Source organism: Canis lupus, chromosome 32 (assembly GCF_003254725.2).
Source record: "Canis lupus dingo isolate Sandy chromosome 32, ASM325472v2, whole genome shotgun sequence".
NCBI lineage: Eukaryota > Metazoa > Chordata > Mammalia > Carnivora > Canidae > Canis > Canis lupus.
The window spans coordinates 31,631,786-31,920,143 of NC_064274.1; the positions used below are offsets into that span (position 1 = coordinate 31,631,786).

Consider the following 288,358-nt stretch of genomic DNA (forward strand, 5'->3'; position numbering starts at 1 on the left):
CATTTCCCTCTCTCTGCCCCTTCCTTTGCTTGTGCTGTCTCTCTAAAATAAAAATGTAAATTTAAAAAAAAAAGAACAGCTAAATGTACTGATGACAAAAGGAGGCATCATTTTAAATCAAATGCACTCTAAATAAAGTTCTAGATTACTTACTAATAATTAGAGCTGGGGTCTGAGTTTGTACTGAGACAATGAACTATATTGCAGCAAAAGTGAAAGTGAGTTACCACCTCCATAAAATCAGGGCTTCCAAGGACTTGGGACCACCATTCACAGTGAGAAATTCATTTGAAATGAGGACCCAGAGAACACATTGACAGAGACAGAACCAAATATCTACAATTGAAGCTAAAGTGAAACAATACTTATCTTTATTTAGAACAATGCACTCTGTTTTTTATTGTACCATTTTTTAAAGCTGACCACATTGCCATATTGATCTCATGATCCACTAATGTGTCATGACTCACAGTTTGAAAATTGTTGCCATAAAGCATATGTTGTAAGGCTCCTACTAAATTGCACAGCAATATAAAGTTCAAAACAAGTAATTTCCCTTAAATCAATATAAAATTAATAAATTAGCCTTATCAAATACTTTTCAAGTGTGTGGCCTTTGCATTCCTAGAGGAAAGAAACATATTTTTATCTCATCGGTCTCAGCTTCCATCTGCTCTGATTGGCTCTATCTCAACAATCAAATTCTTGATTTTTCTCTAGATAAGTTTCTTCTAAACTATAGAAGAACAGCAGAGGAAAGATAAATAAACTCTGAGGATACTGCTTTTAACATTGATGATGATTCAAATATTGGCTTAAAATTCTGAATTATATGTATAAACTTCTGAACACATGTTCTTAAAAAATCACTAAAGAAATGATGGTTATCTTAGATTGTCTATTTTAAGTTTATATAATAAGTTATCTACAGTGTTTTCTGATTTATTTCAAATAAATAAAGGGTAGGCGAAATTTTAGGCTGGCATGTATCATGGATGTATGTGTGTGTGTGTGTATGGGTATGTGTGTGTACAAGGACACTCATACTCTTACTAAGGCAAGGAGACAAGGTTTTCAAGTCTAAAGATGAGTAGTACTTCAAGTTCTGCTTCCAGGGATCCCTGGGTGGCGCAGCGGTTTAGCGCCTGCCTTTGGCCCAGGGCACGATCCTGGAAACCCGGGATTGAATCCCACGTTGGGCTCCCGGTGCATGGGGCCTGCTTCTCCCTCTGCCTGTGTCTCTGCCTCTCTCTCTGTGTGTGACTATCATAAATAAGAAAAAAAAAAAAGTTCTACTTCCAATTTCTTCACCATTGTGTAATTTTTAGAATTTCTTCTAAAAGTTCCTCTTCTGCAAAATGAAGTAATAATCACACCTGCCTCACAAGCCATTGTCAGGGACAAATTAAATAATGTAAGCAAAATTCAAAGTGCAATCTAATACTGTATATTAACTATACTGGAATTATTTTTTTTAATTACCTTCTCTTGTCTTCTTTAAATTAATAACCACACAGAAATTCCAATCTGTGGGCTATGTTCCATTTGCTATATCAGACATCAGCAAGCTATGGTTCACAGACCAAATCCAACCTACCACTTATTCATTTATGGCTTGTGAACCAGGAATGGTTTTTATATTTCTAAATGATTGATGGGAGTTAAAAGAAGAAAAATATTTTGTGACAATTAAAATTAAATGAAATTCAAATTTCAGTGTCCATAAATAGTTTAATTTGAACACAGTATAGGTCATTCATTAATGTATTGTCCATAGGCTAATTTCATGCTACAAAAGCAGAGTTTCATAGTTGTAACAGATATCATATGGCCTGCAAAGCCTCAAATAAATATTTATTATTTGATTCTTTATGGTTCACCAAATCTGGACTACACAGTGAAAAGAAACACAGGGCAAAATGTGAATGATAGTTATTAGCTCTGTAATTAATTCAATATAGTTATTTTAAAATATGGCAAAGATCATTCTTAACCATAGTATTTTATATGAGTATGTATCTTTCAACATGAATTACATAACCTATTTCTGAAGAGTGACATGGTATTTTGCTTCAAAAACTAGTAAAAAATATAGAGAGAGTTTTTATTAACCCAATAGTTTATAGCACACACCCAGGCATTGATATTAAATTGTATTACCATAATTAAATAGATGCCCGTTTATAATAAAACCCCAAACATTGTCTTCCACAAGCCTTACATCTATCATCATAAAAGAAAATTCAGCATTCCCTCAAATCAAACTAACTCTGATTAAGGAACATTTTACTAAATTTCCAGAACTATAAAAAGTACTGATTTCAACAGAAGGTAAGCACTAGCATTTGAAAAGGTAAGAGGATTTTATTTATACATTCAACAGTGCCAGTGAAATGGAAATGAATAAACTTCATGGAAATGACTTTTTTATTATTTGCTGACAAGTACCTAAGCAAAAAAGTACCTACCTTGGCCAGCTAGGCCAAGGAATTCTAATGGGCCTATGAGTCAAAAAATAATGTTGAACAGAAACAGAATTTACTTCTTCTAAATCTCAACACTTTATAATTTTTATCAAAGAATGAATCATCACTAAATCTTGATTTAATTTTCAAAACTTACAAGAGGAAATGGTCAGGTAAAAGTATAAAGTATTACATAAATTATAACAAGCAATATTTGATCTTCATAGTATAGAACAGTATTTTCTGGAATGGAGGGTAACCCCACCTCTCCCACCCCTGCAATACAATACATTAAAGTGTGAAAAGAAAATATGATAAAAACCCTATTTCTATTTTTGGCTAATTTTTATAATACATATTAATACAATATTACTTATATATAGTTTATAAATGAATAGATATACCTATAATGAGACTGTATCATGAGAATGTTCTTCTTACAGGTAACCAAAATTAACTGAGAACTATTGAACTAAATTACTCTCCCAATATCTCTGATGAACATAGATACAAAAATCTTCAAAAAAATATTAGCAAACAAAATACATTTTAAAAATTATACATGATCAAGTGGAATCCGTTGCAAGGATGCAAGCCTGCCTCAACATATGCAAATCAGTCAGTATGATATGCCACGTTAACAAAGGGAAGGATAATTATTTGACATTTTCAATAGATGCATAAAAAGCATTTGACAAAATTCAACATCCATTTATAATAATAATAATAATTGTTTTAAAAACTCTCCACAGAATGGGAAGGGAAAGAATGTACCTCAACATATGAAAAGCCATATATGAAAAGCCCACAGCTAATACCATATTCAATGGTAAAAAGCTGAAAGCTTTTCTTCAAAGATCAGGAATAAGACAAGGACACTCTTACCACTTTTATTGAACATAATGAAAAGTTGGAGGATACAAAATCAATACACAAAAACCTGCTGTATTTTAATACACTAATAACAAACTATCAGAGAAATTAAGAAAAAAATCCCATTTATAATTGCTTTTAAAAAAAAAAAAACTAAGAATGAACTTAACCAAGGAGGTAAAAGACATGTATATAGAAACTGTAAGAGACTAAGGACAAAATGGAATGGAATAGAATAAAAAGTCTCGAAGTAAACCCACAGAAATTTACAGTCAATTAATTTACAATAAAAGAGTCAAGAATATACAACAGGGAAAGAACTGTCTCTTCAATAAAGTGATGGAAAAACTGGACAGCCATATGCAAAAGAGTGAAACTAGACCACTATCTGACAGTATTCACAAAATTTAAAGGATTAAAGAACAGGGATTAAAGGCTTTAACACAAAACCTGAAACCATACAACTCCTAAAAGAAAACATTGGAGGTAAGCAACTTAACGTATGTCTTGGTGGTGACTTTTTAAATCTGATACCAAAAGTAAAGGCAACTAAAGCACAAATAAAAAAGAGGAACTACATTAAACTAAAAAGCTGCACGGAAAAGGAAGCTATTAATAAAAAAAAAATGTTGCATATGAAAAGATCTTCAACATCTTTAATTATCAGGAAAATGTAAGTTAAAACCATAATGAGATGGTTACACCTGTTAGAATGGTTATTTTCAAAAAGACGAAAAATAACAAGTGTTAGCAAGTATGTAAAGAAAAGGGAACATTTGTGCATGGGTAATGGAGATGTAAACTGGTACAGCCACTGTAAAAAACAGTAAAGACACTTCTCAAAAAATTCAAGTAGAACTTACCACATGATCCATCAATTCCACTTCTGGGTATTTATAAGAAGGAAATGAAAATGCTAACTCAAAAAGTTGTATGTAACCCCATGTTTATGCAGCATTATATACAAGAGCCAAAATATGGAAACAGCCTAAATGCCTATCAATGAATGGATAAAGAAACTGCGCTACACTCTCTCTCTCTCTCTCTCTCTCTCTCTCTCTCTCACACACACACACACACACACACACAGAGGAATATTATTCAGCAACAGAAAAAAATGAAATCTTGCCATTTGCAACAACATGAATGGACCTGGATGGCATTATGCTAAGTGAAATAAATCAGACAGAGAAAGACAAATACTGTATTATCTCTCTGATAAGCAGAATCTGAGACAGAGAGGGAAAAAAAACAAGAATATAGATACAGAGAACAGATTGGTGGCTGCCACAAGTGGGAGTTGGGAGTGGGGGAAATAGGTGAAGGAGGTCAAAAGGTGTAAAAAAAAAATTAAAGATAAAAAAATAAAATTAATTACTCTGGTTGGGTACTGAAATGTAATTATAATAATTTAAAGATTTTGATTAACAAGCTATGCTAAAATATCTTACAGAAAATGTTGGTTCCTCCCACATTCAACTGTGGTCTCTGAAATATGTTGCCTACTAAAAAGAAGCCAGGCTCCTTAAGAAATGGCTGAGTCTAGTCTTGGACTACAAAGTATACAGGATGAGCTTTGTAAACGAGTGAGAAAGCTGTCAGAACCACTAAGTTTGTGTCCAAAAGACTTGATGCTAAAAGATGCTTCCAGTGACCAAAATTAAGACAATACGAACATCCACAAGGATAATAACTGCAATAGAGTGCCTACTTAAATTCACAAACATTGATCGGTTTTTGAGGATACTAGGGAACTAACTCATTTTGAAAACTGCTAAATAAATAAAAATTAAATATTTATCCTTTCATTTAAGAAAATACTCAAGGCAGATATAGGAGAAATAAATTGTGCACTTGAAGTTAAAAACAGCATTTTTTTCTAACCAATGGAGTAACTTCTAATCATGTTCTCAGTATAAAAATAATCAATTGAAAGCAATATAACATTATTTTTTCCAAGGAGTTTAGATTTTGACGCCCTGACTGGTTGATTTTGTAAAGATGAATGATTCTGCTACCTAATTTACAACCTCTTGGAATCTATAGTTCAAATCAATCCTTTAGAGATGGTTAAAGTAAAGAAGTTTTAATAAAATTCTTTCTTTTCAATGGTTAATCCTTAAGACCTGAAAAATCCTTTTGAGCTGATAATGTTTCTTTCTTTCTCTCTCTCTCTCTCTTTTTTTTTTCCCTGCCAATAGAAATGAAGCCAAATAAAATACTGTATTCCACAGTTCCTTTCAAGGATATAAATGAGGCTGAAAGTGTCCTGGCTTTGCCTTCTAAGCTGGCTAAAATCCCTATAGCCATTTGCTTATCTCAGAGGGACTGGATAGCTCTTCTAAATTATATTTTATATGGTATGCCCCATGTTTTAAGAACCCTTTGGGCAACCGTAAAAAGTCTCATTCTTTAAAGTGGTACATTGAAGATACTTGATCATTTCCCCTTTTCTGTGCTTTTCCACACACTCAACATGTATTTCTCCTGCCACTGTTTGTTTGTCCTTTGAGGTGAGGTCAAGACGTCTTAGCCACAGTACAATAGAATCAGGGAAATGAGCTATAAAAGATAACATCATATTGATTAAAAAAAAATTCACTCTTCCCTGTTTTTCCGTACTTATCACTCTATATACACCACTTAAGAGAGAAATTATCTCAATTATTTAAAACCAGATGTCCTAATTTCATATTTCAATTCTTCTATTTAGCAGTTACAAATTAAAATCTCTGGAGCTCAGTTTTCTTGTCTGCTCACAAGGAGGCATCATCATCGGCATCATCACCTTTACCAAACTGCAAAATTGAAAATGAGAAAGTAAATATAAATTTGCTTGTACAATAAATACGTAGTATGAGCTGTCAACAGAATCATCATAAAAGCTCATTTGATGAATAAAAAAGGACTGTCTTTCACATATTCCACAATATTTATGTGCCATATACTTATGCACCATATGTATTTTACCACAGTGGATTGTCACCAGAACAATGATGTATGAGTTGGAATCCTCAATTTATTAATCAGGAAACTGAGGCAGAGAAGCTAAGTAACTTGAAAGACATAATAAGGAATAAATAGCCCAGGGTTAAATGTGAATCTCAATCTACCTCACGCCACAATCAAACTCTTAACTATTCTGCATTTCCATACCACCAGAGGAGGGGAAATGAGAGAGAGAGACAGACAGACAGACAGAGACAGACAGACAGAGAGAGCAAAAAGTAAATTAAAAACGGCGATGACATTTTTTAAAACTGTAAGTAACGGACATGCTGAGACAAGGGGTACATCAGTACCTGAAAAAAATACATAAATCAGGCTGCTTTCATAGAGTATTGCTTAATTTTTCTAAGCAAATACTTTTTGTATAAATGTAATAAACTGAACTATATCTATCATATGTGATTCCTTAATAATATCTTTTACTCGATTAAAGTAAAGATACTATTTTCTTGCCTGCTCTGCAGGGATTATTTCAAGTGCCTTAAAATCCCCATATCCCTGAAAGCCTTTTTGATAGAGACACAGTTAATCCTCTTACAGTCAACCTAACCTGAACTTAGAAAAAACGATTTTTAGAGTTTCTCCAAAAATACCACAGGAAGCTTATAATCCCCCATCATCATCATCAAAGCACAGAGCTTTTGGCAGCAGGTGCATGCAGTGGAAGGGGCAGGCTTGCTCTTCCAGCTCTCTGCTTCCCCTTCGGCTCTGCTCTTCGATTGCCATTTCTCCTGTCTTCTTCACTTGGACCCTGGCCCCCAAAACAACCCTTGAGCTTTGTGAAGGTCCTTTCATATTTGGACTTTTAGCTCAACTTCTCTATTTCAGCTCCTTGCAAAACAGAAACTGTGAATGGGGCAGAGTCATCTAAATATCACTTCACTGCTAAACACATCCATTTCAAGTGTACTCTGACAAAGCAGAGAATTGAGACATCATCCTGTGAGTTAATAATCCTAAGGCCTGTTTGACATACCTGAAACATAAGTTAATGTTTCTTGTGCTAGTTCCTTTTTTTGCTTGTCCAGGACATCAGAGCACTGCCCTGTAAGAGGGAACGAGAGGAAAACATTGCTTTCTTTGGAGTGGTAGTTTGATGCCAGGGATATGAACCTAAAGTACTTTATCCAAATCCTCAAAACAGGCCAGCTTGTGCTCGGTGTTGTTATGAAACCCTCCCAGCCTACATTTCTCTGGCATGATAGGCTCATCCCCAGGTGGCTGTTGGGGAGCATTCACCTGAAACTGACTGAGCCCATAGTGTAAATGGATTCGCTTCATCTGAGGATTAGTAAAAACAAGTCCATTTTTCCAGATCCAGCTGAAATCCCATCTATGAAGCCTTCTTTAATCACTAAAATCCACAGCAATCCCAGGGAACTTATTGTCTGTATAATTCATAAAGAACCCAGAAATGTTTTTAGAATTGGTATTTAACACTTTCTCGGTTATAGAGTAGGTTCGTCTTGTTCGGGTTTAGTAAAGAACTGAATAAAGTAAAACACTTTAATATCTATTAGTGGTATCATGAGTCAGTAAAAATCAATGTCTATTAAAATGTGCCTGGTCATCAAGACAAGGTAGTCTTTATCTTAAAAACACAGAAAAGAAGGAGATGCAGTTTAGAATTATTTCTATTTTAAAATTAGAGTTCTTGGCAAATCATAGGTAATTGACACTCTCTGAGGATGACAGAGATGCTGTAGCAAATAATAATAGCAGGGAACATACAGCAGGTGTTTTGCCCTTGCCAGGCACTGGGCTAAGTGTTTCACTCAGCCCTTCCCAAAACACAACAATAACTACCCTAGTCTAATTTACATATTATGGATGGGAACCTGAGGCACTAGTAAATTTCTAAAAATTTCAAGTAAGTGGTGGAGTCAGAATTTGGAACCCAGGTAGTTGGACTATAGACCAACTACCTTGAATAACTCCAACTAAAATGAATAACTTTGGCTTCATAGCAATCATATCATGTATCTGCTTCACTTGGACAATAGAAATATGGAATTTCATAAGAAATGCAGCAATCTATCCTACTGGCAGATTAGTATATTCCAAAGCAACCCTACATTGAAAACAATGCCTTATAAAGACACATAAAAATATGAAGATAAAATGTGTATTTGAGGGTTTCAGATTAGTAGTAACATGTCATTTTTCCCCAAAGAAATATAATAATGAAGACACAAAAACAGTTTCTAGTGAATTATATTATTACAACTCAAAATTAATGACTGTATTAATGGAAGTTGAGAAAACAAGCCTGAACACCATTGATTACATTCTCTGAGACCTATAAGTCCCAAGGACTGAAAGGGTGAATAGAAGGAGCAGTTATGGGAACCTGGAGACAGAGATGGGTCTGGCAAAGTCTACTGGAAAAAGGCAAGCAGTCAGTCCACAATGACCCAATGGGGAGGAAGTAAAGAGAATAAATAACCTCACTCACTCTCCTCTTGCTATCTGGTCTAATCCAACCAAAAGTCAGAGGCAAGGGAACCCATTAATACTATCCATTCTGGGTCAGCCAAGTAGGTGAAGAACGGTGAAAGTGCACCTGCAAAGTCAGCAGAAGAAAGGTAGCCAGCAGAAGCATCATCATCTATGCTCATCTTCCCTTTTTCTAGAGCCTCCTTCTTCTGAGAGTTAAAAATATGTAGTTATGTTTGTGCCATTCTAGAATATTCTCCTCCATATTAAAAATCTAAAGCAAAGCCATTAAACCACATAAGAAAAGCCTTTTGCCTTCAGAAACAATTTTATCTTTCTTCTTTTACCATTATTTTTTCATACTTTTATTGAGTGATTTCTGTCTGTCAGGTATGGTGCTAAGCATCACAGATGACAAGATTAAGTAGTAATACATGGTCTTTGGAGAAAATAGCTAAATAGTGAAATTACTCTGGTGACTTGATAAATGACCTCAGTAGTGTTGGAGGCCCAGTGCCAGACTTAATGCATGACTGAAAAATACTTTTCTCCTTATCTTTGTTAGTTTTGAATCTTATAAACAATGAACACAACCCTTAGTGGTGTTTGTGGTAAGCAATAATGTGTACTTGTATGTAGCCATATTATTAAAACTTGGTGTTTGGGATTCTGAAGCCCTAGCCTGTGATATTCTCACTGCTTTACACTTTTCTTTATCAAGATGATCTTGCAGCAAGGTTTCACTGTCCTTCCCTCCAATTTGTATTTCTAGAGCTCCCAATAGGGTTTCCTGATCTTTGTAAAATTTTTGATTGAATGCAGGATAGGAAATGTAGAATGGTTATATAATAGGACCTTGGTTGTTTTAATAAAAAAATGATGATTCGTCTTGGGATTTGAGCTTCTGAGATGTACTGGCTTAATGCATCTCTGTTTTTCTGGATCAGAAATAAATGTACAAACTTACAAAAGAATGGGTTTAATGAAGCGCAGTAAACAAATCCTCACCCACCTGCCTCAGGGGAGAAGGAATACAGAGAGGCTGGGTCTCTTTAGGTTGTCTGAGATCATTTTAGGCATTATTAAGGGTTTTTAGAAAAGAATCTCCTATTCATGGGGCCAGTGATATTTTATAATTCAGCGGTGCCCTATATGTAATGAAGCTAAATCAAGCCAAGGTCAGAGTCGCTGGGTAAAATGACTGGAAGGCACTCAGAAGAAATACAGAAAGGATTTTTCTCTCCCCCCCGATTGAAATAGAAAGAGCAGTTATCTTGAATCAGACAAATCTGTGTTCTAATCCAAGCTCTTCTACTTGGGTAGAAGAGAGCAAATTTGTTAACTTCTTTCAGATTCAGATCCCTTCTTTGTGAAGGAGAGATAGGTTCTAATGAGACTTAAGTGAAATTAGGTTTGTGAAGAATGCATTGTGCTTTATGCAAGGCAGCTTCTCTATATTGCTATGTTTGCTGTTTATACTATCGTGTCCTAAAGAAAAAAAGAGGCTGCATTTGCCATAAAGGCATCTACAATAAGATCAGTGCAACACAGCCCACTGTGCTGAGAGGGAGCGAAGCAAACGGTACATGTAATTTTCGTACAATTCATAAGAAGTCAGGTCATGACTTATTTTCATTCCTCTCGGGTATAAAATGTAAATGCTCATCAGAATAGAGCCTGAGAAATAATAAATGATCAGTGGCCTACTGAGCTCTGAGGGGTAACCTAGAATCTCATTGCAGCAGCTTCGCATTTACAGTTGGAGAAGCGAGGCAAAGGGAGTCAGACCCTCCTCCCCACTATTACAGTGTTCCAGCCCTATCTCATCCTACAAACATACATGATCACACACTCACTTCACATGGGGCCAGAGTGCTCTCTCCGGAGTAGGCTCCAGACTTTTCAGTTTTATTCCTAGTCAGTAAACAACATATGGGAGGGCACTACTAATACATTTGTTTATTTTTATGGTATACTCATTGAAAATGGAGCCTTCATATATTGTCGGTGAGAATGCAAAATGATTTCACTACTATGGAAAAGAATTGGACCATTCCACAAAAAGTTCAACATAGAGTTACCATGTTATCCCACAATTCTACTCCTAGATATATGCCACCAAAGAATTAAAAACAGAGCAGTGCTATTCATGATAGCCAAATGGTGGAATCTGCCCAAATATCTGTCATGGATGAATGGATAAATAAATTGTAATAATACATGCAGTGGTATATTATTCATCTATAAAAAGGAAGAGGATACTGACACATGCTGCAAACCTCTAAAACATTATATGAAATAAAGGAGCCAGACACAAAGTTCACATATTACATGACTTTATTTATTTGTTTGTTTATATTCATGAGAGATACAGGGAGAGAGAGAGGCAGAGACATAGGCAGAGGGAGAAGCAGGCTCCCTGTGGGGAACCCGATGTGGGGTCCCAGGACTTCGGGATCACCACCTGAGTCAAAGGCAGATGCTCAACCACCGGGCCACCCAGGCGTCCCTGTGATTTCATTTATATGTAATATCCAGAATAAATAAATTTATAGAGACAGAATGCAGGTTGTCAAGGGCTAGAGTGAGGAAGGAATGATGAGAAACTATTTAATGGGTAAGGAGCTTTACTTTGCAGTGACAGAAATGCTTTGGACTAGATAGAGGTGGTGTTTGCACAATATTGAAAATGTATTTAATGTCACTGTACTCATTTAAACTAAACAAACACAATATGCATGTTTAAATATAAACAAAACAGCAATTAAAATAATAATCTGTAACTGAAAGAAACAGTATTTTATATAATTATCAACATTACTCAAGGTTTTTGCTTTCACTAAAATCTTAATTAAAGACAATATTTTTAAGTAGAAACATCATTCAATGTTTCTTTACAATTAACAGATATTTTATTTTAATGCAAGTCATTGCTAAAAGGGATACCTCACATGGGACGCGTGGGTGGCCTTGGGCTCAGGTCGTGATCCTGGGGTCCTGGGATTCAGTTCCACATCAGGCTCCCCATAGAGAGCCTGTTTCTCCCTCTGTCTATGTCTCTAGCGCTCTCTGTGTGTCCCTCGTGAATAAATAAATAAAATCTTAAAAAAAAAAGGGGGATACCTCACAGAGGTAAATAGACCTAAATGGAGGGCCATGCACCAACATACATTGTCTGCCTTTACCAAATTGTGAAGCTATTTCTATAATCCCTTAATATAATGTCTGGCACAACAAAATATGTAATATTATACATCATATAATAGACAATAATCTATTATTACTGTATCATTAGATCTTGTATAGCATTGTTCTATAATATACATAATGTTATATATAATTATATATCAGTTAAAATAATATTTAAATGTTGCCAGGAAATTTATGTTGCTCCAGTTATTCTTATAACTATATGAAAAAGGTTGCTTTTTAAATATTTTCTAATGCATCATTCAAAACCTATTGAAACTCTTCATTTGGGAGACTTTTAAGAAGTTTGAAATTTCTACTTCCAAACTTAAGAAATTAAAACATGTATAATTCTGAAGGTTTTTATAGGTGATAAGCACATTTTTGACAATAAAATTACAAAGGGCTTAAAATTTTCCAAAATCAAATTTTCAAAACATTTTCTCCAAAATCACAAGTTTATTTTAAACATACTTAATCTCTTAAGCACTGTTTAAACCGTTCATTTCATCTTGTACATTATTTTGATACATGATATCATCATCTACTTGGTATCACAAAAAATATCAGGAACACTGGAACACTTTTACTTCAATTTTAAAACGGAATGTGTGTAACTCATCTTTGACAATTCATGAGATAAGCAATGAATTTCCGTGTGGTAAAAAGATTTTCGTGGTCATTCCACAATATTAAAGATACTGGCATTTAAAAGTCTTGCTTTTGTCATAACAAAATCTGTGGCACCTTGTAACACTACAGTACCTCACAACAAGCCAAAAGTGAACAAACACGCCAGCATGTTACTGACAAAACACCCGCCCTTCCTTAACACTTCTGGAAGCATATCTGGAGATCAAATGCAGGGGAGCAGGAATGTCAGAAAACATACTATTATCAATTTTCATTCTTTTCCCATTTAGAGAAAATCACATAAGTGGAATTTATAATCTTGCCTGTCCCTACACCAGTGGATCATAGTTCACACTCGCAGGGGAGGCACACCCACTTCAGAGACCACCATTCCACTGGGCTACTCAAGTGAGGAAGAATATGAGCAATTACCTATCACACAGTTGTAAGAGGAAACTGGCTCAACCAAGCAACTGATTTTGATATAAATAATTATATTCTCAATAAAATGTGTACCCTATAGCTGTTGACCAGAAGAAAAAATACTTGACAAAAATATTGTTTCAATTAAGTGGTTTTGGAAATCGTTTTTATGTTAAACAATTTTCCTTTCATTTGTAATAGAAATGTTTCTTATTTTAAAGAATACAGTGATGACAGGTATCATGAAATAAGATTTTCTTTTGCAGGCAAATAGCTTACAAAACCAAATAATAAAAGACAAAACCATTCAGTTTTCCAAGAATCTTTACAGAATATTTTTTTCTAAAAGTGCATTATTATCTGATATTTTGTGATTTCTGAAATTGTATTCAAAGAGAGTAAGATGTTAATAATGAAATAAAACTCATGTGCGGTTACAGATATTGTGTTCTATGAAAAAAAAAATCTAACATTTTAAAAAACTCAACCAAAAAAAAAACCCCTCAACCTGCAATAGTCTTTTCCCTGCACTGGCTCATGTATGTGTAAGTTGCCCACCAATCATCTAAGAACTCTTCGGTGGGACAACCAGTGAGGAGAGAACCCAGACCTCTGTGGGACTTTACGTCACTAAGAATGTCATAGATCTTGCCAATTAGATGCCCAACATCTGGTCAAGAATTTATTACAAGGCGCTGCCCCTTCATAATTCTATCTTTTCCCCTTAATTAACTTACATATTCTGTTATGTGGAATGAGGGTGAGGTCTGAAATTGTATATTTTATTCCTCAAATAAGTACTAACTTCTAAAATATTCCTGCCATCGAATTTTTTAAACATTTAAAACATTTTCTCCAGAGTCTCCACTTGACTCTATACCTAGCCTCAAATAAGAATCCTGTCTTATCTTTAAAATCTAGTCTTTCTCCCTTGTTCATTTTTACCTGCAATATCTCCAGTAGATAAAATATTGCCAATAATGTATGCCCATATATGATGATATATTCAAATTCTATAGATTTCAGTGTTGCTAGTTTGTGATATTTCCCAAAAGGAAATAATAATTAAATCTCATCAAATTGACAATGACCACAGGAAATCTTTTGTCACCAGAAGTATGAAGTTAGTCCTAAGTAGATACAAATATTAACTAAATTATTTAATGATATGTCTTTGCTTACTTTTTCCCCAAGTTTCTCCCTGACTGATGACCCTACATATTAATCTCACTACCCCCCTGCTGTCACTTAAAATAAAGTGCTTTCTCTGGTTAGTAACGTTTTAGTCCTTCACCTAAGAACTAATGGAGTAGTAAATTTATAAATATCTCCTGTATGAGAAAATGAATGGTTTTAATGCACTGTATGTAGCTTAGTTGATTTAGACACAATCATATCTGACAGTGTTAGTGACATAATAACTGTGAAATCACACAATCCCATGCCCCAAAAGCAAATGGCTCTTCATGTCCTCTGATCCTGATGGTTTCTTAGTCACATATCTTATCATGGAATGTGTGAAGACATAGAAGCAAAAAATAGCATGATCACGTGGAAGCCTAGAATTTCAAGATTCCCCCCTCACCACCTCCCTATATTTGAAAAAGTCGTTCTTCATTTCACTTATCTCTACTTTAGTATTCTCCATAGCACTTATCACCACCTGGCATGATTGTTATTTATTATTTATATTCATTAATATTTATTTATTCATATAAACTTCAAGAGGGTGGAGACTATTGTTTGCTATTCTACCTCCAATGCCTAAAATAATTCCTGCATATAGACAATACTCAATTAATAATCATTGTATGAATTTATTAACATTTTAATACTGGAAATTAATTATTTTTCTTCCCTCTATTTAAAGTCTAGGGAAGTTTTTGATATTAATGACTTTTTTCTTCCTCTAGCAGTATTTCTATTTCCCTTTCATTTTATTGAAAGTCAACTCACGCAAAATATTTGATGAATTGCTACATTTGTACTTCTTTCACATAAGTTGGTTCTATATTATTTGTAACCATAATATAATTTAGAATGCTTTTAGAGAGGAGACTAATAACTACCTCAAGTTTCCTCCTTACAATTTCATACATATGGCACTTATCAATAACACCTTTACTGAGACATATAAAGTACTACACTTTAGTGTCCAGCTCAATCTCATAAAAATGATTTTCATTCATCCTGTCTCTTAGATTCCTAGAGATTTAGCTTACTAGAGATAGTGCTAGCAAATTATACTTTTACTCTTTAAAGCTTGTTTCTGATACAAAAATAAACAAATAAATAAAGATTTCATTTTTTAATATGCTTTATCTTTTCCAGATGGTTTGTATAAGTGATAGACCTGGTATTTGAAGAGTCTTAGTATGTATAGAATCATAGACCCTGACTTTTCTACATGATAGCCTCTCCTTCAAGGTAAGAGAATAAACTGGTAAGCAGTTTTGGCTTTGAAATCATATTATCAAATTTTGAATTTTGACTTCTCTTCAATCACTGGCAACCTTAGGGAAGTTATTTATTTCTCCAATAGTCAGTTTCCTCGTTTATAAAATTGCAAAATGGTTGTACCAATCACATGAAAATAGTCAAAAGTATATGAAATAATCCCTGTGAAGTACTAAACAAGTATTGACTTGGCCAAAATAATTGCTCAAAACATGTTAGATGTTGTTTGCATCATCTCTCCAAATGTATAGGAGTTTTTTTTTAACCCCTAATGTATTTTTTGAATGTGGTTCTCAATATATTTTCATCTCTATTTACTACTGAAGTTCTTTGTGTTTTTCTGTTTTTCCCGTATAATCCTCACATAAGAAATGTTCATCTTTATCTTCTCTGAAGTGCCTAGAATTGTGTCTTAAACATGGCAAGAGTTTAATATATTTTAATTGAGTTAAACTAAAACAATACATGCTAAATCATATCTACATTAGAGTCTCTCAAAATGGTAAGTAATTTCACTTGTCTCTTACAAATAAATAAAATTACATTTAAAGCTTTTTAAATGTAGTTTTCATAAACATGACTGATAAGAGAATTCAACAATTATGGATTGCTCTTATATTTATCACTTCAAAAGTAGATCTAATGGGTTTATAGTTTTCAAATGTGTTGCATTTGAGCTCCATGGAAGAGTGACCTATAATCAGAGATTCTGTGCTCACTCATGGAAATGCAAATTTAATATACAGTATTTCAGAACACAAAAATTTCCCAATGGATTGGAACAGTAGAACTGATACCTTATTGAATCTTACAACTTCTTACTATTTTCTATTGTTCAAGTTCTAATTTCTGCATTGGTCTAACAGATAATAACCATTTGTATTTCACAGGAAAAACTGGGGCTCAAAGACAATAAAGAATATATTTAGGATTACTCAAAAAAGCAGCAGAAAGGGGTGCCTGGCTGGTTCAGTCAGTTGAGCATCTAACTCTTGGTTTCAGCTCAGGTCACTATCTCGAGATTGTGAGATCAAGCAACTCCATGCTCAGGGAGGAGTCTGCGTCAGATTCTCTCTCCTCCTCCATCCTCTGCCCTCTCCACTCTCTCTCTCAAATAAATAAATAAATAAATAAATAAATAAATAAATAAATAAATTTTTTTAAAGGCAGGGAAAATATTGGGTTTTAGTCCACCACTTTGGAGTATCTCCTGAAAATTTTAATAACTGACCTAACAGCAAATAATGTAACTAATTGGATCTTTAAATATGTATTTATTATAATATGTGATTATTATAATCCTTTTGATACAGATTTTTTCCTAAAATTTCCTACCCAGTAGAGAAAAGGACATCACAGCTAGTACAAAAATTTTAAGTATCATCATGACTTATAATAATAATGATGTCACTGGCATAGCTGACTGGATAGAAGACACTTTTATAATATTTAAAATATAAATATTTTCCTAGTTGCAATTGCAAACTCAACACATAAGCATGATATATTTATGACTGATTGAAAATACCAACCTCTGCCTGTCACCTGAAAGTCTTATTCTGCTAATAGCAGAGCATCTGATAAACCCCTGCCTGATATTGCCTTGTTTTGATTTGTTGATAATTTCATTTTGGCAAAGCTAAGGAGACAAGAGGGGAGGTATGGTATATTGAACTTAATTTACTAAATCCTACTACCAAAGGTGATATTTACACTATTTCATAAGCAGCATGAACAGGCACCAACCAATCAGGTCCTAGTGATCCTCCATGCTCCTGCAGTTTCTCTGTGAGCTGGATTGTGGGTGCTCTGGATCTGAAGAGAGGTTTAAGCATCCAGTAAACTGGAGGGACACTTGGGTGTCTCAGGGAAGTGGCATTTATCAACATTATACCCATATTATTATATCTGTGCTGCCTATCAGCTGCATTGATAATTCTCTCCCTCTTATCCCTTGAAGCTCTTGAATCCATCCACTACTCTACAAACTATGAGCATATCTTTGCTTCTGAGCCTCATTGTTACCTAATCTAAACCAGAAGTGTCACCATTTCTATCCCCTCAAAAAGCATACCAACTCTTTCCTGGGTTCTAGAATCCCTATTTTCTAATCTATCTTGGCTTCTGCTGGCAGATTAAACTTTTGACTGTGATACTCTCCAGATCAAAATCTTCAATGTTTCTCCATTAGCAACACAAAATCCCAAAAATTCTTAGCCTAAGCACTAAGACACAACTTCCACCCAATTCTAACATAGCTTTGCAAACTGTTTTCTTCTTTTATTTTTTAATATTTATACTACGTCTTTTTTTTTATTGGAGTTCAATTTGCCAACATATAGCAAAACACCCAGTGCTCATCCCATCAAGTGCCCCCCTCAGTGCCCGTCACCCAGTCACCCCCACCCCCTGCCCACCTCCCTTTCTACCACCCCTTGTTCATTTCCCAGAGTTAGGAGTCTCTCATGTTCTGTCTCCCTTTGTGGTATTTCCCACTCATGTTTTCTCCTTTCGCCTTTATTCCCTTTCACTATTTTTATATCCCCCAAATGAATGAGACCATATAATGTTTGTCTTTCTCCAAATGACTTACTTCACTCAGCATAATACCCTTCAGTTCCACCCACGTTGAAGCAAATGGTGGGTATTTGTCGTTTCTAATGGCTGAGGAATATTCCATTGTATACATTTACCCCAAAGATACAGATGCAGTGAAATGCCAGGACACCTGCACCCCGATGTTTCTAGCAGCAATGTCCACAATAGCCAAACTGTGGAAGGAGCCTCAGTGTCCATCGAAAGATGAATGGATAAAGAAGATATGGTATATGCAAACTGTTTTCTTCTTTTCAGTCACTCTACAATCCAGTCAAAATGACAACTTGTTTTTCTCTAGAGGACACATCCTCGTGCTCCTATTATTTTCTTTTGCTGCTACTTTGAGCTGGAATGCAGTTTCTTTCTTCTTTGTTCATCCTCTTCAAAGCTCACCTCAAACTGGATCTTCATCACAGTTTTCAATGATCTCTATTTTCATTATAAGTCTTACAATACTTTATATATGATGCTGATGAAAGGAACCATCATGTTTCACAATTTATCAGATTTATTTTTGCATATATCTAATCTCCCTTTGTTAACTATAAGGTTTTGAGGGGGGTTTTAAAAATATGACACATAGTTGATTCACTTTTGTATCTTCTTAGCTCTTAGCACATACCATACCCACAGCAGCCACCCATAGATACTTGGTGTTTGAAGAAATAAGTATAAAAAAGAACAAGAAAATAAAGTAGAATTGGAAAGAATGTTTGCAAAGAGGCATTCTCATATCAGAACTCAACTAACTTAAAAAATAAATAGCTATAGTAAATAATGTGCTCTGGTCCCTAACATGACATATTCTTACATTAACTGAAAGGCAGATAAAACTAGAAATTCTAGAACAGCAAATAGCCTGGATGTAAGTCCATAAAAATTATATATGGTATAAAAGTAAACTTAACACTAGAGACAGCTAAAAAAAAACTGATCTACATTCACAGGAGTTATTGTGAACAGAAGTTAGAAGGGGATCGCCCTGACTGGAAACTCTTGAATATCAAAGCAGAACAGCTGGAACACAAACAGAACCAAGTCTTCTGAAAAATGTCAAGGACAATAAATAACTGGAATGGAGAGTAGGGAGTTCTATGTTTGTTTGTCATTAGGTTTTTTTTGGTTTTTTTTTTTTTTTTTTGGTTAATTGATTAGGTGTAATTTGCTATATTTCAACTAACAAAAGAAAAAATATATAGGGAGGAAGATAGGCCTACTGCGTAGGGAAGGTAGTGAGATAGATGATAGATAGATAGATGATAGATAGTAGATAGATAGATATCAAGTTGCCAAGATACATAAAAAAATGTTTACATTAAAATAGAATAAATACCCAATGAAATCATGAGGAAACATCAGATAAACCTACACTGAAAGGTGTTCTACAAGATATTGACCAGTACTGCTCAGGTATGTTAGGATCATGAAAAATAAGGAAAGAATGAGAAACTATCTCAGAGACAGGGGAAATTATACAGAAAGCTAAGACATTTGGCCTCCTCCATGCCATGATTAGGTGAAAGCGAATAAACAAAAACACAACAACCTCTAGTGGACTTTTCTTATTAACCATCTCTCTGGGGTGCTTTTTTAAAAGATTTTATTTATTTATTCAGAGAGACACAGAGAGGGACAGAGAGAGGCAGAGACACAGGCAGAGGGAGAAGCAGGCTCCATGCAGGAAGCCCAACGTGAGACTCAATTCCAGGTCTCCAGGATCATGCCCTGGGCTGAAGGTGGCGGCGCTAAACCGCTGAGCCACCTGGGCTGCCCTGGGGTGCTATCCTTCAAGTGAATTTAATGTCTCTGGAAATGAGAGTGATCACATCTTCAGAGGTTCATGGGCATCTCTGTGTTCTAGGTCTTAGCTCCTTTTGCCTTTACCACTATGAGTTTCCATCACCACATTCAAATACTAATGAAATTAAAATTTTCCTGTATTTGACCATTTATTCACTTATTTAACAAGTTTTTTTAAGTGTTTACTATGTGCCAATATATCAGCACTTTTCTAAAAGCTAAAGATTCCTTATGTTCATGCCGTTTATACGCAGTGCTTATTGAATACCTCCTTTGTGCCAAGGAGTATAATATACTTTATTAGATTATGTAGCCATACAATTAAAGCTTAAGACTATTAATTAATGCATTGATATGAACTTGGAGGGAAGATTTTACATAAGATCCCAAAAGATCGAAACATTTGGACCAATACTAATGAGATTGATTTTAAAGTCCTAGACATGGATTTTTTTTTTTAAATTAACAACTCAAATGAAGAGTTATTTAAACAGCAGCAGACCTTAATATATGGGGTTTTTTTAAGCCTTATGGCTTCCTTGACAATTCTCTACTTGATTATATATGAGTCAACTAAGAAATGAATACCCAAAAAAGGTAATGTACATTTCAGAGTTCATTAGATACAGTTTTTACTGCAAGAGTAACAAACTACTTTATTCTCTATATACTACATATTGACTCAGAATATTGTATTTTAAATGGGTTATTAACAAAAACAATGCATGATCTTAAAGAAATAATTTGTCCAAATACCATTTCATTTGAGAAATGGTTGAAGAAAATAGGAATTTTCCACAAGTAGAAGACATGCCTAAGAGAAATTGGGATAGGTTTTGAAGAATTGCCCTATCAAAGAAGAACTATACCTTTTTTTGGACAGTGCCATGACACCAATCTAGAACAATCAAGCCAAAGTCATAACCACTGAAGTCAAATCAAAACTACTTAGAACTAGGTAATAATAAAGCTATTTAGAAAATCAAAGAGCTTCCTCAAGTGAAGATCACAGTGTAATGATGAAAAATGTCAAGGATGTCATGATGAAAATGTAGTGGGTCAGATCATGAGATCTTTCAATTTCTCCCAACTTCAGAAATCTCCAGTTCTGAGAAGATATAGATGTGGTTATTTACGATGCAAATATAAGCATATGAGTTTGCCTTATGTGGATGTTAATGTGCTGTGAGTTTTCATCTCTTGCTTCTTCTCATATTTGCCCCAAATCAATTCCCAAATATCAATTTGATTAGACTACCTCATTGTTGCCCTTGGCAATAATTTGAGGCAAAATCACTTTACTATAATCCTACACCCACTCCAAGGACCAACAGCATATGACATCCAACTATATTTAAGAAAACAAATGCTATTAAATCTTGGTTTGTTTCAGTGATTTGGGGACCCCTGGCCTACCTCCTGTAAGTCTTGATGTGGGAATTTGACAGTAATGATTTGTAAATCTTCTGAAGAAAGGTGAAAATCAGAGAAGCAAGAATTCCTAAAGTTCTGATGGTTCACAGATTAGTAGCCTGCCATTAAGAAAGTGTGAGGCATTGGGTGAGTGAGCTGGAGCCATAAACATTATCAGGTAAAAGTGAGGTTTCCTGGGGCTGCAGAAAGAAATGAGCTTGTTACTACTTCTGGTATTAATCATAATAAGTGTTTTATCTAAGCCTGTCATGTTTAGTTTCTCCATGCAATTTACCTCTCAGGCACACTGTTCACAGTATCAGTTGCTCTTATCTTTTAACTTATAGTCTTCAAGTACCTAAATGTATTTCCCCCAAAGTTCCCACAGTTAAAATGACAAAAGTCAACAAAAGTGCTATTTTAGGACAATGTTGCTCTGGCATTATAAAAGACAGTTGCTTATGCCTGGCTACTCCTATCATCTGTTGAAAACTATAACAGGCAGCACTGATTCTTTGCCTAATTGTAGTTTTACTGTGGGATTTGCAAGAGTTTAAACAGGGATCCCAAGTGCTTTAAAAATTTTATTTATTTTTTAAAAATTTTACCAAAGAAATAAAATTGAGATGGGCTTATCCAATATCATCCTCATTTTTTATGAACCAACACTGGTTACCTGATACACCAAGTCCACAAGCAGCTTTCAAGGGATCATATTATGAAGCTCAACTAAGGATCATAGAACACTGCGGGGAGCAATCCAACCAACCAAATAATCAGACCAACAAAGAATTCAAACCACCAGCAATGCAAAGACAGACTTTTTGCTAAAAATGTTGAGGGGAAAACCTAGTAGAACTTATAAACCCAGTCCACAGTTCGCACTAAAGAAAGATGTCAACCTCAGAGAAAGATATGACTTGAAGATTAGACAGCTAATAATATTCCACTCTGCGCGACCCTATTTCATTGTAGTCCTCTTATGATCTGCTAATAATCCTTTATAATTAAGCTTCCAGCATAATATTAAAATGTAATCCACATGAACACCAATCGCAATGTATTTCAAAGGCTGAAGTGGTTACGGCTTCCAGCCATGCATGACAATTACTATGCAGCTTTAATTTCATAATTTTTAAATGGTTTGCCCCAAGATTTAAAAAAAATTATGATTCATTTCTATCCATAAGTGCAGTGAAATAGCTCTCATTTAAACTCAAGCTGTTAAAAGGATGTCCAAGGCACAGGCCTTATGAATTTGCATTCTTCCCTTTAGAACTAAAACCCCTGTTACAACCCCACAGAAGCAAGGTCATCCTCTGAGGAGTATCTTATGAAATGTTTACAGTAAATGAAGCTGGTAGTACCAGAAACTGCAAATGGATGTCATGGTGCAACACACACATTCCACATTATATGTAATAAGATTTGGTTAAACACTACTGCCCACATTCAACTGCATCTCATAATATTTTCTGTTTCTTCTATTTTAGTGCATTCTCTTCTTCTCATCTTAAAAAAATCAGTTTTTGTCCAATAACTACATAATAATTTGAACCAAGTAATAATTATTAGAAGTAACACATCCAAAAGATATTTAGTTTAACTGAAGCAGTTTTATATTCCAGTACGGGTGTTTCATAGACATAATCTACTTAGTAAATCTACTTCAGAACACAATTATTCTTAGGATGTTGTAAATATTGATCCTAGGGTTAATAAATTTTCTTCCAAAGAATGATTAAAAATTCTTTTGAATCTAAAAGTTTCAAAAAATCTTTTCTGATTCCAACTCTCATTTAAAAATGAGGGGGTTACTTCACTCAGCTATGTTCTCATTCATTTGGGGAATATAAATAATAGTGAAAGGGAATATAAGGGAAGGGAGAAGAAATGTGTGGGAAATATCAGAAAGGGAGACAGAACATAAAGACTCCTAACTCTGGGAAACGAACTAGGGGTTGTGGAAGGGGAGGAGGGCGGGGGGTGGGGGTGAATGGGTGACAGGCACTGAGGGGGGCACTTGATGGGATGAGCACTGGGTGTTATTCTGTATGTTGGTAAATTGAACACCAATAAAAAAATAAATGTATTAAAAAAATAAAATAAAATAAAAATGAGGGGGTTAGAATGATGTTAACAACTTTCAAACTTAAAATGTTGGTTTTGACTGTAATAAAGAAATAAATGTGAAAATTACTGCATGATATTTTAAAAGATTTGGCTGAATTTTTAATTTATAGTTAACAAAATGGTATTAGTGTAGGTTTGTTCTGAGTTGAGTGTTACTGCAGATTAGGAAAATAATATGCTGTCAGATAGGAAAATAATGACTTGCGATCATTATGAGCATATCTAGACTCCTAAGTAATTTGAAAAAAAAATCCTTCTTCTCAAATAGCTATTTGGTGAGATTACTATTAGACATTTGGCTAAGTTTATTTTTATTCATGTTTTTGCATTTTGATTCACTTATGTAATATTATATCATAAACCTTATCCATAATGTTCATAATGGATACCTTCATCCATAATGATGGTTTTAATAACATTAAAAATTCCATCAATTTTAAAATGATTACTGAGCACCTATCAACATTTCAAAAAATTCATTGAAATAACAATGAAAATATATCAATCCCGAGAAGTATAAGACATGAACTTGAAGCCCCATAGTATTAATACAAGACAATGCAAAGAGAAGGTACCTGTGCATCCTACCTCCTTAGTAGTGGGTGAAGTAAATGAAAATGCTATGTAAAAAGTCATTTGACTGAATTTAAACATTTCTCCTGAGGGTAAATATCTTCCTTAATTTGTTTATGTGGTTTTAAACAAAAGCAAGTTCTAATGGAATGATTTACAAGTGTCATTTAAGCCATTTCAAACTACTTTATGTCAACGTTAATGATAATAATGTCCTTTCAAAAATTTCTTGGAAACATTTCATTAGAGCATTCCTATTTTTAGAGAAGTTTTATATAACCCTAAGCATTGCGAAAAATATAAGCCGAGATTTCAAAAGACATATTTTATTTAACGCTAGCTATGTGACAGACGCTGTGGCATATGATGATGGAAGTAAAACAGATGAATAAAACATAGGGTCTGACTTCAGAAAGCTTTTAATCTAGTAGTAAGGTGTGGGGAGGGGAGTAGGAGGAGGAACAGAAGGCACACCAGACAGAGTGAATGAAAATACACAAGCCCTGGGACTCTGCTACAAAAGCCATTGAGAGGACAGGCAGGAAATACAAAATTCAGAGCTAGTTAAGTATAAGACCTGAGGGAGTGGTAAGAACTCTAAATAACTAGAGTGCATGCCCCATGCAGAGGCACATGAAGTAAATTATTTCTAAAACATTATGACGATAAATCAAAATAGTCTTTGGGCCAAATTCCATGTGCAATTTACAATCTTTGTTTTAAAACTGTAAGACAAACCAAAATGCAGTGTGACACATATTATAGTACATGTACCAGTGAATGAGAGCCTAAAGAGCATTGTGAGTAAATTCAGGTTAGGGATTGGAGATGTCCTTGGAAAGAAGATAAGATTTAACCAAATCTTGACAAATAAGAGAAATTCAACATATGGTGGATGGTGCATGCAGGATGATGCAGTCGATAAGGGCTCGGGATTTGGAGCTACATGGCCCGTGTTCAAATGCTCACTCTGCCACTCACCTGTTCTGTGACCCTGGCAAATTATGTAACCGCCATCGGTCTCATTTTCCTCATATATAACATGGGTACCTAGCTCAGTGCATTGTGTTAAAGATTAAATCAAACACATGTAAATTATTGGTTTACCTATTACATTTGCACATACATATTAGCCATTTTAATTAATCATTTCTCGAATTTAGCAAATCTTCCTGGGAAAATTGATCCCTGATTTCACCATTTCTCATCATTTTGTTGTGGTGGAGCTGTCATAAGCAAGCTCAGTTACTAGAACTAGAGCCAGAATAACCAATGAAAAGGCATGGTTTGCAATAAATCTGTATTTAAGCAAAAAAAAAAAAAAAGAAAGAAAGAAAGAAAAGGTAAAGGAGACGAAATTGAGCATTGTGAACAACCAAATAGTAAACGTCAAAAAGTTTTGCCTCATATTTTATTAGTCTTGAGAATGGCTCACTATTTTAGAAATTGCAAGCTGAGGCAAGACAAACTTTATCTTGTTCAATGCTGGCATCATTGGTTTAAAATGCACTCAATCAGAATTAAATGGTGCTGACTGGCACAAAACAATTATGCCAAGTACTTACTTACTTCCTGTCATTTGGCTTTTTTTTTAAATAGTTTTTTATTTATTTGTTCATGAGAGGCACAGATAGAGAGAGGCAGAAACACAGCCAGGGGGAGAAGCAGGCTCCATGCTGGAACCTGACGCGGGACTTGATCCCAGGTCTCCAGGATCACACCCCAAGCCCAAGGCAGCGCTAAACTGCTGAGCCACCCGGGCTGCCCTGTCATTTGGCTTTAATGTTGATTTAACTGTTGTCAGTATATTCCACCTTGCAAACTCAAAAACAAAGGGCACAAAGACATTTTCATGGAAAGATCATTTCAGCTTTTCCTCTCTGAAGATTTATATTGAAAAGGCAAAATACTGGGAAAGCAAATGGAAAATCATTAAAGACAAAAATAAAGCATGTTTCTCTCCATGTTTATTTCATGCCTAACTTCCCACAACATCCTCTAGAAGGTTTCATACACTCCTCAGTTAAACATTTTATTTATTTATTTGAAAGAGAGAGAGAGAGAGCTCAAGCAGGGAGTGGGGCAGAGAGATAAGCAAACTCCCCATTGCCCAGGGACCCTGATGACTGCCAGGCTGCATCCCAGGATCCTGAGATCATGATCTTGCCTAAGGCAGACACCTAACTGACTGAGCCACCCAGGCGAGGCCTTTCTCAAGGCCTTTCTTAATCTGATCTCTCAGTAATTTCCAATAGCACACTTTGCTCCCAGCAGGCAAGTGCAATTTGTTCTGCCTTGCAAATGTCTTCAGTAACTCCAGGCCACTTCACAATCACCCTCCTGCCACTTACCCTATTTAAACAGATCCTTTCTTTCTCTTAAGGGCCAATTCTGGTCCTGATGTGATTTCAACTGCTGTAATCCAAAATGGACTCTGTAGGGGTGGGGTGGGTAGAGTTTACTTTAAAAAAAGAAAAAAATTCAAAACTTAAGAATGGACTCTCTTTCTGTCAAATTCCCATCTAATTATAGCCTATCTCTTTATAACCTATTTGTTTATATCAATCCCATTTATATCAACTATAGTCATTCAAATCTATGATGATTGCAGTTACTTCTAAAATTTGCCTGTCCTATGCTTACTCTTTCTCCCCAAAATAAAAGCTTCATAGTTAGTTATTACTTTGCACTTATTTCTAGGTGGTTTCCTATTTGATTTGACACAACTTTTTTATGTAAAATGTGAAATGTTAGCACTTAGATTATCTTTTTATTTTTTCCCTATATGGCCAGCTAACACTATTTATCAAATAGGCCTTCCCTTCACAATTCAACTCTACTGTCTTCTTGAACCCAAGCAATCTATGTCAACGAATCCTAGTGCATCGATTTGCATATTCTCAATACCACTACAGAAATGTTTAAATAATTGATCTGCATTTTGTCATTGCAATTTTTTCTGAATATACATTCATATGATTTTTGTAAATTTTATAACTCTTGTTTCATAAAACAAATCGTAGGTTTTCATAAAAATTACTTTTAATATACTTATTGATTTGATCAGGAGCATATTTACTACTCTATTTGGTGTGTAACATAACATTCAAAAACATGTTAATCTTTTCATTTATATTCAACATTATTTTCTAAACTCCCTTACATTGTCTTTACAGTCTGAACAAACTGAATCACTGCATTCTCCAAACACACATGATACATGTCTAATTTTCTAAAACTATCCACTTTCTTCTAACCATTGTAAGTGTCTTCAATATATCTCTTATGCTTACGATGCACTTTCCAAAGAATCCATCTCAAATGCCACCCTCTCCATGGATCTTCTTACACAGTGAGAAATAATCTTTTGTTTTTTTCAAAAATCCTTTGGCGGGGGGGGGGGTCAATTTTGTTGATAACTTTTGTCACATCAAAAATTTTGATCTGCTGTAACCCAAACGTCAGCTTTCCCCTTTTTCCTTTGGTTTCCAATATGTATGTAACCATTTCTGTTTTCACTTGGTACCAGCTTTTATGCAAGACTCTATACTTTTTAGCATTTCCCAAAAAGGCCATTTGACAAATTAATTGATGAGAAAGGAAGATGTTTTTACAGGAAATTTTACAACTTGTAAGAAAGGTGCTATACATTACAAATCCTCAACCAACCATGTAAAGTCATTTAAAATCCCTACTAACTATATTCTGTCTTCCCCAAATCCCTGTCTCCACTGTTAGCCTCAGGCATTCTTATCTTCTCACACTTAGCCAACCAGAGTGGTCACTCTCAAATTCCCATAGAGTATCAAAAAAAGACAAAGAGAAAAAATAAAATTTGTAGTACCACCTAAATTTAATGCAATAGGATATTAAGTAAAGTTTTTTTGATTGTCCTAGAATGGGACAAAAAGATGAAAATAAAATTAAGCACCCTGTTCTAAAGAGCGGAAGTCCAAACAAAATTTGTCAAAAATGCAACCAGGAGTGCCGGGGTAGCTCAGTTGATTAAGTGTTAGACTCTTGATTTCAACTCAAGCCATGATTTCAGGGTTGTGAGATTGAGTCCCACCACAGTTTATGTGCTGGATGTGGACCCTGCTTGAGATTCTCTCTCTCCTTCTCCCTCTGGCTGCCCCCTCTAAAAAAAAGTGCAACCAATTTCTTTAACTAAAATATATCTTTTAAAATCCTAACTTAAAATTAATTTTACCTTAACATGAAGCAAACCTTAACATGAAGCAAACTTACTGTTCTGAGATAAAGTAAGAAAAGTGTTGCAAATAAAATGAGAAATGTCATAAATAATTATTGTGGGAAACTTTATTATTTCTTTTTCCTCTTTTAAGATTTTTTAAAGATTTTTATTTATTTATATATTTGACAAAGAGAGAGAGAGAGCACAAGCAGAAAGAGCATCAGGCAGAGAGAAGCAGGCCACCCACTGAGCACGGATGCAGGGCTAGATCTCAGGACCCTGACATCATGACCGGAGCCAAAAGCAGACCCTTAACTGATTGAGCCATGCAGGCACCCCAGATTTATTTATTTTACAGAGTGTGAGCATGTGCAAGCAGGGGTAGGGGCAGAGGGAGAGAGGGAGAGAGAGAGAATCTCAAGCAGATTCCTCACTAAGCACAGAGCCCAACTCTGAGATCATGACCTGAGCCAAAATCAAAAGTTGGATGCTCAACAAACAGGGCCACACAGGGGGCCTCTATTATATCTTTTTAAATATGTGACAAAGTGAATACATAAATAATATATAAGGACAAAGAAAATGAAGATACTATTATAAGGTTATATTATAACTGTGTACCCTATAGAGCCTAAAATTAATTTCTCTTCAAGTATTCATTGTATATTTTCAAAATATTAAAATACACATGCACATACATATATATACATACATATATGTATACACAAATCTATATACTAATACATAAGAAAATCTCAGTAAATCACCAATTTCAAAATTTGTATAAGCTCTATTCATATCTGTATCTGACAATACAACAAAAATGGAAAATGAATAACAAATTCTAAGTGAAAAAGTACCCTCTTAGAGTTTCAAAAAGCTTATCTAAATCGTTATTCCACTAAATAATAAATTTTAAAAGCCATGGTAAACAACTCAGGAAATGATAAAATTGAGAACACTGCATTTCAACTCTTGTAAGACATAACCAAAGCTTAATGAAGACAAATGTATATAGCTTTAAGGGTAATCATTTTGAAATTAAAATAAATGAAGAAAGAACTTTAACTTAAAACATAATTATTATATAAGCATTAACAGTATCAAAAGAAGCTTCTGTTTTTGTTTTGGTTTGGGTTTTAAGGAAAGAGGGGCAAAGAAAGAGGACAAGAGAGAATCTTTAAGCAAGCTCCCCACTTTAGGGCTCAATCTCACAACCCTGAGATTATGACCTGAACCGAAACTAAGAGATGAACAAAGAAGCTTCTGTTCTAAGCAAGCACCCTGCTACTACAGTCTATTAAACACTTTAGAACAGCTTTTATATTTAACTCTGACTTTCTGAGGTAGATGCCATTGTTTGGGTTTTGCATGTGGGATCCTGAGGCTCAGGGAGTTTAAGTAACTTGTGCAAAATCACACAGCTAACAAATGCCAAATTCAGATTCAGAGTAGACTGTGTGGAATCCTAATCAAGAGGAATTAAATATTGAAAACAACAGATTAGTGAATTTTAAACCAAAAAGGTATTAACAATAGACTTACTAAGACATATATCAACATTAAAAGAAATGGACTTTTGGTAAATAAAATAAGGAAAAAGACTATATAAAAACAACTACATACCAGAATAAGAAAGATGCATAACAACAAAGAAATGGGATTTAAAAGATTCTTAGGCAATATTCTGTATATTCCAATACTGAAAAATTTGGAAATTTTATATAACTTTAAAATATATGTACACTTCAAAAATATACTCATAAAATAAAGAACCTGAAGAGAGAACTAAAATGGAAGAAATTGAAAGTATATTGGAGATTATGTCCTCAAACAGTTTCATACCAAAATAACTTTATCGATGTCACTTTAATCTCTTAAGAAAGAGATAATGCCAATGTTATGTAATATTTTCTAACACAGGAAAAAAAAAAGTTTCAAATGCGCTTTTTGATGTTACTCTAATCCTCACACCAAAACCTGACCAAGGGAGCTATCTGCAAATCACTAAAACTCTGACTTACTTAAAGAGATATATACAGAAATATCAAGCAAATAAAAGAAATCCTAGATAAATGGCATAGAGAGTGTAAGTAAAAAGGATTTTTCAAAGATCTAACAAACAATATTAATAAGAAAATAATTTAAGGAAGAATATTATGTCTTCCTTAAAAGGGTTATTTTAAGATAAAAGCAGTATAATCCTTCCTAAATAAAGCATATCATAAACTTTCAATAGTTAATAACAATTTCAAAATATAGAATGCAAATATTGTAAGTCTCTGGAAATTTTTATATATATAATTGCAGTGGAAGAATTTAATTTACTACTCAGTCTTTGCCAGATTAAGTAAATGAAAAGGGAACAAAATATAGACTAGTTAAATAATGTAAGATTAATATATTTGTATTCAATCTACAACAGAGATCATAGTTTCTTTTCTAAGTATTCATAAAATGTTTATTTAAAAACAATTATGTATTAGATCACAAAGAAAACCACAGGAGAATCCACAGAAGCAAAATTTTGACAGGCCATAGTCTCTGATCATAATGCAATAAAACTGTGAATCAAAAACATCTAACAGGGATCCCTGGGTGGCGCAGCAGTTTGGCGCCTGCCTTTGGCCCAGGGCGCGATCCTGGAGACCCGGGATCGAATCCCACATCGGGCTCCTGGTGCATGGAGCCTGCTTCTCCCTCTGCCTATGTCTCTGCCTCTCTCTCTCTCTCTCTCTGTGACTATCATAAAAAAAAAAAAAAAAAAAAAAAATCTAACAATTGAAACATAAATAAACACTTGACTACATAGTGAAACTATATTTACTATCAATATACATCATATATTTATTTTATATATAAATGAAATGGAAAATATTTACTATATAAAAAATTATTACAGATAAATAAGAAAAATTCACAACTGAATGTAAAAGTATACAATAGTAAATAGTCAAAAAAGGAATGAAATGACCAATAAACCTGAAAAGTTGTTCACTCCGTTAGTCAAACAAGTACAAATTAAAATAATAAGATATATCTTTTTTGTCTATCAGATAAAAAAATAGTTTAAAAATGAAAGCAATTAGTGTAATGTATGATGGATGCTAATAATTATATGCAAAGGATGTCCAAGCGTAATCAATACATTCTTTTAGAAGATCATATGTCCAATATATATTGAAATTTTAAAAATAAATACAATCTATTCATTTCATCTCTAAGAATTTATCCTAAGGAAATAATAAGTGTGAAACAATGTAAACATACTACACATCTGAATGATAAAAATAGTGAAAACTTGAAAATAATCTTATCTCTCCAAAGAGTGATAGCTAAATATTTATTGGAACATTATATAAAAGAATAACTCTTAGGTAATAAAAGTAATAATGTTAGGATAAATTTTGAAAGCATGTTACATATAAGCACCAGCACAATATTATCTCTTTTTAAAAAGTCAAACTAGAGGTGCCTGGGTGGCTCAGTTGGTTAAACATCTGCCTTCAGCTCAGGTCATATTCCAGGAGTCCTAAGATAGAGCCCCACATGGGATTCCCTGCTCAGCAGGGAGTCTGCCCCTCCTTCCCTCTCCATTCCTCCCCCCCCCACCTTCTGCCCCTCCCCTTCTTTTATGTTCTTTCTCTTGTGCTCTCTCTCATATAAATAAGTAAAGTATTTTTCTTTAAAAAATAAAAATAAAAGTCACACTGAATATGTATCAAACTTTTGGGGGTTGGTGAAGGATATAGAAATCTGTTCTTTAAAGGTTCCCTCCCTTGGGACACCTGGGTGGCTCAGCCGTTAAGCATCTGCCTTTGGCCCAGGGCGTGATTGTGGAGTCCCAGGATCAAGTCCCACATGGGGCTCCCTCCATGGAGCCTGCTTCTCCCTCTGCCTATGTCTCTGCCACTTTCTCTCTCTCTCCATGTCTCTCATGAATAAATAAATAAAGTCTTTAAAAATATATAAATAAATAAATAAATAAATAAATAAATAAATAAATAAATGTTCCCTCCCATTAGTTCCATTTGCTCTACTTAATTGAGGTTTTTCTTTCTCCTGTTTTTAATTTGTGATTATTTTTTATACTTTTGAAAATAAACTTAGAATTCATTCAGTAAAAAGATTTATGTGTGGTCACTGAAAAATGTGTGTTCCAAGCATTACACAAATTTTCATTCTAAAAGCCCCAAACCACAAAAACATTAAGTTTTTTGAAATATTTCATCCTAAATTAAAATCAGCCACATGTTATTCAGACCATTCTAGGGTCATCCTATTATCCCTTGGTCAAAATTCTGGCCAAATTAGTTGTTGCAAATGAATATAGTTCCTCTTTTCTGAAAACAAAACAAAACAAAACAAAAACAGAAAACTACTGACTTAAAAATTCAAAGTTCGAATTTTGTTTTCATCCACAGATTTGAATATTTTTTTTTCTTTAGGTAAACTGTACTATCTAATTTACTTTCTGGGCTGTGACCATTTCAAATTTTACCAGACAGACTGAGTTAAAGACTTGTTAAGTGTGATAAGTCTTCTTGTCTTACTGCCATTTAGACCCAGATTTCAAAGGTCAATGAATTAGGCCAGTATTGTTTAGTTTATGTACCAACTACAAACATACCATAATGGGCATAGCTGATAAGAAACATGATCAATAACCAGATAGCACCTTACAACTGGTACTTTAGAAAGGAAAGATGATCAAAAATGACATAGCATTTTTAGCATTTGTTTACAATGTATTGATCAATCGTATAGCAGTCAGTCAATGTATTCTAAACAGCATGACTGCTCAAGCCTTATAACATATATACCAGACAGAAACCCATGAAGCTGCTGTGTTTCTCGGTGTGTCTACTGATTTTTTTGTATTTCTATTTAATATATATATATAAAATATTATAAAAATATATAATAAATATGTTATATATATAGCTTTAATGACATATCCTGGCACCTTTCTTACTATTCTGAAAATAGTGTGTTCTCCTCTGAGTAAATAAGTCAAATGCAAACAAAAAGTAGGTCAACTTAAGCCCCCCAAAATCTCAGGTCAAAGTAGTATATGAGGGTTTTTAGATCAATTTACTCAGTATCCCAAAGGATCAGAGCTCTTTTCTAAAGCTCTAAAGCTCTGGAAAAAAATCTGATATAGAGATTCTAAATATTCCATCCAGTATGAAACTTAAACTACTCAACATTTTCATTAATGAATTACCAACCTATGATTCCTAACTATAGAATTCTTATAGTGGAGGTTTATTTTTTATTTATTTGACAGAGAGAGAGAGCAAGTAGGGGAGAGGGAGAAGCAGACTCCCCACTAAGCAGGGAGCACAATGTGGGGCTTGATCACAGTACCCCTGGATCGTGATCTGAGCTGAAGTCAGATGCTTAACCTACTGAGCCACCCAGACACCTCCTACACTGGAAGTTTAAATGAATTTTGAGTGCATTTGTACTCAGGAATCATTGCTAATCTGCATCGAGTTCATTTTCTATGCTAGGCTCCATAGTAAGCACTACACATATTTTATTTCAAATAATCTGATCAGAAAAATTACAGAATAGATACTCCCCATTTAGAGAAGAGAATGAAGCATGGGAGTAGAAGTACCCTCCTGCTGACCTAGCTAGTGGGTGGTGGAGCTGAATCTCAAACCGTAGCCAGTCCAGCTCTGCAGTTCATGATCTTAACCTCTGTGCGTCGGTCTACCTACTCAGGGATTCTTCTTGCATTTTGTACACAAAATGCATATGTCTTTAAAATTCCTAATGAGGGCAGCATAGGTGGCTCAGCGGTTTAGCGCCGCCTTCAGCCCAGGGCCTGATCCTGGAGACCTGGGATCAAGTCCTACATCGGGCTCCCTGCATGGAGCCTGCTTCTCCCTCTGCGTCTGTCTCTGCTTCTCTCTCTCTCTCTCTCTCTCTCACATGAATAAATAAACAAAATCTTTAAAAATAAATAAATAAATAAATAAATAAATAAATAAATAAATAATATAAATAAATAAATAAAATTCCTAATGACCTATATTGTTAAATGTTGTAAATGTGTCACAAAGATTGCATTATTGAGTAACATTATTTTCCAAAAGCTCTGTGATTATTTCAGTGGTATGTCTACATGTAAACTGACTGGCACAGATTTTTCTTTTTTTTTTTTCCTTTTATTCTCCACATCCCTTCTCTTCTCAACTCAAAAAGTTCACTCCATCCTCTCTTATACCTCTTTTTCTTCCCCTCAAACCTGCATCCCAGATCAACTGGCTTTCCTTTAATCCCACCCTGTTCATCCAACTCCCTTTACCCAAGTCCTTATTTCTGGCCTTTGGCTCCTAGTGAATGACTCAGTTATCATCCATTGATAATCCTCACATTATTACCCTAATGTGTCTTATCACAGAATTTAGAGTCAGTGCTGTAATATAGTCGTTTAAACACATTTTTTAATAGTAATCAATATAATCTTACAGAAGGCTTTGAAGATTTTTACTCCAGTGACCAATTTTTTTCAATTTCATCTTGTGTTTCTGATTTCAAGCTTCATTTCCAAATTTCACTTGAATAACTGCCTAATATAAAAAAATAAATAAATAAAATAATTGGTCTGCTTTAAAACAAGCTTTGTCTTATAGGATTTGTTTAACAATTAATCTCTGTTCTCACCTTAACTAAGAAAGTCAGCTACTTTTTGATAAATTACTGTGTGACATCCTAGTAAACTTTACCACCAATAAAACAAATAGGAATTTAAAGGTGTAAAATAAAAGTAAGAATATGCACTATAGAAAAAAGAGAGGCTAAAAACCAAAATGTTTGAAAAAATTAAAATTCCATTTTTAAATAAATACAAGGATTTATTACTTATTGAACGGAAAAAAATAAAAAAGATTTGCTTTTAAAAGACGATTGCTCAAAAAAATAAAAAAATAAAAAAATAAAAGACGATTGCTCATTCAAAAAACAAAATGCTTGTTTTCTTTTCTACTACACAATTTTAACATGTAATTGTTTATAGAAAAATGCTTCCATCATCACAAGGATTAAATAGGAATACAATTTTTAATTTCAAAACTGTTGAGGTCAGAAACCAACCAAGAGTCATGTGTGTTTATGTGATTATGTGTACAAGTGCACTCAATTCATTGAACCATATCTGGGTGTTTGTTTTGCATAAGGAACCTTCCTCATCCGTCATCTGCTCAGTGGGAGGGAATTAGTGGGAAGAGGTCAAACCCTGTCCTTCTTGCTCTTAAAGAAAAGACTGCAATTAACGAAAACTAAAGATTCTCATTAGAATCACAGTGATTCCCACCCACCCCTTTGTGGTAGAGTTCTGCTTCTCTCCCCAGGATCTGGTCTATGCTTTCCTCCTCCCTGTTAACCTGGATATTTTACACTCCCAACACTGAAAGAGCTGAGCGAAGTTTTATTACATTTCTCAGAAGGCTAAACTTAGTGAAACTTGAAAGTGTGCCTTGGAATGCCATGTTCATGGAAGTTTGTTTTTTGGTTTTTGTTTTTTGGGGTTTTTGTTTTTGTTTTTGTTTTTTTTTTCTGTTTTCTGCTGTGGATTGTTGTTGATACTGCAGGAGCAGATAGACTCGTGTGCCTTGAATTCAAACAAGGAGAAGGTGGTGTGTTGTTCTTTTTGAATAAAGAGTGAGTATTTTTAAAAGGCTTTTTACTTCAATGTGCTCCATTTTTATTCTTGATCAATTCTATGTGAGTCATTTAAATGCCATGCAACATTAATTTATATTTACTCATTTGAAAATTTTGTCTGATTATTTGCTCATATTGAAATCATTTGAGACCGATCTGTAAACAATATTCAAATTCACTGTCATGCGATAAGAATTAACGTGTGTGCATATACATGTATTGGGGGAGTCAGAGGATAAAGAGAAAGTAAATTAGGGCAAACATTTTAGAAATTAGCAAAACATGAGTCTTTATGATTACTGAATTAGGTGGGGTTTTTTCCTTTTCTTTTTTACCCCTCAATCAGTTTGGATCTTATCCTGACAATTAGGAAGTATTTATAAGCAAGGATGTGGTCTCGGGAAGTGATGTATATATTTTCACAGACTACTCTAGAAGATTAAGACCTTTCAGTATATCTGATATATCTGCTTCAGGGCCCACATTTTGGAGGCACTGCCATGTGATTTCATGTAGGGATGTTCATAACCTGAGTTCTTAAAGCTGTATATGAAACAGATTTTAAAGGATCCAGGACTGATTAAAACGGTTAGCCTGTTCGCATCCTCCCTATTTACTGTGGATTACAGGAAGGGAAGTTGAGGTTAAATCAGCAGGTCTTCCTGCTTCCCCAGAGGTTAACCTGGCAGCCGGTTTGGCACCCACAGGAAGGCTGACAGGTAGCAGGATTTGTCTAAGCAGGCTGCCTGAGAGCCAACAAGGAAAACTGAATGCTCTGGATTAGTTCTGGATTATGTTGTCAGAGTGAAGGCTGATGGACAAACTGCAGAGGAATAAAATGCAATCTGTTTGGGGAAAGAGGCAGCGTGCATAGCTTTCATTTTTCAAGAAATGACAAGAAAAATCATTAATAATTTGTAAATCCATGTCCATTAACTTTTCTCTTTGTTATCCCAAGACAGCCTTTTTAACATGAGTTTGCCACTGTCCTATATCTCTTCTGTCTAGTGACAGATGGCAAGATAGATATGAGATTGGATTCATAAAATAATACCCCCACCTCCAAGAAAGACAGAGCCTTCCTTCTCCTAACACTACTTTGTCTCCTCCCCATATCCTCCTCCTACCAGGCCCCAAGGATGAAAGGAAACCTTGACATTGATAGCCACACGACATGTGTTTGCTTTCTTCCTTCCGTAATAAATTTTTAAGACAATGGTATTACTTAACGAAATTTAAAGCCAAAAGGAAGTAAATAATCATGATAGTATTATTACATTTATTATGATGATAAATGCAGTATAAGTTTTTTTTTCACAAAAGGACTTGAACATCAGTTCTAGAACCATCTGAGAGAGTTAATAGGTGTAAATACTTATACACATCTAATAAAAACAAATTTAAGTCTCGATAAAAGAGGTTTACATTTTTCCAAGATAGGAGTTACCACAATTCTGAAGGAATACTTGTAAAATAGTTGTAGTGATACAAGTTTCACTTATGAACAAACCTAACATTCTAAAGTAACTTAGGGTTGGCTTTTTTCTTACAAGTTTCATTATCTACTTCAACACTTCTTACAGCAAAAATTACCTTATCAGAAAAAAAGCTTTCTGCTTAGACTCAGTTGAAACTAAGAAATATTTTTAACTGTTTCCAAAATATCAAAAAACAGGAAGTTCAGCTATTTGGGCTTTTATCTGAATTATCATTATGACTTCATTATCATTTCAAAAATAGAGTTTTATGGTCCACATGAGCTAACAGTCTGAGACCTAACAGTAACACTGCAGGACTCTCATTGATCTTCTCCTCTATGATTTCAAGAACAAATTCTCTCTTTCCCTAAGTAGAAGAGCTTGTTTTCTTCTCTACAGGAAACAGTATAAATTAAATCCCAACTCCTCAGGATAAGCTCAGCTGTGTACTTTTGCATATATTATTATAGAAAGAGGGAATCCACAGTCCCAAATTAACATTGTGAGCTTGATGAGAATTCCTTCTTGAGTTCTGACATCTCACAGTATCTGGCCAATAATAAGTAGTTAATAAATATTTTTTAATTATTTCTTTAAATTCAATTTAGTTAACACATACTGTATTATTAGTTACCAGGGTAGAATATAGTGATTCATCAGTTGCATATAACACCCAGTGCTCATTATATCACCTGCCCTCCTTAATGCCCATCATCCAATTATGCCATTCCCCCATCCACCTCCCTCCAGCAACCCCCAGTTTGATTTCTATAATCAGGAGTCTGTCTCTATTTTCATCGTATTTTATTTTTTCCTTCCCTTCCTCTATGTTCATCTGTTGTTTCTTAAATTCCAAGTAGTCAATAAATATTTGATGAATAGGCAAATAAGTCAAAAGCATTTAATGCAAAAATTATTGAATTCACTTTGATCCACAAGAAGTGAAAAGTATCTGTTAGAAATTTTATTTTGCATGGTATTGCTCTAGTGGCTGTTAATGCATTGAGCATAAAGCATAATAACTAAAAAACATAGATTCAAACAACTTCACATTATAAAAACTAAAAAAAGCTCTTTGCTGACCTGAAACTATATGATTTTTTTAAATTAGAATCAATTAAGTCAGTCTTTGTGTATAAACACTTGCAAAGTTGTGTTTGAAACTTATCAGTCAGTTCAACCATAGACCTTCATTATGAAATGTATTGTTCAAAAAAGGAATCGCTGAGAAAATTATTCTCACTTTAAAAATGAACATCAAACTACTTGCACATCTAGATACACAGCTTTTTATTACCAATCAATAACCTCCAAAACCATTTTAATTGCTTGATTTTTAATAAAAAATAATCTTTATTCATTATTCTGTTGTAATATGAACAGCTGCATAAATAAATATCAGGGTTTCATTTTTCCCCATAACTTTCCTCAAGATAAGTTTGGTTTTACTGTAAAGTACCGCTTCCTGATTATTTTCATATTGTAGTATCCAGAAGAAGTGATAGTATTTCTTTGGGCACTGGTTTAACAGAGAAAGGTGCCTTTGGCTGAAAGTCCACTCTGCTTCCTCAGGGCTGACGACATCAATCTTTCTTCACACCTTTAAACATGGGATGATAGGCCTCTGTGCTACAGTACCCTGGGTAGAAAGCTCCACAGTACTGGATTTTTTTTTGTTAATCTCAAAACAAGTATGTCATGAATTTAGCTGTGAAAGTAGAGACTCTAGCTCGACCTGTTTCTGAAGAAATATAAGCAATAAACAATAATAGAAGTTAAAATATATTTCTTTATTTTAAATAGCAAAATAGTAAGAAAAATAACTCCATGAATAATATAACTGCTTGGAAAACATTTTGAAATATAAAAGAAGCTGATGAAAAACATCATCCTCAAAGGATGTTTATAGAATAAGAGAACTTTATTTAGCTGCCATTCATATTATGTACATAGACGAGTCAGTATAAAAACAAACAAATGGGCTATGATTTGGAGTTATATAAAAACTCCAAATATTTACAATTTTAAACCCGTTAAAAGATTGGCAGTAGAAGGAAAAATTTTACGGGCATTATGTGGGTGGCAATTATTAAGTCATTCCTGTGAAACCACCTTCAGCATAGATTATGGCCCCACTCTCTAGGCTTTTCTATTTTGTCAAAGGGGAGAAGACCACCAAATATTTCAAGCCAATGAATAGTTGTGATGATAATTTACATGGTATAGCCTTGCATGAATTATAAGTGTACAATGAAAAAAGATAGGAAGGGGATGGGAGGAAGAATTGAAGCCCTATACAAAGTCTCTGAACTTCCTAAGGCAGATCACTATTTCCCAGTGGAGTAAAGATACTGCATTACTTCATTAGTCTCCTTTTTAAAAATGACAATCATTTCCCTAAAATCCTATAAAATTCATGTTACAGTATTTTTCCTGGACTGAGCAGTTTTACACTTCTTGTAGATGATCTCACTGTTTTGTATCTTTGCAAACCTTGTTGTTTTGTATCCTTGAAAACCTAAATAAGAATATTGAAGCAATATTTAAGTTGTGAATTTTCTAGCATAAAATAAAATCTCACTGAAAGTCAAGATAATTTAGTAATTATATAATATATGTCTTTTTATGTCTAGTGTCCACCCCAGTAATATAACAATGAAAAACAATTATTCAAAAAAAAAACAATTATTCATTTTGGAAAATTTAAGTATACAGATGTTACCTTAATAAAAAAAAAGTTTCAGTGTGTGGTTAAAAATAAAATCACATTGCATAGAACTGAAAAATTAAAGGAAAAGTGAAAACCATCCTTTTATAGAGTTTAGACAAGAAAAGGAGAAGAAAAAATGAATAATAACTGTAAGGACTCAGGGTTAAAATATTTTATTAGAATGGGAGAGATTTGACCATTCCTATAGGCTTATGAAGAGGATCCTTCAGAGAGGGTGAATTTGAATGTGGGTTGGACCCTCAAAAATGGAGTAAAGTCCAACAAAATGGGGATATAATGGAATCAAAGGAATATATCTTTGAGTTTAGGAAAAAGACTTTACATTTGGTCTAGATAGAAGTAGCTTATAGGTAGAAGACCAAGTTACAATGAAAGTTTGCAACACAGTTGTAAGAAGCACAATTTTCTCAATAAATCAAGAGGTCATTCACTGACAGGAGGACGAGGTCAAACGCATCATATGAGAAATATAGCAAATGTTTAAATCATCAAAGTGAGTGGATAAAATGCTAAAATGGGGCATGTTACAACGACTGGTCAAATTGGGGACCAATGTTTTATCTTGGTTGATATTCAAGTTCACAAGATTAGTCTTTAGTAGATTCAGCTGCCTGGCCATGGGAACAGAGAAAGTGGATTGTGTCAATAAACCAGGATTAGAAGTTTGTAGTTACAAGGTGAATTTAAGGATGTTGATGTAAGAGTAATCTGGGAAGCCAGTCAGAATCCAGCCTGGAGGAAAGAAAAGGAGAAGAAGAGGAACCTAGGGACTGGATAGAAACCAGACAGATCAAGAAAATGTCACCATTAGTGCAAATAGTAAATACTTTTAAAATTTAGGTAGTATGTGAGATGGCCATTAGACCCCAAGGCTAAGGAAGGCTAATGACAAAATACTGAGGAATGCTGGCATTAAAAGAAGAAGTAAGCATGCTTTTTGTTCTAATTGGCGGTATTAGAGAAAAAACTTACAAAATAGTTAAAAAAAATGAAGTCTGATGAATCTATCCAAAATGTTTGCAATAGAGATCTTAAAACAAATAGATAGAAGGATCTGAGTGACCTCAAAATCATTTTCTGTCCAATTCTATAAGTAAAACTGTTCAATCCCCGAATAAACTTTTAAGGGAACATGACTGCACGAAAAAGTTGCCATCAAAACATATGTTTTGATTTATTCTTTGATCAGAAGTATTTTCAAAGCTTCAATGGGAACTTCACCCAAAATACAAAAAATAAAATCTCAATACCCAACATCTAAATCTACCCTTACATTCACCTTTGGAAAAAGCTTCATGATTCTTTCAAGGCAGAAAACTGAAAACTCCAGAAAGCAGGCGTCCCTGGGCATGCTCAAGTGTAGCTGACAGCTCTGTTCATTACTAATAATAAGTGAGCAGGAAGTCAACAGATTTTCCATAAGACTTTTCTTTTAACTTCTCAAACTCTGTATGCCGGCACCCTCTAAAAATACTATCTTGTATAGTTATGTAACAATTCCAAAGGAAGAAAAATGTTAAGATCTCTTTTTTTTTTTTAATTTTTATTTATTTATCATAGTCACAGAGAGAGAGAGGGGCAGAGACACAGGCAGAGGGAGAAGCAGGCTCCATGCACTGGGAGCCCGATGTGGGATTTGATCCTAGGTCTCCAGGATCGCGCCCTGGGCCAAAGGCAGGCGCCAAACCGCTGCACCACCCAGGGATCCCTAAGATCTCTTAACAATAATAACACAACCATGAAATTCTGACCATCTCTAATGTGCAAAAACTAAACCTTCAAATCATAGATTCAGTTCAATTTGAGAAATATTTACTGAGAAAACACTCTGCTATAGACACTGAAGAAAGTGTTGAAAAGTGTACGAAGTTAAAAAAAAAAAAGGAATATATAGTCTAACCGCAATAAACTCAGGTGCTAATGGACAACAAAAGGCAATCATAAATATCTCAGGGATTGAATCATAAAACAAGGGGATCTACTTAGAAAGAAAAACATACACATACACTGTGAGGAAATATTATTTTCCCTCTTGTCAATATTGCTAAGAGAGGCTTGGCAAAGCAACACAGAAAGAGGTGCAGGAAGTTGAAGTAATGCAATGCTTATACATGAATTGATAGGTGAATTTTACCACCCCTGAAAAGGCACATAATCAAAGCCATGTTTCCAAAGAATCAAGGAAAGAACTATGTGTCAGGTTGAGAGAAAGAGAGAGAGAGAGAGAGAAACCTTAGTAATGTAGTCTCCATTGGACTTTAGGATAAGCACCATCATCATCAGAAACTATTGCAGCAATACATAGTATAGAGACATGTTAAACAATCTTGATTTTTTCCCCACCTCTCTTTCTCATCACTATCTCATCTTAACAACTCAAGTATGCGCGCACACACCCATGTGCACATGCACACAAACACTCCATCACCTTATCCTGTCTTATCTTTCTTCATAGCACTTGTTAGTATCTGAAACTATTCCTTAGGTTAGGGATCTTATCAGTCCCATTTACTGCTGGACCCTCAGAACCCAAAACATGAGCGACACATTGAATTGAATGGATGAATGAATAAAAACACATAGGCCAGTTCTCCACAGACACCATACACAAATATTTTGAACTTTAATTGCTGCACTGCTGTACTTGATTTTTTGTTGTTCATAACTCTGTTTTCCTTTTGTTCCTACTTCTTCCTGTAAGCTGATTTTAGAACTTACATTTCTAAAAGATAGAGCAGAAGGAAAGGATTGGCAAATGATAATTCAGACCTGGAAATGTAAGTTGACAGTCATATGTAGACACATGACAAGTAGCTCCTTGTACAATTTTTATCATACTTTAAGAATATATATTTAGAGTATTTTATTATGATGTTTTATATATATAAAACATATATAAAAACATTAACTTTGCCATTTTATCCATTTTTAAGTGTACAATTCAGTAGTACTGAGTCCATTCACACTGTGAAACTATCACCATTATCCACCTCCAGAAATTTTTCATCATCCCAAATTGAAAGTCTGCACCCATTAAATAACTCCCCATCACTCTCTTCTCGTAGACCTTAGTAATCACTCTTTCTGTCACCGTGAATTTGACTGTTCTAGGCATCTTCATATAAATGGAATTATACAATATGTGTCCTTTATGTAGTTTATTTCATTTACAATAATGTTTTCAAGGTTCATTCATGAGTTGCATGGATCAGAATTTCATTTCTTTTTAAGGCTGAGTAATATTCCATTGTTTATACATACTTACTGTATTTTGTCTATGCACTGATGGGCATTTGGCTTGATTCCAACCTTTGACTATTGTGAATAATGCTGCTGTGAACATCAATACGCAAGTATATATTTGAGTTCCTGCTTTCATTTCTTTTTGGCTATAACTTAGAAGTAGACTAAGATTATAAACTGGAAAAAGTCTTGTATTTTACTCAAATGAACTGATGAAACACTGAAGGTGTTTGAGCAGAGAGAAATAATCTGGCTTACATTTACCATTATTATCCTCACTACAGTTTGCAGACTTTATGAATGAAATGAAAAAAATATTTAATGGTGAAATAACTTGTAAATTTTAAAGGAACATATCGTCTAGTGGGACATCATAAAGCATCAGGGAAGTCTAGAAATGCAGAAATAATGCAGAGATGGATGAGATCTTTGTAGATGGTGGTAAATTGAAGAGAATACCCTGCAACCCAGACTGAAGGCTCCTGGAGGTCTGGTAATGAGCAGCTGTTTGAACTATACTTTGACTTAGAGGGAGGAAAAAAATTAAAAAGAAGTGAAACTGACAAATTCTGCTGAAAAAGATCTAAGACCTGACCTACCAGTGTAAGCCACTCAAAGCTGACATAGAAATGTCATCACTATTATTTGAAAATAATTCAAATTAAAGGTTAAATTCAATTAGAGATTAGAAAAGGCCCCCCTAATCCCGCTCCTCAGAAATAACCAAGGTTAATTATGATCCTATTGACCTAAAATTGATAGTTGAAGTCAAGAGAATAAATAAGCTCACCAAAAGAGAAATGAAAATAAACTTAAAACAGAATAAGCAGAGAAATATTAAAAAAAAAGAGGATCCAGAAAAAGAAAGTAGAAAGAATCATCCAAATATGAGAATTGGGATAATGACATACCAGAAAACTGAAGAAAAAGAGTTTTGAGGAGATGCAAGTCTAGAATCTCAAATTCACAAGCAAGCCTAGGAATTATGGACAGAAAAAGTCAATTTGCATTAGCCCAGTTCTTTGTCTTTATGGTATATAAGCAGTACAAATGTCATGGGACACTTATTCAATAACCTCTGCTAAATTAAATAATATTAATAGTATATAGAAACAAGTTCTGTCAGAAAAATAGACATTTTCTGTTCTTTTCTTTGGCACACACTAATTCCATGCTTTTGTACAAGTACAAATTACAGCTTTGTGTTTGTCTGCTCTTTTTTCTACCATATGCACTAATCATTTTGTGGAAACAATTACACACAACTGACAAAGAGATTACAATCTCTTTCACCCATTAATTTTTTTTGACCTGCTGAAAATCAAGAATAGCTAAAAGTCTTTTATCTCTAAAAACATCTGAAGTATAAGCTGCCATAAATGCCACATTCAATGGGTTGAACTTTGACAAAATAGCAATTGCTTCTGTTATTTTTTCTTTTCATTTTGAGCTCCTATATAGGAAATACAATAAGGATATGTTCAACGTGCTACATACTTACAGAGATAAAATGGCAGAGACTCCAAAAAGGTTTTTGAGTCATTCCTGAATAAAAACACTACTGAACAAGGGAAGGAAATGAGTAATGTAATGATGCAGAAAGAATAGCAGGCAAGAAATTGTTGAAAGAGTGTTCTCTGCAGTCTTCCATTCACAGGAAATCAGAACCCCTGGTAATTAATATTTTTGAAGTATTTTTAGGTATATTTAGACACATATGTTGAACCAATATAAGCCATTAAAGATGGACTGATATAGATAGACTTAATTGATGATAGGAATTTTCTACTTTTAGGAAAAAGCAGTAACAAATGAGTACTCATTTGGCTCATATATCTTCTTGCTTCTCATATCCCAAATTAACATACAGCTTTCCATAGAAAACTTACCGAATGCATTAGCATATTTATTTCTTCTGAAAATTTACTTCTTCTAGGAAATATTGACAATGGATTTTTTAGCCTGGTCTTAACATGAGCCAAAATTCTCTTCTGGAAGTCACTTCTGTGTATGGAGAAGCCAGAAGGTGTTACAGAACTTGGGAAAAATAATAGTGTATGTGTGATCCTCATGAAGATTTTTGATTGCTGAAACCCGGAAGGAACCTCTAATGGTAGAAAGATTAGAAACTGGTTCACATTTTATTTCATAAAGACTTGACTTAAATAAAACCTTACAAAGTCCCTGGTGAACATCATGATTATAATGCCTCCCCATAAGGCTGGCCTAGCCTGAGATGGTTGTTCATATAGTTACATGCATGGAGTTTTTACCAATTTGTAAGTGGAAAAATGGACCTATCTTTAATCCATGCAAATATTTTGTGTACTTATACAGATAAGGAAAATCAGAATCAGAGATAGTTAGAAACTCTGTTAGGGGAAAATATGATCCATTCAAGAATATAAGTCTCATTAGCCAGTTTTTATTTGATTCTACTTGCTGATTACAGGTTACACTAACACTGCTTTTCTTTCTCTTACAATTGTTTTTTTAAAAAAACATTTTTAATCATCTATATATTTTATCTGTTGTGCAACTTCACCCCTCACTGCCAAGAGTAACTGAGCATTAACTATAGATTGGAATTTTATGTATCATGCAGTAAGCCCAGTGAGAAAAAGGAATCTGGCACTATTATCTTTAGCCACACTGAACCATCAGTAAGAAGTCTTTATTAATTATCAGAAAACTATAACCAAAATCACAAAAAAAAAAAAAGAATCAAACAACAGAGAAATTTTTTTCTGCCTTCAAGTCTTTACATTTAAAAGCAAAATGTCTGACATTTATAAGGAATTATATAATGTTTATAAGTGCCATCTTCGTGCTTAAAATAAAAATGTTTTGAATAATTCCAGGCAACTTGTTTTACTAGTAAATTAAAACATTTATTTGACAAGCAGAAGCTGGACACTTCTAGAATGTCTCTTAAATATGTTTTCCCTTCGCACAGTTCTGAGCCAGGGAAACAGCTCAGCTGGCTGAGAAAACAGCATCATGGGGCCTTTTGTGCACCAGCCATTGTAGGTCATCTAAACACTGCTCAAGTAGCAACTCAGAAATGCCCCAATTGAAGAGGCCTTGGGAGGTTAATTCTGTCATTACTGCGTTGACATGAGGCATGTTGCAGCCTTCAGCGCAAAATGTTACTCGTAATCTTTTAATCCCAAATTAGGTCAATATTTTATCAAGTTAATCTAGCATGAAGATTAATTGCATTAGTTACACACACATATACGCACGCAGGTTATTTGTTTTAGAGATACTTTTAATCAAAGAGCAAACCTTTGGTTACAATAGGCGATTTTTAAAAATCATCCTTTCTCCAACAGTATTTATCTTTATAAAAGAGACATTTATTCCTTTCATTGATCTTTAGTCAAGACTGATGTAAGAGAAAAGATAATGGTCTTATAATTACTAAAACAATGACCACTTAGAAAAGCTTTATGAAGAAATAATGACTTCTGATTGAAATGTTTTTAATAAAGTATCTCATTAGCCTTTTATTTCAATTTAATTTTAGTTGCTTTCTTAAAATGCGTGATTAATCCTGCAAGGAAAGTCAATAATTTTCTGTGTATTTGCATCTTTGCATCTCTAGGCATGTTAAAAAATATTGTAACAAAGACTATGAACTAGAGTGGTTTTCCATAAAATTATTATCATACATTGGGTTTTTTTAGTTATGAAAATTGGGATAAAGCATATGTTTTCTTTTAATCTAAGAAGTAAGTTTAGCAGGTAGGTGGAAAGGTAGAAACATATTGATTTAAGTGCTATAAATCTGCTAAAAGAAGTCAGTAGAGTGGACAAATGCCTTTCTCCCTGAGTTTCTTAGATAAGAACTATCTTGTAGTTTGAAATTCCCAGGCTTCATTCTGGATAGTATTACAGGTCCCCTGGATGGCAGGGGAAGAGTTCACACCCTGTTTCATCAAATATCCAATATCATTATCCAAGGGTCATTCCAATTATAGAAATTTTATCGCCAATGTTTCAGAATATTGCATCTCAAAAATTTTGGCTCTCATCTTCGAATATTGATTTCTTAGCATTCTTTGTTAGTGAAGCATGATAGGTAAAAAGATCCAGGAATATTTTCACATGACTAAACTTTTGAATTAATTAAAAGATTAATGTCAGATCTTTCATGTGAAGAATAGGTCAACAGCAATCTCAGTGTCAGACACTTTCTAAGAAGAGATTGAATTGGAAAGTAAATTCACAATCGTAAATGTCAACCTTACAGTTATGAAGTTCAGACAAGCTATGCTGAATAAACATGCCAAATAATTCTCTGTTTTTTCTGCTTACTACAATATAATATTCTTTTCATAATAAATATTAAGTAAAATCTACCTTCAACTTGCTCAAAATCAATCAAGTGCATGATAAAATAAAAATAAATACTTTCAGGAAAGGATACTATTAAAAAAAAATCCCAAATGAAACCATAAAAAAAAAATTAAGGTCCAACATTCAATCTTTATTTTTTTTTTGTCTAAAGAAAAATTAAGCCCTTTTTTTCCTTCCCTCCAATCTCACCCAACAGAAACATTCAATATTAGAAATTTAGTGTATAGCCTTTTCACTTCTTTTTATGTCAATGTAAAAATAATTTCTAAGTATATATACATTCATTTATAGTCTTTTTTAAAGATTTTTTAAATTTTTATTTATTCATGAGAGACACAGAGAGAGGCAGAGACATAGGCAGAGGGAGAAGCAGGCTCCATGTGTGGAGACTGATGCAGACTCCATCCCAGGACCCCGGGATCATGACCTGAGTCAAAGGCAGACACTTAAACACTGAGCTACCCAGGCATCCCCATTTATAGTCTTCTAGTTTCTAATTTAAAAAATGTACAAATGTAGGGATGCCTGGGTGGTTCAGTCGGTTAAGCGTCTGCCTTCAGTTCAGGTCAGAATATCAGGGTCTTTGATTCAAGCCCCACATCCCACTTCCTGCTCAGCAGGGAGTCTTCTTCTTCCTCTCCCCCTGTCCCTCCGCTCCCCCTCTTGTATTCGCTCTGTTTGTCTCTTTTTCAAATAAATAAAGTCTTTTTAAAAATGTATAAATGTAAATACAGATGGTCAATTTTGAAAATATATAATTATACACATTATTTTTATCATAATTTATACACTTCTCAATTTAAAAACTTTCATGCACTACTATTGTCATCAAGACATTTAGATCAAACACATTTTGAACAACTAAATTAGAAAGTGTCCAGCCCTGAGAAAATGCTACTTAATCTCTATTAAATTAATCACTATTTTCCACTGAGAATTTATGTTATGTGTACCTGTCACAGATCAGGTTTGCGTGGTATTCAACATAAAATATAAGATAGAGTTTTTAGTAATATAATTTACCAGATGGAAAAAAAACAAAAGAGAAACAACATCATTAATGTGCTATCTAGTGGTTGAGAACATAGATTCAGGAGTTGGGCAGACATGGTTAGGAACAAGAACTCCACCGTCTAACAACAGGTTAACTTCTGGAAAATCTATTATCCTGTCTATGCCTGAGTTTCCTTATCTATAAAGCAAAAATAATAACAGGACTTGTTCAATGAATAAATGAGATAAGGAAAAGAAAACAATGTAATGCCTAATACTTGATAAGTGTTTGATACATTTTAGCTAATATTATTGTGCCCATTATTTAGATGATCAGGATCAGGGTGAGGGTTTCCAAGGTGTGAACTGCAGCGTATAAACTGCAGACATCTGGGAAAGTTTCATCTGATGAGCAATGAGGTCAATCCAACTGGGCACAAGTGAGTAATATTTCAGAGGATTCACTTCTCATTGCCAATAGGTTTTCCATCACTGTAGAGAGATGGGGCTTAAAATGTGTGGGTCACTCAGATGAGTAGGGGCTGCAGGGGATGGAGGCAGAGACAGGTCAGATTTTGTATAGACTCATTTATAAGACTCGATTTTTGATAACAAGTGTGTGGGATTTTAGAATTGGAGGGAACTGTATGACTCCACTGGTCTTATTTTGCCTTGAAGGAAATAGGAACCAGGAGAAAGACACATCCAAAGGCATCCAGCCAGTAGCAGTCAAGCCAGGACCAGAGTGTAGGCCTCCTGTCTCCCGGCTTATCTGCCTCTACTCTGTTCTGCCTGTCATATCAAGGGACTAATGTGATGACAGCAACGTTTTAGGAAGATTGATTTAGCAGTTGAGTGTAGGCTGAATTAAAGGAGGAAAGCCTGGGGAGGGAGGGGTGAGGAAAAACGCTGTAGTGGTACCAATCATGAGGTGATCAGCCTCAGTGAGGGACACGAGAATAAGATGGAAAAGGAAAGAATGAATTCAAAACGATGCCAAAATAATGAGATGGAAAATCGGCCACTCTTCAAAATGGTTCAACCTTATATAACTAAACATCACCTTCTATAACGTCTTAACACAAAGTAAGCAATAGCATCCAGAAGTTAAACAAAGCTTTCTATGACACTACTGCTTTTCCATACGTATACATACCCCCAAAACTCATAGCGACCCCTCACATCACACATGTAGACTTGTTCATCCTCACTCCATCCAGCATCTCTATCTCTACCTGGCATCTGAATCAATGTGATGCTGAAAAGTGTGTGATAACTGGAGAACTTCTATTTCTACAGAATTTTATTTCAATTTCTCCCCTTCTGAATAGGCATGTCAGTTATATGTCGCATTGGTAAGTAGGAAGATGTCCTAGAGCAAATTATTATTATTATTATTGCCCACAGAAAGAGAAGTGAATTTTAACAGCTGAGTCAAAATCATGGAATGAGGTTGCAAAGCCCAGCTCTTGATGCCAGATTAATAAATGTATTAAAAGGAATTTGCAGGAAGTTGACATGATTCATAATCAAGACAGTTTAAGAATCAAATTCTGTGGTAGGCAAAATATTAAGAAAAACGCTCCCCTAAGATCCTGCTCTCCCTGGTATATATACACCTTCTTCTAATTATTGAAACACTAATCTAGGCACCACCATGAGGAGATTTTACAAATATAATTAAGGTCCCACATCAACTGATCTTAAAATGGGGAAATTATGTAGATGGGCCTATCCTAATCACATGAGCCTTTTAAAAGCAGAAAGTTTTCTTCAGCTGTTTGTAAAAGAGAATATTGGAGATTCACAACATAAGAAGGATCCAATGTACCATTGCTGGCTGAAGATGAAGAGAGAATCTGGTAGGGAATGAGGGCAGCCTCTTGTTGCTGAGAGGGGACCTTAGTGGACAGGCAACAGGGAAATGGGGACCTCAGACCTACAAATGTGAGAAACCGAATTCTTCCAACATCCTGTGAGCCCAGATGAGAACCATAGCCCCGGCCAACATTTGATTTCGGCCTGGTGAGACCCTGAGCAAAGAATGCAACTAGCCGATGCCCAGATATCCAACGTACATAACTGTGAGCCAGTAACTAGGTGTGGTTTTGTGTTTCCTAAGTTATTGATAATGCATTACACAGCAATAGAATTCTAATACGGGTTCCAATCATTTACTTCTAAGCTTTCCAGGGCACTGGCATCACATTAAATAGGTAAATAGCACCAAGAATACCTACTTCCTATTTTGAATGACAAAATTTAAAAAACTACACTTGATAAATTCATTTCACCCAGAAGCATGCAACCCTATTCTTAGTGTTTTGTAGAATTAAACTCATCAAGAGACTAGGGAAAACTGGCAGAATCAAATTTTAGAATCTCAATGATAAATGAGGCAAAGACCTTTGTTAAAGAGAATCTATTGTTAAACAGAATATTAGAGACAGAAGGCAGAAAAATAAAATGAAGAACATACTGAAAGAAATTCGTAGTTCCTATGTATGAGGAATATCATCTGTTCAGGAATGCACGTATATAGGTACATAAAGGTATGTACCTTAATTATTTGACCTACTTGCACTTAAAGGGACCCCTCCAAATATAGCTACTCTGGTGTTGAGAGGCTACTGACTATCTGACACTTGGAGAGACTTGCTACTTTGTCTGAATACTGCATATGCTGTTCACATGTGGCCAGTGATTTTGCTTCTAAAATAAGCCCTGACAATTTCCCCATCTCCTACTATCTAACATTTCCTGGGCTGCCTCGGAAGATGCCGAGCAACTGACGGTCAGTGGTGCTCAGGTAGGAAAACAGCCTCCAGTGATATTGTTGAGGGGGATGATACCTCGTGGCGAGCTATCACAGAATGTTCATTGATAAATTAGCATAAGGAAAGGGTCTCTCATAAAGATAAACTAGTTCAAATTAAAAATGTATTCCAGGTATTAATCTTATCTAGAAGAACTTAATATCATGTCTGTTAAATTTGAAATAAAAAGAAGGCGTTTCCCACCTCTCCAAGTCACTTGAAGTCATTAGTTAAAAAAAAGAAATTATAACCTGACTTCCTCTCTTAAGAGACTTCAATGGCTATCTTTATTATTCATTAACTAACATTAAAACTGATTATACTATAAACATTCAACTTGATTATACTATACATTACTTCTCATATGTAGTTATTATAAAAGTCAAATTGTTTCACCTGTATTGGTCCCCCCAAATTTAGTTGGACTCTATGTGCTTTTCTGGGAAATGGAAAAACAATTTTCCACTTGTTCTCCACAATTATTGTCAGTAAAATCTATGCCAAGAACAGAAACTATCTCCATGTATCAGTTCTATGAAGGACCAGATATAGAAAGAAACATACCATAATTTAATTTTCTCAACTTACTAAGAGCACAATAAGGTGAACTAAAATAGAATTGACGACTTTTTATAAATTTTATAAAACTTTAGAAATTGCATATACTTACAAATACTGGAATTTTGTTATTTTTGTTTTGTTTTGTTTACTTAAGACTGATAGATACCTATCAGACTTGGCTATTGCCAAAAATATCTTGCAGATTAAAGCTTAAGTTTTTCTCATGACTAATATAGTCTGTAGAAATTTGACATGCTTTTCTGGTGATCCTGTTAGAGAAACAAAATATTATAATGATAGAGTGTTCTTACTACAACTTTTGGCTTATAATAGCAAAAAATATGTTGCTTAAATTATTTTGGGATGAAAATTTGGGTTTTTTTTGTGACCTAAATAATTTTTGTTTCATTTTGTCCCTTTACCTTCTGTTTATTACATTTGCTTTGACTTTTTTTTTTTTTCAATAAAACTGAAATACTGCAAAATTGCTGAATGAGTTCTAGCAATCTTGGGGTGGAGTCTTTTGGGTTTTCTATGTAGAGTATCATGTCATCGGCGAAGAGGGAGAGTTTGACTTCTTCTTTGCCAATTCAAATGCCTTTAATGTCTTTTTGTTGTCTGACTGCTGAGGTTAGGACTTCCAGTACTATGTTGAATAGCAGTGGTGAGAGTGGACATCCCTGTCTTGTTCCTGATCTTAGGGGAAAGGCTCCCAGTGCTTCCCCATTGAGAATGATATTTGCTGTGGGCTTTTCGTAGATGGCTTTTAAGATGCTGAGGAATGTTCCCTCTTTCCCTACACTCTGAAGAGTTTTGATCAGGAATGGATGCTGTATTTTGTCAAATGCTTTCTCTGCATCTAATGAGAGGATCATATGGTTCTTGGTTTTTCTCTTGCTGATATGGATGAATCACATTGATTATTTTACGAGTGTTGAACCAGCCTTGTGTCCCGGGGATAAATCCTACTTGGTCATGGTGAATAATTTTCTTAATGTACTGTTGGATCCTATTGGCTAGTATCTTGTTGATGATTTTTGCATCCATGTTCATCAGGGATATTGGTCTGTAATTCTCCTTTTTGGTGGGGTCTTTGTCTGGTTTTGGAATTAAGGTGATGCTGGCCTCATAGAACGAATTTGGAAGTACTCTATCTCTTTCTATCTTTCCAAACAGCTTTAGTAGAATATGGTTTCTTCTTTAAACGTTTGATAGAATTCCCCTGGGAAGCCATCTGGCCCTGGACCTTTGTGTCTTGGGAGGTTTTTGATGACTGCTTCAATTTGCTCCCTGGTTATTGGCCTGTTCAGGTTTTCTATTTCTTCCTGTTCCAGTTTTGGTAGTTTGTGGCTTTCCAGGAATGCGTCCATTTCTTCTAAATTGCCTAATTTATTGGCGTAGCTGTTCATAATATGTTTTTAAAATCATTTGTATTTCCTTGGTGTTGGTAGTGATCTCTCCTTTCTCATTCATGATTTTATTAATTTGGGTCTTCTCTCTCTTCTTTTTAATAAGGCTGGCTAATGGTTTATCTATCTGTGTGGAGGTTCCTCAAAGAGTTAAAAATAGACCTGCCCTATGACCCAGCAATTGCACTGTTGGGGATTTACCCCAAAGATACAGATGCAATGAAACGCCGGGACACCTGCACCCCGATGTTTCTAGCAGCAATGTCCACAATAGCCAAACTGTGGAAGGAGCCTCGGTGTCCATCGAAAGATGAATGGATAAAGAAGATGTGGTCTATGTATACAATGGAATATTACTCAGCCATTAGAAATGACAAATACCCACCATTTGCTTCAATGTGGATGGAACTGGAGGGTATTATGCTGGGTGAAATGAGTCAATCAGAGAAGGACAAACATTATATGTTCTCATTCATTTGGGGAATATAAATAATAGTGAAAGGGAATAGAAGGGAAGGGAGAAGAAATGGGTAGAAAATATCAGAAAGGGAGACAGAACATGGAAGACTCCTAACTCTGGGAAACGAACTAGGGGTGGTGGAAGGGGAGGAGGGCGGGGGGTGGGGGTGAATGGGTGACGGGCACTGATGGGGGCACTTGACGGGATGAGCACTAGGTGTTATTCTGTATGTTGGCAAATTGAACACCAATAAAAAATAAATTTATTATTTTAAAAAAAGCTGAAAAAAAAACCTGAAATAACTATTTTATTTTAAATATTTTATTTATTGATGAGAGACACAGAGAGAGAGGCAGAGACATAGGCAGAGGGAAAAGCAGGCTCCCCTTGGGAGCCTGATGTAGGACGCAAGCCCAGGACCCCGGGATCACGCCATGAGCCAAAGGCAGATGCTCAACCACTGAGCCACCTAGGTGCCCCTGAAATAACAATTTTAAAAACTGCTTCAACACTGTATTTGAAAGACAAAGACAAGAATAGATAGAATTATGATAGAACTAGTGGTAGCACACCACTAACAATTTTCATGCATCAAACATCTAAAGCACTATTGTCCACATTGATTGTTTAGTTGTCTCTGTGTTTCTGGGATAATGCATCTTATCTGAGATGTGTATAGAATCACTTCTCTAGGCAGTGCATATATCAAACAAGTGAGTCATTCCTGTTCAGGGCCACAATCTACCTGTCAATTTAAATTTACCCATTTCCCCTTAGCAAGTTTTCTGAAGTGCTTAATTTTTTTTAGCAAGTAAATGAGGGTTTTTTGCAAGTGTTTATGAGCATTAAATTACAGAGTAATCAACTAGGAGAGGCCAGAGCCCCCTAGCATCCATAATTTGATTTAACCATATAGTGTTTAGCTTAGTTTAATTAGTGTATAAACACCCAAGTGAGAGACTAAAGGCCATAATCCTATTTCTTTTTTATTTTTACTGTGGTATACTTATGTGTTTAGTAAAAAATCAATTTTGAATGAATACACAATTCCAATCTATTTTTCCTCTAACATTTTATTTTGAAACATTTCAGGCCTACAGAAAAGTTGCAAGAGTAGTAAATAAGCACACATACACCTTTACCTGGATTTATCAGTTATTAACATTTTGTCACATTTGCATGCCCACTTCCATGGTGCACACATTTGTGTAACTATACACACATTGACATAAATTATACACACGCACATACACACAGACTCTGCAACTATGCATGAGTGTTTATATGTATATGTATAATATTTATACATAATATATGTATATGGTATATATACATATATCCACCCATATATGCATACACTTATGTGAGTATGTGTATATATACACACACACACACATACATGCATGTGTGTGTGTGTGTGTAGCTGAATCATCTCAGTGAATTAAATATACATTCATAATCTTATTCCTAAGGCTAGGTCTTATCAAGTAGCATGAGAAAAATAACATTTTTTACTTCTACCTTACTACTTAAAAAATTTGTCTTTCTCATGAGAATTTAACAAAATTAATTCAACATATTTATAAATGAAAGGAAATTTTAGGTCATCTTTTCCCCAATTACCACCAAGTTAAATCACATTTTATTATTTCACTTAAACTAACATCAATGATTGGCCTCCTGGCTTCCACTCTTGTTTCTCTTCCACCCACACCCCTGTCTAGAGTCTATTCTCTACTCAGGAGCCAAGGATCCTGTAAAACTGGAATCAGATCATGCTATGATCTCCTTAGAGCCCTCTGTGGTTTCCCATCTTTACTCAGAGTTATGCCTGATCTGAAATAGCCTACAGGAACCTGTATCCACTCCCAACACCCCTTTAACCTTATCTCCTGATGTTCCTGAAGGACCAGGAAAGCCCCAGCCTCAGGGGCTCAGCTCCTTCTATTGCCTCTGTCTGGAACATTCTTTCCTCAAAGTCCTCTAGTCCTTTTACTTCTTTTTTTTTTTTTTTTTTTTGAAGATTTTATTTATTTATTCATAAGAGACACAAAGAGAGAGGCAGAGACATAGGCAGAGGGAGAAGCAGGATCCATGCAAGGAGCCCAATGTGGGACCCGATCCTGGGACTCCAGGATCATACTCTGAGCCAAAGGCAGACGCTCAATGGCTGAGCCACTCAGGCGTCCCTAGTCTTGTTACTTTTTAGATCGTGACTTAAATATTACCTTCACATGGAGTCTCTTCCTAGCCAACCTTTTTAAAACTGTAAAACAAAAACCAAAACACACACTCCCTATCCCCTTCCTTGCTGAAGTTTTAGCTTAAGTACTTACTGACATCTAATATACCCTATCTTTTATTTATTTATGCAATTTATTTATGCATAAATTTATTTATTTATGTTGGCTTCAAAAGGACAGGTATGTTTGGGGATCTTTTGCTGCCACAATGGTGTGTGGCATAAGGAGGCACAGTCATCTCCCTAGATTCTTGCTGTTTTTGTTAATGAATGATATAAACACATACGGGGCAAACAATAAAATAATGTAATTCAATAGCATTTTGCATATATCACTTAGTTTCTTTAAGCAGCTATTAACAATATTAATACTGTAATTTATAAGCATGTTGTGCATTTTCAGCTTCTACATATGTTAGCTTATTGACTGTATTAGTTATCTATTGCTACATAATAAGTTACCTTAAAACTTGGTAGCTAAAAACAAATGTTTATCATCTCAGTCTCTGTAATGAGGAGTGTGAGTGCCGCTTAGCTTGTGCTCTAATTCTGCATCTCTCCTGAGGTCACAGTCAAGCAAGTTATCACCTCAATCTCTCTCCAATTATATCAGATTTGTCAGGGGTGGGCATCTACTTTTGGGTTCATTCACAGTGTTGTTCACCACATGTGCCAATCTATCAGCTGCCTGAATGTGTCCTTATGACATGATAGCCAGTACTCTAAGAAAGACAGCCAGAAAGGGAGTCTGAGACAGAAGCCGCCACCTATTTTGACGTAATTTCAAAAGGAACACCTCAGTCCAGCCCACTTGCAAGGTAAGGGGATTACCTACAGTGTAAACACCAGAGATCCCTGGGGCCATTTTAGAGGCTGCCTAAATTTTTGATCATTGTATAGATACAGAAGTTGAAATCTAGAGATGTCCACTTTTCCCAATTTACACAGTTAAAGTAAGATAGAGTAATTCTGATTCTCTACTAAATAGCCTTTGAGGATCACTGATAAATTAAACATAATAATCATTTTTCAAAAAGTCAAGAAATACATTTCTGCCTTGCTATGTTACAACAGCTTAAATTGCTTTGCATGTGTCACCATATTTAATCTATAAAACAACCCTATAAGGTAGGTATGCTTATTACATACATTTTACAGATGTGATAAACAAGGAATAGAGAATTAAAATAATCTTCTCAGGGTCATATGGCCAAAAAGTATCAAGGTTGGTACTCAACCCCAGCATTCTGCATTGAGAGGATGGCTTCACACCTGGTACTTTATATCACATGCCTCTTAGACATAAAAACTAAAGTATTTGTCTTCATCAAAATTCATTTTTTAACTCTTGTCTTTTTGAACTTAAAACAAGAGAGGCATAAAAAAAAGAGAGAGGCACAGTGTTATTTAAATTTGTCTGATGAGGAAACTTTTATATGTATATATATAAAACTGACAAAAATACGTCAAATACCTATACATTGCATGTTCTGACCCACAGTGAGAAGACTATCAGACAAGCATGTGTCCATGGTTGGATCTGGTCTAGATAGAATGTCTCATTGCTATCTAGAACAATCACCTGATGTTCTCAGGTGAATATTGTTTCCCTCTTTCAAAGGAATAAGAAAACTACACACAGGAAATGCCATGCAATGCATGGGAACCACTTCTCCTCCTCTCTTTTTTTCTTTATAGGTTATAAAAGTTCCCCTTCCAAATGGCAATAAGTCACTTTAGAGAATGCATTTTCTAAAGGATGATTGCTTTCTTGAGTAGTGACGCACTTAAGGCAGGCATGCAGTAATCCTTAGAAATGTCCTGCCTGGCGTGTCTTATTGCTTAATTAGAGCTGGCACCGGGCCATTTCCTCTTCGTCTTGAACCAATGCAAGAGCCTTGGAAGGAGGCACGGGTGTTAGAAGTGTTATTTCGGGGGGGGCGGGAGGATATAAAGTAATGGCACTGTGCCAGTCTGTAAAAAAACAAAGCAAAATACTCCTACCACAGTTAAATGTCAAAATGCCGGGTTTCACTGTAGTCAGAGATTAAATCCATCATAGTGCCCATGGTCAGGGTTTAAATATGATCTCTGTTGTTCTAAAAGACTTTACAATCCTTACTTACAATGAAAATATGACAATAAACATAACTTCCCCCAAAAGTGTCTATTGAACAAAGGGAAGAAGCCATTATTATAATTATGTAAATATATTATCTTACCTCCTTGAATAGCTGATGATCTTTTTTGGGTTTTTTTGGTGGTACTACATTTTATCAAAGAACAAATGGCTGGTCCGTACTAACTGAATGATAAAATTCTGTGGCATCAGTTGATGCCCCCACCAGCTTCCACATCTACTCAAAAGGCTTCCAAAAAAGTTTTACAAGCATCAGCAATACTTGACAACATACAGCTCATGAAGCTGGCCTTGCTGAAAGTCTAAAACACAGTATGTGAAATACAATTAAATGTACATGCTCAACAGCATTATTACATAGGTAGTTTTTATGTATCCAGGTAGCCTGTTAATTCAGTCCTTCCTAGCCAATTTGGCACAACAAACAAAAATATCTTCACTTCCACTGCACTGACCAAAAAACCAGTATCTTACAAAAGGAAAATTCATCCTCAGATAATATGCTCATGCCCCATTGGTAAGGTTGCTGAATGTTTTCAAACTAAAATAGAAAAAAATTGTTATGATTATGCATATGTTTTAGTCTTTTAAATAGGAAGAGTTATTAGTGTGCAAAACCTTTTAAAAAGGAAGACATGGTGAGTAAAGGGAAAAAACAGGTATATGAGAGGAGTCCATTTAGGTATTAACCGAAGAAATCTAAGAGAGACTTGGCATACAGGCTGCAGGTGAGTCTTCTATGGCATCATGTCTTGGAATTTAACTTGGAGTTAATTCAGTGTTCACAATGCTGATATTCAGAAATACTACAAACCTCCAGAGTCATTTCTGTTTTTTTTTTTTTTTTTTTTTTAAACAGTGTATAGTTCTCCACCATACTGATCTGGGAAAACAATTGACATCAGTCTTGACAGTATTAAAGTGGCAGGTTACAAAAAGTCTCCTGGTGGAGGAAGTAGAGAGCAGATGATGCCATGGGCTGAGTTACCTCATTACTAATATATGCCCAACAAGGATTGCAGCTAGATTTATGTGCTGAGAAATCAAGTAATCATTGATGTTCCAGGCAAGCGTCTCCAAAGCTTGGATTTTACTGGATCATATCAAATGAGGGAGAAGAAACAGATGTATCTTCCCAACTGGGGGGGAAAAAACCCAGGGTTATAGCTCAGAAAGAAACTATGTGTGATGCATATGCGCCTGATTACACTATGCTGTCCTTCCTTTATATATATATATATCTAGAATATGCCATTTATTTCAATGTTTATGTATTTCTTGATATTCTATCAGCTTGGGAAAAATGACTCTTCCTATAAATGTCATCATGGAATAGAATTATAACTTGTTTGTTTAGATAACTTTTGTTTATCTCTTTGAGTTATTTCGATAATGACAGAGACTCATTCCAGTCTTTTACCTCTATCCAAACATGTAGCCAGGAAAGATTCCTAGGAAAGTATCTTTTTCTTGTTTAATTAGCACAAAATTCTATTTTCTCCTTTGTTTTTGTTTTGTTTTTTCGATTTTATTTATTTATTCATGAGAGACACAGAGAGAGAGGCAGAGATATAGGCAGAGGGAGAAGCAGGCTCCATGCAGGGAACCTGATATGGGACTCGATCTTGGGACTCCAGGATCATGCCCTGAGCCAAAGGCAGACGCTCAGCCACCAAGCCACCCAAGTTCCCCTATTTTTGCCTTTCGGCACCTTTTTTTTACAATCTCCTAATTTTGTAGTCATTTCATATTTTGAGGGTATTTAAAAGCCTTGGGACATAGTATTTTTTCACTGTATAAGGCATGTATGTGTTTCATGTGAGGATCACTATTTGCTCCTTATTTTAAGTATAAGTTCAGGGTTTATCACTCACTCGCTAAGTAAAAAATTTTACCTTTAAAAACAGAGCCAGAGACACTCAATATAAAATTGGAATACTATACCCTGGTCCTGGACACAGAGGCTGTTTCTTCAGGTTTCAAACCAGAGGAGTACTATGTGAATGTTCTTTCCCCCCACTCAGCAACCTTTGCATGGAACTTTTCTCTATATATTCATTTTACAGTCTACAGGTTTGGAGGAAACTGTATGTAGTTTTAGGAATTCTGAGTAAAATTTGTCTTAACTTTTTTTTAAAGATTTTATTTATTTATTCATGAGAGACACGGAGAGAGGCAGAGACATGGGCAGAGGGAGCAGTCTTCTCACAGGGAGCCTGATGCAGGACTCGATCCCAGGACCCTGAGATCACACCCTGAGCTGAAAGCAGATGCTCAACCACTGAGCCACCCAGGTGGCCCCAGAGTAAAATTATAAAATCCCTTTCTATAATACTATAAATCTAATCTGCACTTACTCCTACTAAACCCATTGCCTAAGGATACATAGAGAATGTCCTTTCACCTTTCTTTACTTCCTTCTCTTTCTTTTCTTCTAATTATCATTAAGTTCTTGTCCTTATAAGTATCTCTAGAGCTTACATGACTTTCTAGGACCTTCTGGCTTATGCCCTTGTACCTAGGAACTTACTGATGAGATAAACAGGAGACTGGACATTATTTGTACTCTTTCTTGATTGATGGAGGTTATTGGGCTGCTAACATGCTCTTTACTTATTTAACATCCAAAAAGTCAACCACTATTAAATGACATATTTCAGTAGATGTCAATGAAGTAAGCTGAATTCATACAGCCATAAATTTAAATTGGCAACTCCAGCAGTGGTGTCTTCCACCTTGATTTCTTAAATGGTTTCTAAACAACTCTTTTGCTCAGGCCATATATATCTCAGTGCATGTTCTGTGTTACATTACTACTTTGAGATGAAAATGAGTATGGGATTTTTCTTTAGAGTAGCCATAAATTAATGGTTTTTTTTTTTTTAAGTTTACAAAAAAAAAAAAGTCTCAATGTCCTGATTTGTTGTTCACACTCAGTTAAAAAAATGGTTGCCTATAGGCTTTGTTTTGGTACCAGTACCATATCCTCGCTGTGTTTCTCCAGCCCCATAATAATAGTTTATGAGATACTTTATCCAAAAGGACATAAATGAAGTGCATCTAACTCTTTCTGTCTTCCTTCTTTTACATGTGCTACTGGGTTTCTGGATTCCAATTGGAACCACAGAAACAAATGTGTTGAAATATATTCAGTTTTTTCAAAAGGAAAGAAAGAACACCATTTCTATCAGTCTTTATTTTTCCTCTATTGACGTGAATTTAGAAAATCTTGCTATTTGCAAAATTGTGACTTTAAACATTCAAGAAACTTAAATGAGTGCTTTCTAATTATACCTAGAGGTCTCAGTTAACGTATAACATTTTGTATACTTCACACTTTGTGACATAATAAGAATTAGCATTAGCATTCATTACGTAGGTTTTGTCAGTCTGAGACATCGACCCTTAGTAAAAACACAGCAAGAATGGCTAGATTACTAAGAATCTCTAGATGGGTATAGTAGGCCATTAAAAGGCCCAGGTTCAGAGCTCTTCTAAGTAGAAAACCGTATGCAGAGGCACAGTTCAGATGTCCAAGGAGACAGCCATAAATGGTGGCATATTTCAGCTACTTTTAAATCCTATGCTCTATCCTCACATTTCCTTCAATAATCTGCATGGAAGATTGCAACCCTCAAAAAGTTTGAAGATTTTATTTCTATTTCTGTGTATCCAGTGGATATATGTTTTGATAGATTACTTTACCTAGAAAACAGATTTTTTACATTCACGAGCTCTTGAGTTTCATCCAAATTGGTAAAAATCTTAATATATTCTAAGATGGAAGAATTACAGTATCCCATGTGAACGTACTAGGAATGGGAAAAAGGAAAGCCTTCAGATTTAGTATTTACTCATCTCATTAGGAATGCTTTCCCCAGGGATTCCTGGGTGGCTCAGTGGTTTAGCACCTGCCTTCAGTCCAGGGTGTGATCCTGGAGTCCTGGGATCAAGTCCCACGTCAAGCTCCCTGCATGGAGCCTGCTTCTCTCTCTCTCTCTCTCTCTCTCTCTCTCCATCTCTCATGAATAAATAAATAAAATCTTAAAAAAAAATAAAAAGGAATGCTTTCCCCTGAATTTGTATGAATTGATTTTCGTGAAATACGAATTTTTTGTTGAGAAGACACAAATAAGATTTGCAAAATAATAACCCCAGCTTTCACTAATAAGGCAGGCAGTCATGCATTTAGTCACCTAGTCTGTTAGTCATCATTTTTATTCCCCAGGTGTCACACCTTTATTAAAAAAAAAAAAAAAAAAAAGAAAGATGGTCCAAAAGAGAAAGGGGAGATAGTCTGCAAGGCAAATGCTGCCATCTAGAGAGAGAGAGGAAAGAACATTGACAGTGGTAATTTTCCAAATATAATTCAAGCAAAATCAAAAAGCCTCAGATTGAGAACGTGGACATTTTCCAAGAAGAGATCATCCCTTAGAAGAAATCAGCATTTTATAAAAAGGAGCCATTGAGAATCCATTTAACTTGAGATGAGAGGCTATTCTGCTAATAATTGTGTATAACAGAATCTATCAAGAGTTGTTTTTGTCTTTAATTATAAGCATCAACCTTTAAAGATGATTTTCCTAAGCTATTTAAAATAACTGCATGCGAGCTAATTGTTTAGAGCTAATTGTTGTTTAGAGCTGATTGTCTACAAAGTAAATGAGAATATAGCTTTATCTCTATTTTATCTTGTTTAAACAAATGAAAAAAATCACAAGAAGATTGAATTGTCTGCAGTCTACTGGTCAGTTCACCTTGTTTTCATGATGCGTACAAAGACACTGTTTACTCTGTGAGTAGCTTTAAAGAAACACAAATTGTAAAACTGAAACAGATAAACACAAAGGGATAGCTAAAAAATACCTGAAAAACCAAAGGAAAAGGCAGAGGTTTGCTTGTCTTTATGTGTTATAGGTAGAGACATTTAAACAATCCACATTCTAAGAAAGAATAGTGCATACTGAGATGGTAATTCTCAAATCAATTCACTTAGACACACTAAAGTTTTTCTAGTAACTCTTATTTGAGTGTACATTATCTAGATTACAAGAAAACAATCAAATTCTCATTTAAGAAATTCCCTAGATCCTATTAAAAACTAAGCAGTATGAACTAAGATAGGTGCTATAGTTCTTCAATTGCTCAGTATTAGGCTCTATGAGAAGTTTTAACATTTAATATTGGACTGTAAATTTCAAATTTTTCTGAGCTATATATTTACCTAATACATATTTTGATAAGTTATTTATCCAATGATATCTATGATACTTATATATTTAAGTACTTACATATACATACATAAGTTATATACAATTTATACATATAATAAGTATATTGTACATATGCTAGATATATTTAAAGTTATAAAAATGAACAAACTGAGATCTGCCATTTAAATTTGTTTAAATAGAGGGTACATGCTTCTGCTTATCAAATAATAACAATACTTACAATCAATTGAGCAATGTTATAAGCATTGAATGAATGAATATTCATTCAGCAAATACATATTAAGTACCTATGCTATCCCAGGCACTGTTATAAGTGCTAGAGTTACTATGGAAAACAAATAAATGTGCACAGCTCCGTGAAAGCCTCATAATATTCCATAAGCAGGAACGGTTTCCTATTTTACAGAATCTTGGACAAGATCTTACTGTTTGCAAGTGAAGGAGTGGGTTTGAATTCAGAATTCAGTCTCTGCTTACTTGTGGATCATATTTCTTTATGGCACATTGTGTTACCTCCCATATTGTTGCCCCTTCTTGTTCTGATAGAAGTTTTAAGAAGAAAAGTTTTGATTTTCAATAATTTAAGAAGCTATGATGGGTGAATATCAATGTGGCTCTTGCAACATTTGTCATAATTTAGTCAAAACACTTAAATCTTTCACAAGCAACATTTCTAGTCATCAGGGAAATGCAAATAAGAACTACAATGAGAAATTACTTCACACCCACTTGGATAGTTAGTATAAAATGAAACAAAACAATAACAAGAAACAAGTGTTAAGGAGAATGTGGAAAAATTGGAACTCTCGTAGAGAGTTAGAAATGTAGAAATGTAGAAATGGTAGAAATGGTAGAAATGTAAAATGGTTCAGCTTGTACGGAAAACATTCTTAGGGATTTCTCAAAAAGTTATGCATAGAAATACTTTATGATCCAGCAATTCAACTCCTAGGTATATACCCAAAAGGAATGAAAGCAAGGATTCAAATAGATACTTTTACAGCAAGGTTCGTAGCAGCATTATTCACAATAGCCAAATGTGGAAACAACCCAAGTATCCATCAAAAGATGAATACATAAAGAAAATTCTATTGTATGTATATAATAGAATATTACTCACCTGGCATGTACATACAACAGAATATTATTCCTCCTTAAAAAGAAATGAAATTTTAATATATGCTACAACATGGATGAATCTTGAAAACATTATGCTAAGTGAAATAAGCCAGGCACAAAGGAAAAAAAATATTATATGATTCCACTTATATGAGATACTTAAATTAATAAATACAGAGACAAAAAGTAGAGTATAGGTTACTGGGATCTAAGGAAAAGGAAGAGTTGGGGAAGTTTATTGTTTATACAGCTTCTGTTTGGACTGATGAAAAAGTTCTGGAAGTAGTGGTGATGTTTACATAACAATGTAAAAGCATTCACTGGCACTTATGGGTACACCTAAAAACAGCAAGAAATGAGGGACGCCTGGATGGCTCAGTAGGTTAAGCACCTGCCTCTGGCTCAGGTCATGAACCCAGGGTCCTGGGATGGAACCCCATGTTGGGCTCCCTGCTGGGTGATAGTGCAGGAGCCTGCTTCTCCCTCTCCCTCTGCTGCTTCCCCTGCTTGTGCTCTCTCTTTCAAGTAAATAAATAAAATCTTTTAAAAATAGCTAGAGATGATCAATTTTATGTTACATATATTTATCACAATTAAAAAAAGAAATCCTTCACAGGTAGTTATGGAATTCTAGGCATCCCAAAACAATGGGAACCAGAAAGGGCAGGCAAACAATGAAAATACAGCATAGTTTCTCAACACTATTTTTTAAATAAAGAAGCAAATAAATGTTTGTCTATTTCAAAATTTAAATAAGGTATTCCCCTAAATACATAGTTTAAAATAAACTTCTTCTTACTATAATTAATCATTCATAGATGTTGGAAAAAATATATCCACACTGGCAGCAAAGACAAGATCAAACAGAATGCATTTGGTGTGATGATTTATATTAGGATATTATTCTTTCGAGTTATTTATTTGAAGAATGTAACAATAGTTAACTTTCTTAAAAGATCACCATGTGGGAAATGGGGTTTCACTAAAAAGGAAGTAGTCAGGGCTTTTTTTATCTTCTTTATTTTCTCAATCTCACATTGAGATACAGATTCTCTCTTACTCATGTGTGTGTTTGTGCATGCATATTCAAAAGCAACAGAACAAATTAATAAGAATTTTTGTATTTTCAATCTCATCTGAGGGAATTAACACTGAGATCCATGTGTACCAAGCAATTTCTTACAAAAATAATTTTATATCAGAGGAAGTTTAATAATTTGAGATGAAATGCATTGGTATTCCCTATAAAAATAATTATGAAAAGGCAAAATATTATGAAGGGTCCATGTCTGAGACTTCAAAAATTGTATATGGTGCTCAATAAAAAGCTGTTAAATCAACATCCTTATATCTGGCACTTAATTGGCCAACACACATGCCTACTGTTAACATCTTCCTGGTTATATATGAACCCAAGGAAGATTGATACTGATTAATTGCTAATATCCTTCTATACAATTCACCACTACATTTATATTTTCTTTTTAAACATTTTTTTCATTTAACTATTTCTACACATATTAATGCAGGTCCAGAATCTGGAAGCCTAAAATAAATTATGACAAAGTGACATAAACTTAAATTTCAGCTTAACTGGGAAGGATCTCAATTGTTACACATTTTTAAAGTTCACCAGGATCATTATCACATGTTATTATTTTTAATATAAGTCTAAAGGGCTAAAGAAAATTATGGAAGCAGGTAGATTTTTTTTGAAACTGTACATAAATATGAAGCATCCACTGCTTATGGGAGCATCAATCCTTACCCTTAGTTTATGCTCAGAATACCTCTAACACAGAGGGGTGAAATGATTAAAAATACAGGTACTAAAGTAGCTTTCCTAGATGCAAATCCTGACTCTGCTCTTTATCGATTTATTAATTGGACAAGCTACTTTCTTTTTCTTGCCTCCCTTTCCTCATCTGTAAAATGGGAATAATAATATACTGACTTCATAATATTATTGTGAAAAGTCAATAAGGGACTCAAAACAGCATTTGGCACAGAAGAAGCAGTTACTATACATTACATATTATTATTAGACCTCTGTTCAAAATTAAGGAAATCAAGGCTTAAAACTAGGTACTTTACTCACCAAAATTATGGTATGACGTGAGATCAGATCCTACTTCCCTATTAAATCATGATATTTTGGAGGAAAAAAAAGGAAACCAGCTGTAGAACATTTCATCATTAGAAAGTTATGATTATTAAAATCACATCAATGGCATTTGGCAGGAAACTTAAAAACTATGACACTCATTGCTTCTATTTAAAATTATAATATCAAAATTTTGTGGAGGAGAAAGATTAATAAAATTTCAAAGTTAAGCATCCTTCTTCATGCAGACAGCTGAACCACACCAGAACAATTTTTGGCAATTGTTCATATATTATAAAAGTGCTTTTTTTGCAGCATTCCTTGTAATAATTCAGATGTCTTAACCAAAAGTCAGTTTTGAATGGTAACAATCAACAGATGAAGTTCTAATTTGGTCTGTAAAATATTTGTAGGGAAGTATGAGAGTAAAATTGTAGGAGCAGTCACCTCAGTCATAAGGCATTCAGGGTTTGATGGCAGTAAATGTTCAATGCCCCTCCCGTGTGTTTTATGAAGTTTAGCATAAATCAAATACATTTTAAGCCTTAAATAGTTATTCTATCTAAAAAATATGTTTCACTTAAATATTACTGATTAAAATGAAAAGTGCTAGGAAACTTTTAGGGTGATAGTTTAAATAAAGGTAAGAAGGACCTACTACCACAGACCAGGGTGGCCAATCTTTTCCAAAACAAAGCAAAGATTTCCTTGCTCAGGGCACTTTCATGAAGTTATTTTCTTATGTGATTGGCCAATGTCTTGTGTTGCTTGTTTTCGTGCTATGTGAGTTTAATGTTTGTTTCCTATCTGTCATGATTTTGCCCTCCTCCCAAATGATAAACTCTGCATTCTACAAATAGTATCAGCTACAAAAAATTAACCAAGCTGACTTTTATTAGCTTGTTTTCTTCAACTACAAACATGATGAGATGAGATGTACCCCTGACCCCCATGACCATGAAGCCAGGTCATTTGACTGGAGTAACTGCCATCTATGGAAAGATCTGTTATCAAAGCATTGTTTAAAAGCTAAGTGTGGAAATGTCACTCACTATGGTAGAATGGGGAGTTGTTCTGTTGTTTAACATCTAGGCTAATATTTAGTATTTAACTTTTTGTAGAGCTTTATTAAGGTGAATTTTATAATCATCTAAAATTTAAAACTATTTTATGTTTTAATAAGGTTTATTTCCTTTTTTTCTTGTACTTTACATGTTTATCAAAGCTCTTTTTTAAAGAAAAAGTAATGAACTTCTCTGCATTCAAATAAAAAAAAATTTTGACATCTGGGCTGGAGGTTTGAGAGGAGGGAAGGAAGAAAGCAGATACACTATCCCAACTCCAAAAAAATGTCTAAGCTGAGATAGAAAGTAGCAGCAGGAAATCAGTACCAGGTTTTGATAAAAAATGCTAATATAATGAAGCAAATGTTGGGCCAGATGCTACATATGAATAAGCCTCTCTCCTAAGAAGTGCTGGACACAGTTATCCAAGTGGCCCAATCAGAAAGTTGCCCTTCGTAAAGTTCCGCAGTGAAACTCGTAGTAACTGACTTAGTCTGTGGACCTGGCTTAAGAAAATTTTAGATTTGAGAAAACTACCATATTACTATTTCATATCTGTCACAAGTGATGAAATTTCTTCTAATCAATACTTTTCACTTGGAAAGCCAAGTTTGTCATTCTCCTATTATTACCATTTGCTCATATACAAAAAACTCGTGTTATTCTCAAGTCCACAACAAGATTTTATTTTGATCTGCTTTTGACTCAAAAACTTAGTTGTAACATTTGGAAATATGAATAGCATATCTTCCCAGGCATGCAGACACAGACTAAATCAATTCTGGGATCCAGTCATTCAGACTGAAGGAAAAAGTCAAAACCCACCTTACATACCTATTAATCAACTTCTTTTCTGTAGCCATAACTGGCTCCTGAGAATATCTGACAAAAGTACTATAACTTTGGAGGATACCAAAGCTGACCAATATTATGGGAACCCCATCATTGGAATTGAGCATGATAATGTTGATTAAAATGCTTCATAGAAAGTTTGCCAGCCCAACTAGAAAGTAACCCAGCAATTTCAACTACATTGTTAAATCATTAGCAAATTCCTTTAGTGAACTTTGTGACATGAACCATAAGAGCAGCCTCTGAAGAATTCCCAGGCATGCAAAACACGTGTATCCTTGTATGCCTTCAACCAAGCTTATTAAGATCTATAATCGTATGTTTTCAAATATACTATATAAACCCCTAGAGGGCCAAGGCTAACGCCAGATGTGGTATTTTATCTATATTCTATCTTTGTCTGCCCCTTTGCTAACATTTCACTGAGTGCAGTACACAGTTCAGCACTCAGTGTCAAATACTAGTTGACTAACAGAGCGCACACATCCCTCTACCCATCATATACAGCATCACAAAATGTGGACACTTCAAATATTAAAAATGTAGATCAACATTCAACAAAAGAGAACAAGGAAGGAGAAAGTAAAATAAATCTTAGGTTCTTTCACTTAATTTTTCTGGTTTTGAATGTGCAAAATCAACTATTTCAAGAAGAATCTACTAGAACACAAACTTTTCTAACCATGGAAAAGGAGGGAAACTTTCAGTTCATAGACATGACCGCCAAAGACAACCAATCTCCTTTTTTTCCACCACTTCATCAAACACAACACTTCGAATTACTTAGGAAAGCATTGTGGTAGTTTGTAGCTCTAAAATGTTGCCAGTTAGAAAACATGTTTCATCATCTGACAGGCCTTGACTCTCCCAGCCCTCTTTCATCATTAAAAAAAATACTTCTATAGTTGGATGCATTTTTCCAGAGTGCAATGAATAGGTTAGATCAGCAGCTGACTCGATCCACGACACACAGACTGACTGATGGAAACTTCTAACAGCCTTAAGACTTTAAGCCTTGGTACAAGGGTTTACATCAGACCCTTCACAGAAGAGGAAAGCCATTTAATCCTTGAAACCTGCTAAACTTCCTACAAGACAAACCAGAGATTTTTGTGTATTTCATTAATTCCCAAAAAGCAGCAAAATAACACTCTTATATCTCTGTGTGTTCATATTTCTTTTTTTTCCTGCGTATTTGTGCATTAGAAAAGACAAGTGCTTAAGACTGAGCTCCAGGTGGCAACCCCAATTTCACTCTGTACCATGCATCTTGCTTCCTATTAAGTGCTACTGGTTGCTTGGGTCCCTAAAAATAATTGCTACCACTTCATTCTGAAATGACACGCAGGTTTTAAAAAAATGAAGAAAAAAGAGAAAGAGAATGCCAAGGGACACTGTGCTTTTCCTGCTCAAAGCAAATTCAAAGGTTTCATGATTTAAATGGAAAATGACTAGAAGGCACATTTGCCCACGTGCTTTTTATTAAATTATTGAAAGCTTTTTTATTTCTCTGCATTTTTAAATTCTCAACTCTAATGTATATTTTCTATGTATTTGTATTGAATGAGAAAAAACTCCCAAAAGATTGCATACCAAGGAGCAGAGCCTCCTGTTCCTTGAAATTGATGTATGTTTATGAGGAAATCCAGCATGTGATTTTCAAAACCTGCAGGTTCATTGTAAGTTAAACCATGTGGCTTCCACTCAAATCATTCCTTCCTTTCAAAATCACTCATAAGAATTCCCAATTGCCCTCTCCCCTTGAATCTTTCTGCACTAATCTACTCCCACCAAGCCCCGCTCTGTGCCAGTGGAGCCACTAGGGGTGGTGGTCCAGCAGCCATCTGGGGGACTCCTTTCATCACTGAAGCACCACTGTAATGTCCTCTCAAACTCTGAGCTGTATTTGTCTTTTACTCTCTATTTCAGATAAGTTTTTGAATAAAAAAGGAAACTTTCCGTCAGTAAGACATACAGAGAATGTTTTCAGTGTGCATCAAAATGATCTGAAGTGCTTGATAAAAATACAGGTTCTCCGCTTCCTTCTAGAAATTTTGAATCAGAACATTGATGGGTATATAGGAATTTGCCTTTTAAAAATGTAGAACTTGGGAGTCCCCGGTGGCTCAGCAGTTTAGCGCTGACTTCAGCCCAGGGCCTGATCCTGGAGACGCAGGATCGAGTCCCAGGTCGGGCTCCCTGCATGAGGCCTGTGTCTCTGCCTCTCTCTGTGTGTCACTCATTAATAAATAAAGAAAATCTTTAAAAATATATATATAGAACTTCTTCTGGGGCACTAATAATATGTTTACTCATGACAAAAGTGAGAAAAATACACTTGAAAAAACAAGATTCTTTTCATAACAAAACAAATATTTTGAAAATGTGTATTGCTGAATGGAAAAATCAGAAACAAGAATAATCAACCTCAAGCAGAAGTTAAAATCTTACCCACTGTACTGTGTGAGGTTAGTAAATCAAAAAGGGGGCGGGGGGGAGGGGAGAAAATTAAGTAAAAAATGCCGCTTCTTTTGTTTCATCACCTGATTTTTACATTTCGCCACAGAAACTTGTATAAAGTCTGCAAGTCATAGATCATCGTTGAAGATGACCTACGACCTTAATTCTCAGACAAAAGAAGTAAAATGCAATGTAGGTGAAGAATTTGCTGAACATTTTAAAATCCTTTGTTGGTTCATTTTCGCATCGCCTCCGCCTCGCTCCCCCGGACCTGGACGGCCCCCTCCTCTGAGCCGAGAGCATCTAGAAGCCCACTGAGGATTAGCCAGGTCACCCCGCGAGCAGACGGTTTCACTTTGATTAGGAAAGAGAGGCCGGCAGCCGGCGGGCAGGGGAGCGCGAGGCCGGGGCGCCTGGATCCGGGGCAGGAGCGCGGTCCCCGGGGCTCCCGCTGTGCGGCCTGGGGGCGGCTCACCCACGCCGAGGCCCCGCTGCTGCCCCCCTCGCTGCTGCCCCCGATGCTGCCCCTGCGCTGCTGCTGCACCCCCCCCGCTAGCCCCCCCGCTGCTGCCCGCCTCGCTGCTGCCCCCGATGCTGCCCCTGCGCTGCTGCTGCACCCCCCCCCGCTAGCCCCCCCGCTGCTGCCCCCCTCGCTGCTGCCCCCATGCTGCCCCTGCGCTGCTGCTGCACCCCCCCCGCTAGCCCCCCCCGCTGCTGCCCCCCTCGCTGCTGCCCCCGATGCTGCCCCTGCGCTGCTGCTGCACCCCCCCCGCTAGCCCCCCCGCTGCTGCCCGCCTCGCTGCTGCCCCCGATGCTGCCCCTGCGCTGCTGCTGCACCCCCCTCCGCTAGCCCCCCCGCTGCTGCCCCCCTCGCTGCTGCCCCCGATGCTGCCCTGCGCTGCTGCTGCACCCCCCCGCTAGCCCCACCGCTGCTGCCCGCCTCGCTGCTGCCCCCGATGCTGCCCCTGCGCTGCTGCTGCACCCCCCCCGCTAGCCCCCCCCGCTGCTGCCCCCCTCGCTGCTGCCCCCGATGCTGCCCCTGCGCTGCTGCTGCACCCCCCTCCGCTAGCCCCCCCGCTGCTGCCCCCCTCGCTGCTGCCCCCGATGCTGCCCTGCGCTGCTGCTGCACCCCCCCGCTAGCCCCCCCCGCTGCTGCCCGCCTCGCTGCTGCCCCCGATGCTGCCCCTGCGCTGCTGCTGCACCCCCCTCCGCTAGCCCCCCCGCTGCTGCCCCCCTCGCTGCTGCCCCCGATGCTGCCCTGCGCTGCTGCTGCACCCCCCCGCTAGCCCCACCGCTGCTGCCCGCCTCGCTGCTGCCCCCGATGCTGCCCCTGCGCTGCTGCTGCACCCCCCCCGCTAGCCCCCCCCGCTGCTGCCCCCCTCGCTGCTGCCCCCGATGCTGCCCCTGCGCTGCTGCTGCACCCCCCTCCGCTAGCCCCCCCGCTGCTGCCCCCCTCGCTGCTGCCCCCGATGCTGCCCTGCGCTGCTGCTGCAGCCCCCCGCTAGCCCCACCGCTGCTGCCCGCCTCGCTGCTGCCCCCGATGCTGCCCCTGCGCTGCTGCTGCACCCCCCCCCCGCTAGCCCCCCCGCTGCTGCCCCCCTCGCTGCTGCCCCCGATGCTGCCCCTGCGCTGCTGCTGCACCCCCCCCCCGCTAGCCCCCCCGCTGCTGCCCGCCTCGCTGCTGCCCCCGATGCTGCCCTGCGCTGCTGCTGCACCCCCCCGCTAGCCCCCCCCGCTGCTGCCCCCCTCTCTGCTGCCCCCGATGCTGCCCCCGCGCTACAGCAGCACCCCCAGTTACCCCCCTCTGCTGCCCCCACTGCCGCTGCCCCCGCACTGCTGCTGCACCCCCCGCTATACCCCACGCTGCTGCCCACCCCCCGCTGCTGTCCCCGCTGCTGTTGCTGCTGCTGCCGCCCCCACTACTGCCCCCACACTGCTGCCCCCCCATGCCCCCCCCCCCCGCTGCCCCCACTGCTGCTGCTGCTGCCGCCCCGCGGCCCAGCCGTCTTGAGCCAGCGCCCTGCAAGCACAAACACTGGTGACTTCCGTGGCCTAATTAGCACTTTCTAAGGGAGCTTGCTACCGAGTCCTAAGGCAGTCGCTCCAAAATAATGTTGGAGAAGGGCACACGCCCATTAGAGTCAGAGCAGAAATCAGGGTGACTTCTCATTGGTAGAACCAGCCAGGATGTGTTATTTCTTATACCCTAGAATTATTAATTTGTTCATCCAGAGACTGCAGTGTTTTCCTTAGTATAAAAAAAGAAGTGTTCTTTCTCTTAGCCAAAGACAGTATTTTCCATCTGCACCCATCCCTTCAGTGATTTTTTTTTTTTTTAAGATTTCATTTATTTATCCATGAGAGACATAGAGAGAGGCAGAGACACAGGTAGAGGGAGAAGCAGGCTCCATGCAAGGAGCCCCATGTGGGACTCGATCCCGGGTCTCCAGGATCACGTCCTGGGCCAAAGTAGTGCTAAACCACTGAGCCACCCGGGCTGCCCCCTTCAGTGATTTAAACTGTCCCAATGTCGCATGACCGCATCCAAATGGTCTTTCCACGTCCTTGGAATTCTTGACGGTGCAAGAGATGTGTTTACTCAGGAAACTGGAGAACAAGGGATTTCCCTTCAAGGGCACTGAGATGTGGTGTTTGAGAGGACATGCTGTACCTCTGAGAAATGATCATGTTTATTTCTATTTCTGTAGGTGATACGAAACTCAGAAAAAAAAAGAGGTGTAGGGAAAATGTGTAAACAAATTCAAGTTGGGTAGGAAAGGCAAAGACTGAAAAGGTGTAATGAGCAAAGCAGATGGCTGTGGGCTAATGTAAGAAGGCTCTAGAACCTAGATTCTCCCCTACTCCACAGTGTGGGTCAGGGGTCGGCTTCATCAATGTTGCTTGTGAGCTTGCAAGAGCTGCAGGATCTCAGACCTACTGCATCAGACTCTGTATTTTAACTAGATCTCCAGATGGTTCGTCTGCATATTAAGGTTTGAGGTGCACTGTTCTAGAAAACCACAAGAGAGCATGACAAGTAGAGATATAAGCCTTGAGCTTCAGAAACACATTCCAGATTTCACTTGTTGACAAAAGAAGGTAAAAGAAGAGGAGTTACTTTAGAAAGAGCAACATACTATCGTGTATCAGAATTTGGAAATATACACACATGTATCTTCATCTTATATCTCTACTTATAGGGATATGGATATATAACATAGACACAGTGAGAATCCTAATGAGTAGTCACTTGACAGCCATGTAGGATAGATGATTTAAGAAATATTTAAATGTATTATACTTTAGCCTATATTTACTTACATACTAATTCCTACCAAGATTCTTTGCTTCTGAGTTCCATGAAGCTAAATGGTCTCAGAGTGTCGTCCTCAGGTAACAGTTTATCAAATAGGAATCAGCGGACCCTAACTCCACGGATGATAAGGTCACAAAACACATGTCAACTCAGTCACCACCTTTGCAAAGGAACTAATGCAGAACTATGATGGCACCATGAAAAGTAAGAGGGAAAGTAGAAAGATGAAAGGGTTGGAGAGAAATTTGTGTGAGAGAGAGGGAGAGAAGACCAAGAAACATCCAGATGTGCCCTGCTATCCGAATTCAAGAACCTGATTAATTCTGTCAGCAGGGACTGTGTGTACTGTCAGAGAACATCGGGTAAGAGAGAGTAGTAGAAGCAACATAACCAGTACCATTTACTTAGAAGCTCACTGATAGAGAATTGATAGAATGTCAAGAAAAGATTTACCCCAGTCAGACTTCTATTAATGAATCTTCATGATTTACTATTATAGCAGTGACCATGGTCCACGACTCAAGAGTATGAAGGTGTGAGCTTCTTATCTGTAGTTTCTTTTCCTCTGTGCCATAAATGCTTTTCCCACGAATAAATCCTCTCTTCTTTAGAGGGTGAACATAGCAGAGCCTTCTGCAGTTGTGGATAGAATTGGCATTGAAAGCCATCTATGGAGGACTGTCATCTACGGTAATTACACCTCTCCTCAGACACCGAATGGAACAGTCTTCCTTCCTCAACCAACCTGCCACACTAATTCCTTCAGCCTGACTTACTCACATGCGAGGCTGGTACTGCCTACTGTAGACAATAACAGAAGTAAATATCTGTCAGGGAACAGCCATCTCCCTAGATCTGCTCTCACAGTTCCATCAGCTTCCTTTTAACAGTCAATACTGTAGAGCTTCTTGAAGACCCATTTCTTTGGTGATGGTGGACTACAAGAAGCAGTTTAGGAAGCCACTTAAGCTGGGTTATCTGGGCAAGCTACCTAACACCTCTTTGAGCCCCTGTCCCCTCATGTGTAATACAGGGAAAATATCAATTCCTACTTCATAGTGTTATTGTGAGGATTAAATGATAATGTGTACATGTGTGTATATACACAGCACTTGGCACATAGTAAATGCTATATAAATAGTCATTATTCTCAAATGCCAGCTCTCCAAATATTACTAACACAACATATTGTTTAATATATCACTTACCTCAGTAAGGGAAAAAGGAAAACTTTGGCAGAAATCTTGACAGTGTTGTGAAGAAGGGAAGGAGGCAAGGTCAAAATTTGTTGGGAATTGAAAGCTTGGTATATGGTGAATCTTTTAGTTAGGGGGCTTGCTTATAGCCTCTATAAGGTGAAGGTTAGGATACAACTGCCTGTCCCTAACCATGTTATGATGCTTTCTACTGATGATTTGGTAGGCCTTTAGGGAAGTTCCTATAATGAACAGTAAAGCCATCTCCCTGGGCAACAGTCTCATGAAATAGTGGCCACATTAATATAGAGAGTAAATTGGTTGGCTTTTGCTGTTGTTACTACTTGGGACTTGTTTTTGTGTTGGGGAGGAGGTAAGGTAGGAGGGCATAATAGGGGCGGTAAGTAGTTTCACTCCTCAGTGTATGTGGGTAGACAGTTCATGTGGTTGTTATTATTATTTCTTCTTCTTGGTTTTATTATTGTTATGTTTCTCCAAATAAGTGCAAGTTAGCTAAATACCATATTAACTAGAGTAGTAAGATAATCTGTTTTTCCCATAATCACACAGGAACCATCAGGACTTTGAGAAATCAGGTAAAACAGAGAGAAGCTCCTGGGAAGTCAGATTTGAGTAAAGCAAAAAAGAGGAGGACTCTACAGGGACTTGGGAAGGAGTGGAATAAACAGAATGACCAGTGAGATGATATCAGAAACACTTTGCCTGTAGCACTTTTTTTTTTTTTTTCTGATGTCAGTCTGCTTCCTTCCAACATTTAATCATTTACATTGGGCTTGATTCTTAGAGGGCAACGAGAATCAAGCACTGTATTTGTTTTTCTTTTTAAAGCCATTAAAGTATCTGAAAGATCTTTTGAGGAAGGCATTGCACACAATATTATTAGAAATAAGAATGCTATTTATAGATAGATGCATGTAGCTATATTAAAGGGAGGCAACGTGACTAAGAGTAAATGGCTAGGGCTTTGAACTGGGTGGATGTGCCTTCAAATCCTGTTTCTGCCACATACTAGCTGAACCTGGACATGTTATTTAACCTCTCTGAACTTCACTTTTCTTATTTATAAACTAAGACCACAATATCTACTTGCAGAAAATGCAATAAACAAATAATTTTTAACACATAATTCTCAATAAATTATATTTACGTTAGACAGTGCAGATAGGCTTTGTATTTTATAGGTTATATCTATAGAACTGGATATGAATAGATCACCATGCAGTAGTGAATTATATACTATATAAGTACAAATTAGTTATTGAAATATATGTCATTTCTGCTTTAGATAAAACAAATCTTATTAGATACATACACCCAAAAATCAGAATTTAGTTTTAATTGACAATCATAACTGATTAAGTATGGTTCCTAAAATTTCACCTCACAAGTAATCCTATTCTTATTTACACTCAAGGCCCTCAGTGTTTATGTGAGTTATTGTCATTAATTTCCACAGACAGTAATATTTGCTTTCGAGCTTTTTCCCATTTTCATAACACTATAAATTCTAAACTATCAAAAAAAAAATCTAAAGTTCTCCCAAAACATTTTTTTTTCCATCACGATTGAAACTACAGCATTTTTTAAAAGAAAACTTATTTGGGCTTATAATCTATTTATTATAGCAAGCGAATACCAAATCCACATGCTTGATGAAAATAATTGATTGAAAAATAAAAAAATAAAAAAATAATTGATTGATAAAATAGGTTTCAAAGGATGTAATATAAAATAATTAAAAGGTAAACTGTAATTCTTCCCCAAAGACGTTTATAACAAAAAAAAGATGAAATTGGCATTGTAACAAATAACATTTTTTAATATGTATAATACATTTCATTTTAATACTGTGCTGCAACTGAATAGCAATCATGTCTGTTCTCTTCCTTTTCCTTTTCCTGGTGCCAAAAGAGCCCATACATCCAGGTAGCCTTCAGATATAGTGTCAGAGAGCCCCCATTTCTATCACTCCCTGATGATGAATGAGGTTCTTCTTCTAAACAAATAAGCACTCCAGAGGGTTACCCTTGACAGGGTTGTTAATCCAGAGAGCTTGCCTTATCACTGCAGAACTCAAGGGCTGAAGTTTTACAGGATCCCTGCACTGCCTGGCTCTCAGGCAGTTGTCAGGAAGCTGCGTGGCACATGGCCACCCTTTTTAAAGAACAGCCAGGCTCTGTCCTTTTCTTCAATGTTCTATTTCCAGATCTGGTCTTCAGCTAACCTGGGATGTTTTCTCCTAGCAAATTGAAATCATTTATATTATACATACAGCAATCGGTTAATATGCTACATTAACGTAGCTTTCATTTTTATCTCCAGAAAAGCAATTTGCCAACATAAATCCTCTTGCGTGCAAAGCAAATAAAAGACAGGCAGGTGAAATGATTGGTCCTGGTCTCAGGAAAGCAGAAGTAGAAACACTACCTTGGATGCCAGTGTATGAAACACAGAAACGATCTTCATCTCTTATCAGCAATGTATAAATTTCTTACCAAAACTCTCTGGCCCTTGACTTTGCTTCCATTGACATCTAGACTAAAGGTCAGTGTTTCTTTTACATTCCAGAAGTTATTAGGAATCAACTTCAATTTATACTCCTGTTAAGAATTGATGAGTTGGCTTTAACTCAATGAGGTTCAACAAATCTCTTAGTAGCATCCCTAAAAATATGTGTCCAGATAATGATTAGGCAGTCAGGAAAAGGACTTCTCTAGCTAACAGACACTCCCTTGATATTTTTAAAAAGATCAACATATAGTTTTATTTCTATGAAAGTAAAAAGTTAAAAATCAGTTTTGCCTCTGTAAATGATTAGCAGGCACTTCAGACCTCCTTCTAACCTCCTCCTTTCTTCCAATCCCACAATGTAGCACTGCAGGAGATATGTAGAAATAAAGAATGCATATTTTTTATCCCAGTCACAAGCCTTATGTCTTAAAAGGTTTAAGAAAGGCATGTGACATGGCCTGTTTGAAAAGCAGAGCATAATGTGTTTTCAGTTTATAAATTATAAAATATTCAAAAGCACAGACTAACACCAAGGAATTGGTTACTGCTAGATATCTGGAACTGTTTTTTTCTTTCTTTCTCTTATCTCCTTGCTTTTTCTTTTTTCTCCATTAAGAACAAAAGGCAAATAAAATGCAAATGAAATGCCTTAGGCCTAAGAAGATAAGAAGGGAAACATCTGTGCTAAAAAGAGAAAGAATATGGGGGGTCTCTTTGAATGCTTATCAAACAAATTATTTAATCATGGGATTTTTTTTTGATTGACCAGTTCCTAAGATATTATTTTCTAATTTGCATGTTGCTTGAATATTAAATTTTACAACCCCATAGGTAAGCAAAATAAGCATACTATTTTGTATTTTGTTTTCAACTTCCTCTACAAAAAGCCTAAAAATTATAGTTTATAAATATCACTATTGAGCACAGAAAGTTTGCTATTTTATTTCAACTCAGAATTGCTGCCTAGCAGATATTACACAAAATAGGACTCAACTCTCAACATCCTATTAGATTATGTCATTGCATTTGTTAAGAAGGAAGGGCTGGAATATGCTCTATCCCAGTGATAATACTGAGCTTTCTAAATACTCAGAATCTGTGTGGGTAGCAATTTAAGCCTTAAATTGGGATCTACAGGCCTTTCTGAAGATTCAATATAAATGAAAGATTAAGTGGGCCATATTAAAATGGCTCAAGAAGATTCCACACTGCGATAGCCCAGTGTTTTCACGTTTCATGTAAATCTATATACATATGTATCAGACCTAATTAAAGAGGCCAAAATCTCAGGAAGGATAAATTCTTGTGTAATGCTCACAGATAGGGTTTTTAGATTCACATAAAACCCTTTCATTCAAATTCCATGACTGGTTTTTAAATTCTCTGTATTTATTATGAACTAGTAAAAGGAAAACATTTCAAGTTTCAACATAACTAAACCTTAGTAAAATATTACAAGCAGAAAGTTAAGTGTAAGCCTCAACCTCTCCCAACTCCTACCCCCTCGATACTTTATTTTGTGGCTATGTCATATTCTTCTTAGGCCATCTTCAATCTTATGGCAAGAAAAAATGTTTCCCTTAAGTTGTAAGACTATAGAAATATGTAGTTATGATAGTTGCATTTATCAAAAAAGTCTGTTAAATATCGTTTTGACCTAACTTGAGACTCAATTCAAAACATCACCATGATTTATTTATCATTGTAGTACTTTATATATATTTCATGGAGATTTCAACAAATAGATGAAAATACATTATTTCTAATCTCAAGTATGTAGAAACTATATTATAATACGGTAACTATTAAAAGGAGAAAGTACTTAATTTCTAGGTAGACTTTAATCAATGCCCCCTGTATCAAGATGGATAGTATTACTGAAAGATAAATGTGAGTGTAACTAAACTAAATATACAATGGAGACTCTTAAAAGAGATTAGGTAAGTGAGAAACAATTCAAAAAAAAAAAAAAAAGTAAAAACTGAATTAGAAGATTTACTTTTCCAGCTTCAAATGCCACGACTTCAGAAGATTATGACAAGAAGTTGACTATTGGTTAAAAAAAAGAAAGTAAAACGAAGAAAAATTTATTTGCAGAAATAGATGATGTTAAAAATTAAATAGGGAAGATGAAAATTAGATGAACAAGGCCTTCATAAGTAATGGAAAAGGTTTTGCCTGAAACAAACCTGAGTCCCCTTAAAGTTACAGGTTAAGAGCCTTCAAGTTTAGAATGGAGATAAAAGGATATCTCATAAGAAGATTATCTTTGCTTTTAAATATCTTTGTATTGTCTTAGCTCGATTCTGTTGGATAAATTAAATCTTATGAGAAACTCTTGCTTGTTTCTTAGAAGAATTGCTATGTCTCTCTTAAGTGAGTTTATAGTCCCTTATCTTAAAATAAATAAGTGATTGGATAGCTGTATTCCAATCAATGACATTTTCCAGAGGCATTAACTAAAGAGAAAGAGTTGCATTTGGGATGTTTGAGTAGAGGAGAATCTTTCAGGCCTTTCATAGGATATATTCCTCTCCAATAATCAGGCAGATGTACATCTCAATTACTCTTTATTCTTACGTATCTATTGACTAGGACATTCTGCTAAGGAACAAACACAATAGCATCCATGAGAGAGCTATCAAGTGTGATGTAACCGCCAATAGAGAGATGTGTCCTTGTTTTCCCCCCCTGTTATCTCACTAGACAAATCTCTCCAGCCTTTAATTGCACCCTTGACTGTGCAATAATTAACAGTTTGGGTTGGGGGAAGGGAAGGGTCTTTAAAAAAAAAAACCCTATGTAATAGATTAGCCATTTTTACCATATACCCCAATTTAGCATCGAATTGATTTGTAAAATAGAAATTGCTTGGCAACTGTCATTTAATGTTCTGCTTGGACACAACCGGAAAGCATTTAAATTGATTGAGTGTTCTTTAAGATGAATATATAAAGTTGATTTAATTGATATCAGAGTTTCTCTTCCCATTTATCGTTAGATACAATCTGTGTTGTGCATTGCGTGTTATCTTCTTTTTGAAAAAGATCAACAAAAGGGAAAGAGATTCTCCCTTTGTAGTTCACCCCAAAATAAACATTAACTCCTGAGTCAGAGACGGGAGGATGAGGCATGGCTCCCCGTCTCCCAGTACAGTTTGTAATGTATGTGAGGTAGATGGAGGTTGCTCTCCAGAAGCTCAGATTAAAGAACCCCCTTGAATAATGAAGTCCAATAAACCTCAGGCGAGATCATTCCCTGGGCTTTCATCAATTACATTCTCATCTCGTTTTATGGCAAGACCAAGTCAAGTAAATGAATTGAACAAAAAAGTTCTCCAGAATGAAATGAGAAACTAACTTCATGCTACAGTAACAGGACTCATGGTTAGGCCTAACGCACATGCTCACAAAACAGAAACTGGCTCGATATTACCAAGTATTTTGGCAAGAGTAAAGTAAAACCTAATACTATTTTCAATGAACACTTTCTAATGGTGAGATGATAATATTATAGAACATTTATTTCAAATGAAGACTTTAAATGGTGGAGACATTTCCATAAGGAGATGTTATGAAGTTGTGGCTTCATGGATGAAAACATTAGGCTTGGTTGTTTGTTTTTATATTGTGAAATAAAATTGTAGTTTTTAAAATAAGATGTAGTTTTGATCACTAAACATCCCTAGCTATGTATATACAAATGTATAGGGCATATGGGCTTTCAAGTGTAGAGACTATAACATGGAGTTTCACCTCAGGAACAGAATCTAAGAATTAATTTTTTAAAAAATTCTATCATAAACATGAGTTGCAATGTGAAAATCTTCCAGATATAACATCAGCTTTTCATCAAATATGACTTTGTTTAAATAAAGCCCCTAAGCCTAGAGGAAGTAAAGGTAAGTCAGATGTTGAGTAGGAAAATTGGCTAAGAGATCGCTTCTTGCTGACCACTGCGATGACCACTTAAACCATCTTGGTTTCAAGACTGTGTGGACCCTTGGTTTCAGAATTGAAAAGTCAAAAAATCATGTACTAAAACACAATGGAAATACAGGTCCAAAACTTATTAGGCAGGCTAAGAAATTACTCTGTCACTTTTGGGACCCAGTGCAAAATGGAAATGTGGGAAAACACCAGAGCATCAAAGGAGAGGCAAGTCCTGTATGGCTCCACAGATGACACCATACGTCCATGAAGCCAGCCCTGGGTGTCCTGTGAATTGTAAGGAATGAATAGCTTAATTTGCTTTGAGTAACTTCTCCCTGTTTCATATTATTCTCCATCAAATAGTCTCAAAGCACAAATCTACATGTGCATTGATTGGATATGCATTCAAAGACCTTTTACCTGGCCTCTGTTTGTGTGGCTTCATATCTTTATGACATGGAATGAACAGCTTGGCGCCACGTTGCTGTTATCCATTAACCATTCCTGTTTTCCTAATCATCTTCGACTCCATCTTTCTCTGTCCTATCTGTTATTGTCTTCGGAAAAGAGATGTGAGGTTTCCTTAGCCTGTTCTGGTTTACATGACATGATTTGTGTATCTGCCTACAAGAGTTTCTCAAATGAACCCTGTGCATTATCTTCTTCCCCCAGCCCCTCCTCCTCTGAAGAAAGAAGAAAAAGGTCGTACATCTGTAAAATGACAGCACTTATGAAAAATGAGAGTTTGGCCCACATGGCTCTCATCAGACACAGACTCATCTGCTGTGCCACAGACACTGCTCATTTCCTTCAGAATCAGACTACAGTTAAAAACAGGAAACACCTAATAAATTGCTGGGTCTATCAAATTAACAAAGCATAAAGAAACCTTCTAGGTAATCAATGAGTATTGCTTGCTTAGAGAAATGCAAGTGTCAAACATAAGGAACCTAGACATATAACAATTCTTTCGTCTATAAAACGACTTTCAGATGTCAACTTTAATTTAAATTTAGAAATAGGGAAACCTACTCAGAGAAAGTGTGGAAAAACTAGCCTTTTCGTCTAATTTTTGGTCACAAATAGACTTAAAGTATTTCAAAATCAAGAACTTTTATCATATATTCATTGTGCTAGGATTTTTAGGCACACACATTTTATTTTTAAAAACTCAGAATACATTAAATATACAACAATCATACATGTGACAGAACTCTCAAGGTAATCTCTCTTTGTGTGAAATTAATCAACCCTAATTTTTTAATGGGAAAAATATCAGTATTATTTATTACAGCAATATCTAATTGCTAGAAGCTGCTTGTTTTCATATATTTTAGTCTAGAAGTGAAATCAGTGATAAACCATGAAAGAAGGGGATGCTTTCTTGAGCTGTATTTTGGGTAATAAAAATACAAGTAAATTTAATTTTGAAAAGAAGATATGCTATGAAATTGCAACCTTTCTCAACCCTGCTCCTAAAAAATCCTTTCTTCTTGAGAAAATAGAGAGTAAAAGTCTGAAAAAACTTTGCCCTCATTTCCTTCAAAGCCTTTGAAAGTCTAATCTCTCTAATACTTATGTGCTCTGGGTTTCATTTCCATTCTTAAAACAAGTTTCTAGGAAAAAGTCAAGGAAATAAGAACTTTTCAAAATTGATAAGATGAATATCCCTTATGTTCCTAAGTTTGAATATACTCGTTAGGAAAACAACCTTTATTTCCAGAAAGAATTCAACTGCTCTGTCCTAAGAAGTCAGTCAAATGCTTCCACGACCACTCAAAGGCATTGTACTATTCTAGTCTATGCCATGGAGAATATTATTTGTCCTGTGTATGAGTGACCCCTTCAGGTGCTATACTGAAAAGACTGTTCTATGTGCAGAGTGGAAGAGGTTCCCCAACACAAGTTATGCATGTTAAGAATTTTCAGTAGAGAAACTTATTCAAAAGTTCCCTGAGAATAATTACAATTTAAAATAATCTAAGGAAAATGCTTCTTTTAACAATACATTTTATGTAGTACTCATACAGATTAACCAAGAAGCAAACTTTGAATACTATATATAAGAAACTATGTGCTAGAAATAACCATAGTAGTCAGAATACAATGTCAGGTCCTATTTCAAATAATCCATGCTCTGATTTTATAAGATACCAGATTTTATCAAATCATGTATCTGGATCTTTTTCAAAAATATATGGCTGCAACAACAAGAGATATAATAACACCTAATTCCTGCCCTTTAAAAGTTTGGAATTGAATTGCAAACTGCATGAAAAAAATAATTAATCTAGAGATGTCCAGGAAGATATGATAATTTCATTGTCTTCATTGTCTCAGATAAAATGTCTGAAGCTACCTGAGCAGTAGGCTGGCATGAAAAAGCAAGTATTCAGAACTGCAATAATTCTGAGTCTGTGAAAAGTGAAATAACTTTGGAATTGGGCCCAAGCAGAAATACTAACACTAAACCAAATGCCTAATGGGGTTTCATGACCTGAAGTTCCACTCAAATTGACATACACAAAGGTAGAGTCATAATGACATGAATCTGGAAAGTGGTAATGCCTATCAGTAGGCAAGTAGTATCTTGATGTGAGATAGTAGAAGATAGAATGAGCCAATGCCTCAGATACCTCAGTCAGCAAGGCTGGGTGTTAAGTATAGAAATCAAGTTCTCAGAAATAAAGGGTTAGTGAGGGTAGGGCCCAAATCAGCCTGATATTCCGGACGAGATTTCATTTTTGGTTGTACTTAAATTATAAATTAGTAATCATGGGATCTACATTTGCATAATAAAAATATGAGTGAATTTAAATTTGGGGGAAAAATATGCTATGCAATTGCAATTGATATTTTTCTTATAAATTTTGAAAAGTTTTTATTTCCTTGACATTTTCCTAGAAAGTTGTTTTAAGGATGTGAATGAAACCCGGAAGTTAGTTAGAAAAAAGCCAAGCTAGTACAGTCAGGGCTCATCTGAACATCAGATTCAAAGTTGAGAGCAACAGAAAGATTGCTTATCTCTTCCCTGGCAAGATTTATGGATCCTTAATAAGTAGTGAAAACTGACTTGCATTACCTCAGCAACTGTGCTAAATACTGGGCAAACTGGACAAGTAGGAACAGACTCAATAGAAGAGATCTGCTGAGAGCCATTGAGCAAGGGTGAGATTTTGAAAAGGGAGCAGAAGAATGTGGAGTTTTGTAGGGCAGGAGTGATATTTACTACTGTATTTAGGAAATGAAACCTGTTTATTGGGCATTCTACCAAACATTAGCATCAGTTATGAATACTTTATATATGAATGGTACCCCATATAAAATGACATGGAGACAATAAAGCCCCTCAAAGTCTTCCTGAATGATTTTTAAATATTATTTTTAAATTAAATTCTATGTTAAAAATATAGTTTTTATGTTAAACAGAGTTAGAGATTGGTTAAGCCTCTTAAATAGATCACAAATCTATGCCATTTAATTCAGTGAATTTTATTGGCTTCGTGTACATGGCTTTGTCCTGTTAACAGTTTTAACACTGACTTTGCTAAACATATAAAAATATCCTCACCAAAACTTTTGAAGCTAAGTTATACATCTAATGTATATTACACAGGTGACAAAAACAAGATTAAAAATTACCTTGACAAGCATAAAAATGAGTCCAATCACAAATATAAAATTGGATAATGCTAGATATAATGTACTTCCTCAATGTTAAAAAAATTCAATATTCTTAGATGAAAAACTCAAAACTGTACAGATTTAATTCTACTATATTTATTTGCAGAGTTAATATAATTTACATTAAAATATACCTTATGGCAAAGGTGATGGAATATGACAGATATACAGATTATTTTTTAAAGATTTTATTTATTTATTCATGAGAGACACAGAGAGAGGCAGAGATACAGGCAAAGGGAGAAGCAGACTCCCTGCAGGGAGCCTGATGCAGGACTCAATCCCAGGACCCCAGGATCAGGACTTGAGCCAAAGGCAGACACTCAACTGCTGAACCACTCAGATGCCCCTGAGATTTTCTGAATGAATACATGATCAGCATTTTTAGAAAAGAATTATACTGGGAAATTTGTTCTCTCAGCTAAAAAAACATACTATAAAGCTACAGTGAACAAGTTGATATAGTCAAGTCTGTGCATATACTCTCGTTTGGGGATAAACTCTTAGAAGTTACAAAAATCTATTATTTGGCTCTGCTCAATAGCTAAACTCTCTTTTTTAAGCAGGGCTTATCAATGAATCATTCTTTGCAATCCAATATTCCCAATAATAGGATAATGTTTTACCTAGATTAGTAAAACTCTGTAAAAAGTCAACTGGATATTGACCTCTTAGAGTCATTCATTCTGCTGCCACAAATAATTCTCTCTGAGCCTTAAGAAAACATTCAAGGTAATGTTTGCAACTGAAACAATTTACTTTGTAATTTCACATGCCCTTCCTTTTTTTTTTTCCTCCATGACTTTTTCAAGAAAAAATGAAAACCTTTTTCAGTAAAACCCTGATCTAGGACATTCAGAGTCCCTCCCACCTCTGACATGAACTCCAGGAGACAGGAAACAAACTGTAGTTCTAAAAGAGTATTTCCAGAGTAAAACAATGTGTAACACAGACAGCATGTGCCATCAGAGCAAACCCTTCCACAGTCTGCTCTGCCTAGATCTAGAAGATAACAGGAAGCACAGAGAACCTTAAAGACAGAATTCTCAATGTTTGCAAGAGGAGAAACAACTCCACAATCCGTGTTCAAGCCTTATGTAAGAAAACAAAACTTCCAATGCAGTCAATGAGGAAACCTTATTGCCAATTCCATCTAACAAAGGTTTCCACGCCTTTTTGGTAAGGAAGGACAATCTTACCACCCTATGGATTTTTGGTATTTTTGAACTAAATAATCACCACATATTGTTACTTAACAGTGTGTATTTTTCACTCCATTGTACGTGTTTGGTTATTCTAATTATTTTTATGAGCAATAATAAATTCCCAAGTAAAAATAACTTTCTAATAAATATCTTAAATGAGGTAGAAGTTATATTATTCAAATAAAGACCACATTTTTTCCTTAAAAAACTGCTGAACAACAACAACAACAAAAACTGCTGAATAAGCAAGTATTACCCCCTGTAGGATCCCTCTTAAAAATGATTTATATCAGCATATGTCATGTATTGTACAAATATGCTCTAAAAATGCATTATCTAGTCCTGCCATGGATTCTCAGTAGTCTGAATTAGTTTGTAAATTGGTGCACAGGGTGTGCCTGGGTGGCTCAGTCAACTCAGCATCCCCACTCATGATCTCTGGGTCCTGGGATCAGGCCCACATCAAGCTCTGCACTCAGTGTGGAGTCAACTTGTTCCTCTCCCTCTGCTCCTCCTCCTGCTCACTCACTGTCTCCCAAAGATAGATAGATAGATAGATATAGATAGATAGATAGATAGATAGATAGATGATAGATAGATAAAAATTGGTGCACAGCATTTATTGGGCCAATGTGATAACATCAACACCTATTAAGGTACTGAACTTAATTAACTTTACATTCTTTAGGGGCATGAATGTAGGCATATGTGCACATGCACACAGGCAAGCATACACGTACACAGAGAGACAGATAAATATGTAGAAGTAACAGGTAAAAGTGGGAAAACTATGCTAATAATTTAGTGTAATCCATTACTACTTTTGGAAAAAGCAAGCCAACACAGGTATTGTCATTGAATAAAGACATCTCATTTTTCATTGTAAGTCTAGGGAAGTATCAGTTTGAAGTAGTAAATCATTTGACTTATAAGATATCCCAAAGAAATATAGATTTATTTCTCTGGGTACACATAGTAGCAATGCTAAAATGTGTTTTTGGGGATTCTTAGGAGTCTAACTTAAATAAACCAAGGATTATGACTTGTTTTGAACAAATGGATTGCTTGCCTCACATGGGTACATCCTAAGTTCTTGATAGCAGGACTCTTTAGTAGGAAGAACTAACTAGCATTATTAAACATTAAACATGAAGTCTGTGCAGGCACTGCTCAAGTGCTTTATCCCACATTTACAGTCAATCCTCACAATGACCCTATACAACTAAGGAGAAAATAACTTGCCCAATATTACAAAGATAGCATTAAGAAACCTGGAATTGAATCTCAGGTATGTCTGGCCTTAGAGCTTAAATTCATTAGCTGCTACATGATGTGGGCTCATGAAAATACCAACTCTCTAAGCCATAGAATTTTGTAAATTCTTAATTTTTAAATAAACCATGTATCTTAAACAATGAGTAAATTTAGATTTAGCTCTAGTCTCAAGTCAATTGGTAGCACAATATTTTTTAGCTATATTTTATTGTCAATGTGGAAGAGAGATTTTTAGCACTGAATTGATAATTTCCCCAAACAAAGCAATTATATTGTCTAAAATCATTTGTGGGAAAAGGCAGGGTGAAAATAACTACATTTATACATATATATCTAAACCTATACGCATACCTATCTCTAAGGTCAAAGATAAAAATACTGTAAATATTTTTCTCTGCTACAAATAAAACAAGAAATGAGTATGATGTACTTGGGAGTTATTAAAAAGGAAATTCCAAGCCCACACACCAAATGTAGCAGAGAGAAATGTGAAACTTCTCACCCTAATCTGAACCCTCATCCCATTGGAACACAGAGAATTTTTCCTCAATTAATGGGAAGATTCCCTTCCTCCACACAAGTATCACAGTAGTCCAGAGATCCCACACCATGTCAGTACATCAGGAAGGTTCCTCTGCTTTTTTCTCTGAACAGGTTGGTGCAGAGATGTCCGTTGTCCAAGTTTAGATGGGGCTGCTTTTATGTCATATGTAACACAAGAGAGTCCTTGACTAAGGACCCAGCTCTAGGGCCCATCTTGTCAGCATGGCCCTCTGAGGACTTTCCACCTCCCATTTAGGGACCAAACGTCTTCCAGGCCCACTCCAACATCTAATGTCCTTGTTCTCATCTCTTGCTCTTCAAAAAGCTCAAGATTCTAGAAAACAAATCCAAAAACACAGGTTGTTTGTGAATAACTTCCACCTTCGCCCTCTAAACAAACTGTCCAAGGGCACCAGAGTCTGGCTATAGGCTTGAGCCCAGGGAATAATAATAGAGAAAAACCGATTAATATCTTATTAACTTATCTTGATACAAATAATATGCAAAAGTAAAGAAAACAATCTTTTTGCCTCTTTTCTCTCTACCATATCCTACTTCTCATTTACTCTTGTTTTATTTATTTATTTATTTATTTATTTATTTATTTATTTATTTTTAAGATTTTATTTATCATCATAGACATAGAGAGAGAGAGAGGCACAGAGACACAGGCAGAGGGAGAAGCAGGCTCCATGCCGGAACCCGACGCAGGACTCGATCCCAGGACTCCAGGATCGCGCCCTGGGCCAAAGGCAGGCGCTAAACCACTGAGCCACCCAGGGATCCCCCTCATGTTTACTCTTGTTTACTCTTGTTTTATATATTACTCTTTCTTTTTTCCATTTCTTTCATGCTTTCATCTCCTCTCTTTCCAGGACCCATATACCTCAATGGAAATAGTGATGCTCTCTAGACCACCTCCATGTTGAATATGGCACTAGCTTAGATTAAACTGGCAGGAAAATCTTTAAAAGTATTTGCCCATAACTAATTCTAAGTCTCAAAAGTTAGAGTCTGTGTATGTTTGTGCGTAATGATTTTTATTTTTTATTCTCAACAAAGCTTGGCAATAGATATCTTGATGTTCTGGAGGATATTCTGGTCTAAGTACCCTACTCCCACCCACCAAGTGGTGGTTGCAATTTAAATAATAAAATAACCACTTTAGGGCAGCCCTGGTGGCGCAGCGGTTTAGCGCCGCCCGCAGCCCAGGGTGTGATCCTGGAGACCCTGGATCGAGTCCTGCGTCGGGCTCTCTGCATGGAGCCTGCTTCTCTCTCTGCCTCTCTCTCTCTGTGTGTCTCTATGATTAATAAATAAAATCTTTAAAAAAATAAAATAAAATAACCACTTTAACTTGCAAAAGCTAGTTCCCTGGCTTTTTCAAATTTTCTTCAGACACAGGCACTTTACCTTTTTCAATTTCCAAGCCCCTTAACTGTTTGACTCACTGACGTTTCAGAATGTTACAAAGCGAAGTTGCATTTAACAGATGTTCATTTCAAGGAGCTTCAGAACCTTATAAATTATTGTAAATTAATTGCTCATTTTGGAGTTTGACAAAGCAGCTCTCAGAGCCTTTCCTGATCTGTGCCAGAGCAAAGGAAGAGTGAAAAAAAAAAAAGCACTAGGTTGGAGTCCCAGGAAAAAGAATATCTCCTGTGCTTTAGTAAGTGGCTATGTCATATAAAACTTATGTTGGCTGTTAAGTGGCCAAGCCAGCTGCATCCCATGTGCCACAAATGATCTGGCCTCTTATTTCTCCTGTTTAGTTATTGTGTCTATAAATTCAATGGGCCACCTGTGCAATGTGCTCATCCAGAAGAGTCCCAGAGGAAGCATTAACATATCAAGGCTCATAAAGCACAAATCCTTAAATGTAAAAACCGACACTTTCATCCTCTTTAGGCTACATCTATATAGATTTCTTTTTAATGAAAAAGAAAAAAAAGGCTTGTTTTTCTTCTTACAGTAAGATGCCTATGAACAGTGTTATATAATTAATGACTAAATATATATGTTTTAAATTTCTACCATTCTAAAGCTACCTAATTTTATTCTCCTCTAAAACTATATGTCAGACCATGATTAAAACACTCATCACTACCAGTAACTCACCATTCTATCTAATCAAGAAAATAATCCATGCCAAACATTTAACAAGCATCAATTAATAGGATCAAAACAAAATATAATGCAAACTTTAAAAGTACCTGGACACATCTTTTTCTCCTTTCAATTATTTTCTATTTTTCATGAAAATTTGGGAAATCTAATAGAGAATCCATTCCTCTAACTTGCCTTTCCACTTTGACAGTGTTAGCCAAACACTTCAAAGTATTTAGTAACATTTTGAACATACCTCTCTTAGTGTTTCACCTGGAGTGTTGTAATTATTTATTCATCTCACCTGTCCCCTTCAGACTGGAAACTTCTAACAGCAATTCTTGATAGAGGTTGGAGAGGAGGTGTGTGGTCATTTAAAGACCTTTTGTTTATATACATCCGCCTTCCCAGCACTTTCTACTCCATCCTAAAGACTAACAAAACACAGGAAGGTAGGGAGTAAAGAAGAGAGAAGAGAGGTCATGTATATTTTGACAAAGTTACCCACTATAGGGAGAAGATATATTGCATTTATATTTGTGTGCATATCAGTACCTGACACATCACAGGAGATTAATAGACTCTGAATGAATGAGTGAAACAAAATAAAGCAAAACCTTCCAGTTTGAATAATCCAGCACTCAATCCAATGATTTGAATTGAGTCAAATCATTCAGCAAACTCATTCTGAAAAAAAAAAGATTTTGATTATTATTTATATTTATATTTGAATGTTATCTTCTAATTAACATTTGTACAATGATGGGGAGAGGAGATAGGGAGGTGATGATGTTTAGGGGAAGAAGAGAGTCAGTATCAATTCATAAGGGTAAGGCTAGGGTAATACATAAAAGACAAAGAGAAGCTCTATGGTTTAATGACTGTGTTAGGCCTCAGGTTACTGCATTAGAACCAGAACATTTACCTTTGAATGTGTACTGAAAAGCTGAACCAAACCCATCACACATTCCCATTGTTTCCCTACTGATAAAAAGTTGGGGGGATCCCTGGGTGGCTCAGCGGTTTAGCGCCTGCCTTTGGCCCAGGGCGTGATCTTGGAGTCCCGGGATCGAGTCCCATGTCTGGATCCCTGCATGGAGCCTGCTTCTCCCTCTGCCTGTGTCTCTGCCTCTCTCTCTCTCTCTCTCTCTCTCTCTCTCTCTCTCTGTCTCTCATGAATAAATAAATAAAATCTTAAAAAAAAAAGTTGGAAATTATCACCAAAACATAATAACTACTTAAGAAGAGGCAATAAAACATATTCTATGACACCTCTTGAATAATCAGGACCAACTCCATTCCTTAGCAGGAAGTGAAAGAGACAGATCAGCTATTTAGTCACTTAAGTTAGTTCAACTTCAGAATAGGTAGAAAAAAAATTAATCTTGCCAGAAAAGAGGTCTGGATTTTACCCTTGTCTCCTGGAAGATGATCTCTAGAAAGAGTATCTTTTTTAAATTGGGAGCTTTGGGACACATAAGAAATTCTAACAATGTGACTTATGATGGAAGTTTGGGGCCACGCAGCATCCGCTCTACCTCATTTGGGGCTGGAGAGTAAAAGTTTCAACCCTGCCTCCCAGTCAGACATTTAGGCAGTCAACTCTGTCATGGAAGCCTAGGTGAGTTTCTCTGGTTGGCAGTGCTCCATGTGTATCATCACACATCATCACCAGAAAAGTAACACTGTCCATGACTCCCTGAGGAAAGGAAAACTGGAAACTCCTTGTTTGGAACTTTCTTGGATTCTGCTTCATGAATCTCTTCCACTGGCTGATTTTTTTAAAGATCTTTATCCTTTCCCTACAATAAACTGTGACTGTGAGTATAACAGCCCACAGTAAGTGTGATGTATCCTTCTAGTGAACTAGCAAAACTGAGGGTGATCTTTGGAACCCCCAAATTCTGTAGTTGGTGTCAGAAATGTGTGGTCTTGGGGTGGTCTCGGTGGTTCAGTCAGTTGACTGCCTTAGGAAGTGAAAGTAGCAATAATCTTTATTTATTTTTTATTTTTTTAATTTTATTTATTTATGATAGGCACACAGTGAGAGAGAGAGAGAGGCAGAGACATAGGCAGAGGGAGAAGAAGGCTCCATGCACCGGGAGCCCTACGTGGGATTCGATCCCGGGTCTCCAGGATCACGCCCTGGGCCAAAGGCAGGCGCTAAACCGCTGCGCCACCCAGGGATCCCAGCAATAATCTTTAAAATGCTGTCAAGAATTGTTGTGTAGAGCAGAAAAGGGATGTTCAGAGATGGCAATTTTTCCTTATCTTGTCTAATTTTCTGATGAATTTTAATTCTTATGAGGTCTGGTTTTCAGAAGCATTTCATGTATGTGCAACAAATTCTTTTCTTTCATTGTAATTATATGAAATGCTGTTATAATTTTTTTTTTTGTCTGGAGCATGCGCTCTTTTATTTATCTATTGCTATAAACCAAACCACATCAAATACTCATTGTCTCATGAATCTGCAATGGAGGCAGAGCCCAGTGAGGACAATGCATCTTTAATCCACTTAGCATCAAATGGAGTGGCTTGAAGGCTGGGGGCCAGAAATTATCTAAAGACTCATTTACATGTTTAGTTGTTGTTGTTGGCTGGGAATTCAGTTGGAGCTATGGCCCGAACACCTAGATGTGACTTTTATATGTGGATGTTTGGCTTCCTCTCAACATGGTGTTTAGGTTCCAAGGACAAAAGTCCCAAAGGAGAGAGAGCCAGGAGGAAACTTTACCAATCTTATGACCTCACTTCAGAAGCCATGCACTCTGAAGTCTATCATTCAGCTGCATTTTGTTTGTGGAGGGTCTCACAAAAGCAAGGGGAAATCTAACTTCTTGATGAGGGCTGGCTGGCAGAGTTCTGGAAAAGCACAAGGGACCAACAATAATGCTTGTCCCATTTTTGGACAAAATTATCTACTACAGCAATTCCCTATGAGAAAGGAAAATGAATGACCTGAGTTCATTTTTCCATAAGGAAAATAAAAAAAACTAGCACTATACTTTCATTCTATCTCATAAATAATATGGCATGTGTGCACATTAAGAACTTCAAATTAAAGCTGACAAGCTTTTATGTTCTTCATACTAAGTGTCATACTTTTCTCTATTCTCTTATTAACCCATTGGTAGTCAACTGATCTGGGTAATTCTCAGGGCCTGAATAAGAATAAAACTCTTATAAGTGTCTCAGTCTTGAAAGAAAACAAGGAATGGCTCTTTCCTATTCTACCTCATGCTAACCTTTTGTGAAATAACATTTCAAGGAATAACTATTTATGTTTAAATGCCTTAGGAAAAAAGATACTCCATGTGATATTTTGCTAAAAATGTTTTTTTTGGGGGGGGTTATGGAAAGAAGTCTTTAAGAAGTAATCAAAAAAGATTTCTGATAGATACTAGACATCAGACTAAATGGATTACTGGCAATATTTAATTTGCCAATTTCAATATTGCTAACCCATTTTCCTTAGTTGGTTGTGCCAGGAGCAGTAGCCTCCAAAACCACAGCCTGCTTAAATAGCAGCTTAATTCAACTGATAACACATTCTTTTCCCTGAAGATAATTGTTTAAAATTGTTTTAATAGCTGACTCTGGCTTCAGATCAAGTATTCACTGCTGTCAATAAAATGCAACATTATCTTCTATGGTTTTTCCAGTTTTTCTCCATAAGTCAGGCTTTCTAGACTTTTATGAATATATTTTTTTAAAGCTCAGTAATTGAAGATTCTACAAATATGGAGTGGGGCTTACAGTCTTGGATACCAATAAATCTCTCCAGTCAAACAGTGATGTTTTTTTCCTCTTTGCCAGTTATGTGAGAAACACAAATCAGGATCAAAAATACTAAAGATGAAACAAGTCAGAGTTTCCAACGTTTTTATAATTGTTCCCACAATTTAGGATCCTAAAATATGGGATATAGAAGGAAGGTAGGAACATAGGAAGAAAAAGATAGAAGGAAACATTACGAAAGAAAGAAATTTTGATTTAGTGTATTGCAATATTTTGTAAAGTTACATTAGAAGCAATTTACTGGGCAGCCCGGGTGGCTCAGCAGTTTAGCACTGCCTTCAGCCCAGGGCCTGATCCTGGAGACCTGGGATGGAGTCCCACATCCGGCTCCCTGCATGGAGCCTGCTTCTCCCTCTGCCTGTGTTTCTGCCTCTCTCTCTCTCTCTCTGTGTCTCTCATGAATAAATAAATAAAATTAAAAAAAAAAAAAGAAGCAATTTACTTTGAGTAAATGATCATAATTTTTTCAAAGTGCAAGTATTTTGAATGTTAGAAATATTATCTACAAAATAGTCTCTCTACTTCAAGGACAAACATGGATCAAGATAATATAGGTTTTTATTTTTATTTTATTTTTTTAGGTTTTTAAACTGAGATTTTTTTACAATATTTTGAAAAAGTAAAATGTTATCATATATATGAAAATACATATAAATACATATATATATATATGAAATCCCTTATAGATTTACCAGTAACATTTTCCCATCAGTTAGGGCCCAGAAGCATAGCTCATCATGTCCTTTGTGGTAGGCTCAGTATGGCAGAAAGAAAGTGAGTGAATGGTAGTTCAAGACAGAGGGCCCAATTTGCTATAGTTTTGAAAATTCATGTCACTTCCCTAAAGCCTAAAGTTACAGGATTTCTTTTCCTTTAGTGCACACAGTTCTGGGTCATGCCGCTTTGAAAAATGAAGACGTAGAACAGGATGAAGAGTGGTGGGCAGCAAAGCAAAGTTTATTGAGTGATAGTAAAGCAAAGTTTATTGAGAGTACAAAGTTCCCAAAGTGGCAGGGGACCCAAGAGGTTGCCACTGGAGTTCCCAAGTCTAGGGGGGTTTATGGGCTTCTGGCAGAGCTGTTTTAATCTGATTAACCATCCATAAACCCGTCATCCAATCAGGTTTTTGTCATCTACCTAGCACATGAAAAAGCATGGAGGGCTCCTTCCTGGGTAGTGTAAAATCCTTCTAAAGGGTGGTTTCCTCTTAAGGTGGGGGTTCCTTGTCCCTGCCTGACTTTCTTCCAACTATCCTTCATTACTAGCTTCTTCACCTATCAAGTAAGATGCGATAAAAATTAAATCACACTTTTATTTATTTTAAAGATTTTATTTATTTATTCATGAGAGACACAGAGAGGCAGAAATGTACACAGAGGGAGAAGCAGGATCCCTCAGGAGAGCCCAATGCAGGACTCAATCCCAGGACCCCAGGGTCACTCCCTGAGCCCAAGGCGGATGCTCAACCACTGAGCCACCCACACATCCCAAATCACACTTTTATTTTATGAATTAAACAAAAATACGTAGATGGAATTTATTTAAAAATTAAAAACTACTACATAAATTATATCAGAATCACTATATTTACCATTTTGAATATCACACTGCTAAATACGAGCAAATAAGAAATTGTTCTTTTCCAGATTTATTATGCATTTTTTTAAAATTAGATTTGAAGTTACAAATCAGAAGATGGGAGAAAACTACATGTTGAAATGCTAACCAAAATCCAGTTTTGAAGTATTTTATAACTTATCCTTAAAATTTAGTATAATTAGTCCTCTGCTTCCATTCCAAAACAACATTCTTCAGAAACTCATGTATTTCACATTCATATATATATATATATATATATATATATATATATATATATATTATGGAGGCAAAATAGTAAGGGAATATAGTGTGTCAGTATCATGTAAGTTTTTTTAAAAAATAAAAGTTTTTTATTTGTTTGTTTGAGAGAGAGAGAATGAGAGGAGGGAGAGAGAGAGAGAAACAGACTGCCTGCTGAGCAGGGAGCCCAGGCTCAATCCCAGGACCGGATGATCATAACCTGAACCAAAGGCAGATGCTTAACCAACTGAACCACGCAGGTAGCCCAGTATGATGTAGGTTTTTTTGAACCACTTTTAGATTAACTGATGTTTTACAGAGAGAGGAACTTGATTATCTTTCTCTTTAGTGTGTAAGGTTTTCTTTCCTTAAAAAAAAAATCAAACAGAAAGAAGAGTTAGGAAAAGTTAGCAATAAATAGGATTTCTCAGGATTGTTTTTGAAGTGGTATCAGCATGGAAAGTAAAGCATGATCAGTTTTTCCAAATAAATGTTGTAGATCATAAATTAAATCAACTCATTTAACAATCCTTCAGTGTCTTACTGCCCAGTTTGGGTTCATACTTTGAGTAGAGAGACATAAATGCCCCTCATCATCACTGCAATGAGAAAATCATGGATGCGGTAATAAATCACATGGCCAGTGTGGTGGGCATCTCACCAGAGAAATAACATCCTCTGTTCGGAGTCTCCAAATCCATGACATGATTCTCTGGACTTAACAAGAATTACAGCTATGTTAAGATTCACTTTCCTGCCTGCCCATTGAAGAGAAGTAAAACAATCTTGCCCCTTTAAGCCAGTTACTCCTAGAGTCCAGACAGCACTCATCATCATGAAGTTGTTTGGCAAGAGCCTGAGTCTGTTCCCCAACTCCCAGTCACCACAGTTTGAGTCACTTTGACAAGTCCCGGTGGCTACCATAGGATGGAAAGAATGATAAGGCTTGGCCCAAAAAGAATATGATTGAAATCTAAATTATGTTACTTGGATTTGAGTGAGTTTGAGCACATCAATCAACTTCCCTAAACTTTAGATTGCTCTGTAAAACAAAATTAGTGCCTTAACACCTATACCAAAGTGAAAACACTGTGAAATCTCCAAGTCCATCTGTGTCAAGTTTTAGGGTGCTTCAGCACCAGCTGAGGGACTTGTTGACACACGGATAGCCCCACCCTAATAGGTCCTGACTCGGTAGTTCATGTGCGGGGCCTGGGAATTCACATTTTGATAAGTTCCCAGGCAATGCTCCTGTTCCTGGACCGTGCCACACTTGGAGCACAATTGCTCTAAAATATTATACAAATATAAGTGAATAACATTAGTATAGTAGTAGGTGCCAAAGTAGCTTTTGTAGGCAAAACAAATCTGAAATAAAATGCAATCCATTGCATAAGGCTGCAGGAAGGCTGAATACAGCATGCCACCACAGTGAGCAGAAACTTCTCAGATCACTGTGAGGATTACCACACAAGCCATGTACGTGTTGTGGTGAGATTTTTTCCAGCCAGATACGCTGTGCTCAACAGTCTGAGAGAGGAGAGTGCCTACGCACCCAATTCTTTTTAAAGTCTCAGAAGGCTGTCTTTCTAGGAGAGATCACTTCCTCCATTTGGAAATTTGACTTTATTCTTGTTTTTGCTTCTTCAAGCCTACTCATCAACTTATTTCTTCAGTCAAGTTTTGACCAAAAACAATCTGGACTCAATATTTAATAGACATATTTGGTAAATAGTGGTAAACTTTACACAAAACAAATGAAAGTGCATCAAGCTTTGGTGGTGGTGGCAAATGATAATCCCATTCCTTCTCATCTGGTTTACTGCTAGTACACATAAAAATACAAAAATTATAGTCTCGAGACTGCTCTTTGGACAAAATTCAAAAATTTAATTTAAATCTTTCAAAGACTCTGTGGAAACATAATTCTCTGTGAAACTAACTTCTTTTAAGGAAAACCAGAAAATATGATGCTTTAAAAAACAGAATTATTAGTTGTAAAATTTATACACACACAATTTTCCAAGGTAATGTTGAAGTTACCACTTTCTTCAAGTGCCCCTCAGAATAATACATGCCATTTTTCTAAATGGATTCTGGACAAAGAAAGTCTGTGAAAGTGATCTACTTGCGACTGTGTCTTATGTCTTTTTAAAGTACCTCAGGGCTCAAGTCTGCATCGAGAAGAATTGCTTTACTCTGCTCAATTTTACCCCAAATTATTACCCTGCAACATGAAAGTATAAGGCATTTTATTAACAGAACAAAATTACTCTTTTCTCCCATTAAGGCTCAGTACTAGATCCATGTATTTTTACTATAGACTTACTTATAAAAACCAAGGAGTTAAAACTTGCCCTGGTCCAGAACCTGGTATTAGCTCCTGAGTCTGCTTTCTTACTAATTTCTGGCTTACTAGAATAATGCTATCAGAGATTTGTACACAGTCAAGTATAAATCACACAATATTGAGAACTAAACATTCTTTCTGACATCACCAGCTAATATGAGGGAAAAAGAAAGTGATAGTATATTATTGTGCTGACAGTATGGATGCATATAAGCTTGCTGAAACACATGTTTCTTAAATTATAGGCTAAATTCATCGAGGCTTTTCCCAACAAACTTTCTAATAGCTCTCTTGAATGGTTTCTGGTAAACTGACTTGGAGAAGAGACCTCATTCACCTTTGTTTAATATCTAACTGCAAAATTGATATTGACCAGTGACATAATTAAGGATAATAAATGGACTTGAGAACTAGTGCTTCCGTTGGGAAGGGAACAGAGGCCCTATGAATAGCTCTGAATTGCAGAATTGAATTCTCATATCCAAAAGCTACACAATAGTCCCTTCTATACAACATGACTACAGTTTTTGTTAAATGTAGTACTTAATACGTCAAGACTTTACATTGCTAGCTGGTATTATATTGAATTCCAGACCTGAACACATGCCCATGCTTATTGCTCAAATGCAGAACTAATGCACAATTCCAGTGAAAAGTACATGTTGTAGTTCTAACTGTATGCATTCTGGACATTCCACTGAACTTACCCCATACCCAGGTAAAATAAGCAACTTGTCACTCTGATGAACTCTCAAATAAACTATTTGATAATTTAAAATGACCTAACGTGATGTGATAAGAAAAATATATCTTAGGAAATATGTAACAAGTTTGCTCAAAACAAAGACAAAGGGATCAAAGCAACTGAAATAGATTTAGTGCAGTAAAAAATAGAGTTCTATGCCCTCAAGGTCCATGGCTAGTGAGAAAAGACAAGTTCCCTGGCCTTTTTCCATTCCATTTTCTCAGCTTCTGAAAGAAACATGCTTAAAAATGCTTAACTGTTTGTTTTTTTTTTCTTTTTAGGAACAGACAGCCTATTAAGAAGCATGTGTATCCTAGTCAAATCATCTACGCACTCTTATTGTGCCCTAAGCTTTGAGTTATTTTTGCATGGGAGGGCACTCAAACAGTGATGCCATGTACTATTAGCCTCCACTAACAACAAAATGTAAGATGCTCTGAGCTTTCTCCTCATAGTACAGTATATAAATGGTTTTAAGTCTCATTCCTCCTTCATCAACATTGAAGTCATTCTACATGATATTTGTATTTTTTTCAAATTTTTTAACATGTGGGAGCAATATAAGTCCATAAAGAATAAGCATTCCGAGAATCACTAAACTAAGATCGTTGGGATACAAACCTTTTGGCACATTGCAATATATCAGTATTGAGAACTCTCAAGCTCCTGGACAGTTGATCTTGAATTTATCTTCATTTAACTTTTCAACTACCTCATTGCACTGAAAGTTATTTTACTATGAACAAAAGCCCAAAACAAAACTTTTACACCAACATCATTATATGGATATTATACTAAAAATAATATATATTCCACACATGCACACACACACATTCAAATTTAGTTTTCCAATACTCACTATAAGATTCTGTTTACTTTCACTTGTTTTATTGTTTTAATTGCTAATTATTGAGGATATATTAAGGTCAGGCACTAATAGTGGATAAAGATAAATTAGATATGTTAGGTGACATTGTAAACCTCACACACTATTAAGAGAGATTTGAAAAAAAAATAAGAGAGATTTGAAGAAAAAATAGAAAATAAACCTCATTCATAAACAGATAATCACAATGTAGTGTGAAAAATGCCAAGTTAGTTGTTTTTTTTGTTTGTTTGTTTTGTTTTTTTATTACAGACCCTAAGCGAGAGATAGCTCAATTGAGTTTCCCTAAGTTATTGGTCTAGGTCTTTTTCTTCTGCATCCAGGAATTTCTTCATAACTCATTAACTTGTAATATCCCTGCCTACCACACCAAGATATACACTCCAAGTGTTAAATATAAAAGTTCATTAAAACTTAACTCAGCTGCTCTGCATACTCCCATTCCTAGCAGCAGTTCCTTATTATTATCAAATGATTTCAAAATGCACCCTGCCACAAACACATCCACCTATCAGCAAGCAAAATCAGTACTACTGCTTCTCCAGGCACATCAAAGCAAACATAAACATTTTAAGTGCACCACAAAGTGAAAATCGCTTTAGGTGTTCAGGATTCAAAAGAACAAATGCAGTGGCACAAGTGCCCAAGAAGTTTCCTTTTAAACACAGATTTAATACGCACTCACTAAGCATCTATGAGACAAGTTCCAGGCTGGGTACTAAGGATTCAGAAAGAAATGAGATCTGGTGGATGCCTGACAGGATCAGGTAATCTAGCAACTGATAATTAAAATAAAGAAATTAGGATTAAGATACCTGGGTGGCTCAGTGGTTGAGCATCTGCCTTTGGCTCAGGTCGTGATCCCGGGGTCCTAGGATTGAGTCCCACATCAGGCTCCTCGCACGGCGCCTGCTTCTCCCTTTGCCTGTGTCTGCCTCTCTCTGTGTCTCTCATGAATAAATAAATAAATTTGTTTAAAAAAAAAAGAAACTAGGATTAAGACATTTGGTATCTGTAACAGAATAGTTACCAGCAAATTTGACTACACAATTATTTCGAACAATTTGTTCCCTAATTAGCTACCAATTTAAAGTATTGAAGGTATTTTTAACTTCCAGTTGATTAGTTATCAACTTAGTTACCAAATTACCAACTCTAAATATTGAAGATATGTTTAAATAGTGGGTGGGGGGTAAAGATGTTCCCTAATTAATTGGGTCAAATTATTCTTTTTTTCAGAAAGTAAATAGTGTATAGAGCATCTTAGAATGTTAACGCATACTGGAGTGCTCGGGTGGTTTACTCAGTTAAGTGTTTGACTTGATTTTGATCTTTAGGTCATGATTTCAGGGTCATGAGATAGAGCCCCAAGTCTGGCTCCACACTGAGCATAGAGCCTACTTAAGATTCTCTCTCTCCCCCTGCCCCTCCCCCTGCTGGCTTGCACACGCGCTCTCCTCTCTCCCTCTCTCTGTCTCTCTCTCTCTCTCACACACACACACACAAAAAGTGCTAACACAGACTGAAAGAAGTGCTTTCCAACACTGTTTGGGGAGAATTCTCTTTGCACTGGCACGTTAGCTCCAATTTCAGCCTATCCACACTTACACACAATCCTCTGTCTGTAAAATACTTTGAATCTATAATTCCACTTACTGAAATAGTCCTTTTTCTGTCTGAACTAGATGCATTTACCATTCATATTACATTCAGGTAGCATTACTGCACTTCCGTAGTAGGTCTCTAGCAATTACCTAGGATAGTTTTTAGACTGATGTTTAATTCATTATGAACTAAGTTCAAAATTCTGCACAGCCTGCTACTTACAGGAGACATCATATCCATGCCCTAACTGCCATTAATTTACATCAAATGTCTTTTATTTAACAGGGGGAGGGGGAAGATTAGTTTAATTTGGGGGCATTTGTGACTTTTTTCCACACTATAGAACTTGCCTAAGGAAGAATCATTTCCCCATTTCTAAAGCCTCATGCTTGTCTTTTGGTTTGGTCATTTGGAAATGTCTCCTAGCCAAGAAATGTGGAGAGTTCTTTGCTATAAGGAATAAGAGAAAAATAACTTTTTTTTTCACCACAAATCCTGACTGTAAACACAGGCCTGCCCCTCCATGACCCTGGATGCGCCAGTTACACATATACACGGAGCATGGGAATCCTCTTCTTTGCGGCCCTCACCTGCCACTCCCATCACACTGCAGCCGCAGCTCCAAGCAGGCAGTAAATCTGTCAGTGGGGCCTAGCACCAAATGGCACTGGGTTCCTATCTAGCCTTTTAAGACGAGCCTCCGAACACTTTCTTCCCCTTAGATTGACATAAATGCTTCACTCAGAAAAAGACTGATATCAAAATCTTTACTCAAGTTGCTTTTTCTCTTAAAAAGTTTTATCAATACAAACCGATAAGAACAAATTTCAAAGAATCATCTAAATGTATCCATACTTGAAAAATCAAGGACACTCATTTTGTTTTGATTTGCCCGTAAATACTGCCTAGTGCCTGAAGAGCTGAAGATAAACCGAGGGATATGTTGAGAGTGGATCACTTGGCAGTCAGGTTTGAAGACTGTACTTCCAAAGCTCCATCAACTACTTCAAGTGAAAGGGCTGTGTTTACCCACCTCTAACTTCGAACACCACACTTTCAGCTTCTCTGTCTCCCATTAGCTCCAATTCAGTGCAATTATCAATGATGTATTGAAATAGAGGGTCACAAAGTAATCTGAGAAGGGGAAAAAAAAAAAACAAGACCCTGCATTCTAAATATTACAGCCATTTTGGAAAGATGACTAGCACAGAAATTCTCAAGCCTCATAATCAACTGTATAGCTACTTTCTGCAAAATTAATTAATTTCTGCTATTTTAGATATACACTTCATTTTCAAAATACATTTAATGGTTTGTTACATACATACATACACACATACACACATACATATATATTTAAAATGACTCCAACACTATATGAGACAAACAAAAGTCTGGAGTTACACCTGGGTTCAAATTCTATTTTGGCCATTTATATATAGGTTTATGAAGATTAAAGGAAATAGCATATATAAGTATCTAGAATGTGATGTGATAAAAAAAAATATGTATCAGTCTTTACTTCTTCCTCATTAGCCATAAAATATTAGGGGTAAAAAAACATTTAAATCATGTTTACATGATCAACATAAACTTGTTGCTTTTAAATCTCCTAATAACTATGACTTGATTTTTTTTATTATTTTAGTACTGTTCCTTTTAATTTTTTTCCCCTGTATGGACTAACGTCATTTTATTTCATGAAAGGATAGACTTTCAACAAATGGTTTTGGGAAAATAGGATAACCACATGCAAAAGAATGAAGTCTGACCTTTACCTTACACCATATACAAAGATAAACTCAAAAGAGATCAAAGATCTAAATGTAGAACCTCAATCATAAAACCCTCAGAACAAAATAGTGGGGAAAACTTCCTGACATTAGATCTGGCAAATATTTCTCAGATACGACACCAAGCATAGGCAACAAAAGAAAACTAATAAATAAACTGGGCTTTACCAAACCTAAAAACTATCAGCATCAAAGGACATTTTCAACAGTAAATGTAAAAAGGCAGAACACTGCATGGAAAAAAATATTTGCAAATCATGTATCTGACAAAGTGTTAATACCCAGAATTTATCATTAACTCCTACAACTCAATAACAACAAAAAACAAACAATTCAATTAAAAACCAGGCAAAGTTCTTGAACTGACATTTCTCCAAGAAAGATATACAAATGACCAAGAAGCATATGAAAAGATGCTCAGCATCACTACACATTAGGAAAATGTGAATCGAAACCACAATGATACCATTTTACTCATTAGGATGGCTATTATCCAAAAAGTAAACAAACAAACAAAAAACAGGTGTTGGCAAGGAAGTAAAGGAATGTACACTGCCGGTGGAAATGTAAAATGGTGCAGCTGCTATAGAAAACAGTATGGTGATTCCTCAAAAATTAAAAGTAGAATAACTACATGATCCAGCAATTCTACTTCTGGGCATATACCCAAAAGAACTGAAAGCAGCTATTTGATATACTTCCTGAGGCAAGGGAAACAAAAGCAAAAAATAAATTATTGAAACTACAGATAAATAAAAAGTTTCTGCACAGCAAAAGAAACAATGAACAAAACTAAAAGGCAGCCTACAGAATGGGAGAAGATTTTTGCCAATGATATATCTGATAAAGAGTTACAATCCAAAATCTATAAAGAACTTATACACATCAACACCCCAAAACCAAATAATCCAATTAAAAAATGGGCAGAAGACATGAACAGACACTTCTCCAAAGAAGACATACAGATGGCCAACAGACACATGAAAAGACATTTGTCATTAGGGCGGCTGGGTGGCTCAGTCATTTGAGTGTCCAACTCTTGATTTTGGCTCAGGTCATGATCTCAGGGTCATGAGATTGAGCCCAGCATCGAGCCCTGTATTGGGTTCCATGCTCACTAGAGAGTCTGCATGTCTCTATTTCTCTCTGCTCTTCCCCATCCCCCCTTTTTTCTCTCTCTCAAATAAATAAATAAAATCTTTTTAAAATGAAGGATGTTTATCATGACTTACCATCAGGGAAATGCAAGTCAAAACTACAATGAGCTATTACCTCATACCTGTCAAAATGGCCAAAATCAACAACACAAGAAACAATAAGGGTTACTGAGGATGTGGAGGAAAAGGAGTCCCATGCACTCTTGATGGGAATGCAAATTAGTACAGCCATTATGGGAGACAGTATGGAGGTTCCTCAAAAAGTTAAAAATAAAACTACCTTACTACTGGAAATTCACTCAAAGAACACAAAAACACTAATTCAAAGGGATACATGCCCCCTATATTTATACCTGCATTATTTACAATAGCTAAGTTATTGGAAGCAGCCCAAGTGTCTATGAATTGATGAATGGATAAAGATGTGGCATATATACAATGGAATATCATTCAGCCATAAAAAAAGAATGAAATCTTCCCATTTTAAGTAACATAGATGGAGTTAGAGAGTATAATGCTAAGTGAAGTAAGTCAGTCAGAGAAAGACAAATACCATATGATTTCACGCCAGTGTGGAATTTACGAAACCAAACAAACAAGTAAAGGGGGACAAAAGAGACAGAGAAACAAATCAAGAAACAGACTCTTAATTATAGAGAACAAATTGATGGTTACCAGAGATGTGGAGGATGGAAGAATGGGTGAATTAGGTGATGGGGGATTGAAGAGTACACTTGCTGTGGTGAGCACTGGGTATTGTATGGAAGTGTTGAACACTGTATTGTACACCTGAACCCAATAGAACACTGTATGTTAACAAAGTGGAATTAAAATTTTTAAAAAAGAAAGCAGCTACTTGAACAGGTATTTGTATTACCCATGTTGATAACAGCATTTTTTACAATAGCCAAAAGGTAGAAGCAACCCAAGTGCTAATTGATGGGTGAATGGAGAAACAAAATGTGGTATATACATTGGAATATACATATGGAATATTATGCAAATTTAAAAAGGAAAGAAATTCTGACACATACCACAAAATGGATAGACCTTGAAGACAACACTTTAAGCCATTCACAAAAGGATATGTCCTATATGACATACCACATTGATGAAGTACCTAGAGCAGTCAAAATTTATACACAGAAATTAGAATCGTGGCTTCCAGGAGTTTGGAGAAGTGAGTAAGGAGTTTAATTTTGGGTAGATGAAAAAGTTCTAGAGATGGATGGTGTGATGTTTGCACAATGATGTGAATGTACTTAATGCCACTGAATGGTACACTGAAAAATGGTTAAAATGGTAACTTTTATGCTATATATATATATATATATATATATATATATATACACATATATATATATATTTAAGATTTTATTTATTTATTCATGAGAGACAGAGAGAGAGAGAGAGAGAGAGGCAGAGACACAGGCAGAGGGATAAGCAGGCTCCATGCAGGGAGCCCGACGTGGGACTCGATCCCGGATCTCCAGGATCAGACCCTGGGCTGAAGGCGGCACTAAACCGCTGAGCCACCAGGACTGCCCATGTTATATATATTTTATCGCAATAAACAAAATCAATTACCAAGATCTAGCTTATTCTACCCAGAAGACAGTTTTAATCGAAATATGAGATTTTGATAAGAAAATCCATTCACCCCTGTAGGATAGCACTCCACTTTTAAAAGCTGGTCCTGGACAGCCTGGGCAACTCAGCAGTTTAGTGCCTGCCTTTAGCCCAGGGCATGATCCTGGAGACCTGGGATCCAGTCCCACGTCAGGCTCCCTGCATGGAGCCTGCTTCTTCCTCTGTCTGTGTCTCTGCCTCTCTCTCTATCTCTCTCTGTGTGTCTCTTGTGAATAAATAAATAAAATCTTTAAAAGCTGGTCCCAGTGTACTAACAAATTTCCCAACAAGTGTTACTAATAGCAAATTTAAATAACAACAGAGTTTTTGCTCACTTGAAATGCTATAGATAGCCTATTTTAATGAAGCAATTAAGAATCGGAAAGAACTAATTCAAATTCTAGTTCTATTACCTAGCTCTGGAAAATACACCAGTACTTAATTTCTTAGTTTCTTCCATCTATGAAGCTTCTTCCTTTTAGGACTGATATAAAGATGCTGTAAGACAAAACTAAATAAATTAATTAACTTAAAAATGTTTAAAAAGAAAGATTTCTATAAGGTAATACAAATATATATGTATATATGCATATACATATATACATACTTACATATGTATGTATATCATTATTAAACATTAGCATAATCTGAATATCACACACTAGGTATCATTATACCAAACTGCCTTCCCACATGTTCCACAGAAGTATATCCAGAATTATTTCAGCTAAAAACAGTTATCACCCAAATACTATTTCAGCAATGTCATCTACCTGTTAAGAGCAGTTCTCTCTTGCAAGTACTTAAAGACAGACAGGCAGGTAGAGAACTATTGTAAGACAAAGTAAAGGCAAGTCAAGAAACTAGTTCAAATTTGTGTGTCAACATTTCAGAAGAGGCAGCTTCTTGTCTGTTTCCAGATGGAAGACATTTGTTTATTTGTATCATAGAGAGTTTTATTTTTTCATTTCACATTTTATTATTTTGTCTTAGAAAAGAAATTCATGAATGAAACAAGCTAAACTGAATGAAAAAAGAGTTAATGATTTCCTTGTCTCTTTTTCCACCTCCTACCCTGGGTAATTAATGTTAGCATATTTCTCCTTGACCATACAAATATATATAAGAAGATATGTACACACAATTCTTTTTTTTTTTGTATACACAATTCTAAAGATGATTTATTTTTACAAAAATGGAATTGTATCAAATACATTGCATCACTCATGTAACATAAACATTCATCTAGTTCATAAATATGAATCTAACTCATTTTAAATTATAGAATTATATCCCCTAGTATGATACACCACAACTGATTCAGCTTGGACATTCATGGGTTTGTTTTGCTAGTTTATGTGTTTGTAAATCATTACAAAAAATTTCTATGATAAATAGCCTTATATAAATATCTTTCCAAAATAGAGCTTTTATTTCTTATTTTAAGCTAGATTTTCAAAGAGCCAATGAATATATTTATTTTTAAATTTGAAATTGACTATTTAATATACATGGATCTTTCCTCTATTCTACTTGCCTGATCTAGTTGTCTTTTTCTAGGGTGGTAACATATTGTTTTGATTATAGGTTGTGGTAGAGAGAACAATTGTTCATCAGTATCTGTGTTTTCCTCATCTTCCTGGGTATACCACTAGAATACATTTCTCATTCTTCTTGCATTTATTTTTTTTTTTAAATTTATTTATTTATTTGAGAGAAATAGAGAGAAAGCAGGAGCCGGGGTGGGGGGAGGGGGTGGCAGAGGAAGAAGCAAACTCCCCACTGAGTAGGGAGCCAGATATGGAGCTCAATCGCAGGACCCTGGGATCATGACCTGAGCTGAAGGCAGACACTTAACCTACTGAATCACCAGGTGCCCCTCATTCTTCTTGCATTTAGGTGAAGCCATATGATTAGTAATTACTCACCAAGCAAGTTTTAAAAAAAAGTGAGACTTCTCCATCTTTTTGCCAATCACTGGATGGATGAAGACTTTCAGGAGAAAAGGAAAAGCCATAAGACAAAGAATACAGGTGTGCTGGTCTATCAATGTTTTGCCTCTCCGCGCCAAATCTACCCCTCTTTGCCCTGCTTTGTTACACTAAAGTTAGATCCAATAAACAAACACTTCTCCTTTGCTAGGTGGCACAAGGCTAAGTTTGTCAGCAGAAGGTGTTAGAGGGACCCTTTAAGAGGAATGGGATTCTCATCCTGATTCTGAGGTAGTTTCTCCTATTGATTCTTGCAGGACACTGCAACAGTGTGCCGGACACCTAGTGGCTGTCACTCGCCCACAAGTTTCCCTGGCACACAAGCAGGCGGCTTCTTACTGAGTCTAACATAGTGGGTAGCTTTCTGCTTGCCAGCGCCAGCCTGTGGCCGCTCAGCAAACCTGCCCACCTTCCAATGGGCCACAAGCACATGCTCTCTAAAGAGCTCTGACTCTCAGCTTTCAGAGGCTGAAGGGGAGGCTCTTCCAAGTCTGTCCCTTGAGTACTCTGCCTCAGCCCTGGAGGTCAAAACTGCTTCCATATTTGCTAGTCCTCTATTCTTTAGAGTTCTCTCTATAACTTAACGGTTCATCCCCCTAGTTCATAAACCTTCAATTTACCATTTCCCTCTTCAAATTACTGGTAGAGTTTCTGTCTCCTAATACAGCATATCCTTGTCTGACTGTTGGAAAAGAGCCTCCCACCCCACACCACCCATTACAAGAATATTAAATAATTGTGTTTGGCCACTAAATTTCGAGGGTTGCTGTTTATAGCAATTAGACTACTTTGAACAAGCAATTGAATTAAATAATTATTGTAGCGGTTATTATCTGGTAAAGGGAGTACTCTAGGCCCTTTTTCAAACTGGCATAGCTACTCTCAGCCAATAATACTCTGATATGAAATTTGACTTCATTTATCCTATTCTAGTAAATGAAAATTTCACTCCACTGAAATTCCAACTGAAATAATATTTTTATGAAATGTTATGTTTTTATAATATTAACTCTTTCCCCTGGGAAACATATTATGACTCTGCAGTTGTTTCAACTTTATATAAAGTTCTCCAATAATGTAATTTTTTCCATATAGGAATACCTTGCTTATTAAATTTCTTTTATTGTTACTTCAAATAAGATATCTTTGTTATAATTTTTAAATTGTTCTTTCTAATTCAAAGCATTTCTATAGATTTTTGAATATTGATTTTTTTAATCTAGCTAAATTATAGACTATAAATTTTATCTATACTTATAAAAGACTACTTTGCCTTTGGATCATTACAATAATGCTTCTTTGAATAGTCTTGTACATCTCTTTTGGGTTGGTGTACACATTCAACTTAAAGTGAACACATGTCTAAGAAGTGGAATAGAGATTTATTGAGCCAAGATCTAGTCATTGCAGTTTCATGACCAAGACTTTGGTATACTTTGAAAAAGTTAAATGATTTCTTTTACATTGACAAGTATATATTTCAGAGAAATAGAACTTATCTGGTAAAATCAAATGTTATGGAAACAAGTGGTATGATTATTGCTGAACGGTTCCTAATAATTAGGCAGAAATGTCACTAGAATTAAAAAGGCTATTAACCAGATATCACAGTGTGATAGGCCCAAATTATAGAAGGTCCTGACAGGGCATTATGTTTGCATTAGACACTAGGTAATGGACACTGAACAGCAGAGTGACCTGGTCTAAATAATACTTAAGGGAAACACTCCGGCAGATGAATGGCATAGAATGAAGTGTGAATTTAAGGTAGCGAGATCCTTACAAGCTGCTTGGAAGTGATCTCTTTTTGGAAACTTCAGAAAATGGGGAGACACAGGGAAAACTTCAGACATTTGTACCAAAATGAATCCAAAAACTTATCTTACTTTGTAGTAGTTTCATCATATTTAAATGCAGCAAGAATGTAAACATCAAACTTTTCATATATTAAATTTTTAAAAAAGATTTTATTTATTTATTCACAAGAGACACACAGAGAGAGATAGAGAGAGAGGCAGAGACACAGACAGAGGTAGAAGCAGGCTCCATGCAGGGACCCTGATGTAGGACTCGATCCCGAGTCCCCAGGATCATGCCCTGGGCCGAAGGTGGCTCTAAACCACTGAGCCACACAGGCTGCCCCATATATTAAGTTTATCTCACAATTTCCAGCCCAAATTTCAAGTTTGGTTCCAATGTTGTGTGAATATCTAAGAAAAAATTGATTGAGTTATAAAAGAAAAAAAATGTTTTATAATGATGACAATTACCAGAAGGCTTAGGAGAAAAAGAGTTTACCCTTCAAAAGCACAGCAGACATGCACAGAATTGTAATGATTTTAGTCATGTAATGATTTTAGTCATGCTAATAAAGTTGCTGGATTTCTACTTTTTGAAGGAGTTTCTCAAATTACTCAGAACCTTGCTTTGGGTATTTTTGCTTTTAGAGGCACAGGAGGTACAAGTGGAGGATAATTAATACCTTCCTGCAGAGACAAGAACAGAATCCTCAAGAGTATCAAATGAAAAGCAGGAACAGGGAGCATTCAGTCCAATGTGCACTGGAAAATCTGCCTGTCAATATGATGCCAGTTCATCCATGACTTATATCCACACCCTCTTTGAAACAGAAACTTTTTTTAAAAAATCACTTTTTGTCACAGCCAGGAAATGGCATATTTGAAACTACTGTCATCAGAGATGGTGGTACCCCATTAGCACAATTTCTCCTACTGCTTTTGTCACTTTCCACACGCAGAGACATCATGCAGAAATGCACACTTACAAGCCTCTGTGTGTGGTATTATAGTAAGGATTTGTGTTTCTATATGTCATTTTTCACCTACACCCAGATAGCCTTAGGGACCCCTGAAACTGTACCAGAATTTCAAGGTGTCAAGTAGTGCCCAAAAAAAAGGTTATCTCACAGGTTTTTGGACATGCTAAATTCAGGGTCCAGAGGTCCTACTTGGAGCTATGTCATTCCTGTCAGGTAGCTGAAGAGACAAACATATAACAAGACAGAAGACTCCTTGGAGTTCTTTATGTCAAAAATCACTCAGACATGATGTTTATTTGTAGTAGCATTTTTGCCTGGACTAAGAGAAGATGGATGAACCAAAACCTAGTTGGACTTGTCATTAATGGCCTAAATCAATCATTACAAAAGGCCACTCAATTACCTCAAAAAGAGGACTAAAGCCAAAAGTATTATGAAAAAATAAGAGATGACAACTTTACTTTGCTGATGCTTATTTTAATGATAAATCATTTGTTAATGCATTCCATTACTAATAGGCAGATTATCAATTTATTTGAATTGGTGTAATGACATTAAATCAATTAACTTTACAGGAAAATTAGAGAAATTTAACTCTATAAAAAAGGCAGCATACAAACATATGTATTATGTTCCATGTGGTAATACAAGAGATCAACAAACAGGAACTTTGCACCAAATTTTCCATAACACTACTTTCAAAGGAGAGGATTAATACATTTGTGAATTATATTTAACACACAGAAACTCAATTAGACCATGAGTTTAAGGTAAGGTGGAGCTATGAGACATCTTCAAGGGACCACATTTACGGTTCAGAACAGCCTCAACTCAGAATTGCCCTTCATTTATACTAGGAAATAAACAAAAGAAGCTTCATGAATGTACAATTAGTGGTTATCATCTCTGTATCACTTGGTTTCCTGGCCTTTGGGGCCCATTGGTAATTGGTATTAGCCAAAACCACAGCCTAAGCAATGGATAAAACATTGTTGTGTGCACACTCTGCTCTCATGCTAAATAAAAGTTATTCACAATTATATTGAATGTATGTAAAGAATGCAGGCCAAAGAGAATGATGGATTATTTACCTTTGGGAAAACTCCAATATTCAGAATATAAATATCACTCTCTCCTCTAGACTATGCCTACTTTCAACAATACAGGTAAGCAAACAACAGAGCCTAATTATTTCTATGCTTTTGACTCTAATATGTTACAACCCAAGATATTGAAATAACTTACAAATAAAATTGTAATATATCTGTCACTGAATACTAGAGATTGAGAAATGTCTCAATTTACAAAAGCAAACAAACAAACAAAAAACAGAAGTAAATAAGAAACATGAATTGAAACTGGAAAGCTTTGTATTGATCCTAGTTAAGTATGTAAAACAGGCCATCAGTTGGTGGTTTCTGAACATTGTAAAGGAAGTGGCCACAAGAAGCCAAGCGAATTCAATAAAAGGAATTCTTCTTAGCATTTGTGATTTTCTAAAATTATACTATTTGTACATTTATTTATAATCTATATTCCCATTTGAATACAATTTTGTCTGGTTTGTTCACATATTTAACATCTATGCATTCTGAAATATAGTAAGATTTCAATAAGTATTTGCTAAAAGAATCAATTAATTTAAAATATCAGAATAAAAAATATATTAAAACATGCACATATGTGATTCACATATTTATTAGATGAGCTGCATTATGTTAACACAAGTGCAATCTTACTGAAATCCTAACTAAATATCTCTTTAGTATTTCTATTTTCTCTAAGAATAATGAGCAAGTCAACACTTCTCTGATTTGCAAGTTCTCTCAGTTTTCTAGAACACTTTAAACCTCAAAGTGATAAAAAAATGATGGTCTAGGTATTGTCTGAATATATCAGCATTTCTCATGATAATCCTAGAAAAAGCATGTATTTTGTTAATAAGTAAACTTGGGAGCAGATAATTATTTAAATATATAACCTGATCATCTTACTGAGGTCCATATATTAAATTTTGGGACAGTGGGGCTAATTTAGAAATAATAGGGACCTTAGCCTTCTAATGTGGCTAGACCTATAAAATAAAGTATGCTTTGGTGAGAAAATAGAGGGCAAATGTAGGGATTTTCTGGAAAGAAAACAAATGCAAGTACAAAGACTAATTGAAATTCAATAGATTATTTATACAAGGGTAGAATTAACTATAAAATAAAACCTTTTAAACTTCTTCAGATGCCTTCACAAAAGCAAAATGCTCACCTTAGTGTTTGTCTAGTCACTATATACAACATTATCATTTTTCAATTGGATCCACATTAAATATCGAGTCAAATTCATTTTCTGAAAACTAGTTCCAGATTATGGCAGATGTTTGGGGTTGCATATTTTAAAAATAAACTACAAAATACAATAGTAGCCATCTGTTTCAGAATTTTCTGTTTATTGTTTTCAGGGAGTAACAGGCAAAAATAGAAACAAATAAAAGAAAACAGCTGTCATGGAAAACTTTGAAAGGCCAAAAAATTATGCTCTTAAACTGGTATTGAAATTAACAGATTGGTCAACTTGAATAACCAGATTTGTCCTAAAAGAAATGGTTTTGAATTTTTTATTAAGTTGTTCAGTTGTATTGGCATCACTTTGGCTTAAGCCATTGATAGGTGAAGAACATTATAAACCCTTAACATTTATATAAACTAAATATAGCTTTCCACTGACATATATATAATGTACTGACATATATAATGATTTTATTTAAACTTCCATTTAAAATGGCAGTGGGTTGGCAGCTCCATGAATTGGCTTCTCACAACTTTACATTTGAAATGTGTTCATATTGACAGAAATGATATTGCTGAAATTTTGAAGTAATTTCTACAAACAATAAGACTCATCTGACTAGATGAAGAAAAAAAAATATATTCCTATCCAAAAGAACACAGGAAGAAAATATTTTCTCTTCCACTATATTTCTGTGGATTCAGAACTCAAAGGAATGTACCTTTGTTTCCAGACTCCTGGAATAGAAAACCTGCTCTTTAAGATTCAGGAAATTTTATTACACTCTTCATTCCTTCTTCTTACTATCATCAGATGAACTAAAGGTCTTTGTTGTCTGGCCCAGTTTTCTCTCCATGTTAAATCCTATAATCTTCTGAAAGGATTTTGCTGTTCTAACAAACCCAGCCCTTTCACTTTCCAGGCCTACTGGTTCCATGTAACCTTCTCTTTCACTTCCAAGTCAGATATTCAGATTGGTATCCAGTCCTTGTCACAATTCCTAATTGCTTCATCTTCAAAAATATTCAATCAAATATCTTGTTTTCTTCCCACAACTGCTTCTCGTTCCACCTCACTTGTTCAACCTCTCACTTCAAGCAGTGGTTTGGCTTCATTGGACTACCAATCCTTTAATATATCTATCTCAGCTCTTCTGATACATAAGTCATCTCCTTTCTTCACTTTCCTATCATCCAAGTGTAGTACTCCTTGCAAATTCCAATCATCATAAACACCTGACTCCAAAACCTAATACCTAGATTCCAATAGGAAAACCAAATAACACTTCTAGCAAAAAAAGTTTGATGGAAAGAAGAAGAAAAAAATGAAAGACAAAGCTTGCCCATACTCAGCTCTATACTCTGTCCCTCCTAGATGAGCATCTTCAAGATCCATCCTCACACATGATTTTTGTTTGTTTTTGTTCTGATTCCTGCTGATAAATATGAGCCATAGCTCTCAGTAAATGTCTCCTGAAGAGGTAGTAGTCCCCTAGAAAGACCATGCTGAGGTCTGGCTCTATTGGTTTAGAAACAAACAAACAAACAAACAAACAAATACAAAAAAAAAACTAGTGAAAGATCTTGAGGAGATTAAACATCTTTTTCAAGAAATCTATTTCAGATAAGGTCTTTGCCTCCATGCAGGACACTCCTATCCTTTAACAAGAGGGAGGTGAGTTAGCTTCCCTTCTGGAGGATTCATGGGAATCTGTGGGTTTGTAGTTCTCCAGATATCTGCTCAAATATCTCCATTCCATGTCTTTGTCCTTACCACAGAGAACTAGTTGGAACTATGAATTCAATCTCCTATAACTCTGCCAGTCTCATAATCAAATTTCAGGCCTAATTTTCAGTACAGGTGGCTCTCTATAATGCTGCTCTGTAAGCTTTTTAGTCTTCATGATGTGCCTTGGTAGTTAGCTGTCATGAGTCTGTCATTCTTGTCCTATGAAACTACTGTGGCAGTTAACAAATGAAAATCATCTCCACTATTGTTATAAGAAACATTGCCCCCTGCCACAATAGTTTTTAAATGCTAACGTTATCACATAAGCTCATGCCTCCTCTTTTTTCTGTATTCCATCCTTGTTCCCTAATTGCTACAAACAATGTGAAAATTCAGTCACATAGTAAGGTCTAAGGTGAATGTATCAATACATTTTGTATGTAAAAAAATGACCAATCAGAAGATCTAATGGGAAAAATATTGCATTTACAATAACAATAAAAGATTTTTTTTAATGCTTAGTAAATAAATGACCATTAGGTTCAGCTGCATGCTCAAAAAAACAGTGGCTTAGATACACAATTGGTTATTGTTTCATGTGAAAAGTCCACTGGTCAGGGATCCAAGACTGGAATAACTGTTTCACAGGCTTCTAAAAGTTCTGGGCTCCTTTCTGGTTTCTGCTCTAGCCATATTGTCTCATTCTCACCACAAGAAACAGAAGAGAGAACACACCTTCTCCCTTAAAGAACACTTTTCAAAACTTATATATACCACTTCCACATATATTACTTTGTCCAAAATTTAGTCAATAGCTAGGCTTACCTGCAATGGAAGCTGAAATGAAGGCTCCATTCTGGGCAGACATGTTCCAGCTGAAATTCAGGGCCTTCACTACAGAGAAAGAAGGGGAGAAGTAATATTAGGGGACACCTTGGAATGTTTAAAAGAAAAATGTAAGATCTGCAAAGAAAGATTTTCCAAATTGCCTGAGAGATACAACAGATCTGAACAAATGAAAAAGCACACCATATTCTTGGGTAAACAACAAGAAAATTTACCTTGATAATCCACAAATAAGTTGTAATTGCCATGAATTTTAATGCCTAAAACAAATACTGTAACAAGATCATATATTAAAAAAGACTATTAAATATATGAATAAATAATAGAAACACAGAGTAACAACTTTTGGCAGATCAGATAAATAAAAATAAGGTCATAGTTATTTTTAACAGTAGAGTAAATAATATCCAGATGTCAGTTAAGGTAACCTTTCTGTCTGAAATAAAATTGGTAAACACCTTCATTACACATCAGGCAAAGGTTCAATGGCCTCCCCAACACTTCTGAGAATTCCTATGTCTTTCCTTCTCAAAAATCCCTCTAGCCTTATTCTTGTCCTCTGAGACTCTTTAGATTCTCCCCTTCTGTTTCATTCTACTTCATCCCCTATGCATTGGCCCAGACGTGGGACACAGACCCTTTTCTTCATTTATCTAACACCAGCTCATAAAGGCCATTTTTGTTTGTAGTCAACCTAAGTGAATGTTTGGGACAGTAAAGTAGGTAGAACTATAGCCCTGATAAGCAACCTACTTATACATACTAGGCAGACTGTTCTTAAATGTCATTAGTGTTTAGCTATACCACCACTGTGAATTTCTCCCATTTTTCTAGTAAATCTAGCTTCTTGCCTTGTTACATATCTCTGCTCCCCCCAGGAAAACTGCCCTAACATTTCCCTGTTGCTCTGTTTTCAGGCCTACTTCATTTTGCCTCATCTCAGAAAAGAATTATTTCTCTCTCTCTCTCTCTCTCTCTCTCTCAGATAACTCCAACAAACAGCTGGGTAGAACATATCAGAAGAGTTACCACCATAATTTCCATCAGACTCCTAGAGTCATACCTAATAAAGATGCACTGCAGTCAGCTTGTACTGGCTCACAAGAGACAATTATGTGGACTTCCTTCCTACTCTCCATTCAGTTACTTCACATAAGTAGGTTAAGTAGGTTGAAATCCACATAGTGAAATTATTTACACCTTGTAAATTGGCAAATGCTACAAATATCAATATTTCTGTTTTGGTTTGGGGGGAGATTTGAGGGTTTTTCTGTGTGGTTTTTAGTTTAGTTTTGTTTTGCTTATTTAGAGGACAAGTTTATTAGCACCACACAGCATACACTCTAGAAAGCTCTGTGTTTAATCTGCAAAAAAAGATTCCAGTTTTTTTACTCCTCCCACAAGAACCCTCCAGGGCAGAAATAAAAGCAGGGCAAGGACACTGAGATTCTCTTGCTTGGATCCTACACAGACCATAGGAATATGATATTCCACCGTATTCTAGTCCATGATTTTCTCTATGCGACAATACTGAGTAGAACTGTTCAGGCAACATAGGTATGCAGCTGTATAATTGATTAATTTGTTAAGTACACTAATCTCACTAGAGTTCAAACTTGAGGACAAAAATAAGCTATTATATCATATTCTAAAGAGACCCTGGGCATCAATATCTCTCACAAAATCTAATGAAAAGTAAAAGAATCAGCCTTCTACCTTCAGCCAGGCCTCATTCCCACCACACTCCACCCCAACAACCTATATAAAAAGTTAACTGGAAGCAGAGAAGGAAAGGTTGTTGAAGTCATTGGACTTTAGTGAATGTAGTATTCATAGGAAAATGTACTTCCTCAGCCCTCAAGCCAAGATGGCAGGAGGGCGTTCTTTTAGAGATTGTTGAATAGAATTTTTTTAGCTCCTCCAAAATGAGTCAAGTGGCCTTGCATTGGGGGAATGCTTATCTGCTAAGACTTGATGACTTGTCCCTATGAATAAAAGAGAGATGATGGCAGTAGAGCAGCCACAACAGCATTTGCTGTTCCAAGGATCTATGAATTTCTTATAGGTCCTGGCGATACCAGAAAAGGAACTAATCTTGAGATCTTTCTGCCAATACTTCATCCAAGAAGGCAGACTAGATTAGACTAAGGAACTCCAGCATGGAGAGGCTATGGTATATATCACTGTGGATGGGAACTGAGTAGGAAAAATTAAAAATGTTTGTTCCAGAGAAGATGCAACGTGCCAGAGAAATGAGCCACAGGAAAATCTCACAGGATGGTGCGAAGAACTCATACACGCCCCTCCATGAGAAATTAATTCTTTCAATGACTTTCACACAGAAAGGCCACCATCAGCAGCCTGTCAGAAATAGCCAGAGGAGCAGCATAAACCAGTACAAGCCAACAAAAAAAGGATAACATGCCCAGTTAAAAAACTTAACTCTTTAGTCCATTTTCCTCTTGTCTAGAGGTAAGGGGGTACAAGAAATGTCCATGTTAATCTCTCACTTAAAAACCCTTGAATCACTATTTTAAGAAGTAATTTGATGAAGCAAAACTTTAGATCAAGTATGAAGATAATTTTAAACTTAATTAGGTTGAGTTTTTAAATCTGAGAATGTCTAAAGATTATGGACTCTGTCTATAATCCTTTTAGAGAATGAAGTGGAGGATTTGATAAATGTTGAAAGCACTGATCAGAGAAAAATAAAATTTTAGGCTTATACTCCACCCAGTTGAGATCCACCCTTTAATAAACAGTGCTTATTTGGGATTTACACAAAACAAGAACAGACCAAAATCCTCTTCTTTGTCTTTTTTCTCTCCACCCAAAAATCCCCTTCAGTGTTCCTTCACTGTGACAGACTCCCTCTTGGTTTATTCCAGTTTGTGCCATTCTTCTGGCTGCAGATAGTGGCCTCTTTGCATGAAAGGCATTGAAAAGTTGATTTTTCATGGACCTCCCTCATGTGTGAGTTCTCCACTTATCCTGTGGCTATTCTCTGGCATGGGAGATCAAGCCAGCACTTCCAGGTCCTTCCCCTGGCATGTCTTTATATTATGGTAAGTGGTTTCGTGTACCTAGGTTATCTCATCTGGCACCAGTGGAGTTTTTCCTCTTTAGATAGCAGTCTATTTATTTGTAAAGTATTATTTAAACCTAAATACATATTGGCACAAACCTCTCATCATTTTACTTCTCAATAAAGGCAAGGTGTCTAATTTCTCCCTCCGCTCCCCTAAGAGCTAGCCCCAGGCCTCACCACTATTTATTCACACAGTAATTTAGCTTTCCAAAAGTCCAAAGATTAGATCATATGCTCTGATAAGCAAATGACCTCACAGTTTGTTAAATATAGAAGAACTAATAGAAGCCTTGAAAGTTCAATCTTTCCCTTCTCCTCTCCTTACTCCTTATCTCTTTCCCAATAAAATATATGCATCATTCTTTCCTCCTCTCAGAAAGTAAAGACTGTTACAATTGTCTTGTTTTATTTATTTTTTTTAAGATTTTATCTATTTATTCATGAGAGACACAGAGAGAGAGGCAGAGACATAGGCAGAGGGAGAAGCAGGTTCCCCATGGGGATCCCAATGAGGAACTCTATCTGAGGACCCTGGGAATCAAGATCTGAGCTGAAGGCAGATACTCAACCACTGAGACACCCAGGTGTCCCAATTGTTTTGTTTTAAAAAAAAAAATTCCTTCTCCCAGTAATTAGTTATACTGGATTATGTAAATGTAGAGACAAGAAGCCAAATTAACCCTATAAACATACCTGGGGTTGAGGAATTGTATCTATATCTATCTATCTATCTATCTATCTATCTATCTATCTATCCATCTATCATCTATCTATATATAATATTTGACTTTGTATCTCTAGGCCAGGTATGTGTTCTCCCTACCAACCTCACTGGCATCACTTCCTAATGAATTGCTTTTGGCTGTTCAGCACATTCATATCACTTACCTTATTTCTAAAGGTATTTGATGAAGGATGGTTGGAAGGCAGGTAGGCAGGGACAACCCCCCATCCCAAGAGGAAACCATCCATAAAAGGATTTTATACCAACTTGGAAGGAGCTCTCCACCCTTTCCCATGTGATAGATGACAAAAACCTGATTGGATGACAAGCACAGGGAGGGTTAATCAGATTAAAACAGCCCAGCCAACAAGCCTATAAAAACCCCTAGATTTAGAAACTCCAGGGACTACCCTTTCAGGTCCCCTCCCTCTTCAGGAGCTTTGTACCAGTACTTTACTATCACTCAATAGACCTTGCTTTGCTGCCCACCACTCTGTCTGGTCCACTTCTTTCTTTTTCTTTCTTTCTTTCTTTCTTTCTTTCTTTCTTTCTTTCTTTCTTTCTTTCTTTCTTTCTTCTTCTTCTTCTTTCTTTCTCCTTTCTTTTTTAAATAGAAGGTTGTAGAAGGGGAGGTGGGTGGGAGGATAGGGTAATTGGGTGATGGTCTATCTCTTCATTCTTTGAAGGGGCATGACCAAGAACCATGGTTACTGTCTGAGAAAAAATCCTGTAACATTTGAATTGACCTGAAACAAATGGTTAATACATGGATACATGTGTGCCTCTTTCCCACTAACAGTGAATATGCCTTCTTTTCAAGCATCCATAAAACATTTGTAAATATTGTTTCAAGAATGGGCAAACAAATCAGCAATATTATAGACTACCTTAAAACCACTAAAATAAAAAAGATCATAATAGATGGAAAAGAAGCATTGTAAACTAATGTATATAGATTAATTGCCCAAAAGTTTTGGGGAAATTATACTTCTGAGGAACACAGTAAGTTGGATCACAATTTTAAACTATCATCCATTAAAATTAAGTTTTATTTTTTAAAAAGAAAAGCAGAAAATGGATGGGATTAATGATTAACTGATCTCAGGATGGAAAAACACTTTCTAAATTTAGAAACAAATTGATCATTAGGGTATGTTGGTTAAATTTATCTACGTAAAATATGAAGCTCACTAAAGAGCAAAATCCCATAAGATTGTAAGACAATTCAAACTGAGAAAAATGCTTATATCAACAATGACCCATTTATTACTATATTAAAATAATTATATATTAAAAACTCACTCAAACTCATAAAAAGGACACCTAAGCTTTTATTGAAAATGGACAAATAATATGAATATAAAAATTATAAGTGGCATATAAATGAATAATAAAATATGAAATAAATATTCAAGCTACTAAAAGAAATACCAATTAAAACAGAACTATTTTTTATGTTGTCTAAGTTGTCCTGTTTTAAAGATAATTCTGCTAAGAGTATGGCAAGAAGGATCTCACACACAAAGCTACAAAAAAGGATAAACTGGTAAAAATTTTTGGAAGATAATTCAAAACATGAAAAATGACTACTAAATGTATAGCTGTTTAACCTGAAGGAAATAGTCACAGATGAGAATAAAGACATATTGAAGGAAGTTCATGACAAGTTATACATAAAAGCAAATATTGGAAACAACCCAATTTCCAATAATAGAATAATTAAATAATTTTTAACAATATTGAATAACATGGTAAATGCTTTAAATATAATATTAAATATAAAAGTACATATGTCAACTTATAAAAATTCTAAATAAAAAAACACAAAGGAAATGAAATATTGAGTATATTTAGATTATATAATTATCAAGGTTTATTTTCTTCTAAAAAGTATTCAGTATTTCCTGAATTTGGCAATGTGTATATATTATAAACATTTTATAAAGTATTAAGCACTGAGTATGTTTTTTCAATAATCATTTGGAAATCACTAATGAAAATACAGCTTTATATCACAGTGGGTTTGGCACACTAGAGTTCAAATCCAAAACATCTATTACAAATTTAAGAGTTAAGAAACAGAGGGACAAGGAATTTTCTTGCCCGTAAAAAGCATCCAGTCTAATGAAAAAACAGACAAGAAAGTCAACTATTAGAACAATATGCTAAGACCTGTAACTGAGGCATTCACAGCAGCCAGTCCAAGATCAGTTGAAAAACAGTGAAGTCAGCCTAGAGGAAGGCTGACCTCCACGAAGAAGGTGACCTTTCATCTGAATCATTCTTCTTCCTCTCTCCTTTCTTCTTACAGTGTACTAAAGATCAAGGAGACACAGTAAAGATACAGAGCCTTCAAATTTTCTAACAAGGTTACATTATGAGGGGTTCTTAAAAATCAGCTGGAGAAAGGGTTATTATTATTTTTTTTTACTATCTTAAATCTGAAGATCTAAGACTTCTTCCTAATAGAGGAGGAAATATCCCCTTGATGGAAACAGAAACAGGACGCCTGGGTGGCTCAGCGTTTAGCATCTGCCTTCAGCCCAGGGCCTGAACCTGGAGACCCAGGATCGAGTCCCGTGTCGGGCTCCCTGCATGGAGCCTGCTTCTCCCTCTGCCTGTGTCTCTGCCTCTCTCTGTGTGTGTCTCTCATGAATAAATAAATAAAATCTTAAAAAAGAAACAGAAACTGGGATGTTGGGGACTTTGCTGCATCTCAGAAGTAGGACTGGGATCCTGGGAACAGGGTGTGAGAAATATTCCCCTTCAAGAAAGGACGGGTGGCTGCTCAGCTGCAAGCTATGAAGTGTATGACTGACAGCCTCCAGCCATTAACTATATCAGGGTCTGTCCCCACCTTGCAGCTGAGGTCAATCTTATCTGAGGACAGTAAAAGACAGTCTAGCTAATGATTGAACAAGACAGTGATATAGGGGGCACCTGGATAGCTCAGTGGTTGAGCGTCTACCTTTGTTCAGGGCATGATTCTGGGGTCTTGGGATCCCCACAGGGATTCTGCTTCTCCCTCTGACTATATCTCTGCCTCTCTCTGTGTCCCTCATGAATAAATAAATAAAAATCTTTAAAAAAAAAAAAAAGACACTGGTATAAGAAGCTGGCTATTTTCATCCAACGTGGGACCCTCTGAGGGGCAATCGTTCTCCAGACTTCTCTGTTGAGCTTCACCAGGTCAGCATCATAGTCTCATGGCTTTGCCATTGACCATTTCTGCCTCCTTCCTCCTTTCCTTCCCCCTTTTGCACTTCTACTCAGTCTCCATATCTGCTCCCCAGAGAATCCAATGGTCACAAGGAAGGTGAGTCAAAAAGGCTCAGGGAAGTGTGGGCAAAGAAGAGAAAAGAAATAGGAACAGAGGAAAAAGAAATTTGGCCTCCATGAGACTAAATAGACCAATAGAAATATAATTTTATTTCTGGTAATATCCTCTAGGCTGTTGCAGATATGAAAAGGTATACAAGGAGCATAGTGAGATGACAACATGTATACCAATTAGGAGGAATTTGAACATTAGGAAAATGTTGCCAATGGGTTGGCTTAGATGCATAAAAAAGAAAAAACGTACACTGAGACATGGCAAGAATTAAAACTGGAAAGTTAGGAGCTATCATATGGAGAATGCTGCATTTTATGTCAAATAAGTGAACATCTTTCCTTTCAACTTTCTTAAATACACTCTTCTTGGATTTCCATTATTTTTGTAGTCATTTGAGAAAACAATGGAATTATAACATGAAAATCCATTGTAAAATGTATTGATATTACCATGCTTAGAGTGAATATTGGAAGTAAAATCAAATGTCAGATGGGTGCTTGGGTGGCTCAGTCGATAAAGTGTCTGATTCTTGATTTCATGTCAGGTCATGATCCTAATGTCAAGGGATTGAGCACCATGTTGGGCTGGGTTCTCAGCAGGAGTCTGCTGTAGATTCTCTCTCTCCCTCTACCGCTCCTCCCACTTTCATGTGCTCTTTCTCTCTCTCTCTCTCTCTCTCAAATTAAAACAAATAAACAAAAAATCCTGGGTGGATTCAGTCACTTAAGGTTCTGCCTTTGGCTCAAGTCATGATCCCAGGGGTCTGGGATAAAGCTCACATGGGGCTCCTTGCTCAGCAGGGAGCCTGCTTCTCCCTCTCCCCTGCTTGTGCTCTCTTGTGCTCTCTCTCTCAAATAAATAAATAAAATATTTTTTCTAAAAAATAAAATATCAAAGAAGTATAAACCTTGCCAGGACTTCTAAATATCTATTTACCCTTATGGGTACTCATAGGGGTGGACACCATAATATTTCATAGGCAGACAGACTATTAACTCCAGTGATCACAAAAAGAGGTGGCAATTTGAGCACATATAAAATTTAGCTAAGATATGTTTTGAAAGGTTTTTATCACCAGTGTGCTTTCAGATAACAATAGTTTCTCTGTAATGTGGTCTTTTCCAGATCAAATTTTTCAAATATCTTTACAAAACTATACTTAACCACCTATCCAGAGGGCTCTTCTTTTCTGTGACATAGTTTGCCTTTCAAACATATCACAATCACTTAACCATGACTCACAACCACTTTGTATGTACAACTACGTCAAATTGATTATGGTTTACAAGGCCTAGGAATTAGGCTAGCTCCTCATGGTATTTACTTCACTGTTATCTATCACACAGTGACAGGATAGTAAGTATATAAATTCATTTTGTTTCAGGTGTTACAAAGAACAGAAGAGCCAAAACGGTCCACAAGGTATTCTCCTAAGTGGGTATTTTCCAGTGATATTCCAAGGCCCTCATTGGTTCACACTGCTCAATAAAACATTCCTAATACAAATGTCTGTGTCCATGGTAATGACTCAAATGTACTTAAGCTGAGAGTTGGAAAGCAGGGGTTTTATTTTATCTTATCCTCTGTATTTATAATGCCTAGGGCAACCAGTAGCAATTTCTGACTTTTTTCTTAGCTTTGAAAATCAGAAATAACTTCTCTGAAACAAGAATAACATTCATTGTTCCGATGACTATGCTCATGGAAATGGAACCAGAAAGGAAAAAAAAAAAGAGAGAAAAGAAAAAAAGAAATGGAACTGAAAAAGAAAAAAAAAATCCAGGAGCTGAGTAAATTATAATTTTTAGTAAAGTTCATTATGATTAAAGGGGCCCAGAGAATCCATCTTCAGTGGCTTTCTCTCATCCAGTCATAGGCCATTGGTTTAGCATGAACCTCATAAAGTGTAGATGGCCATCATTTGTAAATACACTGCACTTTCCTAGAATTAATTTCTCTGATACTAATGAAATTTTGCAGTTGCATGTATTTAGCAACAAATAGGTTTAAAATGTCAGCCTTGATTTATTTCCTACTAAAGTCATTTTTATAGCATGCTTTCTACCTCTAACTGGATTATCATCAGTTTGATCAATATAAATGACAAAATAAGTAAAAGAAAAGCAACATAGATAAGCTTAAACAAAATTACCAAAGACAACAAAAAATAAGAATGTAAATGCGACTTGAGTTGCCTTCCTTTTCTGTTTTTCCACCCACTCTTCTTCTTTCTCCAAGGATTTCTATGAATTATACTGAACAGATCATTGCACTAATGCCCTGACTCTTGCTCCTTGGGAGCATGAGCGTGAATTACAGTTGTACAGATTTCTTAAAGGTTTTATCTGAGAGCTTAGCTAGAGATGCAAAATTTAAAATAACAATAATATATTTTTAGGAAGAAATATAGAATTTAATCACCTTAGTAATTGTTCAATATTTGTTTTTATACTTTTTAATTAACCACATGACAGTTGATTATAAATATGCATGCTACTATTGACCAAAATGCAGAATAAAAATCTATATACAGTCTCCAACTTAACAATGGTTTGACTTGTAATTTTCTAACTTTGGGATAGTACAAAAGCTATATATACATACAGTAGAAACCATACTTGAATTTTGAATTTTGATCTTTTCCCAAGCTAGTGATACACATACAATACTTTTAAGTGATACTGAGCATAAACAGCAAGCCAGAGCTCCCAATCAGCCATGTTATCATGAGGGTAAACAACTGATATACTTAAAATGATACTGTGTCCATACAGTCATTCTGCTTTTCACTTTCAGCATAATATTCAATAAATTACATGAGATATTCAACACTTTATTATAAGATAGTCTTTGTGTTAGATGATATTATCCAACTGTAGGCAAATGTTAAGTATTCTGACCATGTTTAAGGTAGTCTAGGCTCAATTGTAATATTTCTTAGGTTGGTGTTATGATATTTTATGATATCAAGTTATGATATTTTCAGCTTCAATGGGTTTATCAGGACATAACTACATTGTATGTGAGGAAGATCTGTAGTTATATTTGAAGTAGGGAGGTTAACAAGCAAAACTGAAATCCTCTTGATAAACTCATCAAAGTTTAATGAAAATTGTGAAATTAACTAGTTTTGCCTTTGACATTTTTCCTATTTAAGGAAGAATTATCTCCCTTTGATCTATCCTTTATTTCATTTATTTTTTTAAATTTTTACTTATTTATTGATTTTTAAGATTTTATTTATTTGTTCATAAGAGACACAGAGAGAAGCAGAGACACAGGCATAGGGAGAAGCAGGCTCCCTGTGGGAGCTTAATGTGGACTTGATTCCAGGATCTCAGGATCACGACCTGAGCTAAAGGCAGATGCTCAACCACTGAGCTACCCAGGTACCCTTATCCTTTACTCCCTTTAAAACAAATTATTATGTTTTTCTACTACTAAAATAATATATGTTCTTTAGACAACATTTAACATGGGAAAGTGTTATGTAATTTTATGTAATCTCTTAATTATATTAACTATATTGATACATTTATATGATTGCCTTACCAGAATATAAATTTTAACCAGAAATAGAAATTTTGAGACTCTTGTGCCTTAAACAGTGAACAGCATATATTAGAGGTACAACATGCTTTCTATGAAAGTAAATAAATAATAATTAAAAAAAAAACAAAAACACAAGTTCATCACAAGATGAACTTACTTATATTTTTGGATATCTCTGATCAATTTTTAAATTCTATTCTTTCTGGATCATATTTCTAAATTGGAAAATAATTCTAAAAATTTTTGATAAGGAAACCCAACACTCAGAAAGCTCTCAAAAATCAAACAAATAAATCTTAAGTGGTAGAAATGGAGAAACTATAAAAAGGAAGATATTCCAGAAAGCCAGAGAACTTACTGTCATTGCTAAAATTGTGACACTCTCTACTCCACTTCCTTGTAATACTAACCCTTTACTGTTAAGAAAGGGGGATCTTCACCATAAGAGGAAAGAGATAAAATATGTAATTAAAGAAGGTAAAGAAGGTAAATATGCACTATTAAATGAGAATTGGTAATATTAGTATGAGCTCAAGATGTTTTATATGTGTTTTCTAGCTCTATTCACTGAATGGATGTAGAAACAAAGACATTTCTATAACAATGAGACATTTTATGACCAGATCTTGTATTCTAAACACCATTCTCGTGCTCGCTTCGGCAGCACATATACTAAAAAAAAAAAAAAAAAAAAAAAACACCATTCTCCACTGAAAGAAAATAGAGAAATTTGGAGAAATACTCATTACAGTAATAAGTTGGGAAAAACACGAAGTTAATCTAAGAAAGCGTGTTGCACTAGAAAGAAATAAAAGTGCTCAAAGACTAGTGAAGTTGTATACTAACATATCTACTGCTACAAAATAAATTACTCTTAATCTTAGGGCCTAAAAACAATAAATATTTATTATCTCACCGTTCTGTGATTCTAAAATAGGAAAACAGCTTAGCTAGGTCTTCTGGCTCAAGGTCTCTCAAAAGGCTGCAATGAAGTTGTCAACCAGGCTGCAGTCCTCCCAGGCTCATATGAGAGAAGATATACTTTTAAACTCATTCATGTGTCTGTTAACAATTGACAATATGTGTTTTCTCATTGCCTATTATACCGAAAGCTTAAGTTCTTTGCTGGCTGTTGATCAGAAGGCATTCTCAATTTCTAGCCATGTGGGCTTTCTCACAGGGAAGCTGACAACATTGTGTCTGGCTTCTATTAGCATGAGCAAACAAGAAAGTAAGAAATGAATAGCAAGACAGAAGCCATAGGCTTTTCATAACCTAATCTCAGACATGACATACTATCACTTTTGCCCTCTCCTGTCTTTTAGAAGTGAATCACTAGGTATAATCCAAATTCAAGGGGAAAGGTTATATAAGGGAATTAATATTTAGGAAGCACAGATCACTGGGAGACATTCTAGGAGCTACTGATTACACAGATCATATGTGCAAAGGAACAATTTTGAATGAGCTCCAATTAAATCGGCTATTTAGGCCAATTTGATCATCAATAAAAATAACTATGATAATTGATTAAGATACAATGAATTTAAAAAACAGTCTATAGCTGTTAGAAAAAATAAAGGAGAAAAAAACAATTTTTAAGATTTTATTTTACTTATTTATTTTAGAGAGAGAAGAAAAATTAGGGGAGGAGCAGAGGGAGAGAAAATGTGAAGCAGACTACTCACTGAGCATGGAGACTGACGAGGGACTTGATCCCACAGCCTTGAGATCATGACCAGGAGATCATGATCCAAGCCAAAACCGAGAGTCAGAAGTTTAACCAATTGAGTCACCCAGGTGTCCCCCCTAGAAAATTTTAAAGTGAGGGAAATGTATTATTTGAACTCAAATTGTCACCATAAATAGGAAATCTAGACTTCTTTTTTTAAAACTCACACATTATCTTCAACAATTCTATATTTCATCCAGTTTTTGTAGAAAGTTTACATATATATTTGATCTAATTAAAATTTTGGTCTATCTCTTTAAAAAAAGGAATGGAATGGAAGGAAAGGAAAGGAAAGGAAAGGAAAGGAAAGGAAAGGAAAGGAAAGGAAAGGAAAGGAAAGGAAAGGAAAGGAAAGGAAAGGAAAGGAAAGGAAAGGAAAGGAGAGGAAAGGAGGGAAGTGGAGAGGAAGAATAGACTTATTTATAAAATAATTCCAGCTAATAGAGGAAAAATTACAGATTAGAAAATAATCATCTTGTACTCCCTCAATGTAATAAATGATTCAGGTAAGGATCAATAAACAGAGTTAAAGGCACTATGTGAAATGTAGTTGTACTACAGTATAGTTACATAGTGACAAAATATCATCTAACATATTCAATATTAATAAAAAGATCAAAAACATGTTTTTTTCAATACTAATTCTGGTAGTCTGCACTTTAGCCAATCACTAATAGTGAGACAACTTTATTATATGCCTTCTGATAAAATGTAATACAAAGAATGGCTCATCACCTATGAAATATTCTTGCCATAAAGTTTTGACCTTAATCTAGTGAAGCTTTTAGATCATAAATTCAAATTATAGTAAATACAGGAGATAGAGGAACAAATTAAATGATGCCATGAGGAAGCAATCAGACAAATCTAAAATATGACATTTTAGGTAAGAGAAAACTACTCTGAGTTCAAAAGTCACTGTCATGGAGTAAAAATAGAAGACACGAGTCTTGTTTCAGGTAAGACTAAAGAGAGATAAAAACCAAATGGAATGTATGAACTCTGACTAGAGTGCATAGGAAAAATATATTGCTTAAGTCTATGGGGGATGCCATCCATAGAGGTCACAGACACATTGTACTAGGGTTATATAGTAGGGTTTATTGAGTGAAAGGGTTAAAGCAGAAACATGGTAGAGTGCATGGAGTCCCCGTAATTCTCACAATTTCACAATTTAGGTTGGGCATAGATAACTTTTAAGTTCCTGGCCAATGTGAAGTAGAGAGAGGGCCTTCTCTACTGATGAAGCTCTACATATTTATAGAGTGTAGTTTGGGCAGAAATGATCCATGCAACACTGGAAGCTCCTGGGTTAAAGAAATGGTCTCAAGAATATGGAGCCTTCAGAGACCAGTGTCTGGTATCTGCCTCACCTTCCATGAAATTAACCTAGATTTAGACTTGCTGTGAAGTTTTCTGCTAGGCTAATGAAAAGAATCTTTAAGAGCATTAGGGGATCTCATTGGGAGATAATTGGAAAATTCTTAAACGATATAAAATAAAATTGTTGAAGTACTATAAAATCTCTTAAGTATGATAACAGTTTTATAGCTATATATGAGAAAGTTCTTTATTCTTAAAAAGTGCATGCTGGGGCTTCCGGTGTGGATGACGAGTGGTGGCCGAAGCAGGGGGACATCAGGGACGTTCAGGAGGGACCATGGCGGAGGGGGCTTGGAGCAGGCTGATGGGCGCATCGTCAAGATGGAAGTGGACTACAGCGCCACAGTGGATCAGCGAGAAGCTGGCCAAGATCGTGTTTGTTCGTGAGAGACACAGAGAGAGGCAGAGACACAGGCAGAGGGAGAAGTAGGCTCCTTGTAGGGAGCCCGATGTGGGACTGGATCCTGCACCCCAGGATCACGCCCTGAGCCAAAGGCAGACGCTCAACTGCTGAGCCACCCAGGCTCCCATTTAATGGGGCTTTACAAAAAACAGGGATAGGGAAAGATGATAAAGTTGGTATACCTGAATTTCTTAGCTTTAGTACGCTTGATGGAGGGGAACCATAAATTCATCTATGTACCTACCAGAAGCTAGTATAAAGAAACATCGTCATGTATATAGGAGTTGGAAAACACCTACCGGGCTGGGCAGGTAACAATAGCTGGCATTTATTGAGTATTTTCTACTGTGCCAGATACTCTTCTAAGTGCTTACATGCATTAGCTCATACGGTCCTCACCTTAGCCCGGTGTGATAGGTATTTTTTCTTATTATTATTTTACAGACAAGAAAACAGTCTAAGAGAAGTTGAGTCACATGCTCCAAGGTCATACAGCTAGTAAAGTGGTGGAGCCAGGATGCAAACCAAGCAGACTGATTCTGGAGCTTGTGCTCTCAACATGCTGTCCTGCCTAGTGAGCCAAGTGTAATGAAAACCTGAACTTCTGAGGACCTGTCCAGGGAAAGGGGGCAGTAACTCTTCACCCCCAATTAATCTTTGCCAACTGGGGATGAAGGCCAAGCCTTGTCAACTTCTTGAGGGAGAAGCCAGGAATTTGGATTTTTTTATATGAATTGCCTCAACATTTAGAAACTGGACACTAATCTGGTTTAAAGCACTATTTGAGCCAACACCACAAAGATCAAACATAATATAATACGGGCCAAAGTCAGCCCCTGAACTACCACTTGGGACGAAATAGATTGCTAGTGTCCAAAGGAAGAAACCATTTGCTTTAAAGAAGTACAACTATTCCTAGAACTGAGACCTGGGAGAAAAAAATCGTTCCTTTACTGATTTCTTCTGATAGCCTCCTACCATTAGTCAGTGCTAGACATTGTGGGGACTGTAAAGATCATTATTAGACAAAGCTCTTGCCCTCAGGTAGCTTATAGGCCAGTAAGAAAAAAAAAATAGCTGCTACAGTTGTAGTAATCACGTGTATGGTATTTATTTAGGACATTGTGGTTATGTTCAAGACAGCTGAAAAGACTTGCAAACTTAAATGCCTTTTTAGGCGTCAAATGGGTGGCTAATGGAAATGTTTAAAACAGGATAGAGTTGGGGCTTGTTAAACTGGGTAAAATTAAAGCCATTTTGATTTTTTTTTTTTTTTAAAGCCAGTGTGCAGAGGAACAAAACAAGGTAGAGTGTGAATTGTTTTTGTGAAGGAGTCAGGGAGAGGCCTGGGGGATGGCAGAGTATGTTTTTGGTTTTGTTTTTTATTGCAAACCCACAATTTTCAACTTTTGGATTAGACAGTTGTCTTACCATCCTAGTTAATTTTAATTTCTTTTAAAGTTTGATTCCTTGTTTTGCCTTTTATTCATCATTTTATATTTTCTAACCATTCTGCCAAACAAAGAAAATACCTATTTAAAGCATTGTATTTCTACATTGGAATGTATAGAACACTTTAGCATACATTCTTTTGTTGTTTTACTTTGAGCCCATCAATAAAAGTGCAGAAAGTTCAAAAGAAAAAAAAGAAAAGAAAAGAAAGTGCATGCTGAAGTATCCAGAGGTAAAATGTCATGATATCTGCAATTAATTTTCAATAGTAGGTATGTGGAAAAACAGAGACAGAGACAGAGAAAAAGAAAAAGAAAAATGTGGCAAAATATTAGCAATTGCAGAACCCAGGTGAAGGATATGTGAGTGTTCATTATGCCGATGTTTAGACTACTCTGAAGTTTTGAAATTTTCAAGATAAAAAGTTGAGGGGAAATGCAGATTATTTTCTTTTTAAAAAGTTTTTATTTAACTATAATTGGCACATGATGTTACACTAGTTTTAGGTGTACAACCTAGTGATTCAACTTCTCTGTACATTATGCTATGCTCACAAGTGTATTTATCATCTGTCACCATACATTGCTATTATAATATCACTGACTATAGTCCCTATTCTGGGCCTTTTATACCCATGACTTACTCATTTCATAACTGGAAGCCTGTGGCTGCCTCTCCCCTTCACCCATTTTTCCTAACTCCCCACCCTTCCCTCTGGCAACCATCAGTTTGTTCTCTGTATTTATAAGTCTGATTCTGATTTTGTTTATTCACTTATTTTGTTTTTTTAGATTCCACATTTGAGTAAAATCTTATGGTATTTGTCTTTCTCAGTCTGACTTATTTTACTTAGCATAATATCTTCTAGGTCCATCATGCTATTACAAATGGCAAGAGCTCATCCTTTTTTATGACTATGTAAAGTTTCATTGTGTGTATGTAGGTACCACTTCTTCCTTATCCATTTGTCTATTGATGGACACTTAGGTTGTTTTCATACCTTGGCTATTGTAAATAATGCTGCAATAAACACAGGGGTGCATATATCTATTTGAATTAGTGTTTTTTATTTTCTTTGGGTAAATACACAGTAGCAGAATTATTGGATCATATGGTAATTCTATTTTTAATTTTTTTGAAAAACCTAAATGAGAATTGTCTTAATTCTTAAGTAAATTAGAAGTAAGTTTACAAACAATATAAAAATATGCTTTCTAGTTCTTCTTCTCCAATTTGAAAAATCTGTAATCTAGACTCAGGCTAGACTGTTGGATACAAATAACTGATCTCTGGAAACCAGATTAAATTGTTCAAGACAAGTTTGTACCTAGAACACTGAAATGAGAACATGCCAAATAATATGTTCATGGGAAAATTTTATCTAGGTCATTTTGAATCCTTTCTTGTTATTTCTAATTTAAAATGTATTTATTGTACATAGTTTGCGTACTGGCTATTTGACTGCCTAGACTTTGACATTAATACAGCAAAATTTGAAACAAAATCCACTAACATTTAAAAAATATTTCTCTTAACGATAATAATGATTATTCCTCTAATAATTGTACTTACTGCTAAGACATCACTTGCTAAACTAAGGCTTTTCGTTAAATAACAAAAGATACTGGTCAAAGAAACAAATTAAGGGAATAAAAGGATAATCTTTCACTTCCTGCTACTCTGTGGCTCTCTATAAAATTTCTTCAGTACCTGTGATTAAAGTAGATGTTATTATCCTACTTAACTTCTCCACAATGACCTTCTCCCAATATCCAATAAACTCTTGCTTCAATTAAATATTTGAGCTACTTACAAAGTAGAAATCACATTTTCCCCTCCATTCTTTTTCTAATACTCATAATCATATCATCTACCTTTAAATGATAAAATAGTACTTAAAGCCAAAATTGGAAGAATAGGCTCATTAGAATCAAATCTAATTATACATTTGAAGCGTGATCATGTACTATTAATTAGACACTAGAGTAAGACACCTACATTTATTTCTTCACTGTGGCAATTTTAATAAATCTAAAAGTCTGATTTCTAGGAAAATAGAATTAGTTAAATTGTTTGCTTGCAACAACCAAAAATTGATCTTGACAAAGTTCATACCTCCAGTGCCCACATAGTAATACCAATTAGCAGCTTTGTTCATCTGCAAAACCAAGTTGAGGGTACTCTGACCATGAAACTCATTGGGGTACAGGTCTTTCTGAACAGATACTCTAATGGATTTGCCATCCCTAGAATTCAGTTAGTCTGCACTCAGGCAAGGTGCTGAGTCACAGCCTCACATATTGAGGAGAGTGCTGTGTAGCCTCATCTGACTAGAAGGGCTAGTGACAACTCCTGAAAGCTATGCATCCCAGTGATACTCAAGCTGAGAGGCAGGTGAGCAGAGCTGATTATCCTCAAACCAAAGCCAGTACTGGGCAAGGAGGCTTCCCATACTATGCATAGGCAGGGGAATTAATTCATAGCCAAAGCTAAGGGTAGCTCCTGGCCCCTTCCAATCAGAGAGCATGTTTGGGAAATTGACAGTAGCCTGAAGAGGTCCTCCAGCTCCTCCACAGAAAAGGGAATTGAGATATTGTCCCACCCCCTGTGGAACATGACTTTTAGCCCCATCTAACTAGAGAGGATAGTGAAAATGCCTGAGAGCTTATGCAGGTCAGCAGTTCTCAAGCCAAAGCTTGAGCAGTTCTTAAGCCAAGCTATACAGGTCAGAGCAGTTCTCTGTCTCTCCATAGATAGAGCCAATAATCTGCAAAGCAAACTAGTGGCCTCACATGATCAGAGAATTCAGTGCATAATCAGACCTTATTTGGGTCCCCCATGAACTGCACAGGCCCTGGGCCCTGTCCTACTGCTCTGTCTGGGGAGGGAAGATAATTCATAGCCCCATCTGTTACTGATATGGGGTCTGGTCTCAACCATCTACTAAGCCTGACCAAAGAATTCAGGTAATCACAGAGCTCATCTTATAGCCTCACTTGGTAGGTAACAGAAATCCCAACCAGCAGCCAGTGACACACATTCCATCCCTGGCCTCAGAGCTTGAACAGTTGCCTCAGCCAAAAATAGAGCATAATAGAAGTCCCTATTTGCCCAAGGACATTACCAACAGAAACTCAAAAACTCCAACTGAGCAGACTTATGAAGAACTGTCTCTGCCAAGCAACCTGTAGAGTCTAGGGGAAAAAAAAAAAAAAAAAAAACACCACTTATTCAAATGTGCTGATACCTATGTAAGGAATCAAGGAAATTAGGTAAACATGAAGCCACCAAAGGAAACTGACAAAGTTCCAATAACTAACCCTAAATAACGAACATTTAATGAACTTTCTGAGAATTCAAAATAATCATCTTAAGAAAGTATAACAAATGATAAGAAAACATGGATACCTGAACAAAATTTTTAAAAATGCATAAACAACTGAAAAGTTTGACAATAGCAACCATCAAAAAAAAAAAATCTTACAGTTGAAAAATGCAAAACTGAACTGAAGAATTCAAAAGTTTCAAAAGACCATTCAGAAGAAACAATCAGTGACCCAGAGGATAGACTATTGAAAATTACATTAATTGAAAATTACAAAAATAGATTATTGAAAATTGCAAAAAGAAAAAAAAGAATGAAAACATATGAAGAATGCCTATGGGAATTATAAGACAAAATGAAAAGAAACAACATTTGCATTTGAAAATTCTAAAGAAAAAAAAGAAGAAAGAAAGAGAAGGGACAGAAAATATCTTTAAAACAATAATGGCTGAAAACTTCCCCAACCTGAAGAGAGATGAGCACCCAGATCCAGAAAGCACAAATGATCCCAAATAACTTGAACCCAAATAGGGCTACACTGAGACACATTATAATTAAATTGTCAAAAGTCAAAAACAAAAAAATTTAAGAGCAGTAAGATAAAAGACAGAAGTTACATACAAGGGATCCCCACAAGACTACAGATAGATTTTTCAGGTCAGGAGAGAAAGGAAAGAATATTAAAAACATTGAAAGAAAATAGCTGTCAGCCAAAAATTTTATATCAAAGTAGTCCTTCAGAAACAAAGGAGGAATTAATAAAGACTTTCTCAAACAAACAAAAACTGAGAAAATTCATTATCACTAGACCTGCCTTATAAGAAATGCTAAAGGAGTTCTTTAAGTTGAAGTAAAATACTGCAAATTAACATCATCAAAACAGGGGTGCCTGGGTGGCTCAGTCAGTTAAGCATCTAACTCTTGATTTCAGCTCAGTTCATGATCTCAGTGTTGTGAGAGGGAGTCCCACGATGGACTCCAGGCTGGGCATATAGCCTAAGATTCTTTCTCTTCCTGACACCTAGGTGGCTCAGCAGTTGAATGTCTGCCTTTGGCTCAGGGCATGATCCTGGGTCCCCGGGATTGAGTTCCACATCGGACTTCCTACATGGAGCCTGCTTCTCCCTCTGCCTGTGTCTCTCTGCCTCTCTCTGTGTGTCTCTCATGAATAAATAAAGTCTTAAAAAAAAAAAAAAAAAGATTCTCTCTCTTCCACTCTCTCTGCCCCTCCCCCCAAAGAGTCTCTAAAAAAAATCATCAAAACACAAAAAAGTAGTAAAAATCTCACTGGTAATGGTAAATATGTTGTCATAGTTAGATTGTGCAATATGGTAATAGGGGTGCATAACTCTTACCTCTAGTTTAAAAGTTTTTTTTAATGAACATAGCAAAAATAACCATAAATACAATAATTGGTTATTAGATACACAATACATTTTTTAAAAAATGTAAATTGTAATAGTAGTAACCTGAATTGTGAGAGAGAGAAGTAAAAGTGTAAAATATGATAATTCTATTGAAATTGTTATCATTTTAAAACAGAGTGTTACAAGTGTTGAAGTTTTGTGGGGTTTTTTTGTTTTTGTTTTTGTTTTTGTTTTTTTGTTTAAAGATCACAATTTATCTTTCTATAATTAGATTAGGAGGAAAAAAAAATGAAGAACCCGCTGGAAGCAGGAAGCAAGAGTCTTCTAGTGTCTGGGATTTGATGAGATAGATAGTGACTTACTGTGCATTTCCATGGTTTTTCCATGGCAGAACATACAGCAGAGACTCAGGGATGCACATGACTGAAGCCAGGTTACTCTTATGTTCCATAACTATGTTGTTTTCAGGGCTGTTGTTGCCACAGTAGTTAGCTATGCCCCAGATCAATGGTGTGCTGGTCTAGTCCCAGAGATCTTTATCTCAGTCTTCATTACAAAGAAGGCACTGCCTTGTGCTCTTGGCCAGAAGCCAGAATCTCTTGTCCAAGGTTCATGGTTTGGTTGACGACATTCTGCTCAATACAACTTTTATCATCACAGCTTGAGATATGAGACAGGTTTTGGCCCAAGGAACCTGATGGCAAACATTAAAGGGACAAGTAGCCAATCTGCGACATCAAGATGAGTCTTTCTGCACTTGATATGATAAGGAAACCTGCAGACCTTGATCTGGTGGTTTTATTATACAGACATTGTAATAGCCTCTAGGGTCCAGGGAATTCATGTAAATTTCTTCCATGTTGGAAATGAAAGAGCTGAATCCAAGTGCTCAGTGGAGACATACTCTGCCCACAGTCACCTCCTCCCCACATCTGCACCCCAGCAATGTTCACATCTGGGCTAAGATATGTTATATAAGTTTCATGATTACCACACACAAAAAAATCTTATAGTAATTACAAAAAAGACCATTATAAAGAAGTCAAAGCACACTGATACAAAAAGATATCATAACACAGGAAAAAGCAGTGTAAGAAGCAAGGAATAATAGAGCTACAAAATAAGCAGAAAACAAGGGGACAAAGGGAATAGTAAATCTTACCTATCAATAATGACTTTAAATCTAAATAGATCAAATTATGGATTCAAAAGACAGAATGGCTGAATGAATTCTAAAAAGCATGATCTAACAATATTCTGCCTAAAAGAGACTCGCTTTAGCCTTAAAGGCACATAGACTGAAAGTGAAGGAATATAAAAAAACATTTCAAGCAAATGGTGATAAATAAAAAAGTAGGAGCAACTATATGTATGACAGAATAGACTTTAAGCTAAAAATGTATAAACAGAAAAAGAAGTTGATATAGTGATAAAGGGGTCAATATATCAAGAAGATATAACATTTACAAATGCTTATGTGCCCAACATCAGAGAACCTAAATATATAAAGCAAAAACTAATAGAGCCAAAAGGAGAAATAAACAATGATATAATAATAGTTGGGGACTTTAATACCCCACTCTCAACAATTATCAAGAAATAATCAATAAGCAAACAATAGATTTGAACAATACCTTAGAGCAAATAGACCTAACAGACACATATAGAACATTACATTCAACAACAGCAGAATACATTTTTTTCAAGCATATATGAAAATTTTTCTAGGATAGACCATATGTTAGGCTACAAAGCAAATCTTAGAAAATTGAAGAAGATTGAAATCATGCCAAGTATCTTCTCTGACAATATGGCATGAAACTAAAAATCAATAAGAGGAAGAAAACTGTAAAATTAACAAACACATGAAAATTAAAAAACATTCTCCTTTACAACCAATGGATCAAAGAAGAAAAAAGTTTCTGGAAACAAATATGGAAACACAACTTGCCAGCATTTGTGGAATACAGTAAAAGCAGTTCTAAGGAGGATGTTTATAATAATAAACTAAGAACACTAAGAAGTAAGAAAGATTCCAAATAAACAGTCTCATGTTGCCTTAAGGAACTAGGAAAAGAACAAAGTGAATCCAAACTTTAACAGAAGAAGAGAGATAATAAATATTAGAAAAGGAATAAATGAAATAGAGAACAGAAAACCAATAGAAATGATTAACCAAATAAAGAATTAGTTAATTGAGAAGATAAAATTGACAAACCCTTAGCTGGACTAACCAAGCAAAACAAAACAAAACAAAACAAAAACAAAGAAAGACCCAAATCAACAAAATTATAAATAAAGAAAAGACATTCAACTGATACTATGGAAATTCAAAAGATCAAAATATGCCAGTAATCTGGATAGCCTAGAAGAAATGGAAGGATTCTTAGAAACATACAACTTACCATGACTAAATCAGAAAGAAATTGAAAATCTTAATATACCAATTACTAGTAGGGATGTTGAATCAATAATCAAGGACCAAATGGTTTCCCTGGTGAATTTTACCACTTAAAGAATAATAAACAAAACAAAACAAAACAAAAAAAGAATAATAAACATCAAGGCTCCTCAAACTCCTCCAAAATAAAAGAGAAAGAACACTTCCAAACTCATTTTACAAGAACAGCATTACTCTGACAATGAAACCAGAAAAGGACACTACTAAAGAAAACAAAAAACCCCAAACAACAACAAAAAACAAACCTGCAGGCCATTCATTATTCCTTATAAATAAAGATGAAAAAACTCCTAATGAACTATGAGCAAATCAAATTCAGTAGCAGATTAAAAGGATCTCTTACCATGATCAAGTGGGATTTATCCCTGTGATGCAAAGATGGTTCAATATATGCAAATTTATCAATGTGATATTAATAGAATGAAAAAAATAATCATATGATTATCTCAAAAGACTCAGAAAAAGCATTCAATGAAATTCAACATCCGTTCATGATAAAAACTCCTAAAAAATTGGGCTTAGAAGGAACATATCTCAACATAATAAAGGCCATATATGACAAGCTGATAGCTAACAACATAGTCAGTGGTGAAAGAATGAAAGTTTTTCTTTTATGATCAGGGACAAAAGTTCCCACACTCTTACTACTCCCATTCAACATAGCACTGGAAGTCCTAGCTCAAGCAGTCAGGAAAGTAAAAGAAATAAGAGGTATCAGAATTGGAAAGGAAGAAGTAAAATTGCCTGCTTTTGAAGACAACATGATTTTATATGTAGAAAACGCTAAAGTCTCAACTCAAAAACTTTTAGATCTAATCAATGAATTCAGTAAATTTGCAAGATACAAAACTAACATACAAAAATCACTGGCATTTCTATACACTAACACTGAAACTTCTAAAAGAGAAATAAAGAAATCAATCCCATTTAAAACAGCATCAAAAAGGATAACATACTTGGGAATAAATTTAAGTAAGGAGGTAAAAGATCTCTATGCTGAAAACTCGAAGACACTGATGTGAGCAACTGAAGAAGATGCAAATAAATGAAAAGATGTCCCATGTTCATGAATTGAAAGAATTAATGTTGTTAAAATGTGAATACTTCCAAAAGCTATCTATAGATTCTATTCACATGTAAAAGAATGAAGCAGGGCTCATACATTACACCATTCACAAAAATTAACTTGAAATAGATAAAAGACTTAAATATAAGATCTGAAATAAACTCCTAGAAGAAACTCCTAGAAGAAAAAAGGAACAAAGCTCCCTGGCATGGGTCATGGTAATAATTTTTTGTCTAAAATACCAAAAGCACAAGCAACAAAAAATAACAAATAAACAAATGGGACTGCATCAAAATAAAAAGCTTCTGCACAGCAATAGATATTATTAACAAAGTAAAAAGACAATCGACAAAATCAGAAAAATTATTTGCAAAGCATGTATCTGGTAAGGGTTAATATCCAAAAAATACAATGGACTCATAACAACTCAACATAAAAAAAGAAAGAAAGAAAAGAAAGAAAGAAAGAAAGAAAGAAAGAAAGAAAGAAAGAAAGAAAGAAAGAAAAAGAAAGAAAGAAAGAAAAGAAAAGAAAAAAAGAAAGAAAAGAAAAGAAAAGAAAAGAAGAAAAGAAAAGAAAAGAAAAGAAAAGAAAAGAAAAGAAAAGAAACAATGTAAAATATGGGCAAAGGACTCAAAGAAACATTTATCCAAATAAAATACATGTAAGGCCAACAGTTAGGAAAAGATGCTGTACATCACTAGTTGTTAGAGAAATGCAAATTAAAACCACAATGGCTATTAGAATGATCATCATCAAAAAGATGAGAGATAACAAATGCTGATGTGGGTGTGGAGAAGAACAAACTCTCACGCACTACTGGTGAGACTGTAAGTTGGTACAGCCACTATGGATAACAGTATGGAGGATCCTCAAAAAGATTAAAAATTAGAACTGCCATATGATCCAGCAATTTCATTTTGGGAATATATCCAAAGGTATCAAAAACACTAACTTGAAAAGGTATCTGTACTTCCATGTTCATAGAGCATTATCTACAATAGCCAAGATGTGGAAACAACCCACTTAAGTGTTTATCAGTGAATGAATGGGTAAAAAAGTTGTGGTATATATATTCAATGGGATATTATTCAGCCATAAGAAATGAGGAAATCCTACCATTTGTGACAACATAAAAGGACCTTGAAGATATTATGGAAGTGAAATAAGTCAGACAGAGAAAGACAAGTAACTGTAAGATCTCACTTCTACATAGAATCTCACTGTAAGATCTCACTTCTACATAGAATCTAAATAACAAAAACAAAAAACCCAAATTCATATAATTACCAAAGGCAGGGAGTAGAAGGAGATACAAGATAAATGTTTTACAAGATAATGTTACAAGATAAATGTTTTGGGCTGTAATACACAACATATTGACTATAGTTAATAACAGTGTGTAATATACAGGAAAGTTGTTCACAGAGTAAATCATCAGAAGGAGATGAGTTATCATCTAAGAATTATCATCATAAGGAGAATTCGTTTCCTTTATTCTTTCTTCTTTCTTTTTTATTGTATCTATATAAGAAAATGGATGTTAGCTGAACCTACTGTGATAATCATTTCACGGTATATGTGAATCAGTCATCATGCTGTATATGTGAAACTTTTTTTTTTTAAGATTTTATTTATTTATTCATGATAGTTACACAGAGAGAGACAGAGAGGCAGAGACATAGGCAGAGGGAGAAGCAGGCTCCATGCAGGGAGCCCGACGTGGGACTCGATCCCAGGTCTCCAGGATCGCGCCCCGGGCCAAAGGCAGGCGCCAAACCGCTGCGCCACCCAGGGATCCCATGTATATGTGAAACTTATACAGTGATGTACGTCAATTATTTCTCAAGAAAGCTGGGGCAAAAGGGCAAATTTTTCCTTAAGGGAATAGCTGTTGGTATGACAGAGACCTGTTTTGACTATGATTTGACATTAGCTGCTCAAAGTTGTATATATTTTTGAACATCTGCCCTTGAGTTTCCTAATCTGTAAAATGTATAGCATTTTTATTGGAAAGAGTAAATGAACAAATGTATATAAAATGTTTGGTACAGAGCAAATCTTCAACAAATCTTCATTTTCTACAAAACAAATCCCCCAAAATAATCTGATAATACTGCATGTTTCTTTACAAAAACAGTATCTTAATAATGGTAGTGAACAACCAATTTTCCAATCACATCTATAACTAAATTTTCTCCAAAATGAAGTCTGGCCACAAACATGGGTATGACTCTTCTTTTTAATCATGAAAAACAAAGGGTTTGATTGATATGATCTTTTAGGTCATAGAATTCTAATACTCTTTAATTTTTTTCTGAAGAAGAGTGTCTTTTCAAATATAATGAGCATTAATATATAGTTCACGTAAATCTGGCACAGCATTAATCTGCTTAAAATTTTAGAATTTTTTTATTATTCTTCAAAGAGATAGCTGATTACATTGCTGTTAGGTGGAAGTGGGAGCAAGATTGTGAAACTCAGTAAAATGCATGATGAGAAAATAAAGAGACTACTAACACAGTATAACCAAATGAGGGGTCCTCCTCACAGAAAAGCCTAGCAAAGGGGTGTCAGAGGCACTGGCCCTTCTCTTTGCAACACACTAATTAAGATTTCGAGTCACTGGGTTTACTATCTTCTTAAATCCCACATCCAGTATTTCTCAATATACGTTTGACCCCATCCCTCCAAAAACGATTTAAAATAAATCCCAGTTCCTGAGGTGAAATGCCATTCTTCATTTACTTCATTACTTTTTCTCAGTTTTTTGTTGTTGTTGTTGTTGTTGTTGTTTTGTTTTGTATTGCTGTGTTCAAACAGTACACAAAACAGCCACTGGTATAAACTGATAAAGAAGTAGTAGTCCCTATATCTCTACTACTTATCTTTCTATTTCCCATAGTATGCCAAATCTCTTGATGTTACAATTTAAGATTGTAGATACTGTTAAAAAATAGATTCAATTTAGAGACCCTTGAGAGATGCAAAACAAAAAGAATGAAATAAAAATATGCTGTTCATCTGATCTTTCTAGACAATCTAGAAGCTATAATACTCAACATGGGCTTATAACCTATATAACAAGACAAGTATAAATGAAGTTTTAACAGTCTCACAGCTACCAACCTGAGAAGTGCATGCAAAAGGAAGATAGGAAAGCAGTGCTTTGCAAGTTTGCATTTCTCCTTCAAAATACATTCCCTTTTTCATTAGCTTTCACAACCTCTAGAGAAAAGAAGGGAGAAAGTCAAATACAATATTTGATTCAAATTAAAACCCATAAATTTGTAAGTTTGAATTGCTGCTTTCTTTCCAAAGGCATTTAAAACAATTTACTTTTCATATTGGCCACAAGGTAAATATGATCTCAACTTCCTTAAAGAAGGACTAGATTAAGGCTGAGAGAACATGGGTATGTGGCTCCCCCCAGCGGCCACTGGGAACGTCAGCACAGTTCAGAGAGAAGGGGATAAAGTGATGCTTTGGTCTCCAGCTAAGGCCCATTGTCCAATCTTCTTCACCACCTGGTAACAGCTGGTGTGTATGTAAAAATGAGATGAAACGGATAGAGGTCAAATCCAGGAGGACTTCCCTTGTATAGAAAATCAATTTAAAGTAACAAAAGTACCAAGATAAAATTTCTAAGAACTTCTGAATCTTAAATAATACGGCTAAACTTTAGGGAAAAGAGATGGCCAGGGAGAAGATAGGAGCCAGGCTTTACTCCACATAGCATTTCATTTAATAATACAATAGCTTCAGATTCAGAAAAGGGGAAGAAAAACCATAACACCGGGGGACAAGCTAATACCAACATATTCCCAAGCTGACAAGCAATTTGGAATGAAAAGTGACACAATAAAAAATTTTAATGTACTGAATATATTCCAGCTGAGAGCCCACAATATCAGCAACTCCCAGAGGTTCCAGGCAGACACTCAGAGATTCACAGCATCAGAACTTCTGGGCCTTGGCTCAGGTTTCAACCATATCCCACATACAGCATTGCCTTGACTCTCTTGAGGGTTCAACCTTCATGGCAGCCTCTAAATTCAAAGCACAGCTTCTGAGAAGGGAAAACGCTTTGGAATGAAGATGGGAAGATATATATGCCTTTCAAATTTATAAGCCTCTATAGTCAGCAGCGCCAGTGAGCTCACAAGCACTGTGCACAGCCAATTCACAACCATGGTGACTGCTCAGGTAAGAACTCGGAGGGGGAAAAAAAAAAAAAAGAACTCGGAGGGGGGCTAGGCTGACCCCTCCTACCAACAAGACTGACTCACCGATTCTGGTAGCTCATCCCACCTCCTAAATGGGTCTCCCCTCTTGACCTTTGTCCCTTTCCTGGTTTCCTTTCTTCTATTTTTTACCTCTACCTCGCCTCTGCTCCCTAACAGAGCTACTTCTCCCACGTAGGTCACTTTCCTCTACCTCCAACTATTGTTCATTTCTACTTTCAGAGCCTGACTTCTCTCTTTTGACTTTTATTTCCCTTAATCTTCATCTAATGAACTTTCCTCAGCCTCCTGTTATTACTAACATGTGAAGCAGTCTGTTAAGGGATAAATTACTGAAGAGGTTCTGCTACAAAGCATTACAGAGTCATAGAGCTTAGAGCCCCAAAGGGTCTCAAAATATAATGTGCCAGAGCCTTCAGCTTACAGCCTGCTAAGGGGCCTCTTTGAATTTTTCAGATACTGAAATTGAGGCTTAAAGCAAGTGTCTTGCCCACTGATAATTACCTGGAATTTGCAGCTTCGTAAGACATAATATTTCCCATTATAAATACCACCTCTTACACATAACAACATGGAAAAAGTTTTGAGAAAAGGGTTAGGTTTTTTTGTACTCTTTGAGCATTGTCACTTAAATAAAAAGCCACCTGACAACACTTATACTTGAATCCCAGTATTAGAAACAATCTACTTTTTAATTATAACTATTTTGTCTTTTACATTCTTCCTTTTTTTCTTCACTTCAATATGAATAATTAGCCCTTTTTTAGATAAATGTTTCTTCTCTCGTTATTATGTATGAACACAAATATGTTCTTATTTTAAGGTATATTGTCTTCACCTGCCAGCTGTCATTAAAAATTGCATCTGCAAAAAGTGAGCCTACCTCACGGTTTTTTATGTTTTGTTTTGCCCATGAAGGTTAATTGCAGTTCTGCTACCATAGCTTCCTCACTGCTGTAGAGTTAACCATGGGTTTGCTGTGCTGGGAAAGGTTTATCAAAGGTCTGGAATGCAAAACAATGGCAACAATAAATACCAATTAGACTCAAGAACTCTGCTCCCACCGCCTACACAGGTTGAAGAGGCAGACCCAGCTTTTGACTTCAGTAAAACTGGACTCTCCTAAAGCCACTGAAGAGGCTGGAGACCTGTTTCCAAGACAACTTTTAGATCACAAGTTTTCCTTCCGGATTAATATGATAATATAGGGTCACAAGTGAGCAGCATCTCCACCCTCCACCTAACAGCTTCTCTTGAGGGCTTGCAATTAAATCTGGCATTAGTTAACCAATTAGGAGCCTAAGTGACTTGCATCTGTCACCTGAAGTTTATTTTGTCACAGGCTAATAATATGAGAAATTGAAATTGGGACTTGATTGTAGGACAAAGAACATCTAAAGCAAAGCAAAAACATATACTTTCCAATTTTGACAGACATACGCATTTCTCATCTGTCTTGTATATTTCCCTTTTTAAAAATTGTTTTCTAAAATAGAATTAAAAATATAGGTAGAGTTACCTAAGAACATAAATATGTAGAGATATATAAACTATTCTATTCTATCACATCAGGAAGATGGGATTCCCTCTAAAACCCTCAATTATTTAAATTAAATAAAAAATTGCTAGTAATTTAACAAAATCATTGAAATAGTGACACAAATACTAGCTGCAGTGACCTCTAGTGTTCTAGTGGCTAAATAATAGTTATAAAATCAGCTGTTTGCCCCGTTCATTGTGATTAACAGCTATCAAATCAAATTATAATTTCTGAAAATGAAAGAGCTCTCACCATTAAGTCTTATTTTACTGGTTTCCATCTCCATGAAAAGAATATAATAATAAAATTAAATAATTTTTAATTATTAACATCTCACCATCCTAATATCTTTCTCATTGTTTAACTTTCCAAGCATTGTTCACATGAGTACATATCAATATATTTAACATTATATATTTTGTCCCATTTAGAATCGTTTTCAATTTTTTGTAATTTTAGAAAATACTTTAGTTTCTTGGAAATCAGAAGTTATAAACACAGATATCAAAGGATTTAGCACTGGAAAAGTGTCAAGTGCTGGCATTATACTTAAGTGCCTTCAGTGGCTTGAGTTTAGCTCAATCTCTCAAAACACAGGTCCTATTAGCCAACAAAGGAGATCACTAAACATCAAAATTAGGTAATAGAATTTAGAGAACAAATACCTAAGCTACAGGATGCCTGGAATTCTGTTGTTCAGACTTGGGTTACCTGCAAAAGTGACAAATCTATCAATCTATTGCAGTTTGTCCTAAGATAAACCTGGTATACAAAACGGGAATTGTTTATGACATATACAATTACGTTAGTTTTGATAATCTGGTAAAAATCTTGCACTTACAATTTTTCAGAAAATACAAGTTCTATCCACTCAGGTCCTACAAATTGATAAGCAAGTGTTTAAAATACGGAAATAAGCAATTACATTTCTCTTCTAATGAATTCTATCCTCCACAAAGAAACAGTGACTGAAAACAAGCATTTCTATAATGTTCTCATTTGCGTCTTTCATTTAGTCTGATGGTAGTGTGGTCCTCTCATTTCATCTATCTGCTAAAGGAGGAGGCCTACTGATCTCAGAATAAAATGGGCTGAGTTCTTAGAAACTATGGAAAAGCCATACCTCATCTTTTTAAGAAGACACTGAAATTATTAGCTTGTATTTCATGAAACTTTTCATTTTTCATCTTTTCATCCTTTTCATTTCTGCTACTGTTATGAATGGAGACATATAGACCAGAGAGATGGAAGATTAGAAGTAATTAACCTTAAACTATACATAGTATTTACAATTGTGTTCCTCATTTAGCTGTTAAGTCACTGAAACAAGTTCAATTTTTATTATTTAAGTATATTGGGATTTTTAAAAAGAGGGGAGAAATATGTATGTGGATAGATAGGGGAGCTTTTACAAGGTACATAAACTGAAGATGTGTTCAACACTTTCTAAGAAAGAAAACAGAAATTGAGACATTAAATCACAAAGAAAACTAAAGTCAAAAGTTGAAGAAATATTAGCTTTCCTCTTTTCCTCTTTAAGGTTGACAAATAATAATCAGAATGATGCAAGAACTAAGCAAAAAAAAATGAGGGTTATATGGGGACAGTATAGTTACCAGTGATTCCCTCAAAAAGCTAACCATAACCTATACAGCCCACAGAAGTAGATTATTGAACTCATGATGATATCAGAGACTCCAGAAACTGGATCAAAGACATTTCCTATGTTACAAAATATACCCTGAAAATAACAAATCATTGATGAAAGAAATTAAACACACAAATGGAAACACATTCCATGTTCATGATTTGGAACACTTAATATTGTTAAAGTATCCATACTACTCAAAGCAGTCTATAGACTCAATGCAGTCCCTATCAAAATTCCACAATTTATATAGAACCACAAAAGACAACGAACAGTTAAATCAATCCTGAGCAAGAACAAAATTGGAGGCATCACATTTGTGATTTCAAAATATATTATACAGTCACAGTAATCAAAACTGTGCTAGTACTGGCATAAAGAAAGACCAATGGACAGAGCCCAGAAATAAATTCACCCATATACTATTGACTGATCTTGGAAAGAGTGCCAAGAATCAGCAATGGGGAAAGAATAGTTGTTTTCAATAGATGGTAAAGGGAAACTGGATATCCATATGCAAAAGAATGAAATTGGACCCTTACCTAACATCAAATACACATACTCATGCACAAAACTCAAAATGGTTTAAAAAAATGGATTAAAGAATTCAATATAAGACTCAAACACTTCAATATAAGACTAGCAGAAAATACAAAAGAATAGCTTCATGACATTGGTCTTGGCAATGATTTCATGGATACAACACCAAAAATGCAAAATGGTGCAGCTGCTTTGGAATAAATAAATTTTTAAAAATTAAAAACAAAACTACCTTATGATCTGGCAATTCCAGTTGTGGGTATTTACCCAAATGAACTGAAATCAGGATGTTCATTGTAGCACTATTCACAATAGCCAAGATGTAGAAACAACCTAAATGTCTATCAGAAGGTAAATGGATAAAGAAAATGTAGTACATATGTACAATAGACTACTATTCCATCTTTTAAATAAGGAAATTTTGTAATATGCAACACTTTGGATGAAACTTAAGGACACTGTGCTAAGTAAAATAAACCAGCTACAGAAAGACAAATATTGCATGATTCCACTTACTTTATCGTAAAGTATCTACGATAGTCAAATTCATTGAATCAAAGAATGGAATGGTGGTTGCCAGGGCTGATGGGAGTGGAAAATGGAGAGTTACTAATCAATAGGCATAAAGTTTCAGTTAAGCAAAGTAAATACAGATCTGCTACACAACATTGTACTAATAGTCAACAATATTGTATTAAGTGCTTTAAGATTTGTTAAGAAGACTCATAATTATTTACCATAATAAAATCATTTTAAAAAAATGACTCTTGACAACATAAAATATGAAGAATGTGCTAAATCCTCATCTATAAAAATATTAGTCAAATTATATTAATAAAAACACTAAATATTTTATAATAACCTTACTCTTATAATCAGATGTGAATGATGTTACTGAAGAATATAAATGATTTGTTCAAGGTGTTTCATCAGTCACTTTTCTATTTACATAGAAAATAGGAGAATGAACTAGTTTTTATTATGGACATATATCAGGCCTACTGTCCTCCAGTTATATCCTGTTTCTAAACAAATCCTTCTCCAAATATCTTTTACCCCTGAAATGTACTCTTTTAAATGAGGCCACTCCACTTCACTGGGATATTTTGATCATTAAACATGACAACAGTCACAAAGTACTTGAATAGTTTCTAACACAAAATAGGAATATAAGGAATGATATTGATTCCACTTTTCCAAGGCAACATGCTTTGACTATAATACTGCCTAGTTTATTGTGCATATGACATCTTTTGTAAACTCCCCCAAATTTCTACAACTTCTAATTAAGATTTTTCTCTGGGGGGATTTCTCTTTTGCCATTTATTTTTATTTATTTTTAATCAACTTTGTTGAAGTATGACTTATATACAATAAAATGTCCCCATTTTAAGTGTATACTTTGATGAATTTTGGCAAACATGCACACCCATGTAGCCACCATCACAGTCAAGATATGAACATTAACTGTGGGTTAATTGTGGGTCCCACGGTAACTATGTATTTAACTTTATATGGGTAATCAAGGTACTTGGGTGGTTCAGACTGTTAAGCATCCGCCTTTGGCTCAGTCATGATCTCCAGGTCCTGGGATGGAGCCCCACATTGGGCTCTCAGCTTAGCAGGGAGTCTGCTTCTCCCACTTCCTCTGCCCCTTCTCCTGCTTGTGCTCTCTCTGTCTCTCTGTCTCTCTGTCTCTCTCTCTCAAATGAATAATAATTTAAAAAAACTTTAAAAAAATTGTCAAACTGATTTCCAAATGATTATATCATATTATTTACCAGCAATGTAGAGAGTTCTGTATGCTTTTCACCCTTGTTAACAGTATTGTCATCTTTTTTTAGCCATTCTAATAGGTATGCAGAGGTATCTCATTGTGGTTTTATTTTTGTATTTTCCTGTTGACCATTCATGTTCAGCATCTTTTCATGTGTTTATCAGTCATTCATATGTCTTCTTCTTTTTTGAAGTATCTGTTAAAATATTTTGTTAACCTTGTAAAACCTTAATTAAGGCTTTTAAGTGATCTTATTCCTTCTGAATATATAGGCCAAGACTCATGAAAGCATCTTTCTTTATAGTGGTTTCAGTGTAAAAAGCTTCTGAGTCAAATTCAACTAAGATTACTTATCTGAGGTGACTGATGGAATAATGGGGTAAGGAACAAAAGCACAAATAAAATATTGAGAATTGAATCCAAAGAAAAGCTGTAGGCAGAAAGCAAGAGAAAACACAACATATTTGGTGGTCAGGAGCATCATGAAAGAATTAGACTTTAAAAATTCGATAAGAAATCTCAGAACAAAGACTGAACAGTGAGTATAAGGTAAAGTTATTTTATGTGAAACTGAATGTTTTTGTGGCGTCAAGCATGGGAATTTAAAGAAGTCAAAGAAGATGAACAAATATGAAATTGTCACCTTCATAACCTTCCACTTTGTTGTTTTAGGTCTAGTACTTTTAATATGCCAAGTTGACATTGACTCTGTCCTGAGAAAGCAGCCTCTAGCTAATAGAGCAAGAGATGGAGTTCAGTAGATACAGCGTTTTCCTCTGTGATATGTTTGTAATTAACACCTGTAATCCTGCCAAAATGTTTCATCCTTCTGCACCTCAATTTCTCCCAACAATTATATATAGACAACTTGAGTTATAGAAGCTATATCCTTAATCTTTTGTGCAAGTAAGAGCAAACAAACAAAAATTTTGTGCTAATACCAACAAGCCCCAGAAGTCTTCACAGAAACTTGAATGCAAAAGATTATTCGTAATCATGTTGGATGTATGGCCTAGCCACAGAGACTGTGCAAAACAGTTTCTTTACAAAAATTTAATAATACATATGAAGCAAAAATCCCATCTGAACATGCCTGCCTTTGGCACTGCCACTCAGGAAAAGAGAGGTGTGATCACAATGTGCTGCCTTCCTGATTCATTTTCTTTCTTCTGCAACTTTGGATCCCATTCCTGTTAGCCTTCCTTAGTTAACAAAAAAAGAAAAGAAAAAGGAGAAGATAAAGAAAAGAAATAAAGAATCATAATGACTTAGGGAAGGTGGGGGAGATATCCTTAGAGACTATTTGCACCTATCTCTCAGCTGCCTTGAAGAAATATATCAACATTCATCTCTGAAGAAAAGATATTCATTGGGTGTCTTTTTCAACAAGTGTGTGTGGAATGCCTATTCTGGACACTGCAGCAGCAAGCAAGGCTTGTCTTGGTTTTCTATCACATTATTTTCCTTTTAGCACAAATATGCTAGTACTATTGGCTGGCAGAAGAGTAAAGAGAGACCAAGAGCTCTACAATGTATCTCTCTTGTAATCTTCACTTACATTGTGTCTGCAGTGAATTTTTGTACCATAGATATTTCATTACAGATTAGAGAAAACAGAAAGACCTAAATTACTATCATTTCTACATGAAGTAGACAACAAAAATATGTATCTTAAAACTTAAGGTTAAAAAAATTCACTTGTGCAACAAGAAATAAATAAAAGTGAATAAGAGGTAATGATGACATTAAACATTTTTAAAAATAAAGGAATTTTTGCTACAGCTGTCTTTAAATCTAATCAACTTCCCCCTATAGAAAAAGGAAAAAGAGCTATCATAGGTAATTTAGGAAAGAGGAAATACAAAAAGTTTATATGAAAATGAAGAGGCTCAAGTTCATTATTAATCAGAGAAATACAAATTAAAACCACAGTGAAATTTCAGTCTATACCCTATAGACTAGCAAAAATTATAAAGCAATAGAAAGCTACATGTTGATGAGAATGTGGACACCATTGATGGAAGCTGTCAGCCCCCTAAAGAAGAATTCACTGGCAGTATTCAATCGAGTTAAATATTTACCTGGGTATGTAGCCCATTGAAATTTCAAAAGATCTATAAATGGAAAAATATGACAATTGTTTACTGTAGTGTTGTTAGTGGTGACAGGAAATGAAGGCTACTTGGATATCCTTCCTTGTGGAAGTATTGAATAGATACAATATGGGGAACATTACAAAGTACTACACAATAGATAAAAGGAACACACCAGATAGAGTGCTGGTGAAGGTAGGGGGACAGGGAGAGGTGGGGCAGGGAATGTGCAAAGAAGAGTGATAGCAATAGCACAATACCATGTATGTGAAATTTTTAGAAACTGTACATGTTAACAATATGCATTTAAAAGAATCCATATGTTCAAAAGGATAGATACTAAATATATTAAAATAATTGCTCATAAGGAACAGGTATGTAAAAGGGAAATGAAAATATAAATCAGTTAATCAACCAATCAAGAGAGAGAGAAGGGATTGATAGGAACAACACTGGTAGATAACTTAAGACCAAAATCATCATCATCATCATCATCATCATCATCATCATCAAAAAAGAGAGAGAGACAGAGACAAAGGGCCCTTATTAGGAAAGTACCAAAATAATTAAGTACTGCCTTGTTTTTGCCTCTGTACTCTTTTCTGTGAAAGTAATAATCTTCTAGAACATAGATAAACTAGAAATCTATTTTGTAGGGAGAGAAACAAGCTTTCTTTGAGGTATGAACATAGAGAATGGAAGAGTTTAGAACACATTACTCCTAGGACTCTTCTTATCACATTTGCAATGATCAACAGATAAGAATAGAAGACATAGTGATAGCTCAATTCAGAGCCCCTTTTAAAATAGGCCCATATGTGAAAACTTACAAGGACTAGCCTAGAGCACATAGTAAACACAATACATTTATGTTAATCCTAGTAAAGGATAGCACCAATATCTAAACAACATGCCAATTCTCTGGATCTATCATTAAAATATATTTTGAGAACTTACTATTACCTGTTTCTTTTAAAAAGTAGAAACAATCTTTGGACAACCTCAAGAAAAATGATACTAATTAAACCTTACCACCTTAGAGGTAGATGAACTTGGATTTGGGGGAGGAATTGAAATGTTTTAAAATTTCTGTCCTCTATAAAGAATAACCTCTCCTTTTATTTAAGAACAGTCTGATGAATTTCAGTTGTCTAACAAAGAAAGTTTGAAAGCAGCATGCCAGCTCCTACATTTAAGGGGTGTTAACACCTAGTATGAGGGAAATTGGGATTTCATGATTAAGTAGTTTGATAAACTATGGGTTAAACAAAGTTTCATGTTTCATAAACAACAGGACATGTTGAGGCCCATGCTTGCCAATGTGCACTGTGAATATTCCAGATGTATAGTGCCCAGCATTTCCTAATCTGGGCTAGCTGCGGACACTGCTCATTACAAAGAAATTTGGGAGATTAATGTTCTTCGATATCTACTTCAAGGAATGCTATTGTAGGTCAGATGTGATCATATCTAGTTGATCATTAAAATCACCTAGATAGATAGATAGATAGATAGATAGATAGATAGATAGATAGACAAAAATATTAACTACAGGTACTACCCAAACTGACAGGCTCAGAATTTCTGATGGAAATGGGGAAAATGGCATAGGGATCCTAGAAATTTGTGTTTTTTATAAACTCCACGTAGCTTTGTCAATTAACTTAAGTACCAAGCACAGATAAAGACTCAGGTACACAGGGTATTCCAAAGTCTTTGTAAAGTTTTAGGCTTTAATAAGCTCAGAAAATATAACACCATATTAGAAAGAAATGTTCAAGAAGTTATTTAAATTTGTTACATGTTGATATGTTTCTTATTAAAATTTAATGTAACCACTGTGTTGTATTATACACTTTCAAACTTTGTACACACACACATTGCAGGGACTGTATTTGTAATTCTAGCCTTAATATCATTCAAAGAATCAGGTATTAAAACCTACACAACAGTTTTGATGTGACCCCACAGGAGTCTAAGGTAGAAAGATCAGGTTACTGAAGTGGACAGGGAAAAATACTTTCTCTACTGGAACCTATGGCGTGAAGAAAGTCAAAATTAAAAATTTACTTTTTATTAATATTTACTTACACCATTACTTCAACAGCCTGTTATTATATCTGAATATAGTAATATTAGATGTTTATTATAAATATTGAGAGGAATAAGAGCGCCCAGTTGCTTTCTAAATCATCAAGGTAAACTTACCCTCAATATAATTGTGATGCAACATTATACTTTTAAGAAAAGCAGTAATCTGTGAACTAATTGGTTATAATTTCTATGTTAACAAGATATTCAATTAAGAAAAATATCTAATCCCCATTCATTGTAGATAAGTGGGAAATTAGAATTTTAATATAAATAAACTTCCAGGAAGAAATATGTATAGAAAGTTATTTGAAGAAAACTCTTTAAATATGGTAATAAAATAATTTTAAATAATTAAACTTTCAAATTATGCTTTTTATAAGTTTGTAGCATTTATATTTCTCATGTTATAAAATTGCATTTTAATTTTAACTTTAATCTTGGGACCCTGTATAAGTCATATATATAAAATTCATATAAATGGCAGTGTGGGTACACAGTTTAAAGTCACTTACTAATCAGTCATGTAGTGAGATATCATTACTCAAACAAATGTTTATTGAGTTCCAGCTCTATGGCTGGTACCATTTGAAACAGAGTTTATTAAGTAAAGAAATAGATAAAGTCTGTGTCTTTTATAGTCTACTTAGGGAAGCCAGATAAATAATGAACAGATAAATAGTTAAAACATACTGTATGCTAGATACTGATGAGTGACATGGAGAACACTAAAGAAGGGAAGGAAAATAGAAAATTTTAAAGGGAGGAGGAGGGAAAAGCTCCTGTCTCATTTAAGGTCATCAAGGAAGGCTTTCTTGTTAAGTGATATTGAAACAGAGGTATGCAGGAAGAGAGGAAGCATATTACATTATTACCAGGGAAGGACAGTTCAAAACAGAGGAAATAGTAAGTGCAAAGGTCCATAGGAAGTGTGCTTGGTAGAAGGAAGGAACTCCAAGGAGCCAGTATTGCTGGAACACAGTAGTAAGGGATAGAGAGAAGTGCTGGAGTCCCACAAGAGGGTTTTGATCATAGTGGCATGACCTGATTTACAGTTTAAAGGGAAAGACTACAGCAATAATCTCAGCACAAGATGGCAATCACATGGACTAATATGGTAATAATGGTCATGGTCAGAAGTGGTGGAACAAGATATGTAGCAGACTGGATTTGGGCTATGGAAAAAAAAAGGAGTAGAAGATGATTTGGGGACTAAGCAACTGAAGAGACAGAGTTGTCATTTACAGAAACAGGAAAAAACATTACAAGATTAGATGTAGGGGAGTGGAGGTGAGAAATCAAGAGTTCGGTTTAAAAAAAAGAGTTCAGTTTAAATTTGAAATAAGGAACTTTGATTTGTAGTATACACAGCTGAATATCAAGTTTTCAGTTTAGAGTAGAGGGCACAGATAAAGATATGAGATTCAGCATCATCAGCAAAACTGGAATTGTAAGAGATTACCTAGGAAGTTAGTATATATATAAAAAAAAAAGGAAGACCATCAGAGGCACCCCAATGTCAGGGGTTGAGGAGAGAGCTGAAACCCTCCAAGATGCAGAGAAGGAGTGGCCAATGTGATAGATGGGATCTAAGAGGTGGAGACACTCATATTCTCCATGTATATGGGTTTCTTAATGCCTTCTTCCAATACCCAGCTGAGATATCAAGATTAATTATAAAATAATGATGTGATTCAATATCTCTAAACTCCAAATAGTATATAAAATACAATTATATTGTTCTCTCTATCTGATAGACAAGGAGGTAAATGAAAAATAAACAAGTTAACATGAATGACTTTTAAAAACAAATCCAGATTAGTTCACAAACTCAATCTTGGTTTCTGTCAGCTTTATCTCCTATACCTTCTATATCTGAAGAACAATAGTATTTGATGTTTATCATGAGTATTCTGTGGCTCAAGAGGTGTTGTAAATTATCAAAGCAAATTTACATTCACCATAATTGCAACATGCATTATACTTAAAAGTAGCAATCCATGAACTGTATAATTGTAACTTTACGTTAATAAGATCTTCATTTAACAAAAACACCCATTCTTCAATCATCATAGGTAAGTCAAAATGAATATTATCATTTAAATAAACTTACAGACAGTTATATATGCAGAAAGGTATTTGAGTAAAATCATTTAGTAACAAAAATTGTAGAGATGATTTTTTAAAAAGACCTCATTATACCTTTACAATATACATGCATGATCATCCTCTTATGTTATCTTTGACTAGTAATGAATGGAATGTATCAAACAGAGATGCTTAATGATTAAAAAACATTTCAATCTGATGTATATGGATTAAGTATCTACCTACAAGGAGTGAGTTGAAGAGCATCAAAATCTGTAAAGGATGCAAGTATCAAGAGATTGATGGATACTTATAAGCTTATAAGTATACTTATAGACAGGTGGGTTTACTTCCCAGAGGCATTACTTATAAATTTAAGGTCAGCCTCTCTATCTGAGCTGTTGTAGGATCATTCATTTATTCATTAATAACTATGTTTAGATACTGTTAGATTCTGGTGGCAATAAGATGAGATGGAGTCATGTGAGAATGATTTTCTGCATCTTTGTAAATATTGTTGAGTAGACAACGAAGCCCAAGATATGTGAATTGAAATAATACATGAGAAAGTAGTTGACACAAATCAGGTACTCAAAGCATTTGTATTTTATCTTCACAAACGTCCCAATTTTTTCGCCAAAAAAAAGTCCCAATTTTTTCACTATCCTTCACAAATAGCTAGACATAATGATATAAAATCTCATCCAATTTTAGCATGCAGATCTGGTTTCAAAAACACATCATTAAAATTCAGATTAGAAAATACAGTGAAGGGGAAAGTAAAGGGAGGAACCAACAGTTTCAAGAGCACACTAGTACTTTTAATGCTCAAAACAATCTACCGAGATTGATATTATTTTTTTTTAAGATTTTATTTATTTATTCATGATAGTCACACAGAGAGAGACAGAGAGGCAGAGACACAGGCAGAGGGAGAAGCAGGCTCCATGCACCGGGAGCCCGATGTGGGATTCGATCCCCGGTCTCCAGGATCACGCCCCGGGCCAAAGGCAGGCGCCAAACCGCTACGCCACCCAGGGATCCCGAGATTGATATTATTAATATTCTCATTTTAGAACTGAAGAAGATAAAGCCCAAAGAAGTAAAATGATTTCCCTAAAGTCATATGGCTAAAATGGAATGAAGGTGAAGTCTGAGTGTGTGTCTACCTCCAAAGTCTTTTCTTTGCCAACAATATCACCAGACATGGTGATAGAAATTGATACTACAGTATTGCTGAAGTATATGAGGAAGCAATAAAAAAATATGCTGCTGAATTTGTAGGGAAAAGATACTCTTGTGTGATGGTCAATTAAAATAATTATTTTTCTAGCTTTTGTGGTTTTCCTTATTTGTCACCTTTTTAAACCTTAAAATTTGTTAAGACTTTTGCTCATTTTAAATAGACGTTTCCCTTTGTACTGAATTTTGTATTACTTTTGCAAAAGTAGTCCCCTTAGAGTGTATAAACTTCTAGCCCTACAAGACCTAGACCTATCACATCCACAGATTCTTGATAAAGAATAGGTCTACAGTAATGCAACCCAGGGAATGGCCAGGTATGAAGCAAAGGGAAAGATGCTCTCACTCTCAGAGATTGCAAGCCTGAGAGGAGCTAGGAAAGGAACAATTTCCACAAGCCCAAGAAGAGCAGGGGGAAAAAAGCCACCTTGGGAGGAAACACCTGCTAGAGGAAAACAGGTCAGTGACCAAGTGCAAAACACTATTCCACAGTCTTTTTCTATGGTACCGTGTCTATTTCGTGGTCTTCACCATTTTGGCCATGTTCCAGAAACCTTAAGTACCTCAAGTTTAGCCAGGAAAATACCTCATTTATATACTTTTCAAGAAACTGCTTTAGACTAACTTGTATATTTAATTTGGGGCTGATCACAGAGACTCTAAGAATATGAAAGAATCTTAGGAATGCTATACACCTGGCTTCATTTGACAAAGAAAAAACTACTTTCTCAAGACCACAGAGATCATTGGAAAGGAAGTTTCAATCAATCAATCAAGTTATCACATATAACTGAGTATCTCTTCTCTCTTTGATAGAATGAAAGAAAATAGGAAGAACTAATCTCATATGCTTAACATTTATGGTTAAAATATATGTATAGGGCCATTAATAATATACACAAACAGTAGATATATGTATATTTTATGTTGTATATATAGGATGTATAGTGTATAGTCAGATATTTCAGTGCAATGAAATGAAAATGCTATAAAATCATAAGTGAGAAACTTTCATTAAATATTAATACAAGCATATTTTGTCACACATGGGAGAATTCTAGGGTACTGATGTACTCGGTAATTGTTAACATTAGTATTAACAGGAAAGGTGAAAAATAGTTTTATTATTGCCTATAAAAAAGCATGAAAAAAAGTGCATGAAATTCAAAAATGATAGAAATGAGTAATCTATTTGTTCATATTTTCTAGTTTTATAATTTAAAATGTTATACTTATTTTTAAAATAAAATTATTTTGAAGTATATGTCAACTAGATTATATATATCTGAGTCCTCAGAAGTACAAGATATATGAAATATGGATCTTAGCAGTGAGGAAGTCAAAGGCAACAAGATTACTTTGTAAATTGCCTCTGTCCTTAAAACAACCAAAATTAGTTTTGTCTTTAGCTGAACTCATGAGAGCAATGTTCCATCAAGTTAATCCCTCAAAAACCAAACTTCAAAACTCTAAAGAGATTTGTTCTTCCCTAATCTAAATTAAAACACTGAAAGGAACAGATTAAAACACAAAAGAGGTCATGGAAATTTCAAAATTATTCCATTCCCCACCACCTTCTGTCCCTAGCCCCATCCCACTCCACTCCCCGAAAAAAGCTTAAAAACGAGTCCAGAGTACGTTAGCCTTCTAGTAATATCACAGCTGTCTAAAAGCTGGGGGGGAAACTCAGAGCAGGATTACGGTTTCTTCCCTTTTTGTTGTTGTTGTGTTTCATGCTGTTCATTTGGGGGTTTTTGAAAACCGACGAAAGAATAGGCAGCTGGATGGACAGACAGACAATTGCTTGAAGCCAGATTATTAGTAGCTTAAGTAGTAATCTTTTAAGTGTATTGCCAAACATACCGCAAAGAGGTCTGAACTAGCTCTTGACTGAAAAAAGCTGAGGAGATGTGGTAACGGCACACCTCAAACTGTTTTTCTGACTGCCTGAGACTTTAAAATGTTACTTTCATCTTGCTAAAAGGTGCATAATGTATAGGAAGGTTTGGAGCTCTCCTTTATTGAATGTGTCCCCATTGTTTTGTTCAACAGTCACTTGAATTACTTGAATTTTTTGGTAATAATGGAAAAATATTACCGCCACAATTCAAGTTGTGTCAACATAAAAAATAGAAAAATCCCCTGGAATTAGAAAAAAAAAATTATTTCAGCTCTATTTTACTTTGCTTTACAAACCATACGACAAACAAACTTGTGACTGTATAAACTATTCCAATGAAGCATATTAGCCTATGCCACGAAGATTTCAGGGCAAGAAACCTTCAACAAAATAAATTTCAGCTCAAGACTGGACTAATAAAAATATCCATATGAACATCAAAACATTAGCAGAGCAAAACGAAAGCCTCTCATTCAGGACATAGCGTAATTATTTGTATTGGTATAAAAATAGAAACAGCAACTGAAAATAGATGACTTAGATGTTTGAAAGCATTAAAAATGCTCATGTATGTTTCCTTTGACAGATAAAGGTGAAATACACAAATTTATTTAAATAATGCATGTTCTTATCTTTATTCCTTTCATTGCATTTTTTTATCTGCATTTAGGGGGCTGAGTGAGAAGAGCATTGCAAAAATGAAACCTGAAAGTATTTAATTAAAATACATTTATTGTAAAAAAATTCAAACACAAATGTATGCATTAAAAAATAAGTCCCCCCAAAACAAAAACAAAAAAAAAAAACAGTCACACTCTCCCCCTACCCTATTCCCCAAATATTTAATATATATCCATTTTATTTTCTGTGCTTATGCAATATATATGCAATTAGATAATGCATATGTAATTAAACATATATATATATATATACCCTTTCAAGTATTTTTAAACTAACTCAAAAATTTTTAAGAAAGCCACAATGCCAGAGAGACTAAATATTTTTGGCTCTAAATAAATACATTTTTGTTAGCTCCAATGCAAACTATACAACTATATACAAATGTACAATCCTACATTCTTCTAGGCAATTTTTGTGGAAATGAGATTAGAATACCTTGCCAAATAAAAACAATCATAGTAAAAACCATGGAAACCACTAAACCAGAAAATCCTAAAATAAGAGAATCAAGGAAGATAAAGTACATATCTCTAACCATTAAAAATTCAAACAAGCTAATATTGTAAATTTTCAGAAACAATGCCAGAAATACCCCTAGTTGTAGGTTGTCATGTAAGCACACCATCAATTCCGGCATACATTTTCCCGATTTCTTTCTTTTATTTATTGTTAAATAAATATCTCTCCTTTGAGATCTTAGCAATACTTAATGTGAAACAGATTCCTTGAATTTTGATGCTTTGTGAACAATAAAGTGTTTTGTCTAATCTTACAAGTCCTAAGGTATTTGTGGTTTTGTCTTCATTTTTATCCAAAACCTAAGTGTGACACAAATTAACAAGTGTCATATTATTTGCTATGTATCATCGATGAGGCAACTGCAGAAGCTGGGTTTCAGTGTCTTTGAGTGATTTAGATTGGATTTATATTGTATCGGTAGCTAAGTGCTAATTGCTGGAACTTGTCGTCACCGTGTGGTTGTATGTGGTTGAATGATTCCCTGAAATCCTACATCTCTTACAGCCAGTAGTGTGTTTGTAAATGGTTAATGACCAGTTTTCTGGGGTGGGGAGAACCCCAGGCCTGATTTATAGCATTTGCCAATTTCCATGGAGTAAATACTCCTACCATGGCCAATTTCAAGATAACTAAAGAGGTCCCTGACTTCAGAGTTAGGAAGAGCTACATACAACCAGCCCTTGAGAGCCTCCTCCAACATAACACACAACTTCATAGCAATCTTGAGAATAAAACTTTGAAATTCAATGACATCCCAACTGTCATTCCAAATAGCCACCCTCATGATTACCTGGAAAATTAAAGGCATCCCAGTCATTACTCTTCCTTACCCTTTTCCCATAAGATCTCTCTCTTCTTTAGAAAAGAGTCTAATTCTCTGGTAAGCTTTTGATAATAAACCTCTTCCCTTTAAAAAAAAGATTTTATTTATTTATTCATGAGAGACACAGAGAAAAAGGCAGAGACACAGGGAGAGGGAGAAGCAGGCTCCCCACGGGAGCCCAATGCAGGACTCAATCCCAGGACCACAGGACCACACCCTGAGCCAAGGCAGACCTCAACCACTGAGCCACCCAGGTGTCCCTAAACCTCTTCCCTTGAACCCATGAGAGTAAAGACTCAAATCCTCCCTCTCACTTTGCACATCTTAACAATACCATGAAAAAAAAAAATACCATGGTCTGAAAAAAAATTAAAAGGAAAGGAAAAGCCAACTTCCATGGTTATTCTTTAGGTACAGAGAAGTAACTGCTTTTATTTCCTAGCACCTTAAATACAGTCAAGAGGAAAGTGAATAACTATAATTCTTCCTTAAGTTACATTTCAACATTCAAGGTTGTGTTGATTTCAGTCTCCTACCAAAACTCTTTTCCCACTTCTTACCTCTAGGGTCACTGGAATGGTTCCACACGGGAAGTGCATACCCAAGTGCCTGGCACAGGTGGGGTTGTACATGTGTTTGCTGAATAACTAAATAAATATTTATCTCTTCTCTCAATTTTGTGATACTATTTTGTACAGTGCCTTAGAAGATATCCATAATATAGTTGCACCTTGCACCCCCATAATGTACCTTCAGTTATTTTACAATATTTGTCATACAAAGGTTTTGATGGAAGGGAATACTATAGAAGCATTTCTGAATATGGCAGTGGAAGAATTAAGTTGCTAAACTGCACGTATGAGAAAATATTGTATTCCTAAAATTGTCCAAAATCATTACCACCTGTACTGTTTCAATTACTCCAAAACTCCTCGCCCAGATTTACTGAGGATAACCTGCCTATACTACAGGAAGCCAGGTGAGCATCCGAAAAATGGTAACAAATGAAAGCACCTGACTCAGAATCGTACCTTACAAACACTTTTTTTTTTTTAAATAGCTTTCTACCCTACCAATACTTCCCTTTCCTTTTTTCCCTTCACTGACACTATAATCACATGTTACCACTGAAATAATCTCTGTCAGGAACCTTGCTCCAAGTGGGAAGCAAGGCAACAACCAGCTTCATATTTTCATGTGTTTTGATGAACATAGATTTGTTCTTCCTTGAGCTGATGTGGAAAGTAAGTATTTCTGAGGAGAGGGAAAATTTGTAATTTTGTGTGTTTTATTAAAAATGGACAGAAAAATGAGATGTCTGGGTGGCTCAGCCAGTTAAGTGTCTGTCTTCAGCTCAGGTCATGATCCCAAGGTCCTGGATGGAGCTCAGTATCAGGCTCCCTGCTCAGTGGGGAGTCTACCTCTCCCTCTTCAGTGGCCTCTCCCCAGGTCATTCTCTCTCTTGCTCTCTCTCTCAAATAAATAAATAAACTCTTTTAAAAATACACAAAAGGATTCAAAATTGTACTCTTTTATCTTGTAAGTAGATTTTAATTATTATTGTCTACCACTTTCTTTGGAAATATTACAATTTCATCTACCAATTAATGGTGTCTGATTAGCTAATCTTACCTTCAGCTCAGAGATTTATATGATAAATACATGCTAAAGAGTACACACTAAAGAAATTTTGCTGAATTAATGAATAAATAAGCAAATGAATGAATGGATGTTGTAAGATCAAATCACTATTCTGGAATCTAAATGCATTTGATGTCCAATCTATTTGAAAAATGCTCACTTAGAACACATCTCATTCATCTTGGAAACTGCCTTTGATACGATTTCATTCAACTCTGAATCTTACTAAGGGCTAAAAAATATAATGCTGTTTCTCCACTGCCAGACCAAATCTTCATAAACTCTGTGGTTATAGCTGTTATTACAGTAGAACCAAATTTTAACTTCCCGCAAGAGTTTTTCCAAGTAAATTTTAAAAGCCGTGGTTAAATCTGTTACTACTGTGCCTTATTTTAATTCAGTAATTTCCTTCAAAATTAAAAGTTTCAAACATATTAGAGAAGGCAGCAGCTCCTCTGCTGCTACTACTATCGTAAGTTTGCCAAAACCCCAAATAGCCTGTCAAGGTCTGTCCAGTCCTATAACTGCAAACAAAAATATTATCCTTAACAATTTACAAGGATAAAGAAAACTACAACCCTCAGATAATAGCTGTATTTCAAAAATCTTCTTTTCTATTGGTTCTAGGAATTCATTTCTCAATTTAAAAAGACAAATATGGCTAAAGTCAATTTACTTTTTTTAAAAGATTTTATTTATTCATGAGAGACACAGAGAGGCAGAAACATAGGCAGAGGGAGAAGCAGGCTCCCCATAGGAAGCTGGATGCAGGACTCAATCCGCAAACCTGGGGATCACGACCTGAGCCAAAAACCAGACACTCAACCACTGAACCACCCAGCTGCCCCAAGTCAATCTGCTTTTCAACTGTGGTCATATATGAATCTATAACTAGTAGTACCTTCTAAATTCATTCCTTCTTTCCTTCCTTCCATCCTTCCTTCCTTCCTTTCTTCACTAGACACTGACCAGATGTCATATCCAGCAATTGAAAATTAATATCTAGAATAGATAAAATTCTATTTATTAATTTCAAATAACATTGTGTTGTGTTAAAAAATAATACTAACCACAAAAACCTGGATTCTTCAGTAGCAAACACTTATTCAATATCCACTATTGAGCTTTTTCGGTTTTGTCTTCAATTTTAGATATACTTTAATAGTATCGGTGCTCACAGAAAACTGGTTTGTTCACAATTCAACCTGTCTGCAAATCCTCAGTGGAGCAATAGTAGAGCTTAAGTCACTTTACTCAACTAGTGTCAGCTATTCCTGATGACAAGAGTCCCAGTAAGGTGGGGCAAGCTTACAGTAAGATTAATAAGAAATTTAATCCTCTACTTCCCCCATATTAATATAATGCAGCAGTTTCTCTTTCCACAGGGTACAATTAATAATCATTTCTCATTCAAGCAGTTGAGACACAACACTACCATTAGGCAGTGTTTCTGCAACAGCTGAGTCATCCCTTTCAATTTGGTGTCAATCAGGCTAATTAGCGGTTAGCAGCTCAGACTGCCCTTCAATCATTTGGAAATAGCTTTCCACACAAGTGTCAGGCACTCGCTGTAAGATTTTCTCACATACTGATGATATATGTCTTAGCTGCTAAGACAGAAGCTACAGGCTAAAAAGACAGTATTTGATTGCACACAATGCTTGTCTGCCCACTGTCACAAAATAGAGCTTTTGTTGGCTACCCACTAGCTCTATGGTTTCTTGTCAGCCACAGCAGTTGGGGCACAATTTATTGTCCAATGATACAAACCGAATCCTGGCATCTTTTCATCTCACCAGCTAGGTGGTCGGGGTGTGCTTCCCCTGGAGGGCATATGTACCTGTTAAAACACTATTTCTTTTGGCTCTGGTTCTAAACCCAGGCAAAGGGGATTAGAAACCTGGCTTTTAATTGTGCTTGCCTTTTTCTTTTGCAAATGGCAATCATTCTGTAGCACCTTTTGTGATATGAAAATGAACACTGGATTAAAGCATATTTTTGATTCCTCACCAACCATTCTAGTCAGTCAGGCACCTTGCTTAAGCCAGTGGGTGTGCTTATCGGGCAGCTCAGCTTTGGCAGCAGGCAAGCATTGAGCAATTTCAAAGCAAACCTGGTTTCTACTCCAAAAGAAGACACTGGGAACAAGTTTACAGAGATAATTCAAAGAATTATTTAGCACTGTTCATTTAGTTATCAAATAAAATCTTGAACATTTTGACAGATTGATTTCTTTCATGAGATTTTAATAGTCACAATACATAAACAAAGATCCTACATAAACTGTACAAAAATACAAATTAGGCTGCTCTACAAATTAAATCCCCATTTGAAAAATACTTTTCAAAATTAAGGTTGTGTTACAACTTTTAAAAAATGTTATGTATGCTGACATATCTTCTGGCATGTCTCATAATATTAATTTTTTTAATTTAAGTAACCGCATATATATATATATAATATAATGCATATATATAAAACCTATCCTAATAGTTTAGATGTTTAAAAAAGTTATTCTATTAAATTACTTATGTTACCTACCTTCTGATTCTAAGGAATTGAATTCTAGTAATAAGATTACATATGAATATACTTTTGCATATGGTAACTCAAAATAGATCTCCAAAAGTCAATATAAAATTAGAGAATATTAGTCATTATAAATATTTAGCTAATATTATAATATATAATAATATAATATTATAATGTTATGTCATTACAAATATTACCTAAATATTTATAATAACATAACAAAATATTTAAGTAATTAAACATGTCAGATTTATGAAAAAGAATACATATCAATTAAGCTTCCCTGTGATGAAGTTAAATATAATCTATACTTTCACTTTAAAAATGATACATTTTTACTTACATGCTTTAAGTCTATATAAAATGTAAAATATATTTATATATCATATACTGTCCATTACATATAGAGTTATAAAATATACATTAAATTTATACTACATGAACAAATTTTTTAAAAAAGAACTTAAAGCACTCGGTTATTTAAAAATGTGGCATCAATTATAGCCATAGGGAAATGCAATAAGCAAAACCAATGAAAAGATCCATTTGGCTCAGCAAATTAAAAAAAAAAATTTGAATCATGATACAATTTTGAAATGTTTTTTTAATGTATTTAGATTAATTTTCATTTTAAATTAATCATCTGAAGGCATAAATATTGTTTGATTTTTTTACATTAGCACCATAAATACTTTAAAATATTGAAATATTAGTGCTCTATAAGTTGAACTCCTATAAAATAGGCATAGACAGAATGGATATAGAATTGAATAGGTAGTGCCAGATGGAAGTATCTTTGTAATATATAACAAATTACAGATCAGAAACTTACAAGTTTTCTTTTCATTTGCCTACTAATTGACTACTGGTAAGACTCACTTCTAGATTTTTTTTACCTTAAATATAAAATGATGATGTTTTGATGACATTTTTCTTAAACAGTAAGAATTATATAAAAACTATAGAGCCTGCAGTATCTGGAACAAATTTTTAAGATATGTTCTATATAGAAAGTAAATTTACTTATAAAACATGAAAATTAAGGAGAAAAACTAATTTCTAGTACTCTGCTATTTACTAACAAATTTTAAAGCTCTAACATTTTCTCTTTCATGGTGTTTTAACAGCAGGCAATGAGTGCTCCCAAACTGAATACTTCACCAACAAAAACAGTCCAAAAGCAGTATAATTGTTGAAAAACAGTTTCTTTTTGATACCTGAAAGATAATAATCTTTTCCACATAACTCTTTTAATTATTTGTTAAGAAAATAAGTTTTATACCAATAATATCACAATGTGCCATCATAGACATTAATGTCAAAAAGGACAGTCTTAAATGCATATTATCCAAAAAGTTTTCCTTTTTTTTTTTTGTTTTTTTTTTCAAAAAGTTTTCAAAATATAAACCAATGAGAGCAAACAATGAAATAACATCAGATTCTGAGGGAAGAGATAGAATAAAATAGGAAAGTTACAATTTACAAAAAAGACCAGGAATTTCAGTCACAGAAAGAGTAATATAAATAATATAATATAATATAATATAAATAAATAAATAATAAGTAAATATATATGTAAGTAAGAATTTTTGTGAATTAAAAACAAAATCAACCTAGTTCTTTTTTTCAACCATTCATTTATTTCCTCTGTATGAAAAGGTGTAACTTGGACTGTCCAATACAGTAGCCCCCTGGCCATATGTGGCTACTAAGCACTTCAAAATGTAGCTAGCCCAAAATGAGATGTGCTTTAATTGCAAAGTACACACTGGATTTCAGAGACATTTTATATTGATTACATGCTGCAATGATAATATGTTAGATATATTGTGTTAAATAATTTATAAGTAGGGGATCCTGGGTGGCTCAGTCGGTTAAGTGTCTGACTCCTGATTTTCACTCAGATCACAATCTCAGGATCATGAGATTGAGCCCCATGTTGGGCCCCACTCTGGGCATGGAGCCTGCTCAATATTCTCTCTCTTTTCCCTTCCCTCCCTCTGCTCCTCCCCTGTGTTCTCTCTCTCTCTCACATATATATATATGTATATATATGTATACATATATATACATTCTATATATATGTATATCTATATACATTCTAACTACATATAGTTCTATAATTTATATCACCTGTTTCTTTTTACTTTTTTAAATATAGCCACCAGAAAATGCAAAAGTATATTTTGTATTTTTTGTATTATATATCTAATGGGCAGCACTTGTGCAGACTGCATATACATGGCATCATGTGACTTCAATCAAAATTTTGATATAATTTCTTTTTTCTGAAGTGCCTAAGAGATACTTTAAGCAAACTGTTTGCCTATTTTGAGCAAAATGACCAGAATTAACCAAAAGAAAAAGAGAAGTGAAATAAACCCAAATGCCGGAAAAAAAACATAAAGCTTGGAAAGTTTTATAAAAATATATATGATGCTAAGTGAAATAAGTCAGTCAGAAAAAGGCAAATACCATATTTCACTCATATTATCCTATTTTCTACTGATCAAATCACTCAAGTAGCCAGGTCAATCAGATTCATCCAACTAGGGAATACTTCTCATTCTTGTTACCCTCCCATATATATTGATCATGTATTATTCTAAGCAGTTGCTAGAATATGAAATTCAAAAGTATAAGTGATAATGTATAGGCTTATAGGTACAAAATATCTCTACAAAACTTAGAATTTTAATTGCAAATTAATTATTTTAAGATGTAATACATGCATTCCATCAACAGTAGAATAGCTATTTTATTGGCAAGTATATTTGAGTATAATTACATCAAAATAGATATTTGAAAGCTGTGGATTTTAATCAATCAACCAGCTATCTTGTATCATTGTCAACAAAGTGGCCATATCCAAAGAATAGATTGAAACTGACTTTGATATTAAATAACATGGGAAAAGTAATGGCAACTGGAACTGAAAAATCTCACAGCTACATCAGAAATAAAACAAAGTTATTTTAAAAAGGTTGTACTGCCTATACTAGGTTTTCATTTTACAGCATGCCTCCTTCTCTCATACTCTGTTTCCAGTAGATTTGTCACTTAGTTCTGTTCACATGGAATTTGATGAAATCCCCAGCAGACCACAAGATTGGTAAACCTGTTCTAACTGCTCTTACAATATCATGGAACAGAGCTTGAATTACCAATCCACCAGAGAATGCTAATGCAATTATGAGTGTTTACTTACACCATGTGTTTCTCACTGAGCCTCCCCCGCTGTGTCAGGATAAACCAAAGGGAGCTAATGTTTTATAGATGGTAAGACTCTGTTTGTTTTCAGTAGGGCTAAGTCTCCCAAAGCACTCAGACACACTAATTAAAGTAAACTGCAGAGGCCCATAATAAAATATATGTGTTTGGAGACTGTGAGATGAACCCTACTGGCTTATTAAAAGTCAAAAGAAAAATATACATTATTTATGACTTCAAAGGGACACATTGTGAGCTCCAGTTTATTTAAAGGATTAACAAAGCAGTGGTTATTGGTGACCATCTGAACAGTTCTTCTTTCACAGTTCATTAGTTCTGTCATATATGTGAGAAGTCATCATTTGGGTTCAAATCAAATATTATTAATCAAATAAATTACAGAGGGTACACCAACATTATTAAATGGAATCTTTGTGAAAATAGCTGCTAATAAATCTGGTACTTACTTTTCAACAGTTGCCTAGTTGCAACAATGTGATTTATGTTTTCAAAATGTGTTATAAGTATTAAATAATCTATTCTTCATAAATTTGGCCATCCCAGAAATAGGAAGCTGTGGAATAGAATTACAAAACAAGTTGCTTTGCAATTATCTATTTCCACAAAAGTTATTCTATAGTCCCTTAATCTGGAAACCTGAAAAATTCACAAGGAAGTCCATTTTCACATTATCAACACAGATTACAATAGAAGAAAAAGTAATGGCATATGAAAATCAAAGCCTTTTACATTCTACATTTCTTTGGATTATTATTAATTATCTTAAATCAAGCTACCTTACTGAATCAAAGGATATCTTGGCTTAAGTAAGTCTGAGCTAAGGAGGATCAAAACAAATCAGTACTATTGCGTTTGTTCCCCAGCATATGAGTAATTGCAAACTTAGCCATTATTATAATTTCTATCAACGAAAATTGTATATTATTTAACTGAATGTTAACATGCATTTGAAGAATCCATTTAAATAAAATCTAACAAGCATTTTAAGGCATAATACTAAAAGAATTTATTTCTCATATTGTTCTAGGTCATCTTGAGATTTACCTAAGAAAAAGAAATAAATTCAAAAGAACTTTAAATAAACTTTAAAAAGAAATAATGTCTCCCTAGAAATGCAAATGAGAACCACAAAGAGATATCACTTTATATCTGTCAGAACGGCTAAAATAAAAAAACATAAGAAATAGCAATAAGTATTGGGAGGATATGAAGGAGAGGAACACTTATGCACTGTTGGTGGGAATTCAAAAACTTAAAAATAGAATTATCATATGATTCAGTAATTCCACTGCTGGATATTTATTGAAAGAAAACAAACACACTAATTTGGTAAGATATTTGCATCTCTATTTTTATCACAGCATTATTTCCAATAGCCAAGATATGGAAGCAATCCAAATGCCCATCAATAGATGAATGGATAAGGAAAATGTGGTGTGTGTGTGTGCATTAACACAATGCATGCATACACAATGGAATATTACTCAGCCATAAAAAAAGAATGAAATATTGCCATTTGCAACAGCACGGATAGACCTAGAAGATATGATGCTAAGTGAAATTAGAGAGAAGCAAATACCATGTCTCATTTGTATGTGAAATTTAAGAAACAAAACAAATTTAAAAAGAGAAATATAAAACAAAACAAAAACCAGATTCGAATGAAAAGAAAAACTGATGGTTGCCAGAGGGGAGGTGGGTGGAAGGATGGGTGAAATAGGTAAAGGGGATTAAAAGTATACTTATCTTGATGAGAACTGAGAAATATGGAATTGTTGAATCATTATATTGTACACCTGAAACTAAAATAACAATGTTAATAATACCTAAATGAAAAAAAAAAGAAAGAAAGAATGTCCCCTGAAATAAGAAACTGATCCTAAGAAATCTCCTCTGAACTACATAGGAGAGAGAGGTCCCCTAGGTTTTCTCACAACGGCAGATATGCTACTGTAGATCTGATATTGCCTCCTGATTAGTTTATTAGGGTCTCCAATCTCATTTTTTCTTTATTCTCCCTTTCTCTCTTCCCTCCCTTCCCGTTTCTCTCTCCACCTTGGATTTATTTCCACCTCAAATTTGCCCAAAGTTATGTATCATCACAAGCTTTGGTAAAATATACCATAAAACTTAGGAGTATAAGATGACATTTTGAACATTACAGGTTACATTTCGAGGTAATGAGTAAAAAATTGCTGAAAGTTAAGAACTAGTGAAAGAATATTTATTTTTATAGTTCTTTATAAATTCACTTTAATAACCTTTATAATATGCCCTTCATTAAGCAGAAAAAGACAAAAATCCTAAATGGACTAAATTCAGCTTTACCATAATAGTACTTATTCAAAATTTATTTTATTTCTATAATTTGTGTAGCTTCACCACAACAAGAAGATCTATATATTCTTAATTTGCAGATTTCTGAGACTGTTGGCAGCAAAATTTATAATGTTAGTGTTAATATTCTAGAAAATATTAAAAAGAACATGTTATTCACTTGGTCGTGAGATACTTTTTTTTGTGAGATACTTTTCTAAATGCATAGTATAAATGAAAAACAATAAACAAAACGTATTATAATAAGGGCTGCTTGTCCTGTTTTTCTCTTATCTATTTTTTCTTACCCAATAAAAATCCTAAGTCTATTTTCTTTGTAATGCTAAATTTGAAAGCTTCTCTGTGCCTTCATAATTCTGGAACTATGGTGCTTTCATCCTTTTTTTTTTTTTTTTTTTTTTTAAGATGCTCTATAGACCTATCCTATGCCATTTCAGAAACTGTCACATGATAAGTCTGTAAACAAAATTAAACAAAAAGGCTATCCTTAAAAGAACCTACATCTTCGGGAACCCTGGGTGGTGCAGCGGTTTAGCGCCTGCCTTTGGCCCAGGGCGCGATCCTGGAGACCAGGGATCGAATCCCACATCGGGCTCCCGCTGCATGGAGCCTGCTTCTCCCTCTGCCTGTGTCTCTGCCTCTCTCTCTCTCTCTCTGTGTGACTATCATAAATAAATAAAAATTAAAAAAAAAAAAAAGAACCTACATCTTCTTTAAAATTTATGCTCTTGGGGATCCCTGAGTGGCTCAGCGGTATAGCGCCTGCCTTTGGCCCAGGGCGCGATCCTGGGGTCTCCGAATCGAGTCCCACATTGGGCTCCCGGCATGGAGCTTGCATCTCTCTCGGCCTCTCTCTCTCTGTGTCTATCATGAGTAAATAAATAAAATATTTAAAAAATAAAATAAAATTTATGCTCTTTTGAGCCTTGGCAAGCAATGTGAGTGTAACTTGACCATGTATGTGTAAACTCTTATAGGTGCCTTTAGTTTTATTTTTTTGGCCAATACTATACTCTGCTCTTTGGCCCATCTTAACTATCTCTGCTTTACCGAATCAAGGTGTGCTATTTCAGCATTGGATTGAAAGTATTTACAAGTACAATAAAGATCTTCGATTTTCAAATTAAATTCTAGTTGAAAATATAAAGAATAGTTACATTTCTTTAGCACTTACTGTGAGATAGTTTTCTTATTACTGCCATTTTATAGATAAGAACGTTGAGACTTAAAGAGACATGGGTTTTTTGGCATCATATTACTAGTCAGCAGGAAAGCCTTGATTTTTTTAAAAGATTTTATTTATTTGAGAGACAGAGAGAGAGTGAGTGAGTGAGTGAGAGAAGGAGTGGTAGAAGGTGCAGAATGAGAAGGAGAAATAGACTCCCCACTGAGCAAGGAGGCTGATGTGGGGTTTGATCCCTGGAAGCCCATGACTTGAGCCAAAGGCAGATGCTTAACCAACTCAGCGACTCAGGACACCCTGTAAAGCCAGGATTTTAATACTAGCACAGATCTATTTGAATCTAGAGTTTAGAGTTTAGAGCTTAACCAATCTGATAAATTTCCTCTCTAGTAATGGGAAACCAGTTATCAGTCTAAAGGTGAGATTTTTAAGCCTGTGATTAGTGTGATCAATGGATGATTGTACTCAAAAATATCAAGTTGAAAATATTCATAGTAGCTCAAAGTATTTCCTTGAAGTATTTCTATTCCTCCTAATAACAAAAACAGCAACAACAACAATAATAATACATTATCTTAGAAACCAGAGACCTGGGCAGCCCTGGTGGCTCAGAGGTTTAGCACCGCCTTCAGCCCAGGGTGTGATCCTGGAGTCCCGGGATCAAGTCCCACATCAGGCTCCCTGCATGGGGCCTGCTTCTCCCTCTGTCTGTGTCTCTGCCTCTCTCTCTCTTTCTGTGTCTCTCATGAATAAATAAATAAAATCTTAAAAAAGGAAGGAAGGAAGGAAGGAAGGAAGGAAGGAAGGAAGGAAGGAAGGAAGGAAGGAAGGAGAAGAAGAAGAAGAAGAAGAAAGAAAGAAGAAAAAGAAAGAAAGAAAGAAAGAAAGAAAGAAAGAAAGAAAGAAAGAAAGAAAGAAAGAAAGAAAGAAACCAGAGACCTGACACAATGAGATGAATCTCTGGTCATAGCATTCCTTAGAATTTTCATTATTTTCACATTGTGTGGCCCTTAATTCTATCTTCTTAGGAACATTGTTGTTGGAAGCTATGCAAACTTAAGTCCATTAAACAAAATATCCATGTTCAGATCCAAAATTTTGCCATTATTGATACTTGCTTCTACTCACCACTGCCAACTGCAGCTTTCAGATGGCTTAAATTGTGCCTGATACATGCTCAAAGCCTAGTGCACTATAAGATTATGATGTGCATTCAACAGAAGTTTATTGAACTAATTCAGACTATTTTGTAGCATCCATAACTAGTTTCACAGGTCATATTTGTACATAGATGGTATTCAATGAGTATATTTTAGAAAAATGATGACCTCTTTATGAAATGAAAATGGACATCTTATTCAAAAATATAATAATAAAAACAATTACTTTAAGTTGAAACACTTAAAACAGACGGCACCCAAAATAAATCTCTTAGACTCCAAATTAAATGCATGATTTTTGTTAATGCACTTAATCCAATATAACTTCCTTTTAACTTTGAAAACAGTGGGGTAGTGGAAAATGTAAAATTATTCTCTGGTCTAGGACAATCTCAGAGACCATTTTTATTTTATAACCCCAAATCTAAAAGTCTAAGCATTTCTTTTAATCTATAAATATTTATTTCATAAATGATTTTATACTGTCACAGAATTATAAAAATGATGTCTTTTTCAAATTTACAATTTCAAAATTACAAATTTAGCTTAGCTGACACTCAAACAGTGAAAAGGTAAATGAAAGTGAAATAAGACTTTTTCTGGGGTGCCTGAGTGGCTCAGTGGTTGAGCATGTGCCTTTGACTCAGGTCATATTCCCAGGATTCTGGTATCAAGTCCCGGATCAATCTCCCCACAGGGAGTCTGCTTCTCTCTCTGCCTATATCTCTGCCTCTCTTTTCCGTGTCTCTCATGAATAAATAAATAAATAAATAATTTTAAAAAAAGAGTTTTGGGACGCCTGGGTGGCTCAGCAGTTGAGCATCTGTGTGACTGAGATTGAGTCCCACATCAGGCTCCAAGCATGCTCCATGCATGCTTCTCCCTCTGCCTGTGTCTCTGCCTCTCTCTCACTCTCTCTCTCTCTCTCTGTGTCTCTCATGAATAAATAAATAAAGTCTTTAAAAATAAATAAATAAATAAATAAATAAATAAATAAATTTTAAAAGACCTTTTCTTTCATGTAATTTATTCCACTTTATATAATTATGATTAATATCCATCTTGCCCATGAGACAGTAAGGTTCATTAGGATAGTGATCATGTCCATTTTTCTCTTATCCCCAGTACTAAAGACAGTGACGTGAACACATGCGCGTTTTTAAAAATGTACTAAATGTTTATTATTGAGTTGCAAATAAAGTCTTACAGGATTTCAGAGGGGAAAAGATTGCTTCCAGTTGGTGTAATTATAGAAGACTATCTAAAGGAAATACCTTTCCAGTTGACCTTAGAGAATAAGTTAGAATTTCAGGAGATGGGGTTAAAAACATGTGCTTGAGCCCTGAGGAGAAGGGGCTAGAGTTGGAGAAGAAACCATATCAGGCAGATAGGATAGCATAAGTAAAGATGTGGAGGATAAAATACAAACATATTCAATTATAGCAAACCAACTGGCTGAAATGTGGGGATAAGAAAAGGAATTTTTCAGAGAATAAGAAAAAAGGAAGTTAATATCAAATCAAAATTCAGAAAGCCTTGAAATTCACACTTAACATAGAGAGTTTTTGAACAAGGAATGAAGTAGCATTTTATGAACTTAAATATGGCAATGCACTATAGAATAGTTACTGCAATAAAATAGTGTTAGCAGGAAAAGCTGGTTAAAAGACAATTGCAAAAATCTAAGTAAGATGTAAATCACATCATGAAAATGTATCTTCTCATGAATTTCTGCAAGATGTTTCCTTTAAATCAGCAAATTGTCTAACTTGGGAACTAACAGGACTTTATAGATCATATTGTCCAATTATTTTATAATTTGGGAAACTGAAGGCCAAAGAAATTCAATGACCTGCCTAAAAATTACAAAGCCAAGAATGGATACGCATCTCCTCGCTTCCAGTCCAATTGTTCTTTCCATTATAAATGTGTATCTCCCTCAAGGTGACTCTAAATTAAAAGGAATTAACAAAGCAACAAATGCAGAATTAGAACCTTTATTGCTATTTCACTAACTGAATAGTAACCTTATTTAATAGATCTTCCTTGACACACAGACATCCCGCTGAAGCATTGTAATAAATGTAATAAAAGGGGAGATTAGGGCAAACATCAGTGGGAAGACATTAATTAGAGGAGGACCTCACCAATTCTCAGTTGACTAATCCTCAAACCCTGTAATTCTCATAAGAAAACTGGCAATCTTGCTTTACTTCTTATCAAAGAGAGTTTCCAGCCAAAGAGAGTGGCAGGCTCAAGTAATCAGAATCTCATTAATTTTATTAAATATACTATAAAGTCCCATAATAAATAATTAAGCCCTATTAAACAGATATTTGATAGTACGTTTTATCCCTTCTTATTTATAGACATAAATAAAATGACAGTGCTTACAATAAAAATCATAAAACATAATTGTTGTTATTGATGATAATAATACCTTATGTTTGTTTTAGAGATTTTAAAGCTTTTCAAGTATGACGGTTGCATCATAATTGGCATACATGCATTTATTTATCCTAATCTATATAAATAAAGTTTTCATCTGCTAGCTATTACAACATCACTTGAAAATGGTTAGTTAGATCTTCACCAAATTTGGCAGGTATGTTTGTGATGACCTGACTTAGGAAAGTAATAATTATTTAATATGTCCAATGGGGAGGGTCCTGGCAGGGTGCTCTCAAAGGGAGAAGCCATCATTACCCAGAAACTGCCAACAGTATTTGAAGCTACATTAGATAGGCAATGTCAACTGTAATACATAAATGTAGTATCTTACTAGAGTACAAGCTAAGGTATTTTTCTCTGTATTATTGTAAATGTTAAAGGCTTTTGAAATTCTTTTTTCTTCTCCTTATATCATTCAATTCTGCTCATATGGATAAATTTCTCACTACTAGTAAAAATGAGTCAATCAGAGAAGGACAAACATTATATGTTCTCATTCATTTGGGGAATATAAATAATAGTGAAGGGGAATAGAAGGGAAGGGAGAAGAAATGGGTAGGAAATATCAGAAAGGGAGACAGAACATAAAGACTCCTAACTCTGGGAAACGAACTAGGGGTGGTGGAAGGGGAGGAGGGCGGGGGGTGGGGATGAATGGGTGACAGGCACTGAGGGGGGCACTTGATGGGATGAGCACTGGGTGTTATTCTGTATGTTGGCAAATTGAACACCAATAAAAAATAAATTTATTATTAAATAAATAAATGAAATTTACTGTACTATAATTTTTTTGTTTTGACTATTCGTAGGTTACAAATGCAACACAGAATTTATCATTTTCAGCTGAATCACAGTACTTTGCATATATCCATTAAATCATTGACATTGTAGGCAGAATAGTCCCCCAAAGATGTCTATGTCCTAATTCCTGAAACCTGTGCATACACTAACTTGCATGGCAAGAGGAAATTTGCAAATGTAATTAAAAATATGGACCTTAAAATAGAGAGATCATCATGGGTTTTCCAACTGGACCCAATCTAATCACATGAGCTGTTAAAAGCAGGTAACTTTCTCTGACTGTGTCAAGGAGATGCTGCAGAAGAAATAAGAGAGACTTGAGGGACGAAGTTAAGTAGATTTGAAACATAACAGGTAATCAGCTCCTCACTGTTAAAGGGGGCTTCATGGAAGACAGAAGAAAGAATACAGGCAATCCCTAAGATCAAAGACTAATACCAATTGACAACTAACTAAGGAAATGGGGACCTCAGTTCTACAATCACAAGGAACTAAATTTAGCCAATAGAATAAGCCCAGAGGTAGATTCTTCCCCAGAGCCTCCAGTAAGTTATGCAGCCTAGCCAAAATCTGGACTTCACCTTTCTGAGACCCTAAGCAAAGAGCCCGGTCAAGTCCATGAAGACTTCTAACCTACAGAAATTGAGAAATAATACATTTGTGTTGTTTAAAGCTGCTAAGTATGGGGTGCTTTGTTATAGAATCAATGAAAAAATATACCTATGCATTCTGGTTGATTTAATTAATTGAGAACATGCCATATGTAAACTACTATGAGAGTAAATGTTTCCTTATCTTGCATGACATACAGTCTGGTTAAAAAGGTAAGATATGTAGATGAAACAAGTAGAAAATGATGTGATAATAATAATGTTATAAATAATAAATGCATTCAAGTATTAGAAAAAAGAAGCCTATCTAGGTCATTTAATGAAGACTTGAAAGATTGATTTCTCCACATGGGAGAATGTTTCTCAAATTATTGCATAGATCAGGGTAACCTGGAATCTGATGTAAATCTTATTAAAATAGATCTCACTCAGAAGTTCTCACTCTCAGAAGTTCTTATTTAATAAGTCTGGGACAGCACTTGAGAAGTTTCCAGTTAATGGCAAGTTTCGTGATAATGCTGATACAGCTGATGTAAGAACCAAAAATTGAGAACCACTATGTAGAAGAAAAGGAAAATGGTTTAAGCAAATATTTAAGGGTTAAAGGTTTAAGAATTTTTTAGGAATCATAAGTAGTCTAATATGAAAATAGTGCTTTCAGAAGATTAATGAGGCCATAAACATTCAGAAAATATTTGAGTCAAGAGAAGATATAAAGCAGAAAAAAAATTAAGAAAGCCATTGCATAATCTGATCATGAGAAGCCTAAATCAATGAAGAATGAGCAGAAATAGATAAGAAAAAGGATTGAGGATTAGCAAAAGCCTATGAGATAAGAAACTAATAGTTAATAATAAACATAGTAACCTTGCATGTTATCCTAAAAGCAATTGACTCTTCAAGCTTTCAAGCATTTTTATTTTATTTTTTTGTTCTGTCAATTTTATTTGTGTTTTTAGAGGAATTTATCCATTTCATCCAATCATCAAAGTTATTCGTGTAAAAGTGTCTTAATGTCTGTAATAATATTGCCTATTTAATCACTAATATATTTTTTGAAGATTTTATTTATTTATTCATGAGAGACACAGAGAGAGGCAGAGACACAGGCAGAGGGAGAAGCAGACTCCATGCAGGGAGCCTGATGTGGGACTCGATCCCGGGTCTCTAGGATCAGGCCCTGGGCTGAAAGAGCGCTAAACCGCCAAGCCACCCAAGCTGCCCCTTATCACTGATATTGATCATTGTTTTCTCTCTTTTTTTTCATCAGTCTTACAAAGGGATTTTCAATTGCATTCATTTTTTTCAAAAAAATTGTTGACTTTCTTAAAGTTTACTTTCTCTTTTATGTATTTTGGTGTCTCATCTTTATTATTTCCATTTTATATTTCTGTTGAGTTGATTTGTTGCACTTTTTTCTAACTTATTGAGATGGAAGCATTAGAATATTGATTTTCAGCTTTTTCTCTTTTCTATCATATACATTTAATGCTATAAATTTCCATCTAAATTCTGCTTTAGCTGCATTCCATGAAGTTTGATATGCCATATTTTCATCATTTCATTTGGAATTCTTTTTAAAAGCCTGTTATGATTTCTTCCTTGACCTACAGACCTTTATAAGTATTTTGTTTAATTTAAAGACAATTGTGGGTTTTTTTGTTATCTTTACCTTATTGATTTTATTTACTTTAGAAAAACATATTCTGAATTATTTCAATCCTTTGAAATGTATTGAGACTTCCTATGGACCAAATTTTATTAAATTTGATAAATAATTCACATCCATTTAACATGAATGTGACTTCTCTCATTATTGGATACAGTGTTCTATACATACTAATTAGGTCAAATCTGTTAATTGTACTATTATATCTTCTATGTTCCCACTAAGATTTTTATCTTTGTTTACCTCAGCTACTGGAGTAGGTCTATTTAAGTCACCTACTCTGATTAAGGATTTGTGTATTTCCCTTTTTCTTTCAGCTAATTTGTGCTTTATGTTTTCTAATGTCATAAAATTATGTTATATATACATAAATCTAAGATTATGATATTGTCCTAGTGGGTATACCAATTATCATTTAAAATGTCCTGTTTGGGGAAGCCTGGGGTGGTTCAGCGGTTAAGCATCTGCCTTCAGCCCAGTGCGTGATCCTGGAGACGCGGAATCGAGTCCCACATCAGGTTCCCTGCATGGAGTCTGTTTCTCCCTCTGCCTGTGTCTCTGCCTATCTATCTATTTATCTATCTATCTATCTATCTATCTATCTATCTATCTATCTATCCATCTTGTGTCTCTCATGAGTAAATAAATAAAATCTTTAAAGAAAAAAAATAAAATGTCCTGTTTATCTCCAATAATACTTCTTCACTTGAAGTGTAATTTCTCTGGAATTATTTCAGTATACACTATACATCTTTCATCCTTTTACTTTCAATCTTTGTCTTATATTTGAGATATATCTCTTTTAAACATCACATGTTTGTTTCTCCCCGTGTCTATTAGCATTTTTCTTGGTAAATTAGGCCAGTAACATTAATGTAAGCACTGATAAAGTTTGTATCTTTCTTCTTTTTTTCTATTTTATCTGTTTTACATTTGCTTTTATCATTGCTTGCCTTCTTATGGACAAAACAAACTTCTTTAATATTATTCCATTTTCTAAGTTGTAAACTTGTCAGATATGCATTCTTTTAGCCATTACTGTAGATGTTAAAACGTGCACCCTTTATTTGATATTCTCATGGAAATTATCAGTACTTCCTTGAAAAATGCTAAACTCTCAGAGCATCTTAAATCTAACATTACTTCTTCCTATCTTTCAAGTTATATTTTAAATTTTTATTTTACAAATGTTCTACAAATACTTTGAACTCAGTAAGACATCGTTTTGTGTAGTTGATATTTATCCACACAATTATCTTTTCCAACTACCTTTCTTCCTACATCTGTTGTCTTGTCTCAGATCATTTCCCCGTTCTTTAAGAACTCTCTTTAGTATTTATTTCAATTCAGGTCTTTTATGACAAATTCTGTTTTTATTTGCTTAAAAATATTTTAAAACCACACTTCATTCTTGAGGCTATTTTCTCTGGGCAAATGTTCTAGACTTACAGTCATTTTCTTTTAAGTTTTTCAATATTGTCTTCCAACTTTCATCATTTCTGCCACAAAGTTAACTGTAAGCCTTAAAGTTCTTTCTTTAAAATTTTTCTCTTTGTCCTTGGTTTGCAGCAGTTTGAGTATGGCGTGTGTGTGCTGGTTTTGTTTGATATATATCCTTTTTGGGGTTTGCTGAGATTTTCAAATCTGTGGGTTTGTGTCTTCTATTAGTTTGGGGACATAACATAGCCATTATTCCTTCAAATATACTTCTTCCCAATTTTTTGTCTTCTCTGTTACCCCAATTACACATAGATTAGCTTCTTCACTATATGTCACATTTCTTACACTTTATTCTATATTTTGTATATTTTCTTTTTTATTCTAATTTTAATATTTTCTGTCAACCTATATTATATATAGTTCATTAATCCTATCTTCTGGTATGACCAATCTACTGCTAAACCCATACCCTGTATTCTTAATTTCAGAAGTATTTTTCAGTTTTATTGTTTCCGATTTGTTTCCTTTTCACAAATTATATTTTTTGAAGTAGACTCCACACTCCTCATGGAGCCCAACAAGGGGCTTGAACTTACAACCCTGAGATCAAGCCCTGAGCTGAGATCAAGAGTCAGACACTTAATTGACTGAGCCACCCAGGCATCACTCACAAATTATATTTTTATTTTGAAACTCTCTATTTTTTCATCTTAGTTGTCTACCTTTTCTTTTCTTTACCTGAACATATGTATAGTAAATTCTTCTCTACTAACTGGAATATCTGGATCCACCTATGGTCTCCTTTTAGTATCAACTTATTTTCTTTAAGTTTTTGGTCATATGATCTGTCTTTTCACATGCTTAATAATTTTTAAGTTAGTTCTGGGAATTACATACTAAAAAATGAAGATGTATGTCATGATGCTATTTTCCATCTTTTAAGGTTCAGTCTTTCCTTAGTCAGGCAAATACAGTGGGAGGCAGAGTAGAAAGCTAATCATCTAATCCAATCAGGGGCTGAGATAGGTGACTCCAGTCCTCACCATTTGGTGATTTTCAGCAATAGTCAATGCTAGAAGATCTGCTGGCAGTCAGAACTTATTAGGCAGAAGCAGCTACCAAATAAACAAAGAGGATTGTTAGTAAAAACAACCTCATTTTAGACCCCAGTCTAGGATACTGGAGAAATCCTAATTTACTACATGCTACTCCTGGTTTATTAACCAGGCTGTTGCACCAGGAAGATATATCTTGTGTCATCCTCAGGACCTGACATTATCTTGCACATAACAGATTATCAGTGTTTTTGGAAAGATATCCATGTAGAAGCAAAAAGCATTAGATTGGGAATGGGAAGATAAAAATTCTATTCCCATGTTCACCAAATACATCCTTAGAACTCTGGCCAAGTGACATAATTTCTGTTATGTCTCCATTTTCAGTAATATCTATTGTGAGTAGTTGGGCTACAGGAAAGATCAAATGAAAATGAGCATGACAAACTACTCTCTCCTCTCTCTGTAACTGTAAAATGATTTACAAATATGAGGAGTTTTGGTATTATTAATGCTGATAATGCTCACACCTGCAAATTTATGTTGTGTAATTTGTAATTTAAAAAGTCAAAAATTTGATTAAAGCTGCAGGTGCATTCAAAGATTAAAAACCTTATACATGATCTTAAAGAACCCAAAAGGTATGAATGAATAGGACCTATTTGGTCATATTTTCCTTTATGGATTTTACTATGAACTTACCACTTCCCCTATGAATTTACCAATTCTCGCTATTTTCATCAATTTTTGCCTACCTTTTTCTTCTCTTTATCTTCCTAGCACATGAATGTAATCACTAACTCAGAAGCTCCCCAAAGCTCATCATTTAGAGATTTTTGTGGTAATTTCATTATATAGGCATGATTGATTAAATCTTGAGCATTGGTGATTGAACTTAATCTCCAGCTCCTCCAGAGGTTGGACAGTTGAGCTGAAAATTCTAACACTTTCATCACCTGATTGGCCTTCTTGTGACTAGACTCCATCCCAAAGATATCCAGTCCCTCCAATGAGTCATCTCACTAGCAAATGACAGTAAATTCCAAGGGTTTTAGGAGCTATGTGCCAAGAACCTAGGAAAAAGACCACATTATTTATTTTTTTATTATACCACACTAAGAAATGCAATCATCACTTCTAATATGTGCACTCTGCAACTATCCCTTATTTAACCATAATTCACTTAGCAGAGAAATTATCCTAAAAAGAAAATCTCAAAACACTATATCACCTTGCCTTTACTAATACTCTAGCTAAAATTATAGCACCTGTACCCATGGCTAAACTGGATTTATCAGCTACTATCTGAAGCATATTAGTATTGACAGACTTAATGAAATAATCTATAAGATTATTTTTAAAGTGCATTAATTAGAAAAACATATTAAGGACAATATAATCAACATAGGTACAGATGTGTTTGTTTGCTGATCATTTCTCAATGTTACCAAATATTCAACAACTAAACAGTATGGATATATAATTTTTATCCATCACATTGATAAAAGTTAAATTCAATGTTAGTAAAGCTATGGGGAAATAAATATTCTCATATACTTTAATGTAGGAGGGCAAATGGTAAAGAATTTTGGGATTCAATTCAGCAGTATTCATCAAAATTTAAAATTTAAATATACTTTAATCCACTAATTCCTTCTAGGTATACATTCTAGAGAAATATTTACACATGTGCAAAAAAGGCTCCTACGATAATATTGTTTTATTAATAGCAGTGCTGTAATGTGATAACACCCTAAAGCATCCACCAATAAAATAATTGTTTAAATAAATTCTGGTACCCATTTAGTATATACTTATCAGTTAAAAAGAACAAGACAGATATTTCATTGTCAATATCTAAAAGATATACAGCCAAATGAAAACTCAATTTGCAAATATTGTATTATGATCCTCATAAATTTTAACAAGAAAAGTTATATACCCACGTGAATATGTGCAGAAATGGATTTTACAAATGTGTGTGTACATATTATATATATAATATACATATATAATCATTAAAAACTATTATCTCCTGGAAGAGTATTACTCTGAGAGGCAAATAAGAAAGACTCACTTTTGTGTGGAAGTCTTTCTTGCTAAATTTGTATAATGAAACACTTCATACATTGCTTATGTGAGACATACATATGTCTGACAAAGTAATCCTCAGATCCATTCAGCCTAATTACGTTTAGGCAGTGCCCCTTAAGTCCTATGAACATCACTTTTCAGTGTGGCAGTATGACCTGTCTAGACACTGCTATGTAAATGCATCAACAAATCCTGGGGCACTAACAAATTTAAGGCATCTAATATCCTGCCCATAGCCTCTGAGACCACCCTAACACACTCAACCTGCACAGCTAAATTGTTTATTTGGATTTGTCACTCACAACCACAGTATCTCTTCTCCTACCGCTTCTCTGTCCATTTTCAACCTATCTATACATTCATTCATCTCTGCTTGTCCTGTGAAGTTAAATTTTCATTTGAATCTTAGCTCTGCCACTATTTGTGTAGCATTAGGCAAGTTACTTAAATTCTATGAAGTCTAGTTTTTTAAACTGTGAAATTATGAAGATAATATCTGCCTGTCAAGATTATTTTTGGAGTACTGCATATGAAGCATAGTGCTGGGCTCATATTTACAGCATAATAAATAATATCTGCTATTATTATCTTTGTTTTTTGATAAGGCAATTTCTTTCCTGGTTCAGGAACCCTGTGATCTGTCATTCCAAAGTTCTTAAGCACTTCATACCTACTTCATGCCTATCTTTAGGAACTCTGCTGTGGGGAATAATGACAGATATTTTATACAGGGACTTCATTACTCAGTCATAACTGATCAAATTCTGTAGCAGCAGTATCTTTATATACAGTGTGTTCAAGAATCTAAAAGACAGAAAAATATTCCCTTATAATCAAAATAACATTGGGTCATGAGCATGTCTTGTTTTCATTCTGAATACCAGGAGAGAGGCATGCAGAAAAGTAACCAAAAAGGTAAACAAAGTCTTTCTTACAAGCATAAAAGAAGAAATGATAGTAGGATAAAAAGTTAATAAGTATTAAGAGCTAAGATGAATCGAATTTTTGCTCTGGATCAATTCATATGAAGGCATAAAAAATTCTTTTTGAAAGACTATTTATGAAAAACCACAACATGTAGTATGGGTACTGTGGTCCATGACATTTTTGGTGACATACAGAAATACTTTTGAGTTTGATTCCATAGAGCATGTAATTTAAACATTGGCACAATGCTCTAAGTGGGTCCATAAAATCCATGCTGCAGGGCCTAATATCATGCAGGTAAAATCATATCATAATTCAACTCAATTAACTAGGTAATTTTACCCCCAAACCATGCTATTCTACTATAATATTAAAGTTCTACCATGCAGTGAAGTGCTATTTCTCACGGCTTTTTGTTATTTTCATTGTTAATAGATTCAAGAGCACAACCACATATAAATCAGAACATTTTAATGCTTTATTTAAAAATCCATGCTTAAATAATGTTGACTTTGTTACTGCCACTGTAAAAAATTTTTATAACTACATAAGTGGCCACATATTTAACAAGAGAGGCATGGTTCATAAATACTGTAAAGCCTTACCAACAACATGGAACCAAACCTGAATTCTGTGGGCTAAGTATATGCATCCCCAGTCAAAACAGATGCCATCCTTCATAATCCCTGCTCTCTATGCTGGTGTTCTTTATGCTACTATAAGAGCCCTTATTAGTCAAAGATATCTTCATCTAAAGCTTTCTTTTAGAAACCATATCCTATATAATAAATTAAATATAAAGCTCTTTAAACTGCTTTGGATTTTATTCATCTTAAATAAATTTTACATAAAAATCTAAATCAGAAGTAATTTACCCAGGTAAAGACATAGAAGTAAAATAGTCCTTGTCTCATTTTATGCCTTCATATTTCCCCATACCCCTCCTAGGTATAATAACCTATTTCTGAGGTAATACGTATAATTCTGTGACAAATCCACTTCAGCCTTGGTAATGCCCTTCGTTTTGACTTCAAAACATTCACTGGCTCTCATGGATTTGTACTATTTAACACCCAGATAAAGGTAAGCTGCCTTTTTTAATAACGATGGATTACATTTTCTCGTTACATGCTCTTATTCAATTGGATTTTTTCAATTTAAGCACATCTATTCTAGGGGAAAAATGTAATGTCAGTCTGAGAATAATTGTAGTTATTAGAAAAGTAAACATGATGAAACACAAAGTAACATAAACTGAAATTATCTGATTAAATTGCTATGAAAAAGTAGTATTTCTCTGGAAAAATGAAGCATTTATGTGTTCTACATGTTACCTCTCTTTTTTTGTTATAGAATTGTTATAACTTTGCACCTTCTCATAATCAAATACATACAGAGGATGTGGGGATATTTCAAATAAAAATGGAAGTTTAGGGCATATGCAATTAGAGATGTTTGTATGGCATTGTATGTTTAGATCCTGATCTGACAGTTCCTAGGCTGACAAACATCTTACTTCTTCTATAGATGCTCTTCCTGAATGCCAATTCCAAATTAAGCCTTACGATTTTCAAATGTACTAGTCCTTATATTCTGATAATATGGCTAAGTTCATTAAACTTATTTGATCGTATAGAGCATGTAAATGTAAATAAAAACTACTTTATTAAGACCTTTGAATTTGGAACCCTTAAAAATGTGTTCCTATATCAATGATAAATGAATATTTTAAGTTGCTTACTTAATTAATTTTAAATCTGGAATAAATCTGTACCAATCGCAATAATAAAATTATGTTTTCAGCGTCTATATGACAAACGTAATACTAATCATTTTATCTAAGTTTTATATAAACCTCACAAGTATTCTGTATGATAGATATACTGACCCCTTTTCCAGGGGGACACTAAGGAAACTAAGACTCGCATATGTGAAGGATTTTACCTCAAACTGCTCAACCAGCCAGATGTTTAGGTAGTATTTAAGCTGTGGTCAACCCAATTCTAAAGTATATCATTAGTTTAATACACCACTTAGGGCAGCCCGGGTGGCTCAGCGGTTTGGCGCCGCCTTCAGCCCAGGGCCTGATCCTGGGTACCCTAGATCGAGGCCCACGTCGGGTTCTCTGCGTGGAGCCTTCTTCTCCCTCTGCTGTCTCTGCCTCTCTCTCTCTCTCTCTCTGTGTGTGTGTGTGTGTGTGTGTGTGTCTCATGAATAAATAAACAAAATCTTTAATAATAATAGACCACTCAGCTTCCCATATTCCTGGTATCCAATTCTGAGACATAAACCCTAGTATTATCCTCGCTTACCACCTAGCACAGTGTCTAACATCTAGTAGGTGCTTAGTAAATGTTCAATAAACGAATGAATGAATGAATACATAATCAAAATATTAGGCTTGGTTAGTCTAGAACATGACTCACAAGTTTGAAATGTACCTATTTTTTGTTTCTTAAAACTAACATGCAAAATCATGAAAGTATTTATCATTGATATAAATTTCATTAAAATCTCATTTACAGCAGCATCTTTCTATTGGAAGAACTGATACATTACCCACACTTTAAAATACCACAATATATGCTCTTTCATATTTATTGTAATCTGAGGAATTGGGAATATCAATGTCTTCCACTATTTTCGCTCAAGTTCAAATTAGTCATGACTTATTAATGGAACATTGTCTTTTTTGTTGTGTCAAAACTAAATTAAATTAAAACAAAATTTTTATCTTCATTCTTTTTTTTTTCATTTTTTAAATTTAAATTCAATTTGCCAACATATAGTATAACACCCTGTGCTCATCTCATCAAGTGCCCATTACCCAGCTGCCCCATCTCCTTACCGATCTCCCCTTCTGCAACCCTGTTCGTTTCCCAGAGTTAGGAGTCTCTCATGGTTTGTCTCCCTCTCTAATTTTTTCTACTCAGTTCCCCTCCTTTTCCTTATAATCCCTTTCACTATTTCTCATATACCACATATGAGTGAAACCATATGATGATTGTCCTTCTCCGATTGACTTATTTCATTCATTCTATTTTCAGAAATACCAATGTTTAAATTTGATATTTGGGTTTTAAATCATGTTTTTCTGGCCAAAACTCCTTTAAAGAGAAGACTGCAATATTTGTTATTTCCTGTTTGGGGGCAGATCCTACAGCAATGAACCTGAAAGCCCAGCAGGATGCAAGAGTAAGATAAACCAAGTTAAAAAAAGGAGAAGTTCAGGGATAGGGATTTGGGGGGTGGGGGTGGGGGGCTGGTGAGAGAGAGAGAGAAACTTGTGTTTGTCTTACTGCCCATGACAGCCATATAGAAGAACATAATCCTGTTTTTGTAGAACTATTTTGTTAAAATAATAAGAATATTGTGTTTGTCTCCTTTAAAACATTTCATAACAGTACACCAAAAGAAAGATATGGGGACCCTCCTGTTTCATTTCCTGTCTTCATAGAATGTTGTGTTACTAAAATATTTTTATTAGAGCAGAACCTGAAGCAATATAAAATGTTTGCTTGAGGATTTATTTTAGTCCCTTTAAGCTGAACTTCTGTAATGAAATCTATTTACAGACATTCCACAGTGCCCTTTGGTTACTAGCTTATGCAAATGAAGTGTGACCCTGGGAATAAACCTCTTGCCCCCACATCATCCTCCCTGGCTTCAAAGGTCTCTAGGCAATCACTTTTTTAAGTGAAGAGATTTTTTAAGCAGAATTGAAATAGAAAGAGAAGGAACATAACTTGATGTCCAATACTCATACAACCCAATCATTTACTATCTACTATTTTCACATAAATATTTAGACACTAATTTATAAATCCATTTGGGATAAATGTGTTAGTGTGTAATGATTTTTTTTCAGTCTCTTCTTTTACTTTGAATCCTAGAAACTAGAGACCAATATTAATCAATAGTCATTTAGTCTAACTTCATTTCTTACTTGTTACTTGAACTAAAGGTCACTAGATTGGGACAGAATGGTTTAGTGATGATAAAATCTTCTGTGATGATTATACTTTCACTGAAAATACATTTGTGCTGAGCATCAGAATAATCAAAGTAATCAAGAAGATTTATATGATTCTGTGAGGACAATAACTACATATATGTTTAATATATTACTTGAATATATTATTAAAATTAGAATATACTGAATTAGAAGCAATTTTAGGAAGGAAAATAATGGATTTAATTTTTTAGAGAATAGTAATGAAATTAGATAATTGATTGTATCTTCAGATGTATTAATGGTAAAACCTGCCCCAAATTTTTGAATGACAATCATCATAACAAACTACAATTTTAGGGAGTTCCTTCCTACTGAACAATATCATGAAAAAAAAAAGTAATGTTAATTTGAGATAAGTTGTTTAAAGGCATGATGACCAGTGGGTTCAAATCAGCCAGCTCTTGGAAGGCTCCAGGAATCTCAAGGTCAAAGTGTTACCTCAGGATATTGCCAGAACTTTGAAATAATCCAAGAGGACGTTGAGATTTGTAGGCTAAAGATCTTCTCTGTAACAAATCAAGAGATAGCAAACCACAAATGGACTAACTATATAATCTGGCCAAACTGCATGGAAAAGACATTTGAAATTCCCTGAATATATATATATATATATATATATATATATATATATATATATATACTTTAATTCCTTATTTAAGTCTGTCAAATCTTTATCATTTTAAATGAAATATAGAGCTTCATTAAAATGAAATGTTACCATTTAAACTCTGTTTTTTTTATATTCTGCTTTTTGTAAAAGGTCATCAAATTTATGTCATGGAATATCACTTTAGGTCTTTTATAGTCAGTATTTTGGAAAGGTGACTACTGAATCTTGCACTATATAAGTTTCTGTAAAACCCTTACTTTCAAAGGATGTCAACACCACAGCCATCTGCCTGGAAGGAATCAGAATGGGATCCAGAATGGGACTAACAGTCCTGAATACCTTGCCCCCAACAAATGACTGAAAGGCAGGGGACTAATAAATGACATCCCAAAATAGGTGCCAGAAGTAGATACTAAAAACCAGAAGGTCACAGTGAGTGATGAGTCAAAATAAGTTTGTTGCACCTGTGAATACTATTGATATTGAAGAAGAAACATACATGGAGACTAGAAAAAGGGAGAATGGTGTAACAAAACTAAGAATCAATAATTCAGAAGAAAGCATAGCAGAGCAAACCAAAATCATGCCTAAACTTCACTAACAATTTGTAATGCTAGAGAATGCTAGAGAAACTAAAAATCCAATAGAAAAACAACAACAACAAAAATGTGCCACAACCTGTGAAAAGTAGGAAAACCAGTGGAAACATGCAATAATTTTAAAAATTCTTGAAAAAATATTTAAAAATATATAATTCCAATTTAATATTTGAACAGATCAGATTCCCTTCAGAAGCATTTCCCCAAACAGACACTTAACTGTTAAGCTTTTAAACCTCAAGGGCAAAGAAAGATTTGAGAATAATTTCAATTGTGAACATTGGTCGCCAGACTAAGAAGGGGATGGGAAGATGCTCAAAGATAATGATCTACTCCTGCAGGTGCAGCAAGGAAGATAGAGAACAGAATAAGAAATGACAATATCTTTTGGAAAGGTGATAGAAAGCCCGAATTCCATAAAATAGTCATGGCATCTAACTTTTTAAGGTTCTGACCACCATCACAAAAAACATATCTTGTTTCTCACATGGTTTCATAAGTGCCTGCTCTGAACCACACTTAGAAGTCAAGTAGCAAAACAGGATCCCCAGCAGCAAAGCCCTGGAATATGTCACCCTTACCAACTGTATATACCGCTCATCACATTATTCACCAGAAAATAATATCTGGGCTAGTTTTCCTCAGTGGGTTAAAAATGTCAAAGAACAAAGTCAGAGGAAACACTAAAAATTCACAGAAATGTATCATCAATGCAGATGGCTGGGAAATATAATGTCAGTAAACAGAGGAGGGTATTTGAAAAAAGAGTTTACCTCTTTTGACCAAACTATGACACTATTACTATGTATAGGGAGGTCATTATGCTGGGATATTTCAGCCCAACTCCTTTAGCAAGTCAAGTGCATTTTGATAATTTAGGTCAATAGGTGTCACTTCAAAGACTACAAGAAACCGAGTGTTTTCTTCTCTACAAATACATAGATTGAAAATATGGCTGCCCTCTAGATAGCTGAATCCTGGATAATTTGGGTATGTTATAGGATGCAAATATAAAATAAGGAGGCACCTGAGGTCTAAGGAGATTGATATAAAAAATAGCTTGTACCTTTTTTTACTACATTTATGAAATATGCCCCACTCTTTTATAAGTACAGCTATTACTAAGGAGATGGTAGATCATTTTCAAAGGAAGTCCAAGACCATAGTGGCTCTAATCAGAGTCTGATAGGAGTAAAGAGCAATGTCCTGCAAGTCAAGAGGAAGTCTAGGCTGTTAACTCAAGTTTCAACAAAAACTGAAGGCATTCCTGAAAGTAATTATGTTGGACACTACGTGTGATTGACATAGGAAGACTTTTTTTCACTCACCCTGGCCCAGTGGTTGTGCTATAGTGACAATGACTGGTATATAAGCATATATACATAAAGATTTACTTTTGCAAAGTGGACTAGCATCTAGCAGAAAGTATAAAGCATGATATGGCAACTATTTGCCCAAGGGAATCAAAGGCATTAGTGAACTGAAAGAACTTTCAATGTTCCCTATATGCCTAGTACTGAAAGTAAAACTAGCCTCCCTCTTAGCCTTAATGATTTTCAAGGCTTTGGGGGCAGTTAAGAAGAAGGTGTACTAAAAAGTACTAAATCAAGTACTAAATCAAGTACTAAAAAGAAAGTACTTGATTGATTAAAATATATCTTGGGTTTGTGGAAAAGGACATATTACTTAAAAAGAATATCAGTCTCAGGCACCTGGGTGACTCAGTTGGTTAAGGGTCTGACTTTTGATTTCAGCCCAGGTCATGATTTCATGGTTGTGAAATCAAACTTGGCATTGGGCTCCACACCGGGTGTGGATCCTGCTTAAGATCTCTTTCTCCTTCTCCCTCTGCCCCCCCATGGTGCGTGTTCTCTCTCTCTCTCTCTCTCTCAAAAAAAATAATAATAATAATAATAATAATGATATCAGGCTCTTACCTGGCTTTTATCATATTCATCAGAAAGTTGTACCCTCATTCTCACATCTTTTTGTTTTCAAGGTTGTGTTATATTCTATTATCTGAAGATCTTTACTGAATTGTACTCCTTTTTTATTATGCCACACAGACTCAAATATCCACTTTCTAATAAGAAGCTACTGGTACAAACTTCCATTAACAGTCATTTTATCTGTATATTACAGTATCTAATTCCAGTTGATAAATTATTTTCATTTGGTTACATTTAATTCCAGTTTCCAACTAATAACATCTTTCAAAATCTTGTTTAACCTTCCCACAGAATAAAATTACTTTTATTTTAGCTTGAAACGAATTTCATTTTCAGGGGATATTGAAGCACAACAAAAATCATATTTGGTTGTTATCTCCTTTTTGGAACAAACTTGTCTTAAAAATTAACTTTAGAAGATATATTTATTTTTTATATTAAGACCTTGAGTTGTACTTTGATGTCATTGAAAAAAAAGAATTTTCATGTACTTTTATTTACATCTATTGTCATTTCATTATTAAAATTTTCATCTGTTTTAGCCCCCTTAGGCTAAGGAATGGCTACAGTAACAAATAATCCCAGATAATTTCTATCTTTGAAAAGTAAGTAAGTAAATAAATATATATATATATATAATCTGCACTAGTTTTCATCTTTTTTAGATTCTACTATTTTTATCTGTTTTTTTATCTTTATTTCTTCCCACTCATTTGACTTTGTCACACTAAAATGTATAACAAACATGAAGTTTATATACGAGGGGGGAGAGAAAAAGAAAAAATATCTAATTTATAAGTGGTGGGCAGCCCGGGTGGCTCAGCGGTTTAGCGCCGCCTTCAGCCCAGGGTGCGATCCTGGAGACCCGGGATCGAGTCCCACGTTAGGCTCCCTGCATGGAGCCTGCTTCTCCCTCTGCCTGTGTTTCTGCCTCTCTCTCTATCTCTCTCTCTCTCTCTCTCTCTCTCTGTGTGTGTGTGTCTCTTGTGAATAAATAAATAAAATCTTTAAAAACAATAATAATAATAATAATAATAATAATAATAATAATTTATAAGTGGTATCCAGGAAAGTCTATCTAAAATGTTCCTACGGATCCTGGAGAAAGAAACTCCAAGACTTTATTTGACATAGCATGGTGTGTCTCTATAACATGATTAGAAAATCATCTTATAATCCATCCATGAAAAAGATAATTTTTCAAAGACTATGGATCATGTATAACAAAAATTTATCATGCTTATACAGGTCTAAATATCCATTTTTCTAAAAATAAATAAATATGTGATTATTAGGTATTACAACTAAATATTGCATATATTAGATTTATGCCAAACATACCACTATACACAATTCTTTAACATAAAGTAATTTGAGCAAGAAAAAAAGGAATATAGAAAAGGAAGACAATCACAATTCAAGAAACATAATTTACTTAAAGCAGTCTCCTCAAAAATAAAATAAAGAATAGTAACCATATTATTTTCAGAAAGTCCATAACATTTTAAGTATATTTTATGTATCTTTCCAGTTTTTTGCTAATGGTCATCCTCAAGGCAATTATTTTTCATTAGTATGTATGTTGATGAACATATACATATAGCATCCATTCTTGATAAAAATTCTCAACAAAGAAGGGTAGAGGGACCACACCTCCACATCATAAAGGCCATATACAAAAAAACTCATGTCTAATATCATCCTCAATGGGAAAAACTGAGAGAGTTTTTCCTCTAAGATCAGGGACAAGACAGGGATGTCCATTCTCATCCTTGTTATTGATTTATCATAGTACTTGGAAGTCCCTAAGTAATCAGACAACAAAAGGAAAAGAATCCAAATCAGCAAAAAAAGTCAAACTTTCACTCTTTGCAGATGATGTGATACTTTATTCAGAAAACCTGAAAAACTCCACAAAAACATTGTTAGAACTGATATGCAAATTCAGCAAAGTTGTAGGAAAAAAAATCAATATACAGAAATCTGTTGCATTTCTAGACAGTCATAATGAAGCAGCAGAAAGAGAAATCAAGGAAACAATCCCATGTACACTGCACCACAACCTATAAGATATCTAGGAATAAACCTAACCAAAGAGGTAAAAAATCTGTACTCTGAAAACTATAGAATACTTATGAAAGAAACTGAAGATGATACAAAGAAATGGAAAAACATTCCATGCTCATGGATTCAAGTACAATATTGTTAAAATGTCTTCACTACCCTAAGCAATCTACACATTTAATGCAGTCTCTATCAAAATACCACCAGCATTTTTCACAGAGCTAGAACAAACATTCCTAGAATTTGTATGGAAAAACAAATGACCCTGAATAGCAGAAGCAATCTTGAAAAAGAAAACCAAAGGTGAAGGCATCATAATTCTAGACTTCAAGTCATATTACAAAGCTGTAGTCATCAAGACAGTATGATACTGGCACAAATATAGACACATAGATCAATAGAAAAGAAAATAAAATCCAGAAATGAGCCTACAACTTATGGTTAACTAATCATTGACAAGGCAGGAAAGAATATCCAATGGAAAAAAGACAGTGTTTTCAAGAAATGGTGCTAGGAAAACTGGACAGCAGCATACAGAAGAATGAAACTGGGCCACTTACTTACACCATACACAAAAATAAATTCAAAGTGGATGAAAGATCTAAATGTGAGACAGGAAACCATCAAAATCCTATAGAACAACCACTTTGAACTTGGCTGAAACAACTTCTTACTAGATGTGTCTCCAGAGGCAAGGGCAACAATAGCAAAAAATGAACTACTGGGACTTCATCAAGATAAAAAGGTTCTGCAGAGCAAAGGAAAGAATCAACAAAACTAAAGACAGCCTATGGGATGGGGGAAGGTACTTGCAAATGACATATATGATAAAGGGTTAGTGTACCCAAAATCTATAAAGAATTTATCAAACTCAACACCCAAAAAAATAATAATCTAGTTAAGAAATGGGCAGAAGACACAGACATTTTTCCAAAGAAGACATCCAGATGTCCAACAGATACATGAAAAGATGCTCAACATCACTCATCACCAGGAAAATACAAATCAAAACCATGATGAGATATCACCCCACACCTGTCAGAATGGCTGAAAATAACAACATAGAAAACAATGGGTGTTGGTGAGGATGTGAAGAAAGGGGAACCCTCTTACACTCTTAGTAGGAATGCAAACTGGTACAGCTAATTTGGAAAACAGTATGGGGTTTCTTCAAAAAGTTAAAAATAGAAGTACCCTATCATCCAGCAATTGTACTACTTAATATTTACCCAAAGTATACAAAATATTTATTTAAAGGGACACATGCACCCCAATGTTTATAGCAGCATTATCAACAATAGCCAATTATAGAAAAAGCCCAAATGTCCATTGACCTATGAATGGATAAAGAAGAGGTGATATATATATATATATATATATATATATATATATATATATATATATATAAAATTCAGCCATCAAAAAGAATGGAATCACCTTTAGCAATGATGTGGTTGGAGCTAGAGTGTATTATGCTAAGTGAACTAAGTCAAAGATAAATATCATATTATTTCACTCATAGGCAGAATTTAAGAAACAAAAAATATGAACAGGGGATCCCTGGGTGGCGCAGCGGTTTGGCGCCTGCCTTTGGCCCAGGGCACGATCCTGGAGACCCGGGATCGAATCCCACGTCGGGCTCCCGGTGCATGGAGCCTGCTTCTCCCTCTGCCTATGTCTCTGCCTCTCTCTCTCTCTCTCTCACTGTGTGCTTATCATGAATAAATAAAAATTTAAAAAAAATATGAACATAGGGGAAAGGGATGGAAAAAAAGCAAACCAGAAAACAGACTCTTAACTATAGAGAAAAAACTGAGCTTCACTGGAGAGGAACTGGGCAGGGGATGGCCTAACGGAGGGATGAGTATTAAGGAGAGCACTTGGGCAGCCCGGGTGGCTCAGGGGTTTAGCGCCGCCTTCAGCCCAGGATGTGGTCCTGGAGACCTGGTATCAAGTTCCAAGTCAGGCTCCCTGCATGGAATGGAGCCTGCTTCTCCCTTTGCCTGTGTCTGTCTGTCTGTCTGTCCGTCTCTCTCTCTCTCTCTCTCTCTCTGTGTGTCTCTCATGAATAAATAAAGTATTTAAAAAAACATAAGGAGAGCACTTGTGTTGAGCACTGGGTGTTATAGGTAAGTGATGAATCATGAAATTCTACTTCTGCAACCAATATTTCACTATATGTTACCTAGAATTTAAATAAAATTTTGAAATAAAAAATTCCACATACATTACAATTAATCTACAAAAATTTACTATTTCTAATATGGCATGTTTTAGGGGCTTAAATAATATTTGAAAGTAATATCTCAAATCCTCCTGCATCTCTCAGTATACTCCAATATATCAATCAATCAATAAAAGAACTTCAAGGGTCAAAGTTTCCCCATATCCAAACCCTAGGATTACCGCAGGATTTAGCACTAGGTTGAGTTAAATGTGAGTTACATAGATTACTTCTGTCTTTAGATATTACCAGAAGGGAATCTTTTAATTTTGATAAAAGAGCAACAAGCAAGAATAAAACAATCCCTACCTCCTTCTCAATCAACAGACAAATCAACCACCAGAGGTGAAAGAATGATGTGTGACCTAATAGTGTGTATTCCATGACTTTCCCATCATCATTACCCAACAATTGTTGAACATTATCATGTGCCAGATGCTGATGATACAATGACAAGCAGAGGAGAAGTTCAAGGGAAACTTCACAAAGAAGTTTAAATTTCAAAGAATGAATTTTAAAGAATGGATGTGATTTTGCCAGATAAGCAATGGAGACTAACAAGAATAGAAAAAGATGGAAAAGAGAGAGAAGGTATTCCAGGCAGAAGGACTATCATAGGCAAAAGCATGGAGGTACAAAACAACATAATAAATTATTGACGCTCCAATTAGTAGGATGCGTATTGCTAGGGAACAGGTTGTAGATGAGATCATCAAAGGGCATGGGCAGAACCACTTCATGGAGGGCTTCACATATCTTGCTAAGGTTTTTAGATTATCCTCTGGTCAATGGAGCATGAGTGAAGGGTCTTAATGATAAAAGCTACATAATACATATACATTTTGGAAGAAGAATTCTGGCCAAGATATGAAGGATGCGCTGGAGAAGATTAAGCTGGAGGAAAAATATCAGGAGATATTTTTAAAATCCAGAAGAGAGATGTTTTTTTGAAAGGTCCCAACAAAAGCAAGAGTAGTGAGTATAAAGAGAGAGTCTAAAACATTACATAGAGTTAGAACTAACAGGGCTCATGTATTTATCAGATTTGGGTTTGGATGGAAAAGTCAAGCCTGATTAGGAGAGACACAAGCCTAGGAAGATGGAGGCGAAAGCCAATGAATCCAGTTTGGGATCTGTTACTCATGAGGAACCCACTGTACATCCAAGCATCTATTAGAAAGAAGATGGCATTTTTAAGGATCTGAAACATCTCTGTTTAAGTTTCTTTTTCCAAGGTCCCTGAGTGGCTCAGTTGGTTAAGTGTCTGACTCTTGGTTTTGGTTCAGGTCATGATCTCGTGGGTTGTAGGATCAAGCCCTATGGCAGGCTTCCCACTCAATGGGGAGTCTGCTTGAAGATTCTCTCCCTCTACCCCTCCCCCAATTTAAGTGCCCTCTCTCTCTCTTTTTCTTCATCTCCCTCAAATAAATAAATAAATCTTAAAAAAAAGGAGTTTCTTTTCCCTTAACAGATACTTTGAAAGGAATAAGATAAGATACCTTCTTATAAATATCACCTTGAAGCTGTTTGAATGCCTGCATATAGAATTTATTTGCTTCTTTAGGAAAATTGTACTAACCTCTTATTCTTTGAACTAGATAGGGCTCACATGCAAAGTTATGATTTCTATTCTTTTAAGTGACAAATAACTGTACTTGCCCCTTGATTTGGCAACTGATTCTTTCTTTCACTGATAGCATGTGTCTCCATACTTTTGCTTCCCACCAAGATTAGACTTGCCCATGGCCTATGAAGTAATCTAAACTGTTTTGTATTTTTAAAGACTAGTAGAGGAGACACCAATGATTGGACGTCCTCAAAATTTTACCCAGTGGTTTGAATCATCATAAATATTCTCTGGACCCATCTCAACATTTGACCAATTCTTCCCATTAAGTCATACTAAAACAAAATACATTGTCTCAATAATTACTATATTCAACAACCTAAAATTAAGCATATTATCACAATACTGTGGTACAATTAGAAAGAAATTATCTCCTTTAACAAAGTTGAGGAGATACTGGTAATAGAGACGTAGAAGAAATTTTTAGAAAATATTTTTTGCAATTGCAGGAAAAACGTCTATCATGCCTCATGAAACAACAAAGCCCTCCTTTATTTCATTCCAAAAAAAAAAAAAAAAAGCCCAAAACTAAGCATAGTTCTAAATACTGCCATTAAAATTGTATTTAGATTTTAATTTCTGCTTAGTTAACACTGCATTCATTCTTAAAATACACAAATTGTCACTACTAAAAGTACAACATCTCCCTAGAATGTGATTTTTAACAATGAATAGCTTGTTATAACTAGCTAATGTTGCTTTGCAAACCCAAAACCTTTTAGTAAGTTTATATAAAAACACTGATAAGGTCTTCAAAACATTTGTGATTAAGAACCCACGATGCAATAATACTGTAGGAGAACTGTCGACAGTAGCTTCTCACTGCCTGCCAAAGTCTATGACTCTGTTTTAAGATTATGAAAGGCCATTCATTTTGTTTTCATGAACTTAAAGATGACTTAACCAAATCCCGTAACAGTAGTTAATGGTTCTTAATTATATGATGTGATTTAAAAAAAAAAAAAAGAAGAAAGCCTTATTCACTGAAAGGCAGTATTATTACTAAAATTGTCTAATTTTATATGATAGTAAAATTAAAAGATGACACAGCAAAGATGGAAAAATACCCCATGAGGTGGTTAAACAGCATCCAAAGTTTTCACTTCCCTATGCCAAGTTTTAATTCAGGGAATCAGTCTTAGTTGCACACAATTTTAGGGAAACATGAAATTAAGTTTTGGAAGCAGAATTCATAGCTAAATAATTTCATCCAAAATCAGTTCTTTTGGGATGCCTGGGTGGCTCAGTTGGTTAAGCATCTGCTTTGGGCTCAAGTCATGATCCTGGGGTCCTGGTATTGAGCCCCAATTGGGCTCCCTGCTCAGCAGGAAGTCTGCTTCTCCCTCTGCCTCTCCGCTCTGCTCATGCTTGCGCGCTCTCTCTCTCTCTCTGTCCCCCTATCAAATAAATAAAATCTTTTTTAAAAATCAGTTCTTCATTTATTTATGAAGAAGTATGTTTTGCATCATTCCTTGAATTTGCTAGCATTTCCATGATTAAAATTTTGTCTTCAAAGTTGAATGGCAGCATACTCATATCTTGAGTAATCTTCATTGTTATACTTATATATCCAATAATAGTTTCAATAAAAATAAAAGTGATCCTTGGATTTCAAGGATTGGATAGGATTTAAAACATGAACATGATAAGCATACTTTAGATTGTCTACAACATTTCCTTTGATGTATCTGATGTATTCCTCTATTTTTTTCAAACCTATGTAAAGACACTGGCTATTCAAGAGTTTCTAGTCCTTGTCTGTCTTTTGAATTTATATAATAATAACTACTATTCATTGAATGTCAAGTATGTGCTCACCTAGGTTCTTCATTTGATGCTCTATAAACCCTATGAGACTGATATTTTACCCTTCATACTAACAAACAATGAAGAGCTTGAAGCTCATAGAAGTTAAACTATATCCTCAAAACACAGTCTAAGAACAGAGTCAGGATTCAAATGTAGTTCCAAGTGACTCTGAAATTTGGGCTCTTCTACCACATAATGCTTCTTGTCATATATCCAACTCTCCGTAACTGTTCCACCTTAAACTGCAGCATAGTTTTAATATGACTTCAATATTATTAGTAGTTATATGGCTTAAATATTATATTCATTTACAGGAGTGTCCGAGTTGGACAATAGTTTATATGGTCACCCTACCTTTAGGTCAATATACATCTATAACTAAATGCGTATCTTTCCAACCATCTCCCAAAATGTGCCCTTACTGTGATATCCTTTACTCCTGTGGATGGCACCATAACATCCATTCACCTGCAAAAATCTGAACACAGGAATAACTTAACTCTTTCTTTTTCCTCTTTTTTCATATCCAATCAACATGCCTTTTCCTTTCTTCTACTTACTATCTTTCAAATCTAGGTTTTCTCCAGTTATGCTTCCACTATCTTAGTTCTGACACTCACAATGTCTTTCCTGGACTATTATAAAAGTTCTCAACTGATATTTGTACTTACAGTGTAACCTATCTCTAAACCAATCTCTATATCACAATTAGTATGAGCTTTTAAGAGGACATATCTTATCATACACCCATCCTCTGTTTATCCCCTGAATAAACTCTTGTTTGGTACAACACTTGGCCCAAAACTCTCAAGGAACATATTGTAGTTATCAAGTTGAGCTTTGAGGTTCCCTCTAATTTTGCCCATTTCTCATCTCGTATCATCTCCATGTGTAAGAGATGATGGAGTGATGATCTACCTCTTCTCTTTTACAATGTTCCTTTGTCCTTTTTCCCTTTTCCTTTAATGTCTCCCCAATTGAAATTAAACTCTTAAAAAAAAAAAACTTCTTTGATTACTTCCCAACTCTTACTCAGTTTGGGCTAAATGTTTTTCCTTTTAGCCCATAATATCCAATGCATAACCACATGATAGTATAATGTTCTGGTTACTTGTCTGCCTTGCTGAGTAGACTATAGGCTCTTTGAGGTGGACCTTTCATCTTTTAATTCCAATATCCATGACTAGATCTGGCACATAATAAGTATACATCAGATTTTTATTGCTGATAATAACAAAATATTTATTTATTGAATAGTATTAAATGAAAGATGATGATGATAGTGCTAAAGAAAGGCAATCTATAAGGTTTAATGTACCTATGATTTTTATAATGCATACTGGGAAATCTGAGAACAAAAGATATCTATATAATGACATTTAAGGTTTTCTTTCTTTTTAAAGCCATGATACGTAGCCTTGGTTTATAATAATACCTATTCAAGGGGTAAGTGGGTAACTCAGCTGGTTAAGCATCTGACTTTGTCTCAAATCATGATCTCAGGGTCCTGGGATCAAGCCTCGCATTGAGTTCCTTGCTTAGTTGGGACTCTACTTGTGCCTCTTCTTCCCCTATAGCCCCTTCCCCTGTTTGCACTCTCTCTGTCTCACTCTCACATTAAATAAAATCTTTAAAAATAAAAAATAAAACATTTTAAAAATAATAATCTATTCAAATGATAGTGACATAGAATTTCAGAACACGAAGGAAACATGGAATCTAGTCTAGTGATTTTCAATACATCATTTAGCATTAGATCAAAATCATACTCAGATCCCCAATACCTGAACAATTTACAACTACAGCTATTGCCTGAAAGTTAAAAGGATAGTAACTGCCAGAATATGAAATGTCTTGCTTCTTCTACTTCTGTGCTCATTTCACTAGACCTCTGGAGGTTATAAGGCTCCAAAGAGCATAACTGTATAAACTTAAACCTAGTTCAAAATCTTTTCTGACAAAAAAGGAAGCTCAAACCTTGAGAAGGTTGTGATATTCCCAAGAGCATCAAGTGATGTAAGGCTAGACATGAATCTCTGGTTCCTAGGCCTATATTCTAAACCTGGTTTCACACTGCTTCTAGCAGAGAGACTCTGGGAACACCAGAAAAATATTCCTATCACCTAGGTAAAACAGTAGTACTAGAAAATGTGGACATTAAATAAGTGTTAGTGTGAATTTGTCTTACACATCACATTGCCTGCAATGCTAATATCTGACCAAACACTGTGTATTGCAGGCTGCCAGGTACACTATTTCCTTCTGCCAAGCATTCAGCATAGTTTCTTACAGATTTATTCACCATAAGAGTCAATAAAACATAATTACAATATTAATTTGATGGAATCCCATAAATGTATGCTCTCTCTGAATCAGTGGCATTTTAGAGGGAAAAAAATACAGTATGAGCAACAATGGGAGGTATCTCTTTTAAAATTGGCCATAAATTGTATTGGCTTTTGATATGGGTTGAATTTTGTGCCTCCAAAATTCATATGTTGAAGTCCTAACTCCTAATACCTCAGAATAAGGCCTTATTTGGAAATAGGATCACTGCAGATGTTATTAGTTAAGATGAGGTCATACTAGAATAGAGTGAACCTAAACTGATGTGACTAGTGTTTTTGTAAAAAGGGGAAACTTGGAGATACACATAGAAAGAATGCTATGTGAACGCTATGTGAAAATTGGAATTATGCTTCTACACACCAAGGAATTGACAGATCCTAGAAAAAACTCCCAAAAATAATTCTTCCCTAGTGGAAGAGGCAGCATAGCTCTACTGACACCTCAATCTCAGACTTGCCTCCAGAACTAAGGCAATACATTTCTGTTATTTAAACCACTCAGTTTTGGGCACTTTGTTACAGCAGTTCTTACAAAATAATATAATTCTAGATCTTTAATTGCTCTCATGGGGAATCTTTCTCAATCATCTAGTTAGTAAGTCACATGCCAAAAATTAGATCTCTTTACTTCAATGTTCCAGTTGCTTTGCTAGAACTTGATCCAGAAGAATAAGTAAAAAAGCATTACAATTTTATAATTTCCATATACAGAGGATGACCTGAATATAGAATACAAAATCACAAAAATACAGACAGTCCAGTGTGTTACAAAAATTAATTATATCTGGAGCCTGGTCATACTGCTCTATTGATTAAGCTTCACATAACTGGACACAAAACTTTATGGCCTTCACATATATTTTTACCCCATTTTATCATGATCTAATTGCCACATTTAAAAACCTTATTTCAAAAAAAAACCTTATTTCTACCTATAGACTATAACATTTGAACAAGTTTTAAAATATTCCATCATAAGATATCTTTTTCGCTACTCCCTACTTTATACTATCCCTTGGTCTCTCTTCTTATGTATGATTTTACCTTTGCAAAAATTATGTTAAATATTTTTAAAAGTTTGTTTCAGATCAAGCAGTGATCTAAAAGTAAACACCTGTCTACTTTCTTTCAAAATTAGTAAACACTACTTATTTTATAAACTTCATATATACTCTAGAGAAGATATTTTTTAATCAGACAATGAAATTAAGTCCCTTATAAACAGACATGATATTTAAGTATTCATTTTTTCCTTCTCACACAAACATATGAACCAGGAAAGAGGACTATTATATTTCTAAATATCATCTCTTTGTATTTTTTCAAGAGGCATACCTGTTCTCCTTGAAATTTTTATTTCTGTCTTATGTTAGAAATATGTCAGTGTCACTGCCTTCATACCAAGAGAAGATGACCAGCACTGTGGTACAGGTAATGATCTTTCCAACTTTTCAAGAGTTGAGTTTGTCATTGCTTTTCTACAGGACCACCTAAGCAGCACAGGGATTCAGAATCTCCCAATTATTATATAATCAGCTCACAAAGGGAAATGCATAAGTTTAGGCAAATCATTTGATTTAGTTCAGCAAATGTAATTACTGAGAGTATACTATGTGTCATCATTGTGTTTGGCATGGGGTAAACAAATATAGAAGAAAATTCTTGAGGAACTTATAGTCTAGAGATACATAAACAAACAGATATTGGCATAAGGTGGTAAGAAAAAAATAATAATGTGCCCAAGGTCCTGTGAAACCTAGAGTTGAGTGTTATTAAACCATTTGGCCCATCTGAGAGTTGTTCACAAATTTCCTGGAAAAGATGTACCTGTGCTAACTTTGGATAAGAGCCTGGTCAACAGGGAAGTTAGGATAGTTCTCTCAGGTAATGGAGCAAGATGAAGTACAGTACAGAAGTGCAGTCAAATCTGGTTTCTCTGAAGTAGACACTAAGTCCAAGATATTATTAGGATCAATACTTGTGGAAGAGAACAGGAAGAAGCAGGTTTAGGAAGAGGGGAAAACTATCTGTGATACAGGATGTTCAAGCCTCTGTCAACACCTTGGGGAGCTCTGGAGCCATACTTTATATCTTTCCCTGGCTCTGTCAAGAGATACCAAATGCCCAGAGGGGTGTGAACTTGGGTATGACCTTAGCACTCTGAAGCTAAGGTAGTCAGAAAAAGACTAAGTGCTGGAGTCACCTGGGCAACAGATCCTTCCTAGCAGGAATCTGGGCGGACCATGTTCCTCATTCACCATAAATGTAAATCTAGCAGATGTCCAGTATTATTAGATAGCAAATTTTCATGTGGAGGATTGGAGGAAATGAAGCTGAAAAAAGTCAATTTTCACAATTATCAAAGACATGTTCTCACAATAATGTACTGTCGCTAAAGAAAGCTGATTGTACATCTCTTTCGAACTTTACATTTGGTGACATCACTTTGGTATCTTGAAATCATCCTTGGTGAAAGTATTTGCACCACAGAAATTGTCAAAAGTTACAAATCAGAGCTACATTTTTCTGAGAACCTGTTTTCCATAAACACAGGTTTAAATTATAATGAATAAAAGCCCTGGGTAAGACAGCATTCTACAACTTGCCCAAAATAAGGGAGGTCATAAACAATAAGACCATCTCTTTATACTGAGAGAAGTTAAAACTTTTGCCTTTTCCTTTTCTTCTCCTGCCACTAACCTCATTTATGCCTTGGTAAAATTGCAGTAGTCTCAGAGGATAATTCATTCATTACAAGTATTTTGTTTTCATGCTATTCAAGAGTATGTACTGAAGGTATACTATGTGTTAAAAACTAAGTGTGAGTATTCGATGGTGAGCAAACAATAGTGCCTATTCTTAGAGTTATAGTTGAGATACATGTATTAGTTTAAAAACATCATGAAATAAATGTATATGGTGATAACTTTATGAAGACTAGACAATAAAAGATATTTAAATAATATCTTTGACATCTTACCCTTTTAGATCACTAAATAGTATAAAATAAAACATCAGTGTCAGACACTAAGAATTAAAGTAATGATAGTTTCATCAAAAGCCAATTATAAATATTATTAAGAAATTTTATCTTATATATTCTTATGAAAAACCCAGCTAAATAGTGATTGATTTTTTTTCTAAAAATGTCCATACATGTCCCTTGGCAATCACAGTGTCCCTTTTTTTTCGTGTACTGTATCATTACATTCATCTGCTGTACCATTACAAAGATATAGACATAGAGAAATTTGAATATTATTGAAAATCAGAAATTTTTTTCCTCAGGCCACTGTTACTGACATTGGAAATAATATCTCATATTAGAAGCATAAAATTACATTAAAATAAACTCTCAGGTATAGCATTCAGTTTTTCTAAATAATTCTCTTGTTGAATATTAGTAAAATTCTTTGGTTAGAACAAAAGTTTAGCAAAGAAAATGCTGCATTTCACCTTCAAGTTTGTATCCATGTACGCATGGATTACATGAAAAAAAATATCTGAATTCTATTTGCCGGCATTATTTTAGGGGAAAGGTAATATTTTGTACTTGGGATTCCTGATCTATACCTAACAATACCTAAAAGAGAAATTTAACATCTGTTCATGAGATCACATTTCCTATGCGTAGTCCTATCCATAGTGTGCATCCAGTTACAAGCATATATCAAAATCCTGTTTTAGAGGATTTGGAAAGTAACACTTTCTATTTGGGACACTTCAATTATGTGCTTGTGAATTCTGAGCAGATAAAAAAATAATTAATCCATGACAATCTGATTCTACTTCCTATGGTCAAGATTTAGATTGAACAAGATTTTGTCATTTTTAATATATTATCTTCACCCCAAAGTCATTACAAAATACATCTCCAGAATCAGATAAAAATTTATAAGTGTTACCACTGTGGATTGCACCAAAGAGTTAAAGCACCCCAACACATTATACATATATTCATACATATGGCCAAAGGGATACCATTCTCATTTTTCATCATCAAGGCATTTATAAGACTCCTATCTTCTTTTGCTTTTGTGACCTCTAGTCAGAAAGGCCAAAGTAAATAAAGGTCAAGATGGATGTCAAATCAAGCAATTACTACACAGGGAACTTGGCTGTGACCTTCAGATTAGAAATGGTGACCTGTCACAGCAACAGGGGAAAACCTTCCTGCAACCCCTTCTCCTGTTTTATGAAATACAATATAGATTCACAGCCTAGACTGAAAAAAAATTGATATCCTTCATTTGCGTTTTAATCTTTTCCACCCTTCATATTGGGGTTGTCTTTCCATTTTCTCCTTGGTTATATGCTCTGAATTGTAGACATGTAAGAGGAAAAATTAGTAGGAACCTGGAGTGAGAAGAGACGACATATCTATCATAAAAAATGAGAATGAACCAACACAACACGAAGACATTCTAATATCACATTTATTCATTTAACTTTACTTAAGACTGCATAGAATTTAGACAATTTGTGTAATAGTAGTGATCTCAATCAATGATGCTCATATTTTTTTTCTGCAGTGGGTCTCTTGTAGAAATGAATTTTTGAAATATTCTATGGGAGGTCACTAAAATTTGCAAATTCATTTATATAATTGAATTGATTCATCTAATCTCTAGATTCTCACTTTCCTCTCTACACTCTCTACACTCAAGAAACTTCCACTCTTCACTCCAGAGGCTATGCTGAAAAATACTGCCTTTATTACCGCCATGCTAACCCTACAACCTAGTTTACTCCTGAATCACTGCATTCCTTAAATTTCCCATCCTTAAAAAGGTCTATATTAGTCTCTTCTTTTGTCAAAAGAGAAAAAGAAAATATTTACTCATGAATTTTGAGTTGAGGCAGGAAAAAAAAGGAAGGGAACTGTAAGTTACAGAAATAGTTTTGATAATGGAATCTTACAGAGTTTTTTGCTTTTCCTTTTACTGCTTGGTTTATCAAAATTCACAAGGAAATATGCCCATGTAAAAAAATCGCAACCATACTACCTAACAAATTATTATATTTCGTTGTATTAATGGATTTGGGCAGTTAAATATAATTATTTTCAGTAAAATTCATTAAGTCAAAGAACCTGTTTTGAAAATCTGACTTTGAAACAAGCTGACAGAAATAATATGAAAACTAAACACTAATTTGCAAACAGAGAAACCAGAAAAATGACACAGACATCATCCTCTTATTGGAAAACAAGGAAGAATTACCCAGGAAAGGAGGGAAAAAAAAGAAAAACTGTTGAAAAGGAAAGCCTTACTTTTCAAAGATCCTTACATTAGTAAATTTTATATGTTGACCCTAAAGGAAGAATGTAAGTATATCCCTTTACAGTAATTTTCATTTCAAATTCCACTCAAATCTAAATCTTCAGTGAAAAGAGGAGGGAAAGAAGAAAGAAAGAAAGAGAAAGAAAGAAAGAAAGAAAGAAAGAAAGAAAGAAAGAAAGAAGAAAGAAAGAAAGAGAGAGAAAGAAAGAAAGAAGAAAGAAAGAAAGAAAGAAAGAAAGAAAGAAAGAAAGAAAGAAAGAAAGAAAGAAAGAAAGAAAGAAAGAAAGAAATTAAAAGATTCTTATCAGCATACTTCAGAAAACCAAAACAAAAGGAAATCTTTCCATAAAAAGGTGACAGCCAGAGTGCTTTAAATTCTATGTAAAGGACATCTTTTAAGTCTAATTATTTTCTGACCTTATGCTGTTTTGCTTTGTTGTTCAAGGACTCTAATCAGAGATCCTAGTGGAAAGTTTGGCCTATTAGTATTGCTATTACACTGGTTCTTCTAAGTCACCAAAGAAGCTAACTTAGCATATGTGCTTTGCATGGTCAGTTTGGAAAGCTTTATAGACCCAAAGCGTTCCTTCATAGATTACATTAATTTTGCAATATTATTTCTTCCAAAAGTATCAACACATGGGGAGGGGTAGGTGTCAGCAGGGGCAAGAAGGAACTTCTAGAAATTCCAAATTGTCTCTTTGAAAAAATAATCTTCACCTCTACTGCATATAGTTTTATTTACAGAATTCCCAGAGGCACACCTGGACTGTTCAGTAGATTAAGCATCCAACTCTTGATTTCAGCTCAGATCATGATCTCAAGGCTGTGAGATTGAGCCCCGCCTCAGTCCTTGCTGGTTGTGGCGCCTGCTTAAGATTCTCTCTCTCTCTCTCCTTCTGCCCTTACTCCCCTAAAATAATTCCCAGAGCTGAAGGCAAACAAAAACAACTCAGCTCACACTACTTTGAATTGTACATCTTATTTCTTATTTCATTGTGCTTGCAGTTAAAAAAAAAACTGTGAATGAATAAGACTGAAGAAGCAACCTGTGAAGGCTTGAGGTGTTTTCTGTTTTCCCAAGAGGTGTGGCCAGATTTGGGAGAAAAAAAAAAGTTGTGTACTAAAAAATAATGTCTAGGAATAAGAACCTGGCATTTAAATAGGAGTGGATTCCCTCTAAATTTTACCTCAGTGGCTCCAAGATATGAATCATAGAAAATGGGCACCTCCCTGTGGCTAGCATTCCTTCTACCCACCTTCAATAATGCCAATTAGCCTGGGTGGGGCCAACATGGAGGTAATCTTACATACTGGACCATTTTAGCAATAATTTTCCCCTTTGGACAGAAGTCTATGGGCTTTAGGAAAACTAAAAATAAAACTAAACAGTTTAAGAATATGGAAAAGTTAGAAAAAAATTAAATTTTACTAATTAGTGTTTATTTTTAATGTCTTTATTCCTATGAAAACTTTAAAATAAGCCAATAAAGCATAATAATCATCTAGAATTATCACTAAGCACTGAGAATGCCAAAAGTTTGTTAAAATGTTTGCTTTAAACCCCAACCTTTCTAGAAGTGCAGTTCTCACGGTCCTAGACAAAATAATAGTGATAATAATAATAATGAATACAAAATAAATTTAGAAGACTGAATTTCTTCATAATGAGTTATTTTAGTGTTGTACTAAATATGTTTGTTAAATAGCACTTATAATAAGTATAATTTTTATGTAGCTATTTTCCCAAAGTTCTATAAATGCTATAGAAATCAATGCCTAACCTTTACCAAAATATCCTGACAATGGACTATCATTCAGCCATAGAAAGAAGAAAATCCTATCATTTGCAACAACATGGATGGACCTTGAAGACATGATCCTAAGAGAAATAAGCTAGACAGAGGAAAAAAAAATACCACATGGTATCACTTACATGCGGAATCTTTAAAAAAAGAAAAAAGAAAAAAAAAGTCAAACTCATAGAAGCTGAGAGTAGAAAAGTGGTTGTCAGGGGCTGGGGGTGGGAGAAATAGGGGCAGGGTGGTAAAAAGGTTAAAACATCCAGCTATGAGATAAATAAGGTTTGAGGATATAATGTATAACATGATGACTGTAGTTGATACTGTATAATTGAAATTTGCTAAGAGTAGAATTTAAATGTCCTCACACACACACAAAATGATAAATACCTGAAGTGATATATATGTTAATTAACTAGGTGGTGGAGATCCTTTCACAATACATACATGTATCAAATCATCATGATGTACATTTTAAATATTTTACAATTTTATTTGTCCTCAATAAAACTAAAAAAAAACATAATAATCAATAAATAGTAAAAACAAGTACATGTAATAATCCAGGACAATTTCTGAGGTAAATGCATTTGATCCTCTAACAATCTTATAAAATGGAAAAAAATAGTAATCTTCTCATTGTTAAGATGAGGAAACTGAGATTCAGAATTATTATGCCTATGGTCTTAAGCTAACTATTGGAAGAAGAGGTAAGTTAGATTCTAGGCCTCTTGGATCCCTTATACCAGTTCATATTCACCCTCTCTGTATATAATTTAGCCTCCAAATTTTTATGTAATCTATCTGTTCTTTAGAAATTCAGAGAAAGCATAAGTAAGTTGGTTAAGGCTTCATATTGATGAAGGCTTTGAGCAGAATCTTACAAGTGGACCAGTTAGGATAGGTGGAGGGAGAGGAGAAATAGATGTATGCCAGGAGGGAGAAAACAATAGCTAAGAAAAATGTACTATACTGAGCATTTAATCTGTATTATCTCATTTACTCCTCATAATAATACATAATGAATTAAGTACTTCCTATAAGGAAACTGAGGCTTAGGAAACTAAGGAATTCACCTGGGTTACAGAGATGGGAAAGGACAGAAGCAGGAACTGGATTCCAGCCCTGATCTGCTTGATTCCCAAGGCCAAACTCTTAACCTTTATTCTCTACTACTTCTGGAACAAAGCATGAAAAGGAGCAGAGCATGGGTGAAAATAGCTTGACTAGAAAAGAGTCATATTGAGAGTGGAAGAAAATAAAGCTGAATAAACAGATCAGGACAGAGTTATAGAGTGCCCGAAAATTAAAGAAAAACTACACTTGATGTAACAAGCAATGGGATTTCTTTATAGAATTTTGAACAGGAAGAATGATAATAAAGGGAAATATTCAAAGAATGTCCTATGGCAGGAGACTGGAAGGAGTAAAAGATGACAGTAAAGGGCAAGTTAAAAAATTAATCTAATGGTTCAAGTATGAAATGATGATGAAGATCTAATCTGGAGTGGTCAGCATGATCATGAATCAGAAAAAAAAAGGATATAGAAAACAATTAGAAGGAAGAATCAACGTAATTTCATGACTAATTAGATGCAAGGACTGGAGCAGAGAAATGATGAGTCAAAGATGACTGGATGGTTTCAAGCATAGGGGACTGAGGAGATGGCGCCACATGAATAAGACTGAAGGAGGAAACGGTGGTGGGAGAACATGAGTTTGTGTTTAGGCATGTCAGATCTTAATGACTGATGAGTAGGACTTGGACTCGAAGACTCGTTTTCAGATGTTGAAAAAAGGTGATTAGAAACAAGGGCACAGCATAGTAATGAAAGTTGTAGTTTCTGAATTGCTGCTGAAAAACATGGAAAGAGAGATAACAGGGCTGAGGATTTAGGTGAAGGAGTTTCCATAATAAGGATGCCTAAGATGAATGAGGAGGCATTCAAGAAATAAGGAAGACCAACCAGTTTCTTCCTTGTAAGGTGTTTGCAATTTACCTGGCTAAGCATCATTAACATGCATGAAGAAACATCAATGGAATTACTTATCTCAACTGGAATATAAGCTCCATGACCGCAGGAACTAGTACCTAAAATAGGACTTGGCATATTTAGAGAATTCTATATTTATTGAATTAATGAATAAATCATTGTACCCCATATGTCAGCAACTAGCACAATGCCTGGCAAATAGCTGGTGCTCAATAAAAGTTGTTGAACTGAATTGAATTAATAATTGTATCTTTACTCTGAAGAGATCTCATCTTAAAGTTGTTAATTACAAGATTCCAAACAAGTTCATTAAGAATTCAAAGAAAAGTGGGGTGCCTGGTTGGCTCAGTCGGTTAAGTGGCCCACTCTGTTTCCACTCAGGTCATGATCTCAGGGTTGTGAAATCGAGCCCAAAGTAGGGCTCCAAGCTCAGATGGGAGTCTGCTTGAGGTTCTTTCCCCCTCCCTTCCCTCACTCTCCATTCCTCCCCTCACTCTCATGCACTCTCTCTCTCTCTAAAATAAACAAATAAATAAAATCTGGATAAAAAGAATTCAAAGAAAGGATACATTATTGAGGCAAAAACATAAAATAGCATTGAAAATCTAAATAAAAAGAAAGAAGGATGGGAAAAAATAATCACTAAGTCACAGAAGCAGAAATGCATTTGATATATCTGTACATCAGCTAAGAATTTTGATGTGAATGAAGGATATGAATTTAAAAATCAAGAGAAATATCACCACTTAGGTTGTGGTGCTAGAACCAACCACACACCTTCAGGACTGACTATAGGCAATAAGAGAAAAATGAGTTAAAGACCATACCAGGTCTGTGACCTGAGTGACTGTAAGAATGATGGCAACGGAGAAGCTCAAGTGGAGAGAAAGATGTGTGTTTTAATTCCAATATAATTAACATACAGTGCTATATTAGTTTCAAGTGCACTATATAATTATTCAGCAACTCTACACATTACCATGTGCTCATCATGACAAGTGCACTCCTTATTCCCCATCACCTATTTCATTCATCTCCCCAGCTCACTTCCCCTCTGGTAACCATCAGTTTGTTGTCTATAGTTAAGAGTATGTTTCTCAGTTTCTCTCTCTCTCTCTTTTTTCCTTTGCTTATTTGGTTTCTTAAATTCCATAAATGAGTAAAATCATATGGTATTTGTCTTTCTCTGACTGATTTATTTCACCTAGCATTATACTCTTGAGCTCCATCTATGTCATTGTAAATGCCAAAATTTTATTGTTTTTTACAGCTGAATAATATTTCATTATATATATTCTACATGAGGAAGATGTGCTTGATTTGAAACATAGACGCTCCAAAATTTCCATTAGAGATCATCCGAATGAAATTCTTTCAAATGAGCTCAAGTGAAAATGAAACTCATAAAAATAAAATACAAAATTTTGTAGACATCAGGAAAATGAAAAATTGTACAGCTTGGTCACATGAAGGCATGCCACCTGAAAAATCAGAAATAAAGTTGACAATCCTTTTCTCAGCCATTACATTGCATGGCCTCACATGATACTGTATCTCTGGTCCATTTTCCAGCTAGTCTCTGTAGACAAGCTTCCTCTGTTTTTACAAGGCATTTCTGTCCCTCCAAAACTTTTAGCTGAGACATCACTTTGGCTTTTCATGATGCCAACTCTACATGAACAACTGTACATTGTGTTTTCATTCTGAAAATGATGTAAAAATTTCTCACATTCTTTCACAAGAAAAGTCTTATCACTGCTCTACTTTTTTTTTATAAAACCACATGAAGTCAATAATAAATTGTGTAAGCGAGTTTATGTTTACAGCCACTTCAAGTATACATACTGATTAATTCTCCCTTTGATTTTATGCTCATTAATTTATTGCCTAAAAAAACTACTTTCTACATCCCATGTAATCTAATACAAAAATTAACAGATATTACTAACTGCCTTATTGACTACAATGGCCTAAATTTATTAGAGGAATGGATAGTCAGTGAAATGCCACCCCAAAGAGACAAGAAATATAAAGAAAGTGACAAACCTGGCTGGTTCACAAACAGGAATTTCTGACACTAAATAAGGACATGTTGAGAAGACAATTTTAATTTATTAAGCTACAAACTTTGCAAAATATTTTTTGGAACAAAAAGTATTTTTGTATTATTCTATAATTTGTGGTATGTGACAACATGAGGACCAAAATTTAAACTAAGAGAAAAAAAATCCTCCTTTAAAATATATATTAAAACTAGAGTGCCTGGGTTGCTCAATCAGTTAAGCATCCAACTTTTTTTTTTAGCATCCAACTCTTGATTTCAACTCAGATCATGATCTCAGGGTTGTGAGATCGAGCCTCACATTGGGCTCCACACTCAGTACAGAATGTGCTTGTCCCTCTCTCTCTCTACTCCTCTCCCCCTCCCTCCATGTTCTTTCTCTCTGAAATAAATAAATAAATAAAATATTTAAAATATATATACTATCAAAACTTTATGGAAAGGTAGTAGTCACTACTAATGTTTAGTCCCTCTTCAAATAACCTTTTTTTTCATTCTGCAAATACATATTTAATAACTAATACAGGAAAGAAAGCAAAAGACCACATTGATGTTTCCTAAATATGAAGAAAATAACAATTAATTAAAATAAGTTAAGTCCTTTGTCAACCATGGATCAAAATATACATATATAATATATATCCCCAAATAAGACCTGATTGTTGCTTTATAGTATTCCACAAATATAAAAACCCTCAACATTTCATTTGATTCATTGGTTCATTTACTCTATTTACCTCTTGAAAATTTCTAATATAATAGCCCATCTTTAAGGTGCTAAAATTTTTCTGAGGGTAAAACTTTATTTGGTTTAATAAAATCTTTCAAAGTATAGACAATTCTGTTTATGTCTTTTTTTCTAATTGCAACAGTAAGGAACACAACTATGCGTTCCTATTTTTATATACATAAGTGTTCAAATATGGGCTATGATGTAAGATTTTTATGTAAGATAGTCATCAAGTTGAAAATAGAGATTACCTCTCCATTTCCCACTAATATTCAGATATTGCTGGTAATTTTAATGCAACTACTCATGTGAAAATTTCAATTATATTGTGTGAAAATATTTGAATTATGAACCATTCTGTGAAGTAACTCTGTAAGGCAAGTGTTTATTAGTTTGATAGATTCATTCTGTTTTAAGTAAGCATTTGATCAAGTTATAATATTTATATTACAATCTATTCTATGTCTTCAATTCCATAAATGTAGCTATGAAAAATCTTATTAAATTCTTTCATGTAGTTGCAATACCTGAAAAAGTCTGGTAATAACTCTGACCCTCTCTTTTCTAATCTGTTTGTTGGAGATAGTAAATCACAGCATTTTTCTGTAGGTTAAACTAAACAAGATATTAAAGTGCCTAGTACATAATAGATTTTCAATAATTGTTTGCCTTTATTATCATAAAGTATTTCAGGGGAAGAATAAAAGCAGCATAATAACACCACTTTTAAATCCAGGCATTGAAATCACATGTATTCTTGGGCTGTCTTCTTACCTTACCACTACCTAGTAGCCTAGGTAAATCCATCGGATTCCTGTCATCTTAATTATGTATTTGACTCTACAGGCAGCTACCAAACCAGGAATTTCAGGATTATGCACAAAAGCCATATTGATGACCTTAATTAATTTAAACTCAGAGAATGCAACTTCTGAATGAATTAACTGAGCCAAGATATTAACTCTTAGAGGGTGATTACTTGCTTTTGACCTGGAACTGCTAGGAATATGATTTGGTCCTATTCCCAGACAGTCCCCAGCTCTCATTTATATGAAATAATAAATACATTTTTTCTTTCCAGTCCCCTTCTCCCTCCACTCTAATTTTATTCTCTAATATAATGGTAGACGGATCCTACCTCTCTAATTCTGCTAGCTATCCACTCCCTTCTCCTTCCATACTTTACAATAAGTGATCCTTAAGCATTTACTATGCAACTTGGTCATCTGTTTCTATATTTCAGTAAATTGAAGATCTGGCTTTGAAGGATCCTTCTCTTAAAATCCCCTCCCCTGGATCTTCCCATTGACATGTCCTACAGTCCAAGCCAGGACCTGGATGATATCCAGAATAGTGAGGCTGACCACTATAATTCTGGTATTTATGGTCAGAGAAGTGAAAATAATACAGGTCAGGATAAACCTTAACAATCCAAAAACAAACAAAACTATCTGTAAGTATAATGCAAATGTTCTTAATAATGAGGCTCAGACAAATTGAAAATGAAAACAATTTTTATCTCCTGTAATTTAACACTAGTTCTAGGCTTCAACTGAAAATGTTTTCTTATTTTATAGCTTGGTAGAATTTTGATGAAATAAAGGGAAATGTTAAATACAATGTCCCCTCAAGAGCTAATTATCCTCAATGGTTTTTTAATAGGCCAGAGTATTAACCTAATTAACCCATCTTTCATGAACATGTTGCAGAAATGGGGCCTGTCCAACCACTCCTGCAAATGTTCAGTTGCCTGAACATGCTTGTTTTTGTGGTTGAAACTCAAATTCTTCCTCCCACACAACATAACAAAAACTTTCAAAAGGTTAAGTATCTGCAAAGATCCATATTTATTTGATACATGTTTTTCTTTTTATAAGACTTATATTTACTTATTTAATAGATTTCTTCTCTATCCTGGCACAGTCAGAAGTTTATATTTATGTAATCAGTTTCTCTAAGTTTGCAGAGTATCTATTACATGTCATTCAAAGCTACTTATTCGCTCAAGTTCTCTGTTTTTTGCCTAAATTCTGTAAATATTTTATGAAAATAAGCAAAATAGACTAAACAAAATCTATATTGTATTTTGTGATTGTAGACTTAGTACAACATATATTTTGAGAAAGAGTTAAATTTGGTGAGAGCATAAGTTTATAGTTTCATGCGACATACACAGAAAGAGGCAACATTTTAACATTTATTTATTATAAGTCTCAGTATTAAAAAGATTTGAGTAGATTCATTGATATTGAGCAATGTAATGGCAAAATAACACACACACTATATTATATGTCAGATCATGTTAGAATTCCACATGCATTATCTTTATTTCTCATAACAACCTTATGGAGTCAATCTATTGTTAAAATCCTCATTTGTTATAGATGAGAAACTGAGACTATGAGAGGCTAATGAATTTGCCCAAAGTTCCAAAATTGAGGAGCAGTTGGGATTGGGATTTGAACCCAGGTGGTCTTATTCTAGATCCATGTTCTTTCCAGTAACGATAGAGAAAGAAAAGGAAGCCAGAGTTAAAGTTGGCCCAAGAAATATGCATTGAAAATTCTGTTTGATACAAAAAGTGAATCATAAGTTTGGCTCTGATTTTCTGGGAACCAAAGGAAGAAAATAACATAATCCGAAACAAAATCCACACTGCCCATAAACTAAAAGGCATATCAACAACTCAAAAAAAGATGGCTTTTCCTCTGGTGGACTTTATGAGAAAGAACAAAAAGCAGTCTAAAAAACAAAAACAAACAAACGAACAGCAAAAAAAATATGGCACCTTCTCATTTTCCCTTAAAGGTAAACCCAGGGAATAATACAGAACCTCACTCAAAGAGACAGAACGTAAAGACTGCTAACTCTGGGAAACGAACTAGGGGTGGTGGAAGGGGAGGAGGGCGGGGGGTGGGAGTGAATGGGTGACGGGCACAGGGGGTTATTCTGTATGTTAGTAAATTGAACACCAATAAAAAATAAATTAAAAAATAAATAAATAAAAAAAGAAAAAAAAAGAAAGCATATTCATAATGCACCAAAGCAATATTATCCATATATGTATGTTCAATGATGTGGCTTGAATCCAGAATAAAATTTAAAAAACTCAAGGAATGCAAAGACTACATCTTCTGTCGGCAATATTCCCTGTATAACAACGTAATATCTCAGAAGTAATTCAACATTTAATGAGAGTCAGGAAGCAAATATTAATATTATATTCACCAATAAGCTGAGATGTACCTTTTTTATCTTGCTGATTTAGAACTTGTCTATTTACTTAATTCTTCAGTAAACTAGAAGATAGAAATGACACAAAACAATTACAATCTAAGCTTCATTCTCCTCAGCTATAAAATAGGGATAATAATAATACTCCCTCGTCTTCTTGCTTTGAAGATCAAATAAAGTAACACATAAAAAGTTCTTAGTGCTTGCTCATGCTATACATTGATTAAAATGTTGACTATTAATAATATTTTAAAAATATTTATCATCCATATTTAGAAGCTCTGAGATGGGCCCTTCAAAGCTTCATAGAGCATAGCAAATTGAAAGAAGTATTTTGATTTAAGAAATTAAAAGTGGAATATTCATATTGTCCTAGGAATCAATTACTAGTTGAGTCAGGATATAACTGAAGAACTACAGGTTGATTTTGTGATCTCTGCCACTTTTTCAAAATATTATAAATTAGCTTAAATTTTTGTGGAAAAAAAAATGATTGTTTTTTCTTTAGTTGTCTAGACAAAATTAAGCCCTTGAATCTAATAATAAAGTGAAGATATATTTCTATCCAAACAAGGACACCTTTGAATCAAAGGGGGTCCTGAAATACTTAACCTACCTAAATAATGTTTATACCTACAACAGGTATAAACCAGTATATTCCAGCACATCTAGGATATAGGTTCACCCTACCTACCCTTTCTTTTCTATTTCAATAATAGAGAAAAGAATTAATGACTATGCACTATCCTATATGCAATTTTAGAGGCCAACTACGCCAGTATTTTTTGCAAAATCAAAGTTGCATTTCATTCAATGTATGAATCTCCAAAACAAATCAAGTATTACTAATTGTACTCAGATTCAAACATATTTTAACACTTTCTGCAAAAGTTGAGACCTTATAAAAAATTCTGATGGATTATGGTGCTCATTAGTTTGATATCATAATTGGTCATTTAGAAAATAATAATAATAATTGGTCACTTAATATTATTCAGATCTATAATATCTGAATAATATTAAATTATTAATTATTATAAATTATTAGTTAATATTATTTAAATAATATTAAATTTTGACATTTCTTTTTATTTGTAGAATTTATGGACAAATAAATACCCAACAAATTCAGTGACAATGTAAGCACATTTAATAGCTCAAACTTGTTCCATACCTTCTTTTTTTTGTTTCGTTTTGTTTTAGAAAGTTATGCTAATGCAACAAGTAAAAAAAATGTTTCCAGATTCTTTAAATCAATACTTTCCTTTCACAAGGATATTTTTTTTGGTCTTGACATCCCTTTAGTTTATTCTTTCTAGAGTCTTCAAATTCTCATTATCTCCTAAAAAAAGAAGAAAAAAAAAAGAAAAGAAAAAGACAAATATTTATCTATCTAACTTTTCAGATTAGTTTTTTTCTTTAAAAAATCATTATAAAATGAAAATAAATGAAAGGTTAGAGAAGAGGACAGTTAAGTACTGGGCATTCTGAAATGTTCCTATGCAGAGTATGAAAGTGTAAGTCATATTTAAATAGAAGAGGGTGCCTGGTGGCTCAAAAAGTTAAGCCACTGCCTTCAGCTCAGGTCATGATCCCAAGGTCCTGGGATCGGGTCCTGCATAGGGCTCCCTGATCTTTGGAGAGCCTGCTTCTTCCTCTACCCCTCCCCACTGCTTGTGCAGGCTGTCTGTCTCTCTTTCCCTGTCATTCAAATATACAAAATCCTTAAAAAACAAAGACAAATAAATAAATCAATAAATGGAGGAGTATCTTGTATGAGTATCAATAATAAAAATAATAATGGAATAAAAAATGTTCCAATTGAATGAAATTTTACTATGTGACAATATAAATTAATTGATAAGGAATTTCTGGAAAAAATTGATATCTCAAGGAGAAAAAAAAATGTAGCAAAAAAAGAGTTAACATGGAATTCTTCTTGTAAACTATGGATGCCTTTCTCCACTTTACTTCTAATCTTTGAACCAAGTAGCATTGATTCCATGCTCATTCCTTATAGTGTTGTTCTTCTCTGAGAATCTAAGTTCTGTAAGAGCAATAATTGGTTCTATACCATTATGTATCCTCAGGATATTATGCAGAATCTGCCATTTAGTAGGTGCTCAATAAACATTTATTGGTTGATGAATTATTTGGGTTCCACACTTCAGCATTTAAAGTCCAAGATTAGAACAACCAATTTAAAAACCATCCTTGAATTAATAATAGGTTGAATTAATAATAGGTTTACTATGATCCAAAAGTGTGAGGTAGTTTCAAAGCCTAATGCAATCTTTGGCTATGTTGGTATAGATAAAGTGCAGATCAGGGACTAGTAATCCTGTTTTATTCTGTACTCATCAGATCATAAATCCTAAGAAATTTTGACAAAATGGACTCAATTAGAAGAGTAAAAGAGGGTACTGAAACCCATAAATTAATCATTCATGCATCATTAAATAAATTAGGGAAAGACAAGGTGGGACATATTCATCCTTTATTTTTAATCACCTTTATTTTTTTAATCACCTTTAAATACTGACTCAACTCTATGGAAGAGGAATAAGATACAGCAAGGCAAATTATAACTCAATATTAGAATAATTGCTTCAATAATTAGAGATGACAAAGAATGGAATTGGTTATCTTCCTTTGAGATGCTATGATCTCTATCTGGATTGGTAAAGAGTTCTAGAAAGATATATTCAACTCCATAGTACTTCTAAATTGCTATCATTTTATCACATATCTATATATGTAAAATATAAAATAGCTAAATTCCACTGTTTTATATAGAGCCTGCTTTATATAGAGCCTGCTCTATAAAGAGCCAAATATATATAATATTTGGATATAAAGTGAAATGTTTTTCATTATTCTATAATTTCAGAGATATACATCAACCAAAACAAAAAGAATTCTGTGACTGACTTCAGAAAGATGTCTGTACTTCTACAATGTTTATCACATGTACTTAGTTGTTAAAATCTGTTAAGATAGTGAATAAATAATAATTGGCATAAAGTCACTCTTTCTGAAGTACTTCTCAGGGTTTATTTCTATTTCACTGGAGCAATTAAAAATTTGTGATAAGCATACAAAACAATTCTCCACAACTTATGTCATCAGAGAAATGCAAATTAAAACAATGAGATACCACTACACGTCTATTTGAATAGTTAAGATCCAGAACACTGACACCACCAAATGCTGGCAAGGATGTGGAGCAACAGGAACTCTCATTCATTACTAAATTACCAATAAAAAGCATATATGTATATATTTTTAAGCATACATATTATATACATGCATATATATCCTTTAAAGTTATGTATATTTTAACCTCCACTTCACTTCCCTTTCCCTATTCTTGTTCATGTACCCTAGGAAAATCAATTTCCTATTTTATTTTAGATTTTCTTTGATTTATAAATTATAGGGAATACTCTAACTCCTGTTGAAAAGTGTTGGTGAATTAATGGAAAATTGCCACAAGGAAAGCATCTTTAGTATAGAATTTAGATTTTTTTTTAATGCTATCTGTATCTAAAATGCTCAAAATTGCCTCAAGTTGCCAACATCACCACATTCTTCTTATCAAGCTGCCTCTCCTCATACCCTGACATCCAAAATAAAGAACCAAAGAGATGTATGATATCATTGTTTTTCTGTTTTAATTAGTTGTGCTGTTTTTCCTTGCCTGACCACAATCCACTGAGTTAACTCTGATTTAGATTATTTTTAAAACCCAACCCTGTTTTCCTGTAAAAATGCATATAGCTCATTTTAGTAACAAGAGTGTTCACTTAAATTCTAATTATAGCCACTGTTCCCTGCAAACCTTTTTTCCTGCATAACAAACCATAAGTCGATCTTTTTCAGTTTGCGTCTTTGTAGTTCATGCTTTGCTAATGATTTTTTTCTCCTATGTTACCTTAAATCCTACCAAAATAAAGTAAATTTTGTTTTTAACTTTTTAAAAAGAAAATATAATGTTCAAAGACATCATAGCTTTCTGGTTGTATGTGTATGTTATATATTTATATATATCATATATAATTTTTTATTCAAAAAATTAAGTACAAAAATTAATTAAGTATTATACTAGTCAGTCTAATTTTTTAGCACTGGAAATACCCAGAGAGACTCTTAATCTGCTGGGTTAGTGAGAGATCTATGAATAGTTCTTATTCATCAGTCTCAAACAGACCGCAAAACTCAAGACAAAAAAGGTTTGAAAGAGGATGTGGCAAGGTGGTAAAGGAAGTAATTTAACATGTTCATAGGGCTCTTGAGAGGAAGGGAAAAACACCTTTCTAAGTTCCTTAGATAATCTCTTAAACATGCAAATAAGTGACTAAGAAAAAATCAATGTAGCAATGGATGGGGCATTTTTCCATGGTATTTGGGATCATGTTAAAGCCATTGGGAATTAAACCAAAATCTCAAGGGTCTCATCTACAAAGGTAGGAGTAAACGAAGAAGAGACCAAATGGCTGAAAAGACTACTGAGCTGGGATTTTAATCACTAGTACCATGTAAGATTTTCATTTCTTCCATTATGCCATAAGGGAATTAAATGATTTCTCTGTCTTCTGAATTTCATGGGCTCCAAGTGGATTTTAATGGATTTCAGATGATTTTATTACAGTGTCAAGAAAACAATTCACATTACTTTAAAGCATTAAATCAAATGGACAGTTTTACAGTCTATTTCATTCATAGACTACTATGACGATGCCACTCTTTGTATCCCTCCAAATCTCATCTAGAAATAACTATTCAGGACAATATTATGTTGACAAATTAATGCAACAAGAAATTTACCTTTTTAAAACATTAATGATTTTTAAAATCATATTCTAAACGTAATATCAAAAGAATGTAAAAGTATACCACCATGAAAGAAAATAACTATTCATTTTAAGTTGCTGAAAGCCAAGTTACAGATAAAAGACTCTCAAACTAATACTATTGCTAGTTTCAGGGAAAAAAAGATTCAAGTTTCTAAATTCACAATATAAATGGAAGTGTATAGAAATTGTAGTTGCAAGAATAATGGTCTCATTAGTGGGCTTGTTGTTTTGAAGGAGACCATGTGTATTCAGCCAGATGCTATAAAATCCTGATGTATTCATTAATAATTATCACATGCCAAAATATCTATTCACTGAGTTAATCTTTGTAATAATATAAGCCATATTCTTGTTCTTAATCTATTAAGAAGGGAAGAGAGCAAGGTGATGATAATATAGTGTTATAAATGCAATGGAAAAGTTAAGGAGCAATTGAAGGGTGCTTAGTCAAGAGTCGCTAGGGATGGGGAGATACTGGAAGTTCAGCAAAGTTTCTTGAAGAGTTTCTGCTAGGATTTCTCCCAGAGAGAGATTACTTCAAAGGTCTACATTTCCTGCTGGTCAACATCCAAACTAAAGCAAATAGATTCAATCTCAGTTTAAAATGTTAATGCCAGGTTAACACATTATGTGAAAGTACTAATATAACCAAGGCCATCAGACTTTGGTACATCCACAAACTTCTCAAGAAAAGGTAGTGGGGCACCTGTGGTTCAGTAATTGAACGTCTGCCTTCAGCTCAGGGCATGATCCCCGGGTCCTAAGATCTAGTCCCCACACCAAGCTCTCCACAGAGAGCCTATTTCTCCCTCTGCCTTTGTTTTTGTCTCTCATGAATAAGTAAAAATTTAAAAAAAAAAAAGAAAAGGTGGTAAGTTGATGTTCCCTAAAGATCTAGCTCATACAAAGCAAACTATTAATATAGTGAAGTTTCTATATAATAAAAGACCAAGAATTATTATAATATTTTAAATGGATATTCAAAACTCTGTATTAGGCTATAAAAATTCCATATTTCAAAAGACCCATTGTATAACTGCAACCATTTGTTTTACATTTATTTAAAGAAAGAAAAAACAAATTTGTTACTACCATTCATGGGTATTTTTAACATTTTTTCACTAAACTGTAATCAGACATTCATTGTTCTTTTTTTAAAAAAGATTTTATTTATTTATTCATGAGAGACACAGAAAGAGGCAGAGATATAGGCAGAGGGAGAAGCAGGCTCCTCACAGAGATCCTGATGTAGGACTCGATCCCTGAACTGGATCCTTTGCCCTGAGCCAAAGGTAGACGTTCAACCACTAAGCCACCCAGGTGTCCTATACATTAATTGTTCTTTCATTTTTTTTTAAGTCATCCCAATACTCTGGCCAGACTTCATCCTTAACATATGTATACATATGTGTGTGTAGTTAAAAACATATAAACAAATACAGTAATGTTTATTAGCTACACCAAAATATGCCACCTGAGATTTGCATACATTTTAATTTTTGTTTTGAGACAGTAAAACTTTAGGATTTCAGTTTACAATTAAATGGAGTAAAGATGATATTTTCCAGTTATTTATGCAGTGCTCTTTATAACTCAATTTTTTAAAAAGTGAGCAAGAAAGTGGACGAGATTCTTACCATTCATCTCTGAAGCTGATTAAACATCTTAATTAAACCATCACATAACAATGAATTAAGGAATAGATATGACAAAATATGTTTTATTCACATTGGAGACTATCTCACCTGTCGTTTAGAATGACTTCAAACTTTGTGACCTAAAATTTTAGAATTAAAAATATAATCAGACATGATTATGATTAACTGAGTTATCTCAGACAGTGTTCAGTAGGCAGCTTGACTAAAACACAAAGAAATAGAGAAAATACTGAAAACTTTTTCTCATAGACTTCACACTGAATCCTAAGTTAGCAAGATTTTAAAAAGTGAATGTGTCCCTATCCATACTAAAATATTACAGAAAAACAAAGCTCCATTCCTAAAATAATCCTAGGGTTATAAAATATCTATGTATAAATGTGAAAAATGAAGAAATATAAGACATCAAAAAGATTTAGCAAGTGTATACTAAGAGCGACAATAAATTCCCTTCAATAAATATGTTAAAGGAGGGGATATAGATATTCATTTAAAAAATAAAACTAGATAACAGATTGCTACAGAAAATATTTCCTTTGGATCACAAAACAGCTCTAAAGCATTGCTAACATACATCTGAAAGATATGTGGGTTTTTTTTTCTGCATGTGGCATCTCATATCTGAAAGGAAAATAAATAGGAAAGATAAACATGATAGCCGTGGAAAAAGAGGTATCAAGTGCAATTAACGTAAGATGTCCACCATGAACATCATACAATGAACTATGATCACTATGACCAAAAATGAGTCCATGGAAGAGTCACAGGAAAACAAAATAACGACAACTGCTAAGAGTTCTTTTAAGATATAAATTAGGCTACCATCTGCAGCAATATGATCCTCAAATCAAAACTTTTATATAATTTTCCTTAATTCTTTGGAATTTTAAAAACACAGTGTCTAAGCTTATATTTCAAACAGATTATAAAACAGAGTTTAAGGGAAAAGGTAAGTTTTAAAAGACTGCAAACAAGCACAGATATCCCCAGATGCTGGCTTCATACTCTACTTAAAAACTTTGCGAAGAGCTCCATCTACAGGCCATTCATGATATGCCGTTCTCCGTTAAAAAGATGTCTATTCCCACTTTCCCTAAACAGTTCCTTATGATTTGTTCTGTTTAGCACAGAAAATGTTACATCGAGTAAATACATTGAATAAAACATAAAATTTTACAATTTTTCCCGTCACATTGTAATATTTCTTGACAGATGAGAGTATTACTCGAATATATCTATGTATGAAGATCCACCAGTGGGAGACCATTAGCTCCAGAGTTATTCCCTAAAGGGGTTAATTCTAAAGGAAGGCTAAAGGAGAAAAGAGTCTTTACACTTTCTTTCTAATTTTCTAATTTTAGAAGCAACTTTATTCTTTTCTCCTTCCAATTTCTCAAATTCCTTAATAATTTAAGTTCTTAAAAATTTTTACAACCTTGCATTGAAGCAAATTAGAGATACCTTAAGCCAGAAGCTCTTCTTTCTTTCTCCTCTCCTCCTCCCCCCCATTATTAAAGTCAGAGATAGTGAGAATACAAAAGAATCTGGAAGGAATTATGTGGAGCAAACAAATCCAATATATCACTAAATCCTGATTTTTTTAATCTCTAAAGCCCTATGTAAGTCACTTGACCTCTTATATCAAGGAGTGAGACACATCTCCAGATAGACCTGATTTCAAATCTCACGTCTGAAAATTACCATATTTATTCATTAGGCCGAACAACTCGTGGAATCAGGGTGTAAGAGAAAAGACAGCCCTTCAAAGCATTACTTTTCATACCAAAGAGAGTAACATAGAGTGATTCAGACAACCAATATTAAATATTTACATACTTAAACAAGCATACAAGTCCACCACTGGCCACAAATTTTGACCATTAAAATCTCAAATGAAGTTTTATGAACACAATGCAATGGCTTCTGTGAAGATATTTCCATATAAAGATTGCATAAGTAAAACAAGATGAATTTGATTCTTAACAACAGGAATCATACCTGGCATGAAATATTAAATATCCCTCTCATGTAGACAATTAAGGGATTGCTGTATTGGTGTATGATAAACGTACAAATCTCTTTTTTTAAAAAAAGTAAAGACAACAGCTGTTCCAGCTCTCAGCTCTTTAGAACAAATCTGACACAAGGTTAAAACAAATTATAGAATCTCAGGTTTGAAAAGACTATTGAAGGTAATTTAATCCAACCACACCCCTTACGAAAGAGCCACCCCTTGTCAAGGGGTTATCCAGGCTATGCTCACTCATTACATCTCAAGTTGTCAATCTTTTTCTTTGAGCGGATCCGACCATAGAGAAATTCATCTTTATTTTGTTTTTAAAGATTTTATTTACTTATTCATGAGAGACACAGAGAGAGAGAGAGAAAGGCAGAGACACAGGCAGAGGGAGAAACAGGCTTCATACAGGGAACCTGATGCGGGGCTCTATCCCTGTCTCCAGTATCACGCCCTGGGATGAAGGCGGCACTAAGCCGCTGAGCCACCCAAGCTGTCCCAGAAATTCATCTTTATATCTAGACTAAATCCTTCCATTACAGTGTCAGCCAGGAGCTCTGTGATCATTTTTAGGTTTATGCAGAACAAATTCAACTCTTTTCCAGGAGAGAGCCCTGTGATAGTTGAAGAGAGCTCCAACCATTCCCCTGAGCCTTTTCTTTTCCTCTTAAGTAGTTAAGTAGTTTTGTTCACTCTTCCTATATGGAATGGTTTTAAATCTCTTGTCTTCGTGGACTTTTCCCCCAGAAGAAGTATAATTTGATATATTGTTGAAAGTATGATACCCAGGACTGAGTACAATCCTCTAGAAGGATACCTTTACAGAGTTGGTTGGAGTCATCTAACACCTTGTGCATAGTTGGGGAATGTATTTTTTTAATATAAGTTAGTTTAGTGAAATTCATTTTAATCAGGGTTGGGGGAAGTGAAAAGAGTAGGACACCAAAATCTTATTGCTTACTAACTAAATGTGCAAGTTTTCTATTCTTTTCTCCATCACTATTGTGCCCATAAAGAAAACTGCAATCATAAATAGACTCTCTAGAAAACTGAGTGTATTGAGGTATAAATGTTACTCAGAAAGACAAATATATTTTTATGCTGAGCTCTTAATTTCTATGAGAAGTTTTTTATAGGGTTTTTATGTAATTTATATAAAATATATAATAAAATTTTCTCATTTCCTTTGTACAAAAAAAGGTAATACTTGCTAAAAAAATTTTTTTAAGATTTTATTTATTTATTCATGAAAGACACACACACACACAGAGGCAGAGACACAGGCAAAGGGAGAAGCAGGTTATCTCAAGGAGCCCGATGAGGGATTCCATCCCGGATCCTGGGATCACGCTCTGAGCCAAAGAAACACTCAACTGCTGAGCCACCCAGACATCCCCTTGCTAAAGATTTGTATGTAAAATGTAATTCCTGAAATGAAAGAAGTTGGTCTACCTTTTCACCATATAAAAACTATAAAACTAAACTGGAAGAAATAACTTAGGATACCTCAGCTTTATTACTGAAAAAGAATAATACAACCAAACTGGTCATTTTTTTTAATTTATCAGTAATAACATAAATTCAACCCAAGTGTAGTCTTATATTCAACTTACAAAGTTAATAAAATCTTATATACAAATATATATATGCATAAACATAGATATGGATTATATAGTTATGGAGAGAGGGAGATATGTAAATATAATACATGTATATACACATATACAATATTTCCTTGTAATATTTTAGAAATAGATTATAATGCAAGCAACTAAAACTCAAAATATGAAAATGAAAAATTTGGTCCACTTTTATCTTTACTTTTCCTTTTATACTTTATATTCTAGAACCCCAGACTATTTTCCCTTACTGCATTTAGATGAGTTTTGCTAGCATCAAAACCAATCTCTATATTATATTCACATCTATATCTATATCTGTATCTAGTCTTTTCAAGTAGATGATAATTATTTGGGCCCAGAGTTAAAAAGCAGAAAGAACCCCATTATACTCTGTTATTTGTGATATAAACAGATTTCTGAGCCCTCACCTCCAGGAATGCAGGGACTACATGGAGCATACTTCATAAAAAAGGAAAAAGTTAAGGAGTGAAGTGAGCAGCCTAACAGCACACTATCTGTTGAATCAGAGTTCCCTGAATAACTAGTTCTGCAATGTGAATGAGGGCTGTGCTACTAATGATGCTGTTAAGGACTAAAACAGAAAAAACAAATATCATCTTTTATGTATTCCAACAACGCTGTGTAAATATATTTTTTTGAAATGAGTAGAACCAAGTTGCTATGATTTCGGCATTGGTCATCAGAACCACTTAAATCAACAATGAGAATTCTTCCCAAATTTATGGGATCTGCTTGAGCCAAAGCTGTAAGTCTACGACCTACTTGATCATATTCAATACTATAGACATTTCAATAAGCTGAGACCTTTTAAAAATCATAAGACAATAAAAAGAGGGAGAAAATAACGCTTCTCAATGGAAATGATGATACAATTTGTAATTTTAGTTACCTAAAAAAACCTTTCTCATTGGAGACTTAGGGTCAAATGTGTTTCACTAAATTTAATTTAATCACTCAAATTTTAAACTGGGAGATGAAAATCATTTTTCATAAATTTATGATTAAACAATAAATGATGTGTATACCACTTAGGCTAATAATGTAACCAAGTATAATATTTTCAACTATTTAATTAGGCACTAATATATTTAACTGAGAATATCAATAGTTAACTGGAGAATATTAATTGAATTTAGTCTATACATATCATAGATATTTCTTTATTCCTATTAAGAAAATTCAAATTTCTGATAAAATCTAAAGAAGCAGGAAAAGAAAAATATAAAATAAACAAAAAAAAATACTAGTTTTTTTGTCTACAAAAATGTAACTACATGGGTATGGATGCATAGTTACATTTTTATAGACAAAAAAAAGAGAAATATTAATTTTAATATAATTCTAAGTAAGTTGATAAAAACATTAAAAGATTATTGCACTGTTACATACTACATGTTTTTCTTGGTATAAAACTAATACAGAATTATTGGTTAGCTGAGAAGTAAATATTAGAAAGAGAAAACAATACTATTATTATGTATCATCATAATAATAAAGGTCTTTTTGAGACTTATGTTCTCAGCATTATACTAGGTGCTTAAAAACATTAAATAAGTTTATCACCACAACAAACATTATGTGTATTTTATCACGTGCATTTTTCAGATGATAAAACTTCAGCTAACATGCTGCATTCTGTGCCCAAGGCCAGTCTGTCTAACCTAAAACTGATGATGTGAGATCTTCCCTCCCTGCCTTTAAAACATCACATTTAAAAAGCCACACGCTATGCTTTAATAATCATATTGATACATGTGTCCAAAGAATTTGAATTTAATTTTTACAATTCTATATTCTTGTACATAGCAAACATTTAAAACTAGGAATACATCATATTTTTATTTTTATAGAATGTTTTATTGATTTAACATTAACAAAGGAATTTCATAGATACAAAATTTAATCAAATATTTATAGTTTTACTGTATTTTAAAATTATACTGGATCTTTATATTCAGAATCAAATCAGAGTATTAAATTGCATAATAGAAGCCAAATTTTGAGGACATTAAGTTGATTGCAAAGTATTGAGCAAAAGATGGAATAAAAGTTTGATTTTTTTAATTTATTTTTTATTGGTGTTCAATTTACTAACATACAGAATAACCCCCAGTGGAAGGAGCCTCGGTGTCCAACGAAAGATGAATGGATAAAAAAGATGTGGTTTATGTATACAATGGAATATTACTCAGCTATTAGAGATGACAAATACCCACCATTTGCTTCAACGTGGATGGAAAGTTTGATTTTTTTTTTTTTTTAAAGGCTTGGGATTTTTCTTTTTAAGATTTCATTTATTTATTCATGACAGACACAGAGAGAGGGAGAGAGAGAGGCGGAGACACAGGCAGAGGGAAAAGCAGGCGCCATGGAGGGAGCCCGATGTGGGACTCGATTCCAGGTCTCCAGGATCCGGCCCTGGGCTGAAGGTGGTGCTAAACCGCTGAATTTATTCATGGCTTGAATAAACTTGGCTGCCCAAGTTTGATTTTTCTAAATTAAAAAAAAAATGTTGAAACAATTTCCAAGAAGTAAAAGTATCTTAAATTGTCATTAATCATTGACAAAGAGTATATTTTACATATAAATCTTTAGGAAAAAATATAATGAGAGATAAGGAAGAGGTTCCATAAATCAGTATTCTAATTTCCTTAGTTTTCCAAGTGAAGTAACATTAGTACATGAATGCAAGTGATTTAAAATGATAAATGATATAAATTAATCTAGAATGTTGCATTATTATTCTGTGTCAAATTAAACAGTAATTTTGAGAATAGAGAGGAATTTAACCATATATTTGCTTTCTCATAATTATTGGAAAACATGCAGTTTTGACTTTTAATAGTAAACTAACTTTACTATTAAAAGTTAAGTTTTAAAAAAAAAATAAATAAAAGTTAAGTTTTCATTTTCCCTTTGATGAGAACATCCCTTTGATACTTGCTGTGAAATTAAGTTTCTCTCTGAAGGTGCACCCAACAAGGTTATATTTTTTGTTAGCACTCAGAATAGGCCTGCCCTTATAGGAAGCAGTTAGGAAGTCCCCAAGTCCCATGCTTGGAAAGGCTGTTCGTCTGAAATGTCCCTCAACAGGAAAGAATGATTGACCCATTTGCAATTGCCACTAGGTGGAAGTCAAGACATTTCCTCAATGCAAGCCCACGTAATACCGAGGCTGGCCTTGCCAATACTTCACCCAGAGCCCCAGTGTAGAGAGGAAGGCCCGTGCCAGACTCACTGCCATGTGCAGGCCCCATGCCCACTCAGATGCCCACAAAGATGCTGACAGCTGTGTGAAGCCTTAACTGCCACCTCTCAGAATTTTGAATGTCAGCCAGGAATGTAAAAGAAGAGAGAGAACATCTTATAACCACAGCCAAGCTTGTGATGGCCTGATCACTCCAAAGCCTCTAAATCATTCTGAAGACTATCCACATAATCAGTTTTACAGATAAGTTTTCTTTTTTTATCTTTTCTGCCAATGTATTCAAACAGCTCAACAGTTCTTGCTGTTACTTTTCTTGTTCTAATCAGTCTTCCTCATACTTCAGACATCAGTAGTTTGTTCAAGAGCATATGAATTTGTATTTCCACCCCGAGTTAAGACACAATGTCCAGGAGCTAGGCACTGTGGAGGGCCACTTAACTGCATTCAACTGAGAGAAGCCAATCACTATGAATTTCCAGAACACAGACCTAAGACAGCATACCCAGGTGGCATCATGAAAGGGGACAAGACTGACCCCAAGACTGGCAGATTAACCATGATCACCAGAATCTTGACCATGATAGTCAAGGTAGGGTCCGGTCTCCCAGGCCAGAAGAGCAACTCAAGGCACAATAGCTCAAAGTACCCTTCAACTCAGGTTTCGTGAAGAAAATGAAGAGAATTATTGAATAATCACTAAACCTACAGTATTGAATGAAGTATAATTATAATTAACCTAATTATAATTTGGGGAGTCAAAACTTACACATGGATTTTTAACTGTGCAATGAGGGTCTGGGGCGCTTGGAGCCTTAAAACCCCCATTGTTCAAAGGTCCATTGTGTAAAACTACAACTCATATGCAATAAGGCTCCAATACAAATTTCCAAATATTTCCTCTCTAATAATTGGTGAAAATTCTTATAGACACTGTCTCTGTTCTGGTGCACATCAGTCTCCTTCTGTCTTTGCACTGTCCATTTATTTGACTTCTTCTGTGTACTTCTGTCCTTTCATGTCATTTGAAAGAACCAAAGTGCTTATATATTAAAGCCATCACCTAAGACTCTGCTAATGAAGTTAGTCAGTGTATATTTCTAGTGCAATCACTATCTATCAGTAGAGCCCTATTTGGGTTTACTCTCCATTCGGTGCTGAAAAAAAATAATGCTGCCAATATTCACTCTCTGTTAATGCGGCTCCAAGACCTGGGACCACCCTGTCTGAGGGCTTTGCTGGGTACTCTGCAGCTTGCTTCTTTGATTTAGCACCCAGGATGATTACAATTAGGAACAGACGCTAAAGCCAGGCTCTTTCAATCTTAATCCTGGTTCTGTCACTCTCTCTGTGGCCTTAAGAGATCTATTGAGACTTGGGACACCTGGGTGGCTCAGCAGTTGAGCACATCTCTTTGGCCCAGGGCACGATCCTGGAGTCCTGGGCTCCCTGCATGGAGCCTGCTTCTCCCTCTGCCTGTGTCTCTGCCTCTCTGTGTGTCTCTCATGAATAAATAAATAAAATCTTGAAAAAAAGAGAGAGAGAGAGATCAAGTGAGCCTTTTTCTGCTTCAAGTTCTCCATCTGTACAATGGGGATAATTAGACTCACTCCTACAGTTCTGTGAGGATTAGATTACTTCACTGATGTAAGGTACTGGAAACTGAAATTGGCATGTGGTATTTTATAAATGTTACCTAGTTTATTCTGCCTAGCTGACATCTGCCCAATTTAAGAGTAAAGGTCTGAATGCAATACCCAAGTAGTGGTCCTGATTCCTGTAACTAGAAAAGGGGATGTGTCTCACTTAACTAGCTAAGTGTTTTGATCAGTAAGAAGGCATAACAAAATTCCAAATTTATGCACAAGCTCACCTTAGGGAAGAGATGTGAGAAAAGTAAAACCCTCCTTTTTCTTCCGGAACTATGAGATCTAGGTGTTCATATTTAGGAGAAAGCTGCTGAAGTTTGGATTAAACCTGGGCTTTCTCCATGTCCCTAAAACTGAACCTATCCTAGTGTAATGGTTAATTTTATATGTCAACCTAGCTAGGCCACAGCACCAATATATTTGGTGAATTATGTCTGTATGGTGCCATGAAAAGTATTTCTTAGATAACCTAACACATTTCAATCAGTAGATTTTGAGTAAAATGGAATATCCTCTATAATGTGGGTGGACCTTATCCAAACAGTGGAAGGCCTTTAAAAAATCAGCTCTTCTATGGGCATCCAACCTCTTGGCCTACTCTGTCCATTTTGGACTTGTGAGCCTTCACAATCACATCAGTCAATTTCTTAGAATAAATCTCTTGACAGATAATATAGAGATAGAAATAGAGATAGAGACAATACATCCTATTGATTCTGTTTCTCTGGAGAAGCCTAAAACACTGAGCTTCTGAAAGTAGATTCTTAAATGCTAACAACCTATATTAGGTCCAGAGGGATAGTCACTCATGTCTTCTTCAATTTCCCTTGAGTAGATATTAGATGACACATATTTTGTAATTGTTTTTATGAAAGGTCAGGGACTGCCCAGCTGATGGGCCTCCATATAGTGAGAACTTATCCAGCCTGAAGGGTAGTTTGGTGACTTGACAAAAACAACATTAGATTTACAAAAAACAATGCAAAGATATACTTTCATTCTGCCTCTTTTCAAAAAGCATGAGCTCTTAATATACTGCAAATCTATGAAATTTTGGAAGAACTTGCTGTACCCTATTTTTACCTTGTAAAAATACAAATATTCATTCAATTACAAAATACCAAAAAGGTAGCTTCTTAAATTTCAACTGCATAGCACAACACTTTTTAATTCTCCTCCTGTATCAGTAAACAATGCATTTGGTGGCAAGTACCCATGCAATGTGCTACAAATGAATCACAGGTGTGTTGTGACTATTGCTCTTACCAGCTCTTAGATAAGCTGGGGAGAGTCTGGGTGGTTAGAGTTCCTGGGCCAACCACCTCTAGCCAAGAGTATCTTTTTCTAAAGTTCCTCAAAGGACTGCTACTATAGAATGAAGATTAAATGTGTGCCTCCTGGTCATCATGGGCAGCAAAAACCAAGAGTGACAACACCCAGCTCTAGTCACTGTTATACCATGACATGCTAAATATAAGCCAAATATATTATATTACCTGAATATCTGCTTCAATAGCTAGCCCACCACTGCCCACCATAGATGGATACAGAGCCCAAGGAGCTATTGAAGGAGTTCATGATCCAAACACCAATGAAACAGAGCAAACAGCCTAAGGTTATAGTTATAAAGGGCTGGCTGATAAGCTGAAAATGAGGCTGGCCCCAGTCTTCACTTATCTTGGATACTTCTCTTTGATGTTACTCATATGCTGTCATAGCAGTACACAAGTAAGTTACAGGATAACTCTTTTATCTATGTATTTCTACTGATTATATTATTTAAAATAAATATTTTTATTTAAACAAAATTTAATTAATAATTAATAAAAATATTTTATTATTTAAAATAAATTTGATATGAAAAATGATTACATTCTATATCTCTTTACATTATACTTTAACATTACATCTATCACTCATACACAGACTCAGATAATAATTTCAACTGGTATAAATTTTTAAATAGTAAAAATGTGTTTTAAAAGTATTTTCTATTATTGGGGTACCTAGGTAACTCAGTCAGTTAAGCATCTGACTCTTGATTTTGGCTCAGGTCATGAACACAGGGTCACAAGATTGAGCCCTGCCTCTGGATCCACACTGGACATGGAGCGCAGAAATTTTCTCTCCCTCTGCCCCTCCCTGCTCACACACACACTCTCTCTCTCAATAAAAAAGTATTCTCTGCTGTTTAACCAAATAATTTCTCATCAGTGATTATTACCAAGAATTTGAAGAGATCATAATTTAAAAATCTTATAAAAGTTTTTCATATTATTTTACCTAGATGTTTATGCAATTAAATACTGAATTTTTAGTAAATTAAATATTGATTTTCTCTCAAACAACCCTATATTTTATTATTATCATCATAAATTCCCTGCAGATTATTCCAGTGTACATTGCAAACACTATCATTGTCTATGCATACTGTTATTAGATACAAATGAGAAACACTGGCTTAAATACTCTATTTTGCAGCATTCCTAAAAATAAGTGTATGCCTACTTCATTACTATATCTTCAATTTCTTGTCTGGTGACTAGCCCAACAAATACATGGTAAAGGAAAGAATAACTGATAAGTAGGGAAAAAATCACTTTCTTTCTAAATAAAATTTCATAACTTTAGCTATTTAGTTATGGATAAGAGAAACTTCCAGAATTCCTTAGGGGAAATTCTGCTTTTCTTCAAAGAAACACTTTAAACTTTGAATAATAATCCATACTACTTAGTAAGGAAGAAAGAATTCTAAGTCAGCATTTCCAAAAATAGTAGTATGAGCAATATCAGCTCTGACCCTCCAGATTCCCTCTGATCTTCCCACCATAAAATTCCCCCACAAAATTCTCCCTCTTACCCAGTCTGACTCCTAAAAGTGACTATCATAAAAAAAAAACTTAACTTTTTCTTCTTAAAATAAAAAAATAATAATAATAATAATTAGGAATTCTTTTTAGTTTTGTTTCATTTGTTCTTTAACATGTGAGTCCTTAACAATAGTTTTTCTGTAAGTCAGTGACCAGCTAAACAGAAAGATTTTCCTACTGTTGTTACAATGTTTTTCATAAAGTCTTCTACTCTTCAATGACATTGCCACAGTCAAATTTGCTAAATTCTCACTTTAAGTCAAAATTTGTTCATATGATTATAAATTACCAGGAGGTAAAATAAAAGGAAACAGAGAAGAGGAATATGTACAGAGTTCTTATCGCAAGAGTAATTGTAAAGCATTCAGTTAATAAAGTAACACTAGATAAATTTACCAAGCTTCCTGGTATGCCTACCACCTTCACCACAATCAGAGTCAAATGGAAACACCCTTCTTAGATATTTTCCCTTCTAAGAGTACTATCTACCAGAAGTGAAAGCTACAGTGGAGGAAAATTTGATTTTAACCTCAGATAAAAGTTTCTTTAGGAATATAGGAAAAACAACAGGCAAACACACAAAGAAACGACAGATGCTTTGGCTATGAGGTCAAAGTAATTTACCATTTTAATCCCCCACCACCAGAGGTACCATATTTGAACAATTGGAATATGGTTCATTTAATATGTGACTATCACTTTTCCTAAAGTCTTTTTTTTAAGATTTTTATTTATTTATTTTTCATGAGAGACACAGAGAAAGAGGCAGAGACATAGGCAGAGGGAGAAGCAGGCTCCCTGAGAGGAACCTGATATGAGACTCGATCCCAGGAGCCTGATCATGACCTAAGCCCAAGTCAGATAGTTAATCCCTGAGCCACCCAGGTATCCCTACTTTTCCTAAAACCTATGGCCCACTATATCTCACAACAATAGAAGCCAAAATGGTATGCCACCTCCAGAAAAATGTAAGGTGGGTTTAGCAAACCTGGATTTACTGAGGTCATCCATTATGTAATTTGATTGTAATTTCTTTGGTACCTGTGTGGTTAATCTGTTTTTAACTGAGCTCCACTGTTGTCATATATTTAGTAAACATGGGCATAAGTATAAACATCATGATGGTTTATAGCACAAATATCCTGTAATTTGCAGTTTTAGGAGATCCTGTTGGCAAACCTTAAAACTAAAAGTTTTTAATGTCCAGAAGTATTCTTTTCATTACACTTTTGCTCATGATATCCTTGTTTTCTGAACCTCACAAACCCAGCTATTAGCTTACGTGACGTGGCAGCTGAATGGACATACCAAAAAGCTCTTATTAAACAGAGATTCTTTCTGGTTCCAATTTATTTCTCCACTAAACAAAAGGTAATTTCACACCTGCCTGAAAAAAAAAAAAAACACTTTGATTACTTTGTGAGGAGGAATTCTTGATTATTTGATCAACAAACAGTAGATTACAATTCTCTCTCATGCACAAGTCTATCCTCCCACATAAAATGTATATCATAAGCAAAACAAAAATTAACTTGCTTTCGAGGCATTACTAGTGGTGAAATTTTTTTTAAATAATAATTCTAAATAGCTGGATGCCTACTGTTCCCTCCAGTTCTATATCTGAGTTTGATGTCCTTAAGAAAAAAAATATTGATTATGTCTAACATGTTCCCCCAAATCTTAGATCCCCTAGAAAAAGAAGAAAATATTAGTATATACAGAAGATATCTTTTATCTGTTGTTCTCAAATAGCTGGGAAATATGACCCAAATCAAGAAAGGTCAGGACTACTTGCATTATTAAGCCTAATAAATTAAATATTGAAGGTAAAGAAAGCCTAAGACTTAAAAGTGTAGACAAACATACTACTCATTTGAATTTCTCATTCCAGAATAATGTGCAGTCACCTGATGACTCCAGCCCAGCAAAATGTTTGTTAGTTTTCAAAATTCCCCAAGTTCCTCTTCCTTTTGCTAAATTTTACTGGCTATTTATGTATCATACAACATGATACAACAAAACTAGAGGCTTTTAGAGCCAGAAGCCTTTTAGAACTGACTGTTGAACGTATGTCACAGGCAAAGCAATGTCTCCAATACTTAATATGCTAGAGGTCTTAAGGGACTTGCTCAAGGTCAAACACCTGGTTAGTGAATAAAGCAAAACTAGATTCAGCCTCTGGAGTTCTGGTTCCGTGGCAAGTGTTTCTCAGTTGCTGCTGCTAGTTTAGCATGGAAGACCTGGAGAAAAAGAGGTGTTGATCGTCAGTGCTCCACTACTGAGGACAAATGTAGCTTCACTTAATCAGAATTCAGTCCTTCATTGAGCAAAATCTCAAAGTGACATCTACTGGAATACCCAGTCTCTATGGAGAAATTTAATTAAACTTCAGTCCCTTTATTCCAGCACAAATATTGTGAGGGAAAACAACTCAACTCCTCTGACATTTTTGCAAATAGGTTTAGTGGAATCTATTCTGTTTACACTTACTGACATTTGTTTTTCACTCAATTATCCCACATGGTTATTTTTTTTCTTTTCATAATTTATTGCTAGCAACTTAGCCATAAGAATAAATACAAATAATTCCTTTCTTTGGTACAAGCAACAGAGCTTAGATTCATAATAACTGAAGAGAATAAACACTCATTTTTGCCCCTCCTCTTTCCTTTTCCTAATAGTTCTGGTTTACTTATTAATCAGACTAGTGACATAATCAGATTCCAACCAGGAAGAATTTAACCTCAAATGCATCGGAGGTTTCTCCTCACATGGTCCTAAAACTTTGGAAAATAATACAGTATATCCGATTACTCATCTGCCAGATAACTAAATATGACAAGGATTTTTTAATCATGTACCCACTTCCAATTTTTGCACACCTTTATTTTGAAACTGTGCAGTCTAAAAATTTCAGAAAGCTTTCATTGCAAAAATTCCTATTCCTTTTTTTAATCCATGAAGTGTCATTGACTAGACATGAAACAACTAATTTTTAAAAGGATGAAAAATATGCAGTGTAGAGCAGTACTGCTGAAACTCTACCATGAACATGAAAGCACCTGGAGATCATCATAAAATGCAGATTCAAATTCAACAGATGTGGAGTGAGGCCTCAGAGTCCACATTCCTAACAACTTCTCAGGCTAGACCTTAGTCTGCACTTTAAATGGAGTGTAGAGAAAAAGGACATTTATTTTGGAGCTGAGGAGAGCCGGATGGAAATCCAACTTCATTGGTTCCTGGCCATGAGAACTTGAGAGAGCCCACCCCTCCCCCAGAGCTTTCCTTTCTTCCTCTATAACACTCACAGCCACACCACTATCATCAGCCTTGATCCACTGCGATAGACCTCATCATGCCCTTTATCCTACTCCATGTCAGGCCACCCCTACATTCCCAGGCTGCCTGTAACGTCCGCAATTGAATCCCTGTGAGCCTCTGTGAACCTATTCTGTCCCCTTTTCCCATTTCTCCCCAAGTTCTGAAATTCTTCCATTCTATCCTCCAAAACTCAGTCAGCCATCAGCAAAATCCCCTATGTCAATCCTCCAACTACCTTCTGAATGCATTTTTCCCCCTTCACACATTAAGAGAAACCTGGCTCTCCATTGAGGAAACTGCCACTACTGCAGTTGCCTTAGTGATGTTTAGTTTCCTCTGGTTCTCACAGTACTAGGTCTAGAAGTAGAGAACATGTCCTTGGTGCTCCGTATTGCTGCTTTCAGACAATTTTCCAATTCTTCCTCATTCCTAAAAACTGCCCATTTAGGATTTCTGTCATCAGATTGTATCATCACCCATGACTCCTCGTTGTTGTCACAACAACCTAGCCATCCCATGGTTATTACCCTAGACTTCATTTCTATAAATAACTGCATCTTCTCTTTAATGTCAATTGCATGCATCCTACTCTCTGACATCACGTCCTATCATTTCATCCTATTCTGTCTCTATTCTGTACCCCATACTTTCATACCTTTGATGTTACTAAGCCATTGATCCTACCATCTTTTCAGTGGTTTTCATCCCTTCAACATCCTTATTTCCCTTCTTTTACAACTTAAATTTCATTGTCAATGATTATTAACTCCCTTGCCTCTCTACAGTTTTACTGCTCTTGCTTTCCAAAATTTAATCTTATCTAAATCAAATTTCTGCCTGCTCCAAACATTCCTCTATGCTAAACATGGTGGAGAAAAACACAAACCAGGACAACTGGTCTTGCTTTAAATATTTGACTCTCTACCATTCATACCAAATATCTCTAGTCTATACACTTTTTTAATCATGGAGGCTGACATTTTACACTGTCTCAAGTTCTCAGTACCTCTCCTCACACTGTTATCATCAGCTGATAGACTTGTTTCCTATTTTACTGAGCAAAAAACTGGATGCAATAAAAAAAAAATGTCTACATCCTTCCAACAACAGATCTACCCACATGCCTATATCAGCAAACATCATTGCTTTCCTGCCTGTTACCATTGTTGAATTGTCCAATGGTCCAATGAAAAAAATCAATCTTTATACTTATGCACTAGGTATTTCCTCTCACTAATTCAGCCACCCAAGCCTGCAGATAGCTAGAGCCTTGGCCAATACCTGAATGTAACCTAAGAGACCCTAATCCAGATTCCAAATTTCTGACCCATAGAAACTATGAGTTAAAAAATGCTTATTGTTTTAAGCCACTAGATGGTGGGGTGATTTGTTACACAGCAATAAACATAATAAATGAATTAATGAAATGACAGATCATAAGATCAACATCATATCTACTAGCTAATTAGGAAGGATTTACAAACCAGTCAACTGAAGAGCTAATTTTCACATACCACGAAGAGGAGTTACAGTATGTAGTTCTTCTAGATAATAGGGGCTTATAAGGGAAGTCAATAAGGAGTGAAGCTTCATATAAAACTGTAGAGTGTGAGTAAAACATCTTCCATTCTTCTGAGCCCTAGTGGGAAAGCAAAAGAAAACTCTCTAGCCAAAAAGAATATTTGACAATTATGAATGCCCACTCTCCAGGCAGAGTTAACATCCATTTTCAGTGCAGTAAGGTGGAAAGAGAGGTCCTAATATCTGGGGGGGGAGGGGTGGGGCCTCAGGAATGCTGAGTCATTTCTTGCCTCTCCTGAAAATGAACAGCATTTACATTTGTTAGTCCTAAAGAATACAATAGCAGCAATTTGGGCAGATTTCTGTCAGTGCTGCCCCTTTCTCATGGGGCCAACCAACTTGCACGATTTTTTTTTAAGATTTTATTTAATTATGTATTCATGAGAAACAGAGAGGTAGAGACACAGGCAGAGGGAGAAGCAGGCTCCACGCAGGGAGCCCGACGGGGACTCGACCCGGGGCCTCCAGGATCAGGCTCTGGGCCCAAGGCGGTGCTAAACTGCTGAGCCACTTGGGCTGCCCAACTTGCACAAATTCTTATTGGAGTGGCATGCAAACCAGAAGCAGATAGCATCACATTGAAAGCAACCAAGTGTTTAGAGGTCAGGTTGCCCACTCATCATTAATGGCCAGATATTCAGGGCCTGGAGCTCCCAGGTTAAAAATGACCCACCATGCCCTTTAAATCACAATTAAAATATCAATGATACTTTCACATTTGTAGCTAATATGGAGTCTAAATTCAAGCTCCTATTTGATGAAGAATTCCTCAGCTAGTTTTATATCTAAGCCCATAGGTTTTAAATTTAGGAAAAAGTTTAATGACCATCAGGGAAAGAAGTCTCATTCCAAAGTAGTTTTTTGCTTGCAGAAATTCCTACCAAAACACTTAAGAGTATCTATCTATTGATAAATTGATTAGTAGATGCATAGATAGACACAAACACATTTAGTTAAATTCGTGTAAGTATAAATTTTTTTAATTTAGAAATAAAAGGTATTTTGCAAAACATAAGTAGAAAAGTATCAACTAATTAAATAGTGTTTTCATTTAAAAAAAAACTTTTTCCTCTACCGGCAACTTCAAACCAAGACACAGTTCTCCTAGGTTTTACAAAGCATCCAACAACGAAGGTAATCAAATCTTTCACCTATAGTTTAGGTGTTCTAATAGAAAAGTATAAAAATTTTAAACACTTTGTTTACGGAAAAGATGCATTTGATTATCCAGTATTCTAAGTGAAAGATATTTACTACCATAAAGCAGTTGATGTTTTCATATAATTTGAATATACCCAATATTAATTATATTTGTGGCCATGATTAATACAGAAGCTATCAAGCCATTTGTACTAACTCATATAAAACGTGCTCTTTGAACTTCATCTTTCCTCTAGCTACACTCACTCCCATGATGATCTCATCGAGCTACTTGGCTTTAAACATCATCTATACACTGATGATTCCCAAATTTATATCTAGAGCCAGACAGCTCCTCTGAACTCCAGACTCATATATCCAGCTGCTTGTTTGACATCTCTATTTAGAGACCTTACATGCATTTTACACTTATCTTGTCCTAAACCAAACTTCTGATCTTTTCTCCCAAACCTTCTCCTCCCACTGTCTTCTCCATCTCAGTAAATAGGAACCCTATCCTCCCAGTTACTCGGGTGAAAATCTGGGAGTTATCCTTGACTCCTCTCTTTCTTTAACACCTGACATCCAATCTATCAGCAAATCCTGTCAATTCTACCCTCCATATCACTCAGAATATGACTACATTATCTCCACTGCCACTGTATTGATCCAAGGCACCATCATCTCTCACTTAGATTACTCAAGAGCCTCCTTACTAGCCTCCTACCCCTGTCCTGCTCCCTATAATCTATTAGATACACAACATTCAGCAATTAACACACAAGTAATTAAGAAAAGCATGTCATCACTTTGTCTGAAACCCTAAAATTGCATCTCATTTCAGGAAACTAAAAGCCAATTCCTACATAATCTCCACATCACACTCTCTACCTCCTCTACCCTGTTACCTCTCTAACTCATATCCTGGTATTTTCCCCATTGTTCACCCTATTTGAGTTGCTCTGGCCTCTGTATTGTTCCTGGAACACTCAGGGCCTTGGCAGTAGCCCATCCATTGTCTGGGATGCTTTTGATCCAGTTAACACATGGCTCATTCCCTTACTTCCTTCAAATCGTTGCTGTACTATAACCTCCTCAGGGACTCCCCAATTGAAAGTATAATCCCTACCCTCCTCAACAATACTATTCTCCTTTGCTTTATTCATCTCCGTAGCCCTTCTCATCTAACAGTGTAAATATTTTATTTGTTTGTTTTCTGTTTCCCTTCACAAGAATGTAAACTTCCTGAGGGAAAAAGCTTCAGTCCATTTCATTAATACTATATAGCCAGTTCTTAGATTATGCTTAGCAAAAGGTAGGCACTCGATAAATATTCACTGGGGCACCTGAGTGGGTCAGTCCATTAAATGTCTGCCTTTTGCTCAGGTCATGATCTCCAAATCCTGGGATTGAGCTCCACTTCCAGATCCCTGTTCAGCAGGGAATCTGCCTACCTCTCTCCCTCTCTGCCTCCCCCCTCTCTACCCTTCCTCCACTCCTGCTTCCATGCCCGCACTCCCTCTCTCTCAAATAAATATATAAAATCTTTATTATAAAATTAAATAAATAAATACTCATTGAAAATATGAATATTAATGAACTGGAAAACTACTAGCACAAATATTTTATTATTAATAGTTCAATAGTCACTATCCTAACTAGTACAATGAAAGCTCAATACAGTAGTATTCATTCCTCCTTGCAACAAACATTCTTTATCATAGCGTTAAATACCTAAGATCTTTTTCACCTTGACCTTATGAATTTTTGCAGCTAACCTAAGCTCCAAAGTCATGACTTTTTCTGAAAACATTGGTTTCTGAATATATCAATATCTTCTCACATCTCAAAATCTCGTTAGAACTGATGATCATATCACTATTTAAAACCAAAAGGACAGTATGTGTGAGTTTGAACCCCCAAACTCCTCCACCAAATGAAGCCAGAGAAATATTTTGCAAGAACTGAATGGTTATAGAATAGAGGTCTACAAACTGTGGCCTGGAGACTAAAGCCAGCCAGGATTGCCAGATAAAAACAGAATCCTTAGTAAAATTTGAATTTCAGATAAGCAACAACTTTTTTTTTTTATAAATGTATCCCAAATATATACTAAATGCTAAATCTGGAAACTTTAAATCTGGCCCACTACCTGTTTTTGTAGAGCCTACAAGCAAAGAATGGTTTTTCCATCTTTAAATGGTTGGAGAAAAATTAAAAGAAGAATAATATTTCATGGCAAGTGAAAATTGTATGAAATTCAAATTTCATTGTCTATAAATAGTATTTGTTATTGGAACACAGACACTTGTTTTCTTACTCTCTGTGGCCACTTTCACATTATGGCAGCACGGTTGATTATTTGCAACAGAGAACATATAGCTGCAAAGCCTAAATATCTAATGTCTGGCCCTTTACAGAGAGTTTACCAACCCCTGTTGTAGAATATTTACTTTTATACTTCTCCTTACCAAAAGCAAACCAAAGTAACTTCTTTCCCTTTAGAATTCTCTCCGCACAGGAGTACTTCTGTTACTTTATCATTATACTAGAAAGAAAAGTATGAAGCAAGCTGAGAAGAGGCAGTGTGATGAAGGTTGTGGGCTGTGGATCCCCACAGAGTTGAATATGAATCCTTTCTTCACCCATCAGAGCCTGAGTGAGTTGCTTACATGGGGGCCATATGAATGCCATCACACAGGGTGGCTATAGGGTTAGGAGATAAGGATTAAAAGCTTAATTTTAAAGGACCAAAAAGGATCAATTTCTAGACTATACCAGAAAGTATGATTGTCAGAAGAACAAAAAACAGAGAGAGAAGAAAAGTGAAAAGACAAAAATTGAGATGAGGAGGACAGACTTCTTAATCACTCACAAAGAGGTAAGCTAAAGTGAAAAATATAGACTTTACATGGATTCAAGCAAAAATATCATGACCAAAATTAGAGAAGTATGGTTAGATTTATTTGGGCTAAGGCAGCAGTAAAACTCTTTTCAAGGTAAGTAAATCTTGGATTGCATCTGCTCAATATACATAAATGATATAAACCCCACTTGCAGAGTCATATGTTTGGAAGGAAAAGCCTTTCATGTTGTTTTTAGTATGAGGGGAAAGGATAAAAGACATAGAGACATTTACATGGCTGTGGAATCCCCCCAGGTTCTCAAAAGCACCACCAACATAGAAAATAGCATCCACAATTTCTTCAGCCATTCTCTCCAGGAAATATTTTCTATTTTGGTCCCTGGGTTAAAGTATCAAATCCCTGTTTTTAAGGTCTAGAAATATAGGAAGTATATAGGACCCTGTTTTTAAGGTCTAGATAAATATGAAGTACATAAAATAAAGGGACAGCATATAAGATTTATCAAATAATTGTATCTGTGACCCATGACCCGAGGCAGTGGTTCTCAACATGTGAGCCTCACATGTAAGACATTCTCCCAAACACAACTTCTGACACTAGATACAGTGCACTTCACTCATCCTAAAAGGCGTATCAGCATGGTAGAGAGTGAGAGTGATGTTATCACAGAGATAACCTTGAGGTTGTTCTAAATATATTTTCAAATGTAAATTATTTGCAAGCTTCAGTACTTCAACTGTATTTGGTAACAAATACAATGACAACCTCACTTCTGACCTAGGTCATAACACTGTAATTGAGTAATACTGTTTTATGCCATTTCCCAAGAATAAAATTATTCTGACATATAGAAGTCCATACTAATATTGATCATGGTAATGCCTGTAATCAATCCCCAAGGTTACTTCGAGAATTTATTTTTGAAATTGATTTTTGTTCACAATATAAGTTGATGTGCTTCACAGCTGATGGGAAATTGATTTTTGTTCACAATATAAGTTGATGTGCTTCACAGCTTCACAGCTCTACTCAGAGCTGGAGAAGACACTCATTAATTCATTCATTAGTTCATTTGTTCTCAGCATGAAGCTCGCATGCTGAGAACCACTGACCAAATGTGATAGACTACAAATAGAGACATTTAAAATATTTCAATCAACCAATATGTAAGGAGATCCTACTCTTTGCCAGTTACAGTTCTGGGAATAAAGATGAACAGTGAGAGCCCTGGCCCTCTGGGATCTCAAAGTCTAGTGGAGGCAACAGACAAAACAATTTCAATGTAGTATGATTAAATAAAATGGTAAACATAAACACAGTGATTATGAGTTGAGGGAAAATGAACTGAATCAGTAAGGGAATGATTAGAGAAAGCATTGTAAGAGAGATAATACATTGAGCAGCTGCCCACCATCAGTAATACTGGGTTCTGCAAGCCATAGATAGTTGTTAAAAAAGTAGTATGGTGCCTGACATAAGTGAGCTCACAGTCTAAGATGAAGGCCAAATCCATTAACTAATCTCAAAAGCAAATGGAAAGTCAGTGAACTATGTTGGTGCCCTTGACTCTAACCAGGCCTCTCACCTTCACAAACCTGTATTCTCTTGCTCCTCTGTGGCTGATACTTAAGAAATAACTTCTTAGCAAAAAATTCTCTCCCTGATGGGAATGGCCACAAACATAAGTATAGGATATGAGAGGCCACATCTTTATATGACATCGGTCCCCTAGAAATAGCTGATTGTTCCAGAAGTAGATATCTGACCCAAACTGGACTATTCAATGATCTCTTATTAAAAGTTGAAATTCTAAACTGAGATGCACTAGAACTTGGAGGCCAATCACATTAATGGCAATAGCTATAAAGAACAATGACAAATCCCTGATGCATAGGAGACCCATCCTGCTTCTACTCTTTCCACATGTTGCTTATTGGACTCCTTTCAATTCTGTAAGACTTCTTATTTCCTTCTAACTGCAGAGGTCAACTAGAGTCAATTCTTATGCATATAGACCCAAGAAACCTTGACACATGTCCCTTGATACATGTCCACATAGTTTCCCAACTCCTGTACCCAGTCTAACTATATTTCCCTGTGATCAAACAATTTGCTGAGAGATTAGTTGCTCATAAAGTTTAGTATGTTATCTATCCTCCAGAGAGGTAATAGTTTGGGGGGACTTGTGGAGATACAATGTTGGAATCCAGAGAATTTATGGCAGGGGTATTTCAGGACCTACTGAACCATGATAATCCTGTAATGGAGATATTTGGGCATACAGAGAATTATCATTAATGCCCCTCAAATTCCACCAAATATGGTTCCAAATCTTAGCTCTGTCATTCACATAACCAAATTTACACAGCTAGTATATGACAAAGCCAAAATTTGAAATCAAATCTGGCTATTTTCAAATTTCATATATTTTTGATACCATAGATGTATCTGTTAATGCCTATTTTCATTCTTCCTTTAAATCAGTGCTTCTCACTGGGTGTTGTGCTATATGTTGGCAAACTGAACTTCAATCAATCAATCAATCAATGATTCTCAACTGGGGGCAATTTTCCACACACATGCCCAGAAGACTTTGAGCAATGTCTCAAGTCATTTTTGGTTGTTAAAACTGTGAGGTGCAACTAGTATCCAGTGGGTAGAAGCCAGAGATGCTGCTAAATATCTTATAATGCACAGAACGCACCAACAACGTTAACTATATGTCCCAAAATTCCAAGGGTGCTGAGGTTGAAAAACTCTGCTTTAAATCAAACAAATAAATTTTCTGAAGAATGTTTGATTCAAATGTACAAAAAGAATTAAACAAAAATTCCATTCTATGCAAGATATTAGAGTTGTATGCAGTCACTTATTAAAAATTTATTGATGTAAAAACTATTTCTATTTTTAAATAGGAAAGGCATGCTTCATAACAGTTATGTATAATATGATCTCATTTTGTAAAAAAAAAAACAGTCTATATATGCATGAACATGGGTTCATTTACATGTAGGAAGAGAACTGAAAAACTATAATACCTCTAAATTAGTAGTGTCTAGCACTAAAGAGAAGAGAGATTTTTAAATGATTTGTTTTTCTCTTTTTTCCTTGAGATGCATTTCTAAATTAAAAGTTATTAGTTTTCGGGATCTCTGGGTGGCGCAGCGGTTTGGCGCCTGCCTTTGGCCCAGGGCGCGATCCTGGAGACCCGGGATCGAATCCCACGTCGGGCTCCCGGTGCATGGAGCCTGCTTCTGCCTCTGCCTGTGTCTCTGCCTCTCTCTCTCTCTCTGTGACTATCATAAATAAATAAAAATTAAAAAAAAAGAAAAAAATAATTATAAAAATAAATAAAAAATAAAAGTTATTAGTTTTCATTTTAAGATATAACTCTACTTGTCAGCCTCATGCCTGACATCAGCTGGTTCAGATTGGTTCATACTACCACATATCTTGCTTCACCCACCTACATACTCAAGAAAAGAAGCACTGTTTCATTAAAAGAGGCTCAGAAATGGCACCTTTGTTTATGAGGTTCTGGTGCATGTGTGAAAACGTCCATTGCATTCATTCAAGGCCTCATATTTCCCCAAACTTCTTTTCTTTGTACTTAGGTGACTTAGTCCTAATTCATGCTGTGACACCCCCACATCACTCTTCTTTCTGCTACTGAGTCAGTTCTTGTTAAGATCGACTTATTTCTGAATAAGCCTTAGATGAATGAAACATCTTTTACAGCTCCAACTCCTCCACTTATAGCACTTAACTGAGGGAATGGAAGAAGAATTTTAGAACCTAAAACTAAAAAAAAAAAAAAAAAATCATTAATGGAAACACATTTTTTCCCAAATAGTTCTAAGCACTCTTAAAATTGACCCTCATATTCCTTCTAGATTTGTTTCTTTCATCAAGCACAGTAGCCATAATATATGTCTTCTTTCTATTCCTATCAAAGCCACAAGAAAGACGGATTTGATCTTCATTTGGGAAGTTAACTGAATAGGATGGGTCAGTCCAGAACTACTCTCTTTCAGGTGCTAGAGACAAACTCCTTTGCTATAGTTACATGCATTTTTGAAAATATAGACAACTGACTAGGGAAAACTCTCTTTTGGGGGCAAAGGAGCAACTTTTCAGTAACTGAAAAGCATTTTCTATAATTTTCCTTCTTTGTTCTGTGTTTGTTACTACTGCAAAGACATTTTAATAAAACTCAGAATAAAATAGAATGGCACATCAAATTAAATTATATTCCAAATAGTTCCTTCTCTTTCCCACAATACTCCCTCTGATCATTTGAATGCACTGTACATTCTCAAGACCTTGCCTCTAAACAAGGTCTTTCTTCCAGTTCCTGCACACCTCAGTAGAACATGCGTATGAGTGTGTGTGTAAAAATGTATGTATGAATATGTTTGTGTGTGGGTATGAATTTATGTGTGTGTGTGTGTGTTTATTCCGGATGAATGGAATAAGACATTTACTGAACATCTCAAAACTGAGGCTGGAAAATAATAGTAGATACTTTAAAAATATGTGTTGAATGAATGATCAATGAATAAACAAAGTCCATAGCATTTTAAATAAAACTTAAAAGTGATATATTGTCCTTCTTCTTGATAAGTTCATACCTTTGTAAGAGAGAGTACTTGCATCACCAACAACTGTTCCTGAAAATTTGCACTATCTTCATCATTTCAATAAACACATTAATTGCTTGAATTGGAATCTTGCTTTTCCATGAAGGTATCAACACATTTGATGTATTTTTGCTCCTGACAGAATGAATTAAGTTTTTTAAAAAACTCTATCTCACTGAGAAATTAGTCTGCTAATACTTCTTTTTTATTATAAGTAATTAAGTATTCTATATAATCATGGGAAGGTATTACTTTTAGCTGAACTGAAAATAGAATTATAATGAAACAGAGAAAAAAAAGAAACAGAGATGATAGATTTCATTTTTAAATGATAAGAATGACTTATTGTTGAGTTAAACCCAAGTTACTTTTACATGTAGTAAAATGCAAACTGTTTTAGCTCCCATACATGGCAAGTTCTATGATTAAGTGTAATTAATTTATCTGGCAATTGTAATTAATAACCTCTGTCCTACTGTTTCAGGAAATTTCATCCACAAAAGGCATTGGTCAGCTATTCATCATAAGTAATAAAAGCTTTCTTTCATGGAAAGATCTTTTAAAACAATTAGCAATTAATGAAAAGTATGCAAGTACCCAGAAATTGCAAATGCTCAATTTCAAATGACATGTTCCTTAGCTATCCCATCAGCAAAAGAAGCAGTTTAAAAAATAAATAAATAATAAATAAAAATAAAATAAAATAAAAAAGAAGTAGTTTATTTTTTTTAAAGTTTGTATTTATTTATTCATGAGAGACACACACACAGAGAGAGGCAGAGACACAGGCAGAGGGAGAAGCAGGCTCCATGCAGGGAGCCTGCCGTGGGACTCGATCCCGGGTCTCCAGAATCAGGCCCTGGGCTGAAGGCAGCGCTAAACTGCTGAGCCACCCGGGGCTGTCCCAAAAAGTAGTTTAAATCTAAAAACTATTGGTAAGAAAAATTACAAGAAAGAAATTAATTACTCATGTGTAAAATTCAATATAAATGTTAGAAATGTAAATTAAAATAACACCACAAAACAAGTAGAGAAAGAATACATTAAGAGCGTGTAATAGAGTTTTATATTGACTATATTCAGTTTTGTCTCTAAACTCAAAGTGAATAGTTTATATATCTCATAATTTATATAATCTCATGCTCATATTTTATGTTTATCAGAAAAAAGTTGATCTATAGAAAATTTGCCTATATAAACTGCTCCATGTACTAAAATTAGATTTTTAATTTGATGAAATAATCATTTCACAAGTACTGGAAATACTTCCCTATTATCAAAGTAATTTTCACCTCTATTAAAGGACCTTCTTAGGTTTGGATTACAAACATATGTTTGTATTATACCAGAAAATTTAGCTGCATAATTTTTTAAAACTGAGTCACTATCTGAAAAGATAGTGATAGCATTGTGATAGATCTACATAGAAAAGAATTTCTACTGTTCTCTCTGACTCTTTCTGCAGTATCCTGAGTCAAGACCTCCTGTTGACCAATTCTCACACTAGCTCTATTAGTCAGTTCTAAAGGGTTCCCTTCCGGTTCAAATCCATTAGCAATCCCTAAATTTCAACAAAAATAAAAATTAGGTGATGTTATTTGCCAGAAAATTACTCAACAAACCAGACTTTTGTTCAATGATGAATTATTTTCTGTGATGGATAATAGTTGGTCTAATATGCTACTCATTAAGATATACCTTGTATCTTAAATATTCTTGTATCTTGAATTTTATCTTATTCAGCTCATTTTGTCCATTCATCTTCACAGATCTGAGTTTAAAGCTGTTTCCCCCCCTATATGGATAAGCGTGTCATCTGTAATGAAGACTCTGTAGGGTATTGTCACAGACATTTTTGTCTACCACATACCTCATCTTAGATGTCTGCTCTGTAATAGGTCTTCCTGACACTCCTCTGATGACAGAACATCAACCCACGGAGGAAAATTAGATTATCATTCCATGGACGAGCATCACTAACGGAAACTGTAGAAACCAAAACATGGAACACCAAGAATAAAAACAGTAAGAATAGTTTCACATGTTGTATATGACATGTAAAATATAGTATTTGTTCTTACTTTTATTAAAATGGAATATTTTCCTTCACTTGATCAATGCTAATGAGCTATAGTTAAGCCACAATCTTTTGTGACATGTGACATGTCTCTCAATAAAAGGAAAAGTATATCATAAGCCTACTTCTTAGCTGTGACATGCTGTCTAGGCTCTGGTATGCCTCAAGTTGGAAAATATGCCTTTCCCTTCACAAAGAGAAATACCACATGCCACAAAGACTGTGAACCCTGTAGGGGTGCTAACTCATGGTTTTCTGAAACTGTAAACTACCTGTTTTTAAATCATATGTTATTAATATATTTTTATTCAATTTTCTTTATTTAATTTTTTAAAAGGCATCCTTCTAATAGCAATTTATTTAGTGTTGTGATAATTCCAAATAACTGCTATTTCTTTGACTACTATATTTTATTTTTAAATCTCAGGTAACATGTCCTTGAGGTGAATTGCTACAGCTCTCTAGCTATCTTCAGACTTTAGACTGAATATCTAAAGCAGTGATTCTCAAACTTGTCTTCACATTACAATCATGTACGAGATTCAAAAACATACCAATGCCTATCTTCCACCCCAGAGATTGCAGATTAACTGGTCCCAATGTGACCAGAGCTTAGAAATTTTTAATATATGCTAAGATTATTCTAACATCCAACCAACTTCAGAAATCACTGGTCTATAGGAATATTGATTAACATACCATCATGTGGATATTAGATAATATTTACTATCATCATTGTCTGAAAAAGTCAGAGAATGATATTCAGACTAATTAACCTTGCCAGTAATTGTTACCACATATTAAAATACCAAGCATTTTACCAACATTTTATCTAATCTTCACAACATTCTAGCAAGATAGATATTATTATTCTTACTTCACACATGGGGGAACTAAAGGTCAGAAAGTTTAGGTTGTTTGCCCAATGCCATCAACTAATAAATGGTAGGGCTAGTATTTGAATCCAGTCTGTTTGACACTAAAAGACTTATTCTTTCCACTATGCTGTAATTTTCAGTAGAGGTGATATCACCTCCAAGGAAGTAAAAATCAAAGGAAGTGAAGATCAAAAGATTCTTAGATACTGTAACGGGTTTTGGCTCTCCAAATTTCAACTTCGCTGATGAAATTTTATTCTTTAATATTTAATTTCTCTTACTGAAAAAAATTTAAATTTAATTTTATTTTTCTACTTAGGACGTTAAGAATGAAAAAAAAAAATTGAGAAACACTATACTATACCATACTCTGCCTCCAACTATTTTGGTTAACAATTAGTTAACATGTATATTACTCACATACCACATACATATTATCTACTTATCTACATTATATAGAATACCTGTAGAGAAAATGGCTCTCCCCTCAATTTTATAATTCCCAAGTTGTACTTATAATTGAAAAGAACCACAGTATAAACAAAAACATATATGTTATAGGTCCCCAAGATGCTAATAATAGGAGAGGAAGTAGTAAGTCCAAAGAGTATTATCAATCAGTCTTCATGAATGTCTAATATATATTATATACAGCATTATAACAGTAGGTTGTTGGTTCAAAAACTTAAGAATTTCCTCGGTGAAATCTGAAACTGGCCCAGTGTGTGAAAGGTAAGCAGAGACAAAAGAAAAAGTTAGACCACTCCAGATTGGTAGGTGGCAGGTTTAGCAAGAGAACTTATAAGGCTTATCTTGGGTGGCCACAAATGAGTACATCTCTACACCCACCCACTAGAATCTTAAAAGTTTATATAGAGGCCTTAACTAGATTCAGTCACATAGTCCATCCTGATGGTCTCAACAACACATTACTTTCTCAAGGCTGTTTCCTTGAGGCAGCCTCTGATTCAGGGAAGACAGGCAGAACACATATTTCAAGTATATGGGAAAGGGTGAGAAGTCTCCAAGAGTCTGGGTCCAACTTGAGGGTCAACTGGTGGTCATGTCCTCTTGATGACCTCCTTCAACATAGGTATATAATAGGGGCACCTGGGGGGCTCAGTTGGCTAAGCTTCTGCCTTCAGCTCAGGTCATGATCCCAGGATCCTGGGATCCAGCCTAGCATTGGGTATATAATAGGTATATGATAGAGTAAGCTTTCTCTGATATGACATGGTTATATGTTAAATTATTTCAAAGTTTAAACATCTAGAGTCAAGAATCAACTCATTCAACTTTGTATCTCCTATAGCACTGGGTGTCATATAAACTAGTCAATCAACAAATATATGTGAAATTTTTAAAAAAAATGGGATTTCCATCACCATACCATCACACAATCTGATACACACAATAATAAAACAATTTTAAGCAAATTTTAATTAGTCTTTATTAGTTCAGAAGATTTTTTTACTTTCTTTAGAATAATTAATTTTAAAACATTTATATTCTATAACAGAAGAAAGTGTAGCACAGAAAGAGTATCAAACTTTAACTTAATATCTTCTCTTAAAAACTATTAATTTGATTTACCAAGCTGTCACCACACCCCTATGGATAACACATAAAGAGGCATTTGAGGATAGTGGCAAGTGCTCAAATACTGAACTCACTTTGGCTGAAGTCAATGATAAAGGCTACCATACAGCCACCTGAAAGGGCGCCTTTGGGAAAATATATCCTAATTTAAGCCAAAGAGTCAATAACATATATATGCTCATATTAAGGAAACATAGAAAGAAATTGAAATCAATCAGAAATATGGTGTCATAATGCTTATTTGCCCAAGGGAAAAAGGGCTTTGAATGATTTCCTCAAAGGAGTTATTGCTTTGAGAACTAACAGTCTAATAATCAAGGAGGCCTCCCTTGTGAGGAGCATTCTAGAAAAATACTCTGAGGCTTCCAGCTAGTGCAACAAAAAATATTTGAGAATGTTCCTGGGGGGCAATGACACCAAAAGAGGAGTCATTGTAAGCTATTAGCTAGGAGTTGCTATCCACACCCATGGCCAGTCAACTGTACAGAAGAACAGAATTGAGATAGAAGAGAAAATCCAAGTGGAGCTATCTCTAACCCTTCAAGCAGCTAGAGCATCTTTTGTTATTCTTCTCACTGAGAAGAAAATTAGGTCTACCAGAAAACAAAACAAAACAAACAAAAACTAGTTAAATTTGCATTACAGAACTCAAGCCAGTTATTTAGACTCAGAAGGGTAAATTAGAATTCCTATCCCTGGCCTCAAGGGAGTCTGCCCCATCAAAGGAGCTATATGAAGTGGTATCCATAATAATAATAATAATAACAATGATAGTATATAACATTTATTGAACATTTGCTGTACATAAGCCACCATGTTTGGTGTTTATATTCATTTTTTCACTTAAAACTTTCAAAAATCTAGTAAGAATTTTTTCTTCTTATATATAAAGAAAGAAGTCTAGAGAGTTTAGATCTATAAAATGCTAGAAAACAGAATTTGCTTTGAGTTTTCTTGAGTTACAAGCCAGTACTTGAACTTGCAAACAATTCTCTCACAACAGCCCTCCTTTTCTAACAGCTATCGGTGTTATAGAGAACTTTTGCTTCTTTTGTTAGGGGCAGAAACCTAACTCAAACAGGTAAAGCATAGATCCTATTGAAATGCAGATTCTGATTCAGAAGGCCTGAGGCAAGGCCTTAGGTCCTACATATCTAGCAAATTCCTAGGTGATGTCAAAGACCACACTTTAAGTAGCAAAGCACTAACCTTTCTATGCATTGCCCACATATGTTTAATGTGGTAGATACTCTAAAGCTTAGGACTCACCAACAGGAATGAATGCAATCTTGCAGGCTTGTCTGAGTATGATGCCTTCTCAGGACCAGCTGTGTCCCCGCCGCAACACTGAAATAGCAGAGGTGTTGCACGTCAAGATCGAGACATATTGGCAGAACTCTGTGATAAAAACACTTTACAATTTCATAGCACCTTTCATTCCAAAGTGTTTCAGAAGCTATATACATTCAGCACCACAGAAAGATGATAGAGGCAGCAGTCTTTCATGGGGTGAAGGAGGTGTCAAGGGATGGAGTGGGAGTGGAGGAATAAGTAAGCCAAGGACAGTGGGACATTTCTCTATTAAAGGCAACACAACACCAAAACATTTCCAATGGGAAAAACATCTTAAGGTTCATGTTCAAAGAATGATAATGTATAGGTTAATGTTCAGAATCATTTTCATAGGATCATCTTCTCTCAGTAAATTGCCTATCATATGGGTATTCTGTGAGCACAGAGAAAAAGAAAATAAAATCAGGGATCCCTGGGTGGCGCAGCGGTTTGGCGCCTGCCTTTGGCCCGGGGCTGATCCTGGAGACCCGGGATCGAATCCCACGTCGGGCTCCCGGTGCATGGAGCCTGCTTCTCCCTCTGCCTGTGTCTCTGCCTCTCTGTCTCTCTCTGTGTGACTATCATGAATAAATAAATAAAATCTTTAAAAAAAAAAAAAAAAAAAAAAAAGAAAATAAAATCAGAAATGAGCTAAACAAACAAGAATATTAAAGATATCAGGAAATCTGTAAGGTCTGAATCCAATAACTCCAACTTGTATAGACTATCTCAGAATTCTTAATTAAACAATCAAGTCCTAAAATCTTAGAAGACAGCTTTCCATAATATATTCTCTGGTATGGGAAGTAGCTTTTTGTTAACAGAGCATTTAGTAAAGAAATGAGTTTTCTAAGTATTACAAAATGCAAACATCTAACTTAACCTTAATGTACCTGGATGACAATGTGGATAGTTTGTATATATTCTGGAAAGGAGGGGAAAAAAGCTCATTTTATGACAGAAGTTGGAAATGGAACTTTTTAATGACTCCTAGAGTGTTTGCCTTTAAAAGAAATCCATTTTCTAGCGCTGCTGTTTCCTATTTGTTACCAGGGACTCTTGGGGGGCTTCCAGTGTTGGAAAGAGTTCTATTTTCACTTCTGCTGGCTCCTGTGACTACATCCAGATGATAAATGAGGACCCACAAGCTCCCACAAGAGTTTCAAAGAGTCTGTTCTCCAGGCAGTCTGTGGCTACCTGCCAGAGAAGCACATACCAAATTAAAAGGGCGAGGAGAGAAATTCCTTGGTATTTCATATTTCCTGGGGTTTCCAATGAACTCATTGCATTGGTCTTCTCTGTGAAATATTTTAGTAAATGTGCTTATTTATGAACATTCACAAAAACCTCAAGATAACAAGGAAAAAGAGAACAGGGATTCTTAGACCAGAAATCCATCTTACCACTCTTTTTTATTCGCTATCCTCCTGTCTTTTCTCCTCCCACTTTCACTTGAAACAAGGTGGTGAAAACTTTCCTCACCAGCAGATAACAGTGGTCACTCCATCAGGAGAATGTAATCTTGAATCAGAGTTACTGTTTTGTCAGAGAAAAAATCATGCTACTCATATCCCACAAACATATGTTTCCTTTAGGAAAAATCATTAAAATCGCCTGTTACTCTTGTGCCCTCACACTGTAATTTTAGGCCACAGGCAAAGTTCTGCTCAAAGGCCTATTTTTATAAATGATGAAAAGTAATGGATGCTTCTGGTTATCTCTCAGAATTTTGTCAGTTTCACAACTAGAAATGATGCTGCCAGGCTCACTCCAAAGGAAGCTGGTGGTGAAGTGTAGGCTTCAGATAAGGATTTACACTGAGACTCTAGCTCCAGAAACTGCACAAAAGATTATAGATATGAGACAGGCAAAAAGAAAGGTGCAGTCATAAAATTAGGTATTGCAATCATGCAGATAAATAAGTATGTTCCATTTTGATTTGCTGTGTATTCGACAGTAGTGCAGAAACAAAACTGATTATACACCTTATGAATTATAATAATCTAAGGCCAGCTTGGAATAACAATATAAAAAGAAAGGAAAGTTAAATGGCATATTTTAAGCAATGAAGTCTTTGGAATTATATCCTTTTTTGACTTACTGATAGTCCATTTATTTTTCAAAGATTTAAGTTGGCTCAACATTTAATTAATGTCAACTACATAAATATGAATTGAGGGCTTACTTCATCCAGGCACAGTTCTAGGAATTGGGGATTCTTAGCAATCAAGACAAATATGCTTTTGCCTCTCAAAGTTTACTGTCAAACACTTCAGTCTGGTTGAATATGAAGAATATAATTGTCCCAGTATGAGCTACTGCAACTATAACAATACTATTGAGACCTTTATGATCCTTTCATCTTATCTACTACTTTTTAAACACATATTTATTGAGTGGAAATGTTTATCTTTAACACAAAATTTGCCATATCAGTCTGTACAATCTGTAAAATTTAACAAGTTTTCTTCTGCTGTCTGAGTCCATACTCATTAAAGACATCTTAACATGGATAATAAACATATTCAGAGCTCAGATGAACAGTTTAGTATAACTGAAATTAACTCCAAAAACACCTACTGACTGTCTCTGAAGTTTAAAGCATATTATATGCCCCCTCCTAAAAGGAACACAAAACCAGTTAAGACATGGTGCCCACTCTTAGGCTATTTCGATGACATTTAGGAAATATTTACATGAAGAACAGGAATAGAAAGTAGAATGAGGTGGACACTATAACAGATTTAAACCTATGCTCTAGGTATATGTGGTATCAAAGGTTATCTTTAGCTAAGACAGCTGGAGATCTCTACAGAAGCTGTAATTGCAAGAATGTCATTAAGAATGAATTAATCTCCTCAAGCACACTGGGTGAGGGCAGAAGAGTACAATGGTTAAAAATTGGCAACACACAGTGATGGTCAGAATTCTGGCACTCTTTGTTACTAGTTATATGACTTGGTCTAGTCTCTCATCTATGAACAAGGATAATGTAAGAGTATATCATAAAGGAATGCCTGAGTGGCTCAGTGGTTGAGACTTCTGCTTGGGGCATGATCCTGAAGTTCCAGGATCGAGTCCCACATCAGGCTCCTTGCATGGAGCCTACTTCTCTCTCTGTCTGCCTATGTCCTGTCTCTCTTTGTCTCTCATGAATAAATAAATAAATAAATAATCTTTTTTTAAAAAAGTATATCATAAGGATGCTATAAATATTAAATACAATGATTCATGTAAAGTACTTTACACAGTACCTGTTACATTAATGCTCAATAAATATTAGTTTCTATTATCATTATAGAGTAAGAGTAAAGGAAGAGAAGCAGGTAAGTACAGATTATGCTTAAGGAATAGCTGAAGAGGTACATGAAGGGCTGATTGAAAAACAGACCTTGAGAGATAGATTATTGAGGGCCTCAAAATACAAGAAAAGTAACATAGCATTTATTATGTAAGCAATAAAAAAAACACCCAAGAATTGGGCATAAAAGAGTAAGTGACATAACCAAACAATAATTAAATTGCATTTCACTCTTACAAATTTTAATTTATTTCTAAAGCCTTTTTAAGATGAATAGCTGTATAAGATCAGGATTTTGAGTAGTGCTAATAATAACTACTATTCACAGAGCACTTAACATACAAAACATTTTGCTTAGTACTCTGCATATTTTTATTTAATCTTTACCCCCAATAAAATCAAAATATAAGAGAAGAAAAACTAAGGCTCAAAGAGGTTTTTAAAAAGCCCAGGGTCAGTCACACAACTAAAAGAAAAGTGAATATTATGAAATAATAAGTCCTTCAACAAACTTAATAGCATGGCCCTGGTTTGTTCTATCCTAATACACATCACACATCATTTTATTTGTCTGCTTAATTGTCTGCTACCCCCACTAGAGTGAAAGTTCCTTGAATTGAGGATTGTACATCAGTCACTATTATGATTTAGGCAATTAACAACCATGTTGTGAATAAATAAGTAAATGGATAAATGTAATTTTATGACAAGGAAGGCAAGGAAGGTAGCACCAAGGGCTCGTTGCTAACTGTTGTAGAAGGCCCTGGACTCTGCGTCTGCCCTGAGACCACCTCCTCCTCCTCCAGCAAGGAGATGCACATAGCCCTCTCCACTATGCTAGTTTGGCCAGCTCCCAACAGTGTCAGCCACTATTTGAGAGAAGAGGAATGTTTATATTTTTTGAGTCCATATATTTAAAATCCAAGATCGAGATGGAAATTCTATATTCCTGTGATTACCAAATTAGAGTCAGTTAAACATAAAAAGATGAAACTGTCATATTTTTTTCCCATTGTTTTACTCATACAGATGTTCTTAAGGCTGACATTCCTGGTATCGCATTATGATTGAATGTATCTAAATCGTAATAATTTAAAATTGACAAACGTAATCTTCGTAGATTTACAAAACTGTTATTAAAAGCTTCTTGAAGAATCTAGATTTCTATTATTTATTTTCTTTTCAACTAATAAGGATTTCTATGTAAATGTAATGGAAAATCTTTAATCTTAATAAAGTATCTTCCAATTGCACGTAAAAAAAATGACAGAATTTTCCTTAAATGGCATATTTATAAGCTTCATCTGACTTATTGCAAGCCTGCTAGAGCTTGCAATATATGTACAGTTTATATTTTCAATTTTTAAACTTCATAATACAGAATAGTTTTAGGAATTTTTCTGGTCTCATTAATGTAGTAGACCCTTTAAAATATAACAAAACAAGACTTTCAGAGTATTTGTTAGTGCGTCTTGTATTTGTGCCATCAACAAGTTTATGTTTTTTGGTTAAATAATTTACATTATTCTAGACAAGAGAAGCTTCAAATTTCTATTCTTTGACTAATCTTTTCCATGAAAAGGAAAAAAGTTATTTCTTAAAACTAGACTACATGTAGAGTCCTCTGGAGTCAATCTGACCCATATTCAGCCCAGTCAAAGAAGAAAAAATACAAAACAAAAATAGAAACATGAAACACAATAACTCTAAAAATGGGCAATCAAACATGAAACACAATAACTCTAAAAATGGGCAATCAATAAAGTTAAAAAGAATACAAACACTTCATATCATTTAAGTATGGGTTTTGTCTGGCTGACTGATGTTAATTCTCTGGCTCTAAACTAACATGACATAAACAGAAGTTTTACTGTCATTTCTTCAATACATTGAAACTGATACTATCTGTTAAACATTACTATGGATAATCTTAAATGGTTTGCAATTTAAAGGAGGAAAGCCCGTAAGACATTTGATTTTTCCAGAAGATTTGCAACCCAAATAGCTTTTTCTCTTTGGTTCAGCATACAAAATGTGAGGCTTATGATGATTCATAAAGGCTAATGGGTAGCTAGAAAAATCAAGTTCTAGGATTTTTAAATTACCAAGAATAATCCAGACAGAAAATATGCATGTAAATGTATCTGGATTGGGTGATTACCAAAGACTTTAATTTCTATATTAGGATTTCATTATCTTCCATGTTTTCTACAGTTGTAATAAAGAGTCTGATTCCATTAATGATATTTGACTGTTGACAGCTTTTAAGGTCAATTTCTGCCCCTCAGATAGGCAAGCTTTTAAGAAATCCCAGATGCTGATTTCTCTGGTGCTAGTGGGAAGTTCAAACCACACAATCCCTGGGCCATCCACAGGAACCCACGCCCTAAACCCATCCCCTAACTACAGTAAAAGCTAAGCCAGTCTCCCTTCCCTGCTCTTTTAAACTATCTCTGGATCTTCTTGGGAGCCAACTCTGCACTTCCCAGAAAGTTTATTTGCAAGTAACAAACCTTTTCATACCCACTTGGTTCATGTGTGGTATCATCAGTCTCAACAACAGAATCAAATTTTGGGTTAGAGTTCGTTCACTTATACAGAGTGGGCAACAACTATCAATGTGTGTTATTTTCATAATTTAAAAGGTACATAAAAATGAACAAAGTTTTGGGGCCCCTGGTTGGCTCAGTTGGAAGAGCATGTGACTCTTGACTCTTGACCTTGGGGTTCTTATTCGAGCTCCATGTGGGGTGTAGAGATTACTTAAATAAATACAACTTTTAAAAAATGACAAGGTTTAAGGGTGTTGATAAACTTTATCAGTCTATGCCATGTCTTTCATGCACACACACACACACACACACACACACACATAAAGCAAAATAAAATATATGTCACTTTTCAGTGTATATTTCCCAGATATTTTGCAAAAATATTTTACATCAGATCATGGAAGAAATTAAACTACTACTTTCAAATACTCTGTGGAAACATTATATGGTGTGAATGAATAACTGACAAATGGACAGTGAGGAAACTTTAATAAGTATATTATGAAAATAAAGGTATTAAAAGTAAACATTTATCAAGTGCTATTGTGAACTAGGCCCAGTTATAAAAGCTTTATATGTGTTTATTTCTATAGCCCTCACAATAACCATATGCAGTAGATATTTCAGGATTCCATTTTACAGATGGAGAAACTAAAGCCCAAGGAGATAAGTAACTTGCTTAAGATCACAAAGCTAGTAAGTGGAAGAGGTGAGATTTGAAAAATCAGAAAACATGCTTCCACAATTACATACCATAAAATATCTCCTAAACCACCTCTTCTCTAAAATTTAATAAAACTGATTATTAGGGGGTGGTTCAAGATGATACTGTAAGAAGATCTTAAACTCACCTCCTCCCACACACTCAACCTACAGTTACATATAGAATAAATTCCCTTTGAAAAATATATGAAAACTAGATGAACACCTTCTTCACAACAAAAAGTAAAATCAAGATGGTTAGGAAAGAAAGAGATGTAGTCTTGCCAAACCCTCCCCCCACGCCACACACAGCATCCCTCAATCAGGAGGGATCTCACAAACTGAAGCTTCTCTCTAAGGAGTGAGCGGTTTTTGCCCCCCAGGCTCTCCAACCCAGGACCTACAATGGAGAAATGAGACTCCAAAACATCTGGTTTTGAAACCAATAGGGCTCACATCCAGGAGACCCAAAGGGCAGTAGGGAACTGAGAAACTTCTCCTAAGGGGCTTGTGTACAGACTCACTCACACCAGGGACCAGAGCAAAATCAGCAGTTTGAAAAGCACCTAGACTATATGTGAAGATGATTCATCTGGTAATCTTATAGCATCTGCCAGAGGGGCAGGGGTCTGTTGGCACACTCTCCAGAATTGGAGACACTGGCAGGCACCATTTTTGTGCTCTCCCTCTACCATGATAATTTTGATGGATGTGCCCAGACCCTGTGCTCTTCCACTGCCTCACTAAAAAAATAGGTGCATCCTAGCCCTGTATTTTCCTAACTCCCTATTAAAGCAGGCAGCCATGCCCCAGCCCTGCACTCTCCAACTGCCTTGTTAAAGTCAGAGAGCATATGCAGTCCACAGTAAGAGATGCCCCTTTATCACCTGGATCTGGTGGCCAGGAAGAGATTTGCATACCTGAGTGCCACAGGACTATAACAATCAGAAAGACCATTTTTGGCAGACTACCATTCCAGGGCACCATAAAGACAACAAACTGAAACACACCCCCAGACTTTTTGTTAAAAAAGGCATATTTACTTTTTTGGACCTTCAACCTGAGAGGCAGACTTCAGATTTGCCACATATCCATAGGTTACAAAAGTGCTCTTATGGAATGTAGATGGAGGGATACCATCTTTGTGCTCCCCCTTGGCCTCATTACAACTCACCAGTGTCTCCCAGAAAGGAGCTCATACACTTGTCTGAAGCTCAAATTTTTGCCACTGTCACCCAGGAGACATCTCTAGATTGGTCTGATCTGGAGGCTGGCAGAGTATGATTGTGGTACCAAGGAACTATATGTATTTGTTTATTTTAAAAGCTCCTGTCCAAGGTTCTGGCTTCCAATTAGCCTAAAAGTAGGTGCTGACTGAGAGTCCTCTTTTTGGAACACTGACAGATTTTGGAACACCCTCAACAACTGGGAACTGTTAAGAGTAAGTCAGACTGCTTAGACAATTTACAAAGGTTTGAGAGACAACCAAGAGCCAGGGCAAGGTTAAAAGATAAGGTCCACCTCCTACAGAAAGCCAATTCTTAAAGACTGGAAGAGATAGCTGTTTCCTAGTACATAGAAACAAACACAGAACCAAGTGAAATAAGGAAATGGAAGAATATGTTCTAAACAAAGCAACAAGATAAAACTATAAGGGAAAGCCTTAATGAAATAGAGATAAATAATTTATCTGATAAAAAGTTCAAAGTAAGGGTCATAAAGATGTTCATGGAATTTGGGAGAAGAATGGATAAACACAATGAGAACTTCAACAAAGAGATAGAAAATATAAGAAAACACCAAACAGAAGTTATAGATCTGCCTTCAGTTCTTAATACTGAACTGAAAAATACACTAGAGGGGTTCAACGTCAGACTAGATGAAGCAGAAGAAAGAATCGGTGATCTATAAGACAGAGGAAGGCAGCTCACACAAACAGAACAGAAAAAAAATTTTTTTTAATGTGAAGATACCTTAAGTGACCTATAGAACAATATCAAGCAATATAACATTTTCATTATAGGAGTCCCAGAAGGAGAAGAGAGAGAGAAAACAGAAGAAAATTTATTTGAAGACATAATGGCTGACAGCTCCCCTAACCTGAGAAAGGAAAAGACATCCAGATCCAGGAAACCCAGAGAATCCCAAATAAAATGAGGCCCAAAAAATCCACACCAAGACACATTATAATTAAAATATCAAAAGTTGAAGGTAGAGAAAAAAATCTTAAAAGTAGCAAGAGAAAAGCAAGTTGTTACCTACAAAGTAACCTTCACTAGACTGAGCAAATTTTTCAGCAGAAAGTTTGCAGGCCAGAGAGGAATGAAATGATATATTCAAAGTTTTGAAAGGAAAAAACTTCCAACCAAGAATATTTTACCCAAAAAGGTTATCATTCAGAATTGAAGGATATGGTTTCCCAAACAAATGAAAGCTACAGGAGCTCATCACCACTAATCTAGCTTTAAAAAATGCTAAAGGTACATCTTCAGCTGAAAAGAACATTAATTAATAGCAAGAAAATATATGAAAGTATAAATCTCACTGGTAAAGTTAAATATATAGTAAAGGTAGTGAATTAATCAGTTATGAAGCTAGTATAAAGGTTAGAAAGCAAAAGTAGTAAAATAGTTATAATTACTATAATCAGTTAAGGGATACACAAAATTTTAGAATGTGAAATGTGAAATCAAAATATAAAACATAGGTAGGGAGACTCAAAGAGTACAGTTTTAGAATGTATTCAAACTTAAGTGTCTAGTAACTTAAAATAGAGTAATTAAGCTAGTATATGTAAGTTCAAGGTAACCAAGAAAAACTTATAAAAGATACAGAAGAAGAAGAAGAAGAAGAAGAAGAAGAAGAAGAAGAAGAAGAAGAAGGAGGAGGAGGAGGAGGAGGAGGAGGAGGAGGAAGAGGAGGAGGAGGAGAAGGAGAAGGGAGAAGGAGGGAGGAGGAGGGGGGAGGAGGGAGGAGAGGGGGAAGAGGAGGAGGAGGGAGTAGAGGAAGAGAAGAAGAAATGTATAAATTCCTAGAAACATACAAAAATCTCCTAAGATTTAATCATGAATAAATAGAAAATCTGAATAGGCCATTTAGCTCTAAGGAGATTGACTCAGTAATCAAAAACCTCCCAAAACACTAAAGTCCAGGACCAGATGGCTTCACTGGCTAATTCTAGCAAACATTTAAAGAAGATTTAATATTTATTTTTCTCAAACTCTTTCAGCAAATTGAAGAGAGTGTTCTTCCAAATTCATTTTATGAGGCCAGCATTACCCTGATAACAAAATCAAACAAGGACACTACAAAAGAGAAAAATGCAGACCAATATTCTTGGTGAGCTCAAATGAAAAAATCCTCATCAAAATATTTGCAAACTGAATTCAACAATACAGTAAAGGAATCATTTAGTATGATCAAGTGAGATTTATTCCAGGGAAGCAAGGATGGTTCTATATCCATAAATCAGTATGATACACCACATTAACAAAATTAAAAAGAAAAATCATATGACCATCTCAATAGATACAAGAAGAGTATTTGACAAAATTCAACATCTATTTATATTAAAATCTCTGAACAAAGTGGATATAGATGGAATGTACCTCAATATAATAGAGGCCATATACAACAAGCCCACAGCTAACAACATACTCAGGAGTATGAAGCTGAAAGCTTTTCTTCTAAGATTGGGAACAAGACAAAGATGATCACTCAACATTTTTATTCAACAGGGTATTGGAAGTCTTAGAGCTATTAGGCAAGAAAAAGAAATAAAAGGCATACAAACTGGGAAAGAAGTAGTAAAATTGTCACTATTTTTGTGGACAACATGATTTTACTTATAGAAAACCATAAGAGACTCCTAACTATAGGGAACAAACTCAGGGTTGTTGGAGGGGAGTTGGGTAGGGGATGGGGTAATTAGGTGATAGGCATTAATGGAGGCACTTGATGTAATGAGCACTAGGTATTATATGTAACTGATGAATCACTAAATTATACCCCTGAAACTAATAATCCACTATATGTTAACTAACTTGAATTTAAATAAACTTAAAAAAAAAAGAAGAGAAAACCTTAAAGACTCTATAAAAAAAAAAACTTTAAATACATTAATTGAGTAAAATTACAGGGTATAAAATCAACATACAAATATATGTTGCATTTCTATACACTAAGAATGAACTATCAGAAAAAGAAATAAGAACACAATTCCATTTAAAATTGCATCAAAAAAATAAAATACCTAGGAATAAATTTAACCAAAAAGATGAAAGATCTGTCCACCAAAAACTCTAAAACACTGATAATAGGTATCAAAGAAGACACAATTAAAAAAAAAAAAAAAGAAGAAGACACAATTAAATGGAAAGATATTCTGTGCTCACAAATTGGAGGAGTTAATGCTATCAAAATATCCATGTTACCCAAAGCAACCTACACATTCGAAGCAATCTCTACCAAAATACTAATGGGATTTTTCACAGAACTAGAACAAATAATTCTAATATTTGTGTGGAACTTCAAAAGACCCCACATAGTTAAATCAATCTTGAGAAAGAACAATACAAGAGGGCATCATTTTCCCTGATTTCAAACTATACAACAAAGTTAAAGTAATCGAAACATGATTTGGCATAAAAGCAGACACACAGATCAACAGAACAGAATAGCAAAACCAGAAATATACAGTAAATTAATCTGAGACAAAAGGGAAATATTTATAATGAAAAAAAGACAGTCTCTTTAATAAATGTCATTGGAAAAGCTGGATAGCCCCATACAAAAGAAAGAAACTAAACTACTGTCTTACACCATCACAAAAATTAACTTAAAATAGGTTAAAGACTTAGACTTCAGGCAGCCCAAGTGGCTCAGTGGTTTAGCACCGCCTTCGGGCCAGGGTGTGATCCTAGAGACCATGGATTGGATCCCACATGGGGCTCCCTGCAGGGAGCCAGCTTCTCCCTCTGCCTGTGTCTCTAACTCTCTCTCTTTCTCTCGCTCTGTCTGTCATGAATAAATAAGCAAAATCTTAAAAAAAAAAAAAAAGACTTAGACTTCACCATAAAATCTAAATCATAAAGCTTCTAGAAGAAAATATAGTTGATAATCTCCTAGACATTGGTCTTGGTGATGTATTTTGGGATTTAACTCTAAGAGCAAAGGCAACAAAAGTCAAAATAAATAAGTGGGACTGCATAAAATTAAAAGCATCTGCACAGCATGAAGAGGCAACCTGTTTAAAGGGAGAAGATATTTGCAAATCATATATCTAAAAAGGGTTAATATCCAAAATATATAAATAAGTCATATAACTGAATAGCAAAAAGATAAGATTTTATGTATTTATTTTTAAGATTTTATTTATTCATGAGAGACACACAGAGAGAGGCAGAGACATAGGCAGAGGTAGAAGCAGGCTCTCTGGGGAGACCCTGATGGGAGACTCAACCCCAGGACCCCAGGATCACAAACTGAGCCAAAGGCAGATGCTCAACCACTGAGACAAAAAGATAAGATTTTTAAAATGGGCAGAGGTATTTTAATTTTTTTAAATGGAAAATAGAGGACTTGGACAGTCATTTTTTCTAAACAAGACATACAGATGGCAAACAGGCACATGAAAAGATCCTTAGCATCACTAATCTTCTGGGAAATACAAATCAAGACCACACTGAGATATTACTTCAGACCTATTGGGATGGCTATCATCAAAAAGACAAGAGACAACAAATGGGGAGGAAAGGGATCCATCGTGCACTATTGGTGGGAATATAAATTGATTTAGCCACTATGGAAGACAATATATAGGATCCTCAAAAAATTAAAAACAGAACTATCATATGCTCTAGCAATTGCACTTCTGGCTATTTATTTGGAGAAAATGAAAACATACATCAAAAAAATATATGCATCTCTATGTTCACTGCAGTACTATTCACAATAGTGAAGATACGGAAACAACCCAAATGGCCATCAATGAATGAATGGATAAAGAAGATGTAATATGTATATATACAATGGAATACAACTCAACCATAAAAAAGAATGAAATCTTGCCATTTGCAACAATATAGATGGACCTAGAGGTTATTACACTAAGTGAAATAAGTCAGACAGCAAAAGGCAAATACCCTATGATATCACTCATATGTGTAATCTAAAAAACAAAGCAAAGCAAACTCATGGATATAGACAATTGGATGGTAGTTACCAGAGGGAGTGGATTTGGGGAGTGGGTAAAATGGGTGAAGGGAGTGGAGAGGTACAGACTTCCAGCTGTGAGATGAATAGGTTATGAGAATGGTGTGCAACACGGTTACTATAATCAATGGTATTATGGTGCATATTTGAAGGTTGCTGGGAGAGTGAATCTTAAAAGCTCTCACCATGGGATACACCTGGCTGGCTCAGTCGGTGGAGCATGTGACACTTGATCTCGGGGTTGTAAGTTCAAGCCACACATTGGGTGTAGAGATTACTTAAAAATAAAATCCTCAAAAAAAATGTTTTTTAAGTTTTCATCATTAAAAAATTTTACAACTTTTTATGGTAACAAATGATAAATAGACTTATTGTACTGATCATTTTGCAGTGTATACAAGTGCTAAATCATTACATTTTCCACCTATAACTAACATATGTCAATTATGCCTCAGTAAAAGATTAATAACTCTATTTTTATCATAATTATATTTTATACATGATTTATCTATTCCCTTTATGTGAACATTTAAGTTTTCAGCATTTTTCCAGAGATCAAGCCCTAAACTAAACACAAGCTCCAGAATGGCAGTTATCATGGGTTAAATTTGTAGAGTATCCATTCACATTTTTCCTTTCCAAATAATGGCCCAAGTTTCCTTCATGCATTCATCTCCTCCCCCATAAAACCCATATGTATAAAGAGGCAATTACCATATTGTGAGCTCCAGAGTAAACCTGATTGGTTTAAATCACCTCTGCCAAGATGAAATCAGAGAGGGAAACAAACCATAAGAGACTCTTAATCATAGGAAACAAACTGAGGGTTGCTAGAGGGGAGGGGATGGGGGGAAGGTAACTGGGTGATAGACATTAAGGGGGACACATTATGTTATGAGCACTGGGTATTATATAAAACTGATGAATCACTGAACTCTACCTCTGAAACTAATAATACATTATATGTTAATTAATTGAATTTAAACTAAAAAATAAAAGCTTAGGATGACATACATAAAATAATAAAAATAAAATAAATCACTTCCACCACAGTGATCAGGTCAAGAATACAGACATAAACCTATTAGCATGATCACTGACCTAGCCACAGGATTAGTTCAGGAATGGATATATTATCCAATTTATTTATTTTTTAAAAGATTTTATTTATTTATTCATGAGAGACACAGAGAGAGAAAGAGAGGCAGAGACACAGGCAGAGAGAAGCAGGCTCCATGCAAGGAGCCTGATGTGGGACTTAATCCCGAGACTCCAGGACCATGCCTCGGGCCGAAGGCAGGCACTAAACCATTGAGCCATCCAGGGATCCCCTGTTATCCAAATTATTTTTTTTTTAGATTTTATTTATTTATTCATGAGAGACACACAGAGAGAGAGAGAGAGAGGCAGAGACACAGGCAGAGAGAGGGAGAAGCAGGCTTCATGCAGGAAGCCTGACATAGGACTCGATCCAGGGTCTCCAGGATCACCACCTGGACTGAAGGCGTCACTAAACCGCTGAGCCACCCGGGCTGCCCTGTTAACCAATTTAGACCAATGAAATGCAAAGAATGATTTACATAGAACTCATGGGAAATAGTTTTTCTCACTCTTAAAAAAAGGAACAGAAAAAAGTTCTCGCTTCCTCTGAAAATCATGAAGCAGCATTGTGAGCTTAAAATTACTGCAGTCATTTTACCTCCATGAAAGGAGCCAGCCTGAAGATGAAGCCAATACACAGAGGAGTGTGCAGCTGAGCAAACTGGAGAAACAGCCAGAGCTATTGGATTATGCCAGCCTGAAGCCCATCTCCTCTGAATTTTTGAGCATGAGCACTAATGATACTTATGTTTGTTTAAGCTAGTTTAATTTTGTATTCTGTTACTTGCAGCCCTAACTCACATATATAAATTCAGACTCCCTCGAGTAATTTTATACTACTATATCCTTTCAACAAACATCTATACAAAACGCCCTCTTGATACCAGTATAACATTCCTTATTCATGTGGAGTGGGACATTAATAACTTTTCTCTAAGATTTGAGGTTGTAGGTCTGTATTTTTCATTTCCGGAAATGTTGTTAACTTCTTTACTTCACTATTTCTCATCATTGCTACTCCCAGGCTTTTTTACAGTTTGTTCCTGGCTACTACATCATATCAGAGATCAGTAGAAGGAAGCTAAAAAGAACCTCAAGATTGTTTTCTGTATTTTATTCCTTATACTGCCTGAGTCATCCTTCACATAGGACTCTGATGCAATGACTGAGGGTCACATGGAAAGTCACTGAAATAACATTGGTCAAATTGAGCACTTACTGCAGTGAAATCTCACAGGTTAAAAAGTAGGGAGTGTGGGGGGTGCCTGAGTAGCTCTGGTGGTTAAGCGTCCAATTCTTGAATTTGGTTCAGGTCATGATCTCAAGGTCATGAGATCAAGCCTCACATCCAGCTGGCGCTGAGTGTGAAGCCTGCTTAAGATTTTCTCTCTCCGCCTCTCTGCCCCTTCCCTGTCCTCTCCCCCCTCTCTCTTTCTCTCTAAAAAACAATTAAAGAAAACAATGGAACAATTGGTAAATAGTTGAGGTCTAGGCACTTCAAGAAATATTATATAGTTATGCAGGGGTTTTTAAAATTATGATTCTAGAGACTGTGGTAAAACATGAAAGAAAAACTTAGTTATAATACCAAGTGGAGAAAAAAGTTGTATATACAATAGTTATTGTTATGTAAGAGTCACAAACCAAAAAGACAAAATAAAACATAATTTTTAAAACCCTGAAGCACATAAAAAGTAAAACAAACACCAAAATTACACTAACAGTAGTTGCCTTAGAGACTATAGAAATTTTTCCTATTTTTTCTTTCATGTTTTTTAATGAACATAGATGACTCAATAAGGAAATTTTTAATGTTTTAACATAGGATGCTATCATCATTTTCACTGACCACTTTTTTTAATTGGCAGACTTGAGGTGGACAAAGATAAGAAAGTTAAGGAGGAAACATTTAGCATCACAGAGCTTGAAGATCTCAATGTCCACTTTCCCAAAGAAGTTTTCTAGGTCAAAGGAGATATACAGGATCCAAAATAAGACCCTCCATAAATTTAAATACTGTCCCCCAGGTGTTAAGAAACAGAAGACCACCAGTCAGGTCTTCTGGGTCACTTGGCAATCTCTCAGTGTCCTCCAAGAGTAGTATCATGTAAGAAATAAAATAGCTGACAAAGGGACAAAGAGGAAAGGACAGAGTTGTGAATCAGTCCAACTTAGACTATGCAAAGTGAAGTAGAAAGAGGCAAGGAATTAGATGAACACTGGATTGTGGGATGCCTGGGTGGCTCCGAGGTTGGGAGCCTGCCTTCCGCCCAGGGCGTGATCCTGAAGTCCTGAGATGAAGTCCCACTCCCTACATGGAGTCTGCTTCTCCCTCTGCCTGTGTCTCTGCCTCCCTCTGTGTATCTCTCATGAATAAATAAATAATATCTTGAGGGATCCCTGGGTGGCGCAGCGGTTTAGCGCCTGCCTTTGGCCCAGGGCGCGATCCTGGAGACCCGGAATCGAGTCCCACGTCGGGCTCCCGGTGCATGGAGCCTGTTTCTCCCTCTGCCTATGTCTCTGCCTCTCTCTCTCTCTCTCTCTCTCTCTCTCTCACTGTGTGCCTATCATAAATAAATAAATAAATAAATAAATAAATAAATAAATAAATATAAATAAATAAATAAATAAAATCTTGAAAAAAAAAACCCACCAGGCTATAAATCTGTATGTACCATTATCTTCCAAAAGTGAAGCACAAAGTGAAAGGTGGAAAAGAAAGGGAGACAAGATGAAAATTCCAATTCACTTTTGAAGGAGATGGAATTGGGAAGATAGATGACAGAGATATGTATATAAAAGAACAAATTTTCAAAAAAAAAAAAAGAACAAATGATAAACCAGAATTATGGAGAGAGAGAAAAGAGTTAATAGAAAGGGTAGAAAGAAAGTGAACAGGCAACCAAATGAGAAAGGATATTCCCAGTGGTGTCAGAATTGATGATGGAAACCTTAGTGAGACCCTGGGAAGGGAAGGTGGAGGTGAATGACAAATGTGCAGCATCAAAATAAATCATCTTTTCTAGATGTTCTGCAGGAATAAATTTTCCAGAGATTTAGATTTGGTAAACAGACCAACCTGGATCACAGTGAGGAACTTATAGGGGATTTGAGATGTCAAACACACAGAAGGCAAGGTTTGCCTGTAATGTGGAAAATAACACCATGCTTGGCCTTTTAGTATCAGGATCATTTCAAATAACTGCAGTTAAGAGAGATTTCTCTAAAAACCTAAGACAATATATTAGTTTTTCTTTAGCTGTAGGGTATCATTCATATTCAATTTATATACCCTTGTTAGTTTTCCTCACACTTGAAAACTATGTATTGTATCCATGTATGTTTTGTATTATTTAACATATTTACATTTAGTATTTGAAATCAACTCATTATTTATTTATTATTACATGAGAGAATTATCTGACTGAAAGAAAACACATTTGAAAATAATCTGTATTTCCTGACTTTTAAAATTAAAATTCTTAAAGCACAAACTGTTAACTAGAAGCAAATTTTGTGCTTGAAGTTGCTTTGTCAATTTATTACCAGAAAGATAAGCACAGCAATTAAGAGAATGGGCTCAGTGAGAGAGCCCTGCCTGGATCCAGGCTACAGTTTATTGGCAGGTTAGGCCTGTTCTTAAGCTCTCTGACCAAGAATCTCTCCATCTATGAGATGACAGTCTCAGTAACTGCCTCGTGTGGCTATTATGAAGATTCAACAAAATAATACATATGAAATACTTAACATAGTACCTGGCACATAATACTTAGTAAATGCTGTCACTAGTTCTAAAAGTCACCATACTTATTGTCAATGTCTTTGCTAATGTTATTGCCAATATTATTGTCAGTGAGAGTGAGAATTTTATTAAGACAGGAAACATCATTTCTTACTTACTTTGCTGTGTACTGTATCTCAGACATGCTGTAGTCTGTGATCTTTCATGTATGATTTCCTCTGCCTAGATCTCAGACGCTACCTCTTCCATGCTCTCTTTACCTAGCTAATTCCCACTCATCTCCCACTCTCAGCTAAAACATGGTCTCCTTCTAGAAGTCAGCCTTCTCTCACTCTGAAGGATAGAGTTGTTACCTAACAATCTGCTCTTCCCCTCTGCTGTTGTGATCCCATTACATGGTAATGCCATGTTTATTTTATTGATCTGTATTCCCTCTTATATCACACACACACACACACACACACACACACACACACACACACACAATTTCAAGTTCCTTGAGAACATAAATCTCTTCTAGGCCTTCATTTCTAACCCAAACATGTACTTAAAGTGTGCCTGGCAGCCTAAGTTCCTAATAACTATTCTTTTAAATAAATAGAGGACACTTAGCAAATGGATGTTAAGTTTTACAAACCCTATGTGCCAGGCTGAATCATAAAATATTTACTAATCAGAAGCATTCCATAATTTCTGAACTATTAAGTTCAATGACTACTTGCAAAGAGTATCCTAAATAATTTGACAATAAATAAATAAAATAGCTTGACATATTTATGCAGATCTTTGAAGTAGTAAGCTGAAAAATATGCCCTTCTAACTTTTTTAAATTTTTTTAAAAATTTTAAATAATATGCCCTCAAACAATTTTTACAAAATTTGGTCCTTTCCTGAGCCCAGCTATTTTAGTAGCTCCTTGAATAGAAGTTACTTTTATTGGAAGAGTCATAGAAAATAACCATCAGAACTGAATGAAAAAAATCATCTAATAAACTTCTGTACCTGCTATGCGTTAAGCGCACAAGCAGATCAAAGAAAGATGAAACACAGCCCTTCTTCTCAATAAGTTGACAGCTTAAGTGGCATAAATAATAGAGAATTTTTTCCATCCATTGACCTCTCCCCACTGAATTCTTCAATTAATGACATTTATTTGCACTTTATATGCACTTACTTAGTATTGAATCTAAGAAATGTCTAGTTTGAATCTAGAAATCTAATACGTCATTATTAGACATATATATGACATATTACTTATTTCCTTTGCAACTGATATGTACTGATGTATTTGAGATAAATTAAGGATGCCAGTTTGTATCACAACTTTATGATTAATTTTGTCTTTTGAAAATAAACCAATTTCTCCAAGAGCACATGCTTATAACATCCATCATATAGACAAGATGATTTGTATTTAGCCTCTAAAATTTTACCCCACAGCATCTAATTATTTTTCCTTTTGGCAAAAGCCTCTGAACACCTGTTGAAGTCATTACTGGTCAGTCCTCTGGGGGCAATAGGAGAGCTCAGCTCCCTCACACACTGCATATTTCTCAAGATTCACCAGGAACCTCATAGACTTGCTGCTGCACAACGTGAGCCATTTAACAGGTGGCTGGTCCTGCTTCTACTCCCTACCTTCTCCAAAAATGATATACTAGATTTCTTTTTTTTTTTTCATTTCATTTCTTTTCCCTTATGCAAATATCCAAAGTAGTGGAAACTTTCTCAGAAGAAGACAGAATTTAACCCAGAAGGTTAACTTCATGAACCTACATGGAACAAGACCTTTGCTTGTGAAACAGGAGATGGATGGGTTTTTTCCTTTTCTCAAAGCTGAGAAAAATGGGCGAGGAGTATAAAGGTATCAGTTTTTCCATAATATGAAAGGTCGGTAGAGAAAAAAAATCATTTCAACAAAATGATGGATACTAAATGGGTTATTGAGCACTGTGACCATTTCCTTTTGAGAGTTAAGAAAATGTTAATTTGTAATTATATATTTTGCCTTTTTCTCACCAGGGCAATGCTTGAAGCAGCACTTAGGCTGTATATGTGTATAAAGAAAGCTTTTGTTTGAATATGCTAAAGGACTAGGATGCTGTGGTTCCCAGCATCTGGTTGTTGAGTATTACCTTCCATCCTTCCTGCAATGCAGTTCAGCCTCAATTGGTGACAGTCTTATTTCAAATTCTGAGACTATGGTTCTATTGTCCATAATACTAATACCTCCTACGGTGTCCATCAGGATCGTCGTAGGAAACAGATTCAATCCAAACCATTCACATGAAAAGACTCCAAAGAAGCAAGAATTTACATAGTTTTAGGCAGGGTTATGGTAATAAGCAAGAACAGTAAGGCACCTGGAGACTTCAGTAGTGGGAAGCCATTACCACCAATAGTGCTGAAGAGAGAAGGGGAATAAATAGTATTCTAAGAAACCAGGGAGCCCTAATAATGAAGAGGAGGGACCACTGTAGCAGGAGCTGTAGCCACAGGAGACATTACAGGAGAAAGAAGTAAATATTCTGACCTTTCTCTCCTCTCATTCTTTCATTGATTTCCTATTGGCCAAACCCAAGTGGATGTTGCAAATCAGCTACATCTGGGTCTAGGGAATAGCCTGCTGAAAGTATAGCACAGGATAAAGAAGGGCAACAAATAGACTTGGATTGAAACAAATATAAAGAAAAAATGTATAGGCATATCCAAACAGAACTTAGCAAGTTATCAAGCTGGTCCAGACTACTATCCCCAGTAGTCTAAATAAAAGAATCATTGAGAGTTCTCCAGATGAAAACTTTACAATTATTTGTATGTAAAAGGATGAAATAAGGGTCCCCAAGAGAACTTCTTTAAAAGATTGAAAAGTCTGCTCCAGAAGAGCAGACTGCCTAGCAGTAACCTTGCTGAGGTACAGAAGTTCATAGGTCAACCCTCTACTACTCCTGGCACAGAGCAAGAGAGGGTCCTTAGCCTCTGTTCTTGGGAGTTTAGGGGCACAGATCCTGATATCTGACTGTATTTGGAGAAATAAAGACAGCTGCTGGCTAGAGAACATCCATGATAGCTGGGTGAAGAGAGAGTAAATTGGTGGGATCATCCTAAATTTCCACGGACTAGGCTGACACTGAGGAATAATAGATGGGCATAAGACAAATAAGAAAACATTGTCCAAATGGCTACTTTTCAGGGCCATGAATACCATGAGATAGAGGTTCTATGGGTAGACTACAGGATGGAGGTGGGGAGGTAATGGAGGCAGGAACAGAAGAGGGCTAATGCAATGTCAAGGTCTCTGCAGGGGGAACTACAAAACACCCAAAAAAGGTGGTGTTCTATCTTTCTTTCCCCACCTTGAAGGAACCAGAAGGGAGAAAAGAGGCAAAGGCCAAAAACCTGAAACAACAGCTTACCAGATCCCCCTAGCCCGCTGCTCACCACTGAATCACTCAGCAACAAAAAGAGAGAAACTTTGATTTAAAAATCCGATAACCATCTAATGATCAGCTAATTATAACAACCATAATATTTGCTTCTCTTGATTAAGTGGTACAAGTGGGCCTTGTACACACTTGTACAAACCCAGATACTGTGGTCCTCACTGAATTCAGGAAGCCCATTTTCATCTCCAGCCTAGATACTAGTGCTACAACTACTACTATAGTACTTCAGGATGCTGGTATACCCTTTAACAATGCATTTCTCAATTTGAGGGTGAAAAGAATAAATTCTAAACCTGCTTGGATCCCAGGACTGAAATAGATAAGCAACTCAATAACATCTATAATACAAGGAGGAAAAAATCTCTAAATCTGACAGAGAATTGATTTATATGACCACACTGGAAAAACTTGGCTCTTCACCCAATTATCACTCAAATTCAGTTTCCAAACCCAGAGCCTCTTGAATGAGAGAGATGTTTATGATAGGCAGAAGGAAGGAAAGAGGAAGCCTATGATAGCATCACCGTTAGCACATGGAGACTGGGGTGAAGGCAGGTGGGAGAACTATGGGTGGCAAGGAAGAAGAGTATGTTACAGGTTTAAAAAACTAAACATTCATCTTTCACAATAGTTAATCTAAAATTTACAAATCAAGGAATAGGAGAGTAATGATGTTTTTTCAAGAGATAGAGGTAAATAGAAAAATTAGCTAGAAGAATTAGAAAGGGGTGCCTCTGAAGAGTTGGAATTAGGGAAGAGTAGGATAGGAACTGGCCCAAAATTTTTGCTATTATGAGCTCGAATGTATTATTTAAAATCTTAAATATATTATATATATATATATTAAAATGTATACTCTGTGTGTGTATATATATATGTGTATATATATATACATATATATATAAAACTTTCATACAGATTGAAGTTTATGCTAAAAATAAAGAATCAGCAATAAAGTACATTACACTTACAAGAGTGAAGAAACCAGTTGAATACTTAGAATTCCACATATGGGTCTAATAGGAGATCATTTAATCCACAAAGAAAAGGAAAGCCCCAATGGTCACCACCTAGAAATCATGTAAAGCAAAGAACAATGTAACACCAATAAGATAGTTTCCATCTCTGGCTAGAGTGACTTAATTGTGTCTCAAATTGGATACACTCTGTAATATTTAATTTTAACATAATATATGACAGACTTTGGCCCTTCCTTATACACAGAAAGGGTTAAATATCTATTGACTTTAACAATTGTACAGAAAACTGAATGCAAAAATCAATGAAGTCCCCACAATTCTTTTGCAAAATATAACTTGGTGGTAAAGGGCTTCTAATGTGCTTCCAAATGCGGAAGCCAACTGGGAAGAGCCAATGTCAAAATAATCAGAGGCAGAGTAGCAGCTAGTCACGATTAAAGGTGTGAAACAAAGTCAGTCTATCCAATGTCTAATTGGAGGGACTAGAAAAACAACATAAGGGGTCCCTGGGTGGCTCAGTTGGTTAAGCATCTGCCTTCAGCTTGGGTCATAATCCCAGGGTCCTCATTTTGAGCCCTTCATCAGACTCCCTGCTCAATGGAGTGCCTGCTTCTCTCTCTCCCTCTGTCACTCCCCTTGCTTGTGGTCACTCACTCTCCCTCTCTGTCAAAAAATAAATAAAATATTTTTAAAAAGAAAAGAAATAGAAAAACAACATAAAGATTCCTACTTATCAGAAATGCCCTAAATCCACCCACACATGGTTAATTAATTTATGAAAAAGGAGCCAAAAATATTCAATGGGGAAAGAAGATTCTCTTTAATAAATGGTATTGGAAAAAACAGGCAGCCACAAGTACAAGAATTAAATTGGACCACTCTGTTCTGAGATACACAAAAATTAACTCAAAATGGATTAAAGACTTGAATATAAGCTCTGAAACCATAAAAAAAAAACTATACAAGAAAACATAGATGATAAGCTCCTTGACATCAATCCTGGCAATATTTTTTTTAAAGTTTGACACCAAAAGCAAAGGCAACAAAAGCAAAAATAAACAAGTGGGACTATATCAAACTAAAAAGCTTCTGCACAGCAAAGGAAACAGTCAACAAAATGAATGGCTACCTATCAAATGGGAGAAAATATTTGCAAAATATATATATGATAAAGCATTAATATCCAAGACATATAAAGAACACATACAAATGAATAGCAAAAAAAAATCAATTAAAAAATGGGCATAGGATCTGAATAGGTATTTTTCTAAAAACATATAAAGGGCCAACAGAAATACGAAAAGATGCTAAACATCACTAATTATCAGAGAAATGTAAATCAAAACTACAGTAAGATATCACCTCACACCTGTTAGAAAGGCTAATATCAAAAAGACAAAAAATAACAAGTGTTGGTGAGGCTGTGGAGAAAGGGGCACTCACACATTGTTGATGAGAATGTAAATTGGTACAGCCACTATGGAAAACAGCATGGAGGTTCCTCAACAAATTAAAAATAGAACTACCATATCATCTAGCAATTTCACTTAAGAGCATTTATCAGTAAAAAAAACAAAAACACTCTCTCAAAAAGATAAATACAGCCCCATGTTCACTGCAGCATTATTTACAATAGCCAATATATGGAAGCAACTTAAGTGTCCACTGAAGCATGAATGGATAAAGAAAATATGGTATATGCATATACAATGTAATATTATTCAGTTGTAAAAAAAAAAAAAAAGAGTGAGATTTTTGCCATTTGCAACAACATAGATGCACCTAAAGGACATTACGCTAAGTGCAACAGAGAAAGACAAATACCATATGATCAAAAAAACAAAAAAAAACCATATGATCTCATTTATATGTAGAATCTAAAACCAAAACAAAATCTGAGCTCATAGATACATAGAACAGATCAATGGTTGCTAAAAGTCAGGGTGGGGAATAGGTGAAATGGGTGAAGAGGGTCAAAAGGTACAAACTCCCAGTTATGAAATAAAGAAGTCATGGGGATGCAATGTACAGCATGTTGACTATAATTAACACTCTATTGTATATTTGAAAGTTATTGAGAGTAAATCTTAAAAGTTCTTATCACAAGAAAAAATATTTTGTAATTATGTATGGTGACAGGGGAGAAATTACATTTCCTTGCTCTAGAGGCAAACAGTTCAGCCAAATAGAGCAGTTGCCAAAGGCAAACTCAACAAGCTCACAATAAGCCTCAGTGAGGATGGTATATCATAAGGAATATTCATATCCTGTTTGATGAAATAGGAAAGAACCCATTCATCCTCTGAATTAAACAAACACTTATATTCTAAAATGTCTACATAAAAATATGTCATCAGTGAAAAATGTTTACATGCAGAGATTTTTACCCAAAGAGAATGTACATTAGGCCCAAGCATAGTTCATCTGGTATGTACAAGTGCTGCAGGGAAAACTAGAACACCTGCATGAACATTTGATTACTTAACCAGGCCTTTTGTCTAGTCTGTCAAATCCCTCTGTTAGAAATCTCTCTTTCTGACCCAATAACAAGAGAACCAGTTTTTCAAATGAATGTTCTTATACTCCAAAGAGCAAGCCAGGACTCGTACTCTCCGTGTGTGTCACCATCTCCTTTCAGGAGACAGTTGGTAATTACTGCAAGGCTTCACTCTGCAGAGGGTTTGCCCCTGCAACTTTCACTGATTTGTTTAACTAGCAGTGAAATGTGATTTACATGCCTTTCTCCCAAGGTGGTCTTCTCTAAAAACCACAGCAAAATGATCATCTGCAAGCTGAGCTCATGGTAAATAAAACCAAGGCTCTTCTTTTCTAAAGTGGAAGGTCTAATCCTGTAGTCTTGATTGCTTTCCTAATTACAGACTCCAATCATTGCCACAGTACCTAGTGGTGGCAAGAACTCTGTAACTGGTTATATATCCCATCTTCATCATGAATCTTCTCATTTAACTGCAATACAGAACCAACTTAAACCCACAGGTTTCAGGTACTGAAAACTTCACTTAGGTGAGGGCTTCATTCCCCTTTTCATTCATTCTTCTTTCTCCCCACCACATTTTTATCTTTCTTACTATTATGTCATCAGAAAAATATGCTTTTTTCTTCCAATTAAAAAAAAACTAGTCCAAATGACTAGTAGCATCCCCTATGAATAAACTACTGAGGAATAACAAAGCAACTCATATTCTAAAATCAAAAGGGACTTTGTTTTCTTGGCTCATTTCTCAAATATAGGATGAGTGGAGACAAGGAAATATACCCCACCACCACCACCAAGTTTGGCTGGATAGAGGACAGATACAAGTTAACTAAGAATGCAAAAGTCTTATAATAAAATAAGAGATCCAGGCAACTCATTTCAGGACTAAAATTCACAGAGAAACATGAGTACATCCCAGAAGACCTCATCTGAAGGAAACACTGGCCTCCATCTGCCCACACTTTTTCACCTGACCATATAAAAAAACCATATTCCCCTGAAGATATGCCTTTGTCCTGGGCACTACTCCAACTCAAATCTGGAAGGAGGAACGGGAAAAAAATTTAACTGAAACTTAGATATAAAGTTTAGTACTTTGCAATTCAGTAGCACCACTTCATATGTCTAAAGTACTTTGCTAGTATAAGGTTTTATTAAGCTTCTTTTCAGAAAACAAGAAAGCAAATTGAGATAAAGGACTCAAGTCTAAACTCAGCCTACAAAGCAGTAAGAAACAGAGGGAGGAGTCCAGAAGCCCTTACTGTGAACTGGGCCTCTGATGTCTTCAGATGCTGCCAGTCACCCCAGTTCTGAACTCCCAACCTTAAGAAACAAGGCAATACAACTATTTCTGAAGAGGATTAAAAAGGTGACAAGAAAAATCTCATCAGTGAAGAGGTCACTCTGAGGTCACCATCTACCACTCAACCTTGGAGATTAAGGAAGCAGGGAAGAAGAAACCACATCAGCTCTCCCACGCCCAGCTGAAGGTCTATTGCTTCACTGAATAGCAATATTATGATGCTAACTCAGCTGGTCCAGACAAAAAAGTGTGCGAGGTGAGTAGTGAGTTTTAATTTCTATAATTACTAACTCCAGTAAGAAATTATCTACCTAACCAGTTTTTTTCCACAAAAAGGGAGTGCAAATAAGGTAAACAGAGTCACATCTTTAGTTTCATTTTCCCCAACTAACTCTACAGTGAGTTTCATACATTTGAGGTGTTTTGTGACCATTAAAAATATGTAAGCAAGGACACTTTATATGTTTAAGGTAGAGAAATTATAAAACTGCTAACATTAATAATTAAGGTATTTCTCTCTTCCTTCCAGTAAGTTTCTTCTCACCCTCCTCCCTGGCAATGTGTAAACCGGGCAGATTATGATGTCCTAATGAAGGCCACACAGAAATAGAAATTCACTAGCATCCACTTTCAGAGAATATATTCACTTATCCCACATCTTTGCCTTGTAGGCAGTAATTCCTTTAGCCAATTTTCTAGAAAAAAAACCTTTCTTTTTGATCACCAATAATTGGTTAACCTGCCCAGTATCAATCAAGACAAAATTAATCAATCAAATTTCATCTGATGGGATGTATCAGAAAGATTAGATCTATCAGACTAGTTTATGTTCAAGGTCTTTATTGTCCAAATCATGGCCCACTTTCATGCATAAATATATACAGCTTGAATGAGAGACTATAAAGGAGTATATGATTTAATCTCACTTTAAAGATTCTAAAACATTTATATTTACCACTTCATATTCTTTTTTATCACTTTATATTCTTAAACACTTATATTTCTGGGTATCACTGACATTCTTTTGAGCTGAGCTATTCGTAATATGATTTCTAGTTTACAGATAAGGAAACTGAGGTACCAAAAAAGATGTTAGATCTATCATTGTTCTTCACAGTTAGGAGGCTACGTTGACAGTATTAAGAGAGACAACAGAGCAAGTCAAATACTGAGCTGGATTAAACCTTCAAGGTTTCCTAGGTTTATGCTTGATCAAGGAACCACCTTGTCATTCCCACATAATCATGGAGGTCAGTAAACATTTTATAATGTCACCAACTTTAAAGGAGTTCTATCTTTTGACCCTTTATCTTGGTCCTTCCTATTTCAGATCAGCTGTCTGCATATTTCCATGTTTTGAGTATACTCAAGAGCAAGATTGTAAAGAACACAAAAATAAATCAGTCCATAAAGATTATCAGCCTGAATGCCACTAGGAGACAAAAGAAGCTGCCACAAGGAACAAGGGAAATTAACATTCTTTCCTATCCACCTGGCAAGAACTGAGATCAAACTGAACTTGTTGTCAAGCTCTGTTAAAAGTTTGTCTAAAATATTCTGGAGCTACTAGTAATGAGGTTTTCAAGGACCTTTTTATCATTTATCATTCTTCTCCACTAACACCATGTTTTGTGAGATTCTCCTTATCAAAGTGCCTTGAATTCTTTCTGAAAAATCATAAAAAATGAATTAATGGTTGGATGAATAGTAGAATATGTGCAGGCTTTATAATTAGAAAGAACTTGGCACTGAATACCACCTTTTGCACTGACCATAGGTGACACTGAACAATTTGCTGAGCCTCTCTGAATGCCAGTGTTCTCATCGGTTAAAAAAAATAGGTAATAATGTTTTCTCTTACGATGATTGAAAGAGAATGTACATAAAGCACCTGGCACATAGTAGACATTCAGTAATTTTTGGCTATTAATTTTAAGCTTCTAATCAGCCTGAACTACCAGTAAACCATTCTGTATCAATGTAGCTGCAAAAAAGAGAGAGGTGTTATTTGAATTAGATGGTCTACTTTATCACATGCAAATAAAGCATTCTATCTAGACATTTTGGAAATAGTTTGCAGGGGCCCATTTATGATTTTCAAGATTCAATAGACATAAAGGGATTATAAATAGATCAAATACAATGTTAACATTCTCTACCTCTCTGTGCAAAAAAATAATGCATGTCATCAATGTCTTTGGAAAGAAATAAGAAGTTCAAAATCCCTTAATCTAATTCTCTGAGTCTGTTAAATGATTTAATGTAATATTCAATCTTAAATTCCAGTTACTGTAAAGTCTTTTTTAAGAAATTAAAAATTCCTCTATTACAATGTGGGTTCTTAGACTTAGTCAATTGAAGTTACATGATGTTAAATATGCCATTTAAAACCTTTTAGCTGGGCAGCCCAGGTGGCTCAGCAGTTTAGCTCCACCTTCAGCCCAGGGCATGATCCTGGAGACCGGAATCCAGTCCCACGTCAGGCTCCCTGCATGGAGCCTGCTTCTCCTTTTGCCTGTGTCTTTACCTCTCTCTCTCCTCTCTGTGTTTCTCATGAATAAATAGATAAAATCTTTTAAAAAATAAAAATAAAACCTTTTATCTGATTTCTCATATGTTTAATGAAAGAGCTGAAGTAGGTTTCTATTTGAAGTGTTTCCTTTTACCACATCATGCATATTGTGCTTTAATTATGGGCAGTGGTGGATAAGGAATACTAGTGTAGTGAGAGAGGGAAACAGATAAAAAATAATAAGTTATTGTCCTGCAAAATTGAAATATGTAATCCAGGTTACTCATGCAAGTTCTAATATTTTATGGTTCTCAGAAGACAAGGGTAGTATCATATATATCTCTTTTTTTAAGATTTTATTTATTTATTCATGAGAGACACAAAGAGAGAGGCAGAGACACAGGCAGAGGGAGAAGCAGGGTCCATGCAAGGAGCCCGATGTGGGACTTGATCCCGGGTCTCCAGGATCATGCCCTGGGCTGAAGGCAGGCGCCAAACCGCTGAGCCACCCAGGGATCCCTCATATATATCTTTTGATCTCTTCCCCACCACACGTCAATATAGTACTTTCCATACAGTAAATATTTAATAATATTTGTCAGTGAAGAAACAAATGAACACATAACTTTGTTTTACATCTAAACATTATAGTCTAATAACCAAAGAATTATCTAGAATTGTGCTCTTCTTATATACTTTGATTTCAACGCATGAATACACAACAATCACGATTTGTCTCTGGAAACATTTCCAGGGTAATCTCATAAGAATGGAGGACTCTATGGAAAATAGCTGCTATGGTGATTGATCACAAAATGGAAGAATTGCTAAAATTTTCTAAAAAGGGAAGCAAATGACATTTTCTGAGTTTCTATTTCAAATGAAAAGGCAGTGGAACAATCAGCAAAATGCCAAGAAAATTAATTCAATATGCATGGAAGATAGAACACCAAACAATCAGCTTCAGAAATCTATATAGCCATGTGGTAGGGACTCAGTAAAAGACCAAGGACTTCTGTTTTAGTTTTACACTTACTTTGACTGAAGCCACAAACTTTGCAAACCATGTGATGGATACTTTCTGCTGGATATTTTTAATTTGATCAAATTGTTCTCGACAGTTCCTTTTACCACATCATGCATTATGCACATTAAAGATGAGCAGTGTGTAGGGAAAACTATTCAAGTGGGAAAGGGAAACAAAAAAAATACATATTATTTTCCTTTAAAATTTAAATAAGCTATCCAGATCATGCTAAACTGTATGATTTTACATGAAAAAAAAAAGGAAATGAAGTTGGCAAAAATCACATTAGATTCAGTGTTGAAAGTGTTAGCTTAATTATCTTTTGAATAATTCAATAGATTATCACACCTACAGTGAATTTTATCTTTTAAATTATGTTAAATCAGTAGTCAAATTTTACTTAGGAATTAAGGTAGTGCTTTATTGAAGCCTTCATTTAAGTAAGCTGCCATTTCACTGTGGGATTGGAATGAGATTTATTAACACGTTTATACTCCCAGACTTTGTCACCTTTCTCATCTCTTCATTCGACACCTCTAGCAAAGCATTGGCTTGGTCACTCAACTTCATCTTCTTTCCAATCCTCTAAGGAGAGTTCCATCTTGCCAGTCTAGTGACCCTGCTCATATTTTACTGGAGATCTTCACAGATACTCTCAGAGTAACTTGAATATCTCCTGGGCACCATTAGTTATAGGCCCTGAATAATATTGATTTCTTACTAGTTGACCCTAGAACAATAGAGACCAGTGAGTCACATAATAATCAGACCAGCTGCTTGCAGTTCTGAATACATCTATTAAGTTATCTAATATTCTTTTTTGGATAGGCCAGCATGTGTTGTTAAGTGACCTATCCAAGTTTTGACTCTGACTTTTAAATATTCCTTGCTAAAATAGCTAGGATATCCAGGCAGGCTAGATTTCCAAACCCAAAAGAGGTTATTGAATTTAGCCAGTAAATAATAACAATATAAAAAATAATTAATAATACCATTAAGAAAAGTTTCAGTGGTGATGATATTAGGAATTAAAATTTTAAACATAAATAGGAGAGCAGAGAGTGAATAACTAGAGGATGTGGGTATATTATTCAAACAAATTTGTGAAAAGACATGGGGTAATAGTTGCTAGATGATAGAACATAAAGCATGAGCTTAGATCAGCAAACTATGGCCTACTGTCTGCTTTTGTAAATAATGTTTTATTAAAACACTTCCACATCAACTCATGTGCATATTATCTATGGCCGTTTTTGTACTCCAAGCATAAGTTTAGTACTCACAATAGAAACCATATGACATACAAAGCCTAAAATATTTATTACCTGGCCCTTTATTTAAAAAAAAAAAAAAAGTTCAGCAAATTCTATTTTAAGCTTTAAAATTTAATGACTACATTGTGAGGCAAAAGACTATGATTCAGTTCATATTGTATGTTCACACCTCAAATTATTTCGCACTTTAGGCTATTTGAGTGATCTTAATTTCACGATTTGGTCAAAGTGATAAATTTAGATAAATCTTTTCTAGATTACTTATATAATTTTTCATATGTAAAGCTTCTTAGATAAAGTATACCCTTGTCTACTCCTGCAAAATATTGAAGAGCAGTATTTCTTTGCATATATGAATTGTAACATTTTTCAAACAAAAACTGGAGTACTGTAAAAATATTTGAGAAGGATGAAGAAAAATAAGAGGCCTTTAGTGATGTTTTAGATAAGGGAGATATTCTGAACGAAACTAGAGAAGGAGCAGGTATTGTCAAAGATCTTCATAGTAAAAAATTTCTGGTAACCCCATGTTAATTGCAGTATTATTTACAACAGTCAACATATGGAAACAACCTAAGTGTCCATCAATGGATGAATGGGTAAAGAAATTGTGATTTAGATATAGTGGAATATTATTCAAGCATAAAGAAGAATGAAATCTTGCTGTTTGTGAAAATATGGATGAACTTTGAGGGAATTATGCTAAGTAAAATAAGTCAGCAGAGACAGACAAATACTGTATAATCTTTCCTAAATGTGTAATATTAAAAAAGGAAAAAAAAGCTCATAGGGATGCCAGGGTGGCTCAGCAGTTAAGCGTCTGCCTTCAGCTCAGGGTGTGATCTCGGTGTCCGGGATGGAGTCCCTCATCGAGTTCCCTGCATGGAGCCTGCTTCTCCCTCTGCCTATGTCTCTGCCTTTCTCTCTCTCTCTGTCTCTCATAAATAAGTAAATAAAATATTTTTAAAAACTCACGGATATAAAGAACAGGTTGGTAGTTGCAAGAGGCAGGAATTGGGGGTAGAAGAAATGGAACTACTGTTTTTGTTTTTGTTTTTTAATTTAAATAAATTAAATCCTAAAATTTTTAAAAATCTGGTAACCATCTAGTGATCAGCTAATTATAACAACCATAATATTTGCTTCTCTTGATTAAGTGGTACAAGTGGGCCTTGTACACACTTGTACAAACCCAGATACTGTGGTCCTCACTGAATTCAGGAAGCCCATTTTCATCTCCAGCCTAGATACTAGTGCTACAACTATTACAGTACTTCAGGATGCTGGTATACCCTTTAACAATGCATTTCTCAATTTGAAGGTGAAAAGAGTAAATTCTAAACCTGCTTGGATCCCAGGACTGAAACAAATAAGCAACTCAATAACATCTATAATACAAGGAGGAAAAAATCTCTAAATCTGACAGAGAATTGATTTATATGACCACACTGGAAAATCTTGGCTCTTCACCCAATTATCACTCAAATTCAGTTTTCAAACCCAGAGCCTCTTGAATGAGAGAGATGTGTATGATAAGCAGAAGGAAGGAAGGAAGAATCCTATGATAGCATCACAGTTAGCACTGTAAATCTCCCCTCTACCCACTCCTAAAGGGAATTGGAACCACTTACACATCCCCATCCATCCCAGGACTTGTTTAGTAGCTTAGTGCTACAACAGGACATATTTCAAAACTTATTTTCAGCCTCTATTGTGAGGAAATACCTCACAAGATATGGGATGTTTCAGGATGTGATATGCATTCTGAACCAGCACCCAATATACAATACTGTTTTCAAGTAGAAGTAATACGTGGGTTTAGGGAGCAAAAGATAAAAAGAAATGGCAGACTTCATTCTAAATCCCAATGATTCACTATCAAAATTTTTGCCTCTCAGTACTAGAGGTCCCTGAGACATGTCCAGCAGGTGCACGAGGTCAAACTATTTTCATAATTATGCTAAGATATCATTTGACTTTTTTACTGTTAATATTTGCCCTGATGGTGGGTAAACCAAAGCCATAGCACCAACTGTACTAGTAGCCATTGTGTTTTTCACTTCCTTGCACTCACTATATTTTACATATATAGTATATGTATTCCACATCTTCCATCTTCTTTATCCATCTGCCTATACATGGATACTGAGGTTGCTTCCATTTATTGATATTTTGTTTTCTTCAGATAAATACCCAGAATGGAATTACTGGATCATATAATATTTCTACTTTTAATTTTTGAGGAATCCTCATACTGTTTTCCACAGTGGCTGCACTCATTTACATTTTCATCCAACATTACATGAGGGTTCCCTTTTCTCCACATCCTCACCAACACTATTTTTTGTCTTTTTGATAGCAGCTAATCTGATAGGCATGAAATTATATTTCATTGCAGTTTTAATTTGCATTTCACTGATGATTAGTGATGTTGAGAATCTTTTCATGTGCTTGTTGGCTGTATGTATATCTTCTCTGGAAAATGTCTATTCAAGCCCTCTACCTACTTTTAATTGTTTTTTTTATATTAAGTTGTGTAAATTCTTTATATATTTTGAATGTTAACTACTTATTGGATGTATGATTTGCAAACATCTCCCATTCAGTAGGTGCCTTTTTGTTTTTTTAATGGAAGACAAATGGATTTTAAAGTAAGAGAGTACTAAAAGTTTACTATTGTAGTATCATATTTCACATTGCAACTAAACTGCAAAAAAACAAAATTTGCCAAGTTTTAGTGGATATCAAAAAGGATATTCACAATTATATGAAAAGACTATTAAAAAAAAAAAGAAAAAAGAAAAGACTATTGAAATCCTCTCTTTTTCCCAACTACATATCTGTGTGAACCGGGACTGTTTATATATTTCAACTAAAACGGTTCATGCAATATTAAATCTAGAAATTCAGCTGTCTTCCATTAAGCCAGACATTAAAGAGACTTGCAAAAATAGAAAATGATGCCACTTTTCTCCTCTATAGTTAAGAAGATGCTTAACCATCTGAACTACCCAGGAACCCCTATACTTATTTTTCATTAAAATATATTCTATGTGTTAACATATAATGAGCTCATTATCACTGTTTTTAAAGAAGTGAGAGAATAGGGGAACCCTGGGTGGCTCAGCGGTTTGGTGCTTGTCTTTGGTCCAGGGCGCGATCCTGGAGTCCCGGGATCGAGTCCCACGTCAGGCTCCCGGCATGGAGCCTGCTTCTCCCTCTGCTTGTGTCTCTGCCTCTCTCTCTTTCTCTCTCTCTCTCTCTCTCTCTCTATCATAAATAAATAAATAAATCTTAAAAAGAAAATAAGTGATTAAATATGTCAAAATTATCTTCAATTTAATTTCTAATATAATGAATATCAATCACTATAACCCATGTAAACAAATGCCCTTTGGGAACTTAAATACTTTTTAAAAGTATAAAGGGAATGGAGTAACAAGGAAATGGGCATTAAG

At 35.1% G+C, this 288,358-nt stretch overlaps 1 long non-coding RNA gene and 1 pseudogene across 1 annotated transcript; both read right to left on the bottom strand.

Annotated features, from left to right (window-relative positions):
• Window positions 1-85,589: 85,589 nt before the first annotated feature.
• LOC125754173 (uncharacterized) lies at window positions 85,590-237,054 on the bottom strand. Its single transcript, XR_007407720.1, has 7 exons — window positions 236,956-237,054; window positions 236,121-236,199; window positions 122,345-122,487; window positions 120,337-120,485; window positions 116,340-116,408; window positions 91,236-91,365; window positions 85,590-89,159 (listed from the first exon to the last, which is right to left on the bottom strand). It is a non-coding gene; the product is annotated as an uncharacterized LOC125754173 (long non-coding RNA).
• Window positions 137,079-137,579, bottom strand: LOC112671663 (gametocyte-specific factor 1-like; annotated as a pseudogene).
• Window positions 237,055-288,358: the final 51,304 nt, after the last annotated feature.